Raw genomic sequence first — 273,348 nt, forward strand, 5'->3', positions numbered from 1 at the left:
GACGTAGCGCTTGACGCTCATCAGCTGTGGGGCTGGATTGAGCTCCCAGCCAGGCCAGCACCCATCTGGAGTCGCTCCGCAGAAACCAAGATCAGGCTCCCACCCCATGGCCCCAGCCCCGAGGGTCTCCTGGTTCACTCAGACGAATACAGCCTCTCTGAGCTGCTCTCCAGCCTGGCTGCTCCCTGGGCACTTGGTCCTTGACCCAGTGGGGGGTGACCCTAGAAAGGGATCGAGGGGGGACCGGCCCCTGCCAAGCCATGTAGGAACAGAACGCAGGGTTTGTATGACAAGGGGATGAGCCTGTGGCTCTGGCTGTTACAAACCAACGGGGCTAGTCATGTTGTCTGTGTCCGTCGAGCTCTTTCAATGAAGAGGGTTTTGGGGTGGATTTGAACAATTCTCTGCAATGCTGGGCCCTCAGGCATGCCAGCAGCCTGCTCAGGTAGCTAGCCAGCGAGCTGAGATATTTCTAGGCCATCGGCACTTATGTGCAACTCAGAAAATAAACAGACCCACGGAGCACAGCAAGCAAACTGTGCAAGACACCAGAAAGTGAAACAGATCCCTCTGTGGTGTCTGTGATTTTCACTGGGGCTCTGTCTGTGGGTCTGACCCTGCAAACCCTTCTCCTTGTCAGCCTGTGTCATTCTTGCCCCAGCAGCTCCCCAGCGCTCCCCTCGCTAGGACTCGGTTCACTTCCAAGGAGATGCCCAAGCAGCCAGGAGGAGCTGTTCCACTTGGAATTTCTGACTGCAGCCAGGGTGCCGCAGTCGGGCAGTGGAGATTCCTGCGTTTTTGTGTCACGCAACACACCCAGGGCGCTGCTTGGGCGCGGATTAGAGCCCAGTTAAGCACACGCTTAAATCCTCCATTCCTCGAGGATGCCGAAGCACGTTGCCGACCTGGGGCCGAGCTGCGAGAACAGCGAGAGCATCCAGCAGCGCGAAGGGTTCTGTGCAGGCCGAGCATTCAGGCGCCGGTCCCTAGCGGCTGTGAATAGCGATGGGGCTGGTATTAGACCCAGCTTTAAGAATCCATTAAAAACACGCTATCAAATGCACTGGCAATAAACTCTTCGTCCCTGGGGATGTTGTGACCCAGGGTCAGCAAGGCTCTGAGAACGGCCGCGCGCCAGAAAACGCTCCAGCCCCCGGCGTGATTTCACACGTCGCTTTCAAGTTCTCGTCAAGCAGCCGGGAAAGAGGCACGTCAAACGCCAACCGGCCTTTAGGAAGGGCGACAGACCGTGTTAGCAACGTGCCTGGAAGTCGATCCCAGAAAGTTTGTGCTGGAGAGGGATGGTCAAAAGGCCGTGGATCAATTGCTTTCCAACGAGGCTATCAGAGCACAAAAGCGAGTAGCTCCCCCCGCATGGTATCACGGGGGAAACTGAGGCACAGGGTGGGGTGGTGACTGGTCCAAAGGCTCAGAGCTGGGAATAGAACCCAGAAATCCTGAGAGATCAAAGTGCAGCTCTCGCAAGTCCCACTCCCAGACTATTGTATGATATTAATCACCCATATAGGGGGAGGCCTCTGTCGAGTTGTTTTTGCTTCCTGAAGGATATATATGGTCTGTACAAGACGTATACACTGTACGTGATCCGCTTTCCTCCTATAGGACCCAGCGTAGCCTTGATCCGTATGGCTGAAAAGCGCTACCCTAGCTCCCTCCAGCACAAAAACCTCCTTTTAGGTCTCAATTGTTACAACGGATACAGAGCACCTGGGGCTCTCTGCAGGGGCACACTGGGCTCCGTCTAGGGGTGTCGGGCCCAGGCGAGGCAGGAGCTCGTCCCAGGCGACCTAATGGTCCCGTCTGGCCTCAGACTCTCCCCACATTCTCCAGCCTTGAAGATGTGAGGCTCCTAACTCCCCTGGACTACACTGGGAATTAGGAGCTGAAATACCTTGGAGGGTCTGGGCCTACGGAACTTGGGGGGGTGGGAACTCTGCCGACCCCGGCTCCCACTCCCTGGGATGGGATCTCCCCCCAGCCAAGCGGCTGCAGGTGTCACCCCAAATCTCCACCTCCCGCCCCACAGCCAGGCTTTTCCCTGTTCTCTCACCCCCAAAGGGGCCTGGTCTCCCCAAGTCTGAGCCCCCCCCCAGCATGGGTGGGATTCTCCTCTCACACCGCCCCCCCATGCGCCCAGGGCTGTACCCCGCGCAGACACACCCCGATCCCCTGTCGCTGCGCCCGGCCCCTGGCCCGGGTTTATTCCGGGCCGCCTCCTCCCAGCCCGAGGGGGAGGGGGCCGGGGGGCGGGGCGAAGCGGGCGAGGGGGCGGAGCCTGGAGCTCGTTACCTTCCCGGGGAGGAGGCGGGCGCCGGGCTGGTGCGGTTCTGGCATCCCAGCATCCCGGGGCGCCGGGGCAGCGCCGCCCGCCGCAGCGCCCCGAGCCTGCGCCGCGGAGCCAGCCCGGGGCTGCCCGGCCCTCCCGCCGCCGGGGCCCATGGCCCCCTGAGCCCCCCGGCCCGGAGCGCAGCGCGGAGCCGGGCGCCCCCCGTGCGCCCCCCGTGCGCCCCGGCCGGCCGGGCATGAAGCCGCTGGAGAAATTCCTGAAGAAGCAGGGCTCGCACCTGGCGGGCCGGGCCGGGGCCGGGCCCGGGCCCGGGGCCGGGCCGGGGGGGCTGCAGCGCCGCCCCAGCGTCTCCCGCCTGCTGCTGCCCGGCTTCCTCCGGGAGCCCGCCGAGGAGCCCGAGCGGGGCATGGAGCCGGCCCGGCCCGGCGGCGACGGGCGCTGGCTGGAGCTGCGGCCCCCGGACGCCGCCCTCCGGTCCCCCTCGTCCTTCTCCTCCGAGGAGCTGTCCCCCGGCGGCGGGGAGCCGCCGCTCAGCCCCGACCCCGCCGCCACCTGCTGCTGGCCCCCGGGCCCGCCCGACAGCCCCGAGCGCCTGCTGGGGGCGCTGCTGGACCGGCTCGGGGGGGCCCCGACCTCGCACGGCCAGGGCTGCGGCGCAGGTAAGGGGAGGGGGGGGCTGCAGGTGCCCATGGTGCCAGGGGAGGGGGGGGTCAGCCCATGGTGGTAGGGGGAGAGGGTCTGGTGCCAGGGGAGGGGGGGTCAGCCCATGGTGGTAGGGGGAGAGGGTCTGGTGCCAGGGGAGGGGGGGTCAGCCCATGGTGGTAGGGGGAGAGGGTCTGGTGCCAGGGGAGGGGGGTCAGCCCATGGTGGTAGGGGGAGAGGGTCTGGTGCCAGGGGAGGGGGGGTCAGCAGGTGCCCTTAGCGGGAGGGGGGTCAGCAGGTGCCCATGGTGGCAGAGAGGGTCTGACTCCTTGGATGAGGTGCATGTTGAAAGTGGGGGTTGGTTGCTGTCACAGTGGGGGAGGGAGTCTGCGGGGGAGGGTCAGGCCATTGGGGGAAGCTCAGGGGGACCTGCTGGGCTCTTGGTAGATCTGGTAGGGCCCGGGGTAACCACATGTGGGCTGTGGGATCCTGCACTACGGTAACCGGCTGGGGGCCTGGAGGGACCTCTCCCGAGGAGCTGGCCACTGTGGTGGTCTGTGGTGCCGTTGCAGATCGGAGCCACCAGGAGGCGCCGTGTCAGGGGAGAGCCTGGGGCAGAGGCTGGGGACCCCTCCAGAGAGAGGGATGCTTGTCGGGGGGGACAAGGGGGCTCCATTGGAAGGGCCCCCCTTGGCCAGCTGGGCAGCGTCTGGCTTTTCCAGCCCTTGGCGAGCACGGCCCCAGGGCCTCCCTAAGATCCCAGGAGACACTTGGCTGCGGGGGGCTCGGAAATGACCGGCGGTGCCGCCGGGGCCCAGATGGTGTTGGCTGCCCCTCGAGCCGCCCGTTAATCTTTAACGTTTGTCAGCGTTTGTCTGGGTGGCCGCGGAAGGCAGCTCGCTGGAGCAGGAGCCTCGGCCATCCTTGGCATGGGCTGCCCCTCTCGCCTTGGGCTCCCCACCTGAAAGCCCAGTGGCAGATGGCCCCGGCCCCTCGGGCCTCGCTCTGCCCCTGTGCCTAGTCGAGGCTGGGCTGTCTGGGCGGGTGTTTAGGGCCGGGGAGCGGGACCCCTGGCTGAGGCCAGCGATGCAGCACTTGGCAGCGTTTGGCTTCAGGGGAGACGTGGGGGGTGGAATTCGGGTCTGTGGAGCTAAAGCCAGGCCTGGAGCAGGCACCGGCTGTGCAAGTCCCCTCCAGCACAGCGGGTGCTGGAGAATTAGACTCAGGGAGTCGGTAGCAAAGCTCCTGCAGTGAGCCAGAGCTTCACCCTCTGCGCCTTGAACGTCCTCTGTAAAGGGTGTCTGTGTGTGTGGAGGGGAACAAATCACCGTCTGGCCTGGACGTTCCTGTCCCGAGTCAGGGGGTGCAGTGGGCATGCGGGGAAAGGGCTGTCACTCCTTTGCTTGGGACCTTAGCAGCAGCGTGGGTGGGTCTGATCAGGACCATCTCTGCATTGGCTGGGGGGTGCAACAAGCCCTGCTGCCTCCCGTCCATCTCTGAGCTCTGGCTCGGGGAGGATCCTGGGCAGGAGGAGAAGCTGGCGTCTGTTCTAGGACTCTGGGACCTTAGCATCCATCGAGGCTCTTCTGGGAGGTGGCAGAGCCCTCTGATTGGATGCTTGTCTTTGCTCCGGCTGCCTCCCACACCCTACTGTCCAGTGCATGGGCAATGCCAGCGATGCTGGTGGCCATGCAGCTGTTCAACAGCTGCTGTGTTCCACCCCAGAGGTGGCTGCATTTCAGTGTCACCTGAAGTGATCCCTTTACCCGTGTCACAAAGGGCCTGTGGGGCTAACTTGTGATTGAAGCACTATGAGAGCCTCACAGGAGCAGTGTCTTGTATTGTATGTAGATGGGGAAACTGAGGCACAAAGCGAGGTGGAGCCTTGCACAGTACATCAACAGCAGAACAAGGAGTAGTGCTGGCTCCCGGTCCCCTGTAGTGACCACGGGACACGTGCCTCCGTGTACGTCGCCTCCCAATGCAGTGTGGGGTATAATTATCCGGATTTTCACAATAAAGCAGGGGATGAAATGTCAGGACAGGTCCAGCCTGGGGAACAGAAGGATTTCAGTGCCCCCGCCCCGCAGCCCTCATTGCAGGACCACCCTGGCAGCACAGCCCTGGCTCCATTGTGTGACGGATTTGCTTAATCTCCAGCTCACTGGTGCAGAGTTACCTCGTGTGCAGATTGGCAGTGCTTTGATCCCGAGCTTGGCATTGGCCCTGAGCCAGAACAACGTGCCTGCCGAACGATTCCCATCCCAGGGTCTCCAGGCACTCGCCACCCCGCTGTCGGCAGCCCCACTGGCAGAGGGCAAGTGACTCCTCCGTGGCCTCCCTGCCCTAACCACTGGACCCCGCTCCCTTCCCAGAGCTGGGAATAAAACCCAGGAGCCCTGGTTCCTAGCCCCATTCGCTCTAACCACTAGGCCCCACTCCCTCCCTTAGCCAGGGATAGAACCCAGGCATCCTGACTCCTGGGCGTTTAAACCACACCCTGCGCCCTCCCTGCATTAGGTGCTGTGTCCCCACCTCAGAGTGCGGCTGGGCCCGTGGGGGCCAGCAGCTCGCACAGGGGGCTGGGCGTGGGGGGTACCAGTGGGTCATGCTGGCTGTGTTTCAGGCGGGGGGGGCTGGCAGAGGTGCCCCCTTCTCCTGTGGGGCTCAGGGGAGGAGCAGTGGTGCTGGGAGCACCCAGACCAGCTCCCCTCGCTGCAGTAAGGGGCTGCTCTGAACTCCCTGGGTGCTCAGAACTGCTGTCTGGTGGGAGCCCCGGGGCAGGGAGCAGCCCCCCCCACCCGCTCCCCGGGCACCTGCATGGTGCCGAATACCCTACAGCTGTTCTGGAGCATGGGCTTGCCCCGCACACGGGTTCCTGCCTTGGGAATTTCCCTGGGCCTCTAGCTCTGCCCGCCTGGCTTTGGCGAGGTCTCAATGCATGGCGAGGGCCACTGCCCAAGCGGTGCTGAGCGTCCCCTAGGAGGCGCTGTGTTCCCAGAGGCTCCCAGCCCGGCAGCCAGCTAGCAGGCTGGTAACCCCATGGGCAGCCTCGATCTTGCTAGAACAACCCCTCTAGGGCGGGGGGAGCCGGCTGAGCCTCTCTCCGCTTTAAGGAATGTTTTTGGGAGGGTGGGGCTGGGGGGGTCTGAGTGTCTGGGGCAGGGAAGGAAGGACCCTGCCTCTGGGAGTCCTCCAGGGTACGGTCCCCATGGCAAGGAAAAGCCAAACAAGCCAGACAAACCGACCATGCAGCTAGCAGGAAATCCCCTTTTCTTATACACGGAGATACCCCCTAGCCTGCGGGGCTCACTGCCCCAAGGTGTAGCAGCATGGTCAAGGGCTCGGTACGATTCAGGAAAGCGTTAAATACGTACCCTGGCATTTTCCAAGGGCCTTAAGGGACCCTGATCCCAAATGCCCCTAGATCCCCAATCTCAGCCCCTGGGGACAATAGAAGGAACATCTGGTCTGTCCTTCAGCAATCCTAGCTAAGGGCTGAGGGATATACACCCTCATGCATCAGGGCACAAGTCAACCCGAACCCTCCCAGGGTCAGGAAGGAATGTCCCCTAGAGGCAGGCTAGGGCATGAACTGCATGGTTGTATAGTCCATCCAGGCACCTTCCTCTGTAGCGCCTTGTCCTGGCTGCTGTCTGAGACGGGCTGCTGGGCTAATGGCTGCTCTGAGCCCGTGCAGCAGGAGAGACATCCGAGGAGGGACAATGTGACTCAGGGGGCAGGGCTGGCTTCCTGGCTTCTGTTCCTGGCTCTGCTGCTGACCTGCTGGGCAAGTCATTTCCTCTCTGCGTGCCTCAGTTTCCTTTCCCGTCCTGGGTCTGCTTAGGCTGAGATCTCTATGGGGCAGGGACTGTCTATCTGTGAGCACCCGGCACCATGGGGCCCAGTCTGGGCTGCGCGCTCTAGATAATACGCCTCCTGACCATCGCTGTTCTGAGGCCACGTGGCAGGGGTCGCATACCAGGCCAGAGGGAGCCCTGGTCTCCTGCACTAGGCTAACCCTGGTAGTCCCCCTGCGCCAGGGGAGGTGGGAGTTTGCTGTGGCTGGTCCGAGGCCGATCTGCCGCCCAGAGATTGCACTGCAGCCCTTCCCGACTGACGTCGGGCCGCAGGGTCCCCTGCCGCCCTGGCTGGGCAGCGGCGGGTGCCCTCTCCCAGCGCGCGCCCAGGGCAGGCGGCTGGCTGAGCATGGGGAGGGCGACATCAGGCGAGTAGGCCCCGGTTGGGGCAGGGTACGAGATGGTCCCTCCCTCGGGCCTCTGGGCACCGCGAGGGAGCGGGCGGAAAGCGGGCTGGTTGGCTGGCGCCACGAGGAAGGATGCTCATTGATTGCTTTAGACCCCACCTGGCTTCCCTGACCGCCCCAGTAGGTGTGTCGGCGTTCACCTGTGGGCTGGCCCTGCCAGGACACGCTTGGCCCCTGCTGCCAGGCAGTGCTTGCCCAGCCTGGTACCTGGCACGAGGCAGGGGTAGGGGCAGACTTCCCAAGGCAGAGAAATTGCAGCGCAGAGCCAAGGGGACTGGGCGGGAGGGAGCCGGACGCCCTGGTGTCGGAAGCCACCTGGGGTCTGATCTTCCAAGCGGTGGAAAAGGGGAGAGGCCAGGTCACCCTGCCGGCGCTGGGCCAAACCGGGGTCCCCGGCAGTTAAAATCCCCTCCCCCCACTCAGGGAAACGCCCCCCAGCCCCTGGGCAATTCCACTTCTCTCCCTGCACTGGGGAGTGGGCACCAGGAAGCGGGCACTGGGGAGCTGGGCTGAGTGGGGCTGGCGAGGACTCTCTATACTCTGCCGCAAGAGCCCTTTGTGAAACGCTCCCCCTGGCTCTGGGGGAGCCAGGTGCCCGTGGCCCAGAACCCGCCCCACACTGGGTGCTAACCGACCCCTTGTTGGCGCGACCGTGGGCCTGGAGCTGCTCCTTGGGCAGGGTTTGGCATGCAGGCAGGGCGTGGTGTGGGTGGGAGCCTCCTGCCCTGCTCAGGTGGTGCCTGCTCTCTAAATAAACAGCCGGCAGGGCGGGGGGCCCCGTTCCCCAGCGTCCGCCCCCCCTTGTTCAAAGACAGCTGGCAGCCGGGGGAGGGGGACTGGGAGTCAGGACTCCTGGGTTCCATTCCCAGATCTGGGGCCGGGCGGTGGGTGATTAGAGCAGCTGACTCCCGGTCAGGATCCCTGGGTGCTGCCGCTGGCCAAGGGGGAGGCAATGTGGACTAGTGGTTACACCAAGCCACTGGGACTTGAGACATCTGGGCTCTGCTCCTTCCTGGGTGGCGCAAGAGGACCCCTCAGCCCCCGCCCGTCTCCTGGGTGTGGAGCCCTGGGACGGTTAAACGCTCTGGCCCAGCCCTGTTGTTGTGAATTCGCTGGGGCTGGGGCAGCGCCAGGAGCCTGAGTCGTGCGTCAGGGCTCGGCGGGCCGGGCGCTGCACAGACTGGGATCAAAGGGACGGGCCCCCCCGCGGGCCTACGATGGAAGTGACCCAGCAAATGGGGTTCGTGCTGATACCCCGTCCCCTCCTCTCAACCCGCCCGCCCCCAGACTTAGCCCCTGAGTCACTGCAGGTGGGGTGCAGCCCCGGCTCTGTCCCTCCGCTCTATGCCACGGGGTCTCTGCTGCTCATGGCCTCGCCGGCCTGGCATCTCGCTGGGGCCTAGCGAGGCGGCCTCTTGTCTCGTGTCCATTCATTGGAGCCGGATTCGCTAAGGGGCTGGGAGCCAGCTTGGCTGGGGTTGAGCAGCTGGCGGGGTTGCTCTGTTCCTGGGGTTTGCATTCGTTGTCTCCCCCGGCCCTGGTACCTCGCGCCCCTGCAGAGAGAAATGTAGAATTCCTTCAGCGCCGATTAGCCAGCCAGCGGCAGCGCCCGCGGCAGCATGTGCCGGGCCGGGATCCCAACGGCTGCGTCAGGTGCTGGCTGCTTGAGCTTGTCCCAGACCTGACAAGAGGCAGCGTGGCCCAGTGGTCAGAGGCCCTGAGGCTCACTGGCGAGGGCTTGATGGCTTGTGGCAGCCTGGCCTGGTGGCAGGGACACTGGGCGGGGAGGCAGGACTCGCGGTTCTATTCCCAGCTCTGCCGTGTCACCGTGGGCAAGTCATGGCCCTGCACCGTGCCTCAGTTTCTCCTCCCACCCCTTCTCTTGTTTGCTTAGATTGTCACCTGCTCGGGGCAGGGCCTGTCTGTCTCTGTGCAGCATCCGGCACAACAGGGTGCTGGTCTCGGTCGGGCCTCTAAGCAACACCCGGTGCTACAAATACTAATATTAGGGGGGGTGTTAGCCTGGCTTTCCTGCCTACACCCACCCCACCCTGCAGCCTCCGGCAGACAGAGTATTTTCCTTCCCTGCCTGTCCCGTGTGCTGTTAAACAAATCAGGGCTCCGCCCTAGAGGTGGCTGCTTCTCCCGGTCGTGGGGGAGACGATCTGCGCCGGCTGGTGGGGATCTTTTGTTCTTTTGCCTCCTGCCCTAAGCTGTGCTGTTCCAGTCGGCTGCGGGGCCGCACGCTAGAGGTGGCAGGGTCTCGGGGCTGGGCGGGGTGTGTGGGCTCCGAGCGCATTTTCGAGTTGGGGTGCTCTGCTCTGACTGCAGGCTCCTCGCGTGGGGAACCGTCTCGCTCCCACAATGGCGTTACGAAGGCAGTGAATGAATTTCCTTCCTTGCCACCCACCTCCTTGCTGTGAAGTGGCTGCCCTGCTGGGGGCGGGCGCTCGGCCTCCCGCTGGCTTTTGATTCCGGGAGCTCGAGCGGGGCTCAGCGCCACAGGCCCTGAAGCAAAACCAAAGGGATTTGCTTTGAGAAAAACCTTTGGCTAATCTTGACTGACGCCAGAGGCTCGTTCCCCCGTTTTCTGGCCTGGCGCGTGGTGTCGCTGGACAGGCTGGGCTTCCGTGGGCAAAGTGCCCGCTGGGGAGGCTTGTCTGAGTAAGGAATGGCAGGACTCGACCCCTTCAGCGGGTGCCGTGTTCCACCCCAGAGGTGGCTGCATGTCAGTGATGTCAGGGGGTGACTTTCAGCCCCTTTTCCCTCCCCCAGCTCCCTGGTCTCTTTTCCCTTAACCCCGTTCCCACCTTCCTGCTGCATGTCAGGGGGTGATGTCGTGTTTTGGGGGGAGGTATATGAAGTGGGTGGGTGGGGAGTGTATGAAGTGGGCGGGGAGGTATATGGGGTGGGGTGGGTGTAGGAAGTGGGTGGGTGCGTGCTGTGGGGGTATATGAAGTGGGTGGGGGTATATGAGGAGTGGGTGGGGGAATATGGGGTGCGGTATGAAGGGGTGGGTGAGGGGTATATGGAGTGTGAGGTATATGGGGGGTAGAGGAAGTGGGTGGGTGAGGTATTTGGGGGTGTAGGAAGTGGGTGGGGGGATAGGTGGGGTATGAAGGGGTGAGTGGGGGGGTATATGGAGTGTGAGGTATATGGGGGGTGTAGGAAGTGGATGCGAGGGTGACTCGTTTACAGACAAACGGGTCTGCAGGTTTGCTGTGGGTGCTGGACATTTTGGCATCACCCAGCATTGCTGCCCCCCGGGGTCGTGCCAGGGGCTCGCCTAGCGAGGGGGCTGGACTGGATCAAGGAGCAGTGGGGGGCCGTGGCTCGTGGGTGCAGAGAACCCCCTCTGCAGAGCCCTCGCTGGCCCCTGGTGTGGAGGAGGAGGTCAGAGCGGGGGCAGGGGGCAAGGCAGGGGCTGGGGGCAGAGTCCATGGGCAGGGGGTGAGTCACAGCATTCCTGGCACGGGGACAGCCTGGAATCGATACCAGTGCACCCTGGGAGGTCAGGGACCGAACAGGCTGCCCCCACCGCCCCTCCAGGCCGGCCCCCTGGGGAAAGCGGGTGAGCTGGGTGCTGCTGCCCAATCGCTAGCGCCAGGAGGTGGGTGACAGGATGCCTGGTTCTATGCATGGCGCTGGGACTGAGCGAGTCCTCCCCACGGCCCCTGCCTCAGTTTCCCCAGCTGGGCTAACAATGCCAGCCCACCCTTCTTAAGAGCAACGTGAGATTATCCTGTAGCAACGGGGGCCGAGCTCCCCGAGTTGTGAGCCCGGCCCGGGGCCTCCGCGTCGACCCTGTTAACTCACCCGAGCCCTGGCACAGGCCAAGCGATTGGAAATAGCTTCGATGCAGGCGTGTGTGCGCCTGAGGGACCGTGTGTGCAAGGGCAGCGTGCGTGCGAGGGTGGCCCGCGTGCGAGGGTGGCCCACGTGCGCTTAACCTACTACCCGCCCCCCCCCGGGAAAGGATGGGGCCAATTCCCTGTGACTAACGCCGTGCTCGCGGTGTTTGTGTGTCCACCAGTGGGTGCGTGGCCCGGCCGTGCCACCGTCAGTGGGCACAGAGTGCCGCCCGCCTGCCCCACGCAGCCCCCAACCCCGTGTCCGTCTCTCTCCTAGACGTGCTACTGGACGACGTCATCCTCACCCACTCGCTCTTCCTGCCGACCGAGCACTTGCTGCAAGAGCTGCACCGGTGATATCCTTCGGGGGAAGGCCCCTAGGTTGGGGGCAGTGGGGATGGGCAGGGGGGTCTGATCTCGCCTCTTCCCTTTCCACAGCTGATGGGGGCCGGACTCGGGGGGGCGCGCCTTTGCCCGGCTATTTGCTTGCAGCGGGAGGCGCTCGCTCGCCGTGGGGATGTCGGGCGCAGCCATGCCCTGGCTGTGATTTTCCATAGCACCGGCGGAAGCTCGAACTGGAAATCCCGTGGGGTGAATACTTGGTTTCCTCCACGGCGGGTAGAAGCTGGTTTGTTATTGTAGGGTCTCCCGTGAGGAGCTGTGCTCTGCACGCTGGTTTGCTCCTGAGAGCAGGGTGGGAGCTGGGCCGGTTTGTTATGGTAGGGTTGAGCACCGGCCTGCTGACGTGTATTCGTGCCAGGCTGCCCGTGTGTCGGCGTGGTCCCTGTGGACGGCGACGCCAGGGAGGGCCGGGGTCGGGATGCCCGTGGCTCCCCTCGTGGCCTGACCTGGAGCAGAGTCGACCAGGAGAGAGGAGGTGGAAGGAGCCAACGTGGCGCTTTGGCCGGGTGCCCTGGTTCGTTCCCCAAGGGAATGTGCCCCATCTCCGGGCCAGGCGTGCTCGAGTGAAACTCGCATCAGCTCACTCAGACGCTTGTCCCGCCGCCTCCCCCCGCGGGGTTACCCCTGTTTGCCCCCCCCTGTGGAACCACGGCGTGCAGAGCAGGGCCCGGGGCGCTCAGCACCCGCCTCCAGAGCTGAGCTCATCTGTCCCCGGGGGGCAGCTGGGAAATGAACCCAGGTGTCCGGCGCCGCAGCCCGGCCCCTTTCTCTCGCTGCGCTAGCCAGGGCGCTCGTTGCCCCAGAGGCTGGTTGCCCCTCTTCCCCCAGGGGAGACTTTCAGCCCCTTTCCCCTCCCCCAGCTCCCTGGTCTCTTTTCCCTTAACCCTGTGCCCACCTTCCTGCTGGCGTCGGGGGGCCCTTCGCCTGGCTGGGCGGCGAGCGACGCGCGCCCGAGGAAGCGGGCCGTGCTGACCGTGTTGCTGCACTTCCTGGAGACCTACAAGGGCATCCTGCAGGAGGAGGAGAGCGCTGGGAAAGTCATTAAGGTCCGTGGCGGTCTGGGGGGGGCAGCTTTACCCTCCTTCCCAGCCCTCGAGGGGCGGGGGGTCCCGGCCCAGAGCAGGACAACCCTGGGTCTGTCACTGCGGGGGGGGGGTCATCGGATCCTCTCTGCCCACCTCTGTTTAACCCTCTGCGCTTGGCCAGGCTGGTCAATTTCACTCTCTGGGCTGCCCCACTGGCCCCCACCTGGCTGCCCTGATTCTTCCTAGTAGATTTAATTCCCCCCCAAACTGTGTGTGGGGCTCCGATACCCCAGGGACCCCCTGCCCCAGGGAGAGTATCTCTGGTGATGTGTTGCTCAGTAGCCGGAACATGGGCCCTGCAATCCACTCGGCTGCGCCCCCCAGAAAACCAGTGCTGACCATGGCCGGGGCGGGGGGTTGTTCCCCAGTGTCTCAGGGCAATGCCAGGCCAGATCTGAGCTGGGGGAGCCCTGCTGGCCGGGCAGCCGAAGACCCCCCTCCCTGTGCCCCCCCGCAGGATCTCTACCTGCTGATCATGAAAGACGTCTCCCTCTACCCGGAGCTGGAAGACGAGATCCTGAGACTGCACCAGCTGGTGGAGAGAGCGGAGCTCAAGTGAGTGACACGGGGTCCCCGCCATGTTAACTGGAGCGACGCTGCCCCGAGCCGCGGCCCTGCGACTGCACCCTCGCTATGAGCAGCGTGATGATAACGCCAAGAGGCCCCGATCCGGGCTCAGGGCCCCCTTAAGCCGGCTGGTGCCGTGCTGGTACCCAGACCTGGGTGCAAAGGACTACTGGGGGACACTAGATGGCACCCAAAGATATTTCTGTTGGGGGGGCCAGGGCCTCGTGAAAACCAAGTGTGGCTTAATTCCCACTCTGCAGCCTCCCATCCCCCACAGGGCATTATTCCCCTACATCCTGCCCCTTTCCCTGACCTGCCCCTGCTTGGTTGCAGGGTGCCTGAGGAGATCCCGCCACCCAGCAAACAGGTCAAGCCGCTTTTCCGGCACTTCCGGCGCATCGACTCCTGCCTCCAGACCAGGGTGGCCTTCCGGGGCTCGGATGAGAGTGAGTGTGGTGGTGGCGGGGGTCCGAGTGGTCGGCCTGGCACGGCGAGCAGAATCCGATTCCCTGCTGGGAGGCAGGACGTCTGGGTTCCCTCCCGCGGGGGAGGATGTAGCTTCTTGGCCCCAGCCACCAGCGCTGGGTTCCTGCCCCCAATGGAGGGTGGTTGGCACCGGGGGGGATGACATGCCTGCTGCCTGCATTCGTTATTGTGATTGCGTCAGTTTCTGCGTGGGCTGGGGGCAGCCCCAAGGCTCCGGGCGAGCTGCCAGAGTGGCTGTTGGGGGTGTAAAATGTGGGCCCTGCCCCCACTGGGTAGTGCGGGGAGACCTCAGGCAAGTCCCTTCCCCGCTCTGTGCCTCGGTTTCCCCATCTGTAAAGTGGCTGGGCAAGCAGGAAATGCTTTGGGAGCCTGGGAGGGAGGGTGCAAAGTGACGCTGAGAACGAACTGTGAGCTGCCCCCATGTCTGATCTCCCCCCGCCCCAAGCCAACAGCAGCCCCTAAGTGACCCTGCCAGCAGAGCCCCCGCCAGGGGGCCCCTCCGCACACATCCCCTGCCCCCCATGCCCATCAATGGGGTGGTATGGCCGCGGGCTCACGAGAGCGGGACCTTGCTGCCCGCTCCATTCGGGGGGCGCCGGCGATGGGACAACGGGGATGTGGCTGAAATTCCACCCCCACAGCAGCCCCCCCTCTTACCCCTCCCTCATCTGTCTCCCTGCAGTCTTCTGCCGCGTGTACATGCCCGATCACTCCTACGTCACCATCCGCAGCCGCCTCTCGGCCTCGGTGCAGGACATCCTGGCCGCGGTGACGGAGAAGCTGCAGTACTCGCAGGAGCAGGGCGCCCGCGAGGAAGCCCTCGCCCTGGTAGCGGTGGCGTCGTCTGGAGGTGACTGGCCTAGGGGGTCTCAGTGCAAGGCATGTTCCAGCTTCCCTTGGGGCTCGGAGGGTCATGACTGGGCAGGGTCCGGCCTGGCATCGCTTCCCCTGGCTGCCTGCAGCGCATCAAACCAAGGATGTGCCAGCCCCCTCCAGGTCCGCCCGATCCACTGAGCCGGAACCGCCGAGGCCTCCATGGTCTGAGCAGAACGTGGCCCCTGCCCCAGGGAGCCTGCAGCGATGTTCTCCCTGGGTGCCAGTAGGGGGCACTCTGGGTGGTTATCGGGGCACAGGGGCCACGCCAGACCTCTGCAGTCTCCAGCTGACGGGCTGGTGCCAACCCTGGATAGACATGGGTGAAAGGGGCTGCAGGAAGGAGAGACCCGCTACCCCGCGGGGGTCTGAGCAGAAAGGGTATTTTACAGCTGGCCCTGGCTGCTGCCAGCTCATGGGTGGGGGAATTGACCCCTGCCTGGGGCATTCCAGGGTCTGGTGGCTCCGAGAGGCCCCTTGATACAGATCCAGAGAAATGTGGACCCTGCATGAGCCCACCGCCACCCCCTTCCCATTCCAGGCCGGGGGGGCAGAGCCTGATGGCCATTCATTTGCTGGCTGAGGTGCAGTGAGTTTGGCAGGTCCCAGAGCCTGGGTCACAAACCTTTGGGCACTAGCCAGCCCCCCTTATGAGCAGAGAGACTGGCATTGATTGGCCCCTGGGTCCTACGCCCCGCACCCCCAGGGCAGAGGGAGGGGGCAGTGTGGCTGGGAGACGGGGCGTGGGGGTGGGCTGACACACTGACCCCAGCCCCGTCTCTCCTGCCCCCAGAGAAGGCCGTGCTGCAGCCCAGCGAGGAGTGTGTCTTCACCACCCTAGGCATTAACAGCCACCTCTTCGCCTGCACGAAGGACGCCATTGAGTCGCTGGTGAGAGCCCCGCCCCGCCCAGGGCACGCGCCAGGGGCCGCCCACGGCAGAACCCGGCTTCCTGCCTGTTAGTCCAGAGGCAGCCAAATGATGCCAGCTGTGTCACAAACCAGAGGGGGAGCTGGGGACGCTGGTGCCCAGAATCCTGCTTGTTTTACTTCCCTTGCCCTCCCCTCGGCGGGGCTCTGGCAGATTCCACCCCCCCAGTTCCCCATGTCCCAGCCATCCCCGCCCCTGCCAACCCTGGGGACGGATCGCTGATCTCCCGTGGTTCTCATTCATCCTGAAGGGGAATCCCAGGGCTTTTGGAAACAAGTCTTAACCCTGAGATCACTGCGCTAGCAGTGAAATGCAGCCACCTCTGGGGTGGGACGGCAGCTGCTTGGCAGTGCACCACAACGCTGCACAACAGCGCAGGGTGGGGATTTAGAAATCCTGTATCCAGCTGAAGCTGCAGGAGACAAAGCAGAGTCCCCGGGGGTTGGGATGTGGCCAGAGCCCTGGGGTCGATGTCCCGACGCTTGCAAAAAGCATCATGAAATCTTAAAGGGCCCCCAGGATCTAACCACTAGGCAAAACCGCCTTTCCCACCCAAGGCCGCCTGTCCCCTCTTGACCGCTGGACCTCGCTGCAGTCCCTGCATAGCGCATGCAGGTGCCCTTTGTACCAGGGACATATGGCCACAGTGCCACTGGCTTACTGGGGCAGCGCTGCGTGAGCGGGTGATTTAACTGGGGTCTGGTCGCTTTAGCTGTGTGGTTCTCTCCCCTTCTGAGCATGTGGGTGGGGGGAGAAACTCCCCGCCCTGAATGCAGTGGCTTTTCTCACGGCCCACCGAGGGGGAGGGGAGGCTGCTACAGAGGCCAATAGCCCAGGCACCTTGCCCCCTCTCCGCACAATTAGCCTGAGGCTGCAGCCTCATGGCAAGTCTCGCCCCTTACCCCCGACAGGTCCCGCTCCCCGAGGAGATCCAGGTCTCGCCGGGCGACACTGAGATCCACCGCGCGGAGGCTGAGGAAATAGCCAATCACCTGACGGCCTTTCACTGGGAGCTCTTCCGCTGCATCCACGAGGTGAGGTCGGTGGGGCTGGCCTGCAGGTCCCAAGCCTGTGTGCAGGGCTGCAGGGCACATGGTGGAGAGACATGGGGGGCAGGGGGAGGAGACACGGAGCAGAGCATGCTGGGGAAGCCAAAAACAATTGACAAAAACAATCCCCCACCCCCACCCCCCGCCCATTTTTTGTTGAAAAATTTGGTCCACGTTTTTGTAGGCTCCGAACCCGGCCGCTGCAAACAGGAGCAATGGGCCGGCCGGGTCAACAAAATCTGAGATTCCCGCACAAAAATGGAAAGCGGCACAACGCTCTCCATGGAATCGAACGTCTTTTCTGTGGGGTGCTCAGCTCTGAGATGGGGCCTTTGCTCCTCGCTGCTGGTTTGAGTCCAGCCTAGGACAGCAGGCAGCAAATGCTGTTCCCAGCAAACAGCTGTTTGGCCCGTAGGTGACACGAGTCTGGCGGTAGTTGACGGGGGGAAGCGTGTAGGGCACTGGGGCTTTGCTAAGACTTCCTATACAGGAGGGGGCAGGGGCAGGGAAAGGGTTCAGGGTTGGGGGCTGGTTACGGGACGGGGTTAGGGTGACCGGCAGGAGCTCAGGGTTCTGGCCGTGGCGCACTGGCGTGGAGCGACACCCACCGCGCCCCTCTCCCGTGGTTTGCAGCTGGAGTTCGTGGACTACGTCTTCCACGGGGAGCGGGGCCGGCGGGAGACCGCCAACCTGGAGCTGCTCCTACAACGCTGCAGTGAGGTGCAGCACTGGGTGGCCACCGAGATCCTGCTGTGCGAGGCGCTGGGGAAGCGCGCCCACCTGCTCAAGAAGTTCATCAAGATTGCAGCCATGTGAGCGCCGCGTCTTGCCCGCTGCCGGGACCGGGGGGCCCTGCCTGGGGCTGGGGCGGGTGCTATGGACGGGGGGGGCCCCCCTCCTTGCAGTCCCAGCCCCCTGGTCCCTCGGCCTCAGCTCTGTGCTGCCGGGCGTCTCTCCTGCGTGGGCAGCTGGGACAGCGTGTCAGGCGTGGATGTCGGTGCTGATGCGGCAGGAGGCTGCCGGGCCCCTGACTGGCACCGCCAGGGCCGGGACTGGAGTGCTGGGGGGGGGGGTGGGATTCCGCAGGGGCTTGGGGACACTGGTCATGGGGCTGCCCTCCACTTGCCCCCAGGGTCCTGATGACCCCATGCCTAGAGCTTGCCCAGCTGGAGGGCCGCAGGTTGCACGCCCCTTACCCCTCCCGCTGGGCTGGGGGGCAGGATCTCTCTCCCTTTTAACCCGTTAGCGGCTGGCCCCTGAGTCTCCTGCTCCGTGTCCCCAGATGCAAGCAGAACCAGGACATGCTGTCATTCTATGCTGTGGTGATGGGGCTGGACAACGCGGCCGTCAGCCGGTTACGGCTCACCTGGGAGGTAAGGGGGTAGCAGGAGTGTGGGTCTCTGCTTGTCGGCCCAGGGTTTGGGACCCCCCATCGATCAGGGCAGGGCTCCCCATCCCCCATCTGAGCCAGCTGGGTCGCTTTGCCCCGACTGGCAGGGACCTCACGTCATGGACCGCATCCAGCCTGCGCCATGCTTGGGAGGGAGACCTCTAAGGAGAACCCAGGGTGCTGCTGGCTCAGTAGGGGGCGCTCTTCCCTGGCAGTCAGTGCTGACCCCAGGGGGGCGCTACGGGGCGCTGTGCTGCAGGGACTGGGGTGGGGGCTCAGTAGAGGGCGCGCTCCCCTGGTAGTCCATGCTGACCCGAGCCAGGTGCTAGGGGGCCCGGGCTGCTGTCTCTCCGAGGTTGGGACTGTTTTGGAGGCATTAAAGACCCTGCCGACTGCCCTTTGCATCCGAGTTGGCTTTTAACCCCGATGCCCGGGCTCAATTCCAGCCCTGTCCTGCACCCAGCCTTGCCCCTGTGGTTTCAGCCGAGTACGCAGTGCCTTGCCCTCCCTGCCCAGAGAGGCTATGCAGCCTTGCTCCGCGGCTGGGCAAGCAGCTGCTGTGGTCCACCCCAGAGGTGGCTGCATCTCCGTGCTGGGGGAAATGGCTCCTTCCGCAGCTGCAAAGTGTGTGGGGATCCCGGTTGCTGTTTATCTTCCTTTTCCTCCCTCCAAGTAAACAAACCCAGGAAATAAACCCCAGGCCCCTCCCTCTGCTAACAAGGGCCTGGCCCATTGCACAAGAGACCCTTGCCCAGACGGGGATTAGCTGCGCTCCAGCAGCCTCCCCGCCCCCTCCCTGGGGCCCGGTGACCCCGCTCCACCTCGCTGCCCAGGGATGGCGCCCTGCGATGGAGGCGAGTCCCCCATGATGCCCATGTGCCAGCCTGAGCCGGTGACCTCCTGGCACGGGGGTGCTGGGCGGCGGGGTCTGAACCTGGCCCCGGGGCTGGGCACTCACGGTCCCGTTTGTTTTTCAGAAGCTTCCGGGCAAGTTTAAGAACCTGTTCCGGAAGTTTGAGACTTTGACGGTGAGACCCTTGCCCCGGGGGGCTGGGCTGAGTGGGGCGCTCACCGCTCTTGTGCCAAGGTGCTGGGGGGGCAGGACTGGGCACCCATGGGTACCTGGGTAACCTGGCACCCGCACAGGGGCGGGGTGGGGGCTGGGAAGGGAGGGGGTGGAAACGGTCCCCTGCGGCTCCGCTCCCGGGGGCCCCCAGCGGGAATCTCCCCTCGGAGTTAACTAGCAGCCCAAGGACGCGGCTGAGAGGAGGGAAAACACAAACAGGGCCAGGGACTAGCCGGTCAATGGCCTCGCCCCTGTGCTGGGCGAGGCGACCGGCAGCCCCCCAGCGCCTCCTGCTGGGAGTCCCGTGAGCCGGGTGAGAGGTACGCACCACATGCCCCCGGCTGCCGCGGAGAGGTGGTGTGGATAACGTGGTGCCACGGCAGGAACCGTCCTCCCAGCCCGGCCTTCTCGCCCCCAACACCGGCCTGCATCTGCCCCCTCGCTCAGCGTCTGAGTGTCGGGGACATAGGCGGGTTCCCCCACCCGTGTTGAGCGCACAGCACTTGGCTCCTACCCGGAGGCACCGGGGGATTGGAACCGGCGAGTTCCTGAGGCAGCCACGCTGGGTGCACTAGGCCGTGCTGCCTCGTCTGTGCCAAGCCGGCCGGCTGGAGACCCCCTCGCGGGGGGCTGGGCCTTGCCAACGCTGTGATCTTAGCCACCGGCCCGGCTGCCTAGAGCGGAGCCTTGGGTGGCAACGGGGCTGACGCCGGCGTGACCCCATGTGCCACAGTGTGGCCAAGCTCAGCCGGGTGGGTCTTGGTCCCCCGAGGGGTTTGCCTGGTTCTTCTCTTCCTGGCCCTCGACCTGCAGAGCCCAGCCCCTTGTTCAGCGTCTCTGGGGTCCCGCTGGGGTGTCCAGGCCGGGGTTCCCCGGAGCACCCCCCCTTGACCTGTCCTCCCTCCCCGCCCCCTGCAGGACCCCTGCCGGAATCACAAAACCTACCGGGAAGTCCTCTCCAAGATGAACCCGCCCCTCATCCCCTTCGTGCCCCTCATCCTGAAAGGTGAGCCATAGGCCGCCAGGGAGCGCCAGGTACAGTCCCTCCCTGGGGAGGCCTGGGGGCTCCTGGGAGGCGCTCCCCACTGCCCCCTCCCCAGAGAGCTCGTGGCCACGCAGGGACCCAATCCTGGCAGCCGAGGGCCCATGTGTCTGCACCTCGTTGTGCAGGGAAAGCATTGCCTAGTGGTTACAGCTGGGGGGCTGCTGGACAGGGCTTCCGGCTCTGCTGCTCTCTCATGGGTGACCTTGGGCAACTCCCCTCCCTCTTCGGTGCCTCAGTTTCCCCAGCTGTGCTGCAGGGAGCAGGGCCCAGGGCTCAGTAGGGGGCATGTTCCCTTCACCGTCAGTGCTGACCCCACTGCCCCAGGGCGGTGTCAGGAGGCACTGGGCTGCCTGACCTGCTGTCGCTCCCAGGAGGTGGTAAAACCTGGTGACCCCACAGCCCTTCCTGGCCAACAAGGGCCTCCTGCCCCTGGCCACATTTCGACTGGGCAGAGTGAGCCCTGCCTGCTCCCCTCCCTCCCCCGCTGCTGCCCGCCCGGGATTTTCCCTTGTCCACTGACAGCTGCCGTGCTCCACCCCAGAAGCAGCTGATTCCTGGGACTCTTGGGGGCTGTGTCCTGCCCTCAAGCAGAGTCTCCGGATCCGGCAGCCCTGGGAATCCCGCTGCCTGCAGAGCTATGGACTGGGGCATGGGGATCTCCCAGCCAGGTGCCCACAGAGCAGGAGAAGGGGCTGAGACCCGGGCCAGCACGGCATCCGGGCGGGGGAGGAGAGAGTCCATCTTGCCTGCGCTCACCTTGTCCCTCCTCCTTTGCCCCCCAGACCTGACGTTTGTGCACGAGGGCAGCAAGACGCTCCTGGACGGGCTAGTGAACGTGGAGAAACTGGTGAGTTGCCCCCCTCCTCCGACCCCCTGGAGGAAGAGACCCCTGGATCCAGTTCTCCCCAGTGGGTTTCATTTTCCTGGACACCTGGGTTCTTTCCTTGGCAAGGCCCTTCCCCTCTGTGACGTGTGTTACGCACAGAGTGCGTCCCTGCCTCAAAGAGCTCACACAGGGTGGGAGGGGAAACTGAGGCAGAGAGCAGGGACGGGACCTGGCCCGGATCACCCAGCAGGCCAATAGCAGAGATGGCGACGGCTCCCGCCCCGTGTGCCTGTTGCAAGCCCCTGGCCTGGCTCTGAGAACAGCTGGTGTCTGGGGTGGGGTGGGGGGCGTTGCAGCACCGGACCCGCAGGGCAGCGAGCTCTGCCTTTGTCTGGATGGGACCCCAGGTGGCAGAGCCCCAGCCCCCTGCAGTGCCCCCCCGCCCCCCGCGAGATTAACTGGCGTTGTCCTGGGAACGTCCTTCATGCAATATTCAGCCTGGCGCAGGCGCGGGGGGGCCGGGAGTGCCGCAGCCAGCAGAGGTGGAGTGTGGGGTGGGGGGGCTGCTGCATGGAGCCAGTGTTGCCATGGCTACGCACTCAGTCCCGCAGCCCCTCCAGGGACGTGCCAGGCGCTCGGCTCATGGGGTCCTTGGGCCGCAGCTCGGCACAGAGAACGGGCCATGGCCAGGCTGGGGGGCGCCTGCTGCCCTTGGGGAGATTCTGGCCCGATCTGCCCATCTGTCCAGCTCGACTCCCCTGTGCTGAATGTCCCACTTCCTGAGCTGGTGTAAACGGAGCCGCTGCCGCTTAGCCACCGAGCAGAATTCCCCCCACCTGGCCCGTAGCTTCCGGGCGGCTGGGCTGAGAGATCCCCTCCCCCCACGGCACCCCTCTTCAGGTTTCATGGGGCTCTGGGCTGGCTGCCGAGCAAAGCGCCGGGTCGCTCCCCGACTAACGCAGCCCGTCAGTGCCCTTCAGCTGGGGCGGTGCTGCGCCGGCAGGGGGCGGCACCCTGGGTCTCCGCAGCGAACCCGGGCGGCCTTGCCCTGGGCACGTGGGCATGACCATACCGCACACGGCATCCTGTCCCCTCGGAGCCTCGTCCCTGCCTACGGATTGGCAGCTCAATGCAGCAGTTCCCTGCACCCCAGGGTTCCCGGCTCAGCCTGCGCCCCGGGGCGGGCGTCTCACTTGCCTGGGTCCCCCCTGGATCGGTGCTGGGTGCTGTGCTGGGCTGGAGTTCAGAGCTCCCTCTCACCCACCCCTGGTGGGATCCAGGCACCCTGTCTAGGTGCTTGGTGTAGGAAACCGGGGCCCAGGTCTTGCTAAATCAACCCCCGGGGTGGAATTTCCCCTGCGCGACCTGCAGGTCACAGCCCCTGTAGGGCAGCAGCAAGGAATGATGGGTGCCGGGACGGCAGAGGCAGCCTTGCTCCTGGCACTGGTGGGGCTCCCGGGTGCTGCGAGAGACCAACAGCTGGGTCCAAATCCCCTCCCCCGCCTGCACCTGAGCCCCTGTGTGTGTCTTGGCTGGGGTGTCTACCGCCCTCTGCTCCCTGTGCGTGGAGGGCTTCGACCAGCTGTTTGTTATTTAACACACCTGCAGGGGTAGAGCCAACTGGATCGGGCTCCTTGGGCGCCCGGGTGCAGGGTGGGCGCAGAGTCGGTGCCTGTCCCCTGTGGGATGAGGTGGGTTCTCCCAGCTGTGGCACGGGACGGCTCACTGCCCTGACTGCCGGTCTCGTTTCTGTACCCGGCTCGGGGGCTGGGCCCACGGTCCTGAGGCCCTTGCTGGGGCCTGGGCTGCCCCAGGGCCAGGCCCAGCGCCCAGGCTGTTAACCACGTGGCTGCCTTCCTTTGCAGCACTCAATCGCCGAAAAAGTGAGGACAATCCGAAAGTATCGCAGCCGTCCCCTGTGTGAGTATGAGCGTCTCCCACAGGCTGCCCCCCCGCGCTGCGCTCCAGGGACAGGAAGGGCAGCGTCATTACCCCACGGAGCTCCCTGCTTCCCCAGACTGCAGATCCCGACTGGGGGGCGCTGGGACTGGCAGCCGGGGTGACTTAGGGGGTGGGGCCTTTGCCCCTGGTTTACTGCTCTGAAACCTGCCCAGCATGGGAACAAATGAAAGCTGCCACCTTCCAAGCGGCAGAGATCTGTTGCCCGGGCCATAAACCTGTGCGAAAGCCGACTCAGGCTGGCCTGTCTGGTTCTCAGGGAAGCTTCCCAGCTGGCCCGGTCAGGCCACCTGTGCCAGGGCCCGCCTGGCAGCCGCCATGCTTAGCCCCAGGGCAGCAAGCAGCCCGCCGTCCTCTCTCATGCGGGCAGGAGCCAGGCAAGGTGAGTTCCACCAGGGGAGGGAGAGCAGCGCCTCCTGCTGCTGGCTCCCGGGTCATGCGCCCTGACTTCTCCTCCCCCGCAGGCCTGGATTTGGAGGCGTCGCCCAGCCAGCTGCAGACCAAGGCCTACGTGCGCCAGTTCCAGGTGATCGACAATCAGAACCTGCTCTTTGAGCTCTCCTACAAACTGGAGGCGAGCAGCTAGTGACAGCCGGGGGGGCGCTGGATCCGTCACACTACAGCACTTTGGCTGGCCGCGGCCCCGGCTCGCTGGACGCCCCTGTGCGCGGAGAGACACGGGCACTTTGTGGTTTACAGAGCCACGGCACTTTGTGGTTTACAGAGCCGGCTGGACTCTAGACACATGGCCCTTCCCCATCAGGGGGTGGGAGGGGACAACCCCTGCTGCGCAGACGGGGTGGGCCGGGACTGGCTTTCGGTCTAGCTTTAAACTCTGGGCCAGGCGCCCAGGGCACGGTCTGGGAGACCAGGGCATGGGCAGGAGACACTGTCCCCTCTGCCAGGTGCCAGTGGGGTGGGTTGGAGCCAGGTGGGGTGAGGGGCAGCATGTGGTGTGGGGTCAGCATTCCCCTTGGCAAACAAAGGGGACCTGTGCCCCCTCTACAGGGTCCCAGCTCCCCCTCTCCCCGTTCCTGTCCTCTCTTCTTGGGTTCATACCTCCTGCTTCTCCCACCCCTGTGTGTTTCCCTCCTTTCCTCCTTGCCCCAGCCAGAGCAGCTGTGACTGCATCACCCCCTGCCAGCTCTCAGACCCCCTCTGCTGGGGTGCTCTCAGTACATGTCAGAATGCAAAGCTCCCCCCCCCCCCGGGGGAAACAGCATTGGGGTGCTGGGGAGAAGCCCTGGCTCCCATGCCTCTGTCCCCCAGAGTCGGTCCAGCTGCAGGCACCTCACTTCCCTCTAGTTTCAAAATTATGGGTTGTCCCCACCTGCCCGGGGTGCCTTGGTCCCTAGGAGTTTGGCTGCAGTACCTGACACAGGTGGGGTTTGAACCTGTGAGCTACAGAGTGGAAAGCAGGAGCCACCGGAGCTAGAGCCCTAAATCCCTTCAACAGCTTTCTAACCTCATACATGGGCTGGCAGGGGGAGGGCAGGCAGAGCCCCCTGTGGGGGTTATGTGGCCCTCATAGTGCTCTGGGGCTGGGTTTATTTTCCCATTAGACTCCACCTGCCCCCCAGCTTCTCCCCCATCTCTGCCCCTCGCTTACCTACGCCAAGGGCAGGGTCCCCAGTATGCCTGGGCCGGCGCTAAGGGCAGTTGTGTAACCGCATTGCCTTTAAACCCTGCCTGTCTGCTCCACAGAGCTGCTCGTGTCCTGAAGCATGGCCCTAACGCCCCGGCCCCCAGCCACCCCCCACTGCTACAGCAGGGACTCTTCACCTGGGATGAAGCCAACCCCAACCCCCCTCCCCCCACACACACATCGTGCCCCTTGGCAGGATGGGAGCCACTCCCTACAGCCAGCTGTATCTGGCCCCAAGGAGCCCCCATGGCAGTATGCAGAGAGGATAGCAGCCTACGGGAGTGGGCATCAAGAGTGGGGTGAGGTGGTTGCAAGGGGCAGCAGGTGGGCGGGGGAGCCCCAGAACAATGTTCCCCGCAATTCTAGTTTTGTACCTATCCTTTTGGGCGCGTGGTAAACAGCCCGAGGAGGTTCTCTTTATGTATATTCAGGGTCTTTCTGTTTCTGTCACGGCTGAGGGTCTCGCCTGCGGCCTGGGCGGCTCCCTGGCCTAACACGAGAATGTATATGTTTTGTACCAAAATGCTCTCTTAATTGTAAATTTATTTTTTAAAAGAAAACGGCAGCTCCTTGTGTGCTACGGTGCTTTGTACAGAGACTTTTCTACGGGCGGCTTTGGGGTTGCGGCCCTTTGCCCACACGAGCTGGAATGGAAAGATGCACTGTGCAGCTTGGCTGAGGCTGTTTGGGTTCTGAGTTTATGATTATTTTACCATGCTCCAGAAGCACTGGGGTGGGAGGAAGACTTCGGACCGGAACTGGCAATAAAAGCGGCACTGTCTACTGAGAGGCATGTCCAGCACCTGAATGATTGCAGCAGCGGGTCCGAGCCCCAGCCGGGCACCAGAACCGCACGGCGTTGGCCCTAGGCAAATGCAACCTGCTGAGTCTCTAGACTCCAGTCCAGGCCAACCTGCCCCTTCTCATTCAGTTCCACTCGTCACGCCCCATGGGGGAGACAAACGGGGCTCTGCGTGGCGTAGCCTTTTGGGAGAGTCTTTCGGGAGAGTCAGGAGAGGCCTTTGTAACCCACACACCTCCTGGGCGTGGCATTGTGTCCCATCTCGTGGCACCAGACCACTTAGAGAGAGACAATGAGTCTGCTCTACAGCCTTAGCTACAGCCAGTTGGCTTTTAGCTCATGCGGAAGAGCCTCTTGCACTAAGCTCCAGAGAGCCAGAGTTCGATCCTGCCTGCTGCCGGCCGGGGGCCTGTTGGCGTTACACCTTTAAAGTCCAAGGTCCCTAACCCCCTTTCGCCCGAGTGCGTCTCTTGAGAGGAGAGGTTAACCTAGGGGCTGGCCGTGCCTAAGATGGCCGTCTCTGTAGTGCATAGGGTCTCTATCCTAAGCCCATCAACCTGGCCAGCTGGCGTGTGTATGAACCCCATTGTGGATTTCCTAGGACAGCTACCTCAACAGAGGGACGCTCCTGAGAACACCGGGACAGGCGCCAACCTTAAGTCCATGTGCCCTTTCCCCCGGCTGCGCCCAGAGGTGCTCCCTAGCACTCTGTGTATGTCTCCCTGCATGTTCCCTGGGCTCCAGCATGCCCAGGAGCTGGGCCCCTCAGCTGTTAAAGCGGGGTGAAGCAATTTGGGGGATCCAATTAGTAGGAAGGATCGGACCCCTGGCACTGAGTTCCTGAGTGTGGGTTATCGGGGGGTGTGTGTGTGCGCTGTGCAGAGAGGGACATGGCCGTCACCCCAGGAGAGAAGCTGGCAGAGGACCCCATGTGGTGCTCCCAGCTGACACCCTGCCCCGCCCCACCCGTAGGGTTGCTGGGGGTCTTGTGACATGGCTGGGGGGGCATGAGGTTGGCTTAAGATCATTGCATTTTGGTGCAGCATGATGATGTCATATAGTGGTGTGATGTCACTGAAACAATAAGTAGAGGCCTACTGAGGTGTGACATCATTTTGGCGCAGTGTGATGATGTCACGTCGTGCTGTGAAATGCCAGTACCCCAAGCTGAGGGCAGGTGGCAGCCTCAGCTCCACAGGCCTGCGGACAGGTGGGTCCCAGGGTGCTCCAGGGTCTGGCAAAGGGCCTCAGCAACCCACCCCCACTCACTGGTCCTAGGGCCCTATGTGACCTTCCCTGCATGGTGGCCCAGGCCACACAGCTCAGCGACCTTCCCAAGAGGCGTACATAGCAGCACTTCCTTTGGACCTTCCTAAAATGGCCACAAAGATGGTTTCGCTTGACCTTCCCAACAGGGCAGCGGGCTGCTGTGTGACCGGGTGACCTCGCCAACATGGCCGCATACTGGCAGGCCATATGACCTTCCCAACATGGCGTCTTCAACCTGTCCCAAGCGTTGAGCGTCCCGTCGCGCTAAAACCGGATGGGGGGGGCGTGTCCTCTGCCCATGCGCAGAGGGTTCCCCGGCCGCCATTTTGTTTGGCCGCCGCGGCTAGGGGCCGGGGAGGTTCGCTCATTTCCGGGTTGGCGGAGGCAGGAGGCCCCGGTGCGGAGCGAGCGGCGGTGGCGGCGGCTCCGGGTGAGCAGGAGCCCCGGGTGGGCGGAGCCCTGCGCTGCTGGGGGCTGCGACGTGCCAGAGCCCACAGGCGCCGGGGGGGGGGTGCGGGGGTCTGCCGGGGGGCTGGGCCCGGGCCCGGGCCCGGGGGCGGCCGGGCGGGGGGTTCTGGGGCTGGGGCCCGGGGGGTGCGTCTGCGGGAAACTGGGGCCCGCGGGAGGGGTCGTCTGGGGCTGGGCGGGGGGGCTGGGCCCGGGGGGGGGTCGTCTGGGGCTGGCGGGGGCGGCCGGGTGGGGGTTCTGGGGCTGGGGTCCGGGGGGGGGCGTCTGCGGGGGGCTGGGGCCCGCGGGGGGGGTCGTCTGGGGCTGGCGGGGGCGGCCGGGCGGGGGGTTCTGGGGCTGGGGTCCGGGGGGGGGCGTCTGCGGGAGGCTGGGGCCCGCGGGGGGGGTCGTCTGGGGCTGGCGGGGGCGGCCGGGCGGGGGGTTCTGGGGCTGGGGTCCGGGGGGGGGCGTCTGCGGGAGGCTGGGGCCCGCGGGGGGGGGTCGCCTGGGGCTGGCGGGGGGCTGGGGCCCGAAGATCCGGACGGGGAGCCCTTGCAGCGAACGGGGTGGCTCCGATTCCCTGCAGCCCAGTGGGGTGCCGCCCCCCGCCCCGCACTCCCTGGTTCAGCCCCTCCTGGATGTGTCTTGCCCTTGTGAATTGCCGCGGGCTCGGTGCGGGTCGGGGGGGCTCTTGCCAGCTGTTACAAGGCTCTGTGTTGCTCCCTGCATGAGGAAGGTGGGATTTCCCTTTCCAGGGAGGGGCTCGTTCCTCTCGGCCCGCTGTGTCGGTGCTTCTCTCCCATGCCCTGGCAGCACCGGGGGTGCGTGGCATCCCTGCCCCTGTGGGACGCTGTTCGTGTCGCTCCCGTCGCACTAGTTGGGAAGGAGGCTGCGGCCTTATCGGCATCGCCAAAGCACCTGCCTCTGCCTGACGAGCTGCTTGTGCTGCCGAATCTTAAATTGCCCCTTCTTCTCTGAGAAGAGACATAGAGTTCTTCCAAATTCCCCGTCCGTCTCCCGGTCATCCCCCACTCCTGAACGCGTGCGCCTGCCAGGGGTCCCCCGGAGCCCTCTCCGACGTGTGGCCACTCTCCCATGAAGGACTTGGACGGTCAGCCAAGGGAGCGTCAGTCTTGGGGCAGAGGATTACCCGTTCTCAGACTCTCACAAGCATCTTGACCCAGGTGTTTATCCCTGCTCAGGCTGTTACCTGCCCAGCCTTTAGCCTTCTCAAAGCTAGGTTTATGTGCAGATGAGGAAAAACAGACAAACAGACTGCCAGCAACATACTTGAGAACTTGGCTAGCGTGTGATGGGTTTGTCTCTGTTGCTGGATTTTAAGGAACGGGCTGCAAGAGAACACCTCAGTTTCATCTGTAGTCTGGGGGAATCTGACAAGCCAATTGCAGCCAGGGAACTCTCCTCCTGGGCCATGTACAGAATTGCCCAACTGGTCAGGTGCATGATGGGGTTTCTTGCTTTCCTCTTAAGCATCAGCTCTTGGCTGCAGTTAGAGGCAGGGTAACAGCTGGGGAGGACCAATAGTCTGATCTGATCTGGTAAATTGTGCATTGCCATGGTTCTAACTGATCATGTGATAACCTGGGTGCTCCCCCAGCTTCCTGCTCTGTGCTTCCATTGTAAATCTTTGGGGTTCCCTGTGCAAAGTCCTTGTTTTAACAAACAAACGAGAAGGCAGCTGATAATTGTCTTATCATGGCTTGAAAGAAACTGGTGTCAGGCCAATGTGCCATGGTATAAGCACTGTCCTTTCCAACCCCCTTGCTCTGCAGAAGTAATATGGCTTATTCCTGTCCTTGATTATTCTCCTGCTTTTCCAGGCTCAGGTTTCACCTGTGCAGAGACTGTGACTCTTAGTCTGTTATAGGCATTTGTCTGTGTGGTATCTTGGTGCCCCCAGATAATCTTCAGGGCTCCAGAACTGGCTGCGTTTTGGGGGCTGTGTATGGGAAGAATATCTCTGCACAGCCGGAGTGTGTGCCAGGTGTCTTGGCGTTGAATTTTCTCTTGTCACTGCATTCTGTTGGCTTGCTCATCTACTGTCACCTAATTGATGGGCTGGCTCGCTCTCTCTCTCTCTCACTCGGCTATTCAGTCCCAGCACAAGACTGTACAGGGAATGTCTTGTACTGGAAGAGCCAGGGAAACTGCATGTCAGGTTTTGAGGGGCTTTGGCCAAATCTCATGTGGGAACTGGGTCTGGAACGACAGGTCAGGTGTGAGAGGCGGCAGCAGCAGAGCTGGGGGTGGGTAGCCCGGGACTGAATTAGGGAGGGATTCTCAGCCATCAGCAAGCAGTGTGTTACAGGCAGTGTGGCCTGATGGCTAAAGCACTAGACTGGGATTCAGCAGACCTGGGTTCTACTGCTGATGTTAGAACAGTACTACCGTTCTTCTACTTCTTCTGGGTGACTGGGAAAGTCACTGCCCCTCTTTGTGCCTGTTTCCTCATCTAGCAAATGAGGTGGTAATACTCGTCCGCTTTGTAAAGCGCTTGTGATCTGCTGATGGCAAGTGCTGGGTAAGAGCTAGGTTATTACTGGTGTTCTGGGGTCCGTAGTGAGTATTTTCCAAACCGCAGCTTGAGCTAGCTTCCAAGCTGATGCATCTGGAATGAGTATCTCACACACATCCATTTGCAGTTAATAAGCTATGAATAATCCATCTCTGATTCAGTAGCTCTGAGAACCAAATTCATTTAGAGAGAGACAATGGCCCCCTTTGCAACTGTTCAGGAGCCTTGGCAAGCAGTTATTTTAGTGTCGCCCGATGGGATGTTGTGGAAGCAGATGTGAATTGCATGTAGTGATCAGCAGATAAATGAATGCACTGCTCCTGGCACCTTGAGAGCACTTCACAGGCGTTACCAACAGTTCCTTGCAGCCAGCTGGTATCGGCATGGAAGTCGTTCTTTGCTGAAATGCAGGTGTTGTACATGGAGGGAGGCAAAGAGACACCTTCAGGCCAAGGACGAAGTGCAGCTTAAGCGCGCCAGGACGGGGATGTTACAGCTTCTTCCGTGGGGTTGTGCAGGTGTCCTAAAATTGGGCTGTGCCGAGGATAGAAGCATCACATGGGGGAGTCATTTAAAGGAACCACTGCAGAGAGCATATTTCATGTACTGCATGCGGGTGGGAATGTTTGGAAAGATGCCGTGGCTTTGTCTGAGGCCCCTCGTTTAGCTGTCAGCAGCCTTGGATTCTGCTCTGCCTGCTGCTGATCTCTTTGGTGTGGCCCGTGGTGGCCCTGCTAGAGAACTCCAGAGGCGCTTGGTGAAGCTGATTCCCCTTTACGGTAGTGCCTTGACCGCTGCTGAAGGAGCCGATGCAGTTTCAGGCAAGGCGTGAATTTGTCCGGCATCATGCAGGAGAGCTGATTTGAATGTGCTCTCTGAGGCAGACCCACCTGCCAAGAATGTCTCCTGCGGTGCTGGGCTGATGCCTGCGTTAGTGTTTTAGTGCCAGGGCTTATTGCGGTTGTCACACTCCTGGGTAGTTGGGCACACCCGCTAGGCCTCTCGGCTCGCTCATGGAGAGTTTATCGGAAACGTCGTCAGTTAGGTTATTGCTGCAAATTGTCGAATGACGTTGCAAGATTCTGCCCAGTTTCAGCTCTCTCGCTGTATTGCTTCGCTGCTTAGGGCTCTGAAGGGGCCCAGCCCCCCCTGCATGACAGTGAGCTGTGCATTGGGCCAGAAACTGCCCAGACCGGTCGCTTCCTGAACAAAGTGTCGCATCCAGCAACTTCGCATACGTTCGACATGTGAGCTGCACCACACAGCTGGGGGGAGAGCAGGCTGTCCATCGGATCTGCACACAAATTGCCCCCCTCTCTCCAGACATTATTTCTTTGCAGCTGGGCCGTTGCTCTTCAGAGCCAGACAGGCTGGCTTGATTTACTATCTTCCCCTTTCACTGGGTCCGTTTGACTGGTGTTCATAACTTGGTGCTAAATCAAAGCCCTACTTTATGTTGTCGGCCATCAAGTCATGGCAATGTGTGAATTTCAGAAGCGAGCTGTCTCTGTGGCTCTGGCCCCAGGGCATTAGCGCCAGCAATGAGAGTCGCTGCTCAAGACTTCCACTCCGTTATTGGATTTTCTGTTCTGACTGGATTGGCTCTTCATGCATTATCTTTGAAGTGAGGCGTGACAGTCACCTGCACGCCAGTGGAGAGGTGAGGGTGCTTGCTTCAGAGCGGGGCTCTCGCCGCCGGGCTCTCTTCGCTTTCAAGCGATTCTGTCAGGGCGTTTGGTCCTCAAGTCTGTCTGACCTACTTACTTCTCGCTCTTTCAAAGGGCAAGACAGAGCCATTCTTCAAAATAAAAGTAGGGTTTTCACGGCGAAACAGACGTTGCCTGGGGGAAAATGGTCCCTAGTTAGACATCCCACGAAAACAAACTGTCTTCTTTCATCTCCTGGCTTCCCAGTAGCACTTACTGAATCAATTCCCTCTTTGTGCTTCTGGGGCACAGTAACAGCACTTAGTACTGGAGCGTTTCACAAAGGTGAGTCCGTTTCGTGGCCCCCATTTTGCAGAAGGGAAAACTGAGGCTCTTAGTGGCTGTGACTTGCCATGGGTCATACACTCAGTGGTGGAATTGGGATTGTGATTTGGAGACACTCTGGTTGCATGGTCAGGATGAATGAGATGCTGCCATTGCCCCTGACAAGCAGTCTTGGCTTCTCACCTCCCATTAGCCCTACTCCTGGTTCTCCAGAGCCCGTCCTTGGACACCAGAGCAGCAGCTCCCTTGGAAGCGCTGGCAGCTCTGGGAGGCTATTACTTGTCTCCGTGCACGAGGCAGAACAGGACAGAAGCTTTCTTGCTGGCGATGCGTGGCCAGAACGGACCCAGGGTGACTTTCGGGTCCCACTGGAAGTGCTACAATGGCACAACTGTAGCGCGACAGCTGCAGCGTACACACGACAGTACTGGGAGGGGCTTCTCCGTCCCTGTAATAAATCCAGATGTTGTAGCTAGATTGAGGGAGGAATTCTTCCATCCACCTCGTGGTGTCTACACGCGGGTGTAGGTCGGCTTAATGACACCATATGGGGGGGTGACATTTTTCACAGCCCTGAGCGATGTAGTTAAGCCAACCTCACTCTGTAGTGTAGACCACCCCGGGGATGACTCTGCCAAGGCTGAAATTTTCTTTTTTAAAAATAAACCTGTTTAAAATTTGAATTTAGTACGGACTATTTATTATAATGTGCTATAGATACTATAGATTGATTATAATCTCTCAGAACATTTCCCTACAAAATAAACATGGTGTTGTCTGTAATTCCAGTTACCACCCTAGTGCAGCTGGATACAAATCAGGAACAAAAAGTGAATTAGCTGGTAAGTAAGCAATGTATCATTCACCACTTCGTAACATTTTACAAATTCTCAGGTGTAAGCTAGATAATTGCTTAAATAAATGTGGATAGCTACAGCGGCTCCTCCTAGGCGGCCAAGCAATGGAGCAGATCTCGTGTAAAGGCTCTATTTAGTTGTAAATCAACATGTTTAACTGGTTAGATCAATCAATTAGAATGTGCTTTTGTTCAGTTATTTTCTAAAGTCCCAGTGGAAAACTCAGGTTAAATCAGCCAGTGAACTGGAGGCTTTGCATTGAGTGATTAAATCAGTCCACGGGGCTGGGTACTGAGCTCTAGTCTGCAGGTGTGTCAGTTTCACCCCCGTGTTGACACAAGACCTTTCTTACACTTACCCAACCCTTGCAAAACACACACGCCCCTGCAACTGGAGCTGTTGTGGTGAAGGCCCTAACACCTGCTCCTTCAGCTCCTGTTGACTTCTGGGGGGGCCTTGCCTGAGTAAGGACTGCAAGATTGTCTTAATCTAGTGGTCCCGGGTTATGCACAATGGCCTATGGCTAAGACATGGCATTAATAAAATGATTTGGGGATCCATATGGACTATCCACCACACCTGGCAGGAAGATGCTTCCATTTGACGTCTTTCCCAGAGTGCATAGGTAGTGGTGGGGATAGCAGAATGCCTTGCAGGCTGGATTGCAGAGAGAGCGATGTTATAGTCTTGCCATTGGCAGTAGAATTGCATATTTATGCCATAAAGCACCCATATGGCTCTTCCAGCATAACACTGGGCCCATGTGTAATGCTTTTGTGTCTTCAGAACTGTGTACAAACATTGAGCGATTGTATAAATGGCCCAATATCACTCGCAAGCACTGAATAGATGGCCCTGGGCTTGTAAACTTGCTCCTAATTGCTCGTGAACTGCAGAACTGGTTAGAAGCAGCAGCATTTTTAGCCACTTAGGTTTAAAAAAACATGCAGCAAACTGTTTCCTGACTGCATCTCTTCTCTCTGTGAGGTCATCCTGGCTTTGGCTCAGCTCGGGGTAACCAGACTCTCCTGGTGGAATTCCATTAAACGGTTCCCACATTGTTACAGCAAGGATTGGCCATTTGTGGTAGCTACGCAAAATAACTTGCACTGCATGCCTGTTCCTTGCCCTGCATAGTCTGGATTATAAATTGGTCCATCTCTGCTTGGCCCGTGCCTAGGAAAACCCTGCGAATACTTGGCTATGTCCCTGGGCCCAGGAGCCTGCTTTCGCTAGATCGCATGGAAGGACGAGAGATCTCTCCCCACACTGAAAGAGAAGAATGCAAGGGACTGTTGTGGCCAGTGCTGCCTCCCAAGGCAGTGCTCAGAGATCCCAGTCTGTGAAAGAATCCCTCCTAGAAAGTGGAGGAGGCAGGCAAACCAGTACGTCCAGTCCCTTGTGGCCTACAGGGGAAAAAACAAAGGATAGCAAAAGGAACAAGTTAAAGGCCAGAGACTTCCATGGAACAAGAAGGGCTGAGAAGGTATCTTTGAGGAGTGCTCCACAGACAGCTGGTCCGTTAATAAGTAAGGATGGGTGGGAATGACTCAAACTGCGAAGAACGTAGAACTCATGGGAATAAAGAAGAGTAGTCTGGACAGCCCTGAGCCCAAATGTCTGCTCTGTAACTTCATAGCCCTGCAGCCCGAGTCAGCTGAGATGGAGCAGCCCTGGTGTTTTATTACAGTGTGGACACACTCAGAGAGGGAGTCAGGAGAAGACACGGGCTGGGACTGGCCATCGTGGGGCCAAGGAAGTGGCCACCGGTTAGGGCGCGAGAGGCAAAGTTCCCTGCAGCACCGCGTCCAGGCATGAGGGGGTGCCCTAGAGGTGAAGATGCACTCTTACAGACCCTTAGCACCTTTTGAAAATGCTATCAGCCTAGCCAGTGACGTCTCCTCCGCTTCTGCATTGCTCAGTGCTGAGTCTAATTTCATTGGACGTTCTCCTTGCCTAGTACATTCTGTTGTTGCACCTAAATTCTGCTCTGAGACCGTTCTCGGGGGCCTATATGAGATGAACTAAACAATAGCCCTTTTTTCTTTTCAATTGTGAGAGTTTAATTTACTTGGAACATACAAGCAGCTATTTGAGCTCTTAGTGGACGGGGATGTTGGATTACTGGCTGTTGCTAAAGAAATGTAACTTTTATTTGAACTATAAGCTACTAACGTCAATCAAACAAAGGCACTGGGGTCCTTTTTCCTCTTGCAGCATATTGTTTGGTTGGAGGCGTGGGTGGTGCAGTTGAATGCATCCCCCTTTCCCCTCCCCAAATGCCTTTATGGGGTCACATTCTAAAGCCTCAGAAAGCCCTTGATTCAGTCTCTATTTACTGTTGTCAGTTAAATGATCAGTAGAGGATTTTTTAAAATAAAATGTTGATAAGAAAAGTCCTCTTGTTAGTTTTCGTCACATGCGTCCCCATCCCTCTCTGCACCTCATGGGTTGTTCTGTGGCGGGAGAGGGAGGGAAATCCCTAAGCTTTTATGGGAGGGGTGTTTCCTCCTTGCCAGATCACTGTTTCCTTTGCTTCAGTTTGATGTGATGACAGGATTCCTTGATCCTGCTGACACTCTTCCTTTGCCAAATGAAGAAAGTTAAGATTTCTGGAAAGCTGTTAATGCACGGCCCAACTTGGCAGCCCTCCAATGGAGCAAAGCTCCCACTGAGTTGCAAAGCGGGGTCTTGCTCCATTGAGGACCCTGGAATTTGGCCCTGAGGCATCTGAAACTTTTGTTCAAGGTTTGTTAAAAATGCACTGTCAGGGCCTGTGGGTTGTTAATAATTCATGATGAGTGTCTGAGTCCTGCAAACTGAAGCAGGTATGTCTGTTTGCACTCAGAGATGGGCCATGTGTCTGAGAAGCTTTGAATTGAGATGGCAGCTTGCTCTCTTAAAACATTTATGGTACATTTTTAAAAGCCTGACTGACCCTCAATTCCGAGATATTTTGCAGAGTAAATTAGTTATGTAGCAACCTCTGTGCTCTTCAGAAACAGAGACTCAGGAATGTCGCACTTCAGGGTTGGGTCTGGGATACTGAGTCCAGGATCTGGAATACTTTCAGGGTGCTGAAGAAGGAAATTATGGAAGTGCTCTAATCTTGTGTATAGTCTAAAAGCTACTATAGCTACATCCAGCAATCAGTCCGGCATCATAAGGATTAGAAATTCCACTCCAATCTGCAGTTCAAAGCCACTGCCCTCTGTGAGGATGAAATGTTTTCTTCATCTTGGTTTGCAAATGCAAACTAGCCGTAGAAGCATTGTAACTATGAAATATGAATCTGGCACGGTACCCAAATCCCTTTGAAAGGTGAGGAAATGTGCTCCTGACCTGTGAAAGGCACTGCTGCATCTCCAGTGAAAAGTCCTGACTGGATCAATACTGAATGCTTTAGAAAACAAGTTATTTCCCTTTACAGCACATCTGGATTTCACAAATGTCTAGAAAGTTTAAACTACTTCCAGCATGGGTTTGATCTGTGTGGATTTTCGAAGGCTAAGCACAGTTGGTCACTACAATCCAGTGAGCTTCTGAGCATGAAGTTTGGCTTAGTTATTCTTTAAAAGGGTGGGGGAAAGGACTTGTTCTTACGCTCAATAGAAGTGCTTGCAAATAGACCACTTCTGATCTGGGTTTATTGGGCGGATGAACTAGTGTATAAGTTTTCCAGTGGGTGGGACACAAGCTGAGTTCTGAATGGTTACTATAAAGGATCTCTGTCAAAGGAGGCCTGGTTACCTTGCCATCCAAAAACCACTTGCCTCCTTCTGAGCTCTTCAACTGAAGAAACTGGGAAGAAGATGCTTCCTTTATTTTTATGTATAAAAGACCCACTAAATGGCAAATGTCTTTTCCTCTGGTTTACCCAAAGAGCCTGGCTGTGTTCTGTGCTTTAGTCTATTACGGTGCCTTTTGCATGCTGCCCTGCTCTGGGTCTTTCAAATTGCTTCCACCACAAACCAGAGGCTAAACCGTTGGAGCGTATAAAACCCTTGAACATTAAGATTTTTTTCCAGGTAAAAATCCTGGTTAATAAAGGACAAAGCAAATGAAATGCTGGGCATCGGCTGTCTTAACTGCATTGTGTCAAAGGGGCGCGTTTCCCATAAGGTGCAGACTCAACGGGAAGGGCCTGTAAGTGTTGCTGTGAGAGACTCTTCTGCAGTTTCCACAGTATGCATCCGATGAAGTGAGCTGTAGCTCACGAAAGCTCATGCTCAAATAAATTGGTTAGTCTCTAAGGTGCCACAAGTACTCCTTTTCTTTTTGCGAATACAGACTAACACGGCTGTTACTCTGAAATTTATCAGCTGTGTTGACTGACTTCATGAACCTAACAAAAGATGTGGTGTGGTTTTTTTTTTTGTTTTTTTAAGATTCCAAGATCTAGATTACTTCAGCCTTCCTTTGGAGTTTTCTTCTGGTTTCTCTCGGTATAAAGTAACGCGCTCCAATAGGGGCTGTTTTTTGAGCTCAGTTGAATTCATTGGCTCTTAATTTTAAACCTGACCTTTGCTGAGGGGTTTGTAGCCGTGTTTAGTTGCAGGATATACGAGAGACCTTTCCCAGATCTGAGGAAGAGTGCCGTGTCGCTTGAAAGCTTCTCTCTTCCACCAACAGAAGCTGGTCCAATAAAAGATATTCCCTTGCCCACCTTGCCAAGTGGTTCATCCGTAATGTGCATTGGGCCACACATTAAAATGAAGTGACCTGGTCATTAGAAATCTAGCTCCCTTTTCTCTCTGAGCTGCTTTAGCTTAGACTCTTTCTGCTTTTTTTCTTCTAGGGCAGAACCTTTATTTGAATGCCTGTTTCAGTAGACTGGGACTTCTGCTCAATGTAAAGCGTTCAGAGGTTAAAGTGCATCCACATGTACTGTGAGAATCTTTCCCCAACCAGCCCCACAGTCACTCAGTTTAATTCTGCGGGATTTTCCCCTCTGTTACACTGAACGATTGCACGTCAAACTGATGAAAGTTGAGTAATGATCTTCGAGGTACAGTGAGGTCCCAGGGGTCTGAAGTAGGATGTGGAAGCAGGTGTGCCCTGATTCTATCCTGGACTTTGCCAGTGACTTGCTTTGTGACCGTAAACAAATCACGTACTCGGTGTCTGTGGAATGGTGGTTGCAGCTCTTGGTCTAGGGTGCCTATCACAGTCGTCCGCGTATTACTTCCGTAGCATCTGAGCATGGCTGGTACTCGCACGGTTGGGCAGGATTGGTGTATGTAATGTTCAGGATCTATGGGAAGTGCTGTTGTGTAAGTACAGGGCTAGATAGCAACACCTTCCTTTGCATGGACTGCGATGGGGATTCCATCAGGCCTGATCATGCTCGTAGCAAGCTGCTGAACTTTGATTTCCGCTCAGTGGAGATCCGTTACCTTGCTGATAACTCCTCTAATCATCTGAATGCTCCTACAGGCCACGCGTCGAGAGGATGGGGAGCAGTTCTTCATGGCTTTGATATTTTTAAAGAGGAAGTTGGGTGCTAGGCATGGCTTTCAAATACCTCAGACTGAATCATAAATCTTTACCCCGTGCGCATTTCCCAGCTGTTAGTGTAAGCTAATTACCCCAAGCTATTTTCATCTTCGCCGCTGAGCTATGAAATCACAGTATTGGCCTTGTGACATCACAGTTGCTTCTGTGGCAACAGGCAGTGCGAACATAACACGAAAGCATGAGTTCATCGCAGGAAGGAGTGGGAGCACACGTGATGCTACTCAGGGAGCGAGCTCCTGTTCAGACACACCGAAGGCAGTGAAGGCAGCGCAGAGAAACCCCAGCCGAGAAATTTGTTCTCTTTCAGATCTGTTCTTGTGTGCGAGTTCCTATCTGAGTGGATTTGATGTCTTACTCCAATTCACTTGCCTTCTCGATTGTTGTGAGGACAAGGTGGGTAAGGTAGTGTCTTGTTGGACCAACTTCTGTTGGTGAAAGAGACAAGCTTTTGAGCTTATGCAGAGCTCTTCTTCAGGTCTGGGATTAGAGTCTGGAAAGTGCTGAGACGAGTAATAGCTGTAGATGAGGTCTAGATTTTATTTAAAAGCAGGATCTCATCCCGAACAGAATTCCACAGCGGTGTCAAAATGAAGAGCTGTTGTCTGAAAGGGCTCTTGGGTAGCTGGATTGCAGTGCTCACTTGGTGTGCCGTGTTCAAACAGGGAGCCTCGTTATTTAAAGAGATGTTTCTATCTGAATTTTTTTCATAGTAATGTTTCAAGTGCCACTTAGTATCACACTAAACAAAAGACTTAGACAAATATTTTTCTTCGGTTTATTTATGTATTTAACAGCAGTTTGTGTAGGGCCAGTTTCACTCTTTCCCGCTGTCTGTATGGCTCTTTCACTCACCAGCAAGAGAGGGACGTTTTTAGAGAAGGGGTTGTAAAACCACAAATATTGGTATGTGGGCTCTAGGGCAGGGAAAGTCCTTTACATTATTTTGAACTCTGTTTTTTTAAATTGACTCTTTCAGTCTGCTGGTGTCCCTTTAAACAAGGCAATACATATAAATGATGAGACTAGAACCTCCCTAATTTGCTCTGATTGTGGAAGGAGTACTGTGGGAATGACGGGATTCTGTGAATTAGCATGAAAGGAAATGAACACAACTTAAAAAAAAGCTGCTTTGATAACCTAAAATGTACATGATTTATTTAGACAATATGGGTTGCCTCACTAGTAAATTGTTCTATAGTTTATCTTGTAGGAATAATGAAATCTTATTACAAGCCCCCATTGCAGCCTCTGTTGCTCACTTCCCACCTCTCAAAGGTTGGCCAGGGTTTATTTTCTGCATTATGAAGTATGTGGACTGGTACCATCTTGCTATGTCATGTAACTGCCTGTTAAACTCCTTGGTTTGCTTATGATGGGATCTGGGCAAGGGATCTGGAGCACATGTAACTCCTGCTTTGACAAGTGAGTCCTGGTGTTCATCACATTCCAATCCCATTAGCCGCTACTGTTTGAGAGTTTTAATTTTGTAATTTCATGTTGTCAGACTAATGGCTCTGACAGGTATCGGTGTCTTGCAGTCACCTGGTGATTCACCATCTTGTGCCTTAATCTATTTCCTCCACGGAAATGTTTCATTTGTGACCGTGGATGGTTTGTACAGGCTGTTCAGTACCCAGGTTATTCAAAGGCCTACCAGCAGTTGGTGGTGGCTGTGCTAGGTAGGGTAGAACTCAGATACATTATTAGGATATTTCTATATGAACAGTTCAGACAGTGAAATACGCTCCCATTGGGCACTTTGGAGTCACTGTTAGAAATAACCTAGACACTGGGCCAGATTTTCAGGTACTCCGCTGGCCCTTTGCATTGGCGCCTGTGTGCGATCTGAACCTTTTTGAAAATCTGGCCGTTAATGCCTCCTTCTCAGGGATGGTTCAGGAAGAAGAGATTCTCCCCTGCTGTGACCCAGGGGTGCAGGCTCCAGGTCTCTTCCATCTCAAATGGTTCTTGATGATGATTTACACGATAAAAGATGTAGATACATTTATGGCTTGTGGCTCCCGCCTGGGAATTCTGCAGCGTTAGCTCGATTTCCACTGATGAGCTGTAGATGTCATGGGCCCGTTAAATCCTGGCGTTAGCAGCCGCCTGCTGTGGCTGAAGTGGTGTGGATTGATGGAGTGTAGGATCAAGGTAGCTGGTTTGTTCCTTTCTCAAGTGAGATGATTGGGTTAAAAATAAATTGAATTCTGGATGCTTTGCAGCTCTCACCAGCCATGCTTCCTGGGCAAGTGCTGAGCCTTCCTTGCTAGGGACCTAAAAGCGGGTCCAGATACAGGGTCTGGGAGATAGTAGCTGCCCCCAGGCTGCTCTTCCAGGTGTGATTGAAGTAGTTGCCTCTCAAGGAATCTCGCACCTTAAGCTGGCCAGGAGGTGGCGCTCGAAGCTCCCAGGTATTGCTCTCCTGAAGCCAAGCCCTTGTAGAAGTCTCTGTACCCGACGGACGTCCGTGTGGTGCTGTATCCTAAAGCTCTGTGCTCAGCGTCCGCCTGTGATTCACTCCCAGGATCCGTGTCGTTGGGGACTCTCAGAAAGGCGGGGCTGCTGAAGTGGGGTGTTTCAGACAGCGTGGCCCGCTCGTGCCAGTTGCCGTTCCTTGCCCTGGGACTTGCACGGTTGTGTTGCTGAAACGGCCTGCGGGTCCCTGACTGGTTCTGTCTGAATTGCAGGTATATGAGGGACCAAACGCTCCACGGACGCTAAGCAGACTGAGCCAGCCAGGAGTGGGAAAGGATGCCAATACCTCCTCCCCCTCCACCGCCTCCTGGCCCCCCTCCACCACCAACCTTTAATCAGGTACGGCCCCGCTCGCCCCCTCTCTCTGGGGCTAGTGGCTACTCTGCCCTGCCACTTCCCTTCTCCTGGGGTAGCTCATGTACATGGGGTGCTTTCTTCACAGCTGCATTTTCTCTGGCTGGACACCCTGGTGCGTTGCTGGAGCTGTTGGCGGCAGCTTGAATGGGACTCCAGAGACTGTGTGTAACTGTGGATAAGTCACCTGACTCCTGCCCTCAGTTTCCCTGGCTGTGTGGTGGGGATCAGTGAATGCCCATGTGACACGGACGATGCTAAGTGCTGGAGACGTGTTGATTAATTAGGTGATGCTGTGAGATTGTGCCCTGTGTGCATGATTCTGATCTGGCACTGTGTGGTTACTGCCTGCTGCAGTGTCCCCTCAGGGCTCAGCTGGGCAGCATGACCAGACCTATGGACGTGTCACTAGCAGAAGTTCTGGTGTGAGACAGGGCCCTGCTCAGCAGCGAGAGCTAGGCGCGTTTTGGGCAGCGGGGGAAGTGGAGCTGGTCAGAAGCAGGGGATGAGAGGAGGGAACAGGGGAAGTGAAGTTGCTGGTGGGCTAACGGTTGCCATCACCTGTCAGTTGGGAGTGGCGCTTCCTCCACCAAAGCCAATTCGAGGCGTGCTAGGGGAGGGCTGAGATCCTGTGATGTGGGGCTGCTGCCCCCTTCCCTCCCAAATGGCCCCAGAGGGAGAGCAAAGAATCTCAGGTGTGGTTCTTATGCCCCTTTGACCCAGCGGAGATGGGGATACTTATGTGTGGGGTAAGGGGGCAAGGACTGTAGCGACGCTCCTCTTGGGCATAGGAGGAACCTGCCCGGTACTACCTGAGAACTCTGCGTGTGCCTTGGTTTGGGTCTGGCGCGATGCTCCGTCTGGAAGGGAGGGATTGAAGCAGAGCTGCCTTGTGGCGGGAAGGGACAGTGCATTGCTGCCAGGGGCTGCAGTCAGGGTTGGAATGGGGGGATTGGGGTTGGTTTGTAATGAGACTTCCAGCCAGCCCGTCTGTACCAGCAGGGCTGGGAACGTGCCTGGCACTGACTTGCTTTCTCTCTGTAATGTCCCTCTTGTCTCTAGGCAAACACCGAGCTCCCGAAGCTGAGCCGAGATGAGCAGCGAGGTAGAGGAGCCCTGCTCCAAGATATCTGCAAAGGGCCCAAACTGAAAAAGGTGACGCAGGTCAATGACCGGAGCGCTCCAGTCCTGGAGAGTGAGTATCCTAGGCGTTTGCGTCCAAAGCGCCGGGCGGTGCCTCTTGGCCCCAAAGCCTCCTGTCCACCTCTAACTGCAATTCCAGTTGGTGTTCCTCCAAATTGCTGCCGTTGCTGGGAAGGGCATTTGTTGTGAAACTGCGACAGCCCCATGGCTGCTCCGGACTGGCCGAGTTGGTTTCTCCCCACACCTTCCCTTAGAAACTTTTGAGGCCCCATGCTCCTAGGCGTACAGTCCTCATTCTGTGAACACGCACTCACTCCTGAGCCAAGGCCTGGGGGAATATTGGTGCTCCAGCTGCAGACGTGAGAGGCACCGTTCAGTTAGTGGTCCTGGAGCGACAGCGAGTGGGGGTGAACAGAGCTGCTAATGCCCCGCATACGCGCTCGGTGCTGCCTAATCTGAGGCATGCTGCACCTGGAGCTGGGATGCTTCAAATCAAAGCCGCGAGAAGGAAAGGGGCCCCTTGGGAGGGAGGCTGTGTTAGGGGCTGAGTTTGGACCCCTCTTGTTTCAGAGCCCAAGGGAGGAGGCGGCAGCGGCAGCAGCGGGTCCAGTTCAGCAGCGCTCCAGCCCAAAGGGGGCCTCTTCCAAGGGGGCGTCCCTAAGCTCAGACCCGTAGGAGCGAAGGACAACTCAGGTACCCAGTAAATCGCTCGCTGCCGTTGCTTACTGGTCACCAGCGTCGAGCAGGGGGGTCTGAAATGCTGCTGGGGTGCAGGGGCGCATCACAGCACGTTGCAATGCACCAGTCCTTCCGTGGCCCCCCGCCCTCGCTAGGCTCTGGCACCTGATCTGGTCTCAGAAGGGCTGGGGGTTCTCACTGCATGAAACCAGGGTTACCAGGCTGGCCCCGACGGGGGAATTGTCTGAACACAGGCCTATGAGCCAGGCGATAATCCCAGTTTTTACAGCCATCCTGTCTGGGACTTTGGGTAAACCAGTGCATCCCTCTGTGCCTCAGTTTCCCCCATCTGTCCCATTAAGGATAGTTTATTTCCCGGGGTGGGATGAGGCTTGTCTTGTCTTGTGCTTTGGGAATGGCCCTAGGTGCACCAAGTGTTAACAGAAGAATGTTACTTTGCCTTTCTTCTGTGCATAACCTTGGCCTTCAGAACCTGCGAGGGTTAATTAGTGCTGCCTGGGAGGGGAGCTTTCCGCTCCCTCTGGAGATCCCTGTGCTTGCCATTCCCCCGTCCTGGCACTCTGCTGAGCTGAGCGCTCTGGCTCCGCTGAATTGTGTGCCGGGCGCTGGCTCCAGTGTGTCCCTTCAGACCAAGCTGGGCCCATCGATCTCCCTCAACTCAAGCCCTAGGCCGGCTGGGACCCTTTTCCTCCCTTGGCAAGTAACCCAGCTTTCTGTCCGTCACAGACAGCTCCTCTGGCAAGCAGTCGCTTCAGGTTCCTGGCTCCAGATCAGCAGCCCCAAGACCCCCGGTGCTTGTGACCAACAGCCGACCTCATGATGACTCCGACAACAACCGGGCTTCCCCTCCCGAGCTTCCCCGGATGCAGAGACCCTCCTTGCCTGACCTTTCCCGGCCCAACAGCGCAGGCAGTACTGGCATGAAACACAGCTCGTCTGCCCCTCCGCCCCCGCCTCCAGGCCGCCGAGCCAACGCACCCCCCGCACCTCCTCCGATGCATGGCAGCAAAGCGCCTTCCTACAACCGGGAGAAGCCGTTACCACCAACTCCAGGACAGCGGCTCACCGCAGGCCGGGATGGCCCCCCAGCACCGCCCCCCATCAAGCCCCCCCCATCCCCAGTGAATGTCCGAACGGGGCCAAGTTCTCAGAACCAGTCTCTAGCTCCCCCTCCGCCCCCCTATCGGCAGCCCCCCGGCGTTCACAATGGCCCTTCCAGCCCTATCAACGAGCTGGCCCCGGAGCTGCCCCAGAGACACAACTCTTTGCATAGGAAAACCCCGGGCTCCATGAGGGGCATGGCCCCTCCTCCACCCTCTTCGGCCTCCCCGTCACTCCAGAGCAATCGACCCCCTCCGCCAGCCCGAGACCCTCCAAGCAGGGGAGCAGGTAAGAGCCCCTCCAGCGCACCCTGGTCAGCAGCCCCGGAGCTAGTGTGGCCGTCAGGCAGCCACGCGAGACGCGGCTGCCGGCTCCTGATGGTTTGCAGCGGTGTAGCCGCGTGGCTCCCCAGGTGTGAGGAGAGACAAGGGGGCGGGGTGGAATCCCCAGTGCCTGCTGCGGGTAAGGGGCGTTCGTTTGTCAGGCTTACCGATGTGTTTGTCTGATCCCTGAGGGGGTTCAGCCTCCTCCTGGAACTTGTCCCTTGCGTTAGAGCCCTCGTTTGCAGGAGCTTCCTGGGAGAAAGTCAGAGCTTCAGGGTCTGATGTCAGCCTTTCCGAGCACGACTTAAGGCAACATTTTCTCTTCAAGCTCTTTGCGTTTTCTCCCGGATGCCCTCAGCTTCCCCCTCGCACGTGGCTCCGTGGCCGTGCAAGCATCCGCCTGTGGTCAGCCCTTGGAGTCGGGAAAGCACAGCACTCGTATTTTATCGGGCTCTTCGAATGCACCGTCCCGGGCTGCGCCACAAGGCTGCAGTTCTGCCTCGGTTAGTTGCCAGCTCCAGCCCCTTGTGGCCCTGCTGGAGTCCCTCAGTTGAGTCACCGCTACAGAGCTGGTGCATTATTCTGTCTAATTAACCTAATTAGGAACATGAGCTGAAAATGTCTCATTGGGGCACGAAACAGCAGAAAGGCTCTAGTAGGTACTTGCCGAGCCCTGATCCTGGTGTGCTCTAGCCTGGCATCTCTGCCTGACCTGGAGTCTCGGCTGGCATGAGGGGGTAGAGTGGGCCCCTGAAAATACTGGCTTGAAAAATGTCCAGAGCCTGACGGGTGAGCTGTGTGCTGGGATTTTGCAATGGTAACGACCAGTCTTGTTGAACGTGGGCTCCCCAGCCGGCCGGAGGAGGGTTAGGTCTGGCGTTCTGTCCCCCGCTGGGCTGCCCACTGGAGAACTGGGCAGTACCTTCCGAGCGGTGGAATAACCCTCAGTGCCCCGTTGCTGGAGGATGCCTCACTGGAGAGTGCTGGGGGAGGCACAGTCCTGCCCAGGCTGCGCGGATGGACACGATGATCCAAGAGTCTCCCGGGCCCTTGTTTGCTGGAAGCTGGGAGCGGGCGACGGGCTGGATCGCTCGATGGCTGTGTTGTTCTGTTCATTCGCTCAGGGGCACCTGGTGTTGGCGGCTGGGCCATGGGTCTGACCGTTCCTATGTCCTTATCTGTGCTGATCAGGGTTTCTGTTGCAGCCCCCCCGCCCCCGCCCCCGCTGATGCGGAATGGTGGTCGTGATGCTCCCCCGCCCCCGCCCCCCTACAGAATGCATGGGTCATCGGAGCCTCCGAGTCGAGGGAAACCTCCGCCCCCACCTACCAGGACACCTGCTGGGCCGCCCCCTCCACCTCCGCCCGTGCGAAATGGGCACAGAGATTCCATCGCCACCATGAGATCTTTCTTGGGTAAGTAGATGATGTTAGACCCCAGACAGAACCTGCCTCGGCCTGCTTGGGCAATGCAGTCCAGGTTCCAAACAGCTCTCTACAGACACTGCGTTGGGGAGGTGCATGGAAAACTGCTGTTCTTGTAGGTCCTACGTAAACAAGGTGCGAGCCACTCCCTGCTGATGCTGCAGCAGTTCAGGAATCTTCATGGGTGGGCGCACGACTCTCCGGCAGCTCGAGCGTTCCTGGGTCTGTCTCCAGTACAGTGCCTCTGCTGTGGCTGGCTCTTGGGAGGAGAGCACAATGCTCCCTCCCTCCCTGCCCTTAACAGCCAGATGCTTTCTTCCGAAGGGTGTTATTGCAGGGCTGACTCTGCCCTTCCCCGCTTCCGGGGTGGAACCCCGCTATTGCTGTCCTCCTTCAGTTCAGAGAGGAATTCTGTTCCCCCCAGGGCATTCATTGCCTCGTGTCTCTCTAGCCCCTAGCAGCCTGGCTTCTGATACCATGTCGTGGTAGAATTCTAGCTCCTTTGGAGACAAGGGAGGATAAAATGGATGAATTTCAGGGTCTTATGAAGGCTTTAGGGGGTGGCGGGAAACCCTGTGTTCCCTGGCTGTGGTGTCTATGCTGGCTACAAGGGTGGGAAACCTTCAGGAATCCCCACTCCTGCAGAGCACTGGGCTTAACTATTGAATGAAAACCTTCCGGCCTTGGGCAGTGCCAGGCATGAGACATGCTGGGGTGGGCAAACTCCCTGTGCGTTGCTCTGGAACCGGATTTGATAGAGGCTGAAGTGATCAGGTTCTGTATTTGCCCCCTGGCTTGGAGTCATGGGCCCCACTCAGAAAATCTAACCATCATCGACTGGAACTTGAGCCTCGTGAACCATTTGGCTCCTGTCTGAATCGGGTCCAGGCCCACTAGGAACAGAGGGTGGGGAGGGAGCATGTTCCAGTTAACAGGTACTGGGGCCCAACTATTCGATGAGGCTAAGGCCTGATTTCCACTCGCGCAGCACTCCCTAATGCTTGCAGAGTGGCTTTGCAGCTAGCGCAGTGAATGGAGGGCCCCCGTCAATGGGATCGTGTCTCTAACTGCGTGATTAACACCCGCTGATCGGGTTCCAGGTGGAAATTCAGCCCTGTGTCTGGAGCCATTCTCCTTTGTCAGCCAGCCAGGCAGCATGGCACAGAGAGAAATGGGAACTTACAAGGGGAGGGAAAAATTCTCCTCTGGTTCATTTGTACTGACTTGCTTAGCCAGACACTGTTTGACTCCGCTCCCCCGTGACACCCAGAGCATGACCAGGATGGGTATCTCCATCCCCAGCTGCTCAGACTCGCACAGCTGGATCTCCAACATGCCCAGCAGCTCCCGTGAGTGGGGAGAGATTCTCCGTGCTCCCCCCCAGCAGTAGAGCGCTTCTGCGTCACTGGCTCCGATTGGGAGCTCCGAGAAATCGGGGTGCAAGCTGACCTTTTCTGTTTCCTCTCTTCAGTTGTCTTAGTTAGTTCACCCTTTTCCCTTCTTCCCAGATGACTTTGAGTCCAAATATTCCTTTCATCCAGTTGAAGACTTTCCAGCTCCAGAGGAGTATAAACACTTCCAGAGAACTTATCCCAGCAAAACGAACCGAGGTAGGTGACGGACCTAGCCAATGCGTCTTGCCGCTAAAACATCTGCGCCTGGTTGGTGGAGGACTCCCCAGCGCCTGTCCCGCTAAGCCACCTGGGTGGCACCTACCGCTTCAGAGCAGGAGGGCTAAAGCCACTGCTGAGCACTGCTGTCCACCGGCTGTCTGTACAGCGAGCAATGGGCTTTTGCCTTTCTATCAGCCCGTTGTCTTCCCTTGCTAGGCTTCTCCAAGCCCGCGCGATGGGTCTTTGCCCCTGTTCACACATGGGGTCTAACCCCAAAGGTGCCTTGATTAAGCTCATGGCCTGTGGCAATATTGTGCCTTCTAATAGCACCCCCCAGAGACCTGCCTCCGTCAGTGCAGAGCTTCCAGGGCTCTGGCCTCCCCACCTGAGCTCCCTGGGAGCCTGCTGCTGACAGGCACTGGCTGGAGATGCAGTCCTGATTTCCTTCCCCCCCCGCCCCCTTCGCTCCTGCAAAACCCCAGGCCTCACACTGGGCTCCTCCATGGCTCGTTCGGGGGCGGTGGCTCTTTGCATCCCCTGGGTGGGTGGAAGCTGGAGCCCCAGGGGGCAGTGCTGGAAGCTGGGATGATAACGAGCCCGTGCACCAGTGACAGCTGGGTCTGTGGTTGCTGGACAGGGATCCCAGGTTTTGGGAATTCCCTGGGGGAAGTGGCCCATGAGTGCACAGACTCGGCAGCTGTTGGCCAGGCTGGTGTCCAAGGACCGATACTTGACACGGCAGCTGGTGAGGAGACCTTTGAACTGAGTGTCTTGGCCAGGAAACTCCTGCTCTTCCTGTTACAGCCTAACTAACCCGGCTTCCTTGCCTTGCAGCAACACGGGGGGCCCCGCCGCTGCCTCCCATTCCCAGGTGAAGTCCAGCTGCACTGCCTGGTTGCTCCTTGGCGAGGAGACAGACCTCCTCTCCTTTCCTTGAATGGACTTTCCCTCCTGCCCCTAGGAACCTGCATGAGAAGCTCCCAGTGTCTTGTTTTGTTTTTCCAATGGTGCAAGGAACAAACAAACCCGGATGAATCCCCTCTCACCTCCATCTATGCATTCATACCTGGACTTACCTGGGTGAGTCCCTTCCTCCACTTTATAGCTGCAGATCCACGGGCCGCGCTGGAAAGAGGCTTCCTGCGCCATTCTGCAGATCTGTGCAAAAAGACTCTCCTGGTCCACAAAGTTAATATAACGTAGGGTGAACTCCAAGCAAGAAAGCCAGTGTGTGATGGCTTTGGGGCCAGAAACCAGCGTGGTGTGGCCAGTACCCCCCGGTGCTCCATGCTAGGGCAGGGGCATGTGGGGCGGGGCGTCAGATTTGGAGAAGGGAGGGCGGGAAAGGGCCCGGGGGGGAGGGGGGTGTCAGATTTGGAGACGGGAGTGTAGGAAAAGGGATGGGTTTTTGAAAAGCGGAATGTCTAGAACACTATTGGCTGAGAACACTATATACTGATCAGGTCAGCTAAAGCAACAGGGTACAGGAAGAGTTTAAACTAACATGGTTATTTACCCAGACACAGCAACTGCCATTTCCCCCCATGGATACAGCGAAGGGGACCCTACTGTCCCAAAGGAACACGGGCACACTGGACGGAGCAAATGCTAGCTCAGGGCATGCTATCCCAGCCGTTCCAGAGGGACTGACCCCTGGCTGGAACATGCAGGCTGTTTGTGGGCCGTGTTCTGTCTGGGGATGCTGTCCATGGCTGCGTGGCCCTTCCTCAGAGCGCATTGTTGTAGCAAATAGGGCACTGCTAGATTTCCCCTCCTCCCCCCGGAAGAGAATTTGACAAGGCTAATCATTCCTGGTTTTTTAACCTGGTAACAGCAGCTGCAAGCATCTCCAGCTTGCCCCCTGGTTACGAGACGGATGGTAGCTAGCGGCCTGTGGTGTCGGAGCTTGCTGTATTGGGAGCGGTCAGTTTAATCAGACTGATGGGTTCCTGCGAAATGCTGTCTCTGCTCCCGATGGGTGGCACGGCCCTTCATGCCCTGCTGGGTACTCTGATTTTAATGCTAAATGACCAGATTTATCATTTTAACAGGAAGACTATCATCGTTGTAATGTTAATAAGCAAAAAATATGGAAACCCTGCTAAATAGGTTTTAATCTGTGGGGGGGAGATCAGGGTCCTTGTGTTCTGACTGTGGGTTGCCTGGCTAGAGAGAGTGTTTTCACACTATTTCTAATGGGGGGATTGCCTCGTTTGGCCAAACTAGCTAATGACTGTTCAGATTCCATGGTTTCTAACAATAATCCAGTACCTAGCTGTTGTTTTGCCTTATACACTACTTCTGTCCTCCTGTTGGTACCAGATTGATGATTATTCTGTATATTTACTCTCTAACCAGGAGGGGTTACATTAATCATAGTTACTGATCTATTTTGTATGTTGTAAAAAGCTTGTAATATAGGATTAAGGTGGGCTTGTTGCAAGTATACTAAAATCCTCACCTTTAAACTGCTCTTTTTCTATGATGATGGAAATGTATCCTTTTTATGTTAGAACTAGGCAGCACTCATGTTGAGGACCACTGCCCGGTTACAGGAAATTTTGGGTTTGTTTTTTGTTTTTCTGGAGGAAAAATATCTGCCCAGCTTAGCTGGTTGGAAGAGAAGTTAATGCACTGTGCATTTTTGTTTAAATAAATTTTAAAAAAGGAAAAAAAGTATTTCCCTATAATGTTCGCTTCCTGTGAGTCTTGTTTTGGAAGCAGAGGGGGTTCTTTTTAAAGGAAAAAATAAAAACCAATAAGCTTGAAATTGCATTTAAATAAAAATAATAAAGATGCACCTCTGTTCAAATCGCAACTTCTGGGCCAAAGCACTTTGCTATTAGGTGTTTCGAATGTTGTCTTGTATATGTTTTGTGGTACTTCCACTGCTCGTCGGAGACCTGTTAGCGTTTCCTTCATCACCCTGCTGTGGTGTCTGTATGCCTTGGTCATTTATCGGTCGGTGGGAAAACGCAGGCGGAACCAGCTTTGTAGCAATGCGGGGAGTATCCAAGATGGTTCGGCCAAACTGGTCTGTGACTCATCAAAGGATGCTGCTAATGGTAGATCACAGGGAGCCCTTAAAGGAGGCATAGACTTGTTTGGGTGGGGAAGAGGGGCAGAAGGCAGAACAGGAAGATACCACTGTATGGCAATGTGATGCTTCCTCAACTAGCCTGACTTAAGTGTGCTTAATGTCAGCTTTGCTTAACGTAACATGGGGTTTGCTTGATTTTTTTTTTTCCTGACTGCTTGAAATGGGGCCCTTGAGTCTGGGCTTTTTGTAGTAATAGACACTGCACCAATGAGGAGGTGTGTCCACCCCACAAGAGGTGAGCAATCAGTTTGGATGCTCCAGCTAGCAAGGCTCTGCTGTGCCCTCTTTGGGATCACAGGGATCGGCTGGAAACAAAGTTCCTAACAGTACTGTTTTTCGTAGTCTTGCATTGTACCTGGAGCAGCTCCGAAGGGCTGCAGAAGGGAGAGGCTCAGTGGGTCTTCAGTGAGAGACCAGTCAATGGATGTAAAGAAAACGAAAAACGTTCTCCATTCATGCTTACGGTGCCTTACCTGTGTCCAAAGCATTTCGGACTCCTCTCCTTGTGCTTTGCGGACTGAAACAATTCAGCATGCATATTCCCACCACTGAGATTTGTTTTTCCTTTCACCTGTTTGGTCCTATTTTAAATCCCAAGTTCGTCTTGACTGCAGCGCCACTGGGAGGAAGGGTTCCAGTTTCTTGAGTCTCTCCCACTGCAGCCGCTCCTCAGCTTGGAAGAGCTCAAGTATTCGACGGCCCATTGTATAAATGGACCAGATCTGACCTGTGTGTGGAGTCTGCATGATTTTTATAATTTATTGTATGATGATTTTTTTTGTTACATTTTGCTGCAAGACTGTAGCCATCTCTAAAGGTTTGACTTCTCCCTTGGAGGGATGTGTACTGTAGCTCAGATTCTGGTCTAATTTTGTATGTTTCTTCCTGTCTCTGCTACATGCAATTCTTTAAACCTCACTATTAAAATAATAATCCCAATGTTCTGTCGTGCTTCAGATTCTTACCCTGAGGCCCCAAGGAGCTGCTGGCCAGGTTGGTGAATCCCCCGCTCTCCCATCTCCCAGCGGAAACAACAGCTGGATGGAGGAATCACTTGTGGCAGGTCATTTCACCTGCCTGGGTTTTCACAGTCCACATCTGTAAAATGGGGTGACTCAGACCTGCCTTTCCTGAAGCGCTCTGAGCTGTTCCCTTGTAGCTTGCTAGCTAAGTGCCAAGTATTGTGTCCTGTTCTGTGCAGCTCCTCAGCTGGTGTCAGGCTGCCAAATCAGAGGTCACGGCTGCCTGGACTGAGAAGCCCTGGATGGGATTTTTCTCAGAGGTGCGGAGTGCCCCCAACCCCATGGATTTCAGTGGGACATGCAGCAGCTCAGCCCTTCTGAAATGGGGGGTGTCTACAGACATTTGAAAAAGGGTGGCTTTAGAGCTCCGTGCCTCAATTTCCCCATTTCTCTACTGGGGGATTTTTCCCTATCTCAGTGTTCTGGGTCTGTGAAGTGCATTGAATTCTCAGATAGGAAGGAACGAGGGAAAATCCCAAGGCTTCAGCAGCCCTGAAGTTTGCAATCAAGCTATCTCCAAGGCAGAAGATGCCAAGAGCCTGCTGTGTATCCAATGGAACAGGCAGCTGACCTGCAACTTGCTACTGGCTTGGCTGGAAGGTCTTATTAGCAAATGTTGCCCCTGTCTGTTTTTGTAACATGACAGCGATTCAGATGGGCTGCTTGCCCTGGCCAGACCTTCACCTGAGTTACCTACATCAGTCTGGGAGCTTCTCTGCAGAGTCCAGAGGTGGCAGGGCTGAGTGGACGCAACAATGGCATTGAAGCTAGAGTCAAGTCCTGTCCCCCCACTCCCTTTCTGAAAATTCTGCTTAGGAAACTTCTCAGAGCTGGGCACTACCCAAGGACTCCCGGCTTGCAGGGCAGCAGCAGCCTCTGGCCTAGTGGCTGAATGAGTAAGAACCCCACTTCCTCTGAGTAGAGGAATTCTGACCCAGTGCGTGCCCTGAACCCAGCTCTGTCGCAGCTCCCGGAGCTTGTCATTCTAAATTCTCCTCGAACTAGGGCTTCCATGAAGTCTGCGCGTGGCTGCTTCACCATAATTAAGGTAAATGTTCTGTGGAATGCTAATCATTAGTGCAGATGAGCACAGAGCCAGCTGGCACCATCACTGCCTGCCCAGTTTGCAGTACTGCCTTCAGATTTTAAAAATCCGCTACTTTCTGATCCACATAACTCCACGGCTTGTGGCCGGCTGCAGCAGGTTTGATTCTCCAGTAATAGGTGCTTAGAGCTGGCTGCCATTTTTCTCACGGGGTTGAGAAGCTGTGCTGTATAAACGGTACGGTACTGCCTTTTGATCCCGGAGACCTAGGGTCTAGTCTCAGCTCTGTGACCTGGGCAAGTCCCTCTGTGCCTCTCCCCCGCATCTGTTTAGATTATAAACCCTGGCTGGGCAGGAGCTGTCTCATGCATTGTGTTTGTAAGGTACCTAGTACACCGGGGCTCTGTTCTCAGTTCTCTGAACCTCACTACTATAGTTCATAAGAGGAAGATGTAATGTGTGCTCTTATCAGTTCTCTTTATTTTCTGGTCTGTGGGGAGCAGTGGAGGTGGGCCAAAGAGAAAACTTGGTTAATATTAACTCTTATCTCTGGGCACCTTGTCCCAGTTTGCATTTAGCAGGCTTCTTTAATAATACACCCAGGGCTGCTGACACCCTGCCCATCAGCCTTGGAGAGAGACTTAGATTTGTTAAAAGGGTAGGTTTAAGCATGCTTACAAAAAATACCTGAGTGGGTTTTTGTTTGTTTTTTTTAGTGGTAATGGCCCTCCAGCGATAGTGCGGGTAGCAGTGGTATAAATTTCCAGCCTAGCTCCTCAGCCACAGAGAAGAGGCTTCAGTCACTGGCTTCTCTGCTGCCGTTATGCCTGCTGAGGTAGGCTATGGATACTTGATCACCATAACTATCATGCCATAGCAGTCGGGGCTGGATCTGCACCACCCGTGGAGTTTCCTTAAGCAGCCTTCTGCCTCCCTGTCCTGTTACTAATTAATTAGTGATATAGTTAATTGTAGGGACTGTCCTTTTTCCTCAGCAGTGAGTGCAAATGTTTTCTCACTTTGTTGGGGCTACGTGCTCATGCCTTTGCTTTTCGTTGAAGGAGATGGATATGTGTGTATTGCTAATGGTATGGTCTGGCTCTGGTCCCTGAAGAAGAAGAGAGCACTACCCTTTCCAGTGGCGGTTGGATGGTCAGATCTTCCAAAGCTTGAGACCTGCCTGTGCCTTCCTATCCTGCTAACTCACCTGCCGGAACTGATCCAGGAGTTACAGATACCGCCCTTCTAACAGGCTGGGGCTAACCTGCTGTGTTCCTTGGCGGGGCTCACCAAGGGCCGAGCCTTGCTGCAGGAAGTAATCCTGCTCCTGGGTGGCTGTTAGAGCTGTGATTCATCTCACACTGGGAAAATAGGCAGCAGGTCTTCGCACAACCCACAGTCAACCTGTGGAACTCCTTGCCAGAGGATATGGACAAGGCCAAGACCATGACCATAACAGGGTTCAAAAAAGAACTAGATAAGTTCATGGAGGATAGGTCCATCAATAGCTATTAGCCCGGAAGGGCAGGAATAGTGGCCCTAGCCTCTGTGTGCCAGAAGCTAGGAATGGGCAACAGGGGATGGATCACGGCCTGATAACCTGTCTGTTCATTCCCTCTGGGGCACCTGGCATTGGCCACTGGCAGCAGCGAGGACGCTGGGCGAGATGGGCCTTGGCTCTGACCCCGTCGGGGCAGTTCCTATGTTCTAAAAACCCTCCACCCCCGGTGCTCTGACGAGTCTCTCTGTGGCTCAGCCCCCCACTTGCTCCCCAAACACAGGGCTCCCTACGCCCCCCTCCTGCTGCTCCCAAGCCTGCATTTTCCCTCTCTGGCCCTCAGCCCCAGCGTCCAGCCCCGGGCGTTTGCAAACCCCCCCCCCGCACGTGGCTGGGGCGGGGGACAGGGAGCGTCTGCCTCCCTCCCCAACAGCAGGGGCCCCTGGAGCTGCTGGCCCGAGGCCGTGGCTGAGTCCGCTCCTGCCTGGCGCCGCTCCGGGCCGGGCTGTCCCTGGGCCCCCCCGCTCCAGGGCGTATCGCAGCCGCCAGCTCCTGTCCCGCGCGGGCTGTCCGTCAGGCCCAGCACGTGTCTTTCCCCGGGGACTCCATCTCCCGGCATGCACTGCGCCCCGTGAGCACGCGATGCGGCCTCAGCTCTGCCGCATAGGCTGCTGGGAGCCGTAGTCCTCCGCGGGGGCCTCGGTTTCCGGGAGGGAAGGGGGAGGGGTCGCGGCGGCTCCCTGGGCGCTGATTGGCTGCCGGGCGGCTCGGCTTGGCGCGAAGGCGCGCGATTGGCGGAGGCGCCGGGCAGAGGAGCCTATGGGGCGCGTGGGCGGGGCTGGTTCGGGCCGGTGGCGCGAAGTGAGAGGGAGAACGCTGAGGTGTTTGGCGCCGAGCGGCCGGAGCCGGGTGAGAGAGGCGCGGGGCCGGGTCTGGGGGGGCCCGAGGGGCTGGGTTGGGGCCCGGTTTGGGGGGGGCTGAGGTGAGAAAGCGGGGGGGGGGGTCGTGGTGTCTGGTTGGGGGGGCTGAGGTGAGAAAGGGGGGGCGTGGTGGCTGGGTGGGGGGCTGAGGAGAAAGGGGGGTGGCTGGGGGCTGGGGGGGCTGAGGTGAGAAAGGGGGGTGGTGGTGGGGCGTGGTGTCTGCTTTGGGGGGGCTGAGGTGAGAAAGGGGGGGCGTGGTGGCTGGGTGGGGGGCTGAAGTGAGAAAGGGGGGGCGTGGTGGCTGGGTGGGGGGCTGAGGTGAGAAAGGGGGGGCGGGGTGTCTGGGTGGGGGGCTGAGGTGAGAAAGGGGGGGCGGGGTGTCTGGGTGGGGGGCTGAGGTGAGAAAGGGGGGTGGCTGGGGGCGGGGGGGCTGAGGTGAGAAAGGGGGGTGGCAGGGGGGCGTGGTGCCTGGTTGTGGGGGCGGGGGGAGTATTCCTGGCGAGTGTGTTCTTGGCTGAGTCCCCTGGCTCCAGCCTGCTCCTGTGAAGGGGGTAGCCGGGGGCAGCTCTTCCAGCTGCCCGGGAGGGTCGGGGGTTTCCCATCTAGCTGCTGAGCCTCCCCCCTTCCCCGCCCAGCGTTGTGTGGGGGGCCGGTGCCCCTTATGGGGAGGGGATGAGTCTGAGGCCAGTGGTTCCCCTGCCTCCCAGGTATCGTGTGGCAGCCATGCCCAGCACCAGGTCCCAGACCCAGGCTGCTATTGACTTCCCCCGGAGGAAACAGCCCAGGACGCCTGTCGCACGCGCTGGGGCTTACAGAGATGCCACATCGAACCCCACCAGGGTGACTCTCCTGCCTCTCTCACCCGGGGAGACGGTCCTGCCGCTGAGCCCCCGCAAACGCCTAGGTGAGGTACTGCCAGGGGACTTACCCTGCCCCCCACCTCTTGCAGGGCCAGAACCTTAATGAGTTCAGGGTTCCTGGCTCCCAGCCCCACGCTTGGAGCTCACCGTTCCCACAGGCGTTATCAGGCTGTCCCCTACGCCCCACAGACAGCAGGCTTTCTTTTCCTTTCCACCTGGAAAAAGGAGACACTGTGATTGCTAAATGCCTGAGAACTGGGCCTTGTTTCTTGGGTAGCAAATAACTACCTGGTTGGTCATCCTGGGGGAGGGGTGGCAAACACTCAGCCCATGGGCCAAGTCCAGTTCTTTTGCATCTCCAGAATCCAAGGGCTTGTCAACGCTAGAAAATTTTGCCCCTTTAAGTATGTCAGTATAGTTAGAGTGATGCAAGCCTCCTCATGTGGCTGCATATATAAGGCACTTCTACACTGATGCAACTTCAGCCACACAGGAGCTTAGACCTGTATAACCATGTCAGTAAAATATCACGCTCCTAACTGACACAATTATATCGGTAAAACTTTTATTTCCAACCCCCCACCCCAAATACCAAAGAGCGTGTCAGTTATGAACTGTGTGTAACTAAGGCAGTACTGACTCAGGTCTCAAGACAGCCTAGACCAGCGGTGTCCATTCCCCACTCCACTCATCACTGAAATATTCACTCTTAGGGTCCTAGATTATTTTAGTGGGTGGAATAGGGGAGTGGAAACGGAGCCCAGGGATGTGGAGGTGGGATCTAGGGTTGCCAGGTGTCCGGTTTTCGACCAGAACGCCTGGTCAGAAAAGGACCCTGGCAGCTCCGGTTAGCATTAAAAGTCTGGTCGACAACGCAGCAGGACAAGGCAGGCTCCCTGTGGCTACCGGAAGCAGCAGCATGTCCCCCCCTCCTGATCCTATGTGTAGGGACAGCCAGGGGGCTCCATATGCTGCCCCTGTCCCAAGCACCAGCTCTGCAGCTCCCATTGGCCAGAGCCCCCTGGCTGCCCCTCCGCCTAGGAACCAGAGTGGGAACATGCCGCTGCTTCTGGGAGCTGCTTGAGGTAAGCGCTGCTTGGAGCCTGCACCCTGACCCCCTCCTTCACCCCAATCCCCTGACCCAGCTCGGAGCCTCCTTGTGCACCCTGAACCCCTCATTTCTGGCTTCACCCTGGAACCTGCAGCCCCCTCAGAACCTGTACCCCCTCCCATACCCCAACTCCCTGCCTCAGCCCGGAGCCCCCTCCCATACTCCAAACCCCTCGGTGCCACCTCAGAGCCCCCTTCTGCACACCAAACCCCTCATCCCTCACTGCACCTCCAGTCAGAGGCCTCACCCCCTCCCGCATCCCAACCCACTCAGCCCGGAGCCCCCTTCTGCACTCTGAACCCCTCAGCCCCATGTCGGAGCCCCCTCCTGAACCCCAAATCCCTCACCCCATTCGGAGCCCTCACCCCCTCTTGAACCCCAACCTCCTGAGCCAGCATGGTGAAAATGAGCAGATGGGAGTGGGGGGGCGGTGCGGCAAGCGTTTTTGGTTTTGTGCAAGTAGAAAGTTGGCAACCCTAGTGGTACCTAGGAGTTGCTGCAGGGCAAAGAGATCAGAGAAGGGGGAGAGGAAGATGGGGAAGGAAGGAAACGAGGCAGGAATAGTGCTGTTTCTAAAGGGCAGCAAGTTTTTCCACTAAGTGATGATGAAAATGACAAGACACTGAACAAATAAGCCAGGGTGACCGAAAGCTTAGTCACTGCATAAATGCTGTTACACTTTTAATCTGTGCCAGCCTCTGCTGAGGTCAGAAGTGAGACGTGGTCCTAAATGGAAACCGCTGCCCAGGGATTGCAGTGAAAGTTAACACCTGTGTTAGACCCAGCAGGCTTTTCCTGGGCCCTGTAGACTAAGGGAAGTTTCCCCCTCCCTGAGGCCAATGCAGGATTGTTTTATTGTCTTAACCCAGCCTAATATGAAGGATCCCAAGCAACAGATGAAACTGCTCCCCTGGGAGGCTGGCCCACAGCTGGATAAGTCTGTCTCACGGACCTTTTGCTATTATCGGGGCTAAATTTTCCCCTTGGCCCATTAATTGTAGTTACCACCGCTGGGTGCCATTCTAAATTTCTCAAGGGGTTGACATCCTAGCCTGTCTTTCAGAGCGTGCCTTAATCCTGCAATGTAAGTTGGTCCCTTGTCACGGCATCCAGATGCCAGACCTTCCTCCAGCCATTTACCTCTCCATTGGCCCCTGCTACCTATTGAACTTGACGCTTCTCTCCTGTAGGTGATGACAACCTGTGCAACATCCCTCAATCACTGCCGTGCTCCCCAACAAAACAGAGCAAGAAGGAGAATGAGCTCCTATCTGCCTCTCACAAGGGGCGATGCTTGTTCTTCAGCGAGCAGCCAACGACTGAGTCTCCTGGCAAGAGGAAAAACTTGGTGCCATCCCCGCTCCACAAGCGGCAGGAGACCCCAAGAAGCTCGGAGCGCTCTCGTCTCAACAAGGAACCTGTGTGCAACCAGCTGTTCAAGCAGGAAAGTAGGTGTTGATGCAATGTCTGGTAGAGAACAAGCCCCAGGGCAGCTCCGCAACCTTCTCTGATGTGTTTCTTTATCTGGCATAGGCACTTGTTATCAGCAGGCGAAGAGTGTTCTGCACACGGCTGTCCCTGACCGGCTTCTTGCCAGGGAGAAGGAGACTGATGCTATCAGGCGGTTCCTGAAAGAGCATGTCTGTGGGGAGAAACCTGGCAGTCTTTACATCTCTGGTGCTCCTGGCACTGGAAAAACTGCCTGTCTGAGCAGAATCCTGCAAGACTTCCAGGTATGGCTGTGCTTGGAGGTTCAGACACCTGTCTCAAATGCTCTGTTATGGATGTCAGTGTCTCTTCTGTAGCTACAGCAGGAACATGCCTACTTGCTATAAACCCAGTGTACCCCCTACCTTTGACAAACAAAATCTGATCCCCATGAAATCTTTCTTGGGTGATCTTATGTGGGATGGATTTTCCTGGGAAGCGTGAGGCAAATCACACAAGTGGTTCGGAGCATACAGGGAAGGGAGCAAACAATGGGGTGACTTTGGTTCTCCGGCCCCTCCTTAAGGCTGCTCTTCTGGCTCACCACAGCTCAAACACTTTGGCCTTAATGTTTCATGTTTGGTTTAATCTGCCATCCCCAGTCAGCATTAGCACCTCTTATTACTGCAGTTTGGGCATGTCGTAGCTCCATGTACGTGCAGAGTAATCTACGAACCCTGGTCCCTGTCGTGTGGTGCTTAGTCTGGTTCAGGCAGTTAAATGCAGTGCATGTGGAGGGGGAATAACGAGATAGAGCATGTGCAGAGTGGGGTTTGAGGAGGAGATAGTTGAGGGCATTTCCTCAAGAAGAGGGGAAGATGCCATGAGAATCGGAGTAGGAGAAAGGAGTAAGTGTGCACTAGATACGCTTCAGGTGCACCACTGTAGAGTAGACTCTTCCTACAGAGATGGAAGGGCTTCGTCCATTGCTTTAGTTAATCCATGTCTTTGAGAAGCGGTAGCTGGGTTGAGGGAAGAATTCTTCCCCTGCCCTAGCACTGTCTACACGGGAGCTTTGCTCGGCTTAATTACATCTCTTGTGGATGAATTTTTCATCCCCCTGAGTGATGTAGCCAGCTTGATCTAAGGCGATGGCTATGCTACAGAGCTTAAAGCAGCACGGCTGCTGCACTGCTAATGCAGACGCTCTAAGCCGACAGGAGAGAGTTCTCCTGTCAACTTAATTACCCCCGTCCTCGTGAGCGGTGGTAGCTCTGTTGGCAGAAGAGGTTCTTCCATCAACGTAACCCTGTCCACAACAGCGCTTAGGTCAGTGTGACTTGCATTGCTCAGGGGGGGTGGCTTATTCACATCCCTGAGCAACATAACTTATACCGACTGAAGTTCTAGTGTGCACACAGCCTGAGTTTTAGGTGTAGACCAGGCCTGAGGCCGAGGGACATAATGGGGAGAGAAAGAGAGACAAATACAACACCTTGAAAGTGAGGTTGGGAGGCATGAATTTGCTGTGATGATGCTGTGGGACTGGTGCACTGGGAAAGGGAGCTGGCTGCTAGCCAGTCTCCGCTCTGGACAGACTGTCAAAGCCTGGGTCAGCTGAGCTGCGTTGTCCTGTGCTCCGGTGCGCTGGTCTGCTTGGCTCGCCTGAGCTTTGCCTGGCGCAGGAGGGTGAGTGGGATGGGATCTGAGCTGTGGCTCACTGGCTCTCTAACTCTCCCTTTTCTCCCTGTGGCAGAATGAACTCCCGGGCAGCAAAACCATTGTCCTGAACTGCATGTCCCTCAGCAGCTCCCAGGCTGTGTTCCCAGCCATAGCTGAGCAGATGGGCCAGCAGGGGGCATCCAAGGTAGCTGGGAGAGACTTGGTGAGGAAGCTGGAGAAGCAGCTGACAGCAGAGGGGACGCCCATGATGTGAGTACCCTGTTCCGAAACTCTCCTGAAGTGTTGTGAGCCAGAGGCTGGGCCTGTGTGATAGCTGTGTTCCCAGCCAAGATTCCCCTAGTCATTGCAGCTGGTTAACTGCCAGAAGAGGGAGCTGATCGGTGCCTCTCTGCACCCAGGGGCTGAGGGCTTGATTTTCCAGAGGTGCAGAGCATTGCCAGCTGCAGTGGAAGTCAGGAGGAGATGTGGGTGCTTGGCATCTTGGGATAACCAGGCCCTTATTTTGTTACTAAGTACAGGCTGTGTCAGGGAAGGATTGCACCCTGCCTCTGCCATGCCCCAGCACAGAAGGGGAGTGCCCCGCCATGCCTCAGCAGGGGCTGGTTAGTCTCCATGCCCCCAGGGTAAAGCCTCGGTGCTGAGCTGGGCTTTCTTTCCTGCCTTTGCATAGCGTGCTGGTGCTGGATGAGATGGACCAGCTGGACAGCAAAGGACAGGACGTGCTCTACACAGTGTTCGAGTGGCCCTGGCTCATTGGCTCCAGGCTTGTCCTCATCGGTAAGTGTGTCAGTTGTGCTGTGACAATGCTTTGGCCTGGTGCTGCCATTGAAATGCCCTGTGGCTGCAGAAGCTTTGTGTCGGAGTGCCCTGAGGGGATGGCACGTATCCACCCTCCTGCAGGAGGTGCCCTGACATTTTTCCTCTTGGAGAAAGCTGGGGAAGATTATGAAGCTGGTTTCTGGCAACAGAAATCAGCCTAGTTATAGTAGCAAACCTATCACCTGATAGGTGTGTTTAAAAACTGCCCTTGCCCAGCCCCAGGATGCATGATCGATGCAGGGCCTTGCACATGATATTCTAACCCTGGGCTTTGGAAGATCTCCCCACTCCCTGTTAGCCTAGGCTGCCATTCTCAATAGCCTCAATGTGCTTCACAGGAGTGGCCAATGCCCTGGACCTCACGGACCGGATCCTGGCCAGGCTACAGGCCCGGCCCAAGTGCAAACCCCAGCTACTAAACTTCCCACCTTACACAAAGGAGCAGATTGCCTCAATCCTGCAGGAACGGCTGAGACAGGTAAGAACCCAGGGACCAAGTCCACATGGGCTCATCCCCTTCTCTGGGGAACAAGCTTAGACTCCTGAGCCGTTATACACAGAGATCTGGAACCAAACGAGCAGCTTTCTGGTGCTGTATTGGACCACCTGAGGCTTCTGCAGTGGAGACCTCTCCATAACTGCCCTGTGCCCCGTTTTCTTGGCAGGTGTCTGGTGATCAGGTCCTGGACAGCACTGCTGTCCAGTTCTGTGCCCGGAAAGTCTCTGCCGTTTCGGGAGATGCTCGCAAGGCACTGGATGTATGCAGGTAAATGCCGCCGCCTTGCCCTGCTGCCTCTGAAGGCAGGCTCCTTACCCAGTGTCCTTTGAGCGAATGTGACTTAAGGCTCCATTATGCCGCTGCTTCCCTGGCATTGAAAGGAGGGCTTGCATCACTCCAGGCATGCTGCCTCCTGACCATGTTAATGTCTGAGACGTTCGCAGTCCATTACCTATGGAGGGTGAGACAACGGGCTGCTGCCAGCCCTCCCTGCTGTGACTAGAGATTGGTTAATTACATTTGTATTGCAGAAGGCCCCATTAGCAGCTCTCAAGCAGGTTTCTTTATGAAGCTGAACCAGTTTTTCTTTCAGAATTTTTTTCTCTCCTCGTTCTTTCTTTCTGGGGCTGTTTTCCTCCTCCAGTTTCATTGTAGGTGGGACTTCTCTACCGCACTGGGGACACTTCCTTTGCTGGGGCACATCACTTCCAGAAAGGGGTGCCAGTTAAGCCTGTGCCAAAGGGTACATTCTGGACTATCCTGTTGCTTGGGGCTTCCGCACTGGCACAAGGACAGGTGCCATCCTGAGCTGGGAGTGTGGGAGAAGCAGGGCTGTCCCAATAGGAAAACAGCTGTATTGGAGGGACATTGGCCACCAGTTTGGGCCCAGAATTTGGGCTGGGAGGGACTAGGAAAAACTTACACTAGAATGCTGTAGAAGTCAGGTTGCTCCCCCCACCCAGATCTGAACCTTCCCCTGCTATGCTGGCCACCCAAATGCCGCATCATCTTGCCAGGCATGCAGTGGTTCTCTTGCTTCCTTTTGTGGTCCACTTCTTAAAATCAAATGATTTCCTGGGCGCCTCCTCTCCCAGCCTCCATCCATCAGTGACCCTGCAGCAACTAGAGGATTTTGTCTCATTAGGGCCATGTTTAGAGATGAAAATGAGCTCCTGTTAATGGGCTGTGTGCTGCTGTTTGTATCCCACAACTTCTGTATTCATGCTGGTTTAGCTTCTCTCCCTGGGTGCAGGGCTTATTACTTACTGGCTGTGATACTGCCTGCCCGGAAATTCTTGGGAGATTGGGTCCAGCCTTCTGGGAGTGGGGTGGGGTGAGTTGGTGCCTAAAAAGTGATCACAGCTGAAGGAGGGGGTGCAGCAGTCCCATAGCGGCATGACCCAGGCTGCAGCTAGCAGTGAGCATCCCTGCTTGGAGACGAATGGATGCCCCGTTGTTGTTAGGGGACCATTCTTTAGTGGGGCAGTCAGGGGGGTCCAGGTGTGGGGCATGCCATGGGGATTTACCTGAGTCCATGCAAACCCTTCATGTTCCAAGCTGCTCTGATTCAGTGCAGAGGGGCAAGGGTGCTGCTGGCAGGTCTGGGGCGTTAGGTTTTGACAAGCCCCAAAGGCTCAGTCTAAAGTAGCTTGCGTAAATCTGTGTCCTAGGCGAGCCATTGAGATTGTGGAGTTGGACGTGAGAAGCCAGACTGTCCTCAAACCACTGCCTGGCTGTAAGTAGTTGCCGCCAGCCTGAGTCAGGAAGCTCTGCACTCTTGGCTTTTATTTTTCTGTCAGTCTCCTCGACCTTAATTGTAGCCTTCCTCGCCAATGGCGTGTTTTGCGCATTACTGGAATGGAACTCCCCAAGAGATTGAACAAACGCCTGGCACGCAAGGAGCTTTCCTTCCAGCTCTCTGGAAGCAAAAGCCCTGGATGTGAAGGTCACACCTGCTCTTGTCTCTGGGGCTGGCTTTAACTAGAATGAAAGCACTTAAGTGTAGGTGTGAAATAGCAGCTCCCAAAAGGGGGCGATAGAGTGGGCGGGAGAGCTTGGGATAGGAGCCGTGGAACCTTTCCAAGTGCAAGCTGTACATAGGGGCTGTGCGTGGGGGGGTATTAGCACAGCCGTGTCTCAGCCCGTGTTCCAAAGGACTTCAGCCCTTCCCCTTGGATTTTTGGCTGCCATATGCAGGATGTGCTGCTCTTAGGGGTGGCTAAAACATCCCCCACTCTTGGGTCCTCATCAATTTTGTGACCATATATATAGAATATGAGTCTCTCTCCCACTACTCCTGGTGCTTCAGACTATAATAAGATGAAGTTTGCTTTAAAAATCCGCTTTTCTTTGCACCATTTTATGCCGCTGGCATTTTGCCCTGCCATGTCCTAACAGCGAAACTAGATGGATCAGTTTCACTTCCTGGTTCCCACGCACTGGCCCAGGGCTGCAGGATTTGGGTTCCCAATGCGATGGGGGAGGAAGGGATAGTTACATCCCACTCAAACCCATGGCGTCTGACAACTCGGACTTGACTGAGTTGCCTTTAGCAGTAGCCAATACACTGTGTGTTCTGCCCTGACCTATTTCCTGTCCTTAGTCTTGTATTGCTTCTATATTGATCAAACCACAACTCCTCTGACTCAGCATTGTCTGGCCTACAGGTAAATCGCCCACTACATCTGCCTCGGTTTCCCCAGTTCCTAGGAGAGTTGGGCTCCCACACATATCCCAGGTGATCTCAGATGTGTATGGTGACAGGATGGCCCTGGGAAATGATAGGGCCAGTGACTCCTTCCCCCTGCAGCAGAAGATCCTGGTCTGCTCCCTGCTGCTCCTAGCCAGGCAGCTGAAAGCCAAGGAGGTGACACTGGGGAAGGTGAGTCAGACCATTGGGTTGTACGGCTAGACGATCCTGCAGCAGAAGCTGAGCTCTTTGCCTCGTGCCCTAGTCCAACGGCAGTAGGTTGGGGGTTGCAAATCCCTGGGAAGGACAGTCTCTTCCACCTCACTGGTCCAGTCGTGAGCCCCACTGGGCATATGATGTGGGCCAGTCTTGTTTGCTCTCTAGCAACTCCCCGGCAGGTGCTCAGAGTGATGTTGACACATTCTGGAGGGGGAATTAGGTCTAGCCACACACCTGGAGATGGTCAGCCCGGGGAGGGTGCTGAGGCTTGCTGGCACCTGTGCATCTCCCTCACCTGCATTCAGTGGCTGTGGGTAATGTCTGCTCCCTCCCTCCTCTTGCAGCTACATGAAGCCTACAGCAGAGTCTGCCGGCAGCAGCAGATGGCAGCTGTAGCCCACTCCGAATGCCTCTCCCTCGCCACCCTCTTGGAATCCAGGGGCATCCTGGCACTGAAGAAAGCCAAGGAAGCCAGGCTCACAAAGGTACCCCTACAAACCATGCTGCTTTTTCCCCATGGACAGGCTCCAAAGGGAGCCGCTGCAGAAGGGGCGTGGCTGTGACACACAGGCCTGGAGGGCGAGCGGAGGAGAGCACTGGAAAATGCAGGGTTAGCTGGGGAGCCAGCAGGGTCGAGGAGAACCCTGAAGGGGGCATGTACAGCAGCGGAGGGCTGCCCTGACCTTAGTTAGGTTCCCAGACCAGTAAGCTCTGTCGTGGGGACATTTTAACTCCTGGAGGATCTGACACCGACCGTTCTCGGAGGCGGGCTACAGACGGAAGGCACTAGTGCTTTGCTCTGGTGGTGGGCTAGGTGGGCCAGTGCGGGAGTGGCAGGATAGCAGGCTATTGTTGGTCAGCTGCACGGGGGCAGTTCCTGTTGATGCTGCTGCTTCTATGGACTCTGTAACATCGGGTGAGGGTTTGAGTAGCCTGGGCCGTGCTCATTGGCTACCACGGATGCTGGGCAGGTCTGTGTAGTAAGGAGCCTTGTCTCTCCTCCAGGTTTCCCTGAAGATAGAGGAGAGGGATGTGGAACATGCCCTCAAGGACGGCGTCTTGGTTGGAAACATCTTGGCAGGGGGGCGGCTCTAGACTCATCTACCTTGATGCCTCTTTTTCAAAGGGATGTGGCTCTCTCCATATCTTATACAAATAACTGCATGGGCTCCGTTGTCCGCGGTAACAACCTTTGCTGAAGGTCATGCTGAGCCATGGCAGTGGAGCGTTTAAAAGGATGAATTTGATCTGCCTTCATCTCACGGCATCTTGTTATAAAGCTGCCTCGTTTGTTTTTAACTGTATACTTGTTTTTAAACATGCTGCCGGCTGAGGTGGATAATGCCCTGTGTCGGAGACAAAGCCAAACTGACCCTCCTTGTGGTGGATTTTGAACTGTTTGGGAATGGCTGAAGGCCCTACCCTCAGCCTCTTGCAGGGCTTCATCTCCCTCTTGGATCCAGGATGTTTGCTGGCCATCCTGACATCCTTCCCCACAACCTGCATGTACACCATCATGTTGCCCTTTTTGAACAGCTGGAGATCAAAGAGATGGTGCTCAGGCAGCAAGAGTCTGTTTGGAGAAACGAAACCATTAGCAGTGCGAGAGGCTGCAGGAGGAAATGAGATGGCAGGCGCTGCGCTCCCAACCCAGGCTCCTTTGAAGTCTGGTTATTTCCGCGTAGCAGATGTCGCTCTTAGTGAGGCTGAATGTCTCTGGGGCTCGATCAGGGCTTAGTATGAAGCCCTGAGGGCTGTGTGTATCTTACTGTTCAAGCTGTGGATACATTTATTCCTACTTCTTTGTGGCATTATGAAGAGTCACGTTAGGCCTCTTCCAAAAGACCTGGTTTCTTCTCCCCTTTCCTGCGCAGTAGAACAGAACATCTGTCCTATGACCCCACCCAGCCTGCATCCTGCTCTGCACATCGGAGGTTCCTAATCTCACCGTTGGTTTTTAATTTGATCTACTCTTTCCTCTTCCATCCCTCCCCCAACCCCTTGTCCCGAAGAAGTGACCCACTTCAGACATTGTGATGTATTCGCCCTTGGAGCAAGGTTTCTCCAGCAGGGGGCATTCTTGTAGTACAATGACCGGTGCTTCTGTCGCCTGGAACAAGTTTGTAAAGTTTGAGGAAGCTGTATTGCGTGTGTGAGGCCAAACAGCGTGGGGATTCTGGGCAACCCCTTCTCCTATCTATTTTTAAATTAAAAAGTAGCCTTTCTGGGTTGAAAATGACTTATTGTCTGCACACAGTGTCATCTGTTTGTAATGAGCCTCTTGTGAGAGCATAGACCAGACAAATGTGTGCCAATGCAGTGAACATTTGGCATGTGTTATGTCCCTCCCTAACCTCTCTGTCCCCCACATCTCCCAGGTTAGAGCTGCCCTTGGGTGGACTCACTCCTGTAGCAGATGTGTTTTGAAAGGCAGGTGCAAGGACACAACTCCACTGAGAGACAGGCCCAGCTGTATTTACAGGTTGGGAAACATAAAAAAGCCTCCACTCTCACTGATGTGTGGCACTCTCTGACCAGCTCGACAGACACATTGAAACTATCCTCCAGTGCTGAGAAGACACAATTACATTTTCTGCAGCTTATGTTAAAAATAATACAGGCTTTGACAAAATCGTAGCTTGCTTGATAGGCCAGCTATTCCTCCCCCTTCTGGTGCCGTCCTCAAAAGGGGTTCAGTGGGGATGTGAGACTGATGCTAACTTGTCTGGAGCCCCTCTGCTATCCCATGGGGTGCTCCGATTCTCCACACACATTGCAGGGAGGGGTAAGCTGCCACCACGCATGGCCAGTGCAGCATGTGGTGTAATCAGTGGGAACTCTCTGATGCCCACTGTTTTAAATGGAGTGGGATGTATGGTCCCCAAGCAACCCAGGTTCCTGGCTACTGGAACCCATCTAGGCCCTGCGCTACAAGGAGTTTCTGTGGTGCTGTTCACCCAGTCTAGTCCATTAGCCTTTGCCATTCTCATAGCAGGTGAATAAAGAAAGGGGAGGTGGCCTGAAGTAGGCTGACTGGCTGTACAGTGAATGCTGGAGCCCCCCTGTTCCTGCTATCAACGCTTAAGGGGAAGGGGTGTGTGGATAGCTTCTACCTTTTCTAGGATCTGTGCCCCTCTAACAGTCCCCCAGTGTGGAAAATGCCAGTGGGCAAAGTTAAAGGGCTGCTGGTGAAGATGAGCTGTGGTCTAATAAGAAGCAGGCTCGGAGCAGGATTGAGAACAGATGGGAGCCTTGATTTAAATGGCATTTTATTGGCTGTGGAGACCTTGAGAGAGACAGTTGTTCCTGCAGCTACTGTCTGTACTGGGTCCAGTGCCAGATGGTCCAAACTGTTCGCAAATTTGCAAAGATGCTGGCAGCAAGATACGGGTCAGCCAGAGCCACCACAACAGATACAGCCTTGTGGGCTGCTGTTTCCTTCTTACCCTCTGCAGCTCCCAGCACCAGCTTGCTGTGCTGGCAAGCTGAAAGCTGATTTATTTTTAACCACCCCTGCTGCAGCCTCCCAGTGGGATCTGCGAATCCCTTTGGTTCCTCTCCTGTCGTGGCTGGTTGCTATCCAGGGTAGAAAAGACTCCAGCTTGGTCTTCCCTAGTGCTAATGGCACCTGCAGGGCCTTGAGAATGAGGACTGCTGTCAGAAAAGGCAACAGCTCCTTACTGCTGCTGATCACTCACTCTCCAGGCTGCAAAGAGGGTGTGGTGTCCATGCAGCAGCGGAGTGGGGCTGTGCTGTGCTCATGGAGGGGATGGCGCCTGAAAGAAATCCTCTGCGTAGAAATTAAAGCCCACCGAGACCTGGCCCTTTCTAAGTGCAGGCTTTAATCCCCTTGAGTGAGGACTTTGCTGCTATTAATCAGAGACAGGGCTTGAGCCGAGCACTTCCAGAGCAGGTCTGCACCTGGCAGCTGATGTCAAGAGGAGAGGCAGGTGCCTCTGTGACCGAGGCACCACACCTACACTAGAGAAAAATGCAGCTGTTTCTTTCGTTCTTTCCCCCAGTGAAGGTTAGAGGCCTGGCGTGCCTTAGGGGCTGGCCCCAAGTAACTGGCACAGAGCTGGAGCAGAGCTGGCAAGCAATGGGATGAAGTGGCACTAATTTCCAACAGCCTGGCTGCATGTCACCTTGCTGGGCTGTTGGCTAGTGGGCTTGAAGCTACTCTGAGGGGAAAGGGATGTGGAGGTGCGGGGGAGACCATGTTTGTCCTGGAAGCAGCGGGGGCTGGCAAGGTGCAGAGGAGGGGGCTGAAGTGACCTAGGGTACAGACCCCTTTCAGGCTTGCCTCTTAGTCATGCCTCCAAGCTCGGCCTGTGCGTAAAACAGGCTCGTCCGTTTGAACCAATTGTCCTGATGGGGCTAGCGTGCAGCTGCCCTCTGCCAGTCGGATTTGAATTGTTCAGCTATGTGGCATAGGCCCTGTACTGCTGCTTGCTAATGGAGGAGGGGCTGCTGCTGGGAGGCTCTGGGCAGGGCCGTGCTGAGCGGCTCTGGCATAGGAGGGAAGCTCTGGGGTGTCTAAGAAGAGCAGATAGTTTGGCACCATGGCTGGGCATGGTCCCAACACCCCCTCCCTCCCCGCCTTGGCCTGGAGTACAGACCTGGTGGCCCCTTTTCTCAACAATTGATGGCTGTGGGATGAAGGCCGGGCTCCCGCAGTCAGTGGTGCATATGCAGGGCCCTCAGCCTAGCTTCATACAACAGCTGACTGTGCCCTGGCAATAGGGCTCCCTTTTTATTTTAAAGGCACTAATTGGGTTCTGAATCACGCTAGACTGCTTTGATCTCTCAACCATTTCCCACACAGCCTGCAACAGCCTCATCAGCAATTTCTAATGAGGGGGCCCAACCGTCTCCTCTAGGCCCTCTTCCACCCCTCCCATCCCTGCCTATTAGGCCCAGTACCGCCCCCCTGCACTGCTTGGCAATGACGCTGGGAGGTGTAGTCTGTATTTCTTACATGCCTGGGGGGTGGGGTCAGGCGCCCCAGCATGACTGCAGTGCCTCTGAGTGCAGAGGGGTGCCCCCTTCTGGCCAGGCAGCAGAGCGGCTGTACTGCATTAGTGCCATCTGCCTGTGAGACTTGAACCCAAGCCCCTCGCAGGCAGCCGGTAGAGCCTGTTTTCCCTGCTGCCCTTTGGCAATGGATGGAACCCTTTTAACAATGCTCATTAACAGGTTGAACCTGTCCTGCTACATGTGGTCATTGGAGATCCCCAGGAGTCAGGGTGGTACTGCCAAGGTCTGGAGCACGGTCCACCGTGGGTCATTACACTCTGCCTCCCTGAATCCAACGCCCCTTCCCTAGAGTCATACCTGTGTGATGGTCGAACACTGGTGCTGTTCCACCCCAGAGGAGATTGCAGATCAGCAGCAGGCACAGTAATTCCTGTGTGTAGGTAGGTCCTGATCTATCTGCGTGGTTGGACCTCTGCATGGCTGGGGCATGGGCACCAGGATCCAGCCTCCTGGAGCAGTTTACAGGATCTGCAGAGCACTTTGGGCAAAGAAAGGAGCGAGAGAGTGTGGATTGTTCTCATCTCTGCTCTTACCCCTCCGCACCCCCTAGCTCCCTGGTCCCCCAAAGATGCCTTTGTTTACAGCAGGGCTGCGCCCCCAGCCTGGGATGGGTGCCCCAGAGGGAGCCCTGCCGTTACAAGGGGATCCTTATGAACCTTTTGGTTTTACAGTCGCTTCAGGAACGGAGCAGGTGCGTTTGACTCCTGGCAGCAGCCTGGGTGCTTGAGGATGACAGCGGTGGTGACATGCGGTGCGGGTGAGGTCAAGGGCAGAGCAGGTGATGGGCAAGCTGTGGGGCTGTGTGATGAAGCAGGACTGTTCTTAATGTTTCCTCTGAATATTCTGGGGGTGCCTCAGTTTCCCCTATGCAATTCTTAAGTATCTAGGTGGGGGGATAAGGGTGTATGATTGTTGCAGAGCCCTAGAGGGCAGGTGCGTGCAGGGGTCTGGACACAGAGAATGGCCAACACCCTGTTTCCTGGCAACTGATGGCCTGAGCCCTTTCCTGCTGCAAGGTGAGAGCTAAAGGGTTGGAGAACAAAGGAACCAGGTGACCTCCTGGCCTGGAAAGGGACAAATCCCGGAGGAGGATGGGCTGGAGGGGGAGGCAGTTTGGGGCTGGCTGGGGACCAGGAGTCAAGTGCAGATGTGGTTGTCGGGCTCACTGCCCCCCAGAATGGACCCAGCTGAGGGGTCCTGTTCTCTGCACCTACAAACTCTGTGTTAGACCATGTTCCTGTTGTCTAATAAACCTCTGTTTTACTGGCTGGCTGAGAGTCACGTCTGACTACGGCGTTGGGGGGCAGGACCCTCTGGCTTCCCCAGGACCCCACCTGGGCGGACTCGCTGTGGGAAGCGCACGGAGGGGCAGAGGAGGCTGAATGCTCCGAGGTCAGACTCAGGAAGGTGGAAGCCGGGTGAGCTGTGTGTCCTGCAGACAGGCTGCTCCCAGAGAGGAGACTTCCCCAGAGTCCTGCCTGGCTTCATGGGGAGCAGTTCCAGAGCATCGTCCAGGGACTCTGTGACAGGCTCGGGGAAGCCCCTCCCTCAAAACCCTACCACTTCCACCCCAGCGCCTTGCAGCAGAGAGTCCCACATGGGGTGGCTAGGTGATGGCTCCGAGCAGAAGTGTTGTAGGGAAACTCCCTGCAGATTGTTTCCTTTCACATATTTATTTAATCCGCTGGAAGCCAATAAAAACATCCTTGCTGCCAGCGTGGGAAGCTGCCTGGACCCTGGGGAGATGGCCCAGTTCCCTGGGGCCTGGGGGGGTAGAGAAGAGGCAGGAATGGGATGGAAACAGGAGGGGAAGGAAGAGGGGTGGGTTGGCTTTTTAACACTCTCCTGAGCCTGAAAGCCTCCCTCCAAAGGCCTCCGTCTCCCCATGTCTACGTGGGCCTGTGCATATCTCCCCTCTGATTATCTCCTTGGCCTCCTTCCCCCGGTCTATAGTGGGGGTAGCATCGCATCTGAGGCGCCCCCCCCCGGGTTGAGCTTAGCCCCCTTATTGCTGGGGATTTGGGGGGCCCTTAGACTGCTCCCCGCAGCCCGCCTGGCAATGAGCCGCCAAGGCCCCAGATGGGCCACCCTGGCGCGGAGCCGGCCAGGCGCTAGGACCCGGGGCAGTCGAGTTCCTGTTGCCGCCGCAGACGGTGCAAACACTCACTCCCCCAGCAGCAGGGGAATCCTGGCTGCTGGCTTCCAGGAGGGCTTCCCCCGAGCGGCCCCCTGACCCCCGCCAGGTAAGCGAGCCCCGCCGCCCCCTCAAAGGTGAGCTTCCCGCTCTGTAGCGCCTCTGCCCCGGGGCGCCCCCAGCCCGTCCGCGGGGCAGCTGCTGCAGGGCCCCTGAGCCCCCAGAAAGTTGTGGGGGGTGGGGGGGGGCTCCTTCCCTTTCGTGCCTTTGCTCGTGTCCGCCCCACCCCGGCGGCTGCACTTTGTCCCGGGTGGGGGTGGGCGGGGCGAGCTTGTCTCTGCAAACTGCCGCCCCCCGCACCCCCGAGCTTTGCAAACTCTCCGGCAGCCCCCGAGCGCAGGGAGCTGCAAACTGCTGCTGCGGGGAAGGAGAAGTGGGAAAGGCTGGGGCGAGCCGCCGGCCTGGGCTGGCAGGAAATCCAGCGCGGAGCCTGGGCTGGCTCCCACAGGGGCAGGGCCCTGGGGCGGGGGGGCTGGACCCGCCGTCTGCACGGGCAGGGCTGGGCTCTCGGTGCCAAGCCGGAGGAGGAGCTGATGTGAACTTTCCCCACGTCCAGGGCTGGGGCTAGGCAGTCCCGTCTCCAGCCCTGTCTTGCTCTCCAGAGTCCCGGGGCCAGGGCTCTGTTTGCCGGCTGCCAGCCGGGCACGGGGGCTGCAGGGCCCGGGGGGGCGAGGTGGAAACGAGACATGAAAGGCAGGGGCAGAGCCCTGAAGCCACGTGATGTTCGTTACAGCTGTTGTCTGCCAGCTGGATCTGTGTGTGTCCCCCCCCCACTCCCCAATGCAACATAAATGGCCCTGTCTGTACAACTCCGCTTTCTGCTCTCGGCTGAGCCGAGCGCCTGGGAGACTTGGAGCAAAGTTTCGCCGGTGCCGGGCTTCGGCTCCGGCTTCTCTGTTGTGCCGTTGCTAAAAGCCTGCTGCCAGCTCCACCCCAGAGGTGGCTGCATTTCAGGGTTGGCCGAGAGAGAGATTTCCAGCAGAACCTGGAAGGCTTGAAATGGGAGCTGGGTAATTCTGAATTAGGGGCAGGGGCAAAATCTCCACTTTTTCCGATTCATTCCAAAAGCCAAAGCAGGATGTTGGGGGCTTTTTGAGCAACAGAAGAGATTAAAGCCTGGAACAAAACTGCAAATATCTGTGTGCCAAGGGCTGTGTTTGCTGCTCTCAGACTGAAAGCCAGGATGGCCCCGATCCTGCCTAAGGCGACGCACGCGCAGGTCTGACGACGGGACAAGTTGAAGGGTTCTGGTTAGACACGGACTAGGCTGGTTTTTGGGGTCCCCGGCACAGACTCTTGAGTTCCCAGTGGCTGGGAGTCAGGCCCCTGGGCTCTGGCGGTGGTTAGAGCAGCCGGACATCTGGCCAGTGAAGGGAGGCTAACTGGCTGTTTTCTGGTTGCGCGGCTGTTGTACCCAGGGCTGGGGGGCAGAGAAATGGGGCAGGCATCCTCGCTACACCCCAGCCTTCCTGTGGGCCTGACGAGGGGGAGGAACCGGGCCTGGTGGCACAACCAGTTGCAAGGCCAGACCCGCGCCAGGCAGTGCCCCCCAGGTTCCAGGACTCTCCCCTGCCAGGGCCCCAGTGTGCTGCGGGTGCCGGGCCAGGGAGCCCTCTGCCATTGTGCATGTGTCCCAAACCTGGGCTTTGCAAAGGGTGGGGGGGCATTGTCTCTGTGCTGTGGATGGGGAAACCGAAGCACAAAATGGCATGGACGTGCCTCAGGTTGCACAGCCAGTCAGTGGCTGGGCTGGGAACAGAACCCAGGAGTCCTGACTCCAGTTGTGTCCTGTAAACGAGCCGCCATTGTCTTGCCCTGACCAATGTTTGCCTCCTCCCTGCCCGCCCCCGCCGACAGCACTGGAGATCTGCCAGGACCTGCTCTGAGTGGGTCTGTGTGTGGGCACCCTGCCAGGCATTGCCAGCTGCTGTGTGCGTGCCCAGGGGTTGGATCTCAGAGCAGCCATGGTGCCAGGGCTGGGCCGGGCAGCTGCCTGAGGCAGGGGGTGCATTGCGCCCAGAGGTGGGGTGGGGACTCGGTCCCTGCTGCCGTCTCTGCCCTGTGATCCCCATCGGTCCCCGGGCCTGGGGGAGGGGTGCAACACTTGGTGCTGTTGGGGAGCACCTGGGTGTCCCCACTTATTGGCAGTGTGTGGGGGGGGTTGCTCTGCCTGACATGCGGCTTGCCAGCTCCCTGGCTGTACGTTGCGGGTACTCTCCCCGGCCCCGTGTAATTATCTCACGGCTCCGCTGGCTGCTGAGCGAATGTAGGTCATGCAGATGGGTGAGTCCTGGATTTCCATCAATTAGAGCATGCAGGGGGACGGGGAGGGCAGCTCGTTCAGTGCCATGGCACCAGCCAGCCCTTCTCGCCTGGTCCATCTCTCTCCCTCCTGCTGCAGGACTGGCTGGCCTATGGGTTAGCACTCAGTGTGGGGACCCCATCCAGCCATCCTGGGGGCTAACACCCTCCGCGGGCTGGTGGGAGAAGTGGATTCACCTCCCAGTCCAGAGTGATAGGAGCGGGGTGGTGTCCAGAGCTCAACAGCCCCCCCTCCTGGCTGAGTAATGGGCGGGGGGGAGGTATTGACCAGATTTGGGGGTGGGCGGAGGAGCATCCTCTGCTGTCGCGTTCATTTGACTGGAGCCCGGAATCAGACCTCTTGCCAGTTTGGGGTGATGGGGGGCAGCGGGGTCTAGACTGGGGAGGGGCTGGGAGCCAGGACTCCTGGGTTCGATCCCTGACTCTGCCAGTGACTCACTGTGTGAGCTGGAGGTTCACTCTCTGTGCCTCAGTTTCCCAGATGTATAATGACAATTGGGAGGAGAGAGGCTTTGAGATCGTTGGCAAGATTGCACTAGACTAAGCTCCATGTGTCTGGCAGGGAAAGGGGCCTGTCTGCCAGTTGGGTCTGGATGGGCTCCACCCTCCCCAGGGCAGATGGGGGGATGGAAACTGGAGAGGATGGGGGCCTGGGCTGTCCCCGGCCTGGCCTCGGAAGCGCAAACCTTCCAGCAGCCTGGGAGGGGGCCTTCTGAAAATGCACCCCCAGCTCAGCCGGTCACGGTGCCTGTCAGTCCTGCCCCCTCAGCCCCATGCTGTCCCTGCTTCTCCTTCCCCCTCCCAGCCCCCTGTAATGGCCGCACCCTCTGATCTCCAGCAGCCTCCAGTACTGAAATCAGGGTGGGTCAAGGGGACTTGATTAGATTTGTGTGGCTGAGTGGGGCCTTTCGGAGTGGGGGTGGGAGCTGGGAGTTAGGACTCCTGGGTTCTTTTCCCAGCTCTGCTTCAGACTCCCTGTGTGACCCTGGGTGAATCCCTTCTGTGTGCCTCAGTTTTCCCCCGCTGTCATTGGGGGAGCGGGGGGACTTTGCTGTGGTTTCCCCCACTGGCCATGTCCCCACAGTGCAGACAGGTGAGGTTACCCCCCCTGACTATCACCCCTCCCAAAGCTGGGACCAGCTTCTCCCCCGACAGTGCTGTCTCCCTTCTCGTGCTCCCCAATGCCAGAGTGAGTCTCCCGGTTCCATTCCCCTCCCCCTCCCCCTGAGCACCTCCCCCCCCATTCTCATTTCTTGCTCTATGGCTCCACGGCCCATCGGGCGCCCGAGGGAGCTAATTGGATCTGACAGCTGAGAAATACCACGTTGGCTTTTAGGCCGAGAGTCGGGGATGGGGGGGAGTGCGGGGGATGGGGGTGCCAGCTGATCTTACAGGGGCTGGATGGGCCTATGGTGAAACCCACCCCCTGCGTAAGGGATGTGCTGAGCACAGCAAGGCCTCTGCCATTCCTGCTGTCCAGCAGCAGGTAGTTCCACAGGCTCCGGCCATCCCCATCCCCGCGGGAGCCCTGCGCTTGGCAGGCCCGCACTATGGCCCAATAGGAGGACAGGCCTGTGCGGGGAGGGGCCAATCCAGGGGACCTGGGGAGCAGTGGGGGATGGCTCAGCTCCCTGGGTCACTGCTGACCCGAGCCGGCCGGAGTCATTTCCCAAATGGGCCCCGGGAGCAAGCCCTGTGCCAGCTGGCCTTGTCTCTCCATGCACTTCACCTGCCTGCTCAGCCCCCCAGGTGTCAGGGGCTGCAGGTCAGGAGTGAGGGGCACCAGCAGAGTGGGGGACAGGGACCCCAACACGGGGCTAACAGGGCTGCAGGTCAGGAGTGAGGGGCACTGGCATGTTGACGAATAACCTTGTCATTCATCCCACTGGCCGCTAGGTGTCGCTGCTGCTCAGTGCTGGGAGGCCCCATGTTGGGGGGGGGGCTCTAGGGCTCTGAGCCAGCCTCCCCTCACCCCCAATGGACCCCTGGCACCTTCAGCCAGGAGCCCTGTGAGCTGGGACAGGCCCTGCCTGCTGCCCCTCCGCTGGCCCCCCCCCCCCAGGCCTGGTGCAGCCAGGGCCGGTCCCGCTGCCTGGTGGGGGCGGGCGGGGGGGGGGGGGGGGTTGCTCTTGGCTGGCTCCTTAGCTCCTGACCTTTCGCCAAGTTGGCTGGGAGTGGGTGGCGGAGGGGCCTCCGGGCGCCTGCTCCCAGCTCCATCCTCCCGCGCCTGGCGCCCGGCCAGGGCCTTCGCCAGCGACCGGCCGGGCCTTGGGCACCGACCCAAAGGTGGGAAGCTCCCCCGGGTGAGGGAGGGGCAGGCAGGAAAGGGGAGGGGCCTCCCCAGCCCCCCTCATCACTGAGATTCCCTGTTACCAGCATTGGCGTGAACTAGCCAGTGTCCCCTGGGAGGGTGAGAGGAGCCAGAGCAGGGGGGCTGGGAGCCAGGACTCCTGGGTTCCAGCCCTGGCTCTGACACTCTCTGGCTGTGGAGGGGGTGTGGATCATTTCTCTCCCTGCCGTGCCTCAGTTTCCCTCCATCCCCTGGGGCTGATGCCTGACCTACAGGAATCGTTCAGTGTTTATGGGTCCCTGCACGGAGGGCACATGTGGGAAGTGGGGCAGCGTCTTGCCCAGAATCACCCACCAGGGCAACTGCTGAGCTCCTTGTGCCCCTTGCTCCCGACCCGCAGCCCCCTGCTGTCCCAGCCCTGGGCTCCCCACGCATGCTAGGAAATGCTTCAGCAGCTGGGCGGGGACGGGGAGAGCTGTGTCTGGTTGGGCGGGAGGGAAGTGCCTGCCCTTTTCCCAGTGCTGCCCAGTCCTGGAGTGTTGCCAGAGGCTGGGAATGGGTCACTGGATGATTCCCTGTTCGGTTCATTCCCTCTGGGGCAGCTGGCCCGGGCCGCGCTCGGCAGACAGGACACTGGGCTGGACGGACCTTTGGTCTGACCCAGTCTGACCGTTCTTGTATAGTAAGGATTTGGGCTGCTCTCATCACCCCCATTTTACTGGGTGTGGGGGGAAACTGAGGCACCCAGCGAGGGCAGGTCAGGCCTTGACGTCACAGGGCGAGTTGGTGGCAGAGCTGGGGAGACTGAACCCAGGTGTCCTGGCTCCCCGGCCCTTGCCCCCCTTGTCTCTCCTGTCCCTGCTGCCCATGGTCCCTGCTTTACCAGGAAGCCTCCCACCCCCGTGCGCTGCCTGGGAGCAGGAGTTAAGCAGATAATGCGCCAGGGCTATTTATAGCTGTGCATTCCCTGGCATGTGTGGACGTGCAGAGCGCGGGGGGGACGTGGGGGAGCTCTGGGGCGGGTTCAGCTGAGGCTGCTGGTCTCTGTCTGAGGCAGCGAGGGGCTGAGCTGGGGGGTGACGGGACAGCATTGATGGAGAGGGGAGCGGGAGAGGCAGCGAGTGGTCCCAGGCTCTGCCCCTCCCCTACCCAGGGGACCCTCTGGGCTCCGCCCTCCCAGATCCTGCCCCTGGAGGCTGGGGTGGGGCTGGGGAGCTTTCAGGGCAGCTGGGGCGGCCTCATCCCACGCGGGGCTGCTGGCGTCCTTGGGGAGCCCTGGGAGCTCCTCCCCTGGCACCGCGGCATACCCAGGTGCTGTGCACAGCCATGCTGGTGTCACCCTGGCTGAGCCGGGGCTCAGCTCTCCCCAGGGTGACAGGAGCTGGGATGCCCCTGCCCCGAGTCTCTGCCATGACTCATCCCCAGCATCGTCCTGGCTCTGGTACGAAACGCGGGCCCCATGACGCCAGTAGGAAGGAAAAGGCCGTGGGGTTTCTGCCAACCGCAGTGACGCCGGTGTGACGGGGGAGGGCGAGTCTGCCAGGGCCCTGGCCCCCGCCAGCTCCCAGGAAAGGGAAACCTTCAAGGCAGATCGGGGAGCTGTTCAGATTGGGGGATCCCCCCTGCCTGCACAGGGCCCCCCAGTCCCGCCCCCCCCTTCGCAGGGGTGACCGGGATGTGCCCCGCAGGCTCCAATCTGTGTACCCTGCCCGGGCTGGAGGGCTTGTTGATTGTAGGGTTGCTGTCATTGGGGGGGAGGGGGGGTGATGCCAAGCAGAGGTGAGAAACAGCCTTGTTGGCTGCCCGGACTCCTGGGTTCACGCTGCGCCGGCAGGTGCTACAGGAGCTGTTTGGGGGGCTGCCCCCCCGGTCCCGTCACAATCTGGAGGAGACCCTGACACTGTCCTGCCCCCTCCCCCATGGTGCTGCCCCCCCCATGGTGCTGCTATGCCCAGCAGGAGCCCCCCAGGCATTGTGGGTAATGGCTGCCGGTGCTAAAAATAGACTAGGGAAACCTGTCATGCCCGTTCCTCCCGGGTTAATTTCCAGACAGAGCGGGGGGGGGGGCGGACAAGCCCCCAGCTCTGCCCTGGCGTCCGGTGGCCTGGCTGGGAGTGGGGTCCTGCTGCTCCGGCTCCGTGGGGTGTCGGGGGAACAAATTTGGGGAATGGGGTTGGCTCAGGTGCTGGTGCCATCTGGGCAGCGCCACCCCCTGGGAGAACACCCTGAATGGGCACTGGGGGGCAGTCGGGGGCCTCAGCAGCACCCCCCCAACGAAGCCTCCCCCATCCCCAGCCGGCTGCTCCCGGGTGCCTGCTGGGCTGCCAGCCCTTTGCCTGAGCCTGATTGGGGCTGACGTGGGCAGGGGGATCCCTGCAGCCTGCCCCTCTGGGGCTGCCCGGTAAAGGTCACTTGCGGGGGGGGAGACGGGGGACACGAGCTCTTTGCTGTGTTCGAATGAGCCAGGCCTCCCCCTCCCCATGGTGCCCACCTCCCAGCCACTAAGGGGTTAAACAGGCTGTTGGGGCCCGCCTAGGAAGGGGGATGTGAACGTGGAGGGGACAGAGAGACAGCGGGGCCCAGGGACTGGTCAGGGGGGAAGCCAGGACACCTGGGTTCTATCCCTGACTCTGGGAGGGGAGTGGGGTCTAGTGGTTAGAGCAGGGAGGCTGGGAGCCCGGACTCCCAGGGTCTGTACTACAGGGACTTATGCTGTTACCTGGTGGATGATAGGCCCTGATCCACTCCCCAGGCCCAGCTCAAATGAGGGGCTCTGTTGGGCTGGCCTGTCCCAGCACTGACATGCAGCCACCTCTGGGGGAGCCCAGCAGCTGGCCCCGAGGGGTCCCTGTGCCCAGCGTTGACCCGCGGCTGCCAGCGCAGGGGAAGGAGCCGCCCTGCCCAACATGCGCTGTGGGCTCGCTGCTCTTGGGGCCACCAGGCAGCTCAGGGAGTGTCTGCCTGCCGAAGGGGGCACTCGGAGCCCATGTTTGCCCAGCTCTGGTATCAGGGGCAGTTGGAAATGGGAGACTTCCCCCCCCGGATGGCACAAAGGCCCCCGTGTCCTTCCCCATCACGCCTCACTGGCAGTCTGGGACCCTGCCATGGGCACGGGGGGCGCAGAACCTTGGTGAGGACCCCCTGCTACTGGCGGGGCCGGGGCCAGTCCCTCAGGGCAAGGGACGGTGGGTGGCATGGACTGGCACAGGGCATGGCATTGTCCGGGCGTTGGCATGGACGGGTGCAGGCATGGTGTTGCCATGGCATAGACAAGGCAGAGTGTCGGCACCGATGCCCGTATCAGGGCTGGGTGTGGCTGGCGTGGGTGTGGCCAATGGAGCCTGTGAACTCCTTGGGGTGGGGTGGAGTGGGGGGCTACGGCTCACCCTGGGGGTCCCCCAGAGCAGCATGTCAGGGTCCCAGATCGATTCCTCACTCTCCAGATCCCGTGGGCCTTTGTCCCAGATGTGGGTGGGGGGAGCCTGGTGTACGGGGGCGGGCAGGGGGATGGCACTGGGGGAAGCCAGGCACATGCGGGGTGGCACATAGGGGAAGGATGCTGGCACATGGGGGAGCTGGGCACTAGGGGGTGGCACACAGGGGGAGGAGGCTGGCCTATGGGGATGCAGGCACCGGGGGGCTGACACCAGGGGGACGTGGGCACCGGGGTGGGGGGGCGTGCATGCTGGGCCACGGGAGGCGGATTTGTCATCTCCACGGCCCTTCAGATCCCACTTTCTGCCGCAGTGGATGAAAAATCGATGGCGCAAATTGATTCACTCCTGGCGGCGCCGGAGCCTCCTGCCAGAGCCGTTAATCACCGGCCGCGGGGGGGCCGGGCTGCCCGCGCTAACGGATCCCGCGGGGGGTGACTGAACACAGCGGGATACCTTATTCCCCTGGCTGCCCCCAGCTCTGGGGAGAGGGGAACCCCCAGCCTCAGTGATGGCTCCCAGGCCCCAGGGCAGGCTGCTGCAGGGACACCCCCAGCCCAGCCCCCCCCAGGAATCCCAGCACAGCCATTTCAGAATAGACAGAGCCCGGGGCTGGGCTAGCAGCAGGTTGAGAGTGAAGGGCACCGGCAGAGCTGCCAAGGGAACATGGTGGCGGCTTGGCCCCAGCCAGGAGTCGGGGAGGCTTCGGGGAGGACAGGCCGTGTCTGGGCAGGATGTGGGGTACTGAGCATGACATGTGTGCAACTGGACATATGTATTAGTGTGATTGCACACATGTGTGCATGGATGGGGCAGGTGTGCGTTCACTAGTGTGCATGGGGGGGGACGTGCCTGGCTCCATGCGCACACACCCGAGCCCTCTTCCACACACGTGTGCACATGCCTGAGACCGCTTCCACACGTGTGTGCACATGTGGCTGGGCATCGCAGGACCTTCCCTCCCTTCTGAGTTTCTCCAGGCTGCTGCCTGGGTTGCGGGGAGCAAAGTCCAGGGACCCCCCTTCCCCACAGGTTCCGACAGCTCCTTCCCCGGCTGCGGCTGTGCTGGGGGCTCCGGTGCTCCGTCCCCACCCCAGCACGGCCTGTCCTCCTTTGCACTCTCCTTACATAAGCCCACACGTGGCCGTCACTGGCTGCACCCAGATTCCATCTGACAGGGAGCGTTTTCCACACGGCTGGGCTTCTGCCGGGCACCGGAGCTGTGGGCGCGGGGGGGGGGACGACCCCGCATGACCCTGTTGAGTGTGGCCCTGGCCAGTCCTGCGCCAAGAAGGAGCCATGGGGTGAGGGTGGGGGGGGGAGCTTCGCGTGTGATCTGTGTGTGAGATGGCGGTGCCCAGCTGGGGGGTGACCTGGGGAATGGGGGAGGAGGAAGGGATGGGATGGAGCAGAGCTGGAGCAGGGAGCCCAGGGTTGGGATCATGGGGGGCTGCAGGTCGGGAGTGAGGGGCACGGGGGAGGGCCCTGCTCTGCCAATCTCAAGGGATGTGTCAGGAGCAGCTGCGGCCTCTTGCCGCCCGGACGGGAGCTGGGCCTGTCCCGAGCTGTGGGCCCCGGCTGTGTCTGAAACGGGCCAGTCTGCCTGGCACCTGGCCCCCTGGCCTGACGCCCCAAGCTCCAGGTGCCCTCAGGACCATGGGTTCGCGGGGCAGGGCCTGGCACCATGGGGGATCCAGGTCGGGGCCTGGGCAGCCCCCGGCACGATGGTGGGGGGACCACTGGGGGTAATGGGGCAGCTGGTAGGACACTGGGAAATCGCCCCCCTGCCCCATCACCTGGGTTAATAGCGGGGGGGGGGGGAGTTGCTTCTCTTTGTGTTTTCCCTTTTGGCTCCATTCCTGCCCCCTGGCGGTTGTGAGGCACGGATGCCATGTGTGCCCCCCAGGTTGGGGGGAGCCAGGACTTGGGGGGTGACAGGGAATGGCCTGTGGCCGTGCAGGTGGCTGCTGGATTTGGGGGGATCCTTTCCACCCCCCTAAAAATGCCAGTTGCCAAACCCACCCCCCCCCGACCTCCCCCAGGGCCCCAGAAGGTGGGAAGTGCAGGGCTAGTGGGATCCATGCTGGGCATGGCCCCAGCTCTGTGCCCCTCCTCCGGACCAGCGCGGGGGGAGGGTGGCGCCCTGCGCCAGCTGTAACCGTTGGCATCTGACGGCGTCTACCTGGCTGCACCTGGGCCATGGTACAACCCTGGGTTCCTCCCCTAACCCAAGCTCTGCCAGTGCCCCTCACTCCCAACCCGCAGCCCCCTGTGGCTGCTGGGGGGAGCTTGCAGTGCAGTGGGGGTGGCTGCGTGCGTGGGGTCCTGGGGCGTGTCCCCCAGCAGCGGGAGGGAGTTGGGGCGCCCAGGCCTCACTTGGGCCGGCTCCCTGGGCTGCGTGTTCGTGCTTTGTCCCGCTCCAGCTGGCTGTCAATCCCTCCCAGCTGGTGTGGGGGACTCCGGGCCAAACTCGCTGGGCCGGGGCCAGGTGTGTCCCTCTGCCCCCTGCTGGCACTGACTGGCCTCGCTGCCAGGCTCCGTGCCCGCCCCCGGCCCAGCGGCTGGAGCCCACCCAGAGATGCCGGGGGCCTGAGCTGCTGGGGCCGTGGGGGGCGCTTGCCCAGGGACTCGTTCAGGAACTGACCCACGGCCGTGCCCGGGGTCTGTGTGGCACGTGGCCTGGATTCCCACGGGGGGCTGCGGGCCGGGATTGCTGAGGGGGGCGGGGGCGGCTGGCGCGGGAGCTGCCGGGGCTGCCTCACATCTGGGAGTGATCTGGGACATTCCTGCAGGCTGAGCGCATGCAGCGGTGCAGCGCCCGGGCAGCTCCCAGCACAGTGCGGGGGGGTCACCTCGACAATAGGGACCCCCCGCCGTGTCTCCCCACCCCCCCACATGGAGCCAGCGCCTTCCAGGTCTTCACTGTGTCGGGGGGCCATGGGACCTTGTGCCTCGGTTCCTGGGGGCTGCGCTGCCGCTGTACAGTTCCCCTGCCCTGAACGGACTCAGGCTCCATCGCCCTCCCCCCTGGGGAAACTGAGGCACGGAGACCCAGGTGCCCAAAGTCAAGCAGTGAGTCAGGAATGAACCCAGGCATCCGGGTGCCTGGCTCCCCCCGCTTCTACCCCCCCGCGACCTGTGTCTAGGTGACTCCCAGCCGGGGCCATTCTCCACAGAACCTCCCAAACTCGTCCCACTGGGTGTTACCCAGCACTGCACCCCATGGACCCCCCCCCCGACAGGAGCAGTGCAAGACGCAGCAGGGGTCCTAATGCACACGCATGTGCACCGGTGTGAGCGCATACATGGACGTGCGTGTGTTTGCATGCAGGCATACGGGAGCAGGTTCATGTGCACACGTGCACAAACACACGTGCACAAACACACGCACATTTGCACACACGTGCACACGCACAGGTTTGTGACTTGGTCTGCTGGTGCCTTTTTCATCTCAGTTGAATGAAATCATCTCCCCCCAATCTCGCTGCCCCAGGCCGTGCTCGGCAGGGGTGCAGGGTCAAGCAGTTAGAGCAGGGGGATGCTAGATAGGCCCCCGGGTTCTGTTCCAGCCCCGTCCTCAACTCGGCGTGTGACTGCCCTGCTCCATGCCTCAGTTTCCCCGCTCTGTGAAAAGGCTCCTGTGATCCCAGCCTGCGGGGCGAGGGATGTTGCTGGTGTCTCCGACACACGCTGGGGTTTGGGGGTCCCTGGGGGGCTGTTGCTGGTTGTGTGCAACGAAGCAGTCTCATGACAGAATGGTCGGGTTCGAGTTCCGATTGCAAAGAATCCGGGGGGGGTGTGTGACTTAGATGTGAGCAGGAAGCCTGGGGGGTCTGGGTGAATTGCTAGGGTGTGGGGCCCAACTCCAGACCGCTGGATGCCCGGCCCCCTCACCGGGCAGGTTAAAAGGCTCCAGGAGGTTTCATTTGTAGGAACTGATCAATCTGTCACCCTGGGAGTGAGGGCGGCGGGCTCAGGCCCTGGGGTCGTGACTCCAAGCACCTCCGGCCTCTCTGGGGTGGCGGGTCCGGTGCAGCAGGAAGGAGGCTGGTGCTGGCAGCTGGGTCCCGGCCTTGGTGAGAGTGCTGGCATCTGCCCTGCCCCACGGGTGGCACCATAATGCACAGAACTGCCACGTCCCGCCCTCCCCTGGCTCTGGGGGCCTGGTAGGAAGGTTGCCCCACACATCTCGTACCATGGCAGCCAGCATTCTGGCATGTCCTGACAGTAGAGAGCCCGACTGCACCCCAAATGAGGGTCTTTTTATGTTGTCTGTGTGTGTGTGCGGGGGGGGGGGGTTCACTCACCAGTCAGTGAAATGCAGCCAGCTCTGGGGTGGAAAGTGGCTGCTGTGTAACAGCTGCGTGGTGCTGGCTTAGGGCCGAGTGTGGGAGGCAGCAGAACCGGCTGGGGGAGTTCAGGGAGAGGGCTGATCTGAACCAGGGCCAACGCCCTGACTCGTGTGAACATGCCAGGGGAGCTGCCATCGTGTCACACGGCTGGCACCTTGCTCTCGTCTGACGTCTTGGGCTCCAGGGGCCGGGACCCCTGCAACATGCTGCCAGGGCAGCCTGATTCCCCTCCCGCAGCATGGAGCCAGCCAGGGTCCGAGATGCAGGGGCTGCAGACCCCAGGGATGCCCAAACTGAGGCCGGGGGGTCCTTCGGCCTTTGCTCCCCACGTGGGATGAGCTAGAGGTGGGCAGCCATGAGCCGGAAGTGAGCTTCACCCAGCCCCCCTGCCTTGGGGGGAGCTCCCAGCAGAGGCAGCCCATAAATCAGGGCCTGCTCCTCGAAGCCCTCCCCCTCTCCTGCTCGGATGCGTTTCCGATCCCTGGCCAGCCATTAAGATCCGAGAACAGTGCATCTTGCACTCCGCCCCGGGGGGCACAGCCAGCCCCAGGCAGCCCCAGGACAGGGTGGGGGGGCTCCCCGGCAGAGCGGCTGGCTCTGGGGCCGGCCTGGCGGGAGGGAACCCATTGGATTCTTTTCTTCTTTCCCCTTTCTGAGTGAGACAAATTCCCAGGCTGTCCGGCGCTGGCATAAGTCATTAATTCAGCCCCAGCCAGGCCTGGAGTTGTGCAGGGTCCGATGGCCGGCAGGCGCGTGCTGCAGCCGAGAGCGACCGCTCTGTGGTTTGCGTCTCGCTCGGCTCCGCACTCGCTGTGGGCCTTTGCTCGGCAGCTGCGTGCACTGAGCAGGGCCCAGCGACTTCCTCAGGCCGACGGGGGCCAGGGTCGGTAACAAGACTCGGCGCTTCGTGATCGCTCGCGTGACTCTCCGGTAGCTCGACGCTGGGCGTTCGGGGCCCCAGCTCGGAAAATCCCAGCGCCACGGGATGCTGCGGAGTAGCTGCCTGTCCATCTATCTGTCTGTCCGTCCATCTATCTGCCTGTCCGTCTGCCTGTCCGTCTGTCTAGCCATTTGTCCGTCTATCTGTCCATCTCCGCACACTGCAGCAGCTCTCTCTGTGAATCCGGCGGTGGGATTTTCACTGGGGTTTCCTGCCGTCTTGGCTACCCAGGTTAGCGCCCGCCAGCTCCTCTCCCCACACACCACCCCCTGGCATGGCTGGGGAGAGGGGAAACTGAGGCAGGGGCAGGGGCAGGGACTTGCCCACGGGCACGCAGGGCGGTCAGGGGCGGAGCTGTGGGTAGAACCCAGGAGTCCTGGCTTCCTGCCCGGCCCCCTACAGGCCCCGCCCCGCTCGCCCCCCCACCTAAAGGCGGGGCCCCTGTCCCTTTAAGAGCCCTCTCCCTCCCCCAACCCGCCAGGCACTTCAAAGGGCTGCTCCGGAGCCGCCGCCCCGCCCCCCGCGCGCCATTGGCCGGCTGGCGCAGGGGGCGTGGCCCGGCCGCTCCCCTCCCCCCGCCCCGTGTAAAGTTTCCCCGAGCACATGACCGGCCATGGCCGCCGAGCGCTGAGCGCGCGCCTGGCCCCGCGCAACGTTCCACCGCCCGGCCCAGGTACCGCCCGCAGCGGCGCGGGGGGCTGCGTGCGCTGGGGGGGCTGCGGGGCGGGGGGGTTTGCGGCGGTACGGGGTGCTGCCGGGGTGTTTGGGGGCTCTGGGGGTGCTCTCGGGGGGCTGGGGGTGCTTTCGGGGCGGGGGTGCTGCGGGGCGGGGGCGTTTTGGGGGGGTGGGGAGTCTGGGGGTGCTCGGTGTGTTTGCGGGGCGGGGGTGCTGCGGGGCGGGGGCGTTTGGGGGGGTGGGGAGTCTGGGGGTGCTCGGTGTGTTTGCGGGGCGGGGGTGCTGCGGGGCGGGGGTGTTTGGGGGGTGGGGAGTCTGGGGGTGCTCGGTGTGTTTGCGGGGCGGGGGTGTTGGGGGGGGTGGGGAGTCTGGGGGTACTAGGTGTCCTTGCGGAGAAGGGGGATTGGGGGGTCTCCTTCTGCCCGCTCCCCCCCCCCCGATGGCAGCGCCCGTTGCAGGCCCCTGTCTCTCGCTGATCTCCCCCCCCCGGCCCCTAGTAAGCTTGTGTCGAGGGGCGGGGATCCTGCCGTGCCCGGTACCCCGGGGGCTGTGGGGTACTTCGATGCCTCTGAGCTAGAACAGCTGGGGGGTGGGGGGGGCAGATCCTTTTCTTGTCTCCCCTCCCCTCCCCTCCCCAGCTGGAAATGTCTGAACCCAACTGTTGCAGAAGTTGCTCCAGGCTGGGAGCATTCCCAGCTGTCACCGGATCCGCCCCCAGCTCCGTCCCTGCCAAGGGGTAACCGCCCCAGGGCAGCTTCCAGGCCAGGCTGGGGAGCGCGTCCTTTGCCCAGGGACCACTGGTAACCTCTGGCTTCCTTCCTCGCCTGCACCTTGCTCGAGCTGTGTCCTCGTTTGGGAGAGAACCGGGGCCTTTTGTGGGGAATCCCCGTTGCTCCCAGACGGTCCAGGGGCGCCGGGGTGAGCGGGTGGGCGTGGGTTTGGCCAGCTGGCTCGCCCTGCTGCGCTGAGCGCTTTCACACACAGCTTTTCACTCCTTCAGATTTGTTTGCCAGGCCCCATCCGGAGAGCACTGGGCTGCTTCCCCTTTAGCTGGTGTTATCTGAGGCGAAGTGGTGGGTAGTTGCTGTGCTCTGGCCTTTCCAGGGGCCCGTGCTGGTGCCGTGCCAGGGGGCCGCCTGCTTTGGAAGATTTCAAAAAGACACTTTCGTTTGTGTGTCACTTTCCCCGGCCTGGCGCGATCTTTAAAGGGCTCGACGCGGCTTCCTAAAGGCGTCTGCACGGCGACGAGCATGGGGCCCCGGCCCGCTCCCTTCCCCCGTGTGCCGCGATCCATCAACAGGTGTCCTGCAGCCGGGCCTGGGGCCTGGACTTGGGAACAGCCGTGGGTGGGGGTGAGAGAACCGGGGCAGCGAACCCAGCCCGTGGGTCAGGGTAAGAGGATCTGTCCAGGCTGTGGTTTTGCAGCATCTGGGGGTGCGGGTCTGAACTCGGAGCTGCGTGTGTTGCGGGGACCGGTGCGTGGCGCTCGGCTGGGGCTGGGGGCTGGTGTCGGGCACCCCCTGCTGGGACACCGCATTTGGCTTGACAGTTACCGCAAGACTGTTGGGATGCATCGTTCGGCTCTGCGGTGTGGACAACGCCCTCGGAGCTGCGGGACCTGGGGCCATGCGGAGGTCTCGGCTGGGGGGCCGGTGTTGGGCACTCCCTGCCGGGACCCGCGTTTGGCTTGGCCGTTACCATAAGCCCGGTGTCGGGCGCGGGCCATGCGCTCGGAGCTGCGCGGTTAGGCCGGTTCCTGCCCCAGGAGCGGGATGTCCGAATGCCCCAGGCAGTGGCATGGGCTGGTCCGGGCGCTCCCTGCCGTGTCTCTGCTCTCCGGCGCGGCACCGGGGGGCTGATGGTGGCCACCTTCCCGCTGGTAGGGGGTTGCACTACGCCTGCTCTCGTTGTCCTGCTGCGGTCGGGGGGGGGGGGCCGGGGTGGTTCCTGGCATGGCTCAGGACTGGAGGAGGTGATCCTCCAAGGAGGAAGTCCTCTCTTTGCCGACAGACAACCCGCTGGCACAGCTTCACACCCGGCACCCTCCCTTAGTTCCCTCCCATGGGGGGGGTGTTTGCGTCACTCGTGGGCCGCTGCAGCAGGTCCGTTCCTGTGTGGCAGAAGCCGGGAGCCTGGCCTGGGGCTGGGGGGAGCCCTTGTGTGTTACCTGCGTCCTGGTCTCTGTCTGTCTGGCGCGCTGCTGAGAACAGCAAATTCGTCGCCGCACTCGAGGTGTGAGCATGGCGCTCTCCAGCCCGGGGGGGTGGGTCCCGGGCAACGCCAGTGCAGTGGGTGTCCTCCCCCTGCCCTGTGGAGCCTGCAGCCCCCTGGACGGACAGTGCTGGGACCCTGGGTAGGTGTGAACTAGCCCGCTGCGTTTCCGTGGCCACAGCACCTCTTGGCAGAACAGCAGAGGCTGCTGTGGCCTTACCCTGCCCGGTAGGTGCCGACTCCCTGGGCCGCAGGGAGGGTGGATCTGAGTGAGCATCCCCTGTGGTGAGACCCCTGTGCCACTTCCTCGAGCGAGGGTCTCCACGCACTTTCCAACAAGCCCCAGTGCGATCTCTGCTGTGCTGATGGGGAAACTGAGGCATGGGGGGGAGAGAATTCCCTTAAGTCCTGTAGTGCTGGGAACAGAACCCAGATGCCCTGGCCATTAGACCCTGGACCTTTTCAGATTCCTGTGTGTGCATGGGAGCATGGATGGTATTTACTGAGCTCTCGGAGTGAGGGAGCAGAGGGCCCCTCTGCTCTTTCTCTTCATTTATTTTCCGTGACCCCTGAATGCCCAGGTGCTAGTGAGCTGCGGATCTTGGCTCGTAGCACAACGGGGTCTGTGATAGCCGCGGCCCAGATAATAAATCGTTGTTGTGGTCTTTGTGTGGATGCTCCTGGCCAAAGAGGAAGGGGGCTGGACACACTGGGATTGACTGAATATGTCTTGCCAAAGTGATCAGCAGTGACGTCGTTATTGTCAACATCAGGGTTGTCGTTAGGTTTCAGAGTCAACCACCAGCTGGGATGAAGAGGGGCGTGAGCCCTGGAGCGATTGGCTCAGGCTGTCTGCAGACTCAAGTGTGGCATTAGTCCCCGTAGTCCATGTTCTGTTCATCGTCTGTCCCTGGCTCCCACCCAGCGGCTGCCTGGCAGGACCCTCCCCTACAGGGTGAGCCTGGAGCTGGGAATGGCACCGTGCCCCATTCCTGACTCGGGGCTCTCATGGGGGCTCCCCCTGCCAGGGAGGGGGCTGTCACTCCCGGCAGCAGCCCTTCCTGCCCTTGGAGGGGCAGCTGGACCGATGGCTGTCTGGCCTGCTTCCTCTGTATGCAGGGGGGTATGTCCATGTGCTGCTGGCACTGTGCTCTGCCCCAGAAGTGGCTGCATTCTGGGAGGGGATGGGAAGAGAAGTGCTCCCAGTGGGATATAAATGCAGTTTGTTTTGGGCGGGATGGGGGCTGGAGAGAAGACCCTGCTTTTCCCAGCCCCCCTGGGCTCTGTGCCAGCCCTGCCCCAAATCCATTGCCTGGGGTAGCCCCGTGGGCCGGGGCAGCGGTGGCGAGGGTGGGCCTGGTGCCTGCCCAGTGCCAGTCCCGACACTACAGACGAGCGTGTGGAGTCATGAGTCTGGGCTGCGGGTGCCTGGCCACGCTCCAAGCAGGGGCCTTGGGGGAAGGTGCTGAACTGCCGGGGGAACCAGCCGGGACCCTCCTGCCTGCCTTGTCCCTCCTCCAACACGCACCCACCCCAGCACTCCATGGGGCTGGGACAGCCGGGGGCTGCGGGTTGGGAGTGAGGGGCACCGGCGGGGCTGCGTGCAGGTGGGGGGCCCAGCCCCAGGTGGCTGGGACAGAGTCCAAGCGTCTCTTGCCGGGCTGAGGATGCAGTGAAGTGACCCCCACGTGCCCCTCTGGTGGACAGGTAGCACTGGCCCGGGGTTGGGGTCGGAGCCTCAGTAGATTGCCATGGGGTGGGGGTCTAGGCAGCCAATTTTCACCCTGTCCCCTCTGCCCTCCCGGGGAGGCATTGGGGTCTCTGTTCTGGCAGGACACTGGGGAAAGGGACTGCTGAGTGTTTCTCTCCTCCCCACCCCCCAGCTCTGTGGCCGGGTATCCCCCCTGTCTTTGAGGAGGTGGAGCTCTGACTCCGCTGGCTGGGCCGGGGGAGAGGGGCTCTCTTTGGGGGTGCCCGGTCCCCACCCAGCACTGGCCGCAGCTTGGTTCACACCTGGCTCCGGTAATCCCTCGATCTGCTCTGAGAGGATTTCCGAGATAAGGCTGTTAAGCTGCCCCCTGTCCCCCTCGCTGCCTCTCTTCTCCCCCCCCCCCCCCAGAAGACTGGCTTTAAGCCAGGGGTTTGCGCCCCTCTGCCGCATGCCTGCTCCACGCCATAGGAACGGCTCCTCCCCGTGCTATGGGGGGGGGTCTGCGGGGCAGCAGGGAGCCCCAGCACCTCATTGGTGGAGGTGAGAATGGACGTCATCCACCAGGGCCCCCTCTAGCCCGGCATCCCATCTGGCAGCCGCTGGCTTGCCCTGCCTGTGGGAAGTGCCACCCCATATCCTACTGGACTGGGGCTGGCTCTGGCTGTCATGGGGGAGGTGGGTTCCTGGGATCCGCTGCCGCCTTCTGCAGGGCCAGGCCTCCCCAGTCCCGTCAGGTTCTAGCAGCGGGGAGTTCCACGGGGTAACTGAGGGTTGAGCTGCCTTTTGGTTTGATGGGTGTCCCGTTGCTCTAGGGCCCAGCAGCGGCGCATGTCTGTCCCCTGAGGGTCTGGACCCTCCGTCTGCTCCTCCTCTGCCCGCCCCGCTCTCAGGTTCGGCTGGGGGCGCTCTCCGCGGGCATAACACCAGGGCTCAGCGCCCCGTCCCCGTCATACCGTCCAGCTCAGCCACACTCGGGAAGCCGGCCGCTGTGGCTTAGCCCTGCCCGGAGCTGTCAGCTGGCCGGGCAGCCGGCGTTCAGGTCGGGACTGGCCAGTGTCCCCGGCATTGGAAAGGGCCCGGCTGGAGCTGTCTGGCACTGCCTTCCCCCGGGCTGCACCGCTGGTGTCTCCAGACCCTGTGCTGGCTTGGCTCCACTCTATTTATAACCAGCTATTTCACTTCCCCCTGCTCCCTGCCTTGGCCTGGCCCCCGACCTCTCCCCGGCCTGACGGCCAGCCCTGGGCAAGGGCAGGTGGGGAGCCAGGACTCCTGGGTTCTCTGCCGGCTCTGGGAGGGGAGTGGTGACTAGTGGGTAGAGCAGGGGGGTGCCACCATATGCCTTAATTTACCTGTAGAACGGGGCTGACAGTGGCCCCGTGTTGTGGGGGTTGAGTGGAGGTGCCGGGCGTTTTGATGCCAGGCCGTGCCCGGGGACGCTCCCTGCCCTGCTGACCCTGTGCTGGGCTGGGTTCCCCCTCCTGTGACTCTCTGCCCGGATGGAGCAGGGGGGGCCATGTCCCCAGGGCTGCCTGTGATCCCCTCTGGAGCAGAGCCCAGGCCGGGTTCGTCCAGGGGCTCTGCCTAGACCTTTCCCCCTTGTGGGCTGGGGGGCTGGCTAGCAGCAGCCATGGGCATGGTCTCCCCCCCCCCCCATGGAGCAGGTGGGGTTGTGCCAGCTGGAGTTGCCCTGGCAGGAGGTGCGGCCGCCCCAGGATTGGGGCTGAAGTAATGACGCTGCCGGCCACTGCGCCTGCCTCCGGGTGTGAACACATCGAGATGACAAATGTGCTGATTAAAGAAAATGGGTTAATCTCTCCCCGCCGCAGGAGGTGGCTTAGTGTGGGGGCGGGAGAATAAATAAAAGTGTTTTAACCCCTTGCATGGAGCTGGGCTGGGGCGGGGGAGCCCCAGGCTTTGCTGCAGGCTTGCTGTGTCACCTTGGGCAAGTCACTGAATTGCTCTGTGCCTCAGTGTCCCCGTCCCCCCCCCGTTTGCAATGGGGATCATGGCCCCGCCTGGCTGGTGAGCTCTCTGGCCCAGGGGCACTCGCGCCCTGTGCAAGGCCTGGCGCAATGGGCCCCAGGTTGGGAGCTCCCAGGACCCCGTGGGCAGTGCCCGGGCAGGCTCCGCCAGCCACAGGAGCTGATTGGCAGCTGGGTTTGTTTGCTCTGTTTCTCCTTTTCCGCCCCGGGGCGTCCCTGGATCTACGTTAGCCACTGCTGTGGGGCTGGGGTCCAGCGGGGGTGGGGAGCGCGGGGGCTGCATCCAGATCGCTGGCGCTGAGAATCCCACCCCCCAGCTTGGCTGGAGACCCTTGTCCCCCCACTTTGCATTGGGGCTCCTGCCCAGCTCGCTGAATGAGCAAGGCTGGCATGGGACCAGGGCAGCGTGTCCGGTGTCTGTGCTGCGGGGCTTGGCCTGCTGGCCCCCCATGCTGCAGCTGATGGATGGATGCTAGCTTGCCGGGCTGTCGCTTGCCCTCTGCCAGCCTAGGGTCCCTGCGAGGGGAAGGCTGGGCAGGGACTTGGGAGATGGGGCAGGGGGGCAGTTCCCAGCTCTGCCTCGCCCTCCCTGTCTGACCAAAGGCGTGGTGGGTCGCGTCTGGCCATCGCGTGCTGCGGCGATGCCAGCTGGGTGAGTATGGGCATGCTCGGCCGTGGGAGGAGATGGCTGGCAGAGCTGGGAAGGGAACCCAGGAGTCCTGCCCTCTCCAGGGGCCGTGGGTCCCTGACCCAGTCATTGAGCGGGAGCCGGGCCTGGTGTGCTGGGGGGGCCGCAGGCTGAGGGACGGGGCAAAGCAGGGTCTGCCTTGTGCCTGGGGTGCAGAGCTGCTGTTTGCTCCTCCCTCAAGCTGGGTGCGAATGGTGGTTTCCCCCCCCCGGCCCGTTGCGCCAGGCTGCGGAGACCCCAGCCCGGGGCCCCCATGGGAAACGCAGCAGCAGCCCAAGCCGGGACATGGGGTAGGGGCCCCCCCCCCAGTTTCGGAGTCTTTGGTATTTGTCGTATTCTGGTATGACCTGGAGGGCCCTGGCCCCAGAGGTCGGGATCCTGCGTCCCTCAGGCCCCAGCCTTGCAGGGAACCGTCCACACGGCCCAGCCCTGACCCTCGTCTGGGGGAGATTGGGGGCGCTGGGCTTGTGTGGGCAGCAAACCCAGCCGGGGTGACGCTGCACCGAGCTGCCCCCCAGCCCAGTGTCCCCTGAGAAGGGGCCTTGGGTAGGGCTTAGCGGGGGGGGGTCAGTAACTCTCCGATTTAAAACCACAGATTCGGAGCCCGGACAAGTGATTCCAAGGGCCAGGCGAGAAGGGGCAGCTGCAGGGCTGCTCCCCTCTCCCGCCCCCCAGCCTGCAGCCCTCTGCTAGCCCAGCCCTGGGCCCCCTCAGCTCTCCGGTGCCCCTCACTCCTGACGCGCAGCCCCCTGCCGGCCCAGCCGAGGCTGGGAGCTCTGGCTGGGCCCCACACGGTTCCTCTGCCTTGGGCCGGAGCAGTGGCTGTAGCTGCTGGCGGGGGCAGCACCTGTCGCTGGAGAAGAATGGGGCGCTGGGGGGGGCCGCTGGAGGGGGGGGCGCATTCCTGGCAGTAACTGGAGCCGGGGACAGGTGGAATTTCATTTTGCAGCTTCAGCCTCAGGAGGCGGGGGCAGGATCTGTGCTGGGTGGGTGGGGCGCGGGGGCTGGGGAGCCTTGCCAGGCTGGCTCTGGGCCTGCTGGAGCCCGTGTGGGAGGGGAGCAGCCCTCCCCCCCCCCCACCAGTCGCTCTGGCAGATCGTACCTCCGCCTTGCCCCTCCAGCGGGCGCTGCCCCGGGGTGCCAGCCTGCTGCAGGATTTTCACCCTCTGTCTTTGGGTGCTGTCGGCGGGTGTCTCTGTGTGCCAGCTGCTGGTTGATGGCTGGGATGGGGGCCTCAGCTGGCCCCCAGCCCTGTTTCCTGAGGGCAGGAGTGGGGGGGGGAGGGGCTCCTGACCCGGTTGGATTTAACAGGTGGGGGTGGGGGCGGCAGCTCTGGGCACAGGCAGCTGGATCCCTGCCCCGGCAATGCCACCAGGGTGGGTCTCGCGGGGGCCGCTTTAGCAGCTGCCTGGGCCCCCTCCTGCCCGGGGGCCGGGGGCGTGATTCATCCCCATCGGATGTAACAAATGTGCAGGTGACTCAGAGCCTGGAGGCTGCTCGGGGTGCTGCCCCCCCCCCCCCGCCTGGCGTGAGGCTCCGGGTGCAACAGCCCCCGGGACTGGAGGGGTCTCAGCTGCTGTGGTTTGCCCCAGTCGGTGCGGGGGGGAGCCCCTCAGGCCCGACATGCAGCCCCCTGCTCTGCCAGCCTTGGGCTCCCCTGTCCTGCCCGTGCCCCTGGCTGGGCAGCACCTGCCCGTGCGCGTGAGGCTGGCATAGCCGAGAGGAGAGAGGAAGCCACAGGCTGTGACCACACCTCAGATTGTCGGGGCACTTCCTGCACTGCTGTCCCTCCATCCCGGGGGGCGGGGGCGGCTGCCATATCAACGGCCCCATAAACAGCTGGTCGGGAGGGGGCGTCAGGCTAAGTGCCTCCTTTCCCGGAGTGCACCAGGGCGCCCAGCCCGGCCACGAGCCGCCCTGGCTCTGCCCCGGCCAGGAATCGAGAGCGCTGAAGGGGAAGCTGCGGTCGCAGGCGTGACGGGAAGTGTGCGGTCAGGGCTTCTCCCGCAGCAGAAGAGCCTCCAGGATTCGCAGCTGCCGTCCCGGGCGCAGGCCTGGCTCGGTGCCCCCTCCGGCTCGCCCCTGTGCCAGGCCCGCCCTGTCACATGGGGCTGCCTTCCTGCTGTGTGGCGCGTGCCCGCAGGGCGTGTGTCACATCCGGGGGTGACAGTCCCTTCTGCCAGTGCAGAACACCATCCAGCCTGCATCTGCGCTGGGGTGCCCCGGGAAGGTGCAGGCAAAGCAGCGACGGGCACGGCAGGGCGGTGCCCCGTTGGGCTGGTGTGGCCCCGGGCTCTCCCTGGCCAGGCAGCCACGCACAGGTGCCAGCAGGTGTCCTGGGGCTAATGGGTCTCGAACTCGCTGGGAAGGGCTGTGTTGCCCCTGGCAGTCTGGCCCAGGGCTAGGACACCGGGCTGGGAGCCAGGACTCCTGGGTTCTGTTCCTGGCTCTACTTGGGTTCCTTCCTGCCCCCTTCCCCCCAGGTCTCGCACTCGGGGCAGCGCCATGGGGTACCCTCTCAGCAGCTCCTGTGCCAGGCAGGTCAGGGTGGGGCCCTCCTGGGTCACCGCTGGGCCCTGCCTTCCCACCCCTTTGAACGTCCCCCTGGCAGCTGGCCCAATGGCGCATGGGGTGGGCCGGGGACAGGGCTCTGGGGGGCACGTGCCCCTTGGTGCAGGGGTGCCCTCCTGCCATGCCCTGAGCCCAGTGCCTCGGGGGCAGAGCCGGTGGGGCCTGGGCTGGGGGACTCCGGGGCTGGCTGGGACTTGGCCGTGGCTCCTGGCACCCAGCTCTGGATTCTAGGAAGCGGCGGGTCCCAGCCAGGCCCTGCCGTGGGATTGGAGGAAAAGGCTCCGGCTCCGGCCCTGCCCCGGCCAGCTCCAGCAGGGGACAGAGTGGGTGCCCCCCCCCCTCCCCGGCCCCAGCTGTGGGCTCCCCTCCCCCAGCCCACGGCTCTGCCCCTCGCCTGGCTCTCAAGGGAGCGTGGCCCAGTGGTCACAGTGGGGAGCCAGGGCTGGCCCAGGGGTCGGCTCTCTGCTGTGGGGGAAAGAGGGGCGGCGGCCTGGGATCCAGGACTCCTGGGTTCAGTCGCTGATGTGCTGGGCGACTCGCGCTGGGGCGGCTCCGGGGGGCGGAGGAGGAATCCTTGGCGGGGCTGCGGGCGGGGAATGGCTGGCTGGAGCCCAGGAGGCCGGAGCCGCGCTGAGGGGTCCGGCTCTGGCTGAGCCTGACGCATTGTCCGGCAGCACTTGGCACCAGAAAATAGAAACGGCCCCTGCCCAGCCCCCTGCGCTTGGGCGGCTGCAGCCGAGTCCCCGGGGCCTGGACAGGATGCGCCTGTGTGCGCTTGGTGGGCAGAGCCCATCGTGCCAGGCGGGGCTGAGCGCAGCTGCCAACCCGCTGCCATCCTGTGCCCACCCTGTGCCCACCAGTGAGGCTGTGGGTCAGAGCCGGGGGCGGGGCTGCGGGTCACGGTCGAGAGGTGCTGGGAGAGGAGGGAGCCTGGGGGTCGGGGGCACCCGGAAGAGGGGCCCGGGCCCTGCCGCCTGCGCTGGGCCCGGGCCCTGCCGCCCGGGCTGCCAGGGCTGTGGCCTGAGGGTAGCAGCTCTGTGCCTTTGTCCCTTAGCGCTGGGACCAAAGGGCTCTGGAGGCTGGGGAGGGCCAAGGCTGGCAGCCAGCAGCAGACCTGGGGGTGGGACCCAGGTGTCCTGGTTCCACCCCCTCCCCCCATGCTCCTGTTCAGTGCTGGCTGGGGCAGCCTGGCCTCTGGGTGCTGACCTGGCTGGAGGGGTGGGGGTTCTGTCTCGTTCTTAACCCCCCTGCGCCCCGGTTCTGTCGCCCAGGAGCCCTCCTGGCCCCAGCACCCCCGTTTTGTCGCCCCAGATCCCTCCCCCTGGTATCCCTGTTCCTTTGCCCGGGCCAGGCCTGGGGCACCTGTGATCTCTGTCCTGGGATACTGATAGTTTTCATTCACATGGTGCTTCACATCCGTGTCTGCAGCAGGGAAACTGAGGCACAGAGAAGGGGGAGGGGTTTGCCTGGGAGCCAGGGCTGGAACCCAGGTGTCCTGTGGCCGTGTATCCGGCTGGGTTCCTGCAGCACCTCAGCCCTTGCCCCCTCGCTAACCAGCCCCCGTTTGTCTCCGCTTCCCTTACAGCTCCAGTGCCGACGTGGGCCAGGAGCCGCCAAGAGGACGCCACACACGCGGCGTGGACCCTGCCCGCTGGTGCCAGAATCTGCCTGCAGCCCCAGAGGCCTCGTGGAAGGAGTGGGGAGGCTGCCCTGGCTCCTGGGCCCCGGTGGGCGCCGGCCTAGCCCCGCAGAGCGCTGCGTCCCGGGGAGGCAGCAAGGCCCTGTTTCCCGGGGCAGCCCCATGGAGCTGCCCGTGGTGCTGCGAGCTGCCCGCATGTGACTCTGCCAGGACTGTGCATCCACGCCATGGCCAGCAACAGCAGCTCCTGCCCCGCGCCGGGGGGCGGGCACCTCAATGGGTACCCGGTGCCCCACTACGCCTTCTTCTTCCCGCACATGATTGGGGGCCTCTCGCCGCCGGGCGCGCTGGCGGGCATGCAGCACCAGCTGCCTGTGAGTGGATACAGCACCCCCTCGCCAGCCAGTGAGTACCGTGCCCGGGTCGTGCCCTCTGTCGCCCCGGGGAACGCCGGGCGCAGCTGCCGTGATGCGCATTTTGGGGCACTGGCGGAGCGATGTCATCTGTGAGCAGGGGGACTGGGAGCCAGGGCTCCTGGGTTCTGTTCCCAGCTCCAAGAGGGGAGTGGAGTCTAGTGGTTAGAGCAGGAGGGCTGGGAGCCAGGACTCCTGGTTCTGCTGGCCACATGCCATGTGTCTCGGGCGCGTTCCTTGCGCCTCTCTGTGCCTCAGTTTCCCCCATTTGCCAATGAGTGGGGTGCTGGTTTGTGAGGCTGGGCTGAAAGGCCAGGGGGAGACTTGGTGGGGTGGGGGTCTCTGGGTCGCTCTGCCCCCTTGTCCTGGCCCCTTTTAGGGGAGGGGAAATCATCGTGTTCAGCACCAGGAAGTGCTGCCCGGCTGGGGACATGCCTGTTTATAGCTAACCCCCTCTCCCTCCACCCCCTTCCCATCCCAGCACATGCTTCCCCCCTGCGCCTGCCCACAGGGCCTTGACTGGGGCATCCACGACTGGGTAGGGCCCAGGGCCTCGCCCTCCCTCACTCCCTTCCAGTGCTCAAAGGGTTAAAGGGACCCTTCACCCTAGCTGTGATGTCAGGTCTGTGCTGGCCAATTGGGGCTCACAGCAGGAAAGCGGGGGGGGGGGGGGGGCGCCTTGGGGCCGAGCTGCTGTGTCTGGGGAGGAGCCGGGGGCCAGGTGCCCGGCTGGGAGCACAGAGCCCGTCCTGCAGCCAGGCTGTGTCCACCTGCGCCAGCCACTCCGGGGCTGTCCTTGCGGGGTCCCCCGCTGGCTGGGTGCTGTGGGGCGCTGGCCCTGGGCACCCCATGGGGGGCTGCTCTCAGGGCACGGAGCTCTGAAGTACGCTGCCCCCCCTGTGCAAGGACCCTGGCACGATGACTCTGCAGCTGGTGCTGGGGGTCAGCGTGCCAGGCTGCTCTTTGGAATGAGGTGGGAAATTAAGGGGGATCCTGGCGTCGGCTCTGCCAGCAGCTGGGGCAGGTGAGCTCCTGGGCTGGGCTGCCAGCTCGAGCCAGCTACGGCTCTGCGGCAGTGCCAGGAGGTGCCAGCTGGCACCGGGAGCTGCCTGGCCAGAGACAGACCCTGCCTCAGATCCTCAGGGAGCAGAGTTGGGGGACCGGGAGCTCGGGGGGCTGGAACTCACAGCTGGTCAGAGCAGAGCCTGGGCAAAAAGTCGGTGCCCGCTGGGCCATGCCCGGCATCTGGAGTTAGGGGCTCGGCACCTCTGGCTGGGGGAGTGTCTGGCTGCACAGACCCCACCCCCACCATCTGTAAGGCAGCACCCCTTCCCTCCCCCACAGGCCCCGGACCCGCCGGTAAGCCCAGCTGGGGGTGGGGGGCCACTGTCCCGGGGCTGGCGTTAGCCTGGGTTGGCTCCGTGGGGGCGGGGAGGAGGGCTGGGGCGGCTCCGGGGGGGGGGGGGGGCGGCCGAGCGGGGAACGGGGGAGGGCTGGGTCGGCTCCGGGGGGTGGGAATACTGAGTTAGATCGGTTGGTCCCCGCCCGGGCACTGGTGCCGTGCCAGGCATGGGCAGTGCCCGGCCTGGTGACTCGGTGGCACTGGGACCCCTCGGCATGTCGGTGCCTCGTGATCCGGCTCCGGGCCGTGCCCGCCTGGAGAGGGTTGTTGAAGAGCCTCGCGGCAGGAACCGAAGGGTGAACAAACCTTGAGTGCTGCCCTGCCCGGGGGGCCGCCGCACCCAGCCCCCATGCCGGGGGCGATCTGAGCTCAGCCCCAGGGCCCAGACAAGGGGGGGGCAGCCCTGGGCAGCCCCCAGTGGCTCACGCTCTCACGGCCTGTCCGTGGTGCCGGGAGCTGGGGGCCTCCCCCGGGGGGGAGTGGAGGGGTACAGAGCCATCGGCTGGCCTGGGAGGGATCTGCCCCCTACCCCACCCCTAATATTGACCCCATCTCTTGGCCAGAGCGTTTTCCCTGCCAGAGCAGCTGGTGCTTCGTGCCAATCGAGGACCCTGCAGACCTCCAGGCCCCCAGCCCTTGCTGTGGGGTGCCCACTGGGCTGTCTGCAGGGGGTTGGGCACTGCCCTGGGGCAAAGGGCAGCCACAGTGTGGTTGCTGCGGCTTGTTCCTCCCGGAGGCTGGGCCGTGGGCTCACCCGGCGTGGGCAGCCTGCAGGGCTGTGCTGAAGCCAGGACGAGGCCCTGGGTGGTTGGAGTCTGGCTGGGACCCTTGACACTGGCCCCGGGGGGTGCAGCATGGCTGGGGACCCCTCTGGGGGGGTGGGGGGGCGAGTGCTGTGCCGTGCCGAGGCTGGTGGGTGCTCCCTGCCTGCGGCCGGGGCGGGGTGTTAATTGGAGCTGCTCGGGGAGAGTTGATAATTGTTGTGTTTATGCCCCGCACCAGTCAGCCGCCCAGCTGGCTCTGCTTAGGGGGAATCTTGCTTCAATTAGTGTGGCCCTGCTGTGAGCCTGTTAGGCCTGGCTGGGAAGGGGGGGGTGCTGCTGGCCTGATGGGGGGTGGGGGGGCAGATGTCTGACAGGTCCCCTTCCTGCCTGCACCCCTCCCCCCTCAGCCAAGTCCCCCTTTCTGGGTCCTATTCCCCACTCTGCCATGGAATGGGAGACCTCTGCCTCGGTTTCCCCATCCATCGTGTGAGCAGTTGCAAAGGAGGCCTGCTTGTCTCTGTCCCCCATGCCCCACTTTTCTGGGGGGGGCCAGATCCTGGGGTCTCGGGCTTCAGCGCCCCAGCTTAGTCACTGCAGAGCCCCCTGGGGAAGGGAGGGGTCCACGGAGGCCTGCTGGGGCCCGGAGCTGCAGCAGCATTCGCTCTCCCGGGGACCTGCCTGCGTGGCCCCAGTTTAATTTCCCGATCAGCGTGTGGCACTGGGATGGGGGCGTGGAGGGGGGGTCCCCACTCCCCTGTATGAAGTTCCTTCCTCAGGCTGCAAACTGTCCCCCACTCCTGGGGCGGGAGGTGGCTGGGCACAGCGCGTGGCTCCCCCTGCCTGAACTGGCTGGCCAGATCCTGCTCCAGTGGGATTCAGCCATCAGCTGACCTATTTCCTCCCCCTCCCCAGCTCTGCCGGTTCCCCTTGCTCCCAACCCGCAGCCCCCAGCTAGCCCAGCCCTGGGCTCCCCCTCCCCAGCTCTGCCGTCGTCCCTCACTCCCGACCCACAGGACCCTTCCCTCTTTCACACCCCTGCTGTTTCCCTGGAAGTGCCCCTCCCCCTGGGCTGGGTTCCCTCACCCCCATTCTGCTCTGGGGCCTGGCTTTGACCCCCAGGTCTCTCCACCATCGGGGCCGATTCTTCCACGGCCCCTCATACGATTTAAAAACAAACTACAACGAAAGACGCCCCCTCCCCCCATTCTCCGGGGGGGGGGGGGGAGGGTTGACCAAGTGGCTCAGCGGGGTGGGGGATGGAGGCGAAATTCCGGTGCCCCGGGCCTGGCCGGGTTATTAATGGGCCCTTTGTTCAGCCCCTCGCGGCGGCTCCTGGCCCCCGAGCTGCGGCTCAGGGAAAGTGACAAATCGAATCGGCCTCTCGGCTGCGGCTGCGATTTACCCTGACAGGCTCGTTCATCACCCGGCCCCGGATAATCACAAACACCCGCCGCGGGGGGGACGGGGGAGCCTGGGACCGGGGCGGGGGCTTGTGTCCAAATTCGAGTGCGGCTGCCTCTTTTCGCTCCCAGGCCAGTGCCCAGCCTGCTCGTGGGAGCTTTGTGGGCTATGACTGCAGAGCCTCGGGGTGCGGGGAGCTCCCGTGGGGGCCCTGCTCTGGTGCTCGTCATGTTCCTGTTGTGGGGTCTGGCTGGCCGCTGCGTGCGCCCAGACATCCTCCTGTGCTGGGGGGCAGGGGCTCTTTGCCATGAGCCGGGGCGTTAATTTGTGGGCGCAGGAGCCGTTGGAAGGTGCTGGGGGCGAGGGGGGCTGCTTGCTTGCGCTCCTCCAGAGGCTGAGGCTCTGGCCAGGTGTGGGGCCCTTGGGGGCTCTCCTGGCTGGCAGTGCCCATGGGGCAGGGAAGCTCTCTGAACATATCACCAGTGGCCCCATTTCCCCCCCCCCCCCTCGCCTGCCAGCCCTGCACTTTTAATGTGCTGCTGAAAGTGATGGCTGAATATTTCATGCAGTCGCTTTAAACAGACCACCTGGGGCTGTGGGTGGGGCCGTGGGCAGTGCAGGCTTGGCGCCGAGCCATGGCACCGGCGTAAGTGGGCAACTCCATCGATGATGCCAGCTGCCTCCGCGTCACCCCACATTCAGCTGGGCGGGTGTTTATGGGGCGCAGGGGTGAAGCCCCTTTCCTGTGTGTGTCTCTTGTGGTTTTGCCGGGGGCTGGGAGTCAGGACTCCTGGGTTCTGTCCCTGGCTCTGCCACTACCTGCCCTGTGGCCTTGGCCAAGTCCCTTTCACACTCTATACCTCGGTTTCCTCTCCAATCCTTTGTATATTTACACTGTGAGCTCTTTGGGTCAGGGGGTGACTCACAATGTCTGGGCAGTGCCAGCCGCCATGGGGGGCCCCTGCTCCAGGCTGGGTCTGGGCAGCGCCTGTTGTCACAGGCCCTGTCTCTAGGTGACGAAACACGTGGTTGCCAAGGAAGTTTGGTGGGGAGGGAGGATCCTCGTTTAGGTAGGACCTACACTATTTTGTAGGTGGAGTACCCGCTGCCCATGTGTGGCACTCTCCAGGGGGCGGGAACCCAGGACTCTGGCCTCCCATTCCTGGGCCTGAATCCTCTCCCTCGCGCCCGCAGCTGGGCAGCCCCTGGGTCTGGGGCGTTGTGCCAACCCCATGTGGCCCAGCTGCTGCTGTCCCCCGGAGCAGGGGGCCCGGTGCAGGGAGGGGGGCTGGGGTTAAGTAGCCGTCCCTCTGTCCTGTGTCCCTCCCCCCCATACAAGCCCTAACATGACCCGGCACATCCTGTGCTCCTGCTCCGGGCGGGTGCGTGGTCGTTCCCCCGCGGCCCAGCTGTGCTGCAGCTGGCCTGGCGGCCTCTGGGTTTGTTCTGTCCTTGGGCGGGTGACAGACAACTCAGAGCTGGGACCCCCGAGCCTCTCCCGCCCCAGGAGCCTGGCACCAGGCCGAGCCGGCCCTGCTGGGCTGGGCACAGCTCAGATCAAAGCCCCCAGCTCAGACCCCTCTGGCCAGGCTGATGGGGGGGGCCCCTTTGTGCTGGGTGCTGCAGCCCCCACATCGTGTCAGATGCTGCATGGACACAGAGCGAGGGGCCCCCCCAGCTAAGCTCTTTGCCCAGCTCAGCCACTGGTGTATTGAGATCAGTGTGTCACGGGGAGGGTCCGTTGTCTCCATGAACCTTTTGGGGCCGGAGGGAGCTGCCAGCAGTGGATCCGGCCTGGGGGGTTGTAGGGCTTTGTCCCCGCGCTGAGTGACGGGGCAGGAAATCGGATTCCAGCCGTATCACTTCCCACTGCCTCGCACCAGTGCCCTGGGCATGGCCAAAGGGGGGCCCCCCCGGCTGCATGCTGGTCTGGCCCAGGGGAGGGGAGGCTGACGCAGTGGCTCGTAACCCCCCCACACACACACACAATGGCCGGCCGGTACCTGCCTCCAGGGATCCCGGGCTGACCCCTGCCACAAAGTGAGCAGTTCGTCTCTGGCTGGGTGGGAAAGGCGCAGAAATCCAACCCAGTTTCTGTCCCTGGGGGCCTGCCACAGCTCCCAGAGCCCCTGCCCCACCTGGCACTCTCCTCCACCTCTGGGGGGGAAACTGAGGCACAGAGAGGGGCAGGGACTTGCCCAAGGTCACACGGGCAGTAGGTGGCAGAGCTAGGAATAGAACCCAGAAGTCCTGGCCCCCGCCCCCTGCTCTGGCTGTGAAGGAGCGGAGCCAGGGGGCCCGTGCCCTGCCAGCTTCCTGGGTCCCTGCCCCTTGGTACCTGGCTGGAGCGTGTGGTCCTGGTGGCTGTGACCAGCCCCCTGGCAGAGGGGATAGTCGAGCTGAGCCCACCGGCCTGCATGAGACCTTCGTGCCGGTCGCCCCAGGGCTCCGAGGATACGGCCAGTGGGGCCGGCCCAGCTCAGGAAAATCCAGGGGGCTGCGGTGAGGGGGGCAGGAAGGGGGTGTCATGCTGTAGGGGGCAAGGGGACTTGGCAGGGCTGCAGGGGTCAGGGCACTGCGAGTGTCCAAGGCCCCCAGCATCTCCCACCCGGGCCCCGCTGCTCTGAGAACCTCCTGCCCAGGCCGCTCCCAGGCCAGGGCGTTGGCAGGTTCCTGTGACCTGGTTTGTGCAGTTTCGTAAGGGCCCCCAGAAAAGGGGAACCGAGCCTGTGTTGGCCAGAGCTGGGAGGACACCCATCGCAGCAATGCCCAGCCAAGAGCCGCCTTTCCCGAGACCTGGGCCTGGGGCTCACTGCTGACCACCTGGAGGGAGTCTCTTCCCCCCACCCTCCCCCCAATCCGGTTGCCACAAGAGCTTGCGGTATTGTGGGTTTTGGGGAAGGGAAGGGGTGGGGCCGTCAGCGTGGGCGCTGGGTGGGGGCGAAACTGGCCTGCGGCCACCAGGATGTCCCAGGAGGGGATGCGAGCACCTTGCCCTGCCTGGCAGGGGGATGGGACATTTACAGCTCCCTGGTGGGGAAACTGAGGCACAAGGCAGGGAGGAGACGTGTCTGAGGCCTCATGGGGGGTGGCAGAGCTGGGGCATGACCTCCCCCACTGGCCCCCAGTCCCGTACCCTGGCAGGGGGACTGTGGGGGGCTCTCCCGACAGCCACCTAGAAATGTTCCCTGACCTTTGTCTGGGCTGGTGGCTCAGCTGAAGCCCTCTAACTGCTCGGTGATCCCAGCCGCCTCGCCCGCTCTGCACCAGGCCCCATCGCCCCCGCTGGCCCAGGTCTGCCACATTCAGCAGCGTTCGAGCCAAAACCCCGGCCCTGGCGGCGGGGGAGCATGGGTGGGTCCTGGGCAACCCGCGTGCTGTGGGGGGCGGGGCACTCACCTCTGTAGCCCCATCCCCTCCCACCCTGGCTCTGGGGCAGCCTGGTCCCTCGGGTGGAGCTCGGGCTCTGGTTCGAGGAGCTGTTGTGGTCCTCAGGCCCCACGCATCCATCCGGCTTCATGGGGCAGCCTGCTGGCCAGACCCGCTGCGGCAGCCGTGGGGGGTGTGTGTGTGGGGGGGCAGGTTTAAATGCCCACTGGGGGACCTCCAGGCACCGGGGGTTATCCCCAGCCTGTCTAGCTTAGGGGGCAGCCCTCCATTGCCCAGACCCTGGATGCCATCAGTGCCCTGGCACGGTCCACAGGTGCTGCGGAGCTCTGTGCTCAGCGCTGCTGCCCCTTGGGGGGCCCTGCCAGCTCCGGGGCGGGGGTGCATAGTGGACTCCTTATGGCAGCACGTCCACCCATGCTCCCAGCAAAGCCACGCGCATGACTGGCTGCAGAGACTACATCTCCCAGCGTGCCCTGGGCCAGGATGCAGTGGGGGGGGCAGGAGTGCTGCATGCTGGGATATGTAGTCTCTCTCCAAATGACACCCCCCCCCAATCATTAGATGGCTCTTAGCAAAATCACTTGACATTTTCCCTCTGTTTAAAGTGTGGGTTCAGGTCGTTTGCCCCCCTCCCCTCCTTGTTGCGGGGGGTGGGGGCTGCCTCGAGATGGCTTCGTCCTTGGCTGAGTCCCTCTGCTCATCCCAGGGAGCGCTGGGTACCCCGTGGGGGGCTGGGCTGGCCCCTGGACAGGGCCCAGCTGGAAGCCCCAGCCCCGTCCCACCATGTCCCCTCACCAGCTGGGCTGTGACTGCACTTTGGGGCTGGACCCTGGGCCATGCCCCAATACACAGGGCAGCCTGGTCTAGAGGGTAGGGCGTTGGCCGGGGAGCCGGGACACCTGGGTTCTGTTCCCGTCTCTGCCACTGACCTGTTGGGTGACCGTGGGCCAATTATTTCCCAGCTCTGTGCCTCAGTTTCCCTTCCCCACATGCCCATGGCTGTGATTATGGGGGACCCCTGCTAAGTGGGGTGATTTTGGGAAGCGGTGGGGGAGGGGTGTCACCTTTGGGGTTCAGGCGCTTGTGTCTTTGCGGGGGGTGTTGGGAGCCCCATAAATTAGGCCTGGGGGAGCCCTGTGTGTTAGTTTAGCAGTTTATTCAAATTACCTGAGCCCAGCCTCACGCGATGTGTGTGGGGGGAAGGTACCATGCAGTTGCTGTGTTTGAAATCCCCCCCCATCCCATCCTAGCCGGTGTGGGGTGGGCTGGGGGCAGGGTGGAAGACCCCAGCCCAGAGAGGCAGGAATCTGAGGGTGATGGTTGCGGGGGCATGGCCCCATCAGCCATCGGGTCCCTTCCCTGAGGGCACAGCCCAGGCCTGTGTCGCCATGGGGACGACCCTGGTGCCAACCTGCCAGGCCAGCACCTCTGCGCGAGTTAGTCTGGACGTGGCGGGCGGAGCTGATCTCCAAGCCCGGCCCTGCTGGCATCATGTAAAGAACCAGCCACAGCCCAGAACTCCCAGAGCTCAGCCTGCAGCTGGCTGCTCGCCCGGGCACTTCCGGGTTTGTCCAACAGCCGAGCTGGGCACGCCCGAGGAGTCCAGCCAGCTTGGGGAATGCCAGCAGTGTGCCCCCAAGGTCTGTGCCGTCCTCGCTGCTGGTTACCTGTGCCCGGCCGGCCAGCTCTGTGCAGCAGGACCTGAGCCTCCCTGGTGCCCCCGGTGCCACCCTAACTACCCTGGTTAATAATCATCGCAGGGGCCGGGGAGAACCGGGCCGTGCCTGCCAGGACTCCCTTAGACTGTCCTTTCTCTCCGCACACCCCCTTTGCCGGGGCGGGGAGATTAACGAGCGCCCGGCTGCACCGCCAGCGGATGGGAAAGCCCATTAACTAGGCTGCTTCTCCATCATCCTGTCACGGGCGGGTTTGGGGAGAGCCTGGAATGTGCCTCTCAAAAAGGCCTGCCCAGCTGGATAAATGATCCCCTTTGGGGGGTGGGGGGAGCTGCAGGGAGAAACAAAAGCCGAGCGCGAGGGAAAGGAGGGAGGTGAATAGCGCAAGACAATGGCCCTGCCTGCAGTGAGGGGAAGGGGACAGGGCGTTCTGCCGTCCGGTTCCCCTGGGTTAGATAGTATTGGGGGTGGGGGGGGTCTCTTGCAGTGGAAGTCGCAGACTCCCCTGGGGGATTCGGGGTGATCGGCTGGATGTTACACTCTGGTGACCTGCCCTGCTCTGGAATGCCTGCCTTTCCTGGGGCTGGGTTGGGGTGTCCCCTTCTCTCTGGGGATCCCCTCTGGTTGTACAGGGCGGGTTCTGGGCACCAACCCCGCTGGGGTCGCTTGCGGGAGCCAACTCTCCAAAGGCTGCAGGAGTGGGCTTGGGACCCTTGTTCAGCCCAGCGGGTGCTACTGGGGAGGGGGGTCTTGTCTCCTGGTGCTCATTACAGCTAAGTCGGGGGGGACCGGCTGAGATGCAGGCAAGCGAGAACCTCTGCCGGTGCCAATGGTCACAAGTCCCACACCTGGCCTGGCCCGGCCCGGTCTGTAGGAGAAACCGTCTGTCTGCCTGCGAGGGCCGGTCACTGGGGAAGTGGGGCGCCCGCTTCAAATAGCTGCTTGTTGGGCAGTGCGCATTCGCGCCGTGGGGCTGGGAAGGGGCAGCGGGAAAGCACCGATCCAGGGCTCTGATCCTGTCACGTTACAAATAAAAAGCCGACCGGCTCTGCTTAGTGATTGCCCTGGGCCGCCTCGCTGGACCCAGAGTGATCCCAGGGTCTCCGCTCCTGTTCTCTAATGCCCTCGGCCTGGCGGGTGCTGACCCCTCAGGGCTGCATGTGGGCGCTCGGTGCTTGGGAGACTCTGGCCCTGGGTAGCAACTGCCTGTGGTACTGGGCACAGCAGCGGGCAATGCCCTGGCAGCCTCCCGCCCGAGCGAGCTCACACGTGGGAGCAGTTTTCCCGGCCTGCCAAAATTTTCAGTGTATCGAAGGATTTTTCTGCCCCAAATCAGGGGGAAAAATGAAAGTTTCAAAAATGTTTTGAACCAAAAATCGGAAGAAAATCTCTGCCCTGGGTCACTGGCCGAGGTGGTTGTGGGGGCTCGGACCACGGGTAGTTCTTTGGCTGTAAGTAGCTGAATGTTTGAGTGCCAGGCGATGGCAAACGGCAGAGCGGGAACTTTCCCATCCAGGTTTTCTTCAAAGAATCTTCGGTTAGAAAAAGTCCTTGAGGCCGACCCCCGTGTATAATTCCCCCTCCTTTGCCATCCAATCAGGGAATGGAAACGCACCCACCTGACTTTAGGCAGCCAATCGCATGCGTTGTGATGAGCGACTTGACAGCTGGTACCGTTTTCGAAAGTGGTGGCTGGGGAGGGGGGCAACCTGTGCCCTGGGTTTGGCCGGGGCCGTGTTCTGCCCCCGGTGCCAGGGCTGGAGACGCCCAGCACCAGACCAAACGGGGCCTGCTGAGGCCCCGTAAGCAGAGCCCCTCCGTGGAGATGTTGCCTGTGGCACAATGTTATGGGTGCAAGAGCAGGAGTGATACCGGGGCGGGACTGAACGCCCCGGGGGGGTGCTTTGGGCCGATGCTGCACCCAGGGCTCTGCAGCGGGGCCTTAAGGAAGGTGCATCTCTAGGGGGCTTATCACCTGCAAGATCCCAACTTTCCCGCATGCCCTAGGGCGCGACTGGCCTCAGAGGAGTCCAGAGAGGCTGGGGGTTCTTCCACTCTTCCCTTCTCTGCTTGTTTCCTTTCTCTTCTCTCCTTCCCCAGCCCACCCCCCCTTCTGCTCAGTCTGCCTTTGCAACAGGGACTTTGCATGACTAACAGCCTGGTGAGAACCGGAGAAATGTTTTCTCACCATGTTTCACACGTCCAGGGTCAGGTTCCAGATTAAACACTGGGGGGCTAGCGGTTTTATTTTGGGAAGAGAAGTTCGTGTGCGTGCATGTGTGTGTGAATGAGTGTGCGCACGTGTGCAGCCAGCCGGCCAGGGGAGTGCATTCCCCTGCTCGATGTTAAGTGCTTTATGGAAAATGCCCAGTTCCTCCGACTGTTTCTGTGGCCCCTGCTGGGACTGCCATACTCTGACTGGCGGCTCTCCTGGCTGATGCAGGGTAGAGCAGCGAACAGCCGGGACATGGCCCTCTGCTTTAGAGGCATTTGCACGGCGCGTGCGAGCAGGTTTTTCACCGTTGCACTGGTGTGTGATTAGCAAATTGCATGTTTGGGGCGGCTCTGGTTGGAGCCTGTGGGTTTGCGTCGTTCCCGGCAGTTAGCGGGTTTCCCTTGTCTGCAGCCGTGGGGTGGCGAGGGAAGCCCATCTAATTCCAGGGCCCTTTGCTCGGGAGCAGGGCTGCCTGTGAGGAGTGATGAAGAAGTCAGCCCTGTTCTGGACTAGGCTCCGTGGCCGGCCTGGCTATGGTGAGAAACAGGGCGGGCCTGCGGGCTGTTTTCTGAGCTGTGACTGCTCAATTTGTTGCAGGTTTCTAGCAGCCCTTCCGGGTCCGGCTCCACAAGTCAGGGCTCCGGGATTCTGTGGCTGGGGGGGTTGCGTAACCCAGATTGATACTCATCTCCCAGCCAGAAACCTGGGTGCCAAATTCTGCCGTTGTGCTCGGGCCGAGCAGCCCCTTCCTTCTCGACGGGGCTTGGCAGCTGCTCCCCAGTGCAAGCGGCAGGCCGGGGTCCGTGAAGGTGGCACTGTCTGAGCCTGCTTGGCACACTGCCGGACCTCGGGGGGGGGGACGCTGGTGACAGAATAAACAAGGGGCCCAAGATTTTCCCGAGCGATGCACCGGGAGAGTGCCAACTCCAGGCACCTGGCAAAGGGCCGAGCACCAGCCCCAGAAATAATCCAAAAAAACCACACCCCCAAACCCACCAGTGCCCCTGTAGCCGGGGGGTCCGAGAGCCGCCTCCTAGAGCGCAGCGGGGCTTCCAGGGGGCCGGAAATGATTGAGGGGGTTTTTAAAAGCAAAAGCGCTCGGGGGTCATATGCGCTAGGGAGCATCCCAAAGGGCCTTTGCAAGCCCTGGGTGTGAGGGGCCAGGCCCGGGGCTTGGCTCTGCCGTAGGCTGGTCAGCCCCTGGCCCTGTACCAGGCTCACCCGGGGGGGGCAGCTCTGTGTGCCAGCAAATGAGGAGCGCAGTTGGGCCTGGCTGGCCGGTCGCTCCCAGTTGCCCAATTGAGTTTGGCTTTTGCGTTGAACTCTTTAACACAATTTTTACTCGTTTTTCCTGTTGTCGGGGGAGGGGGGAAGGACTCCAGAACCCCGGGACCGAAGTGGGCAGCGGCTGAGTATGAGGAGGAGAGATTTGGGGGGGGGACGGGGGGCTCTGTGTGTGTGTGTCTCCCCCCAAGGTGAAGCATTCCTACCGCAGGCCGGCCTGTTTGGTTCTTTCCCGGCGTGTGTTTGAAGCCAGCTTTCCTTCCAGCCCCAGTAAATGAGTCAAAGCAGACATTTGTCATGTTCGCTGCAGGAAGTTGGAAGAGTGCTGGGCTTTTGTTCAGAAACCTGCTGGCTAAGCAAAACCTTTGACTTTCTATTATTATTTAAACAGGCGCTGCTGATGCCTTGCTCTCTCTCAGGCGCACACATGCCTCCAGGTTTTTCGGGGGCAGATTTCAGACAAGCCTGCTCAGCCCAACTGTTCACTTTTTTAGGCCAGCGGGGAAGGGAGAGGGAGTTGCAGGGGGGCGGGCTAATGCATGGGGAGCCCAGCCCTGTCACATGCAGATAAGGCCGAGAGATCAGAGAGGAAGGGGACCTGGTTTCTTTCACTCAGCTGCATGGAGCCTGCAGGAGGCCAGTGGGCCCAGCATGGCTGCTAAAAACCCCAGGACTCATCAGGTTGCTTTGGGAGGTCGAAACTAACCAGGAGGCTTTGGGGTGGGGGCAGGGACCCCAGGGGCCTGGCAGTGATGTGGGGGCTGGCACTGGAGTTAGGTTGTGCCTCTCTGACCTTTTGTGGGGGAGTGCCTTACACCCCATCCTACCTCCCACCCCAGCCTGGGTCACTCTGGGGGAGTTGCATTGTTCCCTTAAGGGGAGTGGGGTGGAAAGAAACTGGGAGATACCCTCCCCTGCCACACGCCCACCATAAAGGCCCTTGTCAGGTTGTATATCTCAGCTGAATTCCCGCAGGCCCCCTGCTCCTCCGAAGGAGATGGGGGTGGGTTTTTACTGCGCCCCATGGCCACGCGATTGCAGCTTTCAGGGCAGAGGGGGAGGGGGGAAGGTTATAAAAAGGCTTTCTCGCAGCTCGCACGTCCAGCGAAGCACCCAGCGCCCGTGACAAAGCCCCGGGGTCTCCAAACAGACGTGCGAGACCCTGGCACTGCTGAAATCCACTGTGAGCCCCCCCCGAGAGAAGGAGGGAGATTTCTGAGGGGGGGACTTGGCTGGGATGCCTCGCCACGGGGCACTGACGATGCCGATCCTGCGGCCCGCACATCAGCCCCGGCAGCCGTGCGGCTGCTGGAGGGGCAGCGGCTGCCTGGGTGGGGGAATCCCGACTCAACTGACCAGCGAGCGGTGCCGTCCTGTGGACGCGCCCACAGCTTCCTGGACCTGGCGTCCTGCCGGATTCCTCCCGGAGGGCAGGGAGCGAGGAGGGGGGATTGGGTGTCGCCCTGCTCTGCTGTCTGGGACGTGCTGGAGTCTGGCCCCGGACCAGTTCTGAAGGCCCAGCTGGCCCAGGGTGGGGGAGGGGTGGGGTGGGGCGCTGCCTGGGGCGCTGTGGGGAAGGGGGCAAGATCCCATAGCTTCCCCACCCACCCCCAGCTCCAGTTCTGGTGTGGGGTGAGCAGCTGGTCTTCTCCTGGCGAGACCTTTCTTAGGCCATGATCCTCAAAGTCCAGGGAGACGAGGCAGCTGGGGTGAGCACTGTGTCAGGTGCTGGCCAGGGACCCAGGAGTTCTGGGCTCTGCCGCTGGCCCTAGCCAAGTCCCTTCCCCTTTGTGACTCAGTTTCCCCTCTTGCCCTTTGTCTCTTTCAATGGAAGCTCTTTGAGGCAGGGGCCTTGATCTCGGTGGGGGCGCCCCGTGCTGGGAAGAACGGTGAAGTCTCCATGCTGTTTCAAGACTCGCCGGGCAGCACAAGTCGCTGGGTGGCGCTCGCTTGCTGTGCCGCTGCATGGGGCAGCCGAGCGGAGCTTGGCAGGATTCAAACTTGCAGTTTAAGGAGCCTGCGTTTTCCCTGGGCCCCGGAGCAGGACTCTCCATCCCCTCCCAGGGGTTCCCCCCTGTGAACTGCTCCGTGAGGCAAGGGCAGCCGGCTCGGGGAAGGGGGTTCAGCCTGGACTGGGCAAGGAACTGAAATGCCTGTGAGCTCTTCCCTGCCTGTCGCACCTCGTGCCAAGGCGGCTGCTTTCTGCAGAAGGTAGCAGGACCCAGGTGCGCACTGCCTGGCCTGGCTTGGAAACGGAGAAGAGGGGAGAGGGCAGGTTGTAGCTTGCAAATGGCTTTTGAGGCTGCATTGCTGCTGTATCCCCAGTCGATGTGTGTGGGTGCAATGGGGGGGCAGAGCCAGGACTCCTGGGTTCTTGTCTCTGCCCCGGCCTTATTGCCTGGCCTGGGTGTGGGGATCAAGTCTCTTCCCTGGGCCGCGTCTAGGGCAGCTCTGCACTTACAGCCCCGCACAGGGGCTCGGTTCAGCAAAGCCCCAACCGAGGGGAGAGCGTCTCCCGTCGGTGGAGTTCACTCACCCACCTCCCCAAGGGGCGGGAGCAGCGCAGGGGGTTCGGCTGGTGTAATGGTGGCACTCGGGTGTGGACAGGGCTGAGCAACAGGGCAATACCCCGGGCTCCGTTTCCTCTTCTGCAAAGATGGGGCTGGTGCCCCTGAGCCCCTCCTGCAAGGGGGCAGGCGCGTGGGGGTACAGTGCTCCATGAGCTGGCACGGCCGCGCACTAGGACGGGCGGCAGGGGCCTGGCCAGGGTCAAGGACTGCAAAAATCTGGGGAAAGCATACAATGGGGGGTGTGTGTATTTCTATAGATTTCTACCCCCGAAGAAATTCGCTGTCTGCCTTGTATGGCTGGAGCTGGCTGGAGCCGCAGCAGGGCTGGACTATCCGTCACCGCCCCTCGCACCCCCTCTGCCGCTGCACGAACTGGAACGGGACCCAGCGCTGGGCGCTTACAAAGTCAAGTTCCCCTCCCCGGCCCCTTTCTGTCTGTCAGGTGTTTGTGCAGCCGGACACCGGGGGGGGGGGGGGGGCGTCCTGGCCATGACGGGGGCGCCCGGTGCTACCTTAATACAAACCAGACCGAAATGCTGAGCTGGGCCGTGTCCGTGCCCCATGTGAATCGTGATCCCCCGATCCTGCGCTGGGCGCTGGCCTCTGCTCTCGGGCCGCTGGGTGCAGGGCTGGGGGCTCTGAGGCACCTGGCAGTTCAGACTCTGTAGCTGCAGATACGAATGGGGGGTGTGGGGGGGTGTCACACGTATTAATGGGACAGGGAGATGGTGTGAATCCAGGTGGCGGGGAGCCAGGATGCGGTTCGGCCGCTAGCCTGGGCTTGGGGAGGTCTGGGCCTAGTTCCCAGCTTTTCCACAGGCTCCCCATGTGGCTTAGGCGCTGCCTGCCTCAGTTTCCCCGCTGTCCAGCGAGGCCAGCAGCCCTGCCCTGCCGCACAGGGGGTGGAGGGTAAACACAGGCAGGAGGGGAGGGGCTGTGAGCGCTCCTGCTCCGTGCTGGGGAGGAGCTAGGTTGTGTTATGTTGTGTGATGTGATGTAATCCTCCGGGGGGTAGGTAATTAGGCGCTTGCAAACTCTGGGGCCTGCGGTAGGTGCCGTGAGCGCGCAGGAAGCGGCGGGGGCGGGGCGCGCAGGATCGGGGCCCGGGCGCGGGTGGAACCGCTGGGGCGCAGCTCGGCGCGGGGCGCACCCACGTCGCTGTGGCTGGAGCGGGGGTGGGGGGCCCGGGGGCGGCGGGGCCTGGGGCCGGGGGTCACGGGGAGGTGAGGCGCTTGCGGCGGGTTCAGCCGGAGTTCAGCCGCATGCCATTAGGCAAATGAGGCGGGCGCTGCCGCGCCGGAAAAGGCCCTTCCGGCGAGGGGCGCCCCGGGGCCGGGCCGTGGCGCAGCGCGGCGGCCCCGCGCAGGCAGCCAAGGGGTTAAGGCCGCTGGGAGGCGCCGCGTGGCAGGAGGGATTTTCAGCCGCGGCTCCGTGCGCAGAGCAGACGCGCCGGCCGCAGCCCGGCTCTCCGGGGGCGCAGCGCGCTGCGGGCGGCCGAGCCGCGGAGCCGAGCCCGGGAGGGGCCCCCTGGAGGCCGGCCGGGCCGGGAGCGCCCCTCCTGCCCCGCGCGGTTCTCAGCCCGCGGCCGGCTGGAGGCTGCCGCGCCCCCGGGAGCGCACGGAGCGATGGGCTCCTCGCCGGGGAACTAGCTGCTGCGCCCACGTCTGAGGGGCCCCGAGCCCCGGCTGGGGCGGGGGGGTTTGTTCCCCAGCGCCCCCGGCCGTGGATTTGGGGCCGGTCCTGGGCTGGGGGAGCCCCCTTCGCACGCTGCGGGGCCCGGGCCCCAGGTGTGGGTCTCCGAGAGCGGCCAGCGGAAGCGGGGTCCGGGGCCCCCCATGGCCCCTGCGTGGGAGCTGAGCGCCTGGACGGCAGCCTGCTGAGGGGCTTGACCCGCCTGACCCCGACTCTGGGCCGGGCGAAGGAGCCCCCGGGAAGATGTACGAGAGCGTGGACGTCGCCGGGCTAACCCCCAGCCCCAACCCCTTCCTCATGATGGATTTTTACAGCCAGACTCGGGCCTGCTTGCTCCAGGACAAAGGGATCGGCCCCCCCACCCCGTACGGCCCCCCGCTCCGGAGCCAGCCCTGGAGCAGCTCCAGCCACTGTAGGTATCATCCCCTGAGCGTGTGGAGAGCGACCCGGTGCTTGGGCGCAGGGGGCCCTGATCTCTGCCAGGCCTCCAAGGTCCTGCCAGCCCCCCTTGGTTTCCTGGCCCCAGGGGCCGCCCTGCTCTGCATGGGGGATGGCAGGGCACTGGCTGGAGGCAGCGGTGTGCAAGGGGAGCGTTGTGTGGCCTTTGGGGTTGGGGCCAGAATTAGATTCGGCTCCTGGCTGGGAGCAGCCTCCTGAAAATCCGGCTGTAATCCAAGGGCTGGGCTGGGAACGGGCTTCCCCTCGCCGGGCCTCTGCGGCTCCTCGCTGCACATCCCTCCTGATTACTGCTAGGGCTAATGCCCCGCGCCGTCGCCATAAGCAACCCTTGGCCTAGTTAATTCCCGCCTCCCCCCGCCTTGCCTCGCCTGGGCAGGCGGCTGGTGGGGTGCTGGGGGTCCCCGGCTGCACTGGGCTTTCTGGGAAGAGCCTGGGGTTGAAAAGCGGCTCCCTGGCCCGGGGGGGGGGTGTGTGTGTGGAGGGGGATGAGTGGGGTATTTACTGCCCATGATCAGCTCTCTGACCAAATCCAATTAACTAAATAGTCTGCTGTGGCTTTATCCGATCTATGTGTGGGGGGCCGTGTGTGGAGGCAGGGTGGAGCTCCCAGGAGGGATCATTGTTTCCTGGAAAGCCCCCCTCCCCCCCCCATACCCGTTCACATCCCAGGCCTAACACGAAGAGGCCGGGTGCCCTGTTTTCCGAAGGGCAGCCAGGGAGCTGAACCCATTTCTCCCCCCGCCCTCGGCGGCTCGCACCAGCCCAGGGAGCAGGGTTGTCAAAGCCCATCAGGGCTCCACCGCTCCTGGGGCTGGGGGAGTAGAGACCAAAACTTCAGTTTGCCTGGGGCCACCAGATCTGCCAAGAGTTCATATGCCCCCCGGCAGGCGAACCGCAGTGTGGGACAGCCAGGGTGCCAAGGGATGCATTCCTCGCACCCTGCCCCCATGCAGCCCCCCAGGAACTGTCCCGGGCCCCTTTGGAGTGCGTGGGGTCAAGACATAGTTGAAACAGAGTGAGTTTAAGGCCGCTGGTTCTTTCCCAGCGCCAGGCAGGGCGAGGAGGAGGCTTGGAATGGGGGTGTGTGTGTGTTGGGGGGGGTGTTTGAAACGCAGACTGGGGCGGAGTGGGTTAGAAATCGGCTCAGTCCCCCAAGAGGCGGCTATTGCCTGCTCCGAACAGGCCAGCTGGGATCGGAGCGAAACAGGAGAGAAAAACAAACCGAGACACAGACACAGAGACGTGTGGGGAGCGGAGGGGCTGGGAGCTGGGTTCCTTGGTGGGACCCGGGGTTCTGGGCCTGGTGCGTCTGCGTCCGGTCCAAGGCCCTTTGGAGCCAGCAGCACTGCTGAGGTCCGAGCCTTCGGCCCGGTTAGTGGGATGAGAGGCCCGTCCTTTGGGAGGGACAATCCCCCCCTTTGTGAGGCGCTGGGCTGGACGCAGGGCGAACGCGCCGCCCTGCTCTGTGTCTGGGCTCTTTGTAGATTGTTTTCGCCTTGGGGGGGGCTCTGGGGCCCTCCCTGCAGAATGATCTGCCCTGCCCGGCTCCCCGGGGATACTGGGTCTGGATGGCAAACAACAGCCGGCGCCATGCTGGGGGAAAGTCCTTGCCGGGCGGGGCGGCTTTCCAGGACTTTGTTATGGAGGGTGAAAGTGACACCCCCTTGGATGCCAGCTTTCTGGGGCGGGCAGCCTCTTCTGTTGCCTCCCCCTTCCCCGGGCTGTGCAGGAGGGCAGAGCCCCGAGGCGCTGAGCAAGTGCACCCGGGAGACTCTCTTGTCTTCCAGTGTCAGGACGGCAGCCTGAGCTGGGGGATCCACAAGGGGCAAGGATGGGGGGACCCCCCCAGCTGGGTTGGCCTGTACTACTGAGCCAAAGCGATGCCCGAGACCCTGCCTGGCATTGGAGCTGTTAGCTGCCACCTGAACTGGGCCCGTTAAATAAAACCTCCCAAGGCCAGCGCTGGGCCTGGAGTGCAGCCCCGGTCCATCCAAATCTGCCGTGCCCAGCCTGCCCTCCTGGTCGCCCAGACACGACCCCCCCTCCCCGATGCCCAGCCCCTGGGCGTGCCTGCCCTCCTGGTCTCCTAACACCCGCCTCCCCGGCCCAATCTCCAGAGAACAAAGTCCCTTTTTGCCATTGTCTGTGGGGCCCTTTGACCTTTTGCTCTTATCAGGGAGTCAACAGGACCCTCCTCCGGGGCCTTTGTCAGCAAGGGGGGTGGGAAGCTCCTTGGGCAGCTTGTTGGTTTTTTGGCTTAAAGCTTCTAAAAGGTTTGTGTCCAGAGGGCGGAGGGGGGCTGCCCTTTTGCCTTCCCCTCCCCCTCCAGGTGTTGCGAAAGGCCCAGGCTGGGCCCTGGGGGGGCCTTGGCTGCGCCCCAGAGCCTGGGGCCGACGGGGTTTATTTTCAGGCGCCTGCTGGTGCAGGAAATAGGATGCAGGTTTGGAAGGGTGAGTTGGCCACGCGTCATGCGGCCACCTCCCTGGCACTGGCAGCTCTGGCCTGATCTCGGCTGGCCTGGGCCGGGTGCGCGGGGGCTCCCTGGTGTCGGGTGGGGGTAGCTTGCAGGAATGGGATGTGCTCTGCTTGTCCTGCTCCGAGAAGCCTAGGCCGGGATGTGGAGGCCACTGGTGGTGGGGCGGGTGCCGGGCGAAGCGAATTAGCACCATCTAATAACTGCCGGTGTCTGGCTGGGGGGTGGGCTTTCAGAATAGGAGGGGGGCACGGATTCAGAGCCTGCTGGGGAGGAGGCTCTGTCTGTCCCAGTGCCTGGTCTCTGGCAGCCTGTGAGGAAGGCGTCGGGGTGTCCCGCACTGGACGGGTGTGGAGTAGCCTGGTTGACAGTGTCCCTTCCGGGCGCTCAGCCCCGGGGCCGCTCCGGGCGCTGGACCCACACTCCTCAGAAGTGGTGGCAGAAACCTGGCTGCCTGGTGAGGAGCCTGGGGTGCCTGGCGGAGCGGGGCTGGCAGCTCCTGGGTTCTCCCGTTGGCACTGGCAGCCAGTAACATGCCAAATCCAGAGCCTCTCTTAACCTGTTGGTCCAGGCATGGTGGTGGTGGTGGTGGGGGGGGGGGGGGGGCAACACTTTCCCCGATCCCCATTGTGCTCTCGCCTGGGGGCTGTGAGGAGGAAGGGCTACACCTCTCAGCCCCTTGGGGCCAGGAGCCTGCTGATTTCTAGTCAGGGACGGGTCAGACTGGGGCACAAGTCCTGCCCCATGGGCCCTGGGGCCTGTCCGGGGGGCGGGGAAGAGGCTATGGGGGTGGGCGAGACCCCTGCGGGAGCCCTGCTCAGATTCCTGCGGCTGATCGCGACTCTTCCGCCGGACGTTTGTCTCTGGGCAGTGCCAGTTCATGGAAACCAGACACTTGGCTGAGGGCCGGTTCCCACGATTTATTATTGGGTTTAACGCTAAAAACTTACTTGCAGGGAGAGAAAAAGGGTTTGAAATTGTGAAAAGAGCCATTTCGACTTCAGAATCTTTAATTTAAAAAAAAAAAAAAAAGCTTTCCTGCCTAACACGGGGAGCTAATTGTAGTTTCTCAAACACCCCCTAACAACGGCTAAAATGGAAACAAAACATGTTAATTGACCCAAGCCGGATCACTGATCAGGGCATGAAAATGTTCTGAACTTCTGACTTTTTGCCCCAATTTGCGAGGGGAAAATTTGTCCAACCTGTAACCCTCTGGCCAGGCGGGAACCTTGTAAAGCTGGTACAGCCGGGGTGGCTTCCACATTCCCCATCCCCGCAGGGGAGTGTCTTCTCCCGGCGGGCTGGGGACCCCCCATGCCGATGCCTGCCCCTCTCCAAGAGGTCTGCGCCCTGCACCCATGCTTGCCTGGCTTTTCTCTGGGCATTGATGGCTGGTTCAGGGGAGCTGCAGCTCCCAGCGCCCCAAAGCGGATCAGGTATCTCTCTCTTGATTTGGGGGTGCTGCCCTCCCTGCCCCCCCCAGTTTTCCCTGACCCCCCCCATCCCATCTAGAGCCTGGGGGTGTGCTGTGTGAGGTGTCCGTATGACCTGCCGGTGTGGGGAAGCGTGACCCGTGGGGGGTGGATCCGGTGCGGTGCGTGGGGGGGTGGATCCGGCGCAGCGTGTGGGAAAGGCGGGGGGGGGGTGGATCCAGCACTGCGTGTGATCAGGCGTCAGTGGTCCGGCCGTGGTGTGCTTGTCCTGCATGGTGGGCGAGGGGCGTGGAGTCCCTACGGGGCTGGAGGGGCCGGGCATTGCTGTGGAGGTGGATGGAAGGGCGCGTGGTGAATTGCCAACAAATGACGGGTGCCCTGACCTTGCCCATCCTGGGTCTGCTCTGGGTTGCTCCCCCCGGCTGGCAGCACTGCAGTGGTCCCTGCGAGTAGCTGGCCCAGGCCGATACGACACCCTCCACCCCACTCCGGCTGGGTCTGAACGCTGGGTGGGGGGGTAATGTAGCTGGCAGGCGGGGGCCCCCCCCCCGAGCTCCTGCCAGTCCCAGCTGGGCCAGAGCATTTCAGGCCAGTCCTGGGGATGGTTATTTGCGGCAGGCAGCGTGGGCTAGTGGTTAGAGCAGTGGGCTGGGTTCTCTATCTCTGGCTGCGCCACTGACCTGCTGTGTGACGGAGGGCAAGTCACTGCCTCCTTCTGTGCCTCAGTTTCCTCCTCGGTTTGCGTGGAGCTCTCTGCGAGGGTTACTCTGGTTCTCTCTAGCCAGGGAGCTGGGATCCCTCCCTTTGGGGGCGGTGGGGCTGGTAGGGGGCCGGGGCAGATCTGTCCCCCGGGGAATGTCCATGGTACCGACTGTGGTGCAGAGAGATCACGTGACCAGTCCGCTGCTGCTCCCCAGCGTCCAAGCGAAGAAGGGAACCCAGGAGTCCTGACTCCCAGCCTTCTCCCCTGCCTTGCCCCACTCCTCAGAGCCTGCGTCCACCCTGCCAAGGGCACTGCCCCCTGCTCTCCAGCTGAGACTCCGCCTGGTTGGGGGGGAGGGGGAGGCAGCCCCCCCGCGTGGGCTCCTGTGGGGTTCCAGGAGCCGGGGGGAGGCTGTGTGTGCCCACGGGCGGGGGGGTGGTGACGGACACTCGCTGCTCCTGGCAGCCAGTGCGGGGCGGGGGCGATGCTCTCCTGGGCAGCGTGGCGGGCGGGTGCAGGGACGGCCCCGCAGTCTCCTCACATTAGCCGTGCTCCGTCGCCCCCACCCCGGCTGGCTCTGCCGCAGCCAGCCCCCGGCGCTGCGGCACTCGGGCGGTGCCAGGCAGGCAGGCGGGACGCGGGCAGATGGGGTCGGGGGCACCTGGTGAGTTCGGACCTTTCTCCCCTTGCGGGTGGGGGAACCCGAGGGCACTCTGCGAGCAGGGCTCTGCTGTATGCTACCTCCCACCCGAGGGCCCCCCCATGGCTCAGCTGGGCAGGGCGTACCAGGCTTTGGGGGAGGGGGTAGCATAGCAGGAGGGGGCCGGTCTCCCCACCTTGATTCAGGCTCCCAGGGGTGCTGCAGCCAGGGTCTCTCGGGGGGGTCGCCCTGCCCAGTGGCCCAGCCTGCCTCAGGCAGGCCAGGCCGGGTCTGCACTGGGCGTGGGCTGTGGGACCAGAGCTGAGGGGCTCTGTGGGCCCCAAGTTGTTTGCGCCCAGGGGCCACCCTCTTCCAGCCGCTCAGCAGTTCAGGGCAGGAGAGCGATGGCCGAGCTTGCAGCCCCCCCGCCACCCTCCAAGCCATGCAGGGGTCTGTCTGTCCATGGCAAGACCCGGGGGGCTGATGCTGCCCTCCTTTAAAGTCATGGGGTTCAAGGCTGCCCTGGATCATATGGGGCCCCCCAGGACAGATGGCTCAGATGCACCCTCCTTGGTGTGGGGGGAGGAAGGGGTCAGGCCACCAAGGGGTTCACAGGGCGTGCTTGCCTGGGCCTGCCAGGGGCTGTGGGGGGAGCAGTGCTGCAGGATGGGGAATTCCCCTAACGGGGCATCTAGGGGTTAGTGCAGGATGACTTTGGCAGAGAGTGTTTGTCTCTTGCTTTGAGTGGGAAGGCTGGGAGCCAGGACTCCTGGGCGCGCTCTCCAGCTCTGGGAGGGGAGAGGGGTCCAGTGGTTAGATTGGGGCGGGGGGGCATCTGGGAGCCAAGACTCCTGGGTTCTCCCCAGCTGTCTCTGGAATGCTGGCCGGCCCCACTGCCCGGGAGCCTGGTTTCCCACGCCGGCGCGGTGGTGACATTGGCCCGCCTGGGGGCTCCCTGGCCAGGCGGAGCTGGTAGCCCGGGCACTGCCTGGGGGCTGGGCAGCCGGGCGAGGTCTGGGGCGTGTCTCGCTGGATTTCCTGTGCAGCGACTCAGGAAAAGCAAACCCATGAGGAGTGAAAATAGAGCCAGGGCTGTGGGAGGAAGGGAGGGGGTGGGGGGCTTTTAAATCCTGTTTGCCCAGGGAAGCTCTGAGCTGCAGCATTTGGCTTGCAGCTGCTTCCTCTCTTACTCCTGGGGAGGGGGGTCTAGTGGTTAGGGCTGGGAGTCAGGACTCCTGGGTTCTAGTCGCCTGCAGCCCCCCTCCTGGCACCTTTGTACCGTCCCCTCTCGTGGGGCCCCTCCTGCACCACCACCACCCCATTCCTGCTCCCTCCGCCCCCTGGGTTATTTCACACGCCAGCCCCTCCCTCCACGAGCAGCTTCCCCTGCTCCCCAGGGTACGTCGGGGAGGGGGTGCTGCTCTCCGATGCCCCCGGCCCCATGTGCCCGGAGCTCTTGTGGGGAGCGGGCTGGGCTGCCCGGCTTTCTGCTCTCCTGGGATCGGCCAGGGGCCTCCGGGAAGGAAGGGACATGCCCGCTTTGCTCTGCAAGGTCTCTGTGCCAGGCAGGTACCAGTGTGGCTCTCCCGCAGCCGCTCGGTCAGATGGCGCGAGCCTGGCACAGTCGGGGCTGCCAGGGGGACTCAGTGAGTGACTCCAGCTCACCGCCACGGTAGGTGCTCTGCATGCCCCACGTCTGGCAGCAGCTGGCGTCCGGTGCCCCGTGCGTGACGAAGCTCGAGCAGCGGGGACCCCCTGACCAGGTCCCCCCACCACCGACTGGTCCAGCGCCCTGGGTCTGTGTCGCCAAAATCTCCTGCCCTAGTGGCACGTTGGGGGAACCGGAACCAGGCTGTGCTTGCCCTGGGCCGTGAGGAGCGCCCGCCCCACCCCGCCCTCCTTTCCCGTCCCTGCCGGGGCCCAGGCTGGGGTGGGCAGCTTTCCCCTGGCAGTGTCATGGGTAGCGGCCCGCACCCCCCCCCACCCGGCAGATGTGCCCCGGGGGTCCGGGCTGGGGCAGGGAGGCCGGGGGCTGCTGCCATCGTGTTGGCATGGGCGGGACGCGGGGGAGGAGTTGTCTGCTCGGCTCTGCAAGGCCCTCTGTGGCCCGATGGGGGGTGAGGGGGCAGGAGGCCAGCACTGGTGCCATGCCCACCCGCTGCTACGTCAGATCTCTCTGCGTCAGCCTCGCCCCAGCCGCCTTGAGTGCTCACTGCTGCCAGGGGCCCTTTGGAGTGAGTGTGTGCACGCAGGGGTGGCTGCGTGGGCGGGATGCGTGTGGGGATGCGTGTGCGGGGCGGGGGGCATGTGTGTGGGAATACGTGTGGGGATGCGTGGGGACATGCGTGGGCGGGGGCGCGGGGACATGCGTGGGGGGGCGTGGGGACATGCGTGGGCGGGGGGCGTGTGCAGGGGGCGCGGGGACATGCGTGTGGGGGGATGTGTGGGCGGGGGGCGTGTGCAGGGGGCGCGGGGACATGCATGTGGGGATACATGTGGGGATGCGTGGGCGGGGGGCGTGGGGACATGCGTGTGGGGGCACGCGTGTGGGCGGGGGGATGCGTGGGGGGACATGCGTGGGCAGCTCTGTCGGTCTCTCAGTGGCATGTGGCACGGGCTGTCAGCCGCGCTGGGCGAGCGCTGCTCTCCCCGAGGAGGGTGGTGGACCCCGGCCTGCTGGTGCCCGGCTGGCTCCGCTCCCTGGAGTGGCAACGCCCGCCGGGGATCAGTGCCCAGCACGTTCTGTGCGGCGCTCGTCACGAACCCCAGCATCTCCTGCCCCCTGCCCTGGCTCTTGGCCCCGCAGCCCAGGCCAGATGCCAAGTGGGCCTGTCCCGGGAAGCCCTGGGCACTGGCCGCCACGCTGGGCTGGAACGAGGGAGGGGTTAGCCCCCACCCCAGATGGGCAGCGCCTGCCTGCATTGCCAGGGTGGATGGGGGTGGGGTGAGGACTGGGTGGGGTCTCGTTGCCCCGTAGCTGGGGGGTGTGGGGCTGGAACAGGCCGGGTCCTCTCCCGCTGGAAAGTTGGTGCCAGCATGTGTTGGCAGAGCGAGGGGGCTGTGCTGGTTCGGGCTGCAGTCACAGGACCATGGGCACCGACAGGTATCGGGTCCCCCAGGCTCCTTTGACAGGTACCAGGCTCCCTGCAGCCTCCAGCCCCTGCCCCGTGGGGATCCCATTCTCCCTCCGTGCCCGGCCTGCTCCCTCCCGCGGTGGCATCCCAGCCCCATTGCCTGAGCGTAGCTGGCAGTGGCGTGGGGCTGGGGGGAGCCAGGTGGGGGGCGCGGGACACAGGCTGGACCCTTCCGGGCCACCAGCAGCGTCTCCTACCCCAGGGCTCTTTGGGGGAGCTGATCACCTGGCCAGGCTGCACGGTTTCCCCTTCTCTCGTGGGGCTGACCCGCTCTCTGCCGGCCGGGGGGGGGGGGCAAAGTGTTGTTTAAGTCCCTGTGGGGAGAAGTTCGGGAGGACCCTCAGCCCCTGCCCCACAGAGCTCAGGGCCTGTCAGGCGGGGGGAGGAGGAGCGGGTGCTGCCCAGGCTGGGGCTGAGCGCCTGTTTCCCGGGCTGGGCTGCCTGAGGAGGGGCTGGGCACAGAAACAGCGCGAGTCTGCCCAGAGGCCCCAGTGCAAGCCCTGGCCCGCCCCCCATGCTCCCACGGGCCTCCCCCTCTCCTGGGCCGCCACCAGCACTCCTGTTGGCATCACCCCCGGGCTGCACCCCCCGCCCCATGCTCCCATGGCCCCCCCAGCACTCCTGTTGGCATCACCCCCAGGCTGCACCCCCCGCCCCATGCTCCCACGGGCCTCCCCCTCTCCCGGGCCCCCACCAGCACTCCTGTTGGCATCACCCCCGGGCTGCACCCCCCGCCCCATGCTCCCATGGCCCCCCCCCGGCCCCCACCAGCACTCCTGTTGGCATCACCCCCGGGCTCCCCCCCCCCCCATGCTCCCATGGGTCTTGCCCCTCCTGTGTGCATCCTGGGCCCCGTGTGTGTGAGCACCCCCGACCCACCCCGCGCCTGCCGGAACGCAAGCCCCCCACGCCAGGCATGCGAGGAATGGCTGGGAGAGCCGAAGGGGAAGGATCCCCCCCCCCCCCCCGGGCTGGGCTGTCTATTGTCAAGAATGTGGGTCTTGGCAGAAGCTAACCCAACAATGGCCCCTTTGTGCCGATCCTCCGGCGCCTTTATCACATGCCCTTTGGAGTCTCCCCCTCAGCCCCCCGCTCCCCCCACAGCTCCCCTGCTTCCTCCTGCTCTGCCCCCTACTGCCCCCCTCCGGCCTCAGCCCCCTGCTCCCCCTGCCTGTCCTTGTCAGGAGCTTACTGGTTTGTCCAGCTTCTGAGCTCGTCCAGGTCAGCCCCCCCCGATCCCCCCACACCAGGCCAGGAACTGCAGCCTGGCTTTGCACCCCAGTGTGGGCGGGGGGAGCTGCTCTTCCTGCAAAGCAGCGGGGGAGGCGGACTCCTCCTGGGGCCAGAGGGTGGCTTGCTCAGGGCAGGGGGCTCGCGGGGCCTGGCTGGGCTCCATGGCAGTCATCTGGACACCCCTGGCTGGGGCTCTGTGACCTGTGTTCTCTCTGCTTTGTAGAGAGGGAAACTGAGGCCCAAACACAGTGCTTCTCCGAAGATATTACACAGTCTGGCAGGGCCGGGCCTGGACTCCCAGCCCCTGCTCCACCCACTAGGCTGCACACTCAGCTACAAAAATAGAAGCCAGGAATCCTGGCCCCAGGTCCCGCCTCTAACCATTAGACTCCACTCCCTCCCAGGGGCCAGAACAGAGTGCCCAAGCCCCAGCTCCTTGGCGCCTGGCCCTGAGCTTGCCCAGGGATCCCGGCTTGCAGCGGGGGAAGCCCTGGGCCGAGACGCCTTCCTGCCCTGCAGGAGGGCATGGGGCAGCTGCCAGCCGGGTTCTCGCTGCTCTGAGCCCAGCCCGAGGCCTGTTCCCCAGCCCCTCGCCCCGGCTGCGCTGCTGGGCCTGGCTCCGGCTGATGCTGGGGTAGGGAGCCCATCTCTTTCCTGCTGCTTGTCCCAGACGGACCTTGCCCCTCAGGGAGCCCCTGCAGCCGTGGGGGCTGGGGATCCAGACGCTCCTGAGCAGCTGCTGCGTCCTGGTGGGCACTGGGAGCTGGCGAGGGGCTGCTTGTTTTGCTGCTCTCCAGCCCCTGACTCCCTCTCCTCAAGGCCCGGAGGGATGGACAGACGGACAGCGTCAGCAGATCTGCAGCCAGCCTAGTGCTTACAGCACAGCCCCGACAGCCCCTTGCCCTTGGGCAACCCCAGGAGGCCTGGCTGCCAGCCCCACTGCTCTGACCACTGACAGCATGGTTGACCCGCTGGCCCGTGGGGCACCTGGCCCAGTCTCCTGGGGCTGTGGCCTGTGGGGGGGTCCTCAGGCCTGGGATCCTGCGTCTGCCACAGGGGCCCTGGCACTGCCCATGTGCAGCCAATGAGGATGTGCCCTGCAGCTGCCGGTATGAGCCCCAGCCCCCTTCGGGGGGCTCTGGGGTCCCCACCTTGTCGGTGTCGTTCAGGGAGCCTATGGCCTGCGGGGAATCTCCCCTTGCCTCTGCCTGTCTCTGGGCCCGCCTGGACTCGTCGTAGCACGGTGCCTATGTTTGCCCACTGTGCCCGCCCCGAGCTCCTGGGTTTCCTCACTGCAGAGTAATTAGCGCAGCCTCCTTCGTTACCCTCAGGAGAAGCGACAGCCCGGACCTGTGATGGGAACAGGTCCCCCATTTTTAACCGGGGCTTCCCCTGTGGCTGTGACCAAAAGGCTCCGAGCTGGGGTGGGGGGCCTGGGAAATGCCCATCCAGCACCGCCCTGTCCCTGGGCGTTCCTAGACAGCCACTCTCTGGGGGCTCCGCTTTGGGGGTGTCTCTCAGCAGCCCCCTGCGGGGAGCAAGTGCCATGTAACTCCCCCACCTGTTGCCCCCCTTTCCCTTCTGGTCGAGTGCCCCCTGGGAGGTGTCCCACCCCAGGTCCTGTCTCTTTAGCCCTCGTGTGCCTGGTGTCCACCTGCAGCGGCAGCAGCCGGCCCCGTGATGGCGTGCGAATGCCCGAGAGAGATGCTCCGTGCCCCTGGGGGGGAATGGGAGCCCTGCCCCTGGCCTATCTCAAAGCAAGGACAGAACCCAGGAGTCCTGGCCTCCAGCCCCCATTGCTCTAACCACGACCCCCCTCTTTTCCCGGTTGCGCAGTGGCTGGGGGCCAGGAATCCCCCAGCAGTGCCCGGGGTGGCTTCCCCTGTGCTCAGGGCCGCGTTGCTCTTTGCGGTCTGATCCCCGCATGGGCAGCAGGCAGGGCCCCCTTGTTCCCTGCGCAGAGCAGACCTGGGGGGTGGGGGCTGGTGTGTTAACCCCGCGGGGCCAGGCCCGTCATATCCTGTTCGACTGGTTCGCTTGGCTCCCACCGTGTGCAAACACCCTGAGCGGCTGGCATCGCCGCCTTAACCCCTTCCTGGTCCCATGCCCACGGGGAGCAGGTGGGGTTAGGGGTACTGCTGGGCCTCCCCCCCAGAGCCAGCCCCTGGGTCTCCCCCCCCCCGCCCAGTGCTAGCACCCACAGGGAGGGGGCATTGCAGTGCGCTGCGGGGAGGGTTTGCGCGCCGCTACCCTCTGCTGGCTGGAGTCGGACTTGCCCCGCCTTGTGTCATAGGCACCGTATTGCCGCTCGCTGGCAGGGTGAGCTCAGGGTCTGGCACGGGGGCAGCTGTGCCGCTCTGACTCCAGGGAGTCCAGCAACATCCCCTGTTCGCCTAGCCTTCGGGGAGCGAGGGCCTGGTCCGCGTTCCCTGGCTAAGCCCCATCGGCGCTGGGCTGGGGCGGGCGGGGGCGTCTGTGGTGCCGTTTCCCTGGTGCTCTGACGGGTTGGGGGACTGTGGTTCCGTGAACGGGCAGCTCGAGATGGGCCCAGCGCAGGCCTGTCGGCTGGTAGAGAGCCGGGCCCAGGGGAGCTCTGTGCACTCCGGGGACGAACTAGCTGCAGGACTGTTGGCTTCTGGTCTCGCCCCCTTGCTGGCCTCTAGGCAAGTCACTGTGCTTTCCATGCCTCAGTTTCCCCATCCAACCTCTGTTTGTGCAGAGTGTGTGTGCCGTGCGGGTGGGCGCGTGGCCGTCCGTGCGCGGCATGCGGGAGGCTCCCTTAGCACCGGAGCAGACGCTCGGCCAGGCGATTGCTGCTGTTAGGGTCAGTCGCAGGGGGCATTGGGGCCCTGGGTGCTGGGGCGTCTCCTGGGTGGGACGGGAGGGTTTGGCTGGGTCGATTTGTTTTCAAATTTCTAGTTCAAGGTCGTATCCTGACAGGCCCCCCCAACCCCTTTGCAGACCCCCCCAATTGCAGACACACACACCCCTGCACTCACCCAATTGCACGCACACCCCCGACACTCTGGGGTGTCCAGACGAACCCCGTCATCTCCCGACAGCAGGCTCTCAGCTCCTGGGGGAGCCCAGGCCACTTTGGTTCCAGGGTGCGGCTGGCAAAGCTAGTCCTGCCCACCCCTCCGTCCCGTGGAGGGATCTGGCCGCTCCGAGGGTGGCCGGGGCGGGGTGCCGGGCAGACAGTGGGGAGTGCTGGGCTGCTGGGGCGGGGTGCCAGGTGGATGGGGGGTGCCAGCAGGTCCCTTCAGATGCTGATCAGAGGCAGCGAGCGGCTCCTGGGTTAGGCTGTGTCTGACTCGGTTCCAGGCTCCATCCTATGGCCTGGAAACGTCAAGCTGAATCTGCAAGGCTGGGAATCCTCCTCCCACCTCCCTTGCGCTGAGGGCTGGCAGCTCCCTGGCGGGCACATGGGCTCCTGGGGGCCCCGGGACTGCCCTGAGGGGGGGACCCTGCTGCCAGGAATGCCGCCCAGCGGCGGCCAGGCGTGCAGGGGACGGAGCACCGTGAGCTTCCTGTACCCGGCTGCTCCTTTCCACCCGCGTGTCGCTGGCACTGGGGGGAGGCTGCCCTGGCGTTTCTGGCACTGGGCGGAGCAGAGGGAGCCGCGTGTCCTTGCGGCTGGTGTCTCTCTCGCGACGCTCTGATACCGTCGTGACGGGGCCTGTGGGGCTGGGTTCCAGCAGCACTGGGCACCGCAGGGGCAGGGCCATGGGCTGGCGTTCGTCCAGTAGGGAGATAAAACCCCCCACCACCACACACACACACAGCCAGCCAGGCCAGCACAGGGGCAGCCCCCCATGCCAAGAGCAGACCATGGCTGCTTTGTAGGCATCTCCCCTCTGTGCCCAGCATGGCCAGCCGTGTGGCAGGGTCCCGTGAAGTGGGGAGGGAGCAGACTCTGGCTCGCCCACCCCCCTGCCAGTGGCTTTGCCCTGCCCCGCAATTTCCTGCTGCAACTCCCCTCTCCCCGATGTCTCCTCCCAATGCCCTGCTGCATGCGGGGCGCCCGCCATGGGGCAGAGTCCCTCTGGGTGCCCGTGGGTGGGGACAGGCCTCTCCAAACACAGCAGCCAGACCCCTGAGCGCATCTCCCCTTCTCCCCACAGCCATCGAGACGCAGAGCACCAGCTCCGAGGAGATTGTCCCCAGCCCCCCCTCGCCACCCCCGCTGCCCCGGATCTACAAGCCCTGCTTTGTGTGCCAGGACAAATCCTCGGGCTACCACTATGGGGTGAGCGCCTGCGAGGGCTGCAAGGTGAGTGCGGGGCTAGCAGGGAGCTTGGGGGGCAGGGCTGGGGGGCCCCGGGTAGCGGGTATGGAGGGGGGGCTGATGGTTACAGGTTACAGCTCCCTGAGGGGTGACCCCAGGTCTGGTTCAGACAAAGGGACGAGGAGTCCTGGGTTCCAGTCGCGCCCCCACTCCTGCCGTGGGTCACTTCGCCTCAAAGCAGCTGCTGATGGGCCTCCCGGGCCACGTGCTCAGCTCCGTGCTCCGTCACGGGAACCCGCGCACTTGAATGAGGCCCCTCGAAGTCTCGGTTTTCCTGCCCGTAAAGCAGTGACCCCATTCCTAGCCCAGCCCCCAGGGGGCGCCAGGTGTCCACCCCGCTCTGGACCTGGCATGGGGGGCTGGCGGCTGTGGTGTTTCTCTGGCTGTTCCACCCAATTCACATCTAGGACCCCCCGCCCCCGCCAGCCAGGCGCCTGTCCCCAGTGCCCATCACCCGTGGTTGGCCTGGGCGTGGCACCCTGCGCTCTGCATCCTGCTGCAAAACGCTCCCAGCCTGTGGCTGGCCAGGGCAGGGGGCTCCCTCTTCCATCCCCGCTGGGCAGCAGCCTCCAGGCCAGGGGCTTTGCTGACGGTTCAGCCCTGAGGCTGGAGGGCAGCGTAAACCATTCCTTGGGTGAGGGGGAAATTGAGGCATGGGGAGAAGTGAAGTCCCTCCCCAAGGTCTGCCAGTGTGTCTGCACTAGGAATAGAACCCCAGAGTCCTGGCTCCCCGTTCCTTGTATTAACCGCTAGACACCCCCCACGCACACCCATTACAGCCCTGCAGTGCGTGCAGCTCAGGGCCCCCCAGGAGAGCACCCCCCTGCCCCAGCCTCGCGGATCAGCGAGCAGTGTGGAGCTTAGCCTGGCTCTGCTGGGGATTAGCGCTAAACAGTGCAACAGCCGCTGGCTCCGGCCCTGTTCGGCTGGCGTCACCGTCTCTGCGTAGGGGTCAGGGTGAAGGGCGCCGGATTGGGTGCGTGTCTCAGAGTCGCTCACACGCAGTCTCCTGCTCTCGTGTGCCCTCAAGCGCAGCCGGTTAAAGCTCCCCCACCGAGCCCCCGAGTGTCCCGTTGTGTGTGTGTGTGTCCCACCCCGGGAGGGGGGCGCATGGGAGCCGGGATTAATCCCTCAGCGCGGATGTGCGGGGTTCCTCGCTCAGCTGCTTTGCATCCCTCAGCACGTCGGAGTTACATTCCAGCAGCGGCTGGGCCGGGGCCAGCCCGGGGGCGGGGGAGGAGGAGCGTCTGGCTGCGGAGTCTCACACGTCTCCTGGCTCCAGCGCCCACGGCCAATCTCCCCTCCCCTGGGCCCATCCCACCGGCCTGGCTCTCCTCTTGGCCCCTGGAGAGGAAGGGGACCTTGCGGCCTAGGTGTGGGGCTGGGGCTGGGGGCGGGGGGGTCACTTCCCAGCTCTGCCACAGACGCTCCGTGCCTCAGTTTCCCCATCCGTGAAAAGCTGGTGACGCTCTTTCCATTTTCTGCCTGGGGTGCTTCTGTTCTTGATAGCAAGCCCCCATCTCGGTCGGGGTCCGGGGGGCCCCCGGCGTGAGGGGAGCCCCCATCTCGGTCGGGGTCCGGGGGGCCCCCGGCGCGAGGGGAGCCCCCATCTCGGTCGGGGTCCGGGGGGCCCCCGGCGCCAGGGGAGCCCCCATCTCGGTCGGGGTCCGGGGGGCCCCCAGCGCGAGGGGCCGTACACTTGGCTCCAGACTTGGCTCCGGGCTCCTGCTGCTCCTTTGCCCCCCGGAAGCTCCGACCCTGTCCGGCTTTACCGCCATGCAGCCGCGCAGCCAGCAGGGGGAGCCGCTGGGTCTGGACCGGCGGGGGGGGGCGGGGGGGGCCTTTTTAATGGTAATTAAAGCCAAACCCCGTGGGTGGGGGAGGCCTCATCCTGCCATGGCGCCGCACCGGGGCCGGGGGGGGGCAGCTGGTGCCCCGGCTGCCCCCCCTCGCTCACCGGGGCTCTGACCGGCCCTTCCAGGGCTTCTTCCGCCGCAGCATCCAGAAGAACATGGCCTACACCTGCCACCGCGACAGGAGCTGCGTTGTCAACAAGGTGACACGGAACCGGTGCCAGTACTGCCGCCTGCAGAAGTGCTTCGACGTCGGCATGTCCAAGGAGTGTGAGTGCGGGGGGGGCCGGGGGGGGTCATGGCCCCGGCGTGGCGTGGCATGGGGGGCAGGCTGGGGGTTTATGGCCCGGGGGGGCGTGGCATGGGGGGCAGGCTGGGGCGTTAGGGCCCCGAGGGGGGCGTGGCATGGGGGCAGGCTGGGGGGTTATGGCCCGGGGGGAGGAGGACATGGCATGGGGGGCAGGCTGGGGGGTTATGGCCCGGGGGGGCGTGGCATGGGGGGCAGGCTGGGGGGTTATGGCCCGGGGGGGCGTGGCATGGGGGGCAGGCTGGGGGGTTATGGCCGGGGGGGCGTGGCATGGGGGCAGGCTGGGGGTTATGGCCGGGGGGGCGTGGCATGGGGGCAGGCTGGGGGGTTATGGCCCGGGGGGGCGTGGCATGGGGGGCAGGCTGGGGGGTTATGGCCCGGGGGGGCGTGGCATGGGGGGCAGGCTGGGGCGTTAGGGCCCCGAGGGGGGCGTGGCATGGGGGCAGGCTGGGGGGTTATGGCCCGGGGGGAGGAGGACATGGCATGGGGGGCAGGCTGGGGGTTATGGCCCGGGGGGGCGTGGCATGGGGGGCAGGCTGGGGGGTTATGGCCCGGGGGGGCGTGGCATGGGGGGCAGGCTGGGGGTTATGGCCCGGGGGGGCGTGGCATGGGGGGTTATGGCCCGGGGGGGCGTGGCATGGGGGGCAGGCTGGGGGTTATGGCCGGGGGGGCGTGGCATGGGGGGCAGGCTGGGGGGTTATGGCCCGGGGGGGCGTGGCATGGGGGGCAGGCTGGGGGGTTATGGCCCGGGGCGGGGAGGCTGAAAGCCGGCGTTGCACCCTCCGGGGAGCAGGCCGGCGTGGGAGTCACCGAGCCGGCCGGGCGGGTGGGGGGGGGGCACCGGTGACTCCCCCCCCCAGGCCGAGGGTCGGGGGCTTCCCAGTCAGGCCAAGAGCTGGGCCCCTTCCCTTCCTGCGGGATCCAGGCCGTTGCCCCGGCAACCCGTGATTGATGATGTCAGAGATAAATGACGCTGACAGGGGCCTCCCGGCGTCTGCCGGCCAGTTGTCATGGCGCCCGCCTGTAAACCCGCCCTCCCGGCTGCCTGGCTCTGCAGAGCCCAAAGGGGGTGCAGCTGTCTGGCCCCGCCCCCCGCCTCGTGGGGCCCGCCAGGAGAACCCAGGCATCCTGCCCCCCAGGTTCCTGCCCCATCCGCTGCGGTGGCCCGGCCGTGCCCCTGAGCCGGGGCGGGAGTGTGCTCAGAGACCGGCTGGGGGGGGACCCTGCCTGGGGCAGCGGGGAGGGGGCCAGCTTGGAGCTGGGGGCCCTTCCCAGCCTGCCCCGCCCTGGGGTGCTAGCCGCCGGCTGCGACGGGTGTCATGGAGCCGGGGCGGGGGATGAGCTGAGGCCTCGGTGCGGCTGGCTCTGGGCCGTGCCCTGGCCCGATGATGAACGCCGGGTCACAGCTGCAGTGTTCCCTCCCCGCCTGATCCCCGCGTTTCGCTCCTCTCCACGGTGCTGGGTTTGCCGAGCAGCCGTGAGTGGTTCCCGCAGCCCCGGTCCCCCTCCCTCGGCGCACGGCCTGAGCGATGGCCTGTCACCGTAATCGGCTGCTGATGGTCCCGGCGCCTTGTTAAAGAGCCGTGTGCACGGCTTCTGGCTTCGCTGCCATTTGTCAGCTCGGCTGCTCCAACCGCCTGAGGCCGCGGGCCCCGCTCGCCCGTCCCCCAGCTCCCCCCGCGGCCCCAACTCGCCTCCAGCTCGCCTCAGCCCCCAGGAGCCTGATCGCCCCAGTTCGCCCCCAGCTCGCCTCACCCCCCAGCTCACCCCTGGCCCCCAGCTAGCTCCTGGCCCACCCAGCGGTGCTCGCCCTGCCCCCAGGGGAGGAGATCGGGTCTGTTCTGTCCAGGGCAGGGGCAGGCTGGCTTAGCGGTTAGGGCATCCGACTGGGGGAATCTGGTTCAATTCCTGCCTCTGCCACTTGCTGTGTGGGGCTGGTCACCGGGCCTGGGTCTGTGCAGCCCGGGGGCTCCTGGGGCACAGCCTGTGTCTTGCTGTGGGGCAGCGTCTGCTGTTGGTCCTCACCGTGCAGGGGGCTCACCTCCCCCCTCCATGCAGTCCCCCCAGTTCACCCCCCATACAGCCCCCCCAATCCCCTCCTGGGCGTCTCTCCAGGCCCCGCCCCCCTATGCTAGGGGGGGCTGCTGATACCGACGCCCCGAGGGGCTGGGCTTGCTGCCCGCCACAGTCTGTGATCGCTGAGCTCTCGGCGCCGAGGGGGTGCCCAGCGAGTGACCCCCCCCGTCATGGCGGTGAGAAAGGGGGGGTGCGCCGAGGGGCATCGGGGACGGCCCGCTCACCCGCCTGCCCTCCCCCCCAGCCGTCCGGAACGACAGGAACAAGAAGAAGAAGGAGGCGCCGAAGCAGGAGTGTTCGGAGAGCTACGTCCTCACGCCCGAGGTGGAGGATCTCATTGAGAAAGTGCGCAAAGCCCACCAGGAGACCTTCCCCGCCCTGTGCCAGCTCGGCAAATACACTACGGTGAGTGCCCGGCTGTCGCCCCAGCCTCGGGGGAACACTGTTGCGGGGCGGGAGTGAGGGGCAGCAGCCTGGGGGGCTGGGATCAGGATTCGGGTGCACGGAAGTGGGGCTGGAGCTCCGGGGGGCAGGCTGCATCTGGGAAGCTTCACTCCCCCAGCTGGCCTAGCTGTGAGCACGGCCCGACATCCCCTGACATCCCTGCCAGTGCCGCATTTGCTCCACGCTCTACCCAGGGTCTGTGTTCCCAGCCCCCTGCTGCCTTGGCCTGGGGTGCCCAGGGGGCTGACAGCAAAAAGTGCAGGGGGCTGGGAGCCAGGACTCCTGGGTTCTCTCCCCAGCTCCAGGAGGGGGGTGGGATCTAGTGATTAGAGCAGAGGGGCTGGGAGACAGGACTCCTGGGTTCTCTCCCCAGCTCTGGGAGGGGAGTGGGGTGAAGTGGTTAGAGCAGGGGGCTGGGAGCCAGGACTCCTGGGTTCTCTCCCCAGCTCCAGGAGGGGGGCGGGATCTAGTGATTAGAGCAGGGGGCTGGGAACCAGGACTCCTGGGTTCTGTCCCCAGCTCCGGGAGGGGAGCGGGGTCTAGTGGTTAGAGCAGGGGGGCTGGGAGCCAGGACTCCTGGATTCTATCCAGCTCTGTCCCTGATTCTCTGCATGCCCTTGAACAACTTGCTTCCCCGCCCCATGCCTCAGTTTCCTCAGCTGTACAGTGAGCCCCCTGCATCTTTAGTTAAGTGCTGACTGAGAGGTGCTGCGAGGGCAGAGCGCTGTTCATGCCGGGGGACAGGGGGGTACGTGAGGGCCGCCCTGTGCGGTGACGGGCTGATGGAACCGACCCCTGGCCCTCCCCTTCCCGCTCACCGTGGCCGGCACGTCCCTGCAGAACAACAGCTCGGAGCAGCGAGTCTCGCTGGACATCGACCTGTGGGACAAGTTCAGTGAACTCTCCACCAAGTGCATCATCAAGACGGTGGAGTTCGCCAAGCAGCTGCCCGGCTTCACCACGCTCACCATCGCCGACCAGATCACCCTGCTCAAGGCCGCCTGCCTGGACATCCTGGTGAGCCCCCCAGCTCCCCCCCCCGCACCACTGACCCTGGGCACTGTGTTGTTCCCTGCCTGGCCAGCTGCAGGCAGTGTCCCCTGGAGGGCTGGTTCTTGGCACTGAGGGTTGTGCCGGGGGCACAGATGGGGCAGACCAGGGATCATGGGGTGGGGTTGATGCCAGGGGGCAGTGGGGAGCAGGGTTGGGGAGTATTGAGGGTCAGGGCTGGGAGGCAGTGCTGGAGGGCAGAGGGGGCAGGGCTTGGGGACAGTGGGGGGGCAGCGCAGGAGGGTGGGGGGCAGGGGCAGGAGACGGTGAGGGCAGGGCTGGGAGATAGTGGGGGCAGGGCTGGAGGGCAGGGGGCAGGGCCGGGAGATAGTGGGGGCCAGGGCCAGGGCCGCACTCACCCCAGCTCCCACCAGATCCTGCGGATCTGTACGCGCTACACGCCGGAGCAGGACACCATGACCTTCTCGGACGGGCTGACCCTGAACCGCACCCAGATGCACAACGCCGGGTTCGGGCCGCTCACCGACCTCGTCTTCGCCTTCGCCAACCAGCTGCTCCCGCTGGAGATGGATGATGCGGAGACCGGGCTGCTCAGCGCCATCTGCCTCATCTGCGGGGGTGAGAGCCGGGGCGGGGAGTGCCCGGGGGGTGCGGGCGGTGCCCAGGACAGGGCTCCCCTACCCCTGGGAGGTCTGTTGCAGTCTCTCCAGTGTCCCGACGGGACCCGACAATAACAAACCGGGGGCCCGGGGGGAGATGGGTGCTGGGTTCCCAGCAGGCTCTGGGCCCTCTCGGGGCTGATTAATAACCCCCCCCCCCCCCCCCAACAAACAAGCTCCCTCCGCTGGGGTCCCAAGTCCTGCTCGACAGCACCCCCTGGTGGGGAGCTGGGCACTAGACTCTGGCTTCATGGCTGGGATCCCGGCCCCTTGCACTGCGGTGCCTGGGGAGGGGGCTCGGCCCCGACACTGACCCGCCCCCTGCCCCCCCCCAGATCGCCAGGACCTGGAGCAGGCCAACACGGTGGACAAGCTGCAGGAGCCGCTGCTGGAGGCGCTGAAGATCTACGTGAGGAAGAGGAGGCCCACCAAGCCCCACATGTTCCCCAAGATGCTGATGAAGATCACGGACCTGCGCAGCATCAGCGCCAAGGGTGAGGGGCTGGGGCCAAGGGGAGGGGCTGGGGGGAGTGAGGGGAGAGAGCCTGGGGGGGGGGCGAGGGGAGGGGCTGGGGCTGGTGCTTCTCCCCCCCACCAGGCAGTGGGGCACTTTGATTTGGGCTGGAGTCGGGCCGTGGGGCCGGGTTTCTCCCCCAAAGTGTGTGTGTCCGAGGGAGGGGGCGCAGGCTGAGTGCAGAGAGGGTGACTCCAAGCATCCCCCACCCCCGTGTACCCTCTGCCCCCCACGGCAGGCCCTGTGGGGGGCCAGGCTGGGAGCCGGCAGGGCCGCGCTGAGCCATCTGCCCCCGTCTGCCCGCAGGCGCCGAGCGGGTGATCACACTGAAGATGGAGATCCCCGGCTCCATGCCGCCCCTCATCCAGGAGATGCTGGAGAACTCGGAGGGCCTGGACACGCTGGGCGGGCAGCCGGGCGCCTCCCGCGTGAGCAGCCTGGCGCCGCCCCCCGGCAGCTGCAGCCCCAGCCTGTCGCCCAGCTCCAACAGAAGCAGCCCGGCCACCCACTCGCCGTGACGCCGCGGCCGGCGCCGGCGGCAGGACGCCGTTCTTGCTCTTTGCTGCCAGGCCCGAGGGCCGCATGGCAAGCCGAGGAGGAGGGGGAGGAGGTGACGCGGCCGCGGGCCACCCCCCGCCCCGGGCCCCGGGCCCCAGCCCGTTCCTGTCCGTACCAGCACACGCCGTGGCCATGGCTTCCCTGTTGATTTGTGACGGACTCCTCTGTAGAATCAGAAGTGGATCCCGTGGGCACTGCCAGGGGGCCGCTGGCTCTGCGGGGGGCACGGAGCCCTCGCTGGGATCGGCTGGGGCTGGTTTACAGACCCCCAGCGACTGACGTTCGTACCCAGGTTGGAGCAAACTAGCGCCCCGCTCCCCCCCCACTCGCCCCCCCAGCGCACTGGCGCAGGGGTCCGGCCCACGGCCGGGGGGCGCTGCACCCATGTGAAGATGAAGTGTCGTTTGGTTGAGTTGCATTTCAAGTGTTTCCGGGGGGGTTGGGGGGAGTGGGTCGGTTTGGGAAACGTTTGTTGTTGTTTAAAATTTTCATGAGCAAAATCGATCAGCTGATTGTGGCCGTCACGTGCACCCCCACCACGTTCCCCCCCACACACACACACACCTGTCGTCACCAGCAAAACCAACAACAATCCAGTTCGCTTGTCAGGTCAACCCAGAAACACCCCCAGGAACCAGAGGCCGATTCCTTGCAAAGCCAGACAAAGCCAGATTATATATCTATAAATAGCTATAAATATCTATAAATACCTTTTAAAAACTTTGTAAAAGTTGGGAGGGGTTTTTAGAGATGTGCTGCAGTTGGCAAGGGGGGGGTCCCGGTTCTGGATGTGAAGTGGGGGCGGGGCTGGGGGGGACGGGGTCCACACAATTTATTATTATTAAATTTTTTTGTTGTTGAGATTGTCCTGGCTTTGGAATCTCTGGGGAGAAGTTGAAAGAGGAAGAAAAACACAAACCCAAAGAGGCTCCCCCCCCAGGGCTATTTCCACCCCCATGCCACTGGGCTGTTCTTGATTCCTATGAAATCCAGTTAGGGGGCACTGGACGCGGCCTGTCAGTCTCTGCCTCGGGCAGGGGGCCTGTTTGATTTGAAGTGTGTTTCTCTGGGGGAGGACCAGCGACCTCCACAGATATCTGCTGGGGGCACGTAGAAAGGCTGGCGGGTGGCACTATGGGGGGGCGGACAAGGGGCTGGCCGGGTGGCTTAGTGCCCGGGGGGCTCTGCCTGGAGGTAGCTGCTTGTTCACCTGCTTGGCCAATTCCTGCCAAGGTGTGGGTCCTGGGGTGAAGATGGGGGCTGGCAGGAGGCCAGGCCGGGGGGTGGCCAGGCTGGGGGCTGATGGCGTTCATTATACCAGCTCCCTGTCACGTCTGCTGCTTCCCTGGCCCTGGCGGTCCTCCTCCCCCCGCCACAAGCACATCCCCTTGCGGTGTCTTCCCTGCAATGGGAATGGGGGGGGCACTGGCTGTAGCAGGGGGGTTGGGGGGGCGGGAGGGAGGGGCCTGGGTCGCAGCGCCCCGCCCTGCTAGCACGGGGGCCAGGTTGGTGTATTCCTCACACCCTGCCCGACTCCAGCTGGGTGCCCCACGCAGCCGGGCCAGTCACACCCTAGGCTGCTCGGGGGGGAGCGAAGCCGAGCTCGACCAGCTGAGAATTGGTGGGGTGGGTCTCGCCTGGGGAGATTCCTGGGCTGGGGCGGGCGAGAAGCACCAACAGCCCAGAGTCCAGGAAAGCAGCTGCCCTCACCTGAGAGACACGCTGTGGCGGGAGTTCAGGGGAGGGGGGGTAGCGTTCCGGGGCTGGTGGACGGGCGACTCTGAGCCATGAGTGTCAGCCGGGCATTGGGGCCACGGGCCAGACCCTGCGGGTAAGGCTCAGACTGGCTGGGCTGGCAGCGGGCGCTGGGCAGACCTGGTTCGCCGGGGACGGGCAGGATCCGCTTGGATGAGCGCAGCCCTAGGCGCCGACCCCCCCTCGTGCGGGCAGGGGCCGCACGGTGCTGCCCAGAGGGGAGACCAGGGCCTGCCTGAGCCAGCTCCCGCTGCCCGCCCCGGCGTGTTGAGGGCAGTGCTGGGTGCTGGGCTGGGGCCAGGCAGCTCCTGCCCGGGGATGGGGGGCAGGTTGCTCATTTTCAGGGTTATGGCTTATTAAATTAAAGCATCCTCGGCCCCATGGGCCTGCTGCCCTGGGCACCAAAGCTGCCCCCCCCAGCAGATGATTTAATAGTAGGGCTGTCGCTTAATCGTCGTTAACTCACACGGTTGAGTCAATAAACATCTCGCGATTAATCGCCCTGGTAGTAGAATACCAACTGCGCTGTCGTAAAGAGTTTGAATGTTTTTCTACATTTTCAAAGACGCTGATCTCTGTTACAACACAGAACACGCACTGTGCAGTGCTCCCCTTCGCTTCGGTTTTATTACAGAGATTTGCACTGTAAAAGATCAAATCGATACTTCTCAGTTCACCTCATACAAGTGCTGCAGTGCAGCATCTTTATCCTGGAGCGCAACTTACAAATTTGGGGGTTTTTGTTACATAACCGCACTCAAAAACAAAACCATGTAAAACTTCAGAGCCTGCAAGTCCACCCAGTCCTATTCTTGTTCAGCCGATCGCTCAGACAAACACGGGTTTTACTTTGCAGGAGACGAAGCTGCCCGCTTCCTGTTTACAATGTCACCAGAAAGTGAGAACAGGTGTTCGCATGGCACTTTTGTAGCCAACATTGCAAGGTCTTCGCATGCCAGATATGCTAAACATTCGTACGCCCCTTCATGCTTCGGCCGCCATGCCAGAGGACATGCTTCCATGCTGATGACGCTTGTTAAAAAACTAATGCGGTAATTACAATTGTGACCGAACTCCTTCGGGGAGACTTGGGTGGCCCCTGCTCTGGTTTACCCGCATTCTGCCGTATAGTTCGGGTTTTTGCCGTCTCGGATGACGGCCCAGCCCGTCTGATTGACGAACACTGTCACTGCAGATTTGAGAAAACGCAAAGAAGGTACCGATGTGAGATTTCTAAAAATAGCTACAGCCCTGGAGCCAAGGTTTAAGAGAATCTGAAGTGCCATCCAAAATCTCAGAGGGACGAGGCATGGCGCGTGCTGTCAGAAGTCTTAAAAGAGCAACACTCCCATGCGGAAACTACAGAACCCGAACCACCCAAAAGGAAAATCTCCCCTCAGATGATGAAAATGAACTTGCGTCGGTCTGCCCGGCTTTGGATGGTTATCGAGCAGAACCCGTCATCAGCATGGACGCACATCCCCCGGAATGGTGCTTGAAGCATCGAGGGACATATGAATCTTTAGCGCATCCGGCATGTAACTATCTTGCGACGCCGGCTACAAGAGTAGCCATGCGAACGCCTGTTCTCACTTTCAGGTGACATTGTGAACAAGAAGCGGGCAGCATTATCTCCTGCAAACGTAACCAACTTTGTTTGAGCGACTGGCTGAACAAGAAGTAGGACTGAGTGGACTTGCAGGCTCTAAAGCTTTACATAGTTTTACTTTTTAACGCATTTATTTTTTGTACATAATTCTACATTAGTAAGTTCGACTTTCATGATAAAGAGATTGCACCACAGTACTTGTATTAGGTGAACTGAAAAATACTATTTCTTTTGTTTTTTTTACAGTGCAAGTACTTGTAATCAAAAATACATAGAGAGTGAGCCCTGCACACTTTGTATTCTGTGTTGTAATTGAAGTCAATATATTTGAACATGTAGAAAACATCCAAAAATATTTAAATAAATGGCATTCTGTTCTTGTTTAACAGTGCAATTAAGCATGCAATTAATCACAATTAATTTTGTTAATCGCTTGACAGCTCTAATTAATACAGCCTCGCCCAGGCACCTGCAGCACTATAGCTGGGGAAACTGAGGCACAGCAAGAGCCTCCCCCATGGTGCGTCACGGGCAGAGCTGGGAACAGAACCCAGGAGTCCTGGCTTGGGCAGTGGTGCAGCCATGAGAGGGTTAATGGGGGGGCCCTTGCGCAGGATCTGGCACGGGAGGGGGGTTGGTGTTTTTCTTTTCTGCCTTTTTTTCCATTAACCTCTGGATGTGGAGCCACCCTCCTGCAACAGGAAACAGGAGACAAGGGGAACCTGGCACACAGCCAGCCCCTGCCCCCTGCATGGCAGCCAGACAGCCACACGCACCCTCCCAAAATGTGAGAGCCCCCACGGCCGCGCCCACGGCTGCCACAGGCCCACGGCCACGCACCGCACAATTAATGGGAACCCTGGCACACCCCCTGCCAGTGCCCCTCAACCCTGACCTGCAGCCCCCTGCTATTCTGTTGCTGGGCTCCCCCCACACCTCTGTCACCGTATCCAGCCCACACAGGGTAGGGCTGACGTCTGACACCAGGTTCCACCCCATGCACGGGCATTGCAGGCCCTCAGCCGCCGCTAAGCCCACAGGCGTCTGCAGCCGCATGCCCAGCATGGCCAGAACAATCGTTGCCACACGGCGCGCTGGGACGGCCTGGAATCTGGTTCCAACACGGGGCACTGCCAGTATCTCTCCCCACAGAGGTGAGTGCTGCCAAGGCTTGGTTCTGGGCGGCAAGCCCTACCCAGCCTTGCCCAGCTCTGCCAGGGTGGAGCCTCCGAGCACTCGGGCAGAGGGAATGTGTCACTGACAGGACAGGTTGAATTTAGCTCCTGCTCCAAATCAAAGTGTGAAAATGAAGGGAGAACATGGCCCCAGCCCAGGGCAGCGTGTCCCCCCCCGTGGGACCGAGTTGCCGTTCGGCTCACGCCACGGCTCCAACCTTGCTCGCAAATCACCGGCTGGGCTCGGGTTTTTAATTAAAAAGTTTTCTTCTGTTTATTCACACAAATGTATAAAATTTGGCGACACTGTTTCGCCTGGCCCCAGAGCCCCCCATCCCTGCCCGCCCCGCCCAGCTTCCTGTCTTCAGGAACTGTCCCGTCCCCCGGCTGAGCAGCAGGCAGAGGGGCTGGGTCAGTTCATTGCCCCTTGTCTGGTCGCCTACACCAGCCGGAATGAGACCCCCAGCTCTCCCCTGTGCCAGCCCAATGCTCTAAGCCTTGGGCCACGCTGTCACTCCTTGTAGTCTAGCCAGCTCCTTTCCTGCTGCTCGTGGCATAAGGGGCTTTGTGCCCTAGGCTCAGGGTCCTCTGTGCGCCCTCTGCCAGGCTGTACAGGGCTGGTACGGACTGTGGGCCCCGGGCCCTTAGGGCACAGCTGGAAGGTTTCTCAGGGCCACTGAAGCTGCAGCAGGGCTGAGAACGTCCTGCTCAGGTCACTGGTGTTGCCGCGGCGACCCTGCTAAGCGGAAGGCCCGGTGACTGGCACAGATGGGAGCTGGGCTGTAGTGTGAGCCCTAGACCACCAAATCGGACTTGGCCGCGGGCCGGGAGGCCATGCTGCCCTTGGAGGGGGCGTGGGGCCGGAACAGGGCCGAGGGCTCGTAGTGGTTGGGGACGCTGCAGGCCGCCCCCTTGGCGCCCCCCTCGCCCGGGGGCAGGAACTGCTGGCACTGCTCGTGCGCCTGGTTGGACCAGTTTTCCTGCTGCTCGTGGGAGGTGGCCGGGGGCTTGGCGGCCTCCTGCCCCTGGCACCTGTCCTTGGCCAGCAGGTGGGCCAGCTCCAGCAGGCTGAGCAGGGCGGAGACCACGCCCACCAGGAAGTAGAAGAGGATGAAGATGGTTTTCTCGGTGGGCCGGGACACGAAGCAGTCCACCGTGTGGGGGCAGGGCGAGCTCTGGCAGGTGAAGCGTGGCTCCACGTGGAACCCGTACAGCTGCCACTGGCCCACCAGGAAGCCGGTCTCAGCCAGGATGCGCATGGCCACGTTGGCCAGGTAGAAGGTGCGGATGTGGTGGGCCCGCTGGCTGGGCTGCAGCCGGGGCGGGCCCGCGGGGCCGCCCTCCTGGCCCTGCCGCAGCTTGCCGCCCTGGTGCATGGCGTACATGACGAAGAGCAGGGCAGGGGCCGACAGCACCACGATGTGGAAGACCCAGAAGCGGTAGTGGGAGATGGGGAAGGCCTTGTCGTAGCAGACCTGCTTGCAGCCTGGCTGCAGCGTGTTGCAGGCGAACTCCTCCTGCTCGTCCTCGAAGACGTCGCTGCCCACCGTGGCCAGGATGAGGATGCGGAAGATCAGCATCACCACCAGCCAGAACCGGCCCACCATGGGCGAGTGCTCCTGCACGGCATCCAGCAGCGAGCTCAGGAAGCTCCACTCACCCATGGCCGGGGCCGGGGCCGGGCCCGGGGCCGCGCTAGGGGAATAGCGCCAGTTAGAGCTGCCACCTGCTCCCCGCTCTGGGCACCCAGGGCCCCCCCACTGACAGCGTGGACACAGACTCCCTGCTAAACACAGCCCCCCTTAGCCGGGAGCCGTAAGCCAGCCGCAAGGGTTATGCAGTCCGCCTCAGGGGTCAAGGCTGTTCTCATCTGTGGGGCTGCAGCGACCCTCAGCTGCCAGCGCTCCTCCCCCCACCCCGGCTCCTTGCTGCCCAGACTGAGCGTTGCACCCACGAGCCGAGCCCCGGTGGTACCGGGGCCAAGATGCCCCCAGCCAGCCGCCATGCCAGTGCCCTGGGCACGCAGGAGCTGGGGGCTGGCTGCGGTGCTCAGCTCTGTGCAGGGCGCAGGTGGGTCAGGGAGGCTGGGCCGGGCTCACCGTTTGCCAGCTGCGGCCGCCGGGGGTGCTCTGGGCACAGGGAGCTGCCCCGCTGGGACCGGCTTCTCTAGAGCAGCAGGGGGCCAGGAAGGGCTCTCGGGGCCAGGGGCTGAAAGACCCAGGTCCCAGCCCACATGTGGGTCAGGCCTCTGCTCCCCACAGGCGATTCCACTCCCCACGCATCACCCACCTTCAGCCAAGCCAGACCTTCCACTCTTGGAGGCAGCCGCTGCTGGCCATGAGCCCGGGCATCCCGGCACTGCGCTGGCCATGGGCATGGGGCACTGGTCTCCTTGGTCAGGCAGGGCTGGTCGCTGGGGGGGCTTGGGGCAGAGGCTGGCCTAGGCTCCCCCATTTAAAGCCAAGGGGCTGGAGGACGCCAAGCCCCCACGACTGTGGTGTCCTGTTCCTGTCATCTGGCCAGTGCCCATTGCGGCGGCAAAGGGCCTGGATGAGAGGATGGGGGGGCCCTGCTAGTATCCAGTAAGTCAGGGGCTGGGGGCCAGGGACCCCCCCCCCGGGCCAGGATCTGCTCGTGGCCCACTCACCCCAGGTGTCACTGATGCCCGGGCAGCAGGGGCTGGACCCCGTGCCCAGCCGGTCCCTCCAGCCCTGGGGGGGCCCCAGCCTGCCCCGGCTGGGCTTTGGGGCGCAGCGTCCGGAGGGGAGGGGTGGCCCCCAGGTCACGGGGGGAGGGGCTGCTTCACGCGTGGTGCCAGCCGTGGGGCTCCCTGCCGGGGGGGGGGGCAGCCCCCCACTCCACCCCAGCCTGGGGCAGACTCACCCTGTCCCCGGGCCGTCCCCTGGGGGGCGCAGTCACCCCCCCCCCGCGCCCCAGCCCCAGCCCGGCCGGTACCTGCAGGCGGGGGCTCGTGCAGGGGCCGCGTCCCGGACCCGGCTCGGCGCAGGCTGCCCGGGGCTCGCGCATTGTCCGGCCCGGGACTTTCCCCGCAGCTCCGCCTGGAGCCTCTTAAAGAGACAGCGCGGGGCAGCCCGGCCAGCCCCCTCCCGCAAGCCCGCCCTCCGGGGCTGCCCCACAGCCCCCTCCTCCAAGCCCGCCCCCCCCCGGGGCAGCCCGGCCAGCCCCCTCCCGCAAGCCCGCCCTCCGGGGCTGCCCCACAGCCCCCTCCTCCAAGCCCGCCCCCCCGGGGCAGCCCGGCCAGCCCCCTCCCGCAAGCCCGCCCTCCGGGGCTGCCCCACAGCCCCCTCCTCCAAGCCCGCCCCCCCCCGGGGCAGCCCGGCCAGCCCCCTCCCGCAAGCCCGCCCTCCGGGGCTGCCCCACAGCCCCCTCCTCCAAGCCCGCCCCCCCGGGGCAGCCCGGCCAGCCCCCTCCCGCAAGCCCGCCCTCCGGGGCTGCCCCACAGCCCCCTCCTCCAAGCCCGCCCCCCCCCGGGGCAGCCCGGCCAGCCCCCTCCCGCAAGCCCGCCCTCCGGGGCTGCCCCACAGCCCCCTCCTCCAAGCCCGCCCCCCCGGGGCAGCCCGGCCAGCCCCCTCCCGCAAGCCCGCCCTCCGGGGCTGCCCCACAGCCCCCTCCTCCAAGCCCGACCCCCCCGGGGCAGCCCCCTCCCGCAAGCCTGCCCTCCGGGGCTGCCCCACAGCCCCCTCCTCCAAGCCCGCCCCCCCCCGGGGCAGCCCGGCCAGCCCCCTCCCGCAAGCCCGCCCTCCGGGGCTGCCCCACAGCCCCCTCCTCCAAGCCCGCCCCCCCCGGGGCAGCCCGGCCAGCCCCCTCCCGCAAGCCCGCCCTCCGGGGCTGCCCCACAGCCCCCTCCTCCAAGCCCGCCCCCCCCGGGGCAGCCCTGCCAGCGCCCTCCCCCAAGCCTGCACCCCCCCCCGTCCCAGGTCCCGTGGCTGGGGCAGAGGGACGGACCGTTTCTCCCCCCCGCCCCAAGCAGGCAGCAGGGGATGGGGCAAGAGGGACCAAGGGTTGAGAAAAGGAACGAGTTTGGGGGGGGGGGTCGGGTCTGCGCAGCGAGGGGACTGGGGGGGGGGTGGGGAGGCTCAGACTGTACCCAGGGCAGAGACAGCCCCCAGCATCCTGTTCCCTGCACCCAGGAGCCCTCAGGGCCCCAGCACCCCATTTGCCAGGATCCCCTGGGTAGGTCCCTCACCCAGCCCCCAATTCAGTCCCTCCTCCGCCCCCTCCCCAATGGCCCAGATTCCCTCAACTGCCCCATTCCCTTTCCCCACAATCCCCCGGGGCCCAGCACCCCCTTACCTGCTGGGTGCTGCTGGGTGCCAAGCTTTCCCCCCGCATCCCCTCACTCAGCGCCTTGCAGGCCTAGCGCCTGGCGGCTCTGGGCGGGGCACCAGGATGTGGTGGGGCTGAGACCGGCGTCTTGCTGGCTCAGGAACGCCCGTGACCGGCCCCCTGCCCCATGGGAAGGCTGCACCCGAGCCCCAGGACCTTGACCTCTGCTGGGTTCGCGCCCAGCGCTCCAGCTGCATGCCGGCATGTCAGCTGCTTTCGCTTTCCTCCCCAGCGAGAACCTGCCTGGCGGGACTCCTGGGGCCCCTGGGGGCCAGGACGGCCAAGGGCCACACGCCCAAACTGCAGTGCCATGCTCAGCTGTGTCCGATATGCAGGGACAATTGCCAAACCTAGCCCCTGGCATGCGCCGGGCCTGGCGGTTCCCGCCCCGCGGCGTTGGGCCCACAGCTGGGTTTAGTAGCCGCTCACCATGCTACTGTGGCTGGGGGGTGACCCCAGAGTGCAGCCTAGACTGTCCTTAGCCAGCTCTTTCAGCGCTGTGGGATGGTGCTGGCCCGGCGTATGCAGAGACAGGAGCCGGAGGGCCTTGGCTGGGGAACCGAGAACCAAAGGCCAGACTGGTGGAAAGGCGCCATGCCAGCGGCATCAGGGCCCTTGGGGCTGGGTCAGTCATTGTCCAGACACAAAGGGAATAGGGGTGTTCCCCCCTTCGCCCCCCAGCCACGTCCCCCTGCGTTCTTCCTTGGTGCCAGGGACACAGAGCTCGGAGCTGCCTAGCACACGGCCCTGCTTTGTGTCTGAGACGTGGGGGCTCACCCTGGTGCCCAGCCCCACGCCGCCTCCCCACCAGCTGACAGGTTCCGTGCCCTCTTCCCGCTGGCTGGGAGCACCCCCACCCCCGGCCGGGTTCCCCTTCGTGCAGCCAAGCCCCCGCTGGAGTAGTCAGAGCTGGGGGGGGGGACACAGAGCCAGAACTCTCCGGTTCTAGGCCCAGCTCCGGGCATAGCGTGGGGGGGCTAATGGGTCAAAGCAGGGGTGGGGATTGGGGCCAGGACTCCTGGGTTCTATTCCAGGCTCTCCCACCCTCTGTCTGGGTGAATCTGAGCCAGCCGTGTCACCCTCTCTGTGCCTCAGTCTCCCCCCGTGTAAAATGGGGCTACCGCTGAGCTCAGAGACCAGGGGCAGGGAATACACATTGAATGAACAGTTCTGTACCTTGTAGTAACTGTGGGTTCTGGCCAGGTTGTGGGCTGTGTGGCTCCCATGCCAGGGGCACATGTACCCTATGTGTGTGAGGCCCCCTCCCCTGCCCAGGGCATATAGGGCAGAGCTGCTATAGCCCCCCCTCCACGTCCTGCACTAATTCAGATGCCCCGAAAAGGCCACTGAAAAAGCAGGGCTGGGGGCTGGGATTTGGAATCCAGTGGGTGACAAAGGACCACGAGGTGAGCCTGTTCCCTCCGGGTGAGCGGGGATTGACGGGGAGGGGGGCATTAGGAGTCCAGACTCCTGCCAGTGAGCCCTGCAACATGGCCCTGTCCCAGCTGGCGTCTGAGCTCGCAGCCAGGTCGAGGGCACAGTGTCAGCCCAGGGAGGTTTAACTCCATGGCGCTGCCTTGCAAATGTTGGGTTCGGGGCCCCTCCTGCATTGAGGAGAGCCAGCGTTAACACTGGGCGGGAGGGGGCTAGCAGATGACTGACAGATGGCTAGTCACCACCTAGTCCATTTGGCTAGTGTAGGGGTGGGGATGGCAAGACAGGGAGGCACAGGGCAGCCCGAAGGCCCCCGCTTCGCACACCTGGACCGGGCGCTAGAAGCCGCAGGGACACCGCTTTGCTGAGTGCCTAGCACATGCCTTCACTGGAGGGAGTGGGGCAGAAGGGGCTGGGGCTGGTCACAGAGGCTGGGGCACCTCTCTCCCAGGTGCGCCTCAAATGCTTGACCTGCTTGGGTTGGCCGCAGGGCACCTGGCTGGTCAGTGCCACGTGGGGGCCCTAGCCTGGCCTGTGTCCCATTGCGTGGGGGCTACGTGAGCATCTCAGCCCAGGCCCCTGGCTAGGAGACGGGCTGATTTCCTGGAAGGTTTTTCCTGCGGCCCCATTGTTGATCCTGCGTTATATTTACTAAACAGGAAATGCTCCTAATGCCTGGTTATTCCGCTGCCTAAACAGCTGCTTTTCCTTTCTCTTTTGCATGGCCTTTCCCAGCCCCCGGCCTGCCCCTGCTTCGCCCTGAGCCAGAGCCATCACTTGGGAAAGCGTGTTCAGCTCGACCCTCGTTTAGTCACTGCCCTGCGGGCCATGACCCCAGAATAGCAGCCTTGTACACTGTGTTCCCTCCTGCAGCCACTCGTCCCAAGATACAGATTCCTGAAGGGAAAAACTTCCCCACTGTCAGAGTGATGACGCTCGGGAATAAATTGCCCAGGGAGGTTGTGGAATCTCCATCTTCGAAGATTTTTAAGAGCAGGTTGGAGAAATGCCTGTCAGGGATGATCGAGATAATACTTAGTCCTGCTGTGAGTGCAAGGGACTGGACTAGAGACTTCTCAAGGTCCCTTCCTGTCCTATGAATCAGGACTCCTGGGTCCTATTCCCAGCTCTGCCACTGACTCACTTTGTGACCTTGGGCGAGTTACGTTCCTCTGTGCCTCAATTTCCCCACTTGCAACCAGTGGGCAACCAGTGTTATCTCCGGCAGAGTGAGCCTGCTTGGCCATACCTGTCTGAGCACCTCAGACCAGATGTGTTTCCAAAGCAACTCTTTCCTCTCCAGTCACTTTGCCCCTCCGTGACTCAGTTTCCCCATGGGGAATAGCCTGAATCCATCAACATGATTGTGGAGATTAAGTAGTCAGTGTTTGTAAAATGCTAAATACCATTCGAACACCCTCCAGCACTGTGGCCAGTTTCCCTGGAAAAGGCAAAAATCAGGCGCTAAGGGAGGAAAGCGTACGCTAGCTGTCTCCATCCAGAGCGTGTACAGGGGGCAGGACCTCACCCTAGTGCCTGCAAAGCTCAAGCAGAACCAGAGCAAGGCTCCAAACCCTGAGCTTGGCATGTGGCGTACAGAGCCTGGAGCTTCTCTAACAATAAGCTCCTTAAATGGCCCCTCAGACGGGACGTGCCGGAGACGCTCTCCAGAGCCCGGCAGTGGAAAATCGGACAGAGCTTTCCACACTTGACTGTCTTCCAATAAACACTTCACTTCCACTGATACGGCTCCCCGCAAGCCCTTGCTGGCTCCTGGGCCCTCCTCGCACTCCAGCTCCGGCCTGGCCTGGGTTAAAAGCCTGGCCAGGGATAAATGGGTGGACCCACACGCTGAAGTGCATAATGTAGCCATGATGGTTCAGCCAAAGGCAATGGGGCGGTCTCGCCAATCAGCATGCCTGCTGGTGCATATCGTTAGTTGCCTCCCATGATGGATTCTGGGATTGGAGTACAACAAACCCATGACATTTGTTAACCCATCCGCATGATCTCACCCAGCATTCACACCAGCGCCAAAACGCCACCACCGGTAACAGACAGCAGCACCCATGGGTGGCAGGCAATCTATGGGTCTTGGGCCACCACTTCCCGAGCGAGCGCTGGGAGGGATTCGCATCTGTCACCCTGAGGCAGCGCGCAGAGATTTGCGTGTGGGACTCCGGCCCAGAGCAATCTCAGCTTGAGCTGCATCCAGCGGGGGCGACTGGCTACGAGAAGGGGCCTTTTAGCAGCAGACCTGTTGCTGGCTCCTCATGGCCTGGAAAAGCAGAACTGGTGGCCAGGCTACCTACTGTGGGCCTGGCCCATCCTCCAAGCACAGCTCTTCTCCGCAAAGCGACCGCGTAAACTGGCCCTTCCTTACCCACAAGCCCAGCGCCCCGTGCACTTGGATGCTAACGGCTAGGGGCTATGGGCTCTTATTAGCCCTGCAGAACCAGCCCAACACAGGCTGGACCCTGCTCCTCCTTGGGCATCAGCAGAACTACTCCCTGGGTGCAATCCCTGAACCAACCAGCAACACCCAGGGAAACCCAGTGGGGTACAGAGGCCTCACCGAGGTGTGACCAGGACAGCAAAACCTTTCTTACACGTGCTGGCGCACGAGAAGGAAAAAGGCCAGCGGGGGGCTCAGCCCCGGGGCGCTGGCAGCCTGGGTAGTTAAACAATTATTAGTTAGGTAAGATCTGGGCCCCATTGCGGCGGCCCTTTCACACACAGGGTGGAGCCAGCCCCTGCCTCGGAGAGCTCCCAAGCTAGAGGCATGGCTGGGAGGAGCAAGCGGGCCGGGGAGGCGAAGGCAGGGCCCAAGGTCACTCAGCTGATCAGTGGCATGCGAGGCACTTGGCTCTTGCAAGGAATGGCAGTAAAATCCAAGGCAGTTCCTTGTAAAGCACACCTGGGGCACGGCCACGCCTGGCGGCCTTCGCGCTTTATGGCCAGTCCCACCCACCCTGGAGGACACCAGCTGGACCTGTCATCCCTCACCTGCTCTCCTCCACTCGCAACCCGCCGAGCAGACTGGCCTGGTCTCCCCAGGCTCAGCCCCTGCCCGCCAGGAGCTTGCTGAGCTCCAGGAGCAGGCTCTAGGTGTGGTATTTCTAGGGGGGGATGGTCGGACTGGCATTTCCCCTTGCAAGAGGCCTGTGATAACAACTCTTATCTCTCCTGGCACCCGTTCAGCCTTCTGGTACTCCCCCCACCCTCGCACTGCTGCTCCCCGCCCTGGGCGGACTCGGATCACTGCTCACCACAAGCTGCCTATCGCCCACTGACTTCCGACATGACAGTCACAGGACCCCTTTGGGATCTGGCCCTCCTCTTTCCTCTGCTGCTCACTGCAGCCAGCACCAGCCTTTCACAGCAGACAAGCGGCCACCCCCGAGAGAAGGCATTCCAGGGGGGCTAGGGGAAAGCGGTGCACCCGGGCTGGTCTTCCAACCCCTACTGTGCGTGCGCAGCAATGTTCAGCTCAAAGCACAAACCGTGAAGCCTCGCACCCCACTCCTGGGCGGCATCTTTCCATTTTAAACAGGGAGAAACTGAGGCACGGGGATTTTTTAAGGTCAGACAGACGAATGGAACCCAAGCAGTCCTACTCTCAACGGGGCCATGTTTGAGCCACTAGATGGTACACGCTATCAGCACATCCCTTTCCCTTTGCCCCGGAGAGCTCGCGGAGCAGCTGCGGTGCTAAGGAAAAGACAAGGCCAAAGCAGGAGAGCTTTGACCCTGTCCCAGGCTGCTGACAGGCCCCTGCAGCCACCTAGGCTCTAACCCAGGAAACGGGGGCAGCAGTTTAAATGGCCCATTTTGTGGGGCTGGAGGCTTGGAGGAAAGTGGCTGATTAAACACCCCGAGGAGCTGCTGCTGCAGACCATTGGGGCAGTCGAACGTGAAGCTGCTGCAATCAGTGCTTGGGGAATGCCAGTGGAGGCAGGTCCTTAGTGGCACCCCAGAGCAACTGAGGCTCTCCTGCAGGACACGTCAGATTTGGCTGGGCCGGGCCCACGCTGTGGGAAAACCTTGCTGGCATTACCTGGCCAGCCACCTGTTTAAAGCCACTGGAGCAGCTTGGACTTGGGGAAGCGGTTGAACTGTTGTCAGAACCACTGGTCTAGACCAGGCAAGGTCAAGTGAATCCCTCTGCTTCAGGCTGGCTCTCATTTCTTTCTGAGAAATCACAGCAGCGTCGTGGGTAAAGTATCGACTTGTACAGAATCTGCCTGGCCACCAAGTTCCCCCCCAAACGGCTACGTTATTCCAAGAGCGAGGCGGCAAAGTGGGCAGCCACGCGTGCCAGGCCCCTGCCCAGGGTGGCTCCCGTGCCTGGCATAAAACCAGTTGCTGAGCCCCCAGACTCTGCGCCACCTGACACTGTCCAGCTGCGCTGGGCATGGGGCCAGCTGCCTCCCACTGCTGGAGAAATCACCACACTGGGCTAATTCCCAACTGCCATGCAGGGCCTTTCTCACGCGGCGCTCCGGCTCTCTTGCACCTGCATTTCAAGCCTCGGAAGAAGCTTCCAGCCCTACCAAAGGATTTATTGTTAGGCTGCCTGAAGTTAGACCTGAGGAGAAAGGGCGCAATGGCAGAGCAGCTGGACTTCGGGTTGCTGCCCTGTGAAGACGCCCCTGGCTACAGTGCACAAGAACGATCCTTGTCCAACAGGACAAGTGCTGAAATCCCCTCTAACAAACGCCAGGCTTCAGCTTAGCGGGTGAGGGTTGGAGGGTCTTTGCCAGTTGTGCAAAAAACTGAAAATATTTGAAAAGTGTTCACCCCGTGCCAGGGGCTGCAATCTTCTCTGCTCAAGGGAGAGAACTGCTCCCATTGATGTCACTGAGGAAAAGCATTTCAAGGGCTCAGTCACTGTGATTAACTCTTTGGCTTTGCAGAGACCCAGTGTTATAAAAGAAGGTACTCACCCCTCCCCTCCCCAAATGGTCTCCCTTCCCTTTGTGGGCACCCCCTTCATTCCACAAGGAATCACACCCCAACTCTCCCCCCAATCTGCTCCTTTGATCCAACACAATTTGTTAATTTTACAGCACCAGAGAGGTACTTGACACATTCCAGGCCATCAAACATTGGGTGTCTGCCCCAAGGACTTGTCTAAACATGGATTCAACTCCAGTCAGAGCCCACCTCCACTTGATCCAATGAAGTTTTAGAATCATAGAATATCAGGGTTGGAAGGGACCTCAGGAGGTCACCTAGTCCAACCCCCTGCTCAAAGCAGGACCAATCCCCAATTTTTGCCCTGATCCCTAAATGGCCCCCTCAAGGATTGAACTCACAACCCTGGGTTTAGCAGGCCAATGCTCAAACCACTGAGCTATCCCTCCCCTGTGACCTCGGTCATTTCCACCATGCCAGCGTCAGGCTGGATAATTCACTGCAGGAAAGAAGCAACAAGGACATTGTTTGTATGTTGCTCTTATGAAGAGCACAAGGCACCAAATATTGGCAAGTGCCATTGACCCCATTTAGGCCTGTTGCCTAGAGGCAGTGGATGGGGTTGAGGCCTCTTCACTGGGGTGATTCAGTGTGTCCAAGCAGTAACACAGTTACCAGTGGGGACAATGCCTTCCTGAAACAAACATCAGCATTACTGAGCAAAACTGGGGTAAAAATCCTTTATTACAGAAATACAAAAATGGCCGTTAGAATGTCAGGACGTTACAAACACAGAAAATATTTACAGAGACAAACACTTGAGCAATCCCACTCAGCACCATGGAACTGGCTCTAGGAAAAACACATTGAACATCAGCCCTTCAAAGAAACAGTGGGCAAATCCTCCAGTGGATGCCTTTTCGGGGAAGAGGAACAAGACACACTTCCCAGCTCCTTCTGCGTGGGCACCTGGATTGCATAAACCCTGGCCACTAGATGTCTGTGGCAACTGGCTTCAAGCTGGTATCCTGGACAGCCCGACTCCAGGCACTCAGACCCCTGACGAGCTAATGGGTGGCGTGAACAGGCCTGACAGAGAACCTGCACTCACGTTGCTCAGCTGGGCACTGGAGAAGTTAGCAGGAAGCCCCTTGTCATCAGGACTAACTGAGGTGGCAGTCGGCTAATATCCCTACCTGGGACACAGGAACCTAATGGCCAGTCTGCCATGGGGGCACTGGAATGACCACCCTGCTTCTGACGTGTTCCTTTTCAATGGTAAGGATTTTCTTTGGCCGTAGCCAGTATTGAAGGCGTCTCCCCAGCCCCGCGCTCCCTCATCACCAACGCCCCCACTCCACCAAGGTCACTCGCTCCCTCAGCACCGGGCTCAAGCACTCAACAGGCATTTTAATATTGCAGTTTATTCCTGGGGACAAAGGGCTCTTACCCAAGAAGCGACTGCAGGGCTGAACACAATGGAGGCGGGAACACAGAGTGCGGATCGGGCACAGCCTGAGCCGCACACACCTTCGTCTCAGGGCAAGTTGCTCCAAATCGGACGTAAGCGTCACGGCTGAAAATTCTGAAGGTGGCAAAATGTTGGCCACCAAAAGAGCAAAGTGGAGCTTGGACGAAATGACAGATTGTGAAGGAGCGAGAAGAGTAAAACCAAGAAAACCTCCCTCTGACCAAGGGGTCTCGCCCCACTTTAGAGCTTGTATTTTTGAATCTCTTGTGGTTGTTTAGCCTAGAGACTTGCAGTAAAACATGTCTACAGCTTCTTTAAGACAATCAAAAGAGGAGAGAACATACGTGAAGTGGTAAGATATTTGGTGGGCTTAAAAGTCTGCTTCTGCACTAAAATGACCATGAAAGGCCAGGGAAATTAGCTCCTCCAGCTAACGGGCTATAGGATTCTCTGCCACTAATTGTACATGCTACTGCTGCTTGATTCTTGCTGGAGGGGGTTTTGTTCCAACACATGGAAATGGTATAACCCGGGGGGAAAACGAGATTGGCACTCACATGCAGCATCACATTTTGGGGCAAGCACTAATTATTCAGTAAAACCATTTCCTGGATCTGAGATCTGCAATTCTCTGGGGAGACTCGACAGCGCCTGCTGAGAGCTCCTCTCCAAGAACGAGTTTGTAGATCAATACGGTCAGCACTTTAAAATCTTCATATTAAAACTCAAAACATCTCCTCCTCGGACTCTTCCAGGTACTGAATGGGCTTTCGGGCACGCCCAGGCCTTGTGCAGGGAGCAGGCGCCACAGGGCTGTCCAAGTCGGATTCTAGGTCAATATGAAAGCTCTCGTCTTCCACCTTGGATTTCTGGGGGAGAAAGCAAACAGGTATGTAGCATCGGACACTTCTCTAGTCACTGGGCTAGAGCCAGGGCCAAGGAGTGCCAGAGCAAGTCGGATATACAAGGATGTGTTCTCAAACCGCCTAACGCTGCCCTTTGCTCCCCTGCTATCAGGGCTGGCACCCAGGCTCATGCCCGGGTTCAAAACAGCATTTTGGGATTGGTGCGGCTTAGCAGCATCCCAAATGCACCTGCTTTCCTCTGGCCACACACCCCAAGGCCAGCAGCAGGGAGAGGTCTGACACGGGGGCTCCTACAGCCTCCGTTCCACTAGAATGACTGAAGTTACACTTGTCGTGCCCCAGAATGAGCGCTTGCCGTCTTAAAAACAGGCGTGGTCAGGGACACCTCTGTGCCTGGTGCGGGGCAGAATACGAACCTTAACTGCAAATGACTTGGGAGGCTTTGACCCAAAATCTGAATCTGAATCCGAGTCTGAGCATGGCTTCCTTTTGGTGGTGGTTTTCTTCCCCTTGGCGGGGGCCGGCTTCCTACGCACTACTGTGTCAACACTGGAGTCCGAACTTCCTGCCTTGGCTGTTGCTGTCTTGGAGGATTTGGGTGCTGCCTTTTTCTTGGCTAGAATGTCCATGATGGAAGGCTGCGTATCTGAAACAGCAACAGCTGCAGTTAAGCCTTTGGGTTAGTTACTTGCTTCCTGCAAGTTTCATTTCCAGCAGAAATGTGGTGATGTCACACGCCACTGTTTCTCTGCCTGGTTCCCTCATGCACAGGACAGACATGGAGGGACCTCTATGAAGCCTTCTCTTTTCTTGCTTCCAAATTCAGATGCTCACCCTAAAAGCACGTGACCCGGGCTCTAGGCTCACATGCGTCATTAAGCAGAGATGGAAAGAGCACACAGTAATATGTCCAGAAATGGAATTTTTCCTTAAAAAGGACCGTGACTAAAAAGGCCCTTTGCCATAAACTCCAGATCCTTTTCAAAACTACTAAAAGCTCAAGTCAACACTCTGGCCTCTAAATGGCAAGTTAGAAACCATTGTTTCTAAATATATTAGTAACCAGTAATAAAAACCTTTAAATGATTTTCTGCAGCTCTGAAAGACTGAACTTCACCTACCCTTAGTGGCACTGGTGGTTTTCTTGCCCACAGCAGGTTTTCTGGGTGCAGCTTTTCCAGGCTTAGCAAGAGGGGCAGAGACAGAAGGAGCTGCAGAAGTTTGACTCAGATTTTCATAATCGGTGTCCTGGATTTGAACTCGAGTAAATAAAATCAACAGTGAATTCAACAGGCCAGGCTCTTACTATTTCAGTCTGATTGTAAATAGAAGATTGGAATGAGCTCATTTCTGATCAACTCTAACTGTAAGAACGAGATCCACTTTCAGTTCTGGCTTAATCATGAAGTCGATTTGATCTGTAGAGCCAGACTGGAATAAAAGCAGCTCCCTGAGGCCAGCTCTCCTAACTTCCTAATAACATCTCACAATAAGGAGATATTTCAATTTGTTATAACCTTTCTGCTTTGTCTGTATCGAAACACCATAGGGTGCCCACACACTTTAAACCAGTCTAGGGTATTAAGGCAAACCAAAGAGATCTCATTCAGGGCATATACTTACTAGAGATAGCACTTTGCACCTGCTGTGGTTTGGATTCTTCTTTAGCTTTCTTTTCACTGGTTTTCCTAGAACACAACCCCACGACACATTGCTGAACAGATGTATATTAAACAATTAATCCACAAAATAAAAATGTAGCTTCTTATCCAATATAAAACACTGAGTATAACCCAGCAAACCCCAGCTCTAAAGCACTGTATCCAGAAAGATCCTCACTTGGGGGCCCCTCTGGCCTTGGGAGCAGACTTCTCTGGTGAGTGTGCTTCTGGGACAACATCCTCTTCGCTGACCTCCTGAGACTGAGGAGTCCCGTCTGCATCAGTGAGATCTGAATCCGAATCCAAGGTGTAATTGGTTTTTACTAACAAAGTAAAAGAGATGCGATTCATTTGCTAACTGTACAATTCATCAGACCTCTTTAGTGGGTTTTATAGCATGTATCTCAATTATCTGTGTCATATTTTACCTACAACAGAAGGGATAAAATTGGCCATAAGAATCTTCCTAAATGTTGAAGGTTCTGCCTGTGAGAGAATCCAATGTAATGGGCACAGATCTGGGCTTGCTAACCAACAAAAGAGTTGATTTTATAAAATAGTTACGCTGCAGTTAAACAAAATAGCCACATTACTCGGGTTGCTCAGGATTACTACCCCTTCACTTTTGCCCCAGTGCACCAGAGGTGTGACAGACAGAGCTGCAATGTGTGACTGAATAATGGAATTAACTAGCTCTTGTGTGTAACACAATAAATGGTCAGCTTAAAAATTACTTCTTGCTGGGATCATCTGACTATGGGACCTCTATAATTGGTGTAGCCAAGCCTTAAGGATTCAAGTTCCATTTTACCCTTCATTAAGTGCCCATTTTGGTCCACGTGGCATTGCTCACCTGCTGTCTGGCGAATCGGCCTCTCTCTCGGAGGGGCCACCTCACTATCACACTCTGAATCAGATTCTGAGTCAGACCAGGGATTTCGTTTCTTCTCTTTCTTCACTGGCTTGAACGGCAGAGTGGACTGTTTCTTAGTACCTGAGAGTTGGATGCACACAGAGGTATCAACAAATCTACATGTGCACTCAGAAGTCCAAGTTAAAAACTTAACAGAATGGGCTCTGGCTTTAACACAGGAGACACATTCTGGTTGTGCCTCCAGCCAATGACCATTTTGCACATCCCTCACCTAATTCTTTTGAGCATACTGGTCCCAGATTCCACCTCCCATTCTCAGACATGCTCATACAACCAAATTTGGAACAGCCCTCGCTTTCCATTGAAGGGATTACATGTACAAAATGTTTACCTGGCTCAGTTTTAAATTTCTTTACTAATCTTTGTTTAAGATTTGCAGGTTTCTTATCTTCTGATGAGTTTCCTTCTTGATCCTCCTCAAGTTCCATTTTTTCAGTCTAAAGATACAAAGAGACATGAGAGCTCCGCCTGGTTCTTCCCCATTTAAAATGGCTGAATGCAGATAAAAAAGATTAGCATTTTTACTGGGATGAACTCGCAGTTTTAAATACCACATTACAGTACATGGAGCAATAAACTGCTCGTCTGGTTAGGAGCAGCCAAAGCAAATCAGGTGTGCTCATTCTTCAAAGCAGATGAGTTTGCTAAACAGCAAGAGTCAACCATTAAATACAAAACAAACATTGCCCTGCCCATCTGCCAGAGCTTTGCTGCCTTTTTATGTCCCAGTGGCATCCCGGGAAGGGTGTGGAAGGATGCAGAACTGAGCAGGGTGTGTTTAAAAACAGAGTGCAGGTTAACTGGAACATTTGTTTGAGGGAATAGGCTGTGTGGAAAGGAGTCATGAGATTAGCTTCAGGGCAAACAAAAGGTGAGGGATCATTTGTTTTTGTAAGTGGGGATTGGCTGAATTGTATAACTACAAGTAGCCATAGGAAAATGTCAAATCTGGTTTAAACTCTGCCCTGGACTCTAACATCCACAGCAATGATTCACTGAGTGACTAGAAATAATGTCACTGGAAACACAAATGCAAAAGGGGTGAACATGCCTGCAGCACTTGTCTCTTACAGGATTCCTATTCAGTGGACTACACCAGTTCAAACAAGTCTTCCAATGATTCCTGGGACAGGTTCTACTCTCTGCCCCTCTCTCCTTACCCCGAAACTCTGCACAGAAGCGTAGCAGGCTTCTGCTGTGCAGGGTCATGTTCACCTACCCAAAATTGCAATTTCACAGGAAAGGCTGGATGAAGAAGGATCCCAGCTAAGAGTCCTTTCAAGTGTTTTGTTTTACCTTTATTTTCTTTTTAGTCTTCTTTTCCGCATCTGCCTTCATCTCTGCAGTTACTCGAGGGATAACTCTTCTGCCATGTGGCGAGGGCATAACTTCAGCCAGTTGCAGCTTCTTCATCTTTAGTTTCCCCCCTTTCCCTTTGAGAGCTTTGCCAGCTCTCCCACCCAGCTCATCCTGTTTTTCTCTGGCTTCCACAGCCTGCAGAGGTGATTGTAAAAAACCACACCAAAACAGTGAGCTTAAGAAAAATATTCCTGTTCTACCAAGAAAAACAACCCTTTGCAGATACTCAGTGAATGACTAGACTCTAATGACTCGATGATGCATTTCCTATCATCTGATGACGTGAAGCTTCCACAGACTGCTACAGATTTGTCTATTTGCAAGGCACTATTTAAGCCAGAGCTGCAGTTCCGGTTACTACTCTGAGAATACAAGGAATTGGTAATAATGTACAGCAGAGCAACCAGAACTGAAATGGACAAAGGCCAGGTCAGTACAAAGCTGCACGTGTACTGCCTACAGTCTGACCACTCAGGCGCATCCTCCTGTCTGCAGTATCCTCTTTCAACAAGCTTTCTGCTCCAGGCCTTCCCTGACTACTTCATAGTTCTGGCTTTCCCTTACCTGTCCCAAAGTCCCATCCCATTGCCTTCCAACAGCCACTGTTCCTGGCTGGACTCTCTGCTGGTTCCAGCTCTTTGCCCCAGGGCAGGGACACCCTGTCTTACCCAGCAGAATGGATACAGGGGGGGGTTAACACCTCTGCTAGGGAGAGATCAGGCTCATATGGCACATTCAAGTTATATTCTTTAGGCTTCTGTGATGGAAACAACATAGATCAAGATCTTATAGCTGTCTGCACTGATCATCTACATACTTCAAGTTCTTCAATAAAGGCAGCCAGGTCTTCCTTCCACAGATCTGAGGGACTCTTGCGTTTTAGGTTTTCCAGCTCCGTTTCCTACAATGAGCCAATCAGAAAACATTAGTTGCTCATTTGAATTTAAACACTACTTCCCTTTCTAGCTTTGGAAGAACAGAACCAACCAGCATACTTTGTTATCTCTCTGTTTGCAGAGCTCATCTTTCTTCTCTTTAGTCAGGTACCAGAGGGGCATGTTTAGCAGGTAGTTGAAGTCTGGGCCGGAAGTTGCAGCAGATTCGTTATCCTGGTCATTGTCACTCTCTTCCTCTTCTGCACCCTACAGAGAGATTTAAATAGTCAACTTCTATAAGTAAGTTTACATAGAAAGAGGAGGACTGTGCTCTGAGACAACTTTCTCAGCTGAATCTAGACTATGGAACTCAGTGCCACAAGAAACAAGAATGAAAGGGGCCTCATCACTGTCAGAACAAAATACAAAACTTGTATTTGGTTTCGCTTTCTCTAAAAGGACCCCATGGACTAACACACCTGCTAGTTAAACCTATGTGCTAGAAAGGAAGAGCACATTAGTATCTGAAGACCTCCCAAGGATTTAAAAAACAAATGACAAGACTAAAGTGATGGGGCCAGTTCAGAAGCTAGACAGGTTGATTTGGAGAAAAGAAGTTGATGGAAAAGTTACCTTCTGCTGAGATTCTTTCCAGGCCTTCACAGGATCCGATTCATACCCTCTCTGGATAAGTACCTGAATTAACTCCTTCTTGGGCTTGTTTTCTGTAAACAGACATTTCCGTTAATGAAACCCTGACGTTTGTGTTTCACTGGCTTAGAGAATAGGAATTGCATTTACCGTTTACTGACCCATGAAATCGTAATGTTGGGAAAGATCCTGGGCCAGCACCGATGGCACAGATAAGAGTCAAAGACTAGCTCGACATGATTATAACAACTCAGCATCCCACAGGGCTCTACAGAATAGTCTCTCCATCTCTACTGCAAACGTCACCACAAAGTAATATGTGAAATGAGCCTGTAGCTGTACTAAAATGTAGAGCCCTGGCTGATCATGAAGAGTTGTCAGGCCACCAAGTTGCTACAATGCTTGTTAAGAGCACCTGCCTGAGCACTTTGCATATTTGTATTCGGTGCATTTCAGGGGAGGAGAAAATCATTTAACAAGGTTGGTTCTAGATACAAACTATGAAGCATTGCTCCTTAGGAAAATATATCTATGTACATCTTCAGTGGATTTGGTTACATGCACACACTAAAGTACATCCTTTTGGATAGAGGTGGCAAAGAGTTTTGGGAGACCAGAAGAGCTGTTTTCTGTTCCTAGCTCATGATTCTCCCAAATGCTGTTGCATCTCCCCAGGATTCCAAATGTAAGTCCAGTCAGAACATAACACTGAACTTCAACCTGGAAATACAGGGAAAAAAACTTGGGCTCAAGAATCATCCACTCCGACTAGAAACAGAAAAGCAAATATTACCACTTCCACTCACGCTCAATTTTAGCCCAACTAGGTCAGAAGTTGGTGGGCTGTTTTTGCTAAACAATTGCTGGAAAATCTTTCAACCTCTGAACAGAATAAACAATCCAAAAGTTATGTAACATCCTATTTTGAGTAATGTGTACTGGAATCCTCTGCTCAGTAAGACTAAGCAGACTGAAGCGGCTTCCTGTGGCATTTCATCAAAAAGGGAGGATCGCTCTGGCATGAGTTATTAAAGGCAAGTTGAATAGATAAGAGACCACAGGAGAGCAACTGGCTTTAAAAAGGACATTTGATTAGAACGCAAAGCCACCACAGAGACTACATACCGATCACTATTATGCCCTCAATTTTCTCCAGGATGAAGCGAGCCTGGTTGTTGAGTTTTGCAGACTCTGCACCCAGCATTCCTGTAAGCCACTCTTTTCTCAAACTATAATACTGGAGTCGGAGGTCAAAGAATTCTCTGAGAATATCCAGAGGAGTCTCATACTTCTTGAGAAAGCCTACAGGGTCAAAGAGAACCTGGGGCAGAGAACAAAGCCTTAGTTATAACTGCAAGAAGATGACATTCAAAACTACTGAATTCCCACAATGCTGAGGTGCACATTTGTCTTATAATTAACATAGCAAAATCAAAACATCTGTCATTTTACAAAGTACTCCAGCTTGCACGCATGCCTATCAGGGATGACCTAGGTATACTTAATCCTGCCTCACTGTCGGGGATAGACTAGACCCAGTGGTTTTCAAACTGCGGGACGTGACCCAGTAATGGGTCGTGGAATGTAAGACAAGTGGGTTGCGACGGCTCTCGTCAGTACCGCCGACCAGGCTGTTAAAAGTTCCCTCGGCAGTGCTGCCTGGCTAAGGCAGGCTAGTTCCTACCTGTTCTGACACCACACTGCACTCCGGAAGCAGCCAGGAGCAGGTCTGGCTGCTAGCTGGGGGGGCCATGGGGCTCCGCACACTGCCCCTGCTCCGAGCACTGGTTCAGCCAATGAGAGCTGGGAGAGCCCTCACCCCAACCCTCTGCCCCAGTCCTGAGCCCCTCCCACACCCCAAACCCCTCATCCCCAGCTCCACTGGGTCGTGGGCATCAACAATTTTCTTCAACTGGGTCGCCAGAAAATAATAAGTTTTAAAACCACTGGACTAGATGACCTTTGAGGTCCCTCTCAGCCCAACTTTTCTATGATTCTGTGTAAGCCACTATACCAGGAGAGGAAGTTTTAGGATTTCAAAGCTCCTAGAAAAAATATTACAGGCCCATGGGGCTGTTTGAAAGTTAAAACTTTGCCCTTTGGGATCTAACTGTTACATCATAACATTGCATTGTCACCCCCATCATGTAATGCTAATGTCAGTGTTGGCATTGTTACAGTATGGGGGTGTCCAGTGGATTATGGTAGGATCACCTCTAGTAGGAGGACCAAATCCACACCACCTTATGCTGCCCCAGATATCCCAGGGCACACCCTGACTTTCCAAAGATATTTATAGAATGGCACTTTAAGATAGCAACATAAAGGCAAAGTAGAACAATGAAGTGACTTGGTTCCATCCGGGAGGATATTTTTGCTGTCAGCAGTCTCTTTCCTGTCATCATTCAAAAATGCTACAAGCATTTGAGACTAAAATTTGATTTTTCAGTTATACTCCTTTCAATCAGAGACTGCGTGTGACAACCTGTTTGCAGAGAGCTGCACGTACCATGGAGTTGCAGGTGAGATTTGTTTGGAGTTTGAAGACCTTATGCAGCCCCGCTGCCTCTGCCTCAGCCAGTTTTTGTTCACTCATCTTCACTATAAACTTGACCGTGGTGTCTGTGTGATATTCTCTGTAGTCCGATATCAGTGGGGGAGTCTTCTCGGTGCCATTCAACATGGGCTCCAACACCTGCTCCTTATAGGTCTGAGGAAAGAATTAAAGCAAGTCAACTCTACGCTCTCCCAGGCAGCAAAGCTGGGAACAGCAGCCACCCCCCTTTTTGGTTCTTTGGGACAAAAGATACTTTCCGGGGGACAATTCAGCATTTCATACCTGTGTCCATGTTCTGACTGGAAGCTCTGAGATCTCAATGGTTGTCGAATCCAGGATGGACACTTCCCCATTTATCAGGTATTGATTTGGTCCCAGTTCATCTATTGTACCCTTGAAGTTCTTGTAACTAGGAAGCTAAATAGTAAAGAACATTGGGTTCAGCTTATACTTTGATAAATGCGCCAATATTTGGGGGAGAATCCCAAAACTGAGCTGTAATTGATTTCCACTTACCATTGGCAAGGGCTCTTCTCCATCCATCAGGAGGCGAATATTATTCACTACTTCTCGGATATCAAAGTTGGGGATCCTAGAGGACCAGCCAGTGCCAATACCTTCTGCTCCGTTAATCAGTACCAGAGGAATGATAGGCATATACCACTCTGGCTCTACGCGCTGGTTGTCGTCATACAGGAACCTCAGAATACTGTCATCCGTTGCAGGGAAAATCAACCGTGCCAATGAGCTAGAAAGGACGAGAGGATTTGGGCCTAAATTCTTGTGTTTAGGATATAGAAACGACCAAACAAGCAATCCCAGAACCTCAGGCCAAATGTCAAAGATCTGTACAAAATTCAGAAGTTCTGGGAAGATTTCATGTTCCACAGGATACCTTGTGTCAATGCAACCATCATGTATGACCTCAAGGAACACATTTACAACAGTGTAACAGAAGGTGCTACAGGGTCAGAGAGAAAACGGCACCTCCACAAGGACACTAAGCTTAACTCTACAAGCACAGCCTCATTTCTTAACTGCTCCTCAGTTCTTGTTCCTCTCTTGTACCTCCCTGCTCCCAACCCTGTTTCATCTCACTCCTTTCTCCTCTCTGTGAAAGCAATAGCAGAGTGCAACTGATCTGAATCCAAAGAAGTGTGAATCCAAAGAAGTCTCACTTGGATGTTGACACATAACAAAAGGGATAGTAGTAAAAGCAGGAAGTGTTAAGGGTAGCAAGAATAGGCCCTGATGTCAGAGCTAAAAAAGGGATGTCTTCTGATCATTAATGTCTCTCATTCTAGGTGCTTGCTGTCCAATCTTCAAATGCAGCCATCTAAGTCACGCCAAATGCTAATCTGACAAGCCAATACTACTGACCTGAGCATTGTGAAGATGTATCGAGGGCTGGCAGAGTCTTTTCCACCATGCAGCCTGGTACCGAACTGACCAATGGGCTGTAGCAGGTTGAGGTTATTGCTTCCCACAAAGTTCTGAGCCAAATTAATAATGGTCATCATCAGTGATGCCTGCAATGAAAACATAAATTGAAACCGTAGAGTGCAAAATTCCTTTTGGAAAGGACAGAGTCGCATGATCAAGTCATGCAAAGCACAGGGAAAGGCAGGACTAGCATGGAAGGTCAGCATGGCAGAGTCAAGCCAATAAGAATGGAAACTGATGAAACAAGATATCTGATTCCCACTATCAAAACTTAAATCTCAGATCCTTAGGAACAGACATTCCTTTATTCTGTCCCAAGTTGAGAAGGCAGAGAAAACTTGCAGGATTGTCCTGCAACATCTATCAAAACCCCTCACCCGTTCTAGGAAGGCCTGTTTAATCCCCACCCTGCCCAACAGGAAAGCAGGATGGACATCCTCCTCTGTGGCTAGCTCCAGTACACCTCGCCACTGATCGACTGCAAGGCACTAAGGCTGAAATTTTCAAAGCCACCTAGGGGATTTCAGTGCCCAATTCCCATTCCCATTTAGTGAGAATTAGTTTTTTCAAACATGCCTCTCAGCCTACAGGTATCACGTTTACAACACACTTGGTTGTCATTAGCCCAGTTTATGGAGGCAGCACCTGACTGAATACCCAAGCAGGGTAAGCTGATCCAACAACGTAGGGTTAAATTCAGAGTCTAATGCACAAAAACCAGGCAAACTGACTTGTATCCATTCTGTTTGGGAGTTTTACCTCCACTATTTCCCCCTAGGAGTTTCTTGAGTATGGAGTCAAGAATTTTCCCCTCAATATTGTGCAGGATAGGTTCTTACCTCACCATGATGGTAGGAGGACATCTCAGCTACAGAACCAGCCAACTGAGCAACCTTCACTTCCCGTTTGTCATTTCGTTTGAAACACGTGAACAGAACCTTCCTTTGACCTGGTTTCAGACCTTTATTGGGAAAATGACATTTGCCTTAGTGATCAGTACAATACTGTGCACTTACAATGCCTTTCAGCTGAGGCCTCCCAAGTTATTTATGCACTTCCCCCGCCCCAAGAGGTGGGCATTAGTCAGACTAAGACTTACCCATGGATATAAAAGAATCAGCTGCAGATCTGAGACCAGAACCCAGAACTCCAGACTCTCAGTCCCAAACTCAAGCCAACAGACTATATATTGCTTCCCTGATAGTCATGCAAGTATTCAAATACTAAGTTCTTGGCAGAACATACTAAAAACCCTACCATCTAGGAGTAACTTACCATCAACCAGGGACGGAATGGATCTCTCATTATCGGAGTTTGAGAACAGGACCAGCTCTTTGTGAATGAAGTCATTGTATGTCAGATAACTAGTGGATTTCCCATATACAAAATCCTAAGGACAAAAAAAGATTTAACATTGCATTAGAGCAGTGGTTCCTAAACTTGGGACGCCCCTTGTTCAAGGAAAGCCCCTGGTGGCCGGGCTGGTTTGTTTACCTGCCGCGTCCGCAGGTTTGGCCGATCATGGCTCCCACTGGCCGCGGTTCGCCTCTGCAGGCCAATGGGGGCTGTGGGAAGCAGCGCAGGCCGAGGGATGTACCGGCCACCACTTCCCGCAGCCCCCATTGGCCCGGAGCACCGAACTGCGGCCAGTGGGAGCCATGATCGGCCAAACCTGCGGACGGGGCAGGTAACCAACCAGCCCGGCCCACCAGGGGCTCTTTCTGAACAAGCGACATCCCAAGTTTTGGAAACACTGCCTTAAAGAGCTCGTACCCACATCCTCTGTCATAGTAAGATGGCCTTGCTCCAACGAAAGTCTGTTTTATATAGCTAGTTGAATCCAACTGTAGTGCTGCCATTTTCAAATGCTTCCTGCCATCACTATAAAAATGAAATTCCACTTCCCACAATCCAGTTTAATTTACCACTTCTCTATTTAGAAAGCTATTCCCAGGGTAAGCGTTCTGCATCCAATCAACTTAATCACTGGTCAGTTGACATTGAGTTTACACAAACCAGCTGAGAGGAGTGGGCAGGAAGATGCTGCTCTGTCGCATTCTGCAAACATCCCAGTAATCTCCTATTGGCCGGCTCCATGAACCTATATTACACACTGTTCTAATATACCAAAATGAAACTGCACTCAGTCCTGGGGAAAGGGAAAGACAGGAAACTGCGTTCCTCAACGTATTTAAAACCATTCACCTCTGGCAGACCATGTAGCTTCCGTTGTCTTCTGCCTTCCATGAAATTAGTCAGCCATTCCTTCCGTTCCTCGATCTTCTTCTTGCTAAAGGCCTGTAAATTCACAAAATGAAAAGAGTCAAGTTTAAGACCATTTCTACTGGGCGTCCCCGCAGGGGACTACTCTTATCAATGAAAGCAGTATGCAGGAGAGCCTGAACCAGAAGAACAAAGCCCAACACTTGCTAAACAGGCTGGCTTAACAGCATAGTAAATGCAATAACTTACTCTTAGTCATAGCTAAAGCTGAAGGCAGAAATAATAAGACATAAAATATCATATTGCCTCTATAAATCCATGGTATGCCTACATCTTGAATACCGTGTGCAGAGCTGATCATCCCATTTCAAAAAAAATATACTGGAAAAGGTACAGAAAAAGGCAACAAAAATGATTAGGGATATGGAACAGCTGCCATGTGAGAAGAGATTAATAAGACGAACTTTTCAGCTTGGCAAAAAGACTACTAACGGGATATGATCGAGGTCTATAAAATCATGACTGGTGTGAAGCAAGTTAACAAGGAAGTGTTATTTACTCCTCATAACACATGAACTAAGGGTCACCAAATGAAATGAATAGGCAGCAGGTTTAAAAGAAACAAAAGGAAGTATTTGTTCACACAACACACAGTCACAGCCTGTGGAACTCGTTGCCAGAAGATGTCGTGAAGGCCAAGACACTAACAAGGTTCAAAAAAGAACTAGATAAATTGTATGTTTTGGAACGGCTTGCTTCATGGTATTGGGTAGGATATCAGAAGTATGCTTGAGCATCAGCACCCAATTAAAATGAGGCATATTCAGAGTTCTGGTGAACTATTGTTTCAGTGAAGCTGCAGAATCCCATCTGACAGTAACGTATTAAAAAGGCCAGGGATTGGGTAGAAAGATCCTAAAGGAATATTTACTACTATGGCTGAAACCGTCAATGGGGCTCGAATGATTAGTTTCTCACGAGCTACATTTAAAAGTCTTTAGTAAAACAGTGCTCTCGGCCCTGAGATCTGCGGACAGATGAGATTCTACTGGTTGGACCTGAACTGTAGCCCGGAAACAAAGATACTTTGTCTCATGCGCAAAGGCCTCAGACCATGTTAACAGAAAACAACACAGCACACTAAGTAACAGAATACTAAAAGTAGTAACAAGTCAGTAATTCATTCAGGTATTCCTAGTTACCAGGGTGATCGCAGCATCATCTTCTGGGCCAGAATACTTGAAGCCAATTCGATGTCTTGCCATATCTGCAAAGTACTCTTTAGCCTCTTTTGAGGTGCTGGTACCCAAACCTGCAGAGCCAATATCAGTGAGTCAAAATAACATCTTGCACAATTTAAGCTACAGTTTGAAGAAATATTTCAGCAAGTCTAACTTCCGTGGTATATCCTGTAAACTTTTGATGACATGCTGCAAAGATGCCTTTATGAAAACAAACTACCTTTAAAATGCAAGGTACTTGTGCACAAATGCAAGGTATCATGAAATCCAAGAGTTAAGCGGAAGGTCACCCGCAGAAAAGTTATACATTCAGTCTACCAATGACCTCCACAAATGCCAAAAGCTAGTATTTCAGGCTGACGCTAATTTCTGATCAGCCAGCTGTGTTCTGCACCAGGCAACTGGCATGAAAAGATTCTGGAATCAGAATTCAGCGTGCACTGCCATCAGTACAGAGCCGAAGGAAACAGAGCTCACTGGCTCTGCACTGTGGACAGCCAGAATAAATCCAGTGAACTAAGCAGATAGGGCTGACCCCTGGAGAATGGCTACCTGCAGGATCATGGCTGCATTTGGAGAGATGTTTTTCTGAACAAACAGACTAAGTGACACCCCATTTAACATGGGTTTTTAGGCGCTCGCCTTTGCACATCTCCAAAGTGGTTTATTGTGCTATCTTAGAACATGTATATTTCACTCATGTATCTATTTATCTGTTAATGAGAGAGCTCTTACTTGGCCTCCAAGCACCACCACACAGGGTTTATAACAAACCTTTGTAGTACTTGGTTTTCCAGGATTTGTGATTTGGAGTATTGTTTTTCCACTCTTCAAACTCAGGGATGCTGTAGAATGAAAACTCCTCCTTGTTTTTTGAAACCTAGAGGGAATGAAAATTATAATCGTGAAACCACATGGAGCTCCAGACTAACACTTTCCTCTACTTGTTTAGATTACGATCTATGAAGCATTTTACCTTTATGATGGGAGTAATAAATTCCTCCAGAAAACGATGCCTTAGAAGAGATGGCCAGTTGTGATGGATGAAGTTAATCAACAAGCCTTTGATATGGGAACCATCTTGATCCTGAAACAGTTTTTTCAGAAGGCAGATTTTAACCAGAAGCCTGCAGGAAAGCAACTGCTCCTCAGCTTAGCAATATAGGATCCAATCCTCGGGAGATGTTTAACACCCTCAACTCCCATTGAATCTCAGCACTTCCCGGGATCCAGCTCATGGAAACCAACCTGTGTGACTATTTGGAAAACAGACTATGATCTCCAGAGTTTAGCATGGAACTTAACCAAGAAACGGAGAAAATGCTGGAAGACCATTCTTGGCCACAGAGTGCAGTGAGCTATAGCTCACGAAAGCTCATGCTCAAATAAATTGGTTAGTCTCTAAGGTGCCACAAGTCCTCCTTTTCTTTTTGCAGATACAGACTAACAGGGCTGCTCCTCTGAAACCTGTCAGAGTGCATCCAGGGGCTAGTCTCTTTCCAGACTTCCCAATCTGCCTGGCACAGAGTTCAGCACTACAGAGCAGCAGCAGAGGGTGGAAATACTTCCCACTGCTTTATTTTGTTTCATGTTATGAGAAGAAAGTATGATAGCCCCAGTACGAAGTGGAAACTGTTAAGAGAGTGTGATAAGAACACATGGATAACCAGAGTCAGGTAAAACAGTGCTAATAGGAGCAATGCAGATCCACCCTGCTTTATCTGCTAGCCATATTTTCTCTTGTAATTTAGTAATTTTTCTGATTTTAGGAATATTGGTCTTTAAGTGAACCTAACCTGATCTGTCATAATCATAATTTTTCCATAACGAAGGGTCTTCAGCGATTCTTGATCGTCATAGTTCTTCTTATACTGCAAACCCACAATCTTGATGATATTGTTGATTTCAGCATTTTCCATTATCTGAAAAAAGATTACACCGGACAAGGACTTATTTTCCAGAACACACATGGTAGTTCACGGGACACCATCACAGGGCCTAATAACATCAGCCACACTATCAGAGGCTCATTCACTTGTACATCTACCAATGTGATATATGCCATCATGTGCCAGCAATGCCCCTCTGCCATGTACATTGGGCAAACTGGACAGTCTCTACGTAAAAGAATAAATGGACACAAATCAGATGTCAAGAATTATAACATTCATAAACCAGTCGGAGAACACTTCAATCTCTCTGGTCACTCGATTTCTGACCCCAAAGTGACTATCCTTCAACAAAAAAACTTTGAAAACAGATTCCAACGAGAGACTGCTGAACTGGAATTAATTTGCAAATTGGATACAATTAACTTAGGCTTGAATAGAGACTGGGAATGGCTGATACATTATAAAAAGTAACCTATTTCCCATTGTTTATTCCTCCCCCCTTCCCCCCCCCACTGTTCCTCAGAACGTTCTTGTTAAACCCTGGATTTGTGCTGGAAATGGCCCACCTTGATTATCATACACATTGTAAGGAGAGTGATCACTTTAGATAAACTATTACCAGCAGGAGAGTGGGGTGGGGGGGAGAGAAAACCTTTTGTAGTGATAAACACCCATTTTTTCATGGTCTGTGTGTATAAAAACATCTTCTGTATTTTCCACAATATGCATTCGATGAAGTGAGCTGTAGCTCACGAAAGCTTATGCTCAAATAAATTGGTTAATCTCTAAGGTGCCACAAGTACTCTTTCTTTTTGCGAATACTAATACGGCTGTTACTCTGAAACATGGTAGTTCATGTAATTCAGAAAAACAAAGGAAAAGGCTCTGGGTCAGGCAGGCCCTGCTGATTGTGCTTTGTTTTCTCATTGAGTCTCTTTCCTCTGTTTTGAAATGTACTATTGTTCAAACTGATGTCTAGCACTTAAATTACTCTAAGACATTTCAAACAGATTTCACACTCCATATCACAGCTACTATCCTTCAGGCAAAGCACTAGATAGGACTCACTTTCTAAATCTGTCAATGCTGCTCCTTAATCAGCAAGACAGGCTGATGGTGAGAATAGCCTCAAATATTTATTTAAGATGCCATTACTATAGTTACATTACACTAGGTTTCCAACTAGAGTGGAATAGTCTCAGCTCAGAGCATATTTCACTACACTTAAAGCATGCCATGTCTTTCGGAAGTAGTTGTTTCCAAAGGCATTCCCACTAACCTGTTTATGAGAGGCTTCTCGTACGTTGAGCATTTTTCCACGAAGGGGGAATACTCCGTATCGGTCTCTCCCAACCACTCCCAGACCAGAAACAGCCAGTGTTTTGGCTGAGTCGCCTTCTGTCAGGATAAGTGTACAGTCTGTGGAATTCTTACTACCTAGAAAAGCAATTCATTTCTCATCAACATCTTGATTAAAAAAGTCAGCTCAGAATTTATACACTCTTAGGAAACGTGCTATCTGTGGAATGAGTAATTTTAACATGCACATTGATTTACTTGGACAGCAGTTGGCACTTGTTGCCAAAAAGTCAATAATTTCGAGAAGAGAAAATTTAATATAAACTATATTTCACACAATTTTTCTGTTCTCAGTTTAAATAATTTCCTGTAGATGACATGACTGGATAGGAAACGTTTTTTCTCGTTTGTTTGAGATAAAGACTTTGCTACTGTGCTTGAATGAAATGACTGTGCTTAGAAATGGTCTAAAACATTTACCAGCATCATTGGCATCATCCAGTTTAGGAATTCCCTTAATCCTGGTGTGTTTCACAGCTGAGCACTTCTTATTCAGCTGGATCTGAGCTTTAAACTTTACCCAGTTTAGAATACTTTCCACAATACCACAGCTGACTGCCTGCAATACAGAAGAGCCAATTGTGGAAGTTGTCTTAACCATGACATGATATGTTAAATTATATTCTTTTCACTGATTTAACTGAAATTAGTTCACAGGTACTATATTCACTACATTTAATTTAAGAGGCAATTTCACAGGTGCCTCTAGCTAGCATGTAATTGCTGCACCTCCATACTTACACCTTTGATGAATTTTTCACTCAGTTTGCAAGTTGATCCAAAGTTCTTTGCCTGCAGAGTCATATTTTCCTTAGTCTGAGAGTCAAAGGTTGGGTTCTCAATCAAGGAGTTCACAAAAACCCACATGTGGTTCTTCACCTGTAATTAAATTTAACAGTCATGACAAACCCATACAAACGCATCTCATTCTACTAGCGTCGCTCCCAGCTGCTTCCTGATACCTGTCTGCCAGCATCACACACTGTCTGCTCAACTACCAATCAGTAAAGGTTTTTTTTTTTAAAAAATGTTACTAGATGTCTAGGATTGAACGGAATTAAAGGGCATTTTCACAGCAGTACCAATTAAGATTCGAGTAGTTGAGACGGCCAGTGAACACTTATGATCGATTTTATATTTGTTAGGATTGTCAAGAAAATCATGGGCTGTTTTGCTAAACAGATATCTCCAAGCAAGTCATTTTCCTAGTGCAGTTCAATTCTAAGTGGGCACACTAAAACTGAAATACATTGTATATACTGTGCACCCTAGACTGCCCTAAACACATTCTTGTGTTCTGACTCCAGAGGGTGTCAGCCAAAGCTATTTTTCCCAGGTGCTGAATAAAGAGCAGATAGTTCACTAAAACTGGAAACTGAGACTTCTTTATTTAATGCACTTTACCTGCAGTATTTCCTAACTTAGTTAAAAAAAAGCTGGGTTTATCAAATAAATGTAACAAACAGTATCCTACAGATTGTTGTTTCAGTTCACAGTAGCACTGCGGTTTGTTTTTCCACCATGCAAATCGTGAGATTGTACCTGAAATGGCTTTACTCCAACCCCACCTTTGTTCTTCTTCTTCACAACTTCAATGAGTTTATTTACAATCTGGTCAGCTACATAGTCAACATGCCTGCCACCCTAGAGAGAAAGGACCAAACATGAGCTCAAGCTTCAGGGAAAGGGTGAGACTATTTTGTATGTTTTAGTCACCAGCCATATGCATTGCAATTACATATAGCCTTTGCATATTAGGCAAATTAATGATTTTTCACTGATTATATACATGAAAAATGCCAAGATAAACAACACAATTAGTAACAAACCCCACCATTAGCTAGTCTAAATGTGGTTAAAAAGTTACCTTTGTGGTGGCGATGCTGTTGACAAAGCTAACTTGCTGGAAGCCTTTTTCACTTAAAGTTAAACACACTTCCCAGCGATTATTTGCCTCCTCATGGATAACTTTAAGTGCATTACCAGTTTCATCTACCTTGTCCTTCACGTAGAGGTCCACATAACTACGGAATCCTTTCACCTGCAGAGATAAATGCAGGCAGCTTGTTGACAACAGGTTCATATGAATGCTTATTAGTTCAAATGCTCCTGCTCAGAGTACACAGAAGAGTCACCCGTGAACTCCACTCCCACACTGCATAATATTTTTTAAGTTTTTGCATTATCTAGGCACAAATCTCACAGCTTACGTGGAAGGGAAACATATAGGAATTAATGCTTTTGAAATAGTCACTCACGGGCAGTCTCTTTCCGTTTAGGAAGACTTTGACATCTTTCGTGCACCCAGCAATATCATACGCTCTTCGAGACATCAGTGCCACAATGTCCTTGTCCAGACTTGTCATTTTAAACTTAGACAGATCAGGTTGAAAAGTGATACAAGTATAATCTTCTCCATCAAAGTATTTCAGTTTCATTTCACCAGCCTTTCCCATATTGTCCGTCCAGGTCTGGGGAGGAGAACTTTGATAAGATGCAAATTTCAAATACATGAGTAGATAGCTGAATTTTTTAAAACGTAGGTAGAATTTATTACTAAGCTTAACAATTTAGGGAAAATTTGTTTTTTTCTGGTCCCTTTATTCTTACTCTAATAGCTGATTTGGGATTTTCAGACAATACTTAATTAAATTTACAGGTCAGTACAGTGGCTGACTGTAGGCCAAATTTACCCCAGTTGTGACACTTGGATCTAAATAATATAAATTGCACCCGCATATTATGGGAGCAAATTGAAGGCAAGCATTCAAAAATCTACTCCTCTAAAATTACACCCTACTGAAATAAGCAACTGAAGCAATGCAGATCATTCATACCTGCTTAAACAGTTTCTTGTACTCACGACACGCAGTTTCCACTGTAAATTTGGTACTGAATATGTTGCACAATTTGGCCCCATAACCATTTCGACCACCTGGAATTATAAAGCAATCATCCTTGTGTTATGTTACTTTTTATGATAAACCCTTTAAAAAGTGTAGAGTATTTTAATAGGAATTCGGTCACTTTGGTATGACCAAAATGTGGGATAAAACACAAAGCTGCCCTGTGCGCCTGGTATGTAATCTTAAAGCCATGTTTCATTGGAATATTGATCCTTCACAGGGATTTGGCCCTTTTCTGCATCACAGTACATTATCTGCTGGAAAGTGGGGTACTGGATGCTTCCTTTAATGTAGCTCTGGAGCTCAATTTTTAGTACTGCTCATAGGCAGCAGGTCTCTGATAAATTTGGAGCTCCTCCATTTCTACATTAGCAAGAAGGTGGAGCACTCTACTGTAGTGGTTTTCAACCTTTTTTCATTTGTGGACCCCTAAAACATCAAATGGAGGTGTGGACTCCTTTGGAAATCTTAGACAGTCTCGAGACCCCCAGAGGTCCATGCACCACAGGCTGAAAACCATTGCTCTATTCAAATTATTTTTGAATGTTGTCTGAAAGGAGTTTCCCACTCTTCTTCCTTCAATTTTTTTTTTTATCCTCCTTTCTACCCTGTCTCTACTGAGGAGAGAGAAATCCACTGCTTTCTGGGCAGCAGAAGTGATAACGACAACGATGCTGTGTTTTAGAGCTCTTGCTCCAGAAGAGAAGTGGCTCTGCTCACTGGAAGAGTGTCTTCTATAATTGAACATTCAGAACCCTCTGAAAAGGACTCCCAGCAGAAACTGAGTTTGTGGTTCAGTGACACTTGAAAAGGACTTGTGAGTTTCACTGTTGCTCAGAACAAGCAGCAGATAACTAAATCTGGATAGCTTTTGCTCCTCTGCTGCCAACTCTTGTTCACTCACACTTGGGTAGTTCAGTGAACGCACTTAGGCTGATTAGGCTGCACAAAAATATTTTCACGGCTAATATATGGAATTTCTGACAATCTCCTACCTGTGACTTTCTTTTCATCATCATCATAATTGCTGGAGGTTAATAGCTGCCCAAAGATAAGAGCAGGTACATAGACCTTCTCCACTTTATGTTCTACAACAGGAATACCTTTCCCATTGTTCCATACACTGATTGTATTATTCTCCCTGGAAAGAAAAATGTTTTCCTGTAAAAGTGAAATTGACTGAACTGTGTTACTTGTGGAATGAAAAATGTCATATGAAGCCTTACAAATCCCTTTGGTAGATAATTTGTTCATAAGGGGCTCTAAAACAAAGAGCTCTTTATTTGCCATAGTTATATACCACTCCCTGTTCTTAGATGTTTGAAATAAACTCATTATTTCAATGACAGGCAAACACCAAGCTTTGGATTCTAGTAGTGCAGATTGGTCAGTCATTTTTAAAAGGCTGTTTTAAAATGCTCTTTCAAGGCAATACTAACACAGGTCAGATTTCTGGGCCCAAGTCAGTTGGCAACATACATTTAAATTCTCTTGATTTACAGCTACTGCTTTTACTTTACTAAAAAGTCTTAGCAAAATTGTCAAATGCCTTAAGGCCTAAAACCTTAAACTTTTATCTCATGTGAAATATTCTTTGGATTCAAAATATCTAATCTATATTTTTAATCACATCTGCCCCTGAGGGAAAAAAAGCCACCATTTTGGCAGAAGCAAAGTTTCTGTTCAGCAGCTGCAGAAACAGTCGGCAGAGGGAGCACAAGTCAACTAAATCCCCATTGTCTCAGAGATGTGCAGACACAGTTGATGACATTAAACATGCCAAATATTTGTGCTCTGTGAGAAAAAGGTGTGTGTGTGGGAAATAAATTGAAAAGGGCAAAATAGGTAGAGAATAAAGAATAAAAGCAGAGAATTGACCTGAAATCACCACTTTGTGGGAGAACCAGATTAGGGAAAACACAAGCTTTCACAGTTGGTTGATATTTGATGAGCTGGGGAGTTACATTTGTCTAAGTTGGGTGAGATACAACAGTGTTTCTCAATCTTTTTTATACCAGGGACTGGCTTGCTGCCTTCCTAAACTGCGTCAGGGAGATCTCAGGGACGAGCGCTGGTCAGACCAGTCATTGAGAAACAATGGGCTACAACATATAGCTCTCTTTGTTTATGCCACTCTAATAGAACAGCATCAGAAGGAGAAAATCCTTGCGTCCCAGAATGCTGAGCTACTTTCCCCATATTCCACTGAATGCATCCGATGAAGTGAGCTGTAGCTCACGAAAGCTTATGCTCATATAAATTTTAGTCTCTAAGGTGCAACAAGTACTCCTTTTCTTTTTGTCCATATTGGCACCTGAGGAGATGGGAAACCATTGAAAAATGAAATCAGACTTACGGATCAATTGTAATTTTAATGCAGGACATGTTTTTATCCCTCTGCTTGTTGTCTGCAGCATTGACTAAAATGGAGAAAGGATTGTAAATTTACCAAATTACATTCTCAGATGAGACACTTAAATTTGAGTTGCTTATAACAAAATTAAACTCGGAGTATTCAAGAGAACAAATACACAAATTCAGGAAGAGAGGCTGCTGAGAATCATCTGGGGCTTCACAGATTTTCCATGTTAAAGAGGCAGTTTTCAGTTGAGTCACACTAAGAGTACAAAGTGAATTTCTTTCAAAGGACACCTTTCAAGACCTCAGAATTTAGAAACACTATCTTAAATTACCATCATACATTACACTCATTTTTACCCAACACAATTATATTATTTATCAAACTATTCAATGGATATTATTTGATCAACCACAGAGCTGGTCGAATGATGCAAAAGTTACGAAAATGTTGGTTAGAGATTCTTAGTGAACACATAGAGAATCCACAATTTGTTTTCAGTGGAATAAATTGCTAGCAACCGAACTGTCATCTCTCAACTTACCTAGGATTTCATCAAAGATTTTATACAACCCAGGCACAAAACTCACATCTCTGCAGCTGAGGCCCTCGTCTTCATCATAAACCCACATTTGCTGAAAATAAAGTTAAGAAACACTGTCTTTAGATTTACCATGATTTCCTGATCTGCTATTTATATACCAAAACCACATTGCTCGCCAACTGTGTTTAAAATGTTAATGATTTTCCATTTATGTCTAGGAATTAAGTACCACTGAACAGGCTCTATTTAGTACTGTGATTTCTTTCTAATGTATAGCAACATGACTATGCAAGCAAGCTACATGCATCGATCAGCTGAGATCAGTACTAAAAGACCAGGGAAAACATGCCATTCAAGTTAAACAAAGCGGTCTGAAGCGAGCACTATTTGCCCATTTCCAGTCATACTCACTAACCCATGTAAGAGCTTTATGGTTTATAGACCAGGGGAGTGTGTGGGCAGGGAGAGCGGGGGATGCGTATTTGGGGCGCGCCATAGATATAGAGTCCTGCACTTAGGATGGAAGAATCCAATGCACCGCTACAGACTAGGGACTGAATGGCTAGGCAGCAGTTCTGCAGAAAAGGACCTAGGGGTTACACTGGATGAGAAGCTGGATGTGAGTCAACAGTGTGCCCTTGTTACCAAGAAGGCCAATGGCATTTTGGGATGTATAAGTAGGGGAACTGCCAGCAGATTGAGGGACGTGATCATTCTCCTCTATTCGACACTGGTGCGGCCTCATCTGGAGTACTGTGTCCAATTTTGGGCCCCACACAACAAGAAGGATGTGGAAAAACTGGAAAGAGTCCAGTGGAGGGCAGCAAAAATGATTAGGGGACTGGAACACATGACTGATGAGGAGAGGCTGAGGGAACTGGGATTGTTTAGTCTGCAGAAGAGAAGAATGAGGGGGGATTTGATAGCTGTTTTCAGCTACCTGAAAGGGGGTTCCAAAGAGGATGGAGCTAGGCTGTTCTCAGTGGTGGCAGACGACAGAAGGAGGAGTAATGGTCTCAAGTTGCAGTGGGGGAGGTTTAGGTTGGATATTAGGAAACACTATTTCACTAGGAGGGTGGTGAAACATTGGAATGGGTTACCTAGGGAGGAGGCAGAATTTCCATTTTTTAGAGGTTTTTAAGGTCAGGCTTGAGAAAGCCCCGGCTGGGATGATTTAGTTGGGGATGGGTCCTGCTTCGAGCAGGGGGTGGGAGGAGATGACCTCCTGCGTCCCTTCCAGCCCCGATATTCTAGGAGTCTGTGATCCTGCGTGGGGCTGCCCCAGGCCTGCACCGAACCCCAGGGGCCAGGCGCTGCAGGGAGGCAGCACAAAGAGGCCCTCAGTCACTCCAGGGTTGCCAGTCCCAGCGGGGAGCAGGATCTCCTGGTAGGTACATCCCGGTGAAGCGGGCCAGGCCTGGGCCTGTCCTTGTTACCTGGGTGACAAACTCCACGGAGCCGATGTAGGTGTCGGGCCGGAGCAGGATATGCTCCAGCTGGGTTTTCTTCTGGTAGATTCTTTCCACCGACAGCCGCTTCTTCGCCGCCGCCTCCTTCTTCCCTTTGCCGACTTTGGGGTTCTCGTCCAGGGGCTGGTTGGGGCCAGAGAGAAACCCCCCGAGTTAGCCAGGGCCAGAGACCCGAGCCCGCTGCAGCTGGGACCGCAACGGGCCCGATGCGCCGGGCCCCGGGGGCGTGCGACGGTGAGCGCGGGGGGGGGGGGTGAGGGGGGGCCGGGGGGGGCGCTGAAGGGATCCCGGAGGGAGGGGGTGTTGGGGGGAGTGTCCCGGGGGGAGGGGCGCGAGGCTTCCCCGACCCACCCTCAGCGGCGACAGGGACTGGTCCAGCTCCATGGCGGGGACTCCGGGGGGCGAAGACTTGGCTGCGGTCCCGGTTCGGTGTCGTGGGTGGCGGTCCCGGCTCGATCGGTCCCGATCCGCCTCAGTCCCGGTGTCCGGGGCGGGTGTGGGGGGGGTCCCGGCTCGATCGGTCCCGATCCGCCTCAGTCCCGGTGTCCGGGGCGGGTGGGGGGGGGGGTCCCGGCTCGATCGGTCCCGATCCGCCTCAGTCCCGGTGTCCGGGGCGGGTGGGGGTGGGGGGGGGTCCCGGCTCGATCGGTCCCGCGCGCTCTGTCCGAGGTTCCGTTAACGTCTGAGCCCTTCAAACCTCCGTCCAACCCGCCCAAAGCCCTCGGCCAATCACAGCTCGCTGAGCTCCGGCCCTTCCCACCAATCGCCGCTCGGACTGCGTGCAAGCCGTGGGCGGGGAGCGGCCACCATCCACCAATCACAGGACGCCGGCCCGCTCAAACCAGCCATTCACACGCCGAGGAAGCCGGAGGGAGGCGCGGAAGGTTTTCAAACTTCACCAATCGGCTGGGACAGCCGGGTGACTGGCAAGCGGTTGAACCAATAACAACGAAGCAGGAGGAGGGCTAGGCCTCCGGCCACAGAGGCATGGGGAGGTCAAAGGTCAGGCTCAACCTTTGACCTCCCCATGAGCTCCCACGTGGCATAAGCGGGGGCACATGGAGTTAGTGCTGTCTGGGCCTCTCCAGCCTGGCAAGGCCTGTGTGCCCAGCTGGGGGGCCCAGAACTCTGCCCTCTCCCCTGGGGGGATCCGTGCCCCTGAGTGGGGCGCAGCCTGGGGGCTGGTGTGATTCGTCCCCTCGCCCAAGCCGTCCCCATGCTCGTCCCCACCCCCTACAGTTGCTGCGAGCGTCGGGGGGGTCCAGGGGTGTGATGCAGAGGATCCGGCTTGGAGGGGAGGTGGCGGCCGCTGATCCTGCTGGCTGGCCAGGTCCACCAGCGGGCGTGGCACTGGACAAAGCCCTGGGGGGCGGGAATCAGCTGCAGGGAACAAAAGATTTTTCTAGCCCCCAGGATGGGCCCCACATCTTTATGGGTTTTTTCCGACCGACCTCCAGCACAACCAGCTCTTTTGCTGGATCTTTCTGCTAATGTGATCAGCAGTGACATAGTTAAGGGTTGTGGCTTCTAGATCATCATCATTATTAGGTTTCTTTGTGTTGAGATGTGGGGTTCCAGGCACATGGGTCGCAGACCCAGGAAGACAGCCGGACCCAGTCCGGTCTGGAAGATTTTCTTTTCATATGTAAGGGCTGGAAGCTTTAATTTTTTGAGCGAGATCTTAAATTCTGCAGTAATTCCTTCCTTTGCCTCTTTATTAATAGGACACCTTCTACTGTTAAAGAGAATTTTTTAAAACATCCCTAATCTGTTTTCTCCTTTAAGTTAATTGTTTCCTTTTTGCACTTTACTCTGTTTAGACAGTGAAACCAAAGTCATCAGGGTCATGTTTGTTTTTAGGCACTTTCACCTAGTACAACTTTGTAATATTTGGCTTGTTACAAGGCAGGGGAATGTTTAAATAAATAAGATATAATGGTAATATCAAAAATCCTGTGTCAGTCCTGATTGCCCACAGTCTTTGCATGGACCGAGGGGAGTTTTCCCCAAGTACAGACTGAAGGTTCAGGACATTTACCCACATTTCTGTCAAAAGGCCCTTAATTTATTATCTTGGGAATTAATTCCTGCACCAGCACCAGGGCATATAAGAGGTAGGCTGCATTTTCCCTGTTCAGAAGGTATTGGAGGGTCAGTTTAGCCCCCGGCACAGACTAGGACAATTTAGCTCCTCTGAGTTCGTGGCAGCCAGAAATCAGTGGGATACAGGGCTGCCCTAGCAACTCCTTCTCCTACACCTGATCTGCCCTTTCCCTCCTCCAACGCCTCCCCAGCCTGCCCCCTGCGCTGGGAAGGGGTGGGAGTGGGGGTCTTCTGCAGGTGTGGCACAGAGTCTGGTGCCTTGTGAAGAGGGCCCCTGCTCCGGTGGCAGGCACAGAGGGACCTCACCCCTGTTCTCTGGCTCCTTTGTGGCAGCATGGCCAGCACAAAGGGACTGTACCGCAGTGGCAAATCTGACCTGTGTGTCTGTGGTAGCTTTTACCCTGAGAACTGGCAAGCACTAACCAGGCTTTACACATGCAGGGAAGCCCATTACCTTGGCCACTAACACTGAACCTTAGACACCCATGACATCGCAAATCTGCTCTTGCCTGGGAACCTCTCCAGAGAGCTGCTGGAGTTCTCCTCATGCAGTCTCCCCGTCCGCTCATCTTGCTGCCTCCATCCGCTGTCCTTTGGGATGCTGGAGGTCAAGGGGAGATGACTTTCCTCCTGTGCTGCCGACAGTTAACAGCCCTTTCGGATGTAAACAGTGAGGCAGTCTTTCTGTGCAGTCCAGAGTTCCACGAGGTCATAGACACAACTGCAGTGACATCATGAGACTGGATTATGCCATCTCCCCAGGGTTATTGGCAGTACTGTGAGCCCTGGAAGGGAAACCTCCTTGGCAGTTGTTCAGACGCCAGTTGCTGGTTCAAACCCAGCTGTTCACAAGTGGTGCTTCACTCTCTGAGAGCCCAGCTCAGCTGTGTTCTAAAGGCTGGCCTGCGTGGTGGGGTCCGGGTTCCCAGCTGCCCAGCACGGTGGGGTTGGGATTCGGGGTCCAGGGTCAGGGCTGCTGGCTGGCACCGCAAGCCCCAGGGTTGCCAGCTGACCCAGCAAGAACTGGGGCTGCCACCCGGCCTCATGCAGCAGAGGTCCGGGGCAGGCACCCGACCAGCCCCACATGGCAGGGGTCCGGGGCGGGCATCCGGACGGCCCCATGCGGTGGGTGGTCGGGGGTACAGCTGTATGTGGTGCTACATATGCAGCCCACAGTAATAAATAAATTGAGAACCACCGGATTATAGGGTATTAGATAAAACCCGCTGGGCAGAAGACGTTATTGTAAAGCATTACGACACTCCCTCCCCCCCAGCATGGTGGAGGGCGGTACTGGCCCCTGCTCTGCCTGGAGGGCTGCTTAAGGCAACGCTACAGCAAGGGCAGGGCTGTTTACTGATGGCAAGGAGCCCGCGGCTGCCCTCCGGGGCTCTGCAGAGGGCCGACCCTTTGCTTCGCACAGCCTTGGAGGTTGGCTGCACCTCTGCCAAGCCTCTTTTCATTCCGGAGAGTCTAAGCCGCATTACGCTGCTGGTGAACAGAGCAGCATCACACCCTCTGGTTGTCCCCAGAAGAGGCACATCATGGGCAGAGCTGTGCAAACTCCACTCACTGCCCCCCGCCAGAGCACCTCAGCCTTGGCCCACAGAGACTCCTTCCAGGGGCCAGAGCAGTCGCTCTTCGTTCCCCTGCATCCCTTGTCTGAGCCCACCAGCCTGGCGGCCATGACGTCAGGATACTTCTGGAGAGCCCACGCCCCCCCCAACTCATTGCACAGACCACTTAGCCCTGCTTCAGCTTACTGGGGTCATAACACAAAAGCCTGGCTGGGGCCAGAGAACGACCCCCCAGCCTGAGTGAAGGGAAAAGCAATCCTGCGGGTGGCAAATCTCTAGCAGAAGAGAAAGCCTGGCTTGAAAGCCAACCTGCGCCAGGGGCCTGCCACTGTGAGGAAATCATTGCAAAGCAAGAGGTGTGGAAGGCTCCTGTGTCTGTTAGCTCAGCCTCCCGGCTGACTGTTGGAGCCACCTGAGCTCCTGCCTCATGGGCCAGATTTGCAAGAGCTCAGCCCTCAGAAGCAGGCTCTGGCCTTCCTGAAGATCCCCGGCTGCAGTTGGCCCACGTGCCGAACAGACCTGGAACCGTGGGTGCAGATGGCGCAGCAGGAGTTGGCTGGGTGCGGAGCGCTTCTGAAAACCCGTCCCTTCGCTAGGCGCTGCCAGGTACGTGTCCGCTGCGGCTGAGAACAAATCTCGCAGGGCACGCAGACCGGCTTGCGCTGGGGGGACCAAGCTAAAAATAGCAGTGCGGCTGTTCTGGTGCTGTGGACACTCAGGCTCTCACGTCCAGCTGACGCCCGGGCTTCAGAGCCCATGCTCCAGGCTGAGCCAGACGTCCACGTTGCTGTTTTTAACATGTGAGCTCGAGCAAGTCTGTCTACCCAGGCTGGTTCCCGGCTGCAGCATAGACAGACCTGGCAAGGGAGCAGAGAAAACCTGGCTCTAGTGGTGGGCACTGAACACGTGAAGATCTGCCCCCTATACAAGGCCTTTGGGGCAGCAGCCAGCTCTTGGTTCTGTCTGTATCCTGCCTGGGAGTGCTAGGTGCTATTAGAATCCAAATGCTCCGAGCTTAAATACCGGCCCAAACCCCAAACTTTGAACATGTTTATTGCCCGCTAAAGCACACAGTTGTTTTCACAGCTCACAGGCTGAGCATGTGGCCGCCAAGAGTCCAGAACGACACCCATCTCTCTGGAGCTGGCAGAGCCCGACATTGCCATGATGCTGGTCAGCCAAAAGATAACTATTAGCAGGCTGCATTAGGCCTGTCTATCTATATACACACCGAAAACCCCAGCACACAGTCCCTGCCTTCCCCCATCTCTCTGCTGAGTGCTTCGGGAACAGCAGCTGGTAAAAGCCAGAGGTAGGGATGGAGCCTCTGGGCTGGAGGGTGGGGGGCATTTGCCTATTGGGAACCCAAACCCAAGCTGGCAGAGGCAGGAGGGGGGAGCGGCTGGGAGTTGACAGAGGCAGAATGAGGGGGCATGGAGGCACAGCTACCACTTCGGGTGGGTTTCCCCTACTTGGGGGCAGGAGAAGAGCTTTTAGCTTCCGGAGAGTCCCTGGCGGAGCTGCCCAACAGCCCCAGTGCAGAGAACACTGGCCCCGAAACCCAGCTCTCGTCTGCACCCCAGTGCTCACTACAGTGCATGCCTGGACCCTCAATGGGGCACTGGTTTGTGGGAATGGCCCCCTCTCCTGGGGACGCCCCATGGTTAGCGCTAACTAGATCCAATGCCTCGGAGAGATGGCTCGGTGGTGGCATGGCTCTGAGTTCGGGAGGCATCGCAGTAGCCTCTCCATTGGTCTCTATTCCACACATATGGACCCCCCCCCGGTCAAGGATAGCCCCCTCTGGCTATGGGTACAAGGCTGGCTCCACTACGGGGGATAATGGTGAAATAGCCCAGGAGCCAAGATCAGCCCAGGGCTGGCAGGTGACCGTCGGCTCTCCTGGTTGTATCCAGCTATGGTGGGATCACCAGTCCACGGCCCGCCTAGCTGCTTGCATCACCTCACGTGCAGCTACAGGAAGCTGATCTCCATGCACAGGACGACCAGGGAGTGGGAGCAGTCGTGGCGCTGCTCAGCCAGGAGCTTCCCCTCGGTCAGGGGAGAAGCAAAGCCCTCGGCTAGGCTGGCCCGCCACCCTTGGCAGTCCTCCTTTGGGGCTCGGTGCCCACGCTGGCTGGAGCCATGCCAGATTGCCCTGTGAGCCCTGAAGAGACAATGCCAGGCTGGGGTCAGTGAGGGTCAGCAGAAAGCCACTCGGCCTGATTTTCAGAGGTGCTGGGTGCCCATCCTCCAGGGGATGTCAAGGGGAGCTTGGCGCACTCGGCCCTAGGCGAGTGGCTCAAGCTGGGGCCCCCAAATCAGTGGCTGCTTTTGAAGAGTTCAGCTTTGGGGTTAACCCTTGAGCTGCTTAGACTGCACACAGCCTCCCCTCCCAGCTGAGAGGCCAGCCCCAGCCTCCCCTGCCTCCAGAGGTTATGGGGGCTGGGGGCAGGCGAATGTAACAACATCTTCCCTTCTGATTGGTTCCCAGGCACTTCAGCCCCCAGGGACAGAGTCCCAGCCCTGGGGTTCTAATTCGTATGCATGCAACAGAGTCAAAGATAACCATAGATAACCAACCAACATATCCTGTGCAAAGCTCCTGGAAGTGCCACTTACTGGGGAAGGGTTTAAACCCTTTCACCCCCAGCTCCTTTGCTACAAGGCTCTCCTGGGGCAGATCCTGCACCTGGGGGTGGGGGTCGTCAGCCAATTAGGGTCCCTTAGGAATGACCTCTTTGCATCATCTCCTCCCCACTAAGGTCTCCCCGCAGCGACTGCCCCAGCGACACCCCCCCGCTGTGCTGCTACGCTCTCCCGTTCCCGCGCTCACCAGCTGGGATCCGTCAGCACGTTCCGGCCATCGAAGGTGTAGATGGGAAAGCGCAGCGAGTTGAAGCGGGCGGCGCCGTCACCTCCGAACAGGGAGTTCCAGGTCTTCGCCAGCAGCTGGCCCTGCCATTGGAATCAGGTTGACTGAGTGCGAGCGATCACAGAGATTTCATCTTGGACCGGGCTGGCCAGGCAGCGAGCCAGGCTCACGGGCCAGGGATTGGCCAGCCCTGGTCTGAGTTTCCAGATCTGAACCAGGCCAGGTTCAGGTGGATTCCTGGGGACTCCCATGCACCGGTCTCTACTGCAAACAAGCCGGAAGGCACGGGCTGCTCTGCGTGACCAGGGTCCATTCAGGCTGAGGGGCCAGGCTCTGAGATGGCTCTGGCTGTGGAGGATTCTCAGTGGACACTAGACAGTGCCCGGGAGAACAGGCCATAGGGCACGGTCCTGCTGTGGGGGAAGGGCCAGATGGCTCCGTGGGTTTTAGCTTCTGGGATTCCCTGAGAAAGGTTTTTCTCCATTTTCCTGGAGGCTCCTAAGCACCAACTCTGGGCGTGGGCGAAGGACCCAGCAGCTGCAGCCGCTCACCCTGACAACGCTGCTGCGATCAGACTTTCTTACTCACCTTCAGGTTGACGACGGGCAGAGCTCTGTCTGTCCTTTTCACGATGGAGACCAGGTTCTGCGTGGGTGACGACAGAAAGGCCCGGAAGGTGCTGGACAGCTGGGCCTCCTGCGACTGCTTGTGGCACTGCAGGTCCGCGCCGCTGAGCCCGTTCATATTGCCGGGCAGCGGGAAGTTCAGCGCAACCAGGCGGAGCTGAGAAAGCAGAGGGGTTAGCAGGAGCAGGCGGGGTGGGGTGAGCTCTAGCGGCTCTGTCTTCCAACAGGGCACCAGCACCCAAGGGTGTCGCACCACCCAGGGCATGAAACCTCGTGCTAATGGTGCTGTCTCGGGCAGCACCTGCAGGCGCTGAGAGATCACACCGCCGAAGGCTGAGTCTCTGGGGCGGACTGAGCGCCGCTGCACATCGGTCCCCGAAGCGGAGACGGTAACTGCACGTGGGCCAGAGCTCTGCTGGCTGCCGGCTGGACAGGCCCTGGGCTCGGTCCTGCAGATCCTACATCACAGCCCCTGGCTGGGCTGCGGGGGGATCCTTTGCAGCTTGGATCAGCCTGGGGTGACACCCCGCCTCCCGCAAGCTGCCTCCACATTGCTGGCGGGACCTAGGCATCAGGACGGGGAGCCAGGAGTCCCAGGGATCCCTCGTTGGTGCCCAACGGGTCCCAGGGGAAGGCCAGCCCGCAGCTTACCGAAGGCACCCTCGCGGTGATGCTAGTTGGCAGGATCCCGGTGGCTGCTTGACTCCCTTCCTTTGGGACCTAGGAAACACACAGCGCGTTAGCCTCAAGGGATTCGGAGCAGACTCGGGTGTGCCCAGCACGTCACAGGCCTGGTGGAGACAAGGGCCCGGCCCCACGGATCTCACACTGGGTCCAACTAACGGGCTTTCCACAGACCCCGCCGAGCACAGCCCCTCGTCCAGGCTACCATGGCAGCGTGAATTCCATGGAGGGAGGTTCAGGCCTGTGTTATACAGCAGGGCAGACCAGGGAGTCAGAGTTGTCCTTTGCGGCCTTGAAATGGATGAATTCCCAGGGGCCCATCCCACCCTGAGCTCGGTGTTGCATTCCTGCTCCCACCCCTGAATGGCCTCTCCCATGCTACCTGTCCCCCCAATCGCTGCAGTGTCTGAGCTTCTGTATCCCCGGAGCAAGAGCGCTTAGCCCCAGCGCTGGGCGAGGCGGCCGGCCCTCCCATTCCTTGCCTTCTTCCAGCCCCACATCTCCCTTCTCGGGAGAGGGAGGGGTACAAAGGCCACCTGCGCTTTCCTTCCCTGGCCTGAACCCCTCCGGCGAGTGGCCACCCCGCAGCTGTTGCGCTTCTCATCTGGTGAGAATTCTAGACCAGCCACGCTCGCGGTGCAGAGCCATTTCCCCACCCTTCCCGCGCTCAGCCTGCCCTGCAGGGACCCGGGCAGGCTGTGCTGAGAAGCAAAGCAGCTTGCCAGGCCGGGCCGGCTGGCTGAAGAGTCCCATTTCTGCATTGTCAGTGCTCAGGACTTGGGGTTGGAGTAAGAGGAACTCAGGACGCAGCTGGATATGGACAGCACTCCATGGAGTCAATGGAGCTGGAGCTGCCCACACCAGGGAATAATTGACTCCGTGGTGTGCAAGACCTGTTCAACATGGGGACAGTGACCCTGGTGCAAACCCTAGTGTAGAACCATTGCACTAGTGTGAGCCTTCTGCATGTGCCCCCTGTCCACGCCCAGAGTTCACATCCACGTGACAATGCTGGTGGCTAAACTCCACAGTGAAGACAAGGGCAGATAGCCTGGATCTCCGAGCATGGCCTCTCTGGTGACACAGGTCAGCGGTGGTGGTCAGATGTACTAGTCATGAGTGAGTCCTCACCTGATGATGTTCTGTGGACACAGAAGGGTCATCGCCAGCCAATATGGAATCCGAATCTTCCAGCTGAGCAAAATCACACGAGAGAGGGAGGGATGTGTTAGGTCTTGATCTAGTCCTGTAGCTTTATTCACACGTGGTTCCCTTAAGGAAAACCTGTCCCCATTTTCCACTGGACTCTTATTGGAAATGAACATCTTTGAGTAACACAGACATTTCCTTTTAGAGCCTAGTGCCTGGCAGGAGAGAAGTCGGCGGGGAATTCCCCCCGAAACCTGGAGAAGTTCTACAAAAGTTGGTGATCTTTTTTCCTTTCCCCCTTGGCTTGACTCGTGTTCTTCCTGGACACTCCTTGTAAGCAGGTGTATTAATGAAAACACATTGAACAGCTCACTAAGCTGTCTTTGTTGCTACCGGACCATTTCATACCAAATCTCAGGGACTGTACGTCAGGGATTCTATTCTCCACTACGGACAGGTTGCATGAGTTTGGGCAACACACTTTCTCTCCCTGTGCCTCGGTTTCCTGTGAAAGGTGCCATGGGAACACCAAGCATTAGCTATTGCTAGAGATCCAGAGACCCCAGCCCTGGCCATCTGGAGTCTGGCATTTCCTGATGGGCTGGTCCCATACCAGGAGCTTGCTCCAGCCTCTCGGGGTTCTGATGAAGGCGCTGTTCTCATCGCTGACGTAGACCAGGCTCCCTTCGGGGATGGACGAGCTGGATTTGAACATCAGCTCCTTCGACTTGAAGACCCAGGTGTGATGCTGGGGGAGGGAGAAGCAGCAGTTACGGGCTAGCGGCCAGACCGCAGAAACGCCCTTAGCCGTGGCCCTGCTGGGCCGTTCCCACTCTGGCACCACCAATCAGCCACTTGGACCCCCCCAAGCTGGCAACAGCCGGGAGTGTCCTAGACCCATCCAGCACAGCAGCCCCCAGCACAATCAGCGGCTCCGGCAGCAGGTTGCGACACCTGGGACGGGTCCTGTGCTTGGGGCCAGTGCTGTCTCCCCCATGCAGATAACCCGAAACCCCAGCTCCCACCCATGGTGCTGGATGCCAGGGAGCGGATGCGTTCGAAGCCCCACGATGCCCGGGATGTGGGCATGCCAACATGCTTGCCACACGGTTTGAGGGGTGTATGGAGGCAGTTTGCTGCAGCTGATTGACGTCCCTGGGACGTGGGAGAGGTGCCCTTAGGGACGAGTCTCCTCATTTGCGCTGGCCAGTCCTAGCTTTCTCTGCCACCCCTGCCCCTGGCTGCTCAGGGCATGGAAAGCCACTGCCACGAAGGAAGACAAGGGATGCTACAAGATGCCGAAGTCCAATACACACCCTGGAGTCAGCCGGGGGGTCAGGCACGTCCTTCTGAGGTGACTCAGCATCTAGAGAGCAGCAGACAGAGTCGTCAGGCTCCCGCTGCACGGGTGGGTTCGGCAGACCTGAGCGAAGGCTCCGGCCGGCCAGGGAGGGCAGACCTGTGCTCCCTGCAACCCACCCCGTGGCTCCTCCTGGCAGGATCTAGGTTGGTGTGCACAGAGAGGGGCCCTTTCCGTCCGAGAGCCCTGCTCTAGCCCCATTCCAAGGGCCCCTGGGGCTAAGGAGTAAAGGAACCCCTTGTCTCCACTGGGCAGGGAAGCCGAGCTGGAGCCCTGCTGCCCAGAGCAGTAACACCATGGTACGGCCAGCGAGGTTCTCGCAGGGGCGTAGCCCGCTAAGAACTCAAGGAAGGTGCCGCTTCCCAGCTCTTCCTTGGCAGGGGTGGGGCGGGGCACTGGTTGGGTCTTCCCGTTTCCCAGATTTTTTTCAATCCAAAGCAAACCCCAAGGCCGCCCTGAAGCTGGAGATGATGGGCACACAGTGTGAGGGAGCCATCGGCACTCAGCCAGCGGGGAGGTCCTCACACAGCGCCCATCACAGGGAGGGGGAGACCTCTCGAGATCAGGAGGAGATGACAGAGATTGCTCATTAACAGCTACTCCTAGCTGGCCGCAGGGTCCCAGCCAGGCAAGGGGCAATGCCTACCCTGGGCTCAGTAAGACCAGGACAAGGCCTTGCTTGTGAGCCCAGCTGTCTCATGGGGCCGTGTGTGGGCAGCACCATCGCCGAGACGCTGAGGCAGAGCTCACGGGAGCCAGTGGAAAGACACCCACTGACTCCAGGAGGGCTTTGGGTCAGCCCAGAGGCAGCTCAGAGAGCTATTGACCTTCCCCTGGAAATATTCTGCAGTGGGCTCCTGGAAGCATTTCATGTGCCACCCACGTGCCCTGGGAGTCAGTGGCCAGGGGAGCGCGGGACGGGTATGGGGAGGCCAAGGAGGGTCCATTACTCTGCTAGCGGGGCCTGAAATCTGGTCCGTGGCCCCCCTGAAATGCCGAGAGCAATGTCCCTACCTGAGATCCCAGCTGTGTTGTGGGCCACCTGGAAAAAACAAGTAAACGTGGATCTATCAGCGCGAGACCATCGCAGACAAGACGGGCCCATCTCAGGGCAGCTGGGATGGCGAGCGGGGGAGGGGCTGGGGCAGAAGCCATTCCTCCTGTCTAGCCATAGCTACCCGAGCTCATCCCCCCGCGGGGAAGCGCGAGAGCCGCCCTGGCAGGGTATTTCCAGCCCGAGGAGGGGCGAAGGGTGATTTGCACACTTGGCTGAGCAGGCCCTGGGCTTACAGGTGGACGAGCGGCAGATCCAAACAGTGCCTGAGCCATGAGCCGCAAGAGAGCACAGGCCTGGGCAGTCAGAGGAAGGGCCTGCCACAGGAACCAGCCCTGCCCTCTGCCCCAGGCACCCTAGTCAGGAGCTGAGCAGCCTCAAAGACTTGGGGTCCCTAGTCCCTCCACGATCCCACTGCTGCCCTGGGTCTGGCTGTGGGCAGCAGGGGAGGCTGGCAGGGGGCCCAGGAGGCCCATGTCTTACCGGCTGTTTGCAGAACGGCTTGGTGCGGATGGGATAAACCCTCTGAAATCAAAGACAGGCTGGTTTGCATTGAGTCCGGGAACCGAGCACGGGCGCAAACGCATGCCCAGCCATCGGCCGGGATCCTTACATTGAAATAGAGGACGCCTGGTGGGCCGGGGGGCCCTGGTGGGCCGGGGGGGCCTGGTGCTCCGGGGGGACCCTGAAATAAAGATCAGCACAGAATTGGCCATGGATGTGTTAGTGGGCTGGTGCTGCATGTCCCAGGGAGGAGGGTGCTACCAGACCAGGGCCTGCCTGTCATCTCCCTGCCCTCCCGTCCCCACCTGTCCCCTGGCTTTTCCCCAGAGCCTCCCCTGTCCTGCTCACTGGGCACCCTCCCTCTGCTCTCTCACGGCCCTGCTTCAACCCTGCCTCATTCTCCTCCCCAGCCAGCTGGATTCCTCCACTCAGTGCCCCACTTCCTGCCCAGTCTAGGATCTCCGAGCCCCCAGGAAACCCTCCCCCGGGGCCTCCTGCAAACAACAGGGCAGCACCCAGCCTCACGGAGTCCGTGGTGCGCCGGGCCCTGGAGTGCAGGAAAGGTCTGAGCCCGTCCCAGCCCACGGGCCCCTCAGGCTGTGGAGACAAGACCCAGGCCACAACTCACATGGGGGACGATTGCACCGTAAATCTCCGTCTCTACTTTGCCATTCTGTAGAGGGAGAGAGAGAACAGGGGGAGTCTCCTGTGGACAGGTTGGGTGCAGGTCAGGGGAGGGGGCCTGGATATATAGCGACGCTCATTGGCCGTCCAGCCCATTTACTCCCTAGGTCGGCTGTCCGTCTCCCCTGGCCTCGGGCTCACAGGAAGGGTGGCACTCGCTGGGTGCGCCCATGCTATGCCCCTTGCCTTGCGGGGGCTTGGCTGGGCTGTTGTGGGGGCGATGGGCCAGGCAGGGGTGCTGGGTTGGCTCCAGTAGCTGGGGATCCAGCTGCAGTGTGGCAGAGGCAGGTGAGGGGCTCCTTCCCTGCCCACAAACAGTCCCCATGCCCCGGCCTCGTGGCACTGACAGCCCTCCCCAGAACACACAAACAACTTTGGACAAACCTCTTGGTATGTCAGTGGCACCCAGGATCCATATGGGCCCCTGGAGCTGGGGAAGAAAGGGTGGCGTGGCAGGACCCCGGCCTCCCCGGGACAGCTGCGGCATCCCTGGTGAGCCAGCAAAGAGAAAGAGAGAGGGGCCGTGATCTCCATTGGGCACAGGAGGGCAGGGGCCAGGCATGTGGGGAGCTGGGGTACTGTGACTCGCTGCACTAGCCCCTCGGCTTTGGAAATTGGGCTTAGTTCACAAGGGAAATGAGTTGGCCAGTCTCTGTCTGGCTCCCATCCAACCCCACAGTGGATTTGGCCCAGCCGTGGTGGTCTGTGCTCAGGCAAGTCCCTATCCTGCAGTGGGTCCAGGCGAAGGGGCGTTGGCGGAGGGATGGAACAGCATCGGGTGCTGGGTCTCAGGGTGGAAGCGCCCTGGGCAACCTTTCCCAATGGCTGCCTGCATTATGCCAGCCCCAGTGCTGCCGGGGCCGTGCGTGGCACAGCTGGCTGCCCGCCATGTTTCCATGGCTACTCACCTGCTCTCCGGGGTCTCCCTTTTCACCCTGTACAAAAAGGAGACAGTCCCATCAGGGGCCCGGCTCTCAGTGGGGTTCACAGACCCCACTGGCTCAGCCCCACTGATCCTGGGAAGTGGGAGCCATCCTCTCATACACACGGGGAAACTGAGGCACAGAGCGCTGGAGTGGCTTGCCCGGGGTCCCATGGCAGGGTTGGTGCTGGAGCCAGGAGCCCAGCGCTCAGACCAGAGTGGAGTATTTGACAGCCCGTTCGCGTCTCTTGGGCACAGCAAAAGGGAGCTCCAGTGAAGCGTTAAAAGTGGAGGAAGGAAAGCAGCACTAGGCGGTTGTACCACTGGGCCAGGAACAGAACGGGGGGTGACGGGACGGAGGCAGGGTCCCTCTTGCACCGGCGGTGATCTCTGCCTGTCTTTGCACACCTCATGGCCAGACTGTCCCGGACTCCTCCAAACATGCAGGTTATTCCTGGGAAATCTCCCGCCGAGGGTGGGAGCCGCGTGCTGGGTGGGGGGCGGGCACAGGTGGGGTGCGGGAGCCAAGCGCTGCAGTTCTGAAGATGGACTTTCGGACTTTCCTCTCTGCCCCAGAGCCCACGTGGGGTGGCTCAAAACAACCAGTGTGGGGAGGAGGGGGGAGGCGGGTTACCCGTACTGATTAGCAAGGCTGCAGGAAAGGGTATTAGTAACCCAGTGCAGTGCTAGGGGCCACTGTGCTTCAGGGAGTGGGGCAGGGGGCTCAGTAGGGGGCGCTCTCCCTTGTCTGCCAGTTCTTATACATACTCACCTTGGGACCCGGCGGGCCAGGCCATCTGGGGTGCCCTGAAGAGTGGGGGTCACACTGCAGTGAGAAGAACACAGCTGTGAGGGGCAGTCTGGGCCTTTCCAACAGCCCTCGCCCAGCGTGACGGCACGGGGGGCGGGCCAGACCCACCCCACACAACTCAGCTCGCCTTTTACATGAGCACAAAGGGACCGTGAAACATATCCGCCCCGGATCCCACACTCATGGCCACAGCTGCCAGCGTGTGAGCTCCCCCCATTGCAACCCCTATGCCCCCCCCCAGGGCCAAGGACCCCCCAAATCCTGGCATGACAGCAATGCTCCCATGGGTGTCTCTGGGAGCTCCAGGCACTGGCAGGCAGGCGAGACGCGACCGAGTTCACGCCCACTCACCCTGTTCTCCCCGGGTGGTCCTGGTGGCCCCATGGGCCCGGGCGGACCTAGGGAGCCCTTCTCTCCCATCAAGCCGGGGCTGCCTGGAGGGCCGGGCTGGCCAAGATCACCTATCTCGCCCTGAAGGGACACAGCGCAGGGGGTGAAATAGCCAAGAACACACGACCCCGGCCCGTCTGCAGGACCCAGCGCTCTGCAAACACTGCCTGGGGGGGCAGCGTGGTACAGCTGGGGAAACTGAGGCATGGAGTAGGGAAATGACTACTTGCAGTGACGGAGCTGGGAGCAGAACCCCGGAATCCTGACCACACTCCCCTCTCCAGGGACAACCCACCGTCATGTTGGTCTGAGCAGCGGTGCCACGGTGGGTCCAGCTTGGCACCTGCTGCCTTGGGCCAGGCCCTCCCATGCTGCCCTGGTGATGGCCCTGTGTGACGAAGTGGGACTGTTTTTAATGTTTCCTCTGAATAATGTAGGGGTGCCTCAGTTTCCCCTATGCATGTCTTAAGTCTCTAGGGGGTGGGATAAGGGGGTGTAATTGTTGCAGAGCAAAGGGCCAGGATACATAAATGGCCGACACTCTGTCTCCTGGCAACTGATGGCCTGGGCCCTTCCCCCCTGCCAGGTGAGAGCTAAAGGGTTGGAGAACAAAGGAACCAGGTGACCTCCTGGCCCGGGAAAGGACAAAGCCCAGAGGAGGAGGGGCTGGAGGGAGTTTCAGTTTGGGGCTAGCTGGGGACATGGAGTGAAGGGCAGACGGGGTTGTCTGGCTCACTGCCCCCAAAAATGGACCCTGCTGAGGGGTCCTGTACTCTGTACCTACAAACTCTGTGTTAAACCATGTTCTTGTCATCTAATAAACCTTCTGTTTTACTGGCTGGCTGAGAGTCATGTCTGACTGCAGAGTTGGGGGGCAGGACCCTCTGGCTTCCCCAGGACCCCGCCTGGGCGGACTCGCTGTGGGAAGCGCACGGAGGGGCAGAGGATGCTGAATGCTCCGAGGTCGGACCCAGGAAGGTGGAAGCTGTGTGAGCTGTGTGTCCTGCAGACAGGCTGCTCCCAGAGTCCTGCCTGGCTTCGTAGGGAGCAGTTCCAGAGCATCGCTCCGTGACACCCTGTGCCCCCCTTGGCCCGAATGGCCCGTTACCTTTGGCCCGGGGTATCCTGGCTCTCCGGCAGGCCCCGGGTTTCCTGGTGGTGGCATAGGCCCCGCAGGACCTGGGGGCCCTTCACGCCCTGGAGCTCCTGGAGGCCCTGAGAGTCCTGGAAGCCCGAGGGGGCCGTCGGGCCCTGGGGGGCCTTGGAAGCCTTGCGGCCCTGGGACCCCAAGTGGCCCTGGAGGGCCAGGAGGTCCTTGCTGCCCTTCGCGGCCTGGTGGTCCAGGGGGGCCTTGGATGCCTTCATGTCCTGGGTAGCCTTGGGGGCCTGGAGGCCCTTGGTAGCCGGGCAAACCCTGGGGTCCAGGTGGCCCTGCCACGCTGGGCATGAGTGGCTGCTTTGTCAGCTGGCAGGAGAGAGAAGAGATACCGCAGAGCCACTTCTGTGGTGCCAGCCACCCCATCGCCCATTGCACCTGCTTTGCCCCCATTGCAGCCCCCTCCTCTTCCACACTGGCCCCACGGCCCTGCCCCTGAGACCCTGCTCCCGTGGCCCTGCTCCACCCCTACTGCCTCTGCCCTGCCCCCACGGCCCCTGCCCTGCTCCACCCCTACTGCCCCTGCCCTGCCCCACCTCCCACACTGGCCCCTGTCCCACTGCGGCCCCCGCTGGGACTTTGCGGGCAGATTAAGGATAACTTGGCCCTGATCCAGCCGGCCGCCCCCCAGCTCTCCCCTCCCACGTGCTCTCTGCTCTCCCTCTCACTTTCCCAAGCCCCAGAACTCCCGAGGCCCCCCCCAGGAGGCTGAAACCTCAGACACTCCATCCTGCCCTCACCTCGTTCTCAGACCCCTCCGGCCCTTCGGTGCCAGCTGCCAGCCCCGGCACGCCTGGAGGCCCAGGGAGACCAGGCGGCCCCTGGAGGCCAGGCTGCCCTGGGCTCCCCGCCTGGCCTCGCTCCCCAGAGAATCCCGGCAGGCCTCTTTCCCCCGCGGGCCCCCGCTCTCCTTTTTCTCCCTGTTGGGGTGAAGATACGCAGTGGATGGGCTGAGCCCCTGCCCTCCAGCCCCCACCCCGTGCCACTGGGAACCGGCTCTGTCCACGTTGGAACCCGCTTGGGAACCGCCAGCGCTCGAGGGGGTCCCGTTCCTCTGCTGGTCCCAGAGAGAGGGGCAGGAGTGGGCGCAGCCTGGCATGGGTCTGTCCCCCGCTAGTGGCCAGGCACTGGCTGCCTTGGCGGGAGCTGCTCACGCAGCAGCCATGCCAGCCTGGCCCCCAGTGGTGCCAGGTTCAGGCCTGGCAGACGGCCTGCGCGGGGAGGGGGATGTGCCACCCCCAGGCCGTGGTGCTCGCTGCTTTCTGGCTAGCGATGGAATGGCGGGTTCTGTAAGCAAACACCCCCTCAAAAAGCCCCAGCCTGAATCCGGGGAGGGGAAAGGGGGTGTGTGGCCCCAGAGAGCCTCTGAAAACCCAAGCTCTCGAGGGCCTGGGGACCCCAAACGCACTGGGGGCCCCATCCCTGTGCCCCAGAACACAGCCCCCCACGACCCCCTTCCTTCCTACCTTTGGGCCAGGAGGCCCAGGGGGGCCGGGGACGGCTGGGCAGACGCACTGCGAGAGGTTACCAGTTGCCTAGGAGAGGGAAACAGCCTTGAGTGCCGTGGGCGCTGACCAGGCGCAGTACCAGCCCCATCCCCGCTGGGCTTCAGGGGGTCACGGGGCAGAGCAAGGGAGGTCTGGGGTGGCAGAGTGGGGGGAGGGCTGGACTGGAAACCCCCTCGTTCTGCTGGTACAGCCGCAGCGGCTCCCCTCTCTGCAGGAGGCCTGGTACCCGTGCAGCAGCGGGGTCCGCCCTGGCGGGGCTCTGGGGGGCTGCTGGCACGGTTAGCTTCACAGCAGTCGAAGGGCAATTAAGGGGAGGGTTGGTATGGATACTCCTTGAGCCCCGGCTCTGCTCCTGCCCCTGCATGAGCGGCTGGTGCTCAGCCCAGGGCAGGCTGTGCCGGGAAGGGCCCCTTCCCACCACTCACCTGGGGAAGGGTGGCAGCTGCCCGGGGGCTGGGCGCTGCTGGTGTCGGCTCCTTTGCAGTTCCCTGTGAGAAAGCGGAGAGAGATGGCGTGTCGGCACCATCACTGCGGCCCCCCTTGAACCTAGAGGCACTGCTGGCAGAGGTGCCCACCCGGTGGGGAGGGCAGAGTATCTCAGCCGGGCTGGCATGTGTCCCTTTGCTCTCGTCCAGCCAGAGCAGCCCCCGAGGGGGGCAGTAGCAGAGGTGAGCTGGAGTCACCTAACTGAAAAGTCTCCATCTGCTGCCATCCTCTGCAGGGGATCCCACCCCGGTTCTGGAGAACCCCCGGGCTCTCTCATGTTGGCAGTGGCCCTGGCAGGCCTCAGAGCCCCGGCTGCCCAGAAGGGTGAAGGAAGAGGCTCCAAGGCCAGAGCCGGCCCTGCCTGGCTGGAAAGGGCCCGTTCCTGGGACGGGACAGGCTGGAGGGGTGCAGGACAGTGCGGAGCCGGGAGGACGGAGAGAGAGCGACCATGTGTCCATCCAGCTGAGGACAGGCCCACACCATCGGCTCCTAGAGAGAGCCGGGCGGTAGATTCCCCCCTCTTACCTTGATCTGCAGGAACTCCTCTTCCTCCTCCGCGCTCCCCTCGAAGAGCCCTGGGGAGGGGCGGGGGCGGGCAACAGGGACTGGAGGCGTCTAGGAGAGACGGGGCCAAGGGTGGCAAAATCAGTCCCAGCCCCATTCCCCTGTCAGCTCCTCACTCCCTGGAGAGCCCAGTCCTGCCTCCTCCGGCCCCATGGGGCAGCCATCTGGGCCCTTACCATTGCCACCGGCTGCTGGCAGAGTGGGGCTTGGCTGCCTGATTTGCATGCGCTTACCCATCCTGCTTTGCTCTCCCCTCCCTTCCTGCTTGCACCCTAGCCGTAAAGTGCTCTCTCCTCCCACGGAGGCTGGCTGGGCCAAAGCCCCCTAGACAGCCCTAGACACCCAGCCTGGGGCTGCCCAGTGCCAGGGAATCAGAGCCAAGGGTACCAGCCAGCCCCTTGCTATCCGCCTGCACTTGATGAAGAGCTTGGGGGTGGTACAGCTGCCTTGTTCCCTCCCTCTGGAGTCGTAGCCCAATTAGTATAAACTGTGGCCCAGCTATGTGCTAAATAAAAATCTGGGTTCTGGCTGCCTGGCCTTGCTTGGCGGGGTTTGGGTTCTGGCTGTCCAGCACCGTGCGTGGTGGGCTCTGGGGTCCAGGTCCCGGCCCCGTTCGGCAGGGTCCAGGTTCCGGCTACTCGGCCCCGTGCGCAATGGGGTCTGGGGTCCAGGTCCTGGCATATGCGGCCCACACTGATAAATAGCCTGAGAACCACTGCTCTAGCAGGCCCAGTGAGCCACGCGTCCCCAGGCTCCCTGCCCTCTCCACGCCCTGCTTGCCCGCCCCCTCTGGTGCAGGGGCAGCTTTCTGAGGGCCCTTCAGCCGCCCATCGCTGAGGCATCAGGGCTGGGTTGGGAGGGGGGAGAGCTGCACGTGGGGGCTCTCTGAGCAGGGGGAGTGAGGTGCAGAATCCACAGAGCCCTTGAGCCCAGCGGCCCCCTGTCCCCACTGGGGCTCTTGGGGCTGGGGTGGGGGCCTCCCCTCCAAGCGAGGGAGGGACCCATGCAGAGGCAGGGGGGCCTCAGGGGGGTTCTCAGCAGATCCAGTCCAAAAGCCAGAAAAACAGCAGCAAAATACCATTTTACCTGGCAAAGGGCTGAGCTGCTGAGCCCTGGGTAGGGTGGCGGGCGGGGGGGCTATTGTGTCTGGCCTGCGGGGCCCTGAGATAAGGGGGAAGGACAAGGGCAGAGGAAACTGATTAACTGGAAGACAGGCCCCAGTCGGTGGGGGTATGGGGTGGGCTGGGGATCAGGGCACAGCTGGGGGCTGGGCACTGGGGCATGACTGGGGGAACTGAGCCTCTGTGAGCAGCAGGGGGCTGGATATCCGGGTGTGGTGGGGGGCTGGGTATTGGGATGTGGCTGGGTGTCAGGGTGCAGCTGGGCTGCTGGGTATTGGGGGGTGGCTGGGTATCAGGGGGTGGCTGGATGGCTGGGTATTGGGGTGTGGCTGGATATTGGGGTGCAGCTGGGTATCAGGGGGTGGCTGGGTATTGGGGCACAACCAGGGGCTCGGTATTGGAGTATAGCTGGCTCGAGCAAACCTTGGGACCTTGGACTCTGCCTCCTGGCACTAAAATGTGGCCCCAGCCCAGCCCGTGAAGGGGACGGGACAGAGCCCTTAGGGACCTGCAGAGTTCATAGCTCCTGCCCAGCATGTGCCAGAGCTTTGCCCACTGCATTGGGATTCACTGGCCTGCCCGAGCCCTGCCCCAGGCACACTGCAGCCGGGCCGGGAAAGCAGCCCCAGGGGAGAGCAAGGGGAATCAGCACGTGGGGGCCAGGCAAAGCTCACCTGCCCCTCCACAGCGCGTGCTCTGCCTTGTAGAGAGTGTGAGAGTACTCCCCGCCACGGACCCCTCCATCCCCCCAATGCACCCCTACCCATCCACTCCCCGCTCAGCCCCACGTGTCCGCCATCCCCGCCGCACACTCAGCAATGTGATGTTGGCCGCACACACAGTCACTCTCGCACACCCACAATCTCTCCCCACATGGACCCTCCCCACTCGCTACCTCCCCCAACGCACCTGGTCTCGTGTTTCCAGGGGGGCCTGCGTCCCACCCCCTGCAGCCTCCTTGAGCGCCAGCGATTGGCTCGGGGGGACTGGCCTCAGGGGGGGTTTGCTCAGCAGGATTTTCGGCGTTGGCTCTGTGTCGCCAGTGTCCCTGTCTGAAACAGCCAAGGGCAGGTGGGCTGGGAGCAGTATCTGTGCCAGGCCCCCCTGGGCAGCATGGCATCGGCAGGGAGCTGTTGGGTGTTGGCTCCGTCCCCCCTGGACACAGGGTGTGGGGCTGGGGCGGGGACGACAGGGCAGACCATGGCCTGGATCCATGTCCTTGCAGCAAAAAGGCGAGCGTTTGTCCTAGCTAGGGCAGAACTTGGGGGTCAGGACGGGCTCCATGGGACCAGCCCCAGCCACATGGAGCAGCCTGGGTGACTCCCAGAGCCCCAGGGCCAGTGGCTGTGAGGGGTTGAGAGTCCCCACTGGGGCCGGATCCCTCCCCACGCGCCAGCCGTGCTCTCAGCCCCTCTGCTCATACTGGGCACCCTGGGTGCCAGACAGACTGAGCACGCTTGCCCAGGGTGGGACAGCTCAGGCCTGGCGGTGCCGGGGGACCCAGAGGATGGGCACAGGCAGAGCTGTATGCCACAGAAGGTCCCACTGCCATGAGCCAGCGCTCCCTGCAGAGGGAGGTCCCAGGGAAACACAAGCTCAAGCTCCTTGTGGCACCCCACCCAGCTGCCCACTCACCTTTGCCCGCACACCCTGTGGCTTGCCCCGATTGCAAATGGAGCAGAGCAGGTTGGCTGTGGGAGCCCACGGCCATGCTCTGCGCCCTGGCACGCTCGCATGCATGACACCGGGGGCAGCATCGGCCAGTGTGCCCACAGTTTGGGGGGCCCTGGCTGATTCAAGAGCTGAGGTCAGCAGGAGCTGTGGGGTGCTCAGTCCCTTGGGAATCAGGCCCCAGGGTGTCTCCAGCTGGCCCCCCAGAATCAACACTGCCCACCCAAAGGAGTGAGCCTCACAACGTCATCACAGGGAAACTAAGGCACGGAGCAGGGAAGGGACTTTTTCAGTGAGTCAGTGGCAGAGCTGAGAACAGAAGCCAGGAGTCCTGGCTCCCAGCCCTCCCCTGCTCTAATTAGGCCCCCACTCCCCTCCCATCTCACCCCCTCCCATACCAGCTGGTGGAGGTAGCTGGGCTCCTGCCCTGTTTTGCCCCATGGCTGGTCTGTAGCACCCCCTGTGTGCTGTAAGGAGCACGGATGATGGGCAGGGGGGATGTCCCTTCCACCCCCCCCCAGGGGTCACCACAGGCACCTACCTTCCCCCTCCTCTGGGGGGCGCTGTGCAGCTGTTGGGCCAGCGGTGGTCATAGGCGGGGGTGTTGTCGTCAGCCGGGAGCCCAGCAAGAACCACTGGGCCATGCTGGGGGGAGCCCAGACCCCCACCAGCAGCAGGACGCTCAGGCAGTGGCTGCCCTGGGGGGTCCCCATGGTGCTATGCTGGGCGTGGGCTGCCCTGGGCGCTGGGCAGCTGACTGGTGCCGTGGCCCCTGCCTGGCTCGCTCTGTCTGCCCTCCGCGTAGGAATGCGCCTCCCTGCAGAGACACAGCGCTCAGGGCTAACCTTTGGCACCTCGCCCTGCGCTGTTATCACACCACCTCCCCCCCGCCCCCGGCTCGGACACGCCCCTGGCCTGGCGTCGGCTCCTCCCTGGGACCTCAGCCGGCAGGGCCCTGAGCACCCTCCTCAGCGCTGGGCGGGATCGGGCCTGGCTGCAGCTCCAGCATCCCCCTCCTGCCAGGTGGCACCGTTGGCAGGTGTGGGGGGCTGGGCTGCCCCTCACTGAGGGTCAGGTTACCTGACCCCAACCTGCATGTGCAAAGAGGCTGCTTGGGGATACAGGGGCTTGGAGCTGGGGCACAAATGAGCTCCCCCCAACCGGCATTTGGCAGCATGGGGAAAGGAGCTGGTCCCAGCCCAGCCACGCAGGGGCAGAAAGGGGACTGGGCAGTAAACGCAGACCAGGCTTGAGGGGCACCCGCAGAGTTGCAGGGGTTGACCAGAGCTGTTATAGCGGGGGAGGGGAGGGGCATTGGCAGAGCTCGGGGCAGGGGGCAGCCAGGGCTGGGATAGCAGAGGGCAGCCTGCGGGTCGGGAGTGAGGGGCACTGGCAGATCTGTGTGCATGAAACTTGCCCAGTCTTGGCCCTCCCCAGCACACCAGGTATGGCCCTGCCATGCCCCTGCAGGAAGCTGAATGGGCAGAGAGCGACCAGGGCAAGTAACTGGGCTTGGTGGCAGCCCGCAGGTCTCAGGGAGCGAGTGGTGGGATGGCGAGCGGTGGGCCACAGGTCTCAGCAAGTGAGCGGTGGGATGGTGGGGGGTGGGCCATTGGTCTTAGCAAGTGAGCGGTGGGATGGCGGGAGGGTGGGCCGCGGGCGATAGGGAGCGAGCGGTGGGATGGCGGGGGGTGGGCCGTGGGTGTGAGGGAGCGAGCGGTGGGATGGCGGGGGGTGGGCCGTGGGTGTGAGGGAGCGAGCGGTGGGATGGCGGGGGGTGGGCCGCGGGTGTCAGCGAGCGAGTGGTGGGCCACGGAGGGTAGAGGAGGCTGATGCCTCATGGGGAGGGGTGGGCAGAGCTCCCAGCCACCCTCTCTAGTCCCAGGGAGCTCTGACCCCCCGCCCCGAGCTGAGGGTGGGGGAGCATCCTGGGGCTGGGCACAGAGGGGAGAAGGGGGGGCATCCGCTGGTGCAGCTGTCTCAGGCTGGATGCAAAGTGTGCAGGGGCTGCAGGTGTGTGGGAGAGAGACCCCAGTGCAGCCCCCTGCTCCTCTGGAGCTGGGTAGAGAGCAGGAGCCAGTGGAGTCTGGTCCCTTCCCGTGAGCTCAGGGAACGGGGCCCCTGGGGGAAGGGCCGGGAGCGAGGCCCCTGGGGATCAGCCTCCAGGCCTGGAGCGGGGGCAGGGCCTGGCGGACCAGCGGACCAGGCCCCATCCTGCACACTTTGTTCCCTTGGCAGCCGTGCAGACACAACAGCCCCCCAGCCCCACTGCTGGGGGCCGATAAGGAGCCGCGGGGCTGGGTGTCTGTTTGGGTTTGGGCAACTCCTCAAGGCTGGCGCCTCCCAGGCCTTGCCCAGCTCATGGCCACCACGTGGCCCAGCTGGGGGATCCAGCCGGGCCGTCCTGCTGCAGCCATGCAGGGGGGTCACTGAGTGACATGTGAGACTGCCTCCCCTGGGGACTGAGACCCCTGCTTGCCCTGGGAGCTGCAGGGGCCATGGCCAGGTGTGGTGGGGGGGGGGCGGGTGTGTGTGTTCAGAATCAGGTTATCTCGGTGGAGAGAAGCAAAGTGAAGCTGCTCTGGCCCCAGCAGCTCTGCGGGCAGCATGGCGCGTTCCTAGGAGGCCCAGAGCCACTGCTGCTCACCCACTGTACGGCAGCATGGGGGCAGTGGGTGGCAGCTGAGGCCTGGCCAACCTGCTGCCCTTTCTGCTGGATGCCTGCCCGCAGCACCATGACACCGGGGACTTGTCACCCCTTTGCCTGGACTGAAGCAACTGGGGGCATTCCTGGCACTTCCTTTGCACCCCAGTTCTCCTGCTTCCTGGCCTGTTCTCCTGCTTCCTGGCCTGTTCTCCTGCAGGTGAAATCAGGGCAAAATCAGCCCAGCTCTGCCTTTCACTCCGGAGCTGGAGCTGGTCCTGCCATGACTCCATGTGGATAAACAGTAACATCGCCTGGGCTCTTCCAGCCCAAGAAGCACTCAGAGTTTGGAAGCGCCATGGCTATACCCGGGCTTTGCTGCACCTGGCCCTCAAATGCAGCCACCTCTGGGGTGGGTTAGCTATGTCTCAGGTACATGGCACCGCACTAACACACAGCACAGGGAGGGAAGTGGGACCTGGCAGCCAGTCAGTGGCAGGCTCTCAGCCCAGCTCTGGGTTCTTCACAGCCATGAGGGTCGGAAACTATCAGCATTTTAAACAGCCCTTTGATTCTGCCAATGCTGATGGAGATCACAGGGGGAGCGCGAGGGAACAGCGAGGCGAGCTGTCCCCCGGGGCCCGACGGCAGACAGGCCCCACCTCTGGGCTCAGAGGGGACTGTCCGTGTCCAGCAGCCCAGGCCCCGCTGCCTGCCCAGCCCAGCGTGGCGCAAACGACCCGGGTGTGGCCTCCTGAGCAGCCCAGGGAGCTGCCCGGGTCCGTCGTGCCGCAGGGCACTGGGCACCTGCCAGGCAGAGGGTTCCCTGCATTCCTGGGTGCCCAGCAGGCCGGAGGCAGAGACCAAGCCGACAAAAGCCCCCGGAGCCCAGCCCAGGACACACCAGGGGCCTGGTTCTGTGTCCCTCTCCCGGATCAGCGCGGGCTACAGGGGCTTTGAGCTGCTTGCTGGGGGAAGCTAGGGGCAGGTCTGAGATCTCAGGGACCTCCCCCCGCAGCCGTTTGGGACAGGAAGTGAAGGAGAATCCCACCCTGCAGTAACCACGCCGGTGGAAGGGAGCTGCCCATATCGGGGTTTGGCCTGGACACGGGAACTAACAGCCTCCCTCTGCCAACCTCCCCAAAGGTCGGTCTGCCCAGCGCTCTAGGGCTCTGCCAATCGACGCCCAGCCAGCAGCACAGGGCCCCCAGTGCCCGCCGGCCTGGGACGGAGTCTGCCAGCAGGGACCCTCCCTCCTCCGTGCGGGGGAAGGGCCTGGCCCACAGAGAGCCTGGGGCTCAGCGCTGACTCGGGGAACACGCCCGGGAACCTCCACCCCAGGGCCCGCAGCGCCGGGGAATGTCTCCCATCTCAGCAGTGGAGAAACGGGCCACTGGGCAGCGCCTCTCTCCCAGGAGCCCGGCCCAGCGCCATCGCTCCCGGCCCGGGCCTGCGAAACGGAAGAAATGAACGCTCAGCTGGAAGCCAAGGGCCAGGGCTAGCCCAGGGGCGAATCCAGGCGATCGGGGCAGCTCCTCTGCAGGACAGGGCTTGTGCTCCTCTCCCTGCCGGGAGCGACAGCACCGGATCTGTGCCCCCGGCCGGATCTGCAAGAGGGCCCCGCGCCCCACAGCTCTGCGCTATGGGGCTGGATCTCCACTACGGCCCCGAGGCCCCCACCCCTCCATGCTATGGGCAGGATCTGGCCAGGACAATCAGGGAGGCAGGATGATAAATTGAAAGCTGCTGGCACCTAGTGGCTATTGAAGAAACTCTCGCGGAAACTGGCAGGATTTGGGGGTGGAGACGCGGGTCCCTCTTAGCTCAGAGGTTCAGGGCTCCTGAGGGTCCTTTATTCCAGCATCTCTATGGCTTTGTGCCTCGCTGCCCCGTTCACACAGTCCCCACGCTTGCTGGATCTGTGCGCAGGGATCCATGGGGCTGCTGGTCCAAGCGGGCTGGCCAGCGTCTGCCGGTCGGGCTCTCCTGGCGCACCATCGCCCCGGGCAGCCCCAGGCAGCCCCAGGCTGGGAGCAGGCCCCAGGGCGCTGTAGGGACACAGGGCGCGGAGCCAGGCCCTGCCCCAAGGAGCTGCCAGTCTCGGTCCAAGCCAGTGGCTGCAGAAGGGACCCAGGCCGGCCCAGCTCCCGCGTTGGCAGGCGCCGCAGCCCTGGCGAGCTCGGAGGCGGGACCTGACGGGGGACATCGCGGCTTGCGGCTGCTCCTCGGGGGCGTCTCTCGGGCGTGGGGGCAGCACAACGGCCCCTCTTTGGAAACGTGCCAAGGGGCGACCCAGGCTGGCCTTGGGGCCTGTTCTCCAGCCTGCGCTCTCAGAGCCCCCGGTAGCGCTTCACCGGCTCAGCCAGCTTCTCCGGCGCCCCGGGCAGCCCCGGCCCGCTCTCGGCGCAGCAGCCCGGCCTGCGCCACTCGCGCCCGCGCAGCGTCCTCACGCCCAGCTCCGCGCAGGACCGGGCACCGGGGCAGGTCCTGCTTGTCCGCCAGCAGCACCGGGGCACCCCCTGCAAGCCCTCAGCCTCCAGCAGGGTCCCAGCTCCCACCCGGCCTCCCCCAGCCGCTGCGCGTCGGCGCTGCCCGCCGCGAACACCGGCCCGCCCGTGTGGCCGTGGTAGGGTCGCCCGAGGGCCCTGATCCGGGCCTGGCCCCGCACGTCCCACAGGGTGACGGGCACGTCGCGGACGGGCGCCACCGTCTCCACGTGGAAGCCCAGGGATGGTGGGGAGCGTCTCGTTCAGCTTCAGCCGGTAGCGCCGGGGAAGGGGGTTTCCCCGGCGTTGTCCAGCCCCAGCAGCAGGACCCGAGCCTGCAGCCCGGAGAACCGGCCCAGCGCGGCTCGCAGCCTGCCCAGGAGCAGCCCCATGGCGCTGGCCCAGCTGCCTGCCGGCCCGGCCCGTAGGCCTTTAGTGACAGCGGCCTGGCCTCCCATTGGCCGGCGGGCCGGCGGGGGGCGTGGCCGGGGGAAGCCCGGGCGGCCCTGCTGGCCGCGGCCCAGCTGGCCGCGGCGCGCTCTGACACTGCCGGGGCTAGGGGAGCGCGGCAGCCAATCAGAGCGCGACCCAGGGGGGCCCCCGGGGGAATCCCCCGGCACGTCAAAATGATCCTCTCCTGGCGCTCCCCCGTGGGCACCGCCGTCTTCCGGCTGGGGACTGGGGGGCTGGTGCTGCCCACGAGGGACGATGCCGGGGGCTCTCCTCTGTCCTGCCCCTTATGCCCGGGGCCCTCACCCTGTTTCTTTCTGAGCGCCCCCCCCCCAATGCTATAAAAATTCCAGGACCCAGTGGAGGGGCCTTCCGGGATCCAGGCTTCAGCTGCGGGGATGGGGGGGGAGGGCTTGGGGCTCTGGGCTTAAGCCGAGGGAGGGGGGAACTCAGGATTTCTGCCCTGCAGGGCACAGGGGCTCGAGGCTCGCGGGGGCCGTAGGCTAGTTTGACTTCTCTATTTGGGGGGCAGGTCCAGCCAAGCCAACAGGGCTGTGCATGTGGGGGGGGGGGAAGGAATTCGTGCCCACAGGGGTGCCATTTCAGATTTTTGGGAGGGGGGACAACTTTGACCCTGATTGCAGGGGCTACTGAAAACTCTAGGGATTTTTTTAAAGATAACAGCTTAGAAATCTCTGGCAGGAGCACTGTATCTAATTCCTATATCAAAATAAAAAGAAATTAAATAAAGTTTAGACCCACTCAGCTCTAACACTGACATGTTCTGACCTCTTGTGGCAAGTCACTCAGGGGACACTGGCTAGGTTTAAAATGGTAATGTCCGTTCTTACTCAGGTACCTTAGTAAGGTCAGAAGGGAGCATCCTGATCATCTCCTCTGAGCTCCTGCACCTGGCCGGCCACAGAACCTCCCTCACCCACTCCTGTGATAGACCCTAACCCCTGGCTGAGTTACTGAACTCCTCCGAACACTCAAGTTGCAGAGAAGCCACTATTTTCGCTAGTTTAAACCTGAAAGCGACCCCTGCCCCAGCTGCAGAGAAAGGTGAAAACACCCCAAGGTCTCTACCAATCTGACCCAAGGGAAAATTCCTTCCCACCCCCAAGTATGGTGATCGGTTAGACCCCAAGCATGTGGACAAGACCACCAGGCAGATCCCTAGGAAAGAATTCTCTGAAGTAACTCAGAGTCCTCCCCATCTAGTGTCCTGTCTCCAGCCATTGGGGATTTTTGCTATAAAGAAAAACCAAGTTCCCCTCAGCTCTAAATCGAGTCTGAGCTCGGGGCAGAGGCTGGGCCAGGACTGACTTCGCTCCTGGCCGATACAGGGCGAGAGGTTCCATGGGAGAGCAGAGGGGTGATGCCTGGCCCAGGGTTCCCCTCCCCACTCCCTCTGGAAGCAGTGCCCCCGGGCACAGCACCGGGGATTAGCCCAGCAGCTCCTGTTTACTCCGGTGGGATGAAGCTTCGGGGCAGCCTGCGCCGCCAGCACTCACCCAGCCCACGGCAGCCGGGGGGGGGGGCCGTTCAGCGCCGCCTGCCACCCTGAGACACCGGGCAGCAGCTCAGGCCTGCTCCAACTCTGCTGAAGCCAACAGAGCTCAGGGAGGGCAGCTGCCCCCCCCCCACTCGAATTGCTGGGGAAGTTTAGAGTAACGGAGCAGGCTGGCCCGAGGACTGGGGGCTGCCCAGGACGCTGGGGCGAGGCACCCATGGGAGGCCCAGATGGCTAGGGAGCCCCTACCTTCCCCACCCCCTGAGAACACCACCCCGAGCGCCCCGCAGTCCCGTTAGCTCGCAGGGGGTGAGGGGAGCCCTGATCTCTCCAGCTGCCACCCCAATTTCCAGCCGCACCTCACAGGTTCTACGGATGAGTACCCAGGAGGCCCAGGCCCCTCACCTTGGCGTCGGGCCCACCTTCCATCCCCCAGTTCCCAGGCCTCCCCCCACAAGCAGGGGGAGCGCGAGGGAACAGCGAAGCGAGCTGCCCCCCGGGGCCCGACGGCAGACAGGCCCCACCGCTGGGCTCAGAGGGGACCGTCCGTGTCCAGCAGCCCAGGCCCCGCCGCCTGCCCAGCCCAGCCTGGCGCAAACGACCCGGGTGTGGCCTCCTGAGCAGCCCAGGGAGCTTTCTTTATCCCTGCCCAGCTGCCTGGCTGCCGCGCCCCCCTGGCCCCGGCCGTGCCAGAGCGCGCCCGGGCCAGCGGGTCCGCGGCCAGCAGGGCCGCCCGGGCTTCCCCCGGCCACGCCCCGCGCCGGCCGCCGGCCAATGGGAGGCCAGGCCGCTGTCAGTAAAGGCCCACGGGCCGGGCAGGCAGCGTGCGGGCCGCGGGGCCAGCGCCATGGGGCTGCTCCTGCGCAGGCCCTTCGGGACCCCGAGCAGCTGATCTTCCATCCTCCCCAGGCGCCCGCAGACCCTGTGCTGCAGCCGGCCCATCCGCCGCTCTACGCCCGCAGCGGCCTTGGTGTCGCCCCAAGGAGCCGCGAGCGACTCGCCCACAGGGAGGCCCAGGCGGAGAGCCGGGCCGAGCCCCGTGGGAGCTGCTGGGCTTCCTCTCTTTCTCCCGGGGCCGCCGCGGCTGGGTAAGGACCATTACCCGCGTTGGCCAGCCAAGGGCGCCTGGTGCGTCTTGTTCGCCGCGGCAGGAGTGTGGGTGCCCTGGGCGAGCTCCACACTGGGGCGCTGCCCCCTCCGTCCCTCCTGCAGCGTCTGCGGGGGCTGGGGCTGGGCTCAGCTGGGGCAGCGCCCGTGGGCCCCGGTGCGTGGCGCCGCTGGGCCCCCGTGAGCTGGGCTCTGCTAAGCTCCCAGGCCCGGGACATTCAGGGCTTGCCGCAGCCGTGAGAGGTTCGTAGGGAGCCTGGGGCGGAAGGTGCGAGGGAAACAGCGGGGGCCAAAACCTCTGGTGAGGGAGCTCGGCGAGCTCAGTGCAGCGGATTCCCTCGGGTGAAGCGAAGCCCCGGGGGACGTGGCCCGGGGTGTCGCCAGAAGTTATTTTAGGGCCGGGGCAGGGACTGGGATATTTCCTTGGAAGCGCCCCTGCTCTTGGATCCTTTTCTCACTCCTCGTGGGGAGTCGGTGCCCAGCTGTCCAGTGGTTGTGGGGCGGGCGGGGGCAGCGCGCACTCGTGGCTATCGGATCAGACTGTCCTTGCAATGCCACTGATCGCCAGCAGGGGTTATTGTGCCCTCGCTCTGTGCCTCGGTTTCCCCAGTTGGCTGGGACAGTCTGTAGCGACCTGCTGGGGATCACAGAGTGTTTGCAAAGGGCGTTGGGTCCCTGCGCACAGATTCAGCGAGCGTGGGGACTGTGTGAACGGGGCAGCGAGGCACAAAGCCATAGAGATGCTGGAATAAAGGACCCTCAGGAGCCCTGAACCTCTGAGCTAAGAGGGACCCGCGTCTCCACCCCCAAATCCTGCCAGTTTCCGCGAGAGTTTCTTCAATAGCCACTAGGTGCCAGCAGCTTTCAATTTATCGTCCTGCCTCCCTGCTTGTCCTGGCCAGATCCTGCCCATAGCATGGAGGGGTGGGGGCCTCGGGGCCGTAGTGGAGATCCAGCCCCATAGCGCAGAGCTGTGGGGCGCGGGGCCCTCTTGCAGATCCGGCCGGGGGCACAGATCCGGTGCTGTCGCTCCCGGCAGGGAGAGGAGCACAAGCCCTGTCCTGCAGAGGAGCTGCCCCGATCGCCTGGATTCGCCCCTGGGCTAGCCCTGGCCCTTGGCTTCCAGCTGAGCGTTCATTTCTTCCGTTTCGCAGGCCCGGGCCGGGAGCGATGGCGCTGGGCCGGGCTCCTGGGAGAGAGGCGCTGCCCAGTGGCCCGTTTCTCCACTGCTGAGATGGGAGACATTCCCCGGCGCTGCGGGCCCTGGGGTGGAGGTTCCCGGGCCTTTTCCCCGAGTCAGCGCTGAGCCCCAGGCTCTCTGTGGGCCAGGCCCTTCCCCCGCACGGAGGAGGGAGGGTCCCTGCTGGCAGACTCTGTCCCAGGCCGGCGGGCACTGGGGGCCCTGTGCTGCTGGCTGGGCGTCGATTGGCAGAGCCCTAGAGCGCTGGGCAGACCGACCTTTGGGGAGGTTGGCAGAGGGAGGCTGTTAGTTCCCGTGTCCAGGCCAAACCCCGATGTGGGCAGCTCCCTTCCACCGGCGTGGTCACTGCAGGGTGGGATTCTCCTTCACTTCCTGTCCCAAACGGCTGCGGGGGGGGGGAGGTCCCTGCGATCTCAGACCTGCCGCTAGCTTCCCCCAGCAAGCAGCTCAAAGCCCCTGTAGCCGGCGATGATCCGGGAGAGGGACACAGAACCAGGCCCCTGGTGTGTCCTGGGCTGGGCTCCGGGGGCTTTTGTCAGCTTGGTCTCTGCCTCCGGCCTGCTGGGCACCCAGGAATGCAGGGAACCCTCTGCCTGGCAGGTGCCCAGTGCCCTGCAGCACAACGGACCAGGGCAGCAGCCTGGGCTGCTCAGGAGGCCACACCTGGGTTGTTTTTGCCATGCTGGGCTGGGCAGGCAGCGGGGCCTTGGCTGCTGGACATGGACGGTCCCCTCTGAGCCCAGAGGTGGGGCCTGTCTGCCGTCGGGCCCTGGGGGGCAGCTCGCTTCACTGTTCCCTCACACTCCCCCTGCTTGTGGGGGGAGGCCTGGGAACTGGGGAATGGAAGATGGGCCTGATGCCAAGGTGAGGGGCCTGGGCCTCCTGAATACTCATCCGTAGAACCTGTGAGGTGCGGCTGGAAATTGGGGTGGCAGCTGGAGAGATCAGGGCTCCCCTCACCCCCTGCGAGCTAACGGGACTGCGGGGCGCGCTCGGGGTGGTGTTCTCAGGGGGTGGGGAAGGTAGGGGCTCCCTAGCCATCTGGGCCTCCCATGGGTGCCTCGCCCCAGCGTTCTGGGCAGCCCCCGGTCCTCGGGCCAGCCTGCTCCCTTACTCTAAACTTCCCCAGCAATTCGAGTGGGGGGGGGGCAGCTGCCCTCCCTGAGCTCTGTTGGCTTCAGCAGAGTTGGAGCAGGCCTGAGCTGCTGCCCGGTGTCTCAGGGTGGCAGGCGGCGCTGAACGGCCCCCCCCCCACCCGGCTGCCGTGGGCTGGGTGAGTGCTGGCGGCGCAGGCTGCCCCAAAGCTTCATCCCACCGGAGTAAACAGGAGCTGCTGGGCTAATCCCCGGTGCTGTGCCCGGGGGCACTGCTTCCAGAGGGAGTGGGGAGGGGAACCCTGGGCCAGGCATCACCCCTCTGCTCTCCCATGGAACCTCTCGCCCTGTATCGGCCAGGAGCGAAGTCAGTCCTGGCCCAGCCTCTGCCCGGAGCTCAGAGTCGATTTAGAGCTGAGGGGAACTTGGTTCTTCTTTATCCCGGCCCATCTGCTGGGCAGGAGCAGATGTCGGTGGCCTGCGACCTGGGGTTTGTTGGAGGAGAAATCAGTGATGCAGAGGCTGGGATATGCTTAGTGTCACTGGTTTTGTTTACACAAATGCACCCATCCCTGAACAGAGGTGGTCACAAACAGCATGCAGAGAAATCCCATCCCCCAGGAATCTCAGCCCAGCACCAGTGTCTGATTCCCAAGGAGCAACTCTGCCTCCAGTATTGTCTGTTATTAGCGAGATGAAGGCAAAGGGCAAACTCTCCTGCAGCTCACCACAGCTCCCCCACCCCCGAAAACCTACAAGAACCAAATGACACTAATAACAACACTGCATTTCTTCAATGGCTAACAACTTGCTCGCACAGCAAGAAAAAGAACTTGTGAGACTATGTGTAATGGCGCCATCTGGTGACCCCTGCCACAACCAGGTATATTTATCCTGGGCTGGGTTATGAGAGCTAGTCTCCAGCCTGAGCACCTGGATTTGAAGCGCCCCCCACCCCCGGGAGTGAACCCTGGCTCCGTGGCCAGGGGCACAGCGCACCCTCAAGCAGAGAGCTCACATGCCTGGGGGCACAGCAGGCAGAGACTCGCCTCTGGGGCCTGGAGATCAGGTCCCCACTCGGGTCACAGGCAAAGTGACATTGGCAGAGCTCAGTGTTTTGTTGAGTCACCTCAGACTCTTTGCAAAACACCTCCTGATTCCTGACTCCGCTCAAAAGGTTCCTGGGACTTGACTGGCGGGGGCAGGGGGAGGCTGTCAGTCAGGATTGAGGGGCACTAGCTAGCCGGGGGCTGCGGGTCGGGAGTGAGGGGCACCAGCAGAGACGGGGGGCAGGGAGCCCAGGGCTGGGCTAGCAGGGGGCTGCGGGTCGGGAGTGAGGGGCACCGGCACAGCTGGGGGGCAGGGAGCCCAGGGCTGGGCTAGCAGGGGGCTGCGGGTCGGGAGTGTGGGGCCCCGGAGAGCTGGGGGGCAGCCCAGGGTGGCGATCAGAGCTGCAGCTGCTCTCTGGAGCCTGGGCCCCTCCTAGCCCCTCCCCATGGGCTCAGAGCAGCCCCTTGCCGCTGCCTCTGGGCTGCTCCCAGCCCTGCCCGTTCTCCGCCCCGGGCACTGGGCTGGCCCCGCGGGGAGGGACCGGGCTGTGACAGCTCCGGCAGGCGGGGAGCCGGGGGCGTGGCCAGGGGCCGGTATAAAGTCAGGGACTCTCGGCTCCCCCAGGCAGTGCGGAGTCTGGATGGCTACTGGCCGGACTGAGAGCAGGCTGTGAAGCCCTCGCCTCTCTGCGCGTCTGGGGGGGGGGGCTGCCTGGCACCCCGGCTGGGACCCTGCTGCCTTCCTTGGCCTGCGCGCTCCTTCTGCCCCCCTGCCCGCGGCTGGCCGGTCCGTTATTCGCCATAGCGCCCGGTCCGTACGCCCGCCCGCCATGCCCTCGGGAGGCCTCTCCGCTGTGCTGCTGCTGGCCACCATGGGCCTGTGTGTCAGCGACGAGGCCATCCACTGCCCGCCCTGCTCGGAGGAGAAGCTGACCCGCTGCAAGGCGCCCATGGGCTGCGAGGAGCTGGTGCGGGAGCCGGGCTGCGGGTGCTGCGCCACCTGTGCCCTGAGCAAAGGGACGCCCTGTGGGGTTTACACTGCCCGCTGCGGCTCGGGGCTGCGCTGCTACCCGCCCCGCGGGGTGGAGAAACCCCTGCACACGCTGATGCACGGTCAGGGGGTCTGCACGGAACTCTCCGAGATCGAGTCCCTGCAGGAGAGCCTCCAGCCGGCAGGTAAGGGGGCTGGGCGTGCGGGGGGGGCATGCATGGGAAGGGAGCCCCCGACCCCCCCCCCTCAGGTCAGAGCCCCACAGGCTGGCGCGGAGGGGGTGAGCCATGGGCTGGCATAAAGGGGCAGGTGTGTGTGGGAGGGGAGGGGTTGGATGGTCTGTCCCTGGACACTCAGCTGCCCAGGGGCACTGCAGGGAGGTGAGCCGTACCCACGGCTGGACCTTTAACACCCACCGGCGCAGAAGTGCCCTCCCCAACTGGCCAGCAACGGGGGCTTGGCAGCTGGGAGGCCCCTGTGGGAAGATGCTAATGGCCAGACTCCGCTGAGAGACCGAGCCGGATCGTTTGGGCGGGAAGGGGTTAATGCCAGTGGCCGGTGCTCGGGAGGGGGCAGTTCTCCGGGTACGAGGGGCGGACAGGGGGCACTCAGAGGAGCCCGGCTGGCTGCAGTAGAGGAGCCGGCTGACCCTCTGTGCCATCCCGGGGGGCGGGGGGGCAGCCCCGCTGGTGCACTTGTCTGCCAGGGCAGAGCTGGGCTGGTTCTCTGCAACAACTGGCACGAGGATCCCGGCGCCCAGTGTCTAGCTTGCCCACCCCATGCCAGGTGCCTGCGTTTCCCCCAGTGCCAGCCGTGGCGGGTTCCTTGCCAGGTGAGGAAACCCACGGATTTCCTTGCCCATCCTTGCTCTGCCAATGAGGGGCCCCCTCACCACGGTGCCCAGAGGCCGGCCAAGAGGCGGAGCAAATGAACGGGCCCAGCACTGGCCGAGCACTGTCTGGGCTATGGGCCATGGGGGCTCCAGGCCCCTGGGCCAGCCCTGTGCCTTGATCCAGGGGCACTCCAGGAACAAGACAGCCCCCAGCTGATCCATCACCACAGGGTCAGATTTGCATCCTCTGGCCCCACCCCTAGCCCCTCAGACTCCGCCTCCTCCCCTGGCTCACACGGAGGGGTAGGAGACGGGGACTGTGTCATGCAGCTGGCTGAGCCCCTGTTCCACGGGGCACCCTGTGTGCATGGGCCTAGGTGGCATCATCAGCCATGCCACATCCCCCTCCCCAGGGCACGGGCTCGGCAGGCTGGCTGGGGGTTACAGAGCAGAGGAGCCCAGTGTCGGGAGGGTGGATGGAGAGTTCGTTCCCCTTGCTCAGAAGGACACGCTCCCTCCTCCGGTTCCCTGGCACTCCCATGCCCTCTGCTGCTCCCCCCCTTCCTCCGCTGGGCCACACAGCAGCCCGGGAGGAAAGAGGCCTCTGGGCACAGGCTGCCCTTTCGAACCAGGGTCTGGCCTTGGCCCTGGGGCTGGGAGTCAGGGAGGGGGTGAGATCTGTTCCCCACCCCAGCCAAGAGCCTGGGAGTGAAGGATGGACCCCTCGCAGCTTGGGCTAGGGAGGGCTGCAGGATGCCACCGAGGGCGAGTGGAATAGGAATACCAGGCATCCACCCACACATCTATCCGTCCAGCCACCCGTCCGTCCATCTGTCCAGCCATCCGTCCGTCCATCCATCCATCCACCCAGCCATCCATTCATCCGTCCTCCCTTCGCTCTGCACAGGGAAGGCTGGTGAGACCTGGGGGCTTGGGGCTGAGCTAGAGGCGGGAACGTGGCCCTACATCTGCGCTTCCTCCCACTGGTTCCAGCTGGTAGCTTCAGCCATGGACACGAACCTGATCCTGGGGGAAGGCTTGGAATCGGCACCTCAATCAGGATCCGGACCATGCAGCTGAGCACCTGTGCTCCAGCCCCGGGCTGGGACCTGGGCCAAGCTCCGGTTGCTTTGCAGGGACCTCTGCCTTTTGGTGGATCCCCCGGCGTTGCTGGGCGAATGGGGAGCTGGGCCACGGGGGACAGGGAACGGCCCTTTCCATTGGCTGGAGCTGGGGGAGGCTGCCTGTCTCCTTCCTCCGCCTGGATCACACTCAGCCTCCTGTGTTCTGCCTGGAGCAGGCACGGGAGGGGCAGGACTCCTGGGGCATCCCTGCCTATGCGGGTTGCCTTGGGCACTGTGCCCGGGCCACCCCGTTGCTGCGTCGGGGAAACACATCCATGCCCTGAACCCGGAGCCAGCTGCTCCCACGCTAGCCTAGTGCTGCCCGCGGGTGCTTGCAGCCCCTGAGGCCCTTCCGCCCCGCCAGACGCGGGCTGCTCCTCCAGCCATTACGTCTCTGCACCTCCCTGTCCCCCTCCCCTCGCTCTTCCGCTCCAGTAGACTTGGGCTGGGGACATCGGGGTCCCTCGGGGTGTTGGAGCCGGCTTGCTGCATGGGCACAGTGGTGCCTTTGGGGCGTCCTACTGGAGGATGGGCCGGGAACGATCCCCAGGCCTGACCTTGCCGTATGGGCGTCTGTGCTGGGCCAGACTGCAAAGGCCTTGGGCAGATTTCCCGAAGGGACCCACGGGAGCTCAGCGCGTGCCCAGTTCCCATTGCTCCGAGGCACCAAACCCTCTTACGCATCTTTGGAAAATCCCTCCCTTGACGTTTGTCCGGCTGGTGAACTGGAACCCAACGCCAGCTCTTTCCCGCGACGCTGGCCTGCCTTTCCCAGCCCCCCGTTCCCACTCTGATGCCATGGGGATGGGCACTCATCTAAGGCAGATCCACATCCCTTTTGCCAAATCACCTCCCTGCTCAGCGAGCCTCTGCCCTGCCTGGTTGCTGCAGCATGGGAGTCAGGTGCAGGGACGCGGGCATGATGATATGGTGGCTGCCTGCTGCTTTTGGCTCTGCCCTGCACAATGCAGAATTTCCCCCGGAGTCTTTAGGAAACAGACTCGCACTGTCCCGCCCCTGTCTCCTCCAGCATCGTAAGCTCTGGCTGCGGGGAGAGGCCCGGGCCGCGGGAACCTGGGATCTTCAGCCAGATGTTTCACTCAGAGCTTTGCGGGTACCCGGATGAGTATGAGGCATGGAGAGCAGGCATATTATTCCTTGGGGTGTGTGGGGGGGAGCGTGGTAAAGCCGGACCCGCCCAGGCTCAGGGTGGCCCCATCAGCACAGTACAGGTCACTGGACAGTTGGGATCCTTCCGCTGGCCTCCATTAATCCCAACCTTCTCCCCTGTCATATTGTGTTTGCTGCCAGCTTCCCTCCTCTCTCCCAGTGACTTTACATCCTCTTGTAGGCATCCCCGAGGCAGCCTGAGCCATTGGTAGGTGGCCACCTGGCCAGTCGTGACTGGCCTGGCAGGCTTTTCTAGTGCCTTGCTGTTCACCGCTCAGAAGTCATTCGCTGTTTTTTTGCTGTGGCCATGTGTGGCCATGCGTGCAGCGATCTTAACTACTGGCCGTGCCCGTCACGGCTGGGAGTGCGCTGTGGCCACCTGGCTGGCACCCGGGTCCCACGCTGCATGCATGCGGTGTGTGTGCCAGGACAGATGCCAGCCAAAGGGGAAGCGGTGCCCTCATCCCGCCTCCGAATTCCTCCACATCCTGTGTAACTTTCCGAATGCTGAGACCCTTCCTGGACCCGCCCTCAGACTGGCCCCACCTCCCCTGGCGTCCAGACCCACCCACAGACTGGCCTCGCCTCTCCTGGAATCTGGATCTGCCCACAGAATGGCTGGTATTTGTGTGCCTCAGAGGTGGCAGCCCTGCCCTTTGGGTAGAGCCCAGGGCTGGGGGGTAGTAGAGTGGCTCTTAGGTTCTGTTACTGACTTGGATGAACTATGGCAAGTTTCTGAATCTCCCCGTGCCCCAGCTCCCAACCTGTAAAATGGGCGTAGCAGGCTGGCTAGACTGGGCTTCTGTCACCAGTGTCCTCTACTGGATAGAATAAGAACTGCTCTCCTGTGTGTCACATGCCCAGTACTGACAGCAAGCGTGGTTGTTATTCATTCTCCGTATTAGCGTCGTGCCTATGAACCCTAGTCACGGACCACGACCCTTTGTGCCAGGTGCTGTACAAACACAGACCAAAGAGCTGACAAGCTCCGGAAAGAGAAACCAGCTGGCTACAGCCAGACAAATGTGGGAGTCCCGGGGAGTGAGCCAATGCTGTGTGAATAGATGACCCAGATGCAGGGTGGGCATCGGGGCTGTACATGCAGCAGGAACAATGGGGTGGCCGGAAGGAAGTTTGTTATGTGGCAGGGAGCCGGTGCCGTTGGAGCCGGACGAGATGAGTATTCGTTACTCCCCCGTGCATTATTGCCAGGGGGGTCTCTGGTAATTCGATGATGAGTGACGTTCCCTGCCTGTGCCGGGGACCCCTGGACTTTCCGTGAGAACCGAGCATCCTAAGCCCCTCTGAAAACGCAAGCCGTAATCAATAGCCAGTGCCCAGGTGTGGGCAGGTGTCGGCACCATCTGGCTGAGATCCCAGGGCCAGGGAAAAAGACCCAGGTTGGTGGTGCAGGCTGGGGGGGAAGAGGGGGGCACAGGTTCAGCGGCACCTGCCCCAGCTGGTGGCACCCCGGAAGGGAGATAGCAGGTGGACTGGGTGGGTTTCAGGGCTTGTCTACACAGAGAAATTGACGGCTGTGGCTAGGGAGGTCTAAGAATGACTCTGCCCTAGTGCTGCCCAGCCCTGCAGAGCGTTCCTGGAGACCCGCTGATTGCGTCCTCCGGGCAGACGTGACTGGGGAGAAGTTAATGTGTAGCTAGGACAGTAAACATGGGTCCCCAGTACCAGGAATTGCGCATCCCAGGAAATCCACGGGTGGGGGTGGGGGTTCTTTTTGGATTGCTCTTGAAATTGTGGCCCAGGCCTGGCAATCTTTGTCCTTGACCACGGGGCATGTGGTGTGATGGGCCGGCGCCCGCTGGAGCTGCATACCAAGGAGGTTCGCTAGGAAGCCAGGGGAGCAGGTGGCTCGTGCCCTGATACGGAAAGGGGGCACTGCTTTTCTGAGTCTGGGATGGGAAACCTGGCTGTCTGCCCAGGGCTTGAAAGATCGCTGCGTCTGGAGCTCACCAGTGGGGCTGAGGGAAGCCCCACCCCTGCCCCCATGGACGCATCACCCCAGCTGTTAATGGAGCGGTGTTGATGGAGGCGGCTCTTGCAGCTGGGCGGCTGAGCGCCAGCCGATGGGCAAGGAAGGAAATGCAGTGGGGGGCACGTGACCCTTCTGACCCACGCTTCCCTCCCCCTCGGCTCCCAACTCCCCTGAGCTTTGCTGCACTTCAGGATCCGGGCCCCCCGAGTTGGAGGTTCAGGCCCGGTAAAGGGAAGCCAAACGCAGCTCCCCAAGGGGGTGGTTCATCTCCCTGGGGGAATTGCTCAGCCGAGCCTTGGAAGGGGGAGAAAAGCCAATGGGACGGGGGGGCCTGCGGACTCGGACCCACCATCCGCTGCCCAGGGATGCGCAATGTACCTGCGAGCTGATTGTTAACCGTTCCAACCCCAGAATCTGCCAGCCAAGCAGCCGCTCGGGAAGCCATGTGTCTCCAAAGGGTTAATGGCGCCCTACCTGCCTCTTCTCTTGCATGTTGCTACAGGCCAGCGAAGTCACCTACGCCTGCTTTGACCGGTACTTCCACTTGGGCTGCCCCAGGGGGAGCTCACTGGCTCCCCTGCAGCACCCCTACACTCCCTCCGGAAGGCTCCAGGCCCCACAGGGGTCAGCGAGGCAGGAGGGTGCTGTGGACGGGTGCCACGTGACGAGGCTGTGCGTGGGGCTGGGCCTGGTCCTCCTACTCGCTGGGCTGTGTTTGCGGACAAGATTGGTGGCTGATAACAAGGTGGCTCCCAGCAGAACAAATACAGAGAGGTAGCCAGGTGGGTGTGGGCCTGCCCGGCAGAGCCCTGTGAAGGCGGGATGGGCTGGGAGAATGTATGCCCACCCACCTGGACCCTGATGGGTGCCTGGCTGGAACTGGGACAAAGAGGAAGGGAAACCAAGAGGAATCAGCTGGCTGCAACGTTCCGTGTCCTTGGGAACCCCACAAGTTCACTGTTTCATCCCATGAAAACAACATTGCAAACTCTTCTGAGGAGGAGCGGAACTGGATTAAGAGAGGCACAACAGGACTATGGGCCCTGGCTTCTCGACTTAAATCATGAGATTGGAACATCAGCTTTTAAAAAGCAAACAAAAAACAAATGCTCCTGGCTCTCATGGATGAAAAAAAAGCTTGAAAATATGACCACAGCATAACTGGTGTCTGCCTGAGTTTGCAGAGAACCTGGAACAAGAGCTCAAAGGAGTGTGATCCCATTCATCTTAACTCAGAAACCTGTTGCCTCTCCAGAGAGGAGCAGGGTGACAACTTGGGGCAGGGAACATCGCCTGGGGTGGGCCCGCGGGATGTGTTTAGGGTCCTGGATTGCCTTAATTTGGTGATGGACAGGATCCCTGTCTGTGCTGGAGGCACTTGGGAAACAAAAATCCAGCCAGGTTTGGATTTGAAAAGATGCACCAGGCAGCTAAAATCTCCAAATTTGGCTTCTTTCAACCAACAGCCAGGGCTTCTCCAAAAGCGGTCCCTGGCTTGGTTCGCTCAGCTGCCGGCATGAGAATGAATTAAACCCAGCTGCGAAGCCATTGCACCCCAGGGACTCCTGGGCCATACTCAGGAAGTGCAGGTAGTTAACCTTATTTCTGCTGCCACCCACAATTACCAGGCAGGCTCCAGAAATCATGAAATTTAAACATAAAAGAACCCGACATTTATTTATTTATTTGCTGTCTGGGTTGTGAGCCTTTAGGTTTAGTGGTTTTAATCTTTTCTCCACAGTCACAAGATCTAGCAACTTCCTGGGGATCTTTAATGACAGCTGAGATTCTCACCTAATCACAGGGCTCCAGGAGCTGGGGCTTTACGAACCCCCAAGTATCTTGACACTTGCCATAAGCCTGAGAGTTTGCAACATGGCTGCATTAAGCTAATGGTGCAAAGCCTGTATGGAGCCAAAGAAGGTTTGGTTTGTCAGAACATGGGAACTGCCAGACTGAACCAGATCTGAGGTCCAACCAGTCCAGTGTCCCATCTCTACCAGTGGGCAGCAACAGATGTCTCAGAGGAAGGTGTCAGAACCCCATGGTCAACATAAGTGGGATTATCTACTTCTGCCACATTAGCTCTCATCCTGATCTCTAATAGTTAGAGACAAGTTTAAACCTTGCAGTAGGAGGTTAAATATCCCTTCCAAACTTGGTTGTCATTAATGATAATAAGTCTGGGTGTTCTTGCTATCCAGATGTCTAGCTCCTTTTTGAATCGTGCTAAATTCTTGGCCCCAGCGACTTCCTGTGGCAATGAGTTCCACTGTCTAACTTTGTCAGTTTCTGTCTTGTGGCATTCAGTAGCATCTGCTGCTCTTGAGTGTGTGTGGCATTCAGGAAAAGCCAAAGGCACCTTCCCCCCCCGCACCCCATGCCCCAACACTTCGCCAGCAGTTAGTAATGATTTAGTACTGGATAAATGTCTGAGAAAATTTGACCCTGTGGGAACTACATATATGTTGTGTGGCTGCATGGGCATGCGGGGGACGGAACCTCTTCCCTCCTCTCCACACAGACATGCGGACCCCAGTGAACATGCTAGCCCCTTGTTAGCAGCCTGATTTGCACATGGTTCCCATGGCACCTTGCTCTCTGCTGTGTCTTTCAGTTTTTCCTGCTGCCTTAATTTAAATCTAGCTTGTTTCAGAGCTGGCGAGGCGTTTTTTCCCCCCCACAGTGTGGAGAGGGAGCCGGGATGATGCTGGCGACGGGCCATGTGCGGCTGGTTTTAAGTTTGTTTATGGGACAGGCTAAAAATAGCAGGTAGGAAGAATGGATATAGCAGACAGCTGGGTGAGCTTGCCCAAGGGCAGGGGAACTAGCCCAGTGTGCTGTGGTCATTTCTACCTGGAGCTATCTATCTGCCTCGTCTGGATCCTGCTCCCTGCTCTTCTCGCGTCGGGGCATCCCAAGTCTGAGATTTGAACCTCTCCAGCAGCCGAGGCTCCGGGCACAATTGTTCTGGTGCTGACTTAGCTCTAGTCCATCGGATACGCTTTGGGCATCCATCAGGAGATTTCTTTCCTTTGATCCCAAGAGTCGACTTGGCCTGTGCTTCCAGCCTAGGGGCCCTCCGCCGGGATTACGTCAAGCGTGGACTCAGGGAGGGGAGGAAATGCTGGGCTGTTTGCCGAGTAACGTGGCTTCAGCGAAATGGGGCTGGCACGGGGGCGATGCGACCATCAGGGGCGGTGGCTGCTGAGCGGAGGGGTGGCATCGGGGTAACCACTCAGCACCTGCTCGGCTCCGGCATCTTCCCGGCTCTTTCTAGAATCATTAGATTGTAACTGACGATGTTGCAGCGAGCAACAGTTACCCAGCATCGCCTGGCACTGGCCTGGAGGCGTTCTGGAGCCTGGCACTGGCCCGGAGGCGTTCTGGAGACAGCGGAAGCAGGATCCGCCGCACCTGGGAGTTAATGGTGTCTCTCTGCTCCAGAGCAATGTAATTCTGGGCACCATTTGTCCCCAGGCTTACCAGCGCCGACACATGATTGCAGGGAGACGCTCTGCCTTTCCAGGGAGGAGGAGCGAGCCAGCGGGGTTATGGGAACGGAAAACCCAGATCAACCAGCATCAGAAAATACAGCAGCACTTCCCAGGGTATTCGTGCATGTGAGAGCTCTCTCCCCCATCTGTCTCTCTGGCTCCAGGGGGATCTTTCCATCACACTCCTCACCCTGCCAGCAGTACAGGTAACTCTGCCATGCCCGCCCCAAATTCTGGTCTGGGTCTTGCATGTGGCTAGAGTTTGGGAGCTATGGAAATACGCGTGTGGCCTTGTCCCACTGTCTGTGCCTCAGACCCTGGGAGGAGCTGCTTGGCCAGAGATCCGGGGGGGTGTGTGAATCCAGCCTGTCCCCTCTGCCCGGGATGGATGGTTGGGTACGGCAGACAGACCAAACAGCCCTCTCTGTTTCTCCATGGCCCACTCCCACCCCTCCCTCCCCCGGGCCTTCCAGACTCTCAGCTGGCGAGGCCTGCAGTATCCAGGTGGGCCTCACGCCCCGGGAGATGGGGGCTGATCCCTGGGTGGTCTCCTGAGTGCAGACACGGGAGGGGGGCTGTGCACAAGCAGGTGTGCAGCCATGTACACAGGTGGACCCCCAGGCATGCAGGCGTGCCGCTGCGTACACAGATGTGCCTCCAGGTACACAGGTGCCCCAGCGACCCCCCCTTACCCCCCCCCGCTGCTCATTCAAGCGCAGGTGTGCCACGGCTCGGCTGGCACAGGCTCCAGCCAGCAGAGGAAGTGGTTTCCCTCCCTGCAGAGGTTCCAATAACAAACAGATGAGGAAGTGGCCCTAGCCCCCCCGCTCCAGCTCCCCCCCCGCCCCCCGCCAGCTCCAGCCCTGGGCCCTTCCTTTTGCCTCCTGCCTGACCTGCTCCCCCCTCCCCGCCTCACCCAGCCCTGCTCCTTCCTCGCAGAGCCAGAACTGGGTGGGACGAGCGCTGCCTTCCCCCGGCCGGCGCCTGCCAAGCGAGAGGGGCTCGGCAGCCAGCAAGGGCGTTTTTCTTCCCCGCTCGGCCGTGCCGGTGCCAGGACCACCCGCAGTTGGTTCCCGTGGGTGCTAGGCTCCGGCCCGCACCTCTTTGGCCTGGGTGGCTGGGATCTCATGCACGGGGCTGGCTCCGGGTACTCGGACCCTCCTCCGCAAACCTGGCCCTGTTGTTCTCATGTCGCCCCCCCGTACTCGCAGCCACGGGGCAAAGAAGCAGACGAAACCCCGAGCTGGCCGGGGCTTTGCTCTCCCCGCTGGGGTCTGAGATGCCGGGTGACCCTGGGCTCTGGGGCAGTTTGGGCTGGGACCGGGGGGGGTGGGGGTGAGGGCTATGCCTGGTATTGGAACTAACGCCCCAGAGGGCGGGCATGCCCACCTACGCTCTATAGCCTTGGCTGTGTTTGCAGGTGTATATTGCCCCCCCGCCCCCGCCTTTCCTGGCTTGGAGACAGTGCTGGTGATTCTGCAGTGGGTCTCCTTCCTTCCTTGGCATGACCCAGTGCTCAGGGATGCGGGGCCGCTGGTGGGGCCATTGTGCTACCCAAGCTGTGATTGCACCAGTCAGCGCTCGTCAGCCAGCGCAGGGGGGGCCCCCATGTCCTGGACAGGAAGGGGTTAAGGACAGAGCGGCTGGCTCTGGGGAGCAGCACTTCCTTCGGTGGCTCTGTTGTGATCTCGGCTGGCGGGGCTGATGTCCCAGGCCCCGCAGATGGTGCCTGGCTTAGCATCCTATTTCCTCGAGGGAGCCAAGCCCTCCGGTTTCACTTGGAGCAAACAGGCCACAGACTGATGAAGGAATGACCACGTGAGAAAGGAGGGAGCTCAGTGCGGCAACAGGGCAGGGGTTAACTGGGGGGGGTTTCATTCCCCTAATGCATTGATCCTTCCTGCCTTAGCCCCGGCCCAGCCCATCCTGCAGCATTACACGGCAACCCTGCCCCCCCAGTCCGCTCCCTGGCTCCACCCCAGCCTGCAGAGTCACGGGAGTCTCCCAGCAGGTTCACACTGGGTGCGGGTCCCTCCATGTCAGAGGGGCTAATCCTGATTCTCGCGGGTGGGGGCAAGAGGAGACTGAGGCCCTGTGGATCCGCTCCCTGGGGTTGCGCTGGGCTTCGAGATGCCGGGACCAGGTGTCTCAGCACGACACACCGCTCCCCCCCGCCCTAACCCCAGCGTGTTGACAAGGTACCAAAAGCCAAAAGAGTTCTGCCGGGAAGGCCAAGAGCACAAAGAGCAAAGGTCCCGACGTGGCCATAGGGGGAAAAAATCTGTTCTAAGGAAAAGGGCAGAAGGCCCCATCTCCAGCTTATCAGTGGCCTCTGGCGCTGGGGGCCCGCGGGGCTGGTGGGGAGCTGCTCTGGGCTGTGGGACTGTGCAAGGAAAAGCTGGGGGGTGAGCGGCAGCAGGAGTAAGGGGGTGTCACGGAGTCCCCGGGCGATGCTCTGGGACTGCTCCCCATGAAGCCAGGCAGGACTCTGGGGGAGTCTCCTCTCTGGGAGCAGCCTGTCTGCCGGACACACAGCTCACCCGGCTTCCACCTTCCTGGGTCCGACCTCGGAGCATTCAGCCTCCTCTGCCCCTCCGTGTGCTTCCCCCAGCCAGTCCGCTCAGGCGGGCTCCTGGGGAAGCCAGAGGGTCCTGCCCCCCAACTTCGCAGTCAGACGTGACTCTCAGCCAGCCAGTAAAACAGAGGTTTATTAGATGACAGGAACATGGTCTAACACAGAGTTTGTAGGTGCAGAGAACAGGACCCCTCAGCTGGGTCCATTTCGGGGGGCAGTGAGCCAGACAACCACGTCTGCACTTCACTCCATGTCCCAGCCAGCCCCAAACTGAAACTCCCTCCAGCCCATCCTCCTCTGGGCTTTGTTCCTTTCCCGGGCCAGGAGGGCACCTGATTCCTTTGTTCTCCAACCCTTTAGCTCTCACCTGGCAGGGGGGAAGGGCCAGGCCATCAGTTGCCAGGAATCAGGGTGTCAGCCATTCTCTGTGTCCAGACCCCTGCACACACCTGCCCTCTAGGGCTCTGCAACGATCATACACCCTTATCCCACCACCTAGATATTTAAGAACTGCATAGGGGAAACTGAGGCACCCCCACACTATTCAGAGGAAACATTAAGAACAGTCCCACTTCGTCACAGGGGGGATCTAGCCTTCTAGGGGCACCCAGTTGCATCTGCAGGAGGAACATGGGGGAAGGGACGTGAATTTCATGGGCCCTCTCCTGTGCGGAGCTGAGCCGAGCCGTCTCAGCTATGATTGCCTCCTCCCGGCCCTCCAGCTAATACCACCGTCCTCCCACCCTGAGCCCTTTTCTGGAGCCCTGGGGGCGGGTCACTGTCCGATGTGACCCAGCGGACTGGGCTAGATGGGCTGGTGTGTCGTCCGGACCCAGCTCCGCATTGGGACGGCCCCGGGGGCTGGCGTGGGCCGGGGCCGGGGCCGGGGCTGGGGCTCTGTTTCAGGCCTAGCTCTGGTTGCAGGTGGTCCGAGCAGGAGGCACTTGCTGCCGTGCTGAAAGCTGCAGCTGTTTATGTCCGGCTGGAAAGCACCTGCTCTTGGCTGAACCTTCAGGGTGCCGTCGAATATCCCATCTGTGTTGACCGGTGACGGCAGCACGGCCCGTGGAGCTGCAGCCGGCGGACCTCTCCAGCAATGTCTTGAAACCCCCGTTTAGGCAGGCCCTACACAGAAGCAATCATTTGTGCCGACCCAGCAGAGGAGGCATGTCTTCCCAGCACGGAGCTTCCAGCCTTGACACTGCGGCACGAACAAAGGAGTGGGCATGAGAAAGCCACATTGTTCCAGCTCTTGGTACAGTCCTGTTGGCCTCTGACAAACCAGGGGCTAGACTGTTAGTGCCCTGGGTCACTGTGTCGGTCTCACAGGCAGCAGAGAGGGAAGAAGGTTGATCATGTGGATGCTATGAAGAGAAATGTGCCCAGGGCGACTGGATGACTCAGGAGGCCAGAGGGTCCTGGCTGGGGCTGCACGGCCTTTCCCAGTGCAAACGCAGCCAAGAGTCACCACGCTCTGCGCAGGGCGCATTGAGCTGCTGGGGCTGAGCCCAGGTCCAAGGGGACAAAATTCTACCAGCTACCGGCGGCTCGGCAGTCTCCACAGCCGGATGAAGAAAAGGAGGACTTGCGGCACCTTAGAGACTAACCCATTTACTTGAGCATGAGCTTTCGTGAGCTCCAGCTCACTTCATCGGATGCATATTGTGGAAAGTACAGAAGATCTTTTTATACACACAAAGCATGAAAAAATGGGTGTTTATCACTACAAAAGGTTTTCTCTCCCCCCACCCCACTCTCCTGCTGGTAATAGCTTATCTAAATTAATCACTCTCCTTACAATGTGTGTGATAATCAAGGATGGGCCCTGGAGACCGAGCGCCCCCTTCCTCCGGACGGGGAATGTTGGTGGGGCCGAGGGGTGCTGGCAGGCTGTCTCGTGAGTGGAGGGGTTTGTGTGTGCAGGGCGATGGGCCTGGCACCGTGCTCCCGGGCTAAGTGCGCATTCGTTTCGAGGGCTCTGAGCACCTCGCAGGGCTTGTGCACTTCCGCGGGCTCCCAGCACAGCAGCGTCGTTTACAGGCTTTGGCAACTTACAGCTGGGTGACTAATAAAGATATTGGGGGAACAGTCACAATACATGACTAAGACAAAACAAGCTATTAAATGCCAAGCAATTTTTCATTGTGGCAGAATCTGCTCCAGTAATCCCGCTGATTCTTGGCTCCGTCCGGCCTCTTTCCTTCTTCCCTTGGCTTTTCCCTCTTCTGGGTCATGCTGCTTTCTCCTGCCTCCCCTTTCCAACACAACTCTTCCAGCTTCCCTCCGAGGGGGAACGGAAAGGCCAACGTTCAAGCCACAGCCGGTGGGGGGGGGGTATTGTGGGGGAGGGGGTTGCTGCACCTTGGGAATCTTTTGCATTGTGCCGAGTTACCATGGCAAGCGGCCCCTCCATGGAGTCAGAGAAAAGTGGGGCTGGAAGGGATGCCGAGAGGTTGTCAAGTTCTGCTCCGATTTGTTCCCGTCTTTCCCCAAGTGCGGTGCCCAGAACTGGACTCCAGCGGGGGTCTCCTCTGTGCCTACCAGGGTGGGACAATCACCGCCTGTGTGTTACCTCTGCATGCTTGGTACAAGACCCCGGAAGGAGATCAGCCTTTGCTGCAGCTGCAGCCCATTGCTGAGTCAGAGTCTGCCTGGTGAAGCCAGGAGTCAGCCGTTGAGAATTCCCCGAGGGAACCAGCTGGGATCCACCGTACCGGGCTGGTCTGGACAGGCAGCCTGCATTCCACGCAAAGCACAGTGGGGCTGGGCTGCCCAGCAGAGGGGCTGGCAGGATGCACTGTGGCTTTGGATTGCTCTGTGCACAGAGCTGGACGTGTTGCAAGGTTGACTGGAGCCAGCGGTGGCTGCTGTGGCCATCAGTTCTCCCGGAGGGAGCATAGTCGGTCCCCTCGCAGGGTTTCTGTCCCGCTCTCCCCCGAGCCCGTCCATGTTGACAGCTCCTGTTTAGCGTTGCTGCTGCATTGACCCGAGAGACGCTGGAAGGCAGAAGGGCAATGCCCGAAGGACTCGTCTCCTGGGAAATCCAGCCCAGCCCCTAGGCTTCACTAGCGGACCTGGCCACTGCCCCCCAGGCCAAATGTGGCCATCAGAATATATCAAGGAGTGACTCTGGCTACTGGCCCTGGCTAATAGAGCTCTGGGCCTGTCTCCGCCCCGGGCTGCGCGAAGCCACAGCTACCAAGGGGATGGGCAAAAGCACATTCCCATGCCCCGTGGCCAGCGAGAGTGCCAGGCCCGGCATTGCCCTGCCCCTTTCCACCTCTGCCCGGCAGCCTCTCTCCAGGGAGGTGAAGCCGGCCACGGCCGTGTGGAGAATGGGACCCACAAGCTCAGCCTATTGGGACAGCAGCACCTGGAACCCCAGGCATGGCGGTGTGAATCCAGAGCCACTCATCTGAAATTAAGAATGACTCTGGATTTATCCCCTGGGCCTGAGATCCAAATCTATCCCCGTGGCCCTGGATTTCACCTCAATGCTGAGTCCACGGCTGCCTGGGGGCTAAGTAGCCAGGACCCAAATGCTCCCCAAGGGTGCCAGAGTCTTCACGTTGCGTGCTGCGAGATGCACTCCCCTGCAGTCTGGGGGGGCGCCCGGGCCGACGCCCCCCCCAGGTGGCAGGGCTGTTTGCTGAGAGCGCTGGCTGCATTCCTCCAGGCCAGGCGGACATCCCTTTCCTGTTTGCTTTCTGCACAGACCTCAGCCTGCAGGCTTGTTATTGTGAACTCTCCACAGTCCCACAGCACGGAGCAGCTCCCCACCAGCCTCGCAGCTCTGCCAGCACCAAAACTGGCACCAGCCTCATTCTTCTGCCGCCCCCTTCCTGGCCCGACCCCCCCTAAGGAGTCAGAGGTCAAGGCCTTTATCCCATTTCCCAGTGGCCGCCAGCCAAGTGCAGCCATGCTGGGGAGTGACATGAGATTTGTGCATTAGGCAACATTATTAGCTGGCCTGAGAAGGAAATGGGGGAAGGTTGTTTCTACGCAGGGCTGAGAACATGACACAGCGATCAGGCTGGTGCTCTTCACGCGTGATCCCCGCTGGGAAGAGAGCAGGGCCCAGGTAGCTAAGGAGAGATCAAAGTGCACCCTTTGGAGACGAAGGCAGCCCAGAGCCTCCTGAAAGGTGGCCTGCACTCTCCTTCAGCTGTGGCTGGGGAGGAGCCCTGTCCCAGCAGAAACGGAACATTGCATGCCGGGAACTAGACTGGGACCTGCAGCCCTTTAGGACAGAGTTTGACCAGCTCTGGGCTCAGACCTGGTGTCGGCTGATTTGAGTCAGGCAATGAAAACTCCCCAGGCCACGTGCAAGCTCTCATACTTGGAGACACAGAAACTTAATAGCGGGGACCTTAAACCTCCCCATGCGTAGGGTGCTGGTGGGCCACCCAGGTGGTGACTGGATGGGACTGGTCAATGAGGGGGCTCCAGACTCTTGGAAGACACTTTATTTTCCCCATATGCTTGGACGAGAGGGGAAGAGCTTCCTCGGCCCCGCCCCGGCATATGCAAAAATGCCGAGATCAGCGTGAGAGCAACAGGCTTGGGGCCATTGTACGTGGACCTGCTCGGGAACCTGTAAAAGTCACCCCAGGAGCAGATGGCTCAGCCCGGAGACCCTGAGCTGTAGCCAGGTAAACGAGACCAGGCGTTTCCCAGCAATCGTGTATGTCGCAGCCTCAGGCCGGATTATGGAACTTGCTCCTCCAAAGTGTGTTGCCTGCAGTGAATCCTTTGCCTCTTCGAGGCACTTCCTGTGTCATCTGACCTTACCAAAAGGGTCTTTGCTTTATTTAGGTCATTTTAACCGGGCCCATTTAGATTCAACACCTCTACGCAGTCGGGGCATGGAGGGGGCTTGAAGTCCCTTGGTAAAACATTTCGCTCTGCTTCTCCCCAAATGCCTCTCCCCTGGGAATGGCAGGTGCCAGGTGCAGCGACCTCAGATCTGCCCGCGCCACCACTGAGTGTGCCCAGCTGAGCAAACAGTCCATCTGGCATGGCAGGCCACCCATATACCAACCCGCCCCAGTTTGGAGGGGGATCTTCCCCCCCAGACACATACTGAGATTCCAGCCAGGACAACCACTGCAAGGCTGGCTACCAGCTCACAGCACGCGGCATGGCCACACCGTGGGGCAATGGGCAGCCAGAACCGAACCTCGCCACGTCCCATCAGCATCGGCGCCACCCTGGTACGGGGTCTCCGGCCGCTGCCACCTCTGGTTTCACATTTCAAGGACTCGTGCTGTTTCCTAGAAAAGGATTACATGGAAAGCAAACAACAAACATAAAAACGGAGAAGTGTCCGCACTGCAAACTTTGACCTGGCGCCTGGCAGCAGTTCCAGAAATCCTTCCCTGGGCCAGTACAGCAGGACTCTGTTGGTGAACGCAGGCCCCCGGCGCGCTACCCACGGACTGGCCTTGTGGCAGGGCACTGGTCCCTTCCCCTCTCTGGGCTTGTGTGTTCCCTTGGGCTTGTCCAGTTGGACTGTCCGCTCTGTAGGCACGGGCTGTTCTTGTTGCACAGCGGAGCCTCTGATCCTTGCTGGGGCCTGAAGGGGCTACCGTAATAAACATAATACGAGCCACGGGCAACATCTGCTTCCCTGCAGCTGGCCCAGAGGGTTTCGCTGGTATTCACCCTGATTGCTGGGGGAGCAGGAGCAGTCAGTAGCTCCTGCCCAGCCTTGGGTCAGAGAGCCGGCTGTTGGCAGAGATGGGACAGATAGACGGGAACCCCGTGTCTCGCTCTCCTGAGAGCTTTGGTCACTATTTGATGCCACCTTCCTTCCAATCCACGTGATTTACTCCTGCCAATTGACATTTGCTGGGAAAAGGTTCCTTTATCGTTACCTTTAGATTTGGCTTGTTCCTTTTTTAGACGTTCAGGGCAGCAGGTTCTTGTGTTTAAAACCTGCCTCTGCCCCGACACCCTCTGTGACCTTGGGGTCAAGTGACTTGAGCCACTGCCCCGCTAAGTGCCTCAATTTCCCCATCTGTAATGGGGTTAATGATACCGACTTCTAGCCGGGGGTGGCAGCTGGGTGGCTTAATAGTGTCTGTAGTGGGCTTCCCAAGGCTGGGCTAGCAAAGGTTCTGCCGGGTGTTCCAGACCTGGAGCTAATGTTCCCTACATTGCTGCGTAGCCTGGTTTGCCGGGACTGTCTTCTTGCATCTTCGCAGTGCAGCTCTCTCCCTCGGGCACAGCGTCTGCAGGCTTAGAGCTCTGATCCACCCCATGCTGTCTCTGCTGAAGCAGGTGGAATATCCAGGCGCTCACTGCATCTGGTGGCATCCCTGCAGTTTGGTCTAAAGAGTTCCCTGTAGGATCCTCCATGGGGGAAAGCGGTTCCCTGGCCCCCAGGCCTTGTGAGGCACAGGCTGGGAGTCACGCAGGGGTGAGCAACGCCTGCGGCTCGAGTCTCCAAAGTGGAGGCAGGATCAGAGCCTGCTGGGGCCGTGGCTAGCAGGAAGTCGGGCTGTGGAACGTGACCCCTCCCGGCTGCTCTCAGGCCACGTCAATGCTGGTGGGGTTCTCGCGCACCTCGGGCACCCCACATCCTGTGTTGTCGTCACAGAGGAGCGTCAAATCCAGGGCTGAGTTCCCGAGGCTGTTTTCACTGCAAAAAAAGTGTGTTCTTACATCAAGCCAGTTCTCCCCGGTGGAGACGAGGCCCTGGTGTTCTTAGCTCAGTGTACCCCCAAAAACCCCTCCTCTTGTGGCAGCGAAGACGAAGCCTGAAAAGTGGCTCCCCTTCTCTCTCCTCCCTGTGTGTGAAGAGAACTGCACCAACGTCCAGGCCTGGCTCCTCCAAAGAGGAGAGCAAGGTCATTGCTTGCCCTTGCCTTGAAAACTCTCCTCCCCGTGTGGCTGGGTGAAGTTCAGAGCTGGATGGAGCCCTGCAGTGGAGGCTACAGAGGGAGGTCGTCACAGCACAGGAAGGGCATTTGCAGTTTGCGGCTTGAATGTTTTTTTTCGTGTCCCCTTGTTGTACTTGGCATCTTGGCCGGTGGAGAGGTGTGATTATGTGATGGAAAGGAGTCACCGCACTCCAGTGAAGTGCAGGAGGAGATAACCTTGGCACGGCCCTTCCAGGTATTGATTGCCAGCAGGTCAAATTACCAGGCTGGTTTAGGCAGATTTCAGATTTTGGCCAAGTTATCTGTAAAACTCTGCTAGCGTTTGGCAAATCAGCAGAATTTCTCACCTCCTGGTGCCAGGAACCGTCGCTGTGTACAGAGGGCTTTCAGTGAAGTCAGCACAGCTCATCTTTGCTTCTGCTGAAACCGAGTTGTTTGGTATAAAAATCTCCCTGAGCAGGTTAGATTTGGTGTTATGATTAAAACCAAATCTTGCCTTATTTCATATGACCATTTCCGCCTGGGAATTTTCTAAAGGATCTGTGGGAGTCAGGCGTGTAAATCTGACTCCTAGGACAGGTCCCAGGCACTAGAGAGAGAAAAACTACAGTTCTGATACACTTCTTAAAAATCAAGGGGGCTTTCTATCGTTTTGCGCATTGATGGCATTTCACCAAATTTCTTTGGGAAATTGTTTCTTCCTCTGCACGATTGATTCGCTTAAGCTGTAACTGCACGTGGAACTGGACCGTGCTACACCCTGTTACAAGCAGCGTGTGTTTCTGTATCTGTCTGCTCTATGAAACTGGGCTAACAGAGTCCAATAGTGAACAGATTTCTTGGGGCCTGTCTCATTTCTGTTATAGCCCAAATCAGTCAGGATAAAATCCACCACTGAATAGTTTTAACCCTCCACAGAGCTGGGTTCCAAAACCAGGCAAATCGTGTGTGTGTGTGTGTGTGTGAGAGAGAGAGAGAGAGAGAATGCACTTTCTTATTTCATCGGCACATCTTCAAAATGTATGTGGCTGCAGATGTGCTGCCCCCCTTTGCTGACAGACTGAGCCCATGACGCGGCCGTCACAAGCAGGAGACCTCGCTAGTGACACGATGGCTCGGCCCTGCGGCTGTGGAAACGGTTTGCATGGCAAAGACAGAAAAGAAAAAGCCCGGAACATGCAGTGGAAAAATGTTGTTTGAACCAACCATAGAGCTTTAAGGATCCTGAAATCAAAGGGACCTGCAGCTTTTAAAAAATGCTACGCTAACCAGCTCTGGTCCCATGACAGCAAATCTCCCAGCCGCCAGCGTCCGGTATTGCAGTCCTGGAGCTGCGCTTCCCTCAGACGGGCTGCCAAGACTCTGGATTTCAGAACTGGACTCTGCTTGAGGTTAACTTCTTTATTCCTAGAATTGTTTCCCACTCTCCCCTTCGGTGTACGTTAATGCCTGGTGGTTTCTGACTCCCCGGAGCAGAGGGCATGGCTCTCCCACTTTCGCACAGCCACACGAGCACGGGAAGGTCTGCAGATGCAAACCCCATGTCCCATTTCCAAGGCATGCTATGTCATTGGTCCTGGCCTCTTCCCACCCTGGATGCAGCCTTTTGTGCCCAGTTCCTTCCCCGGAGTCCCAGGGACAGGCTCAAGATCCTTTGGCAAGTGACAGCTTGTAAATGAATCTCAAACAAAACAAAAAGGGGGCCGGGCCACATTGGGAACAGCAGAGAGCATCCTGGGAAAATCCTGCTTCCCACAATGTGCTCTGCTCAGCAAGGACATGCTGTCCGATCTCAAAGGAGCAGAAACCTTTGGCCTCCGGCGCCTGCCCCCTTGGCAAAGCAGCTGGACCTGGGCTGAGCAGCAGCGCCCCCGACAGTGGGGAGGGATGTCGGAGCGTCTGACTGAGGCAGAGCCCAGAGGATGGGCTGCCCTGCTGCCAACTGGCTGGTCTGGCGAGAAGGTGGAGAGGGCCCATGGGAACGGCGCTGAGGTCAGAATCCCAGCCCAGCCGATGTTCGCTGAGTCTGGAGGACGCTGAGTGAGCGGCAAAGGGTTTAGGGGCGTTTCCCCCAAGGGCGAGCGAAGGGGGCTCACACGTTCCGTGACTGTTGATGTCCTTGGTTTCCACAGGACTGTGCATGCCTGGGTGCACGTGCGTGTGTACCCATGGGCGTGCACTGTAAGCACACGTCAAAGCAATATCCAGAGATAATTGAGCAGCAGGGGTGGGGGGCTTAGGCCAGGCCAATCTACTGTCATGCACAGCGGCACAAGAGAATCTAAACTTCCCATCCCATTTGATAGGCCCGTCTGTTCGCTGCCCTGGCTCAGGCCTGAGGCCCATCCCGGGCAGGATCCCATCTGGCCAGTACCACGAGCGTCAGAGGAACGTGCCAGAGACCTGCAGTCAACAGCCTCTGTTTCTAACCCCTGTAGTTAGAGAGCAGCACAAACCCCGGAGCAGGAGGTTTAATATCCTTTCTAAAGCTCTTGTTATAGGATTTACTACAATCGCTCTCATTAGCTAGGTACTGGTCTAGTCCCTCGTCGAATCTTGCTAAGATCTTGGCTTCAAAAATCTTGTGGCAATGAGTCCCGCCGTCTAATTATGCATTCTGTGAAGTATTTCCTTGCATTGGTTTGGAAAGGCCCCCCATTCTGGTTCATTGAACGGTCCCTTCTTTCTGGGTTGTGAGACCGGGAGAGCAGAAAGTCCAGACCTCCCTTCTCTAGACTACTCACTATTTCCCAGTCCCCTCTTGTGTCCTCTCTAAGGCAAATGATCCCAATATTTTCAATCACATTTCTGGGAGAGTCTTTTCAGGCCCTGATCATTCTCATTCCTCTTCCCCGCACCTCCTCGAATGCTGCAGTGTCCTGCCTGAGGGATGGCCAGTGTGGTGCAGCGGGATCCAGGTGGTGGCTCCAAACTCCTGGGATCCCGAGGGAAGCCCCAGAGGCCTTACACCGTCCAGCCAGGCTGTATTTTTGTAAGGGGAAGTATTAGTGGATCTGGCCTCACTGTGTCTGGCATCCCAGAGCAGGGCACTAATGGTGCAGAGGCCACAGTGAAACTGGAAAGGAACCGGGGGGAGGGTTGAGGTGGGGGGGGGGGTAGTTTAACTGAACTTTTGTGAACCCCGCCCAAAAGGTCGATGAAAGTTCAGGGCCACTTATTGGGCTGGTTGGTGGGTGCGCTGGGGCTGCCCTTCGCCCTTCATGCCGCCGCAGGACATCACTGGGGAAGGGCAGCCCCACAGCGCTCCCCCAGCAGCGGGCAGCACTCCCCTGAGCCCGAGGCCGTGCTCAGCCGGCCAGCCCGTCCCTCTTGGCTCTCAGGACTCTCGATGTCGCTGCAGCTCAGACAGTGAAACTTGAGCTCGTTGGACACGGTGCATTTCCAGAGCGAAAGGCTGGGCCAGGGAAAGGAGCTGATGTGCAGGGCCTGGCGGAGACCGGCGCCAGCTTTCCATGCCGCAGGGATAAAGTGCTAGAACGAAAGCGGGGAAGGGGGGGTCTGAATCAGCCCGTCACTGAGAGAGCCATCTAGGCAGGCAGGGGGCCGGAGCTCGTTACTGTGTAACGATGCCCGTTAGGCCTCCGGTTGGTGTCCTTGTTTTATCCCAGGTGCGAATAGGACAGAAGCATCGCTCCAGGCACCCGCCCTGGCATGGATGGGCACGGTCTTGGGTCCGCCGCAAGCCGCCGGGGCTGGGAAGGTGGACGATTTGCCACCTCCTGCCTCGTTAGTGCAGCCCAGCTGGAGGATCTCATGGCCCTTCGGGCCTCACTTTTCAGAGGTGGCCCCTGATTTGGGGCGTCTCCCTTTTTTGGAGAAACTTGGGGGTTTCTAAAACCTCCAGGTCTCCAGAATTTGGGAGCCCAGCGGAAGAGCTCTGGCCTGCGCGGCTTTTCTCCGAGGAGTCAGTCCCTACCTGGGACTTAAACCTGTGAGCTCTGGGTCTGGAAGCAGCTCCCGCGTGAGCTGAAGGAGGAGCCGTGTTCAGCTGTTGCTGCTCTCCTCTTGGCAGGACTCCAGCCATTCTAGGGCCAGACCAGGCCATGCTTCCTTCCTGCCAAACTCATCCAGCGCAGCCCGCATGGCACCCGCCGACCGTGCCAGCGGGCGCAAGCGAAGCCGCGTCCCATTCAGTGCAGGGCTTAAATACAGCGGTGGTGGCAGCCGGCGTCACTCCACTTCAGTCCGTGGGGTTGTGTAGGCACGGGGGAAACGCTCGTCCCAAGAGCGCCCCGAGATCTGGCCAATCCAGATTCGGATCAGGGATGCGTGGGACGGGCAATGTGCTGGCATTAAACCCTTTTCCCAGCGGGGATCAGCCTGGGCCACCGAGATGCCCTGGGCGAGGGGTATGCCAGGGGCCCCTGAGCAGATCCCTCTTTGGCCTCCCGGCCACCTTGCTGGGTGCACCCAGAGCAAAGTGAGGAAAGTGTAGCTGTCTCCTTGGCCTGCTGCCCGCTCGGGCCTAGCAGGTAGACATAGAGGTGGGGGGCCAGGGAGGGGGAGTTTGTTGTGGTTACCATCCCGGGTAGTGACAGATCTCTTGGGGAAACGCCAGCCGGAGAGACTGTCCCAGCCGGCCTGTGGGGTGGGGGTCCTGGCGCTGCACAGAGCCTGCCGTGCCTTTCCTGTCAGACGGGGTCCTGCCACGGGCCCCAGCTTCCGTTAGCAAAGGGAGCTGCTGGGCCGTAGCTGCGGACACATCGCCTGGCCCGAGGGGCCTCCGGAGCCGGGGGTGGGGGGATGTTGGTGGTGGTGGGGGAATGTTGCTGGCATGGGGAGGGAGCCACATGCAGGATGTCAGCGCTGACGCGGGATATCGCACAGGGGACCCCAGCGAAAGCTCTGGGTCCTCATGGATGGGACGTTCTCCGTCCCTAGAGGGCAGGAGGGAAGGGTGGGGTGCATGGGAGGATGGGGGTGGGGTCACTGGGACAGCCCCTCTTTGGGGGCTAGCTGTCATCAGCCAGCCAATAATAATAAAGCCCAGCATACGTCACAGGGGACCCTACAATAACAAACCCAGGTATGCCACGCAGCACCCCGAACAACTACCGCTAAAAACCCCCAACACCTACATGCAGCCCTGCAGTAACAAACCCCGGTATGCAGCCCAGCACACCCGAGCAGCTCCTCTCTCATGAAAACAGCACCGGTGTGCAGCCCTACAACAAACCAATGACTGAAACCCACCACGCATCACGCCCCACCCCACAGTAACCAACCAGGCTGGCAAACACTGTGTCTTTATAGCTTGTCATTTAAAAACAGTCAACGCTGACAAGCGGCTGGGGCCAGGCAGCGAGAGGGGCCTGGGGGAGAGGTGTGGGGGTGGAGGTAGCAGCGGCCGTATGGGGAGCTGGAGGAGGGATGCTGATTGGGGAGAAGACAGTTTTAAGCCAGGCACTATTGATGCCCCCCTGCCCCGCCATGGTTGCACAAGGGGCAGGTTACGCTGAACTGCTGAGGCTGCTCCGGAGAGGGGCTGATGTGCGAACCCATTTGTATCCTACGTACATTCCCGGGAGCAAGGCCAACTTTTACATAATGGATGGAAACTTTTATTCAGCCCTTTTGGAAAAGGGCTCGAGTGCAAAAGCGTTTTGGAGTCCCGGTGGGAGGGAACGAACTGGGCACAGAAACGGAGCCGGGAACTCGCCCAGAAGGGGGCTGTCAGTGGGCCAGCTCGGAGTGGGGCTGGGGGCCAGAGCTGGCTGCTGCTTATGAAACTGTCTCTTTGGGCTGCAGTCGGGATTGCTGGGGAGGTGCCCCTGAGCGAGTGGCGTGGTCGTTCTGGAGAGGCAGGCCGGGCAGCTGCTGGGCACCGTGGCAGGCAGCTTGGGAAAATCCAGCAGTGACAAGCGGCACTAGGAAGATTTGCATGGAAACAAACTCACTGGCACCAAGCTCCCCGCAGGGGCCACAACAAAAGCTGGGCAGGAGGGAAAAGGACATTTCCTGCATCCCGTCCTGGTGAATTTCCCTCCAAGCCAATGGCTGGAAGAACGAAGAGGAGGATGGCCTCAGAGTTATGGAGAGGAAGAAAGGCCCAGTGCCGGGGCACTAACCTGGCATTCACTGGTGCATCAGTTCCCAGCTTTTCCCTCCTGCTTCGTCGGCTGCTGCAGTTCCAATGGGGATACGGGCACCGAGCTGCCGTCTTGGATAAATAAAGTGTGTGAGTTGTGTGGCTACTGCAGTGATGGGGGGACAGAGACACGCCCAGCTAGACAGGCCGACACGCCCTGGCTACGTGCCATCGAGCACTGTGGCCCTGCTCGGGAACTCAAGAGACCTCAGTTCTAGTCCCATCTGTGCTGTTGTTTCAATGTATGGCCTTGGGTGTGTCCGTAATCTCATTGTGCCTCAGTTCCCCCATCTATGAAATGGGGAGAAGGATCCTGGCTTTCTCCGGCCTCTTTGTCTGTTTAGACTCTTCTTCCTGAGTCTGTCCACACCTGGCCCGAATTTAATACAGATCAGTGAGACTAGTCAGAAAGGTGAGGTGGAAATGCCTGAAGTGCCATGAAAAGCAACCAAGGTTTCTGAACTTATGAAGCGGCTGGGTGACATTTAGGCAAGAAATGTTGGTTTGGTGGAACTGGACAAATCCCTCGTCTTGGCCGGTGAATGAGGAGCCAGCCCAGCTCCGCACTAGTGTCTGTAGGCGGCTGGGAAAGCAGCTCATGCTGCCAGCTTCTCTATCCCCGTTAAGGCGCGGTATTTGGGCTTGGTTTAACGGGCTGGGCCTTCACCCAGCGGGGAAGAGGGAATGGCCAGCCACAGCCCCGTGTAACGATCTGAGTCAAAGTCTCGTGTTATTCTGTCCTGCTTTGACACTGCGCGTGTGACCCCGGGGAAGGCAGCGCGCCCGGGGGGCTGGAGCAACGCTTCCAGTCTGGCCACGCCTCACCCCCAACAGGAGGTGGGAAGGTTGGTCCAGCCAGGCGCTGACGTCCGTGACCCCTGTACGTCAGGGCTTTGCTGAATCCCTGGGACTCCTCCAGCTTGGGGCTCTGCTGGGATGGCCCCGCTGGGGCACTTCCCGGGGGTGAGGTTTTCGATGGGGGCGTTCGTCGAGTGGGACCAACACGCGAATGCGGGTGTCTGTAGCAAAGGCTTCGCTTGGAGCTGGCCTGGGGCTTCATTTCACAGAGGTCACCACCAGCTGCCGGTGCAGAACCACAGACAGGAGCAAGCTCCACCGAACCAGGCTTGGCCCAGGCTTCCCTGACAGGGTATGCGGCCCCAGCAGCACTGCGTTGGGTGCGGCTCAGCACCGTTGGGCTCTCATGCTGCATGGCTGGGGCATTCGGGGAGAATCTGAGCAGACGCCCTGTCCTCGCTATCCGTGCGCCCGGGGGCCCTGTGCAAAGCATATTAAGTGCACCTGGGAGCCACGTGCTGAGTCAATCCTGTAACAAACTCCCTGCAGCTTTGCACCAGGGCCATCGCCCAACTTACCTGACGCCTCCAGGCAGGGCGGGGGCAGGGATGTGCAGGGAGGGGGAGCTGGCCAGGGGCAGAGCTGTCCCCAGTCCCTGGGTATCGCTCCGCGAGGCTCCTGCCCCAGCCAGCCCGAATCACAGCTCCCCTCTCTCCCTGGCTTTCCGATTTTGCAGATAAGGAGGAGATCGACCACCCCAACAACAGCTTCAGCCCATGTAGCATCCAGGACAGGAAATGTCTCCTGAAGCAGCAGGCAAAAACCCGCGACCGGGTGAACAGCGGCGTGAAGATGAGGAGCAACGGGAACTCGCATCATCGGGAGGAGACGAGGCAGATAGTGAGATGCCCCTTCCTCTCCCCTGGCAGCCCACTCCCTTTGGCTTGGGGGCAGCTGCTGCGCGGGCCTGTGATCCACTCCCTTCACCCCCTGGGGCCTCTCAGTGCCCAGCAAGTGACTGGGGTCTGGGGCTGCAGAGCGGGGACCAGTGGGCAGGTCTGTCGTGCAAGCAGCCAGCATGGGGTAGCTTTGGTTTGCCAGGGCTGCACCATCCTGTTAACCCGGGGACTAGCTTTTCACTGCTCACTGCACCCCAGAAAAGGAAATTCGCTACTGGGGTGGGCTGTGCGCGCTCCCCCAACACCGACCCCGACCAAGGGGAAATGAGCAATGTCCCCTTGGTCCCCAGGCATTACAGGGGCTAAAGCAGGGAGTGGGGCTCTCCAAACACCCAGGGGGATTTTACTCTCATGCTGAGGGGGGGTGGTGTTTGCAGCCATCCCCTCCTCCAGGGAGGAAGCTCACTGCCACTTGGTGGGTATCTGGCCATTGATGGGAGAGGATGGCTCCAGCCTGTATAGGCGGAATGAGGGAGGGGGTCTTCTTCCTCCCCTGAGCTGGGCTCCGATCAATGCTTTCTGTGCAGGCCCAGGGGTCGTGTCAGAGCGAGCTACACCGAGCACTGGAGAGGCTGGCCGCATCCCAGACCCGCACCCACGAGGACTTGTACATCATCCCCATCCCGAACTGTGATCGCAATGGGAACTTCCACCCCAAACAGGTACGGCCTGCGCCCCCATTGCCAGCAGCATCCCCAGCCTGGGTGTCGGGGACAAGGGCAGCCGGAGAGGGGCACACACCCATTGTATAGCTAAGGCTGTGGCTGACCCACAGGCATGAGAATCTGGACTCTTGGGTTCTAGCCCAACTGGGTGACCGAGGACCAAGCTACAGCCCCTAATTTGGGGTGTTCAGCATCCGCAGCTCATTGTTTTTGGCCCCTTGGAAAGCCAGGCCCCAGAGGTCTCAAGTCAGGCCCCCAAACTTAGTGGAGATGACCACGGAAAACATAGCCTTCACCTCCACGGGTCCCGGTCTTCCTGTCTCCAAAGGGGACCCCGGTGCCCGCACCCCTGCCTCGCAGAGGGTTTGCCAGGCTATGAATTAATCATCGCCAGAGGGTGCTTTGGGATCCTCTCCCGGAAGGGGCAAAAGCTGGGCAAAGAACCACTGGGAGCACCCACATGGTGGGAGGCGTTTGACCCGCCTGGGCCAGTTCATCCATTCGCCACTAGCCCGAACGGTGCTGCAGAGAGCCACCTCCTCCGTTCAGCATCACTTCTGCCTCAGGCCCACAGTGGCTCTGCCCAGCACGTCACCTGGCGCGGGTTCTAGTCCCTCCTTGAAACCAGTGGGACTATGGGGCCTGGGCCAGCAAGGTGCAGTCTGTCGGGTTCATCGGGAGCCTGCTGAAGTCAATGGACCCTGTACTGAGCCCATCATGTCTAGAAAGTAGAGAACGGCCCTGGCTGTATTGTTGGACTCGGCTCCCCATGCTCACAGGGCAGGGCCGGACGTGCCTCTCTGCCAGGGCAGGGCCGGACGTGCCCCTCTGCCAGCCCAGGGCTGGACGTGTCTCTCTGCCAGCGCGGCACGGACTAACCAGAGCCTCCTTTCCCATCTGCAGTGCCACCCAGCCCTGGACGGGCAGCGTGGGAAGTGTTGGTGCGTGGACCGGAAAACTGGCATCAAGCTGTCGGGAAGCCCGGAGCTGAAGGGTGACGTGGATTGCCACCAGTCCGTGGACGGCGTGCGAGAGTGACTTGGTGGTAAACGGGGGACAGGGAGATTTCTTTGGCGACCGGCCGGGGCCGAGCCAACCCATTGGTGCTGTTTCTGAGTGGAAAGGAAGGGGACACAACCACAAACAAACCTCGCTGGGTTCGGGGGATGCCAAGATGTGCTAATGCCCTCGCTCCCTCTGCGCCTCAGAGCTGCTCTGCCCTGCACCCCCTGCCCGCGGGCCCCTTGATTCCGACACTGCAATTCTACCCTGGGCTCTGTGCATGGACAGGGGCCGCCCTGGCTGAAAGAGGGGTGGGGGCTAGGCCTCCAGGCCAACATGACCACTAGCAACGAGTAACTGTAGGGACGTCACACTCAGGGGTATGTTACCCCTCAGCCTCTCCGGCCCCTGGCCAGCCTCCCGGTGTGACCCCCCTCACCCCGCACAACTTCCCACTTTACTCTCGCTTGCCCCAGCCAGCGGGGGCTTCGTGGATTTGTGGCTTTGCTGGCCCTGGGGCTGTCTCCGGGGCAGGCGCGGGAATGTGCTGCAGCAGCCAGAGGGAAGGAGAGGCTCTTTCTCGATCACTTTGCCAAAGTCCGATGATGGAGAGCAACAGACACAGGCCCCCAGGGTCGCCTCAGTGCTGCCGCGAAGTATCTGCCTCATATTAGATGCCGGGTCATGGCCCCGCTCAGGGTGGCTGCAGGACTGTTGGATTCGCAGCCCTACCCCCTACTGCCCCCATTTTTTCAATGTGGTTTCACCATATGGTGTGCTAGGATTTCCCTGCATTCCCATGCCTTCTCCTGTGCCTGCCAGATTAAGGCGTGGGAACTACAGGCTTGTATCTAGGGCCCCAGCACTGGGAGCCATGTCATTGCATCCGAATCTCCGCTTTCATTTGGCAGAAGAAGAAGTAAGTTGCTAACCCTCATGATGGCAGAGAAACGCGCAATGATATGACCCAAGTGCTACTTACGGATGCAGTGAGATCTTCCTGAGTCTTCAGACAGCCTGAAACAAGAGCTCGGACAGGGGGGCCTGCTCCGCTCATTTCAATGGGGTGTTAACTCCAGGCCCTGCCACTCTGGGGGCCCTGCCAACCCCACCCAGCAGAGGACTCTGTATGGCAGGAAGAGACGCGTGCAGTGGGCCTGTTCCCCTTCGCCCCAAACAGATACACCCCAGCAGGTCAGGTAAGTACTGGGGAGGGGGGGACCTTGCTGCCACACCTGCCTGTCTAGGGAGGAGGGGAGTGCCAGCCCTCCCCAAGAGGAATACTAATGGGCTGCCCACCAGGCAGTTCATGTGTGGGTGATTGGGGGGGTGAGCCAGGAGAGGCCCCCTTGTTGTGATGTGCCCGAGCTCCTAGATTGTGTTGATGTGGCCTGTTGACACACAAGGCAGTGTGTATCTGTGTCAGTGACATACATGTGGGTGGGAGCATGTGGGGTGGGTGACAGGAGACGTCTGAGAAGGTCTCAGGGAGGCAGGTAGCAAAGGACACAAGATCCCTCTCCAGCTTTTCCTGGCTCGTCGCTCGCACTTACTGTGAGCCCCATGAGATCTGCCTCTCAGAGTCCCCGCAGTCATGCGATTTGGGGAGAACTCTGGTGGGCCTTAACAAGCGGGACATTTCTCGCCCTGTTGGCTGCAGGGGAAAGCCTGAACGCTGACCCAGGGGCACCCGAAAGGCTGCAAACCCAGAAGACAAGTAAAACGAGACCCAAATCGATCTCTTTTAGATCTCCCTTTTTTTAAGCCAGCCTCGCCGTTTTTGAGGCCGGCCGCCTGGTTTTGGGCTGCGTGGAGCTGGCCCCCCCCACATGCAGCGAGGCCCCAGCGCTCAGCCTCACAGCAGTGCCATTACAGGCAGCCATGAGCACGTACGGGGCGGGGGGAGTCGCAGGGTTATTTCTCAGCACAGCCCAGGAACGCTGTCGCCCCCCCACAATAGGACCTTCCTTCTTATTGCAGAGCTAAGGCAAAGTTTCCCCTGCAAAGCCCTGGTTTGCGGGAGCAGCCGGACAGCGGGCGGTGGGGATTGGCCCCCCTGGAGCTCTCCCGCCCCCTCTAACGGCCAGGCGACGTGTGTTGTGTCGAGGGTTGCCAACTTTCTAGTTGCACAAAACCGGACACCTGCCCCGCCCCTTCCCTGAGGCCCCGGCCCCGCTCACTCCATTCCCCCTCCCTGGGTGGCTCGCCCTCCCCTCCCCTCCCTCACTTTCATTGGGCTGGGGCAGGAGGTTGGGGTGCGGGAGGGGGGTGCGGGCTCTGGGGTGGGGCCAGAAATGGCGGGTGGAGAGTGCGGGAGGGAGCTCTGGGCTGGGGCAGGGAGTTGGGGTGGAGGAGGGGGTGAGGGCTCCGGCTGGGGGTGCGGGTTCCAGGGTGTATCTAGGCAGGCAGAGGGTACATTTGGAGACAGGCTCTCCCTGTCCGGAGAGTCGTATACAGGGCCTGAAATGTCTGACCTGGGCTCCCTGCCTGTGGCGATCTCTGCCAATGACCGGTCACGGGGAGCCTGTGAGCGGGCCCCACTCCCTGCTGGAGGTCTGGAGTTTCAGGGCACGTCCCTGTGGAAGTCAGGGGCGGATCAGATAGATTCGGAAGCAGCTCGTTGTTTCTGGGCGGCCGGTGAGGTCCAGGCCTGGTTTGTTTTCCACTGGAAAACACAACAGGCTGCAGGAGGCAGAAGCCCAGGCAGACAAGGCCCCTGACAGCACAAATCCAAGCAAAACCTGACAGCTTGCTCACTCCCTTTACCCCCTGGGCTCCAGCCGGGGACAGCAGCTTACTGGAGCGAGTGCTGGAGGAACGTGAAGGCGGCAGCTCTTAGTGGGAGCCCAGCTTCGTGGAACAGGATAGAGCCAGGGGCTTTCAGCCTATTCTGCCCTGCAGATCCCTTCCCATCAAGCCCGCCTCGCTGTGGCTGCGTGGAGCTCCGTGGCTTGAGGTACAGCTGCATTCGCACCTTGTGGATACTCTCACAGCTTCTCCTCTTCCTCAAGGGCTGGTTGGGTCCAGCTCTCTGGGCTCTTCTGTTGGTGCCCCACATTGTGGTATCTGCAGCGGCCACCCCACCAGAAGTAAAGCCAACAGTACCAGAAATTTGTCAGTGACGTGGGTTTCCAACAAAAAACGTCCTTTTGGGCTAAATGTAAATCATAGAATCATAGAATCATAGAATCTCAGGGTTGGAAGGGACCCCAGAAGGTCACCTAGTCCAACCCCCTGCTCGAAGCAGGACCAATTCCCAGTTAAATCATCCCAGCCAGGGCTTTGTCAAGCCTGACCTTAAAAACCTCTAAGGAAGGAGATTCTACCACCTCCCTAGGTAACGCATTCCAGTGTTTCACCACCCTCTTAGTGAAAAAGTTTTTCCTAATATCCAATCTAAACCTCCCCCACTGCAACTTGAGACCATTACTCCTCGTTCTGTCATCTGCCACCATTGAGAACAGTCTAGAGCCATCCTCTTTGGAACCCCCTTTCAGGTAGTTGAAAGCAGCTATCAAATCCCCCCTCATTCTTCTCTTCTGCAGGCTAAACAATCCCAGCTCCCTCAGCCTCTCCTCATAAGTCATGTGTTCCAGACCCCTAATCATTTTTGTTGCCCTTCGCTGGACTCTCTCCAATTTATCCACATCCTTCTTGTAGTGTGGGACCCAAAACTGGACACAGTACTCCAGATGAGGCCGCACCAATGTCGAATAGAGGGGAACGATCACGTCCCTCGATCTGCTCGCTATGCCCCTACTTATACATCCCAAAATGCCATTGGCCTTCTTGGCAACAAGGGCACACTGCTGACTCATATCCAGCTTCTCGTCCACTGTCACCCCTAGGTCCTTTTCCGCAGAACTGCTGCCTAGCCATTCGGTCCCTAGTCTGTAGCGGTGCATTGGATTCTTCCGTCCTAAGTGCAGGACCCTGCACTTATCCTTACTGAACCTCATCAGATTTTTTTTGGCCCAATCCTCCAATTTGTCTAGGTCCTTCTGTATCCTATCCCTCCCCTCCAGCGTATCTACCACTCCTCCCAGTTTAGTGTCATCCGCAAATTTGCTGAGAGTGCAATCCACACCATCCTCCAGATCATTTATGAAGATATTGAACAAAACCGGCCCCAGGACCGACCCCTGGGGCACTCCACTTGATACCGGCTGCCAACTAGACATGGAGCCATTGATCACTACCCCGTTGGTTCAGAAATGGGTGGATTTCAGCTAAATTTCATTCCGAAGCATTCTTATCATGTCGAAATGTTCCATTTTGACAGATTCCAAACCGACCGCTTCGACTTTTTGATTTTTACTTTCAAAACGACTTTTCCAAAGGAAATTCCGGGGGATTATATTTAAAAATGAGCTGGAATGGGCGAAAGCAGAACAAACTCTTTCGAATTTATCAAAGCGAATCATTTTGATCAAACCAGAATTAAATTTTTTCGGAATTTTGTTACATGGGACGTTTAATTTTTGCTTTGGTTGGGTTTGGCTCTATTACAGAACAGCAAAAATGCCAGAATCACGGAATTTCCCATGAAATGGAAAATCCAGGCCTGGCCTCGCTCTGAATAACAGTGAGATTTTTCCTCCTCACTTGCAAGCGAGAAGTGGTCTAGGTTTTTTAAAAGTGAGGATCATCTGTAGGAAAGTGCAAGTTCTGCTGTGAATGGGGAGCTATTACAGGGTTGGGGGGCAGAGAGGGCGCTGGGGTTAGCTGTGAGCGTAATGAGGTGCGGTATCTTATCTCCTGTGGCAGTGAGTTCCGTAGTCTAAGCACCAGCTCAGGTCCTGGCTTAGAGCTTCCTGCTTGTCGCTGGAAGTGTCATTGTTCCCATGGAATACAGCTACCGGAGAGGTTCAGGGTCGAGGGGGGGGGTGGGGGGGATCTCTCAGGTAGCCAGGACCAATCCCACGGAGAGCTTGGATTATCAGGCAAGGACCTTGAACTGGGCTCTGTATTTCAGTTTGTTGTTTGGCTTTCCCCGTTTGTGTAACAATGACATGCAGTGTAAACAGCGCACATACACAACCCCTCCCACATTGCACCACCCCACTGCGCACACCCGTCAGGTGGTGGGTTTTGAATTTGGTCAGCTTCCAGGGTGGGGCAAAGAAACATTTAAAAGAGCTCTACGGAGGTAGAACAAGCCAAACCCCAGGGCCTGACCCACCCCCACCTCCCTCATTGTGAAGTCATTGACAGGCGTGTGAGATGTTCCCCAAAGTGGGTGTGTTTCACACTCATTTTGCACGGGTTATAGATGAGGTGCAGTGTGTGTCTGTGGTTGTGGGGGGGGGGTATCAGACCCAGAGTTTATTATTCTGTTTCTTTGTCAGCTCTCACCTTTCCACTCACCCACCGTCACATAATGATTAGCTCAGCTTGGGGGGGTTTCCCAGCCTAGCCCTGGAGAAAGAGGCCATCCATTGCACCCCAGAAAGGAGAGGGCAGCCGGGGAGTTAAGCAGGGCTCCTCAGGTGGCCAGAAGAGGAATGTGTGTGAAGGTGCGTGTTTGTGAATGGAGCTGGGCTGGCTGAGTGTGTGTTATTGTGTATGTGGGGGGCGGGTCATTAAGTAAACATGCCCCCCCCTTTCCAGAGCAGAATGAATCTCTCCCTTCAGCCAGCCTATGGCTTTTCCCCACCACCCCCTTCAGGCGGCACCAGATTCCAAACACAAACCTTCATCCCCGGGTTCCACCTCGCGCCGGAAATCAGGGGCGAGTTCAGGCCAGGAGTCAACTCTCGCTTATTTCACTTGTTGGCTGTGGTCAGAACAGTGATGTAGGAAGGTCCCTGCCTTCGGCAGCGTTTCTGAGGTCAGGCTGCTGCCCTTCCTGGCACCATTAGGCTTTTACTCCTGCAGCATGGCAGGTGGCTCGGGGAAAGCATCTGTTGTGCCTGGTTCATTGGCCTCTGCGCCCTGACTGCTGGTGGCCACAGAAGAGGCCGAACTTGTAGAATCTGCAGGAGTTTGTGTTGCCGGCAGCCTTGAATTCTAAACTGAGCCACTTTGCTTGGGTAGCCCTCGAGTGGGGACCAGCAGGGGCCCGCACGTCCCTTCATCCAACCCCTTGCTCAAGGCTCACTCAAGCAAACCCTGGGTGAAAAGCGAGGCCCTGGCCCTGGAAAATTCTGATCAGCAGCACACAATGGACTATGGGGTGTAGCCGATCCCCGGGGCCGGCCACCATGGGGTGACCTGGTCTTGCTAGCACACCATGAAACCAGCACTGAAATGAGGACAGACTCAGGCTGCCTTTGTGTTCAGCACCTTGGCTGCTTCCAGGAGGGACGGGGAGGGTGGAGGGTGTATTTTCCAGGAGGTTCCTGTAACTCAGCCCTTATCCTATCTGCCCATAACAGTCAGCCCTCTCTTCCCATCACATTCCAGAGTTTCCCGTCGGCTCAGCTTGGATTCCCTCGGCCCCAGACCCAAAGGGGTCTGTGCTGCTGAGATCACAAGGGTCGGGAGCTACCTTCCCCGCTGCATTATTGCTAGCCACATTCCAGGGGTGAAATTCAGCCCCGGGCAGAGGGCCAGCACCAGGCCTCTGCACCACGCAGGTCTCCAGTGGGACGTACGTGCTGCTTAGAGCTTGGGCGGGCCTTCTGCGCTGCGGGGGAAGGCCACCCTCTGGGTGTCACAGGACCACTCGATTGCACAAGGGCTAAATCTCTCACTTTTCCACTTCCGGCATGTGGGGAGATTCTGCTGGGTTTCATCTGCCATCCTTTCCTTCCCCCCCTTTCCTGGTGATCCTCCGAGTGCCCGGCTGGGCTGCAGGCCGGTCAGGAACCTTTTATGGGACAGCACACTCAGCAGCGCAGCGGGTGACTCCTCCGTGGACTGAGCTGATACACTCAGCATCATAGCAGGTGTTGTCTGCCTGGACACACTTGGTGCAGTTAGCTTCATAGCAGGTGCATCATTGCTAGACGTGCTTAGTACGCTCAGTAGCACAGCCGGGATGGACCAGCCATGCCTGGCCTCCTGTATGCCCTCTGGACACACCCAGGACACTTTCCAGACCCAGATTAAGAAAAGACTTTCCTAGTTGGTTTCCTGAGGAGAGGGTGAGCACCTTATAAAAAGCAACAGACTTGCCCATTTAATGGCAGCCTGGCCTAAAAACTGGTCTCTTTGGAAAAAAGGCATCTTGTGAGGGCATTACATTTTTTGTTCATTAGAAAGCACCCTGGCATAAAGGACTTGACCGTTGTATCGCATCTCTCTTTAGTTTCATGCTGTATTTACACATGCTCATTTATGAGGCTAAGGCCAGCTAATCTCGTCGGTTTCTGCACCCATGTGCTTTTTTATCGTTTGCTCTTCTGACGGATCCGTCGGTGCCTCGCTCGGAGAACCCTCTCTGTGTAGAGGCTATTGCTTCTTTACCCAGTAAACTTGAAGCTTTAGATTGTCAGAAAGACAACCAGTAATTGCTCTATTTAATTGTCACGGTTATTTAATGTGTTTCTCTTAAATGTACTTTATCTTTACATCGCTGCAAAAAGCAAAAAGCAAATGACAAACAAACCCCACACAACTAATCCTGCGGGTGCTGGGGTGTCAGCTGGGGCCTCTAAGCTGTGATTTTCTATGATATGATTTGTACGTTATATGAAATCCTATATGCTTTCTCAACCAGCCGAATTAAAACAAAAACCACATGTGACTTCACCTCTTCTCTGCCATGTTGTGTTGAAATGTCAGCAAGGGGATTTATCCCCCGCAAAGAGGGAAACCATCTCAGAGCGTCTCCCCCTTCTCTCTAGGCCCTGAGCTGGCTCTCAGGAGCACGCTGGGATTTTAGCATCGCAACATGCCTGTGGGGGAGTGACGGGTTAGGCCCTGGTTGCGGATGGGGAACAGGGGCTCGGATCACATAAGGAATCTGGGGCAGAGCTGGGACTGAACACAGGTCTCCTGAGGCCCAGCTGGCCTCCCCACAAAGGGGATCTGGCAGCTTGTTGTCAGAAGGAATCAAACCCACACAGGCAATGTCCAAGGGGGTTTCTAGTCCATCCTCTCAATTTTGGGGCTATCGCTGCCACTGCCTGGGGGAGAATGGGCCATATGAGGCCTGAGCCAGGACCTTAGAATCCAGACCTGATCGGCCTTAGGGGCTACGCAGACCCAGGAGTTCAGGTCAGAGCCACCCCAGCCATCGGCAAGTGTTATGGCAGCTCCGTACTCTCGGGGAACGGCTCTTGCTTGGTGCACGAAAGGTCCAGTGCCCAAACGCTGGCTAAGGCCCCCCCCGCAGGGGAGAAATCTTTGACTCCGATCATTGTAGCCAGCACTTAGCAATCGGCAAAGGAGTCATACGCGGACCGGCGGATGCTCTTTCCAAACAGCGTCACGGACACGCGGCCTGCAAGCGAACGACTCCAAAGTCAGGGAATAAATACAGGGCTGGACCAAATTCAGTACAAAGCAATTGAATCCAGGTGCAATGCAGCCTTGGCTTCGATGAGCTTTCTTCCTGCTGCAGATGGTCTCTGGGGCCGCACGCAGACCGGCGCCACTGGCTCTGGGCTCAGATCGCTCAGGTTTGTCGGACTCCAGCCCGGCTCTGAGACACGCGGTACCTTTGACCCTATTTCAGGCTCTGATACAAAGGGAAACAGCAGCAGCAAAGTCTCCAATGGAAAATACTGACGCTGAGAGTGTGGGGGGACAATCACGAAGTTCCACTCCCACCCGGAGGATTGGTGCATCCTCTCCCCCAAGATTAAAACCAGATCCGATAATGCCCCCCGAGTGTCTCCAGTTTCTTCTGATGAGGCAAAGGTCTCCAGGACCCCAGCTTGAACAGCGAGCTACCGAATAGCGGCAGGGGTGTGTGTGTGTGATGTATCTGGCTGGTTGGAAATCACAAGGTTATGCAATATCCTGTGCCAACAGTAAACACCTGTCTGATACCTGAGTGTGATACATGGGTGAGAAACAGACTCTGTGCGTGTGCGTGTGTGAGACAGCGTCAGTGTGTGAGCTGAAGTGACTCTGGCTCCGACGTGTTGAGCCTCTGGACCCCTACTTTTCAATTCATTCAGATGGGCGCAGCCGGTGCTCAGCCTGTTTGACACGGTTTGTCCCCTAAAGCCAGTGACAATTGCCTAGTTTAAAAAGACTCTCAACCTCCCTCCCCCTCCAGGTCAAACCAGTTTCTGCCAGGCCACGGTCTGACTCTGAACCTTAGCTGCCCTGCTGTTCTTCTCGTCAGGAGCTGCTCACTGGACAGCTGCTCTTAGGAAGAAATTTTCGACTGTTATGGGTCTGTGAAATGAAGGGCAAGATCCTGCCTGTTGTCAGACACGCTCCTGTTCATTCCAGTGGGCGTCTCCTGCACCCTCTCTGTCCCAACAACGTTTGTAAGAAGGCCGGTGCCTTGAGCTGTCACACCATAAAGAGAGACCGACATTAACATCCCGTCTGTCTGTTGGCAATCTTACCTTTTACATGGTACTCTAGTGACACAGGCAAAGAGGAAAACAGTCCTGGAAATGAAGTCGAGCCTTCTTGAGAGGAGAATCACTTTCCCCGGCCAAACCACAAGTCATTGATATAAGAAATGAGCGGCAGCTCGCCTGCTGGGAAGGAGAAAAGTGGAGAAGAATGGGGAGCGCTCATTCATTGTGCCGGTCTCTTTGTGTTTACTGTGTAAACCCCAAAGATAGAGGAATTTGGCTGAGTTGTTAAACCACTGTGTGTGGAAGCAGGAAATGGAGTAAAGAATATGTCAGGATAAGGGTAGCGGGCCGCTTTGGAGTTGAATAAGTTCTTACATACTTCGAAAGCATCTCCAGAAAATCGGAGCTGCTCTATTGTATTATTTCCTGTCCGTGCTCTGAAACTGGATAAGCCACTTAACCTGTGCGTGCCGGATGCGCCACATAACAGCGCTGCCAACTCTCACGATTTTATTGTGAGCCTCGTGGTGTTTGGTGTTGTACTGAGAGCCAGAGCTCCAGGATCCTGGGTTATGGGGCAATCTCAGCTTTCGTCTCAAAGACAAGTTTCTAGCCCTCCTGGTTGCAGAGAAAAGTTGGAAAATGTGACCCTGAAGGCTCAGGTCCAGAAGGCAAACAAAGAGAACCTTTGGAAACATCTCAAGAGTTTTTAAGACAATCTCGTGATTATTTTGGGAGGGAGCTGACCCATGAGTTTTGAATACCCGGTGTTTGAACATTGGTGAGTCTGATGCTGCTTACGGGTGCTTTGCAAAGCACGCTGAGATCTCTAAGGGTGTGTCTGCCGTGCCATCAGAAGTGTGATGCATGAAGTTACCTCAGCTAGCACCATGGCCGAGGAGGCCCAAGTACAGCCCCAGGCTCCCTGGTGGGCACGTCGACTCTTCACCCTAATGAAAAGGTGCAAAAGCCCTGATCCTGCGGTGACGGCTGGATGCAGCCCTTTATTTCCAAAGTCGTCTCCAAAAACAGAGTTGAAAATAATAAGACACTCCTTGATTATTAAGAATTTAACGTCTGAGATTTATTAACCACAGAAAAGATCCCATTCCGATGGCCTCCCTAGGAGAACATGATCTAATCAAGCCATTCTAAACGAGCTAAACGCTGGCTGATTATTAAAACCAGATTTTGCTGCCAGGCTTATCACTGATCCAAGGGCAAGCAGTCCCTGCCCAGGGCAGAGCTGCTAACCCTCAGAAAACATGCCTGTAACATTCCCGTGTCATTTCATTCCAAACAAAAACAGCCCTTTCCATCCAAATTAAACCCTTCGTGGGGAAGTTGAAATTGTTGTGTGACAAAGACGGTGCAAAGTTTCACCCGGGGGGGGAGCATAGCCTCCTGAAAATATGGTAATGTGCTCCTGGATGGTCTTTTTAGGGAAGTGTGCCCACCTCAAATGACAGCATGGCTGGAGTTTCCAAAGGGCAGGGCGTCTCTTTGAGAAATTACGGTATGCCATTGTTTTCCAGAGGCTCAAACCGCAGAAGGTTTTGCAGAGTTCAGAAAGGCAGCCAGATCAGTTCCATACTCCTCCTGGTGATCTGTAAAAACGCAGAGCAGAGCCCTCATCTGACCTGCTCCGTGGGGATCAGATTGCTGAAGAGGAGGATTCGGCTAGCGCCATAACCCCCCCCAGGCTGGCCTGCCTTTGGCTCATGCAGCACGAAGCGACCTACCTGCCATCTCCAACATGATCCGTTTCTTCTGTTTTGCTTTTTCTGTTGGAAGCAGAGCCAGGGCTGAGATGCTTGGCAGCTTTACTGCGCTGGCCCAGGCCCAGAGCAGAGCCGAGAATGTGTGAGCTCAGGAGGACAAATCCTGCTCCAGAAAGAGGGGAGAGAACATGGAAACAGGCCGGCTAATTCCCCTTCCCAGCCCCCCTCCAGGCCACATCTTGTCTTGGGGGTGGGGGAGGGGACAGTTTCCTTTAATTTCTTTTAGCTCCTACTTTTATTAACAAAATTTCCTCGGAATAAAACTAATGCCAAGAACATCTGCAGTGAACAGCTCCAGCCCTGGGCTGTGCAATTAGGAGCCATTCAGAAAAGTCACCCCCAGTGCACTGGCCAGCCAGGTTTGGCTTTTGCACTGAGCTTTCCTTGTGCCACGATAGAATGGCCTTTCCTGGCACCTAGAACGGGGCGTCCGTGGCCAAAAGTGGCTAGTGATTTTGAGGGCCTAATGAAAGACTCTTCCAAAAGGGCCTCATTGTCCCAGGGTGGGTGCCCAGCACGTCCCCCCCTTCCTGGCCTCTCAAATCCCCCCTCCCCCCAACATCCAGGCTTCTCCCATCGCGAGCCACTTCTGCAAATTCAGGCGTAAGGATTTTTTCCCCACCCACCCTCGACGCTTGGTCTCCTCTGGGCAGTTGCGCCGCAGCTGGTTCACTCGGCAGTTTGGGCTGGGGAGCGAAGGAAGATGGGACTGGAGGGAGGCAGGGTGTTGGGGCAAAGAGAGCCCGGGATCCTAGGGACCACGAGCTGCCTGGCCCTGGCTTCCCCGGCTCAGCCACAATCCAGCAGCAGCACCCCCTCGTCCCCACTGGGGTACTACGCATGCTACTGATGCACCAGGGAAGAGCCCCCCCACCTGAATGACCCTCTCCCTTTCCTGCAGCCCCTCGGCAGCCTCCCCTCTGAGCAGTGACCCAGCTTCCTTTAGGAGCCCAGGTAGGACGCCTAGTCTAGCCTGCCCTGGGGCCCAGTCTGGGGCCTGTCAGTGGAGGGGAAAGTGGCAAATCTTGCACTCGTCTCCTTCCCCAGTGCCCATCCCTCCAGCTGCGATCCTGCCCTGAGGCCAGCAATGGCCCAGAGGTGCACGGGGCAGAGGCATTGAGGGTGACTAAAGTGATTGGTGGCAGCAGAGGCCACCCTTAAATCTCTTCCCCTTTATTTTGGAAGGAGGCGCTCTGCAGCGTGTTCAGAGCTGCAGGGGCCAGACGGGACTCCCCGGGAGCTGCCAAGCGGCGTTTACTCCCTGCTTTAGTTCAAATAAACAGCCCCGTCCCTGCCTGCCTCTCACTGTGCACGGGCTAACGAGGAGCTGGCGGGATGGGGGGGTAAGTGTCCCTGGAGACGATGTAGACGCATACACACACCTGCTGGGCAAAGGGACCACAGGTCTGAGTGTGACGGCTGGATGAACAAGTGGAGGAGTCGGTGATGTCGCCAGACCAGGAGAATTAGTGGGTTCACAGGAGGCGGGGGAGGACTCCACACCCCAAGGAGGGGTTCAAGGCTGCTGCTTTGTTCTCAACCAGAGAAGTCAAGAGGGTGAGAACGTCCTGCTCCTTTCAATGCCACATACAATAGGGCTTCCCTCAGCCAAAGTCCGAAGTGCTTTGCTGATCTGTGGCTCCCCACAGCCAAGGTAAGGAGAGGACTAGGAAGGCCAACGACCTCTCTAGGTCTTAAACAGCAGCCATCACCGGGGTATGTGGAACAATGGACACGCCCATCGATTTCTGTCTATCTTCTCCAGGCAACTGTGGCTGGAGATTTGTCCCTGCCCCCTGACTCTCACGGCCACCCCAGTTACAGCATGCAAAGAGCCCCTAACTCATTCCCCCTGGCTGAGCTAGTCCCACAAATCCCTGCAGCACTCGGCTGGATACGCCCATCAACCACGCAGGCCGACCGGCTCCTCCGCAGAGTTAGGGGCAGGAAGCCAGGCGTCCTCTGATTATGCCAGGCGCGGCAGGTGAACCCAGCCATGCTCGGTGATGGCTCTCGGCAGCTGCTTTGCTGCAGGGTGGAGTTTGTGGTGGGCGGATTCAAGGGGACTGTGAAGAGGGCCGACAAGGGGCAAGGGGGATCCTGAGCAAAAGGGGTGGCAGCCCTTCCCCTCCTCGGAGCCGGCCCAGGGATGGCATCCAGCTGAAAGGGGCTTGGACTGCAGGGTGTGGGGCAGAGGAATAGCAGGGGAAATGCCTCCTGCCCCAGAGAGGAGAGGGAAGGAACTACAGCAGGCAGGCCACCTCTCTGTGCATGCACCATGCAAGGGGCCAAGTTCTGAGCAGAAATTGGCCTAAGGGAGCTGGATGCACCAGCTGGGAGTTCAGCCTGTGCTGAGCACTGGTGGGATCGCCAAACTCAGCACATGTGCCCCTAGGCAGCGCCGGCTTTGGGACGCAGCCTGTGGCCAGAGCGGCCCCAGGCACTGATTCAGTCAATTAAGCAGGACTTACGGGGTGCGTAGGCCTGAGGCTAGTGCTCTATACTGGGGGGGGATTGCGGCAGGGCCCCGAGATCCCGACCCTATTCAGCCGTGGCTTGTCTCTCCACAGCGCTAGCTCCAAGGCTTTACCCAGCCCAGTTGTCAACCCATGGGATGAGGCTGCCACCCCTTTCCTGGGACAACTATTCCAGACCCTTAGCAGTTCTCCAGACACCCAGTCCTGGGCTTTAACCACTGGACCACACGGTCACACTTAGTGACCTTCAGTTTCCTGGCAATTGGCGACTCCAGGCCAAATGTATCCCTATTACAACCCCCACCAGCTCAACTGCCCCCCCAATCTCCTGCACCAGACAACCCCTGCCCCACACAATGGCATACGGATGAGAAACAGGAGGCGACCGGGCCCACGCACACGCTGACTCTGTGGGGGATGCACAAGCTGGTCCTGGCGGAGGAATCTTGTATCTCAAGGTGGATCAAGGTGTCTCCTCCGGCAAGCCTCGCGGGGACTGTTTGCTGTAGTTCCAGGGGGCTGGCAGCTGAGAGGCTGCAGCTGGCTTGGTTGCTGGAGAAGCCAGCACAAATATTTTACAGTTTCTTTCCATTTGATGACTATCTGTGCTGGAGAGAGCTGCGGCCCGCAGAGGAGCCCTGCACATGTGCCTGCAATCAGGGGCTGTAATATCCTGCCGGTGGAGCGGAGCTGCGTGGGGGAGGGGAGGGATGTTTTCCAGAGGACTCTTTCTCTTCCATACAAGATTCACCGCCTGCTGCTCTCAAAAGTCTGGGGCCAGGGCTTCATTAATGCTGGGGACGGGCTGGGGCCAAACCGGCAGATCCAGCAGGCCCCATCTCCGCCCAGGAACCCAGGTCAGCGTCTCAGCTTTGCTGCTCCGATTGGGACCGCACCTCTTGTCTCAACATCGCCATGTGCGAATGGGCCGGACGCCTCCGTTCTTGATCCGAATCTGCCCCCCCAGCAGGGGCCTGGCCCCAAAAGTTGTTTTGCAGAACCGAAAGCCAAGCAGTGATGGTGAGCAAAACCAAACGCGCCCCCATTTTTGGCCAGTCAGTGTCTCCCAGCGCTTGGATGAGGGTTAATTAATGAGGCCGCACAGGGAGAAGAGTCAGCATTCCAATCCCTGTTTTAATGGTGGGGAAACTGAGGCATTGAGTGGGCAAAGGAATTGTCCAAGGCCACATGGCAAGTCTGTGGCAGAGATAGGAAGAGACGTAGGTTCTAACCATTAGGCTCCAGCTCCTTCCTCCTCGGGGGCTAATACTGACAAAGAGTCATTCAAGCAATCCCTGGACACCAGCGACCCTTCTTCACTTCTGTTGGTGTAGACACTCACAACAGCGATGGGAGAGGTTCTCCCGTTGGGTTGGTTACTCCACCCCCTTGAGAGGTGGGAGCTGGGATGAGGGAAGAAGGCATTCCCTCGACCTAGCGCTGTCTACACCGGGGGTCAGGGCAGTTTAGCTGCGCTGCTTGGGGTGTGTGTGGATTTTTCACCCCGCTGAGCCACGTAACTGGGTTCACGTGACTTGTGTGTAGACCTGGCCCCAGAGACCTGCAGCCCTGTTCAGCCACGTCTCGTCTCTCCTCAGGGCTGGCCTGGCTCATCACGCTTTGTTCGCCGGGGTTTTATCCGTTCCATTTGGAATTATCCCAGGGGGCAAGGCTCTGACCCCGTCCCTGAGGTGACTTTGCATGACCCTGATACATCTCCCTGCCCCAGAGCTCTGCCAGCATCCAGCCTCGACGTTCCCTTTGTTCATTTCCTCCACATTCCTCCCAGCCCCACACCTTGTGCAGCACCCCAAGGAATTCCTCTATCCGCCTCCAACACTTGCAGGCACTGATCCTACCCTCTTCCCCTGCCCCCTCATAGAGAGGGTCCTGGAACTCATGCAGGGGGAGCGCTGAATCTAGGCCCCTCCACAGCCTTCCCTAAAGTCTCACAGAGACATGGAATGGGGCAGGTGCCCCACAAATCTGAAAGGGTGTGTCAGGGCCTCCCAGAGAGCAAAGGGTTAAACCCACAGTGCCCTGAAGGGCGATCAGCCCCAGATGAGCCTGCATCAGCCTCTCCAAGACTGGGGGATTTTTGGACCAAGAAGGATCCCCTGGGGAGCTCCCAATGGGGTCCAAGTACCAAGCTGTCCTGCTTAGTGATTAGGAACCTCTGGATGGTGCTTGCTGCCCGGAAAGGGGGGGTCTCGTGGGCTGCCCACCGGCCTCACGGCTCCATGGGCCCTGCCATTTGCAGGGAATATGTGGGGCCAGCAGGGAGTGGGAGGCAGGCATGCCCCGTGGATGGGCACTGCTGGGGTGGGCGCATGTTCTCTGTCCCTGCCAAACTGCAAGCTCCCAGCCGCTGGGCCCAGAGCACGGCATCGCGGCAGGCAGGGCTTAGTGGCCTGGGAGAGGGATAAGTGATGACAGAGGGGAGCCAGCTCGAGGCAGCTTAGGAGTGGAAAAAATGCTTGAAATGAAAAATTGTCTGGTGTGTAGATCCTGGATTGCGTTGCAGCGAGCTGGCCCCGGGCCGGCCTTTGTCTCTGCACAGGCCGGTGTTTGAAATGCGGCGGGTCAGCCTGCACCACAGCAGACCCCGCTCTGCGGGCAGGAGTTGGATCAAACACTGGGGCGTTGCCCTCCCTCTTCAGCCACGGTGGTGACACAGGCTCCCTCCCTTGCTATTCAACAAGCCATTCTCCTCTCCCTGCTGCCAGCGTGACTCCATTACATGAGAACGGCCAGACTGGGTCAGTCCGATAGTCCAGCTAGCCCTGGGTCCTGGCTTCCTCTGCTGACTGGTGCCAGATGCTTCAGACTGAATGAATGGTGCAGGGCAGTTATTGGGCGATCCATCCCCTGTCATCTAGTCCCAGCTTCTGTGATGTGAACTTATCCCCTTCCTTTTTGAGCCCTGTTATATTTTTGGCCTTCACAACATCCCCTGGCAGTGAGTTCCACAGGTTGCCTTCCTTTTGTTTGTTTTAAACTTGCTGCCTATTGGTTTCATTGGGTGACTCCTGATTCTTTGGTTATGTGAAGGGGTAAATAACACTTCCCTCTTCACTGTCTCCACACTGTGCATGATTTTATAGACCTCTCTCATATCCCCCCTTAGCGGTATGTTCTCTAAACTGAGCAGTCCCAGTCGTTTTAATCTCTCCTCATATGGAAGCTGTTCCATCCCCTCAGTCACTGCTGTTGCCCTTCTCTGCACCCTTCCCAATTCTAATATCTCTTTTCTGAGATGGCGTGACCAGACTTGCACGCAGGATTCCAGGTGTGGGTGTAGCATGAATTTACATAGTGGCATTGGGACACTTTCGGTTTGAGTATCGCTCCCCCTCCTAATGGGGCCTAACGTTCTGTTTGCCTTTTCGACGGCTGTTGCACTTGGAGCAGAGATTTTCAGAGAACGCTCCACAATGACTCCAAGATCTCTCTTGAGTGGTAACAGCTCATGTAGACGCATCGTTTGGTAATGTATAGCCGGCATTATTTGTGCATTACTTGACACTGACCAACACTGAATTTTGCCTGCCAGGTTGTCGCTCAGTCACCCAGTTTAGTGAGATCCCTTTGTAACTTGTCGCAGTCCACTTTGGACCTCACTGTCTTGAGTCAGTTCATAGTGCCGTATTCCTGCCCTTTGTTTCCTATATTTCAAACAGTCACTGATCCAGCAGGGGACTTTCCCTCTTAGCCCAGGACAGCTTGCTTTGCTTACGAGCCTTCTGTGAGGGACCTTGGCAAAGGCTTTCAGAAGTCTGAGTGACGCCCAGTTCACACAGGGGTGAGCCAGAGGAGAGTCAGGTTCAGGGTCTATTTCCATCCACACACATGGGGAGTGAGAGGAGACTACGTCAGCCAGGGCTACAGATTCCAACCCGAGCCGCCTTGTAAACAGAGCAGAATGGCCACTAGGAAAGTGCGTGAGGGGCCTCCTTGCCAGAGACCAGAGGGCTCGTCAACATCCAGCGAGGCCTGGCCCGAGGTGATGTTGCTGTCTTGGGCAACACCAAGAACTGAGTTTAAAAGCACGAGCCTCGACAGTGTGAGCTACAGCACCAGGCTCCATAATGGCGGCTCTGACAGACCCCTCTCCGGCGCAGCTAGGGGCCACGTCGCACACACTCCCCACGGGGGCACACGGGCAGGAGAAGCGAGACAGGTGAGCTTCCCAGGAGGGTCTCACCATCTCTAGTGTCTCGCAGTCAGGCTGAGTCGAGGGGCCTGTTAGCTTTAGCTGTGGTTGCTCAGGCTGAGATCCTCCAGCCCAGAAGAAGAGTGCTATGCAGAGAACTTCCCGTGCCGCAGCTGGGAAAGCGAAGGCAGAGACACGGCTCATCTAAGGTCCCACAGCGAGTCATTTACAAAGCCAAGCTTAGACCCCAGGCATCCTGACTCCAAGAGCCCTGCTCTGACTGCTAGACCACACTGCCATGCCAGGGAATAGAACCCAGGAGTCCTGATGCCCAGCCCCCCATCCACCCACCCACCAGCCCACAATCCCTTTGCAGTGCTGCAAACAAAACCAATGTGTCCCCACTCCCTGCTGTGACCCTGCACAGTCTTGATTGAGATCTTCAGAAATGGGCCATTCTGCTCCAAGGTTACTGTTTCAGTGTAAACGGGGATGTGGATGTAAAAGGGGCGTTCTCCTCCAATTGACACTGGCTTTATGCCCATTCAAGTTCCTGCAGAAGAATAGAGGAGGGTGAGACAGACAGGGGCCGAACGGACAAGCACTACAAAGTTCAAATAAACCACCCGCCCAAGATGGCAGGAATGTTAAAGCCACAGCAAACTGTCGCGAACCTGCAGCCCGGACCTTTGAACTCTGAGCGGCCCGAAGCCAAAAAGGAAATGGGAAGAGTGAGGGGGGCAGGGAAAGAAAAACTGCTAATAAAACCCACACAGACAAAAATCCTGCCCCTCCAGCCTGGGAGATTAGCATCAAGGAGACATTAGTAACTGTCGATTTCCTGCAGATGTTGTTTTCAGAACGGTTTACAGGGGGCTGGATGGGTTTGAATTTAAGCACTCAGCTTATGGGAGCTCTGCAGAAGCAGGTCCATGGCTCCTAAGAGGCACTGGACTCCTCTAACCACTTGGGGTCTCAGTCTTGGCCGCGGATTCATTACAAAGACATTCAACCCCACATTAATGACGCCCGGAATCACAGTCAGGAGCTCCGAGCTCTTGGGCTTTGCTTTGTTTTTATATGACGATAAACCCAGACAAGGTGTTATGGCCACAGTAGCAAGAACTAAAGATTCCTCTCCTGGCAAACCTGCTGCGGAGGGAATCTGTGCTCATCTCTCAGCGCGTGCCATGCTTGTCAGCAACAACAGGCCAATGACGGCCAAACTCGGCAGGCATGCACGGGGGTCACTGGCTGGGCCCCCTGGATTTGATTGAATTAGACGGGCACGGAGCCCAATTGCTCAGCCAGTGCAGTGCCCCCGAAACTGACCCTCTGACCTGGTTTTCAGAGATCCATGGAGTATTTGCAGCGCCCATTAAACTCAGGCCTGAAGGAATTCCAAGGAAGAGGGATGAAGGGTTAAACATCTTTGCCCAATAGCCGCAAACTATTCTGCTCTGCTACTGCACCCCCAGCGGAGAGAGCACGACTTCACTGACCCACCTCTCCTCTTCGAGCTGAGCCCTGACCATTTTTTACACTGATGACATAACCAATGATGTCATTGACCAAGGACATGTTCCAAAGCCCATTAAACTCCCATTGACTTTCCAGGGCTTCGGATCACACCAAAGCCATGGTCATTTCAGTCCAGGAAGCAAAACCCAAGTTCATCAAGGGGAAAGAGGCGGCACTGGACAGGGAAAGGAAGTGGGGGCGCTTGAGAACCATTTAGAAATGTGTTTGGCAAGTTTCTGTCCTCTCTGCACTGAATGCCACATCATTTAAAATGAAGCATGTGACCCAAAACACTGACACAGCAATAGGCTGTGAAACGCGAATTTCTGAACTGAAACTGTTCCGAGCTGGGAAAAGACACCGAGACAGGCTTCAAAAGTTCAGGCGAGGACAGGCAGAAACAGGGAGGGAGGTGTGAGGCAGTAGCCAAGGTAAATTATTCAGGGCCAGCCAGAGGGCTGTTCTGCGGCGCTTTGGAGCATGTCATGTGTATGTGGGAGCGTGTGCGCACTTCCCCTGCCCCAGGAAGTGAGCCAGGCTGGATTTGGGGTCAGAAAGATGTTTCTGAAACATCCCCTTTTGAGAAGACGGGCTGATGGTGAGCTGCTCTGTGGGACGTGGCTCCGAGCTTGGTTACACTGTACTGGACACACATAAGAGGGGAAAAGACCCAGGGCAGCTGCTAGTCTGAGGAACTGCCCCACAGCTCTGTCTGAGTAATAACAACTCAGCTCACATGCAGGTGCTTTTCATTCACCCTTGTCCAGAGCCACGTCACAGAGACAGCAACAGAGCCCCGGGCTCCGGGCCTGAGACAGAATTGCTCCTGGCAGAACTATCGCCGGGGAGCTGGCCATTCTAGACAGAGGCCTTGTCTAGCAGTGAGAGCACTCGGCAGGGGGAGTGCTTAAAGGAGCCATTGTCCTAGGTGCTGTCAAAATGCACAGAAAGGGACAATCCCTGCAGCAAAAGGTTTGCAGGCTACAGAGGCAAGCCCTGTGATTTGCTCACACAGTGCGTCAGGAGCGGAGGTGGGAATAGAGCCCAGGCTTCTTAGCATCCGCATGACTACTTGAGCCACTAGACCATGTTGCCTCAAGAGCCACTGACTCAGGCAAGTTCTCTCCCTCCTCTGGGCCTCAGTTTCCCCATCCGTCACATGGGGGTAGCGCTACTGAGCCACCTCCGAGGAGGCTCTGAGGGTGTGTGTTTGTAAAGTGTTGGGAATGATTCATACTGACTAAAGGCTCCCCTTCGCATGAGGTTTGGCCACCTCCCTGTTAAACTTCCAACATGCACCATTCGCCGCCCCAGAAATGGGCAGGTCACCTTTAAGGTGTGCGAGACTTGTGTTCTTCCAGCACTCTGCAGGCTTTCCCCCGCACTGTTCATCTGCCCCAACCCTCTTCAGCGCTCTGACAACCCTCGCAGCCTCCTCCACCCACTCTCACTTCATGGCCAAAAGCTTTAGAACAAAAAAATCTCTTTTCCCCCTAAACTGCTGTTCAGGCTGGTCTTGTTCCTGCTGTTTACGGGACCTGGTTCCCCTCTTGTCTGGAGAAATGTGTTGGGGAGAGGACGGGCCGTGAGGCTGAGAAGCGAAGTGACAGCCGACAGGTTCGCTTGTCACACGGCTCCTGCAGTGCCCCTCAGACAGTGTAGGGGCCAGCAGGGCCAGCGAGGCTGGGCTCTGTCACTGAATCAGAGTAAATCATGTCTCTGGGGCTGGAGGAGCCAGGTGCAACGCTTAGGGCACTAAGATAGGACTTGGGAGGCCAGTGTTTGGGCTGCTGCTTTGCGCTCAGGGGCAGGCTGGATCACAGTGGTCCCTTCTGGCCTGAGGACGTATGAACTGGCTGATGGCTTGGATGTGCTTTGAGATCCTTGAACAGAAGAGCCCAGAGTTGCTCTGTCTCGCTTGGCTTCTAGGTTTCATTCCTTATGTCTGTCTTTTTGTGAATGTAAAGTCCTACGGGCAGGGGTTGTGCCTCCCTATATGGTACGATCAGGCACAGATTCCTCCATGGTGCATTTAAATGAATCATCTCTTCATGGCTCTCCATGCAGCCCAGTTCTTTGCTATGGGTAAACTGGAGACCCGCGTTCTGCATGGAGCTCGCACTGGTGTCAGGCTCTTCCCATCAGCCGCTGCAGAAAGACTACCCCACAGTGACACTAGGGGGCGCCATGCTGCTACCGGTGCCTTCTTTCGGCTGAGATACGGTCCCGACCCCATGAGGGAGAGGGTTGGGGGTTCAGGTCCTGTCCTGCACAGCTGTGTGGTGTTGCTGTGGGACTGTCAACAGCTGCTGTGCTTCACCTCAGAGATGGCTGCATTTCACCGGCGGATACAGAGATCCCGGTTTCAGAGGAGCAGCCGTGTTAGTCTGTATCCGCAAAAAGAAAAGGAGGACTTGTGACACCTTAGAGACTAACCAATTTATTTGAGCATAAGCTTTCGTGAGCTACAGCTCACTTCATCGGATGCATTCAGTGGAAAATACAGTGAGGAGATTTATATACATAGAGAACATGAAACAATGGGTGTTACCATACACACTGTAAGGAGAGTGATCACTTAAGGTGAGCTATTACCAGCAGGAGAGTGTGTGTGGGGGGGAACCTTTTGTAGTGATAATCAAGGTGGGCCGTTTCCAGCAGTTGACAAGAAAGTCTGAGGAACAGTGGGGGTGGGTGGGGGGGAATAAACAAGGGGAAATAGTTTTACTTTGTGTAATGACCCATCCACTCCCAATCTCTATTCAAGCCTAAGTTAATTGTATCCAGTTTGCAAATTAATTCCAATTCAGCAGTCTCTCCTTGGAGTCTGTTTCTGAAGTTTTTTTGTTGAAGAATTGCAAGTTTTAGGTCTGTAACTGAGTGACCAGAGAGACTGAAGTGTTCTCCGACTGGTTTTTGAATGTTATAATTCTTGACGTCTGATTTGTGTCCGTTTATTCTTCTACATAGAGACTGTCCAGTTTGACCAATGTACATGGCAGAGGGGCACTGCTGGCACATGATGGCATATATCACATTGGTAGATGTGCAGGTGAACGAGCCTCTGATAGTGTGGCTGATATGATTAGGCCCTATGATGGTGTCCCCTGAATAGATACGTGGGCACAGTTGGCAACGGGCTTTGCTGCAAGGACAGGTTCCTGGGTTAGTGGTTTTGTTGTGTGGTATGTGGTTGCTGGTGAGTATTCGCTTCAGGTTGGGGGGCTGTCTGTAGGCAAGGACTGGCCTGTCTCCCAAGATCTGTGAGAGTGATTGGGTCGTCCTTCAGGATAGGTTGTAGATAGATCCTTGATGATGCTCTGGAGAGGTTTTAGTTGCGGGCTGAAGGGAAGGCTAGTGGCGTTCTGTTATATTCTTTGTTGGGCCTGGGTGACTTCTGGGGACTCTTCTGGCTCTGTCAGTCTGTTTCTTCACTTCAGCAGGTAGGTACTGTAGTTGTAAGAATGCTTGATAGAGCTCTTGAAGGTGTTTGTCTACAAGTCTACCCGGTATAGGCTGAATCTCAGACTGTAGAGGATACGTTGATTAAAGGGTTCAAACAAAGGTCAGTTATTATCACTGGGTGACCATTTTGGCTTCCACCTCCCGTTCCTCATTCACATCGCTTTGGGCAATTAACATGCCTGGAGATGAATTAGCATTTGAATAAAAAAGACAGCCCCCTACGTTCCTCTGCTGCTGGGTTCTAGGGACGTCCTTCCTTCCCTGTCGCTGCCTCCTAGACTGGAACCTCTTTGCAAAAGGGAACTGCCTTTACCCGGGCGTCTGCAAATCACTAATGCCAAAGAAACACAATGACTTCGCAATTCTCTCTCTGTCTTAGAGGGCCCCGTTACCAGAGTAACTGAGCAACTCCCTATCTTTGCTGAATGTCACCTCCTGACCCATCTGTGCAATAGGGCAGGGCCACTGGTCCCATTTTACAGATAGGCGTTTGAGGCCCAGAGGGGAGAAGAGACTTGCCCACGGCGATTCAGGAAGCCTCTAACAGAGCAAGAAATTTAACCCAGGTCTCCCCAGTCCTCAATTAGCCCCCAAACCATGGCACCAACCCATCCTTCCTGTCTAACTAGCAACCACTGCTCAATGCGGATTTCTGAAAACTGTCCCATAGGGACATAGCCGCCTCCTGGGCTTAGACAGCCAGGCATTTCTCTCCGTAGGGGAAACTGACATCTCTCAGTAGAGCTTTGCCAATGGATAGCTTATGGCTAGGGAGTCATTGAGCGCTAACCTCCAGAACCCCTTAGACAACAATCGGCCAAGCCAGGAGGTCTCCCTCCCTTTGATGAGTCCAGATCCTTGCCGAGTGAGTCAAGCGGCTCCCGGAGTGCAACAGCGACAGGTGATTTCCCTTGTCTCTCCCCCACACATCTGGCCAGCTGGGTGACCAAAGTCAAAGCACCTGTGGGCCAGAAGTGCCCAACAGCAAACTGTGCCCACTGTGAAGTTGTAGCGTCGATGGGCCACGTGCAGCACATGCCAGCAGCTCTGCTGGGGAGGCCTGGGAAGGGAAACACTGATTGTGAGCAGTCAGGAATTTGCAGCCTGTTGGTGCACTCATGGACACGGCTGTCCAGGGAAGAATCTGCACCTTCCAGATGCGAGTGGCCAGCTCCCACACCGAGTGGCATGGGCTCCCTTAAGCTCTAGAGGCACAGACAACTTCGCTGCTCCCATTTTGGGAGACCCTGGAGGTCATCGGAACAGCAGTTTGCCACATCATCTCCCTTCTTTCTTATCGCTTGTGGGCTGCGTGTGTACACGTGGGTCTGCAAAACATCCAATAGGCCAGGTCCCTTGCACCAAAGATTGTGCAAAGCACCTTGCAGAAACCCAGTCCTCAGACAGGCCTCCTCCCACTACAGGATCTCAACATACCTTGCAAATATTCAGGAAGGAAGCCTCCCACACCTCACCTTTCTCCAGGATGCCAGAGTATTATCCCCATTTTACAGAATGGGAGACTGAGGCATAGACATGGGGGCCACCAATGTTTTTCCTGAAGTGGTCACTGACTTGGGGCAGCTTGAGCCTGGTTTCCAGAGGTGCTGCTCATCCTGCTGCTCCCGCTAGGTACCCGTGGAGTTGTGGGTCAAGAAATCAAGCCCCTCCTATGCTGATTGGTCCTCTACGGCTGCTTCCAGCAACGGCACTTTTTAATAGCGCAGCCTGCTCCCAGAACGCTTTGCCAACAGGGTACTGGTCAATCTGGGATTATTACTCCTCCGATCTCCAGCTCCCGAGGCCGCTGCTCGGCTGTCCCAGAACGCACTGGGGCGGGGCAGGGCTGTCCAGGGTGTTGGCTGCCAGCGTGGTGCTTTAACCTGTTCCAGAGGAACTGGTTCTTTGCGAGAAGGCGCAAGGCTGGGGCCTAACTGGCTGTCGATGCAACGGCGTCTTGTGGACAGGGCTGAATTTATGGGCGCCGCCAGGTGAAAGGTCTTGCCTCTGGGCCGGAGGAAAATTGCAATTCTGCCTCCACTCCATGGGCAGACGCTGTGGATCAAGCCCCCTACGTTGGTTTAGATTCCTCTGCCCTGGCATTGTTATTAAAAACCCAGAGCGGGTTTATTTACACAGCTCCTCCAAGGGCTGAGGGCTCCAAGCAGAGAGGCTGCTGAGGTGGATTGTAATGGCACGGCACAGTCTTTCCCCCCCCAGCGTCCCTCGGCCAAGGCCAAGCCTGGAGTTTGACCCCAAGCTAGCGGCCATCACCCCAGGCTCTGGCCTGTTCCTGCGTGGAGCCCCCTGCAGCTGCAGAGCACGGCCTAGCACCCAGCAGCTCCCATGGTGGCCCGTAGACCCCCACACCCACCGTGCCCCCGAGGCGCTACGGTCTTGGCAGCAGCTGGCTCTGGGGAGGGGCGGGGGGGCAGGTTGGGAAGTCTGGTCCTCCAGTCTCCGTTAACAAACTGCCCAGCCCTTTGTGTGGCTGGCTTCCCTTTTCGCTTGGATTGCCAATGAGCTGGCCCCAGCGCCACTGCGTTCCAGATGCCATCGTTTTGGGGGTCACTGGCTTGTTTAGCCCCGATCCATGAGGCGTCACGGATGGCATCACTCCACTTGAAAAGACAGAAACCCGCCCTGCTGGAACGCTCTTCTCATCCCGCTCTCTGACCAGCTGACTCAGTTTGCTCCTTTTCCACAGGACCTGGGGCAACCCCAGTGAAATTCCAGGTGTTTCCCATTAGTCCCTGGACTGTTCGTCAGCTTCCAGGGGGTCGTTTGGGTGCCAGGAATAACCCACATGTTTGCAGAGCAGGGCGAGGAAAATCAAGGCCCCTTGTGCTGCACCCCGAGCAACCCTTACTCACGTGAGTCGTGCCATAGACGTGAACGGGACGAATTGCTCGAGCGAAGGGGGTCGAGTTGGGCTGGGTGTTTTGTACCGTGCCTGCTTGGCTGCAAGGCTAGTGACCTGACAATAGTGCAGGATCCCGAAAGCGACGCTGGTAGGAAAGCTGTCTTGTGCGATCCCTGACATTTATTACCCAAAGGCACAAAGGAATGCAAGAAAGACTTTACAGCCGCGCTGTTAATCTGGAGCAGCCGGGTACATTCCAAGACCCATAACCCAAGCTCCAATCAAAGCAGCTGCCAGTATTTTTACACAGGTTCTGCGCTGACTCCTGCCAATCTTCACAGCCCCGTGGGGGATGTATTCACCTGGGGTATAACTCCAGAGAAGGCAACGGAGAGACAGGTCTCCAAGTGCTTTAAAGAGACTAATTAACTGAGCTGGGAAAGAGCTGTTGACCCCAGATGGGGAAACTGAGGTACAAAGGGGAAAAAAAGTCTTGCCTGAGGCCACACAGTGAGCCCTCTGCTGAACCAGTCATAGAACCCAGGTGTCCTGGCTTCCAGACCCTCCCCCCCCTGCTCTAACCACTAGACCCCACTCTCCTCCCACAGTCAGGGACAAAACCCAGGAGTCCTAATTCCCATCCCATCCCGTACTGTAACCTTCAGCCCATAGGACAGGCTGTTAGGCTAGTTCTGAAATTTCCCCCACCCCCCACTGCCCGCTTTCCCCCCGTTGTTACAGAATGACGCACATGTCTCTGATTTCCATCTGGAGCTCCCTCATCCTGTTACTCAAGGCTGCTTTAATGGCATGCAGCAGCGTGGCCCCATGGCTGGTGGTCTGTGGAGGAGCCCTATGCCAAGCCAGCTGGCATACCCCTTCGCCTGGCACAGCACAGAGCTGGGCACCACTGTGAAAAGACAATCATCTCATCGAGGGGGATGGTGTTTTCATCTCCGAATGCTCCCGAGACATGCCATGAATGGGGGAGTTCTCCCAAACGGTCGCCAGTCACACGCCTTGTGCCGTGTGCCCTGGAAGGAAGGCAGCCCACGCTGAGTGTGTTCAGCCACCTTGCTTCCTGGTCGGAGGGTTCCTACTGCAAGACAATTGACGCTCACCATTGTCTGTGGTCGGACTCCCTCCAGGGTCTGGTGATGTCACGCTAGCAATGAGCAGCACCTTTGGGAGGCTGGGCCCACAGGGCCCGCAATGCCCTGGGGACGAGGCTGAAGACATGATCAGTATCTCCGTCACCTGCTGGGCATTTCGGGAAGGGGGTCTCCAAAGTAAGCCAGTGCAGGAGGCTGAGGACGTGAAGGGCATTTCGGGAAGGGGGTCTCCAAGGTCAGACCAGCCCAGGTGGCTGAGGACATGAAGGGCATTTCGGGAAGGGGGTCTCCAAGGTCAGCCAGTGCAGGAGGCTGAGGTTGTGAAGGGCATTTCGGGAAGGGGGTCTCCAAGGTCAGGTCAGCTCAGGAGGCTGAGGACGTGAAGGGCATTTCGGGAAGGAGGTCTCCAAGGTCAGCCAGCCCAGGAGCATTCCCATCGCTAGCATCACCATGAGGCCTAAAAATGGACTTCGATGCCTAATTCAGGCACCCACATCTGTACCCTTTGGCGAGGGTGTTGTACAACACCTCGGCCCGGCAGGCCCGGAGGGCTCATCCTATGGCAAAGGCTACATCCCCAGGGTGCTCCTAGCCTGGGGGAATTGACTGAGGCTGCTTTAAAAACCACAGAGCACGGAGACTGGTAATATCGTAACTACCCATCAAAGTATTCCATAGCCTCCGTACTGCAGGAAATCTCCTTTGGCGCCATGGTGCCCACGTGACCTTGTTTGGCGCATGGCCTGCCCGGGGAATGCGTGCATTGACTCACATGCAAACAGCCACCTTGTTCCACGAGCGCCCCGCGCTTCACCACAGCTACCATCACGGGGTGGGAGGGGGAGACTCTGGCCCAGATCCGAATCCCCCAGCTGGCAGCGAAGGAACAACAGACCGAGGGTCTGATGCCACAGCAGTGTAATTCCCATACCCATGGCAGCCAGACAAGGAGCTTTCTGCTGAGTGGGTGAAAAGGCCAGGTGGGGGAAGTGTGGCTTCCTGCCTAGCAGCATCTCCCCGGTACCAGCTTGGATAGTTCACCCCGTGGGGGTCCTATCAGCTGGAGGGAATGTGGAGCCTGGGCAGGCGAGAAGAGAGCGAGGCAGGTGGGAAGCTAGCAAGGTGGTCGGTGGTCTGCACTAACAATGACCAGATCCTGCAGCCTGCAACAATCCCAGTGCTGGGGCTTTATCAAGGCGAGAGAAAGGGGGAGAAAAGCACAGATCTGTCCCCCCCAGGTCAGTTGAGGTGTCCGGAGACCCAGCATTCACTCTGCTGGCCCTCCGGCAGCCAAGGACCCAGCGCAGACCCAAGCCAGCAGCGTGGGGAGAGCGGGGCAGCTGGGGCAGCCCAAGCAGTAACACGCCCCCGCCCACAGAACAAACCACACATGTCCCTCCCCGAGAGCCGGGGGCATGCGCCGCGAGGCCCCTTCCTAGGAGCCAGTCTGTGATTCACAGCCAAGAACCACAAGAGCCGCAGCTGCTTCCCTGCGGGTTCTGGATGCAGCTGAAAGAACCGGAGCTTCCAAATGTAGGTGAAGCGTCCTGGGGGGCAGAAGCCACACGAGCCCCCTCAGCCCGAGCCAGCTGCTCGTGGGTGTTTGTCTCCCAGTGGCAGAACTTAAGGGGATGAGTAAGGCCAGCCAGGAGAGTAGAGAAGCAAGCTGGCCTTGGGGCCAAGGCCCTGCACTGGGGCCCTGGAGATCTGGGCTCCCTTCCCAGCTCTGCACAGACTCCGTGTATGACCTCGGGCAAGTCACTGGGTCTCGCTGGCCTTCGTTTGCCTAGTTAGGCTGTAATCTCCTGGGGCTGGCGGGGAGCAGAGAGGTGTGTGAGCAGGGCCCCTCCGTGCTACCGTCATTCACACAATTATAGTGGGAACATGACCCTTTGCAGATGCTTCCCGGAGCAGTGAAAAGCCTTTAATGGCAACGAACGCAGCTTGCAAAGTGCAGCTAACCCTGATAGGTCAACGGTCCTGTTCACCTCTCGCCCAACAAGAAACTGTCCCACAGCCATTGGATCAGTGTCGTGAGCTCGCTTTGGGTCAAGCACCAGGCTGGTTGGACCTGGGATTCTGGTTCAGGCCATTAGAAGGGGCAGTAGGGGCCAGCTGCAAAGCTTGGCCCCAGCCCCACCAAAATCTGGGGCTTGTTTGGCTCTGATCTGGACCACGCTGTGGTTGCGAACGTGCTTTAGCCCCAGCCTCCATGAGCTTTGGGTGAGCAGGGAGACATGGAGGTGCTGGGCAGGGCGGTGCTGGGCAGGGCGGTGTGGAGGTGCCTTGCGAGGTTAATCAAATTGCAGCCCAGGAATGCTGTGGCCCCCTCCTGTTATGAATACGGTGCTGTGGCTGAGGCCCTGAAGATGGCTTGCTCCTCGTGTCCATTCCCCACCTGCTCCACCGGCCGCAAGGACTCGATTGTGTTGGCCGTCACCGCCCCCACACACACACACGCTTCATTTCTATGTTCACAGGGGTGTGAGAAGACACCCCAGGGCAGGCAGCAGGGATAGGCCTGTGCAGCTCCGAACCCAGCCCCCTGCCCTGTTTGCCACCCCTCCGGTCCTGTGTGCATGGCCCCCACTCCAGTCTGACACACTGGAGCACAGGGATGGGATGTTCCACGGGGGGCAGAAAGCCCCGGGAAGTTTGTTCCATGGATCATTGCCCCGGGCGGACGCTCCAAGAGACCTGCAATTAAATCAGGCCGAGGTCGTAAATTAAAGAGCGTCTGAGCCAGGCAGATATTTCACAATAACATCACATAAGCTGGCGGTGTCCTGCTGGGACTGGAGCGAAGGGGGGTGAGGGCGGGTCAGGAGCGAGCTGTCTGCGAGAAGCGGGGGATGGGCACAGCAGCTGGGCACAGGGGGAGTCGTGGGGGGAGCCTGAGGGGCATCAGCAGAACGGGGGGTGGCGGGCGCGTGGGACTGGAGCAGCAGGTCAGGATTTCAGGACTGAGGTTCAGGGCAGAGTTTGGCAGGGTCTTGCCAGGGGAGAGTGGTGGAGGCAGAGCTGGGGGGCAGGAGGGAGCCCAGGGCTGGAATAGCAGGGGGCGGGGGGCTGTAGGACAGGACTGAGGGGCATCAGTGGGGGCGGGGGGCTCAGCAGTCTTCTCAAGCCCAGCATCCCAATAGCACTGAGTGCTACAGCCCCTGGCCTTAGCGCTCTTGGGCCAGGGCCCGTGGGGGTGGGTGGGGGACAGAACGGGGTGCTCACACCGGCGCCGGGGAGCCGGATGGTATATAGAGGCTGGCAGGGACGGGTGGTTTGTAAGTTGTTGTGGGCACTTGGTGCCTGGCTAGCCAGAGCACGGACTTGGCTCTGCCCCGGTTGGATGACTTCCAAAGCCCCGGAGAGCCCGTTTCGGGAGGTCCAAGGACTGCGTTACAGTCTAGGAGAAGCTGCTGGTTTCGGACTGAGCTGGCTTGACCTGAATGCCCGAGGCTCCCCCAGGGAGTGTTTCCAGCCCCCCACCTCACCAGAGACACGTTTGCACACAGAAAACCCACCCACCCAGTCCCAGTGAAGTCTGGGCTTCCCCTGCTGGGACCTCAGATACGCAGTGCGGCTGGGAGGGGAGGGGTCATTGGTGTTTGACGAAGGGACGTGAGCCCCCAAACAGCCACCCCCATCCCCATCGGCCCCCATGAAACAGGTAAGGGGGGAGCTGCCGTCTGTGCAGAGCGCAAGCATAGAGCCGGCAGCAGGCCACTCGGCTCCCGCGCCAACTCCCCAGGCTGGTGCTGGGCCGCTGCTGGATTTCACCCAGGGAGAGCAGGCAGCAGGTCCTCAGCTGCATCCACCTCGGACCCTGCTGTCAAAATGTATCTGGCCACGGCTCTGATCTCACTTTGAAACATCGCGGATTCCAATGGGACTATTATTATTGTCGATTTGTACTGCAGTGCCAAGGAGCCCAAGTCATGGACCAGGGGCCGGGCCCTGTAGAGACACCAAACAAACGGACAGTCCTGTCCTCAAAGAGCTGCCTAGCAAAGTGTTGTAAATACACGGGTTACTTCTGCGCTGCATTGGGGTCAGAATCCAACCCGAGCAGCAGAATTGCACCAGGGACGAATTTGGCTCCCCCAAAAGCTTAGCCAAGTGGAAAAGGATAAAACGGGGGGGGGCAGGATCTGGGATTTTTCTGTGAGCGTCTAAAAGGTTTTAATAAACAATAAAAAAACAAAAAGGGGCAATAAAAGCGAGCGTATGAACTGGAAAAGGAGCCCTCGCAAGCAGAACTGCGTAACCAGATACACCAGAGCCACAATCTCCCTTCGCGTGGCATTTCAGGTATGTTTTCAGAGCAAACTTTTGCGCCGAGCGATAATGGATTGGGACCTCCATGCTACTTCCCTGTGCCAGCAGCTCGAGCTCAAAATCCATTTGAAGCTGTTTTCCTTTCACTGAAAAACTTGTTTCAAGCAATTAAAGGGGGAAAAGAAAACATTCCAGGCCGAGAACCCTTGGACGTTTGTTAAGAATCAAAAGCTGACGAGGCTTTGTCATCATTTTTAAATTAAACTCCAAGCATGAAGGAGCCCTCGCTTGAGTGAGCCTTTGGCACAGAGCCCCCCGTCTCGATTTCCATCGGATGAGGATGTTGCTGGGAAATAAATCTCCCTTGGCAATGCTCCACTCTTCCCCTCTGCTTTTGCAGAAACATCCTTAGCGAATGCAACTAGTGGGGTGCGTGGGTGTGTCCATGCATGCGTGTGTGTCCGTGTGCAGGCATGTGTGCTGAAGGGCAGCCGTGCTCGTGTATGGGGTGCGTATGTGTGTCCATGTGTGTGTGCACCCATTTCAAAGCAGAGCTGTTAAGGGCTTCTCAGCCTGGTTTGCTGCTGGGTCCATAGTTATCAGTTAGGGAGGAGAAGCCACCTCCTGGTTTGGGATCATAGTAGGTCACTTCCCCACAAGGCCTGGCCTTGTTAGCTTAGAACTAAGCCTCCAACCTGTTCCGGCAGCTGATGATAATTACCCACCTCTCAGTGCAGTGTCGCCTGCAGGCCCCTTCCATGACTGTTGGCTCCAGGCCAGGATTTAGGGAGACCCCCAAGTGGCGACCCTGGGCGGCCCAAGCTGGGAGCCGGAGATTCCCAGAGCAGCGCAGGGTCTGTCTGTCCCGCAGCCTCAGCAGAGGATCCCCTTCACACAGGAGTTACAGCCGAGCCTGCTCTCTTGGGCAGCGCGAGGCTCTGCAGCCTGGCACAGCCGAGGAAGAGGAAACCGGCCCCTACGAGGTACCACTCCCCTGAGCCTACAGTGTGAAAAGGTGGAGCCGGGGCACGGTGCCTGGGTTTGCTGGTGCAGGTGGCTGCCAAGGGCCCCTCCAGCTTCAGCTCTGGTCCCTCTTTGTGCCGGCAGCGTTGCTGGCTGGCTGGGGCAGGGGCTCGGTTTGCCAGCGTGCGGTTCCTGGCTTGCTAGTGCCCAGCAGCTCATCTGTATCGCGGGGCTGGCAGCTGATCCGGCAGCAAGACGCCAGCATCGTGCGCCAGGGTGCTGCTATTGCCCCGTTTCCGGAAGCCCCTTTCGAAGAGGGGCCTGTGGCTACACGTGGCTCTCTCTCTCGGACGCCTCGCAGAGCCACCTGGAAACACAGGACCCGGGCGAGAGGCAGGGCGCTGCGGCTCCAGGGCCTCCTTTGCAGGAAGGGAGGGAGAGCAAATCAGCTGGACGCACTCAGGTGCCCGCTGGGCCATTTCCACGTGCAAATACGTGTGTGCAGTTGCACCTGGGGGGGCTGCAGACCCCGCCTTACAGGGCCGGGAATCTCCATTCAGCGCAGTCCACCAACGGGGTGGCCCTGATCACCATCCCAGCACCTTCCCGCCAGCCTCCGCTAGCTGTCCGTCACACAATCCCCCCGCCCCTCCACGATCAAGGCGACAGAGGAAAGGCTGCTTGGATCTGGCCCAGCCGCCCCCGGGGGCCCCATGAGCATGAGCGCTGGGCTGTGCGTGTGGGTAGCGGGGGCAGTCCCACCCCAGGCTGGCACGTGGCTAGGCCGGTTCAGGAGGGTCTCACTGCCCCCTCCTCTCAAACAGCTCTGACAGGCAGGAAGCAGGGAATGGGGGTCAAGGAGTCTGGGCTGTAAATTCCCGGCCAAGCAGAACTGATTCCAGATGACAGCAGTTTGCTCTGCCCAGGAAGGAGTCAGGGAGCTCGGCTTTCCGATGCCACCACCGTAGAACCCGAGCGAGACGAACGCCTCTCGCAGATGGGAGAGGCCCGCACAGGCTTCAGCCGGACAAAGCACGGAGAGCCCAACGGAGGAGACATCCCCTCGGGGAGTGGGCAGATGGGCCATGCTGGTCGGGAAGTGCCTTGCCCCAGATCACAGAGGGAATAAGTGTCAGGGACTGGAGGAGGCCCAGGAGTTCCAGGAGCCCAGCCCTGTGCTCAGACCATCAGAGAGTCGGCCTGAGAAGCAGCCTTACACTCAGCACCGACACACCCAGGGGCACCTTGTGCCGGCGGCCGGGAGGTTTAATGCTTCACGCTATGATGGTATCTGCTTTGTGGCCTATGGTGCTTCACACGATACAGCCCCTGGAGACAGAACACTTTGGGCTGTACATTTGCAGGCGATCCCTATTCCCTCCCGGTATATGGTCCCTGGGCTTCAGATGCCAGCAGGGGGAAAATCCACACCCCCCCCCCCCGAGAGACGCCGCTGTTCAGTCGGAATAACCACGTTACTCGGGATTTGGCTTTTCCACACCCCTGAGCGACATCATTCCCCCGTCAGACGTTTGTCGTGTAGCCCGGGGCTGTGACTTTTCGGAGCATTGAGGGGCCTGGGGTGTTTGCCCTTGAAATATCCATCACGGGCTGGACTCCAGAGCAGAGCGGCAGTGATGACATGAGGCATTTGCTAGGGCTGGTGCAGGGAGCTGTGGTTGTAAAACCACAAACCAGGAAAATAAAGGATCGGGCCTTGTTACAAAATGGCTGGAACGAAAGTGAAGAACCTAAACCAAGAGCTGAGCGTCCAAAAATCCTGGGCCAAGCCGTGGAAACCAGGAGGTGCTTGGAGACTTGCTGGCTGCTTTCTTCCTGAATCCAGGTGGTTTGGGCTGAGTTTCCCTTGGAGCGTTTGGATTGGTCTGACCTGAAACTTCAGCAGGATTTCATGAGCAAAGGGCTCTTCACGGACACAAAACATTCCAAATGCAAAAATGTCAAGGATTTGGCTTGACAACTGGCCATTTTCCCTGCTCCAGAATGGTTTGGGTTTGAAAAGGAAAAGCAAACAACAGCAACACAGATGGGTTTGGAGGAGTTTTGCAAAATTGGACTCATTATCAGCAGCTTGGACTGAAAAGTGGAGGGTGGGGGTGGGAATTAGATTTTCTTGGGGAATTTTTGCATATTTTATTTTCTAAAAAGAAAAAGGAAAGCAGCAAATGCTCTTAGTGCTGTCATTTGGCGAGCCAGAGCACTTGAATTTCATATTCCCTTTTGCCATTATACATAGGTTTTCATGGAAAGCACTGTAATAAAAGCAATGAATTAAAACATTGCTTGTTCACAGCTTGCATAACAGAAATCACAGTCCCAGAGGCCAGGCTCTTAGAGGCCAGGCGCAGAGGACTGAAAGTCACAGAAGTGATTAAATTTTGTTTAATCAAAACAGCATTACAATAACCAGCAAAGCTGCCAGACAGACTTTCCTGCGTCTTTATAACTCCCAGAAGATGTGCACAAGGGGCCGGAGAGAAAAGCTGACTCGGTGGAGCCCCCTGGTGTTCTAAAGTGGCTCATCCCTCCAATTCCAGAGCTCCGGCTGGGCTGCGTGGGGCTCTTTATTTGTTTGCAAAAAAAAAGAAAAAAGAAACTCTGGAGGGATTTTCAGTTGGTGCTAATTGGCTCCCTTGTAAACCTGCTCCGCGGAGAGGCCGGAGACTCAGCAGGCACTGCTGTGTTATAGACTCGTCAGAAAGCCTCTGTACAAAAAGGCCAGGTTGGGATGGCCACGTGGCCTGGCCTCAGAAGAGACTCATTTGGGGAGCAGACGACAATGGCGCTTTTGTAGGGTATTATCCCCTTGCCTAGTTCTTCCCCTTGGGTGACATTCAAGCCTGTGCAGAAAAACAGCAGACGGCCTAGGCACCAGGTCAGCCCCACCTCCGGGCGAGGCTGGAGGACTGCAGGGCCAGTGGCTGGGGGTGCTCAGCGAGGGCTCAGAAGACCAGCGTTTGATGCCCTGTTTTGCAGCTCCCAGTGAATCAGAACTAGAGGGAATCTGTTCCATAGCCTCTCCACTCAGCGAGCGGAGAGTCCTGAGCAATGGATCACACAGCCAGAATGGAGCCCTTGGAAATCAGTTCTTGCAAAACAACAGATCTAGCGGATTCCATTTCTTAAATATCTTCACTGAAAGTCAAAGCTCAGAATAACACCCCCCCCACACACCCCACTTTTACATAGAAATGAGTGCACTGGTTCAAGAACGTCTTCCCCTGGAGATTTAAGGCTCCTGCCTCGTTTTATACTCCTTTGCATCTGACTTGGCTAGACATGAATTGAATGTATTGAGTCTGGGGCCTCCTTGCGCTGAGTTCTGTACAAAGTGAAAGGTCGCCCTGCCCCAAAGAGACTGCAGCAAAATGGGGGCCCCAGGCCCAACTGGGGTCTTTTGGGCACTGCCATTATATAAAAGACAGACAAAGAGCAGGAGGGGAAACTGATGCACAGAGAGGTGGAGCAACTTGCCTACAGTCACACAGCAGGTCACTAGCTGCCAGGAGTAGAACCCAAGCCTCCAGAGTCCCAGTCCAGGGCTCTAACCACTAGACCATGCTGCCCCAAGCCTTGCCCCTAAGTAAACCGGGCTGCCTGCCTAAGTCCTGGCCAAAGAACAAGCCCAAAGAGTTACACAGCCTGGTGCTTTTGTAACATCTTACTCCTATGTAAATAGCCCAGGAAGTGCTGTGAAAATACAGCAGTTAATGGACGAAGAGACACAAACAAACTAACTGCCCAGGATTTTGGCTTATCAAGTGGGTAAAGCAGATTGAGTTAGGGGATTAGACAATGAGTATTGCAACCTGTGCACACCCCATCTGATTTCCCAGGTCCAGACTCACTAGCTCAAGTCCCTGGTTTATCTCCTCATGCTCCGCAGGGATGAGACCGTCAGCTGATGGCCGTTGAGTGAAGGGACTTGACCTCGGAGCTCCTGGCTCCCAGTCCAATGCCCTAGCTATGCAATTGGGCCTCTTACTTACTGGAGTCACCTGCTTCCTTTAGGAGGTGGAGTGCCCCAGAAGGCGGCTCTGCCAATTTACATCAACTGAGGATCTGGCCCAGATCCAGGTAAGTCTCCTCCAAAAAGCCAATACATTTATGGTCATGAAAACGTCAACGTTTATTTCTCCGCTGGTCATGATCTGGATATTTCGATCCAGGCTAATCCAGCTGAGCAAAAATGGCACAAAAATTTACCAGCCCTGGCCAAAAAACTCTGCTTCGCCTGACATTTCAGTCACAAAACCGTAGGGCGCCAAGATTGTTTCAGAATCAGCTGGTGATTGGAGGGGCCTTGGTTTGCAGAATCCACCTGGAGGCTACTTAGAAGGGCCTATCGGTCTCCAGAAGGTCCTCGCCTGGTGCC

At 59.1% G+C, this 273,348-nt stretch overlaps 9 protein-coding genes across 20 annotated transcripts in view; 5 read left to right on the plus strand and 4 right to left on the minus strand.

Moving 5' to 3' along the window:
* The first annotated feature begins 2,501 nt into the window (after nucleotides 1-2,501).
* Nucleotides 2,502-25,160, plus strand: RAPGEFL1 (Rap guanine nucleotide exchange factor like 1). 3 transcript variants are annotated; one of them, XM_084615441.1, is made up of 15 exons: nucleotides 2,502-2,967; nucleotides 11,346-11,424; nucleotides 12,366-12,516; nucleotides 13,013-13,110; nucleotides 13,456-13,568; nucleotides 14,291-14,458; nucleotides 15,275-15,372; nucleotides 16,323-16,445; nucleotides 17,094-17,272; nucleotides 17,743-17,833; nucleotides 18,828-18,878; nucleotides 19,835-19,922; nucleotides 20,744-20,808; nucleotides 22,653-22,707; nucleotides 23,006-23,198. In XM_084615441.1, exons 1-15 carry the CDS (start codon nucleotides 2,544-2,546, stop codon nucleotides 23,191-23,193), a joined length of 1,971 nt encoding a protein of 656 aa, XP_084471567.1. In that variant the 5' UTR covers nucleotides 2,502-2,543; the 3' UTR covers nucleotides 23,194-23,198. The 3 variants fall into 3 exon arrangements, 2 of the variants coding, with proteins under 2 accessions (XP_084471567.1, XP_084471568.1); XM_084615442.1 differs by lacking the exon at nucleotides 23,006-23,198 and adding an exon at nucleotides 23,211-25,160 and having other exon boundaries at nucleotides 2,512-2,967; XR_014709750.1 differs by lacking the exons at nucleotides 19,835-19,922; nucleotides 23,006-23,198 and having other exon boundaries at nucleotides 2,503-2,967.
* A 1,626-nt stretch (nucleotides 25,161-26,786) lies between these two features.
* WIPF2 (WAS/WASL interacting protein family member 2) lies at nucleotides 26,787-47,950 on the plus strand. 2 transcript variants are annotated; one of them, XM_084616068.1, is made up of 9 exons: nucleotides 26,793-26,892; nucleotides 32,226-32,278; nucleotides 40,501-40,627; nucleotides 41,705-41,837; nucleotides 42,356-42,478; nucleotides 43,211-43,873; nucleotides 45,114-45,323; nucleotides 46,841-46,942; nucleotides 47,780-47,950. In XM_084616068.1, exons 3-9 carry the CDS (start codon nucleotides 40,565-40,567, stop codon nucleotides 47,818-47,820), a joined length of 1,335 nt encoding a protein of 444 aa, XP_084472194.1. In that variant the 5' UTR covers nucleotides 26,793-26,892; nucleotides 32,226-32,278; nucleotides 40,501-40,564; the 3' UTR covers nucleotides 47,821-47,950. The 2 variants fall into 2 exon arrangements, with proteins under 2 accessions (XP_084472193.1, XP_084472194.1); XM_084616067.1 differs by lacking the exon at nucleotides 32,226-32,278 and having other exon boundaries at nucleotides 26,787-26,892.
* Nucleotides 47,951-54,446: 6,496 nt separating this feature from the next.
* On the plus strand, nucleotides 54,447-66,077 carry CDC6 (cell division cycle 6). The gene is made up of 12 exons (XM_084616066.1): nucleotides 54,447-54,519; nucleotides 55,238-55,434; nucleotides 57,692-57,949; nucleotides 58,035-58,234; nucleotides 59,686-59,861; nucleotides 60,283-60,389; nucleotides 60,770-60,909; nucleotides 61,097-61,197; nucleotides 62,601-62,665; nucleotides 63,597-63,811; nucleotides 64,183-64,323; nucleotides 64,844-66,077. The coding sequence occupies exons 2-12, from the start codon at nucleotides 55,254-55,256 to the stop codon at nucleotides 64,931-64,933; spliced, it is 1,674 nt and encodes a 557-aa protein (XP_084472192.1). The 5' UTR covers nucleotides 54,447-54,519; nucleotides 55,238-55,253; the 3' UTR covers nucleotides 64,934-66,077.
* A 4,917-nt stretch (nucleotides 66,078-70,994) lies between these two features.
* On the plus strand, nucleotides 70,995-135,268 carry RARA (retinoic acid receptor alpha). Of its 3 annotated transcripts, none has more exons than XM_084615885.1 (9): nucleotides 70,995-71,118; nucleotides 95,831-96,289; nucleotides 126,894-127,042; nucleotides 129,039-129,180; nucleotides 131,538-131,698; nucleotides 132,578-132,754; nucleotides 133,162-133,366; nucleotides 133,743-133,901; nucleotides 134,228-135,268. In XM_084615885.1, the coding sequence occupies exons 2-9, from the start codon at nucleotides 96,112-96,114 to the stop codon at nucleotides 134,437-134,439; spliced, it is 1,383 nt and encodes a 460-aa protein (XP_084472011.1). In that variant the 5' UTR covers nucleotides 70,995-71,118; nucleotides 95,831-96,111; the 3' UTR covers nucleotides 134,440-135,268. The 3 variants fall into 3 exon arrangements, with proteins under 3 accessions (XP_084472011.1, XP_084472010.1, XP_084472012.1); XM_084615884.1 differs by lacking the exon at nucleotides 70,995-71,118 and adding an exon at nucleotides 84,985-85,080; XM_084615886.1 differs by lacking the exons at nucleotides 70,995-71,118; nucleotides 95,831-96,289 and adding an exon at nucleotides 112,307-113,103.
* A 4,098-nt stretch (nucleotides 135,269-139,366) lies between these two features.
* Nucleotides 139,367-143,440, minus strand: GJD3 (gap junction protein delta 3). 4 transcript variants are annotated; one of them, XM_084615445.1, is made up of 2 exons: nucleotides 143,333-143,440; nucleotides 139,367-140,713 (listed from the first exon to the last, which is right to left on the minus strand). In XM_084615445.1, exon 2 carries the CDS (start codon nucleotides 140,680-140,682, stop codon nucleotides 139,813-139,815), a length of 870 nt encoding a protein of 289 aa, XP_084471571.1. In that variant the 5' UTR covers nucleotides 140,683-140,713; nucleotides 143,333-143,440; the 3' UTR covers nucleotides 139,367-139,812. The 4 variants fall into 4 exon arrangements, with proteins under 4 accessions (XP_084471571.1, XP_084471569.1, XP_084471572.1 ...); XM_084615443.1 differs by lacking the exon at nucleotides 143,333-143,440 and adding an exon at nucleotides 141,974-142,078; XM_084615446.1 differs by lacking the exon at nucleotides 143,333-143,440 and adding an exon at nucleotides 141,666-141,934.
* A 7,002-nt stretch (nucleotides 143,441-150,442) lies between these two features.
* On the minus strand, nucleotides 150,443-176,072 carry TOP2A (DNA topoisomerase II alpha). Of its 2 annotated transcripts, none has more exons than XM_084615888.1 (35): nucleotides 175,878-176,072; nucleotides 175,494-175,649; nucleotides 174,058-174,148; nucleotides 173,511-173,574; nucleotides 172,150-172,295; nucleotides 171,086-171,183; nucleotides 170,507-170,719; nucleotides 170,116-170,289; nucleotides 169,791-169,892; nucleotides 168,990-169,127; nucleotides 168,669-168,807; nucleotides 168,169-168,326; nucleotides 166,794-166,919; nucleotides 165,974-166,084; nucleotides 165,772-165,877; nucleotides 164,959-165,068; nucleotides 163,739-163,831; nucleotides 162,809-162,923; nucleotides 162,373-162,494; nucleotides 161,471-161,619; nucleotides 160,607-160,838; nucleotides 160,373-160,507; nucleotides 160,043-160,243; nucleotides 158,659-158,854; nucleotides 157,516-157,607; nucleotides 157,003-157,149; nucleotides 156,825-156,908; nucleotides 155,945-156,142; nucleotides 154,980-155,085; nucleotides 154,568-154,708; nucleotides 153,893-154,004; nucleotides 153,677-153,741; nucleotides 153,175-153,312; nucleotides 152,470-152,699; nucleotides 150,443-152,056 (listed from the first exon to the last, which is right to left on the minus strand). In XM_084615888.1, the coding sequence occupies exons 1-35, from the start codon at nucleotides 175,908-175,910 to the stop codon at nucleotides 151,913-151,915; spliced, it is 4,665 nt and encodes a 1,554-aa protein (XP_084472014.1). In that variant the 5' UTR covers nucleotides 175,911-176,072; the 3' UTR covers nucleotides 150,443-151,912. The 2 variants fall into 2 exon arrangements, with proteins under 2 accessions (XP_084472014.1, XP_084472013.1); XM_084615887.1 differs by having other exon boundaries at nucleotides 153,893-154,037; nucleotides 175,878-176,037.
* A 4,171-nt stretch (nucleotides 176,073-180,243) lies between these two features.
* Nucleotides 180,244-197,610, minus strand: LOC311513789 (uncharacterized protein). The gene is made up of 22 exons (XM_084615889.1): nucleotides 197,313-197,610; nucleotides 196,010-196,152; nucleotides 193,941-194,030; nucleotides 193,355-193,417; nucleotides 192,888-192,956; nucleotides 192,162-192,341; nucleotides 191,374-191,730; nucleotides 190,227-190,346; nucleotides 189,837-189,890; nucleotides 189,051-189,077; nucleotides 188,527-188,631; nucleotides 188,087-188,131; nucleotides 187,568-187,639; nucleotides 187,438-187,479; nucleotides 186,915-186,942; nucleotides 185,857-185,906; nucleotides 185,154-185,288; nucleotides 184,523-184,585; nucleotides 183,359-183,427; nucleotides 182,670-182,864; nucleotides 182,043-182,164; nucleotides 180,244-181,373 (listed from the first exon to the last, which is right to left on the minus strand). Exons 1-22 carry the CDS (start codon nucleotides 197,482-197,484, stop codon nucleotides 181,181-181,183), a joined length of 2,394 nt encoding a protein of 797 aa, XP_084472015.1. The 5' UTR covers nucleotides 197,485-197,610; the 3' UTR covers nucleotides 180,244-181,180.
* Nucleotides 197,611-208,967: 11,357 nt separating this feature from the next.
* On the plus strand, nucleotides 208,968-238,655 carry IGFBP4 (insulin like growth factor binding protein 4). Of its 2 annotated transcripts, XM_084615912.1 has the most exons (5): nucleotides 208,968-209,494; nucleotides 235,028-235,191; nucleotides 235,778-235,912; nucleotides 236,819-236,960; nucleotides 237,829-238,655. In XM_084615912.1, exons 1-4 carry the CDS (start codon nucleotides 209,149-209,151, stop codon nucleotides 236,951-236,953), a joined length of 780 nt encoding a protein of 259 aa, XP_084472038.1. In that variant the 5' UTR covers nucleotides 208,968-209,148; the 3' UTR covers nucleotides 236,954-236,960; nucleotides 237,829-238,655. The 2 variants fall into 2 exon arrangements, with proteins under 2 accessions (XP_084472038.1, XP_084472037.1); XM_084615911.1 differs by having other exon boundaries at nucleotides 236,819-238,655.
* A 32,684-nt stretch (nucleotides 238,656-271,339) lies between these two features.
* Nucleotides 271,340-273,348, minus strand: part of TNS4 (tensin 4) — a 20,467-nt gene continuing 18,458 nt past the window's right edge. For both annotated transcript variants that reach the window (XM_084615891.1, XM_084615890.1), the window contains exon 13: nucleotides 271,340-273,348. This exon is cut by the window's right edge and continues 688 nt beyond it. The gene's annotated coding sequence lies outside the window, so the exon portion shown is untranslated.

This window comes from Lepidochelys olivacea (genome assembly GCF_965140295.1).
Source record: "Lepidochelys olivacea isolate rLepOli2 genome assembly, chromosome: 27".
Lineage (NCBI taxonomy): Eukaryota > Metazoa > Chordata > Testudines > Cheloniidae > Lepidochelys > Lepidochelys olivacea.

Excerpts from the sequence above, each read along its gene's own strand:
- RAPGEFL1 (XM_084615441.1), top strand. The coding sequence starts at position 2,544 with ATGAAGCCGCTGGAGAAATTCCTGAAGAAGCAGGGCTCGCACCTGGCG. Across the intron at positions 12,517-13,012 it reads GCGCTGGGAAAGTCATTAAG|GATCTCTACCTGCTGATCAT; the intron begins GTCCGTGGCGGT and ends GCCCCCCCGCAG. Across the intron at positions 14,459-15,274 it reads AGCGGTGGCGTCGTCTGGAG|AGAAGGCCGTGCTGCAGCCC; the intron begins GTGACTGGCCTA and ends TCCTGCCCCCAG.
- WIPF2 (XM_084616067.1), top strand. The coding sequence starts at position 40,565 with ATGCCAATACCTCCTCCCCCTCCACCGCCTCCTGGCCCCCCTCCACCA. Across the intron at positions 41,838-42,355 it reads GAGCGCTCCAGTCCTGGAGA|AGCCCAAGGGAGGAGGCGGC; the intron begins GTGAGTATCCTA and ends CTCTTGTTTCAG. Across the intron at positions 43,874-45,113 it reads CCCTCCAAGCAGGGGAGCAG|CCCCCCCGCCCCCGCCCCCG; the intron begins GTAAGAGCCCCT and ends TTTCTGTTGCAG.
- CDC6 (XM_084616066.1), top strand. The coding sequence starts at position 55,254 with ATGCCCAGCACCAGGTCCCAGACCCAGGCTGCTATTGACTTCCCCCGG. Across the intron at positions 55,435-57,691 it reads GAGCCCCCGCAAACGCCTAG|GTGATGACAACCTGTGCAAC; the intron begins GTGAGGTACTGC and ends TCTCTCCTGTAG. Across the intron at positions 57,950-58,034 it reads CCAGCTGTTCAAGCAGGAAA|GCACTTGTTATCAGCAGGCG; the intron begins GTAGGTGTTGAT and ends TATCTGGCATAG.
- RARA (XM_084615885.1), top strand. The coding sequence starts at position 96,112 with ATGGCCAGCAACAGCAGCTCCTGCCCCGCGCCGGGGGGCGGGCACCTC. Across the intron at positions 129,181-131,537 it reads CGTCGGCATGTCCAAGGAGT|CCGTCCGGAACGACAGGAAC; the intron begins GTGAGTGCGGGG and ends CCTCCCCCCCAG. Across the intron at positions 132,755-133,161 it reads CCGCCTGCCTGGACATCCTG|ATCCTGCGGATCTGTACGCG; the intron begins GTGAGCCCCCCA and ends AGCTCCCACCAG.
- GJD3 (XM_084615445.1), bottom strand. The coding sequence starts at position 140,682 with ATGGGTGAGTGGAGCTTCCTGAGCTCGCTGCTGGATGCCGTGCAGGAG.
- TOP2A (XM_084615887.1), bottom strand. The coding sequence starts at position 175,910 with ATGGAGCTGGACCAGTCCCTGTCGCCGCTGAGG. Across the intron at positions 171,184-172,149 it reads TGATGAAAAGAAAGTCACAG|GTGGTCGAAATGGTTATGGG; the intron begins GTAGGAGATTGT and ends TTATAATTCCAG. Across the intron at positions 160,839-161,470 it reads TACATCTTCACAATGCTCAG|CTCATTGGCACGGTTGATTT; the intron begins GTCAGTAGTATT and ends CGTCCTTTCTAG.
- LOC311513789 (XM_084615889.1), bottom strand. The coding sequence starts at position 197,484 with ATGGGGACCCCCCAGGGCAGCCACTGCCTGAGCGTCCTGCTGCTGGTG. Across the intron at positions 192,342-192,887 it reads CTGGGCCTCCTGGCCCAAAG|GGAGAAAAAGGAGAGCGGGG; the intron begins GTAGGAAGGAAG and ends TCACCCCAACAG. Across the intron at positions 181,374-182,042 it reads GTGCTGACGGATCCCAGCTG|GGCTCACAGGGCAATCTGGC; the intron begins GTGAGCGCGGGA and ends TTGTCTCTTCAG.
- IGFBP4 (XM_084615911.1), top strand. The coding sequence starts at position 209,149 with ATGCCCTCGGGAGGCCTCTCCGCTGTGCTGCTGCTGGCCACCATGGGC. Across the intron at positions 235,192-235,777 it reads GGGAGGAGACGAGGCAGATA|GCCCAGGGGTCGTGTCAGAG; the intron begins GTGAGATGCCCC and ends CTTTCTGTGCAG. Across the intron at positions 235,913-236,818 it reads GGAACTTCCACCCCAAACAG|TGCCACCCAGCCCTGGACGG; the intron begins GTACGGCCTGCG and ends TCCCATCTGCAG.